At 39.9% G+C, this 229,882-nt stretch overlaps 11 protein-coding genes, 2 long non-coding RNA genes, 1 other non-coding gene and 1 pseudogene across 21 annotated transcripts; 5 read left to right on the top strand and 10 right to left on the bottom strand.

Annotated features, from left to right (window-relative positions):
- Positions 1–1,538: 1,538 nt before the first annotated feature.
- Positions 1,539–8,676, top strand: LOC101742689 (solute carrier family 22 member 6). Its single transcript, XM_038019584.2, has 7 exons — positions 1,539–1,849; positions 3,043–3,271; positions 3,612–3,867; positions 4,083–4,408; positions 5,711–6,011; positions 7,440–7,621; positions 8,168–8,676. The coding sequence occupies exons 1-7, from the start codon at positions 1,668–1,670 to the stop codon at positions 8,330–8,332; spliced, it is 1,641 nt and encodes a 546-aa protein (XP_037875512.1). The 5' UTR covers positions 1,539–1,667; the 3' UTR covers positions 8,333–8,676.
- A 1,089-nt stretch (positions 8,677–9,765) lies between these two features.
- Positions 9,766–30,527, bottom strand: LOC101742835 (organic cation transporter protein). 3 transcript variants are annotated; one of them, XM_012691471.4, is made up of 10 exons: positions 29,068–30,527; positions 20,795–20,853; positions 20,189–20,358; positions 18,669–18,930; positions 15,631–15,731; positions 14,756–14,904; positions 13,286–13,611; positions 12,642–12,951; positions 11,660–11,841; positions 9,766–10,842 (listed from the first exon to the last, which is right to left on the bottom strand). In XM_012691471.4, exons 3-10 carry the CDS (start codon positions 20,356–20,358, stop codon positions 10,639–10,641), a joined length of 1,704 nt encoding a protein of 567 aa, XP_012546925.1. In that variant the 5' UTR covers positions 20,795–20,853; positions 29,068–30,527; the 3' UTR covers positions 9,766–10,638. The 3 variants fall into 3 exon arrangements, with proteins under 3 accessions (XP_012546925.1, XP_021204536.1, XP_062531123.1); XM_021348861.3 differs by lacking the exon at positions 29,068–30,527 and adding an exon at positions 23,162–23,405; XM_062675139.1 differs by lacking the exon at positions 29,068–30,527 and adding an exon at positions 21,909–22,029.
- Positions 28,293–29,247, top strand: LOC134201054 (uncharacterized). The gene is made up of 2 exons (XR_009976209.1): positions 28,293–28,456; positions 29,082–29,247. It is a non-coding gene; the product is annotated as an uncharacterized LOC134201054 (long non-coding RNA).
- Positions 30,528–30,673: 146 nt separating the features above from the next.
- On the bottom strand, positions 30,674–36,330 carry LOC101742978 (organic cation transporter protein). Its single transcript, XM_021348863.3, is given in 8 exon segments — positions 30,674–30,897; positions 31,888–32,069; positions 32,552–33,193; positions 33,589–33,754; positions 33,756–33,863; positions 34,296–34,527; positions 34,833–35,047; positions 36,034–36,330. Coding segments are annotated over 8 exon segments (1,995 nt in total). The 3' UTR covers positions 30,674–30,744.
- An 11,876-nt stretch (positions 36,331–48,206) lies between these two features.
- On the bottom strand, positions 48,207–48,560 carry LOC134201160 (uncharacterized). Its single transcript, XM_062675478.1, has one exon. The coding sequence runs from the start codon at positions 48,558–48,560 to the stop codon at positions 48,207–48,209; it is 354 nt and encodes a 117-aa protein (XP_062531462.1).
- A 5,509-nt stretch (positions 48,561–54,069) lies between these two features.
- Positions 54,070–76,850, bottom strand: LOC101742259 (organic cation transporter protein). The gene is made up of 8 exons (XM_004927438.4): positions 76,726–76,850; positions 72,072–72,103; positions 68,947–69,155; positions 62,733–62,964; positions 62,224–62,479; positions 56,377–57,018; positions 55,666–55,847; positions 54,070–54,381 (listed from the first exon to the last, which is right to left on the bottom strand). The coding sequence occupies exons 2-8, from the start codon at positions 72,099–72,101 to the stop codon at positions 54,217–54,219; spliced, it is 1,716 nt and encodes a 571-aa protein (XP_004927495.1). The 5' UTR covers positions 72,102–72,103; positions 76,726–76,850; the 3' UTR covers positions 54,070–54,216.
- Positions 76,851–77,473: 623 nt separating this feature from the next.
- Positions 77,474–80,925, top strand: LOC134201055 (uncharacterized). The gene is made up of 3 exons (XR_009976210.1): positions 77,474–78,052; positions 78,381–78,515; positions 80,785–80,925. It is a non-coding gene; the product is annotated as an uncharacterized LOC134201055 (long non-coding RNA).
- LOC101746742 (organic cation transporter protein-like) lies at positions 80,726–91,349 on the bottom strand (annotated as a pseudogene).
- Positions 91,350–91,573: 224 nt separating this feature from the next.
- LOC101740680 (uncharacterized) lies at positions 91,574–101,924 on the bottom strand. The gene is made up of 3 exons (XM_038019389.2): positions 101,721–101,924; positions 93,773–93,957; positions 91,574–93,264 (listed from the first exon to the last, which is right to left on the bottom strand). Exons 1-3 carry the CDS (start codon positions 101,735–101,737, stop codon positions 92,759–92,761), a joined length of 708 nt encoding a protein of 235 aa, XP_037875317.1. The 5' UTR covers positions 101,738–101,924; the 3' UTR covers positions 91,574–92,758.
- LOC134198651 (uncharacterized) lies at positions 95,775–99,670 on the bottom strand. Of its 2 annotated transcripts, none has more exons than XM_038019387.2 (2): positions 99,278–99,670; positions 95,775–98,199 (listed from the first exon to the last, which is right to left on the bottom strand). In XM_038019387.2, the coding sequence occupies exon 2, from the start codon at positions 98,036–98,038 to the stop codon at positions 97,136–97,138; it is 903 nt and encodes a 300-aa protein (XP_037875315.1). In that variant the 5' UTR covers positions 98,039–98,199; positions 99,278–99,670; the 3' UTR covers positions 95,775–97,135. The 2 variants fall into 2 exon arrangements, with proteins under 2 accessions (XP_037875315.1, XP_062531124.1); XM_062675140.1 differs by having other exon boundaries at positions 95,775–98,341; positions 98,396–99,433.
- Positions 101,925–108,898: 6,974 nt separating the features above from the next.
- On the bottom strand, positions 108,899–142,811 carry LOC101740822 (uncharacterized). Its single transcript, XM_021348631.3, has 15 exons — positions 142,508–142,811; positions 141,766–141,894; positions 138,972–139,091; positions 138,010–138,136; positions 115,870–115,996; positions 115,276–115,356; positions 114,626–114,712; positions 114,260–114,378; positions 113,302–113,391; positions 112,222–112,591; positions 111,661–111,874; positions 111,291–111,357; positions 110,797–110,855; positions 109,969–110,133; positions 108,899–109,521 (listed from the first exon to the last, which is right to left on the bottom strand). Exons 1-15 carry the CDS (start codon positions 142,574–142,576, stop codon positions 109,324–109,326), a joined length of 2,022 nt encoding a protein of 673 aa, XP_021204306.1. The 5' UTR covers positions 142,577–142,811; the 3' UTR covers positions 108,899–109,323.
- On the top strand, positions 117,723–117,793 carry TRNAG-GCC (transfer RNA glycine (anticodon GCC)). The gene has a single exon. It is a non-coding gene; the product is annotated as a tRNA-Gly (tRNA).
- On the top strand, positions 119,716–134,711 carry LOC101739026 (collagen alpha-1(VIII) chain). The gene is made up of 7 exons (XM_038019428.2): positions 119,716–120,735; positions 120,783–121,143; positions 124,494–124,620; positions 130,296–130,466; positions 132,373–132,466; positions 133,217–133,292; positions 133,553–134,711. Exons 2-7 carry the CDS (start codon positions 121,134–121,136, stop codon positions 134,218–134,220), a joined length of 1,146 nt encoding a protein of 381 aa, XP_037875356.1. The 5' UTR covers positions 119,716–120,735; positions 120,783–121,133; the 3' UTR covers positions 134,221–134,711.
- A 1,185-nt stretch (positions 142,812–143,996) lies between the features above and the next one.
- On the bottom strand, positions 143,997–173,776 carry LOC101741247 (probable RNA-directed DNA polymerase from transposon X-element). 5 transcript variants are annotated; one of them, XM_062675143.1, is made up of 9 exons: positions 173,275–173,524; positions 157,652–157,863; positions 156,038–156,136; positions 151,269–151,473; positions 150,125–150,225; positions 148,676–148,830; positions 147,751–148,380; positions 146,535–146,716; positions 143,997–145,417 (listed from the first exon to the last, which is right to left on the bottom strand). In XM_062675143.1, exons 2-9 carry the CDS (start codon positions 157,837–157,839, stop codon positions 145,229–145,231), a joined length of 1,749 nt encoding a protein of 582 aa, XP_062531127.1. In that variant the 5' UTR covers positions 157,840–157,863; positions 173,275–173,524; the 3' UTR covers positions 143,997–145,228. The 5 variants fall into 5 exon arrangements, with proteins under 5 accessions (XP_062531127.1, XP_012546656.1, XP_062531128.1 ...); XM_012691202.4 differs by lacking the exon at positions 156,038–156,136 and having other exon boundaries at positions 173,275–173,523; XM_062675144.1 differs by lacking the exons at positions 156,038–156,136; positions 173,275–173,524 and adding an exon at positions 157,985–158,353.
- A 4,875-nt stretch (positions 173,777–178,651) lies between these two features.
- Positions 178,652–190,402, bottom strand: LOC101741388 (tetratricopeptide repeat protein 7B). Its single transcript, XM_038019234.2, has 16 exons — positions 190,124–190,402; positions 188,201–188,480; positions 187,601–187,715; positions 186,846–186,994; positions 186,670–186,775; positions 186,383–186,496; positions 185,524–185,721; positions 185,197–185,442; positions 184,794–184,910; positions 184,370–184,519; positions 183,763–183,966; positions 182,670–182,814; positions 182,035–182,182; positions 181,873–181,954; positions 181,466–181,571; positions 178,652–179,832 (listed from the first exon to the last, which is right to left on the bottom strand). The coding sequence occupies exons 1-16, from the start codon at positions 190,248–190,250 to the stop codon at positions 179,636–179,638; spliced, it is 2,484 nt and encodes an 827-aa protein (XP_037875162.1). The 5' UTR covers positions 190,251–190,402; the 3' UTR covers positions 178,652–179,635.
- Between the last annotated feature and the right edge of the window lie 39,480 nt (positions 190,403–229,882).

A 229,882-nucleotide genomic window follows, 5' to 3' on the forward strand; every position in this document is an offset into this window, starting at 1 on the left:
ATATATACTGACCATAAATATTATTACATCGATTTTTTTCTGTTACATGAAACATTTATTAGTGCGCAGTGAGTTAATTTATATATATAACAATTAAAAAAACTTCGTCGAGATTCCCTCTCCGGATACGGGAGGAAATCCGTGTGGAGTTTCCTCTTTGAAATAGCACTGCTGTGCTTTTCGCTGGGTTGTTGTCTATGCGCCATTTTCGGAACCACTGTCCTAGGGCTATGGCTGCGCTCTGGAGTTTCCTTGCGATTAGGGACTTGTTTCTACACGAGTAGTAAAGGGTCGTGTCGTCGGCGAATAAGGCTAAATGGGTCGGCGGCGACCGGGGAATGTCGTTAATGAATAAACTAAAGAGGAACGGAGAGAGGACGGAGCCTTGCGGGACTCCAGCCACGAGAGGTCGCGGGGAGGAGCGGGTTCCCTCGAATCGACAAAAGAGCGGTTCGACAAGAAGTCCCGTATGATGAACACGAGACTGTCCGGCACGCCCATGTTGAATAGTTTGAAAATTAAGCCGTTGTGCCAGACTTTTCGAACGCTGTTGCGACGTTGAAGAAGAGAGCTTCCGTGTATAACGGTTTTGGTCGGTTAAGCCGTACGAGAATATGCTCCGTGAGGCGGTGCACCTTTTTAATTTATTACATATATGGATGGACGAGCCCACGGCCCACCTGGTGTTAAGTTACTGTTGCCGGAGCCCATAGACATCTACAACGTAAATGCCGCCACCCACCTTGAGATATAAGTTCTAAGATCTCAGTGTAGTTACAACGGCTGCCCCACTTGACGTCCCGACCCATTAGGCTTGTTCTGGCCCAGCAGGGTATCCCATTACACCAGCGGTACCGCCCGGGCGGCCAAACGAGGTGCCGTACCGCGAAGAACGTCGTGAATGATCGCCTCGACGACCCGTCCGTCGGGCGTCTTCGGGGTGGTGCCGCGCGTCTGGTTGTAGAGCTTACCGCGGGAACTCCCCTACTCTGTCAGAGTTCTGACCCTCGGCAGAGGTCGGACGTCGGGTGAGAAAATACAAGAGGAATCATTTGGTAAGTAGGGCTCTAAAATATCTTTGGGCCCGCAGTCCGTTACCAACATCTGCGGACCATCAAGACCTACCAGCTACCTAGGTACGGAAAGCTCATGCATGAGGTTCGGTTGTTGGATCAAAAAAAAGAAGAAAGTGTCTAACGGTTAAGATATACGCGATGTCCTCATCTATCCGAAATGACTCCTAGAAAAACTTCTACTAATTTGATTAGTTACAAACACGTGACAATTTTTTTTTTTAATTGCGAGTACTTAATATAATCGTAGTTGGTAGACGATTACATTATTTCCTTTATTCAATATCTGTATACCTATAAGTAAATATTAATCAGCCTTCAATCACTAATCCGTCATTCTAAAAAGGAATGCACAGATTCTATTTTGAATTTAAGAAGATTAACTTATTATACCAACGCTCAATCAAAGAGACGTTATCTTCAAGGAACCTATTAATGCTTAGCGAGCTATCTATCAGCAACGTGAACAGCTCCGGTGGCCAGAGCCGATGGGTCAGTTCAATTACTTGCGTGGTTTCGGACGCAAGCCTTTAAAAAAAATAAACAAAACTTAAATAATTTACTCAATAAACTTTGTAATAAATATTCGTCAGAATGGGGGAAAGTAGGAAAGGCAGTGTATTTGAGAAGCAAATTGATCTGGACGATGTGCTGGTCAACGAACTGGGTCAGTTCGGTAGGTTCCAGCTCATGACCATTTTCCTCGTGGCTGTGCCGTTGATCATGTCTGCGTTCATGAGCGAGTTTATCTTCTCTGCTGCTGCTATTCCTCACAGGTATCTGATTGATTTTAACTTTAGTCACTACATGTTAGTCTTCAAGTGATATCCTGATATATGTTGTCCATGTATGTGTGGTTCAAGATATAATTAATAAATGAGAAGAAAGATGGTAAGTATTTCAATATTTGGCAAGGGCATCGAGTATGCCAAGAATGCAGCCAGGATGCTGGATACCGTAAAGTTCGTCGATAAGTCTCGCTTGAAGGCGGCCCATTACAGCGCCGAGGAATCACCGTGGCCTAGAATTTCCTCCATTCATTTAATACATTTCATTTTTTGGGCCGAGGGCCGTTTTCCCTTAGAAGACTCCCGCCGAGAGGGATGTGCGGGGTATGTGCGATTGGTGTGATCTCCTGCATTTTCGCACGAACATCAGGTCTTTGCTCGAGAAAGATCTGGGCGAGGTAGGAGAGGTGACCACTGTCAACAATAAAATCAGAGACGTAGCCAGGCTGCCGCTGCGATACCTCTGTTTTTCCGGAATACCTTGCCGAACCGGAACCGGACTATCGGGTCGGAGCGCGATACATCATAAACGGGTCTCTCCTTGTTGATGTCAACTATGCGGCGCAATGGAGCGCTGGTGGTGCGTCGCGCGGCCTCAGCTCCTCCGGTCGTCCCAAGCCGTTGCCCCAGGAGCCTATCTTGTACAGGGCGCAGTTCCTCTTTCAGCGTGATGTCGATTCGGCATACGTCGAGAGCATCGCCTGTCACGAGTGGCTGCTTGGAGTAGAATACAGTGAACTGAGACACGCTGACGACACAAGCTCCAGTAATATGACCCGCTCGATGGAAGATCTTCTGTTTCTCGATTGCTGGAAGCCTGATTATTGTTTATTTCTAGTTTTAATGTTTTTGTATTGATTTTTACTAATTTAAGAGTTAGTAGATATTTATTATTATTGGATTTATTACAGGCATGTAGCAACAGCTCATATTTATCTAATAAATTATTATTGAAATTAGTAATGTTAATCCGATTATTGGAAAACCGGAATGATGATAAAAACAATCTGTTGATGGAAAAATTACATCGAAAGTCAAAATATGTATTTTCATTTCACTTTATTAATAAACAGATGAGTTCGCGGGCCATTTGATTAGAAGATCTTATTCATAATCAGTCTATGAACTACAACAGCTGCTTACTAACATCAGTCGTTTTTATTATACTCGTTGTTGTCCAGATGTCAAGTCCCAGAATGCGGAGAGTATAGCCAGCGCTCCTACTTCGAGCCCGAGTGGCTGCCAAACGCCATTCCTCACACCGACTCCGGGTTCGAGAGCTGTGAGCGGTTCGCGCCCGTCGGGGGCGTCAATGGAACCTTAGACTACTGCCCGGCGAACATCTTCCACACCAATACCATTCCATGCGAAGGCTTCGTCTATGCCAGGGATAACTCTGTAGTGTACGATGTGAGTCAGCTTATTAGCTTCGTTGTAAATAACTTGCTATAAATCAGTATAATTTTAACTCATTCGAGGGGGGAGTGATTTTAAATTTTCATTTTGTTTTAATTCAGATTTCGTATTTTACGTAGATAAATAAGTAATCGATAAATTTTCAAAAAAAACCTTTCGCTAATTTTAATGACAGCAACTCCAACACACACACGGGCTCGGCATTGTAGATGCTTGCTGGTGGTCATTCAATATCAGATAAGTCGTCATATTAACCTTGTTTGCTTAAAAGATTGCAAACACCTGCCAAATTAATGTAATATAATCTTCATACTCAAAGATAAAACATTTTCAGTTCGACCTTGGTTGCCGAGAATGGCTGCGAGCTCTGGCTGGCACTCTCAACAGCGTCGGGACTTTGTTGGTACTGCCCATTACGGGATACATCTCGGATAGGTTCGGGAGAAGAATTGCTTTGGTCATCAATGTGTTCAATTTGGCACTCTTTGGTCTGATCAGAGCATTCTCCGTTAACTATCCCATGTATCTCGCCTTCCAAATCTTGCAGACTACCTTGGGAGCTGGAACGTTCAGCTCTGCATATATCTTTGGTAAATATTATTGAATTCAAAGTATTGTGACATAGACATTTTAGTACCTAACTTTAACCGCGCTAGTGTTTGGCATTTGTTATATTAAATACCACTCAACTTTAATAATTCTAATAAATAATAAAGGTGCAGAACCTATGAAACATACATATATTACCTACCTAATAAAATTACCATCATTTGGAAAATTTGAATGAGCCATTTTTGGTTTTCAGCTGCCGAGTTCGTAGGTCCAAAGTATCGCGTAGTGACCAGCGCAACATGCACTTCCATGTTTGCTGTGGGCCAAGTGGTTCTAGGCAGTGTGGCCTGGCTCATACAGCCCTGGCGCTACTTGATCATGGCCCTACACATCCCCTGCTTCCTGATCATTTCATACTACTGGGTCCTATCGGAGAGTGTGAGGTGGCTACTCTCGAAGAGAAAGTTCGATGACGCCCGACAAGTCTTAGAAAGAGTTGCGAGAATAAACAAGAAGGAGATTAGTGAAAAGTCTTTGAACGCTCTGCTGAATCCTCCACAGCCTCTTATAACTGAATCTGTAAATATTTTATTGATATTATTATTAGTTTAGGATAATTAATAGTACTCCCAAAGACTTCGATTTTGTATCCACAGTTGGCAAATGTTGTATTAAAATTTTAGTAGGCCGCTGATGCAATTCAACACCAGAGCTGTTCTACGTCTTGAGCCTCGTGGTTGAGAACTCTATTTTTTTCGCAAAAAATTTAAACATACGTTGCAAAAATGTTAAATTACCCAAGTTTGTCAAGTAGCTTTGGAAACCTGAGAAGATACTTAAAAATCATGTTAGAGATCATAGATTTTTTTGTAATAACAATTTATTCGGATATTAATTAATTAAAAATAGAGGTATGAATTCTGAACCTCATCAAACCGCCAATACTGTCTATGTCATTCGCCTGCAATATTATTATAGATAATCGAGTTTCTACTATGAGCACTGGTGGTGAGTCGTGTTGGCAACGTGGTGATCGTATCTAGAAGTAATTGCTTAACTTTTATTTTAATATTTAAAGTCTGGATGTTTAGATCTTTTGTATGGTCGATTTAATAATTTTTTTATTGCCTCTTGTAAGCAGATGAACATACGGCCCACCTAAGTGGTTAGCGTCGCCCATGGACTTCAGAAATGTCAGAGGCAGAGCCAAGCCGCTGCCTACCGTTTATTTTAATCGTCGATTTAAATACGAATAACTAAGAGATAAAAGAGCGAAAGACTAAAAAAAGCTTTCCTTGCTTGAAGCTTCGAAGCGGTTTGAATGTGGTATAATAAATACCACAGGCCAATCTTATTAGCACAAGCCATTTCCCTGGACCTAGTCCACGTCAATAAAGGATTACATATTATTATAGAATATTATTGTGTTGTTGTGATATATTATGTTATAGATAACATAGTGATTGATTTGTGTTAGAAGACTGATAGCTTCAAATAATTGATCGAAAAATTCATTGTTATCTAAAGTGATTACTACCCTCTCCGATAAATATTCTAAAATATGGATTAATAGTTTGAGGACTAATAGTGTCTTACTATAGTAGTAGTACTGATAGTAGTAACTTAAATTATAGACCACTATGATTCACTCTACACCATAGGTGTCCAGGTGTCCCTGGAAAAGGAGGATTTGTCTGCCTATTCACCTATGTGATGAAAGACCTTACCCCAATTCTTAACACCAATCTGCGTGATGCTCTCGATGACGCCAAGAGCAGACATTGATGGATGGAATCACGATTTTCAGTAACGAGGGAGATGACACGAGGAGAAAAAATAATATTTATTATATTTGCAACTAATATTATATTTTCTCAACAGACAGAAGATCAAGGACCTGGTTTGATCAAGTCTATAATAAAATCTCCTGTCCTACTCCGTCGTGTGTGCACAACTCCGATCTGGTGGATCACCACGACCTTCGTGTACTACGGCCTGTCCATCAACTCTACCAGCTTATCGGACACCATGTACTTGAACTACATCCTAACCTGTGGCATCGAGGTGCCCGGCTTCTACACAGCGGTGCTGGTCCTGGACAGGGTCGGCAGAAAGCCGACTCTTTGTGTTGGTTTCATATTCAGCGCTATCTGTAACATCGCTTTTGCGTTTATCCCTGATGGTGAGTCAGTTCACGATTAATCATTTTATCTCTTTTATTGTTTATTCTGGTACACGTGTCATGACCTAAAGTAATTGTCGTCATATCATTGACACTGTTAACAAGACACTAACTTACATTTGAACATCTACATCTAAAAAGTAAATATACATAATTTCAAATTAGCAAATATAGCAAATTAGCACATATAGCATAAAGCAACATAGTTAAAAAAGCTTTTTTTAAGAGGAAGCCACCCTTTAATTTTATTTATTTATTTTGGGGACTTTGGTCAAAATATAAGGAGAATGTAATCAAATTTTTGTATGGTCATTGGTTTTCGAGTCGTGTGATTGTTTTTAAGTCAATTGCTCTTGAAAATAGTGAAAATTACGTTGAAAGAGTAATGACGTGGATAGAAGAAGCTAAGAAAAGTGTTACATATGTACAAAACTATATCAAATTATTGAAAGAATCTTATAATTTAAAATATGTTTGTGCTATTTGTCCTTACCTGTTGCGTTTCACTTTGATCACGTGATTATCCTCTCCATTATCCTGATGAATGGTCGCATCGATACCTTTATCAGATGTTATCAACGGTTCTTAAATATGTTTTCCACGAATTAGAACATTGGTCTGGTTGATTGGTTTGGTGATTTATGTCAATAAATACTGATATTACTGATTTATGAGATAAGAAATTCATGTGGAGTTGGGCGTTCTGATTACACGGCTCATGTCTTTTTTGAAACGGACTTTAGACGTAGATTTCACAATTGTGCAAACAACTTCAGGATCGATGTTAACTAGTCAATAGACTGAGTCGTAAATGGTGCATGAAACACGAGATCGCGTTTGTCGCGTCGGCATGACAGCTATGACTCCTGTCCACGACGGTCTCCGGCAGGTGGACACTGATGCAGCATACACAGCACACGAACCGCTGAGTGGTGGTACCACGCAACCTACTCCTTGCCTCCAGTCTCAAGAGATTTAAGCGCAAACGCATGCATACATTTATAAGCCTACACGTTGTCTAAATCTTTACTATATCTATACTTAATATTATAAAGCTGAAGAGTTTGTTTATTTGAACGCGCTAATCTCAGGAACTACTGGTCCGATTTGAAAAATTGTTTCAGTGTTAGATAGCCCATTTATTGAGGAAGGCTATAACATCATAGTAATATACGCGGAGGACCAATAAATAATGTTTCAAAATAGGGGTTTAAATGGTTCCTTAACATTCTATAATTCAAAAATATTTTCACTTTCTACGTAAATGAAGTGGGGGGTAAAATTTAACGCTATGCCAAAGTAACTATTCCACGCGGACGGAGTCGCGGGAAAAAGCTAGCTATTGTTATAAAACGAGTCAGTAATATCATATCATTGTGATTCTGTTAAAATAATAGAATATTGAGTTTAGTTTATGATTTCTTTTAGATTACACTGTCGTTCGACTAGTGATTTTCTTGGCTGGAAAATTCGGCATCTCCATGGTGTTCACATCCCTGTACCTGTTCACGTCCGAGCTGTACCCCACGCAGTACAGACACAGCCTGCTCGCATTCTCCTCCATGATCGGACGCATCGGATCCATCACTGCGCCACTCACTCCTGTCTTGGTAGGTTTTCAAGAAGAAAGTTTACATATATTCAATTTAATTTAATAATCTGAGACTACGTGATCGTTTTATTAGCTGCCATATCATGAGTTTTCGTGAGCATGTCACTTCACGCTTTTTACAAAAAAATATAGAATAGAATCATTAGTACCAGTGTACTTCTTATCCGAACCGTATTTATTCGCATAAGAAAACAAAATTATCATATGCGCCATTATTAAACTTAGGCAACTGCAGATTTGTCCGCAAGGTGCGCCTTAAGCAGAATACAATCTCAACCTTATTTATTTATCTTAAAGTTATTTATTGACATTTAAAGCTTATGACTTGACGTCGTTATGGATACGATCGATAAACGTGATTTAAGGTCACGAAGATCGTTTGAAAAATGTTAATGCTCGAAATTGATGGAGCCCTTGAATTTGGCTGCGCGTCCGTTTGTAGCTACCCCAGCCACTCACAGCACATTTAATGTTATCAAATAATGATTTTAAAGTTTCATACATTTTTATTAATTGCTTTAAAATTAAACTTTTCCATGTACAGATGCAGTATTGGGCCGGTATTCCCTCCATGATGTTTGGAGCCATGGGATTCCTCTCTGGTATCCTTGTCCTCACGCAGCCAGAGACTCTAGGTACTAAGATGCCTGACACTTTAGCGGAAGCAGAAGCCTTAGGCAGACCAGAGTCCCGAGCTCAAAAAGAATAGATCTTAGCACGACAAGCCTTTAATTAAGTTATTTTAAGTTTGTAATGTTACAGAAATATTAAGTTAGCGAGCTATTAATTATTTATAATATAAATGTATAATTATGGAGACCGAACCGATTTAAGCTCCGATTGAAACTAGCTGACTGAGATTAAATGGATTTTATAAGAATTCTTTTTTTTCTAAGAAACAAAGTTCAAATACATTGAATAAGTCGCTTTTCCTTGAAAGCTTGTTCCACTGTATAGCAACCGCCTAGGTCAGAGGCACCATACTAAACTTGGTATAAATATTTTAGTTTAAATTATAAATTATAGTCTAATTAATATAGATTTTATGAATGATATAGATTGTTTTATTTCTTTTCTTTAAAAATAACGTTAGTTGTAAATTAAATATCGTTGTTGTGTTATAATAAATAGTTTTTAAAATATACATCAAGGCTTGCCAGAAATATTGTTCTACATAAAATATGTTATTGCTGCATAATATATATATATATATTTTATTGCTTAGATGGGTGGACGAGCTCACAGCCCACCTGGTGTTAAGTGGTTACTGGAGCCCATAGACATCCACAACGTAAATGCGCCACCGACCTTTGAGATATAAGTTCTAAGGTCTCAAGTATAGTTACAACGACTGCCCCACCCTTCAAACTGAAATGCATTACTGCTTCACGGCAGAAATAGGCGAGGCGGTGGTACCTAGACACAGCATTGAAGAGAATTAAGATTATTTTGACGGAGTTTCTTGTTCTTTCTTTCTTTTTTTTTTTCGTACACATATAGCTTATGTTGCAAGGCAGATACTTATGTATTGTATCTTTCTATCTTGTGATGTGTATTGTGTGCCTTACAAAATTAAATAAATAAATATAAAACGGCAATATAGTATTATGTTAGCTGACTCCAATGTTAAATGTTTTGAAGTCGTCGTGGCCTAAAGGATAAGACGTCCGGTGCATTCGTATGTAGCGATGCACCTGTGTTCGAATCCCGCATGCGGGTACCAATTTTTCTAATGAAATACGTACTTAACAATTGTTCACGATTGACTTCCACGGTGAAGGAATAACATCGTGTAATAAAAATCAAACCCGCAAAATTATAACTTGCGTAATTACTGGTAAGACGTCTTGTGAGACCGCGCGGATAGCTACCACCGCCCTGCCTATTTTTACCGTGAAGCAGTAATGCGTTTCGGTTTAAAGGGTGGGGCAGCCATTTTATTGTAAATACGGAGACTTTCAAATTCATGTTACAAGGCGGGTGGCAGCATCTACGTTGTTGATGTCTATGGGCTCAGGTAACCACTTAACACCTGGTGGGCCGTGAGCTCGTTCGTCCATTTAAACAATAAATAAAAAAGTTCATATCAGGTGGGCCACCAACTAATATATAAGTTGACAAAGAAATACAATAATACATAACTGAATTCGTATAAAATTTATTAAATAAACAAAAAACAATACCTTAATAATATGACTTAACTTATTAACATACTTTTACCCAGAGTAACTTAAAAATATCGCAGGTACCATCACTCACTGTGTGGTAGCTAGTAGGAGCCGCCGTAAGGAACAATAGATCATAATTACTACTACAGAGAACTAATCAATCGAGCGTTCAATTGTATGAATATTAGGCGGAGTTGCCTGGGGCGCACACTGAGCTTGCACAGACTGACTCCATTAGCCTGTCTATTTCTGTAAGGAAGCTATCACACGCATCAAATTTCAAGGTTAAATTACAGCTATTATTTGAATGACAATGATGTGATTGACAAATTAAAGAGCGGACGGTTAGCATGCCATGGACATGTGATGCGTAGAGAGGAGATGCATGTGATTAGAAGGTGTACGGAAATGGTAGTGCAAGGTAGAGGGGGAAGAGGTCGATCGATGAAAACATGGATGAAATGTGTGAATGACGATATGAGAGAGAGAGAGAGGAGTGAGTGTTGAGATGACGGCTGATAGAAGAGTATGGAATAGAAAAATTCGCTGTGCCAACCCTCATCTAGTGGGATAACGCGGAGAAAAAGAAGAACAAGAAGATTTGAATGACAATGCAATGTGAAGGTCATTACTATCTGGAGATGTTAGATGATCTCCATATATATTGCTTTTCGTTTAACGAACTATTTAAGTTAGGAAATATGAGTTTTTGAGAAGAAACGAGTAAAATACTGTTGTCTACACGCATGGGCTACCACCAATACCGAATCCTATTCCATGTGCATACTCGCTGCACCTCAAGTATACTTTCAAAGATCGCACCAATCTTAAAACAAGAGTAGTGATCTCAAAACCGTTCCCTGTATTCCCCACTTGCAGGAACACTACATGTAGGGTCAGATTCTTCCGGCCGTACGTCTAAGTTTTCTGCTTCTGTGATGTCGTCTGGTAGAGAAACCTTACTCGTGTCGGGTAGTAGGAATGCTAGTAAAGCTGGTCCCAAAGATACTATTCCAAAAATGATGCTCGAGAGACCACTCATGTATTTTTCCTGGAAATAATGTTTTTATTTGAGATAAGAGACATTTAAGTTTTGTTTGTGGTAATATAAGAATATGATAATATAAGAATTGCAAATATAAAGCTCCAAACAACAACATTCTGACCGCCTGACTGTCAAACCAAAACACTTGCTCAGTAGCAGTTCTTCTCTTTGTCTGGTGTCCAAATTATGATATAGATATTCTGGACCAGACGGAAGGATACAATTGAGATTCTGATTGTAAAACTCTGGGAGGGTTAACATTTAAGATGCAAAGCATGCATAATATGGACTCCGGTCATTGTATCATCGTGATTTCGGCCCCGACCTACCTTAACAATAGGGGATTTGCTTATACCCAGACTCATAAATTTTCGTTAGAGCGCAACTTTCATCCAGGGTCTGGGGAAATGGAGTTTAACGGGTCTAAGCCTAATTTCGCAGTTCACCTTTTGTAGCGAGCACCATAAATTATTATTAACATGAGTAACGGTTCTGTCACCCTTTTACAAAAGCATGCGATGGTTTCTCGGTATATGTGGACAGGGTCTAGCCGTGGGGGTGGACAATACTCGTGTGCGTAGTGCCCTAATATCTAACATACTTTAGATATTGAAGCTTATTAATTTAAGCCAAAATATTACTCTTTGTTCGTTTCATCTTAAGCACGAGCTAGTAGTGGCAACACTTGATACGAACACACGAGGTACTTTGTTCGTCAACCCACACATTATTTAATATTACCTAAATGTTTCCAAATTCTATCTCATAGATTACTAACTCCATTCGTACTCCAAATTAACTTAGTGAATAAGCCAAACATTACCAGTAATGGTGCTTGTGGTGCTAAAATAGATCCAATCCTGCCGATGGTGTTGGCGACATTAGTGAGAGAGTTTCTTGACTTAGTAGGGAATACTTCCATAGCTACCACGGTCATGCTGAACATTCCGTAACTACTACACATCCTACCCGCTAAGTACAGCAATGTTGAGACCCAGTAGAAGGCTGGAATAAATACAAGTGAATTGAGAAACGAAAAGAGTCGTTGTTGTCGAGAGCTACGATTCTCTGTAGACGTTGGGCCAGTTGAAACATTATAGTAACAATAATAAAAGTTTATGTTTGTTATTTTTATTGCTAATTAGATTGTACTCATCTATCCACTAATGTAAAGATTTCCTTCTTTGAGAACGGTTAGCTGGTAGATAACTCAATTGTTGAGATAAGCTCGCCATTTTTTTATATCTTATCCCAATTACTGTATTTTATTAACAGTGTGTACAAATAAAGAATAAAGAAGAAGAAGAAAGAAAAGTGAATCAGAACTACCAAACTAAATTACTTAGTGGCACTGGAAAACTAGTGTGTTATTTGTAAGTATTAGGCTTTTTTCCGGTACCTAATCGTCGTTAACCTAAGAGGCTATTCCAACTATGCGCTGATTGGTAGTAAGCTCATGGGCTCAGCCTGAGAGCATTGCTAATAATGGCCCCAGCAAGAGCAGTGCTTCACTAAATCTACCACTGGATCGAAATCGCGACCCACTGAGAAGATCCGGCGAGAAATTCAGTCGGCTGTGTCTATGGCCTAAGCCAGTTGGGGGCGTATCTATATAAACTTTAATATTCTCTGTAAATAAAGTTTTATCTACATCAAATATAATAAACTGAAATATATAACAACAAGTAAATATAATTTAAAACAATAAAAACACTCAAATTCTTATCTCGTTGCACTGACTGCCCTGACCAAACAATGGTTATGGTCTGCATGTTATGTATGATATGCAGAATAAGTAAACTTACATTTTGGGACGAACGCTGAAGCAACGAAGAAGACCGCGCACAAACAGTACGCGACGCAAATAGGTATTTTCCTTCCGAACTTCGTGAAGGTGTACGCAGTGAGCAGTCTTGTTGGGATTGACACCAGATGGAGAGCGGAGAAGTTCAAGTACTTGTTGCCGAGTACACTGGTCGAGGTGATGATAGTGCCATTGTAGACGTAGGTGCAACAGATGAACGACACCGAAATGATAGCCACCCTAATGATGATCTTCTTTGAACTGAGAAGAGAAAGGAGATGGAGTCTCTCTTGTTCAACTGGTGGCTCTGTCTGAAAGAAATATACGTGTTAAAAAGGAGAGATATGGTTATTCTCTTTCTTTAATAGATATTATTGGAGGTAGGGCATCTTGTGAGCTCACATGGATAGGTACCACCGCCCTGCCTATTTCTGCCATTTAGATTTGAGGTCGGAGCAGCCATTGTACTGTAAAAATGAGGACTTATTATAGTATAACCGCAAATCTTGAGACATGAGACGTGGTTAATGTTTATGGGCTCCGGCGACCATTTGACACCAGGTGGGCTATGAGCTCGTTCGTCCTCCCAGGTATACAATAAAAAATTAAAAAGTTTCAAGAAACATGTTGATGGTAACAGCTTACCTGACTAGTTTTGTTCCTCTCTGTTATTTTAGTCATCATGTCTGTAGCTTTACTGGAGAGTGTTATGTTATTAAACTTGGCCACTTTGTGCAGGACTCTGACGGCCTCGTCCTTCCTGTTGTGGACCAGTAACCATCTCACGCCTTCGTCGATCAGGAATATATAAAAAACTACCACGAGTAAGGGAGCGTATATAGCCCACATGAGATGTCTCCAGTAAGGCACCATCCAGGCTATCAACCCGAAAAACGCGCTTCCTAGACTGCACAGGACATCTGACATTGATGAAAAGATGACTCGGCGTTTCTGGCTTACCATTTCTAGAGCTGTAACAATAATAGAAACATTACACAAGTACTGGTGGTAGGACGTCTTGTGAGTCCGCACGGGTAGATACCACGACCCTTTTTTTTTTTTTTTTTTTTTTTTTTTTTTTTTTCGGGTAGAGGGCCGAACCTCCTACGAGGTCCCCGCGCAAAAGGGGCGCGCGGGGTATGTGAGACTCAACGATCTGCATGGTGTTGTGAGCAGACCGCGGGCCCAAGGATTTTAGGACCCACCCACTAAACGACTCCCCTGCACTCTTACACCCGACGTCCGATCCCCTCCGAGGTCAGAACCCGGATGAGGTAGGGGGGCTACCGCGGTCAACACTACAACCAGACGGCGCGGCTCACCCCAAGGACGCCCAGCCGACGGAGCCTTCGAGGCGAATCGAAGGCTCTGAAACGTCGGCCGTCTCGGTACGGCAGCCCGTCGGGCCGCCCAGACGGTGCCGCTGGTGTCCCGGAATACCCCGCTGGACCAAAACCAGCCTGCCGGGTCGGGACGCGATACACCGTCGACCGGTAGATACCACGACCCTGCCTATTCTCTACCGTCAAAACAATAATGCGTTTCGGTCTGAAGGTTGGGACAGCCGTTGTACTGTAAAAACGGAGACCTTAGAACTTATGTCTCAAGGTAGGTGGCGGCATGTACGTTACAGGCGTCTATGGGCTCAGGTAACCACTTAACACCAGGTGGGCCGTGAGCCCGTCCACCAACTTAAGCAATAAAAAAAACATTAATTTCTTGTCGTAATACTGCTGCCATAAATTGATAGAGTTTTAAGCCTGTGTTAATATTACGGTTGGAGTGATGTTTTCAATTTGTTATCTTGGAATTTGATAACGAACAAGAAAATGTTATTATATTTCGATTCAGAGTCATGTAGGTCATGTAGGTCGCAGACGCAAGCAATTATTGCAGGATACTCATTAAGCACCCGCGGCGTGACCGGCAATGTTCTCTATCCCTCTAGATAAACTGCCTCTCAGCCTGCCTGCAGTTTGCAGTTCTAGCAAACATTTATATCAGATCAGCACGGACGTATCATACACCCTAGACTTAGACGCAACCATCGCCGCGTCACTCGTGTCATTAGGCGCTGACGTTTTCGCGTCTCTTAGGATAATATTAAAAACTTACACAAAACCATCGAAGCATTTCCGTAGCCAAAAGCCGTCTCAAAGAACTCGAGGACGAGCAGCATCCAGTATTTAACTGAGAACGATTTGACCAGCCCGACCACACCGACCACCAGTGGGGTGCCAACGATTATCACCTTCCTGCCATATCTAGAAAATAAAGATATTTCTCTGTGATAGGGTATCTTTTTATTCCTACCTAACTTGATGGTCTTGAGAGACCATATCAGCGTCACCAGGCTAGTAGGTGAGCTCACGGGACTCAAACCTGATGTTGTTCCTAACACGAACCCTAGCAAGAGTCGTGCTTCGGAGAATCTACAACCGGATCGGAAACGCGACCCACTGAGAAGATCTGGCGAGAAACTCAGTGGGCTGTGTCTGAGGGTTAATTTACTCGCCGAGCCCTTCGTCGCAAGCGACGGGTTCGACGAGAACGATGACCGGTGCTTGGAGTACCCAAAAGCACCGTTTGTGGATCGGAAGGATCCGAAATTATGTGATTTGGGCGACGTTGACTGTTTACCATTCGTTCCGCAGGAACGGGAATATAGGGGATCCGTACCAATTATTCGTAGTCGAAAATAATATTATAATTATGGTGTGTTGTAAGATCTTCTAGAGTTTAATGTCTAACGAACAGACTACTGTCCGGCTGGGTCGCAGTATTCGTATTTCTGTATCAGTTGGCTACAAGTACAATTCAATAGAACATAACATTCACAACACACAAATACAATAGACAAGCATATGTATTGACAAGACATATTTTTCGTAAACACCTCGCGAGGATCAGATGTTAAGGTGTTTTTTTTCACATAAAAATATTTAAAAATATTTTGAAGGATTTTCGCGAATGTCAGATATTTCACTAACCTGTCGGATATGATCCCGGATATTATAAACGAGAAGACTAATCCCAGGTTATGGACTGTTCCGATCATCGTCCTCTTCCAAGGTTCGCAGCCGAGGTCAAACTGTAAATTTCAATACAAGTTTTACTCATTCAAATATACTGTAGGCAAAGAGTAAAAATAAATGTTAATTAGCTTTTAAATATTGAAGCCTTTCTTTCTTGGTGGTAAAACCAATAAAGTACTTGACTGGGCTGGTTCCATCCTAAGAGCCGGAAAGACTAACATTACCGGTAGTAGAAGCCGTGGGCTCACTGGGGGTAAGAGCAAACCCTTATCCCGTAGGGGAATTATACCTTCACAGGGATCAGATGCTTGATTTTAGGCAATTCGCTTTCTACATTTTCAATCTACACCCCCAGATGGGGGTAGTAATTGGTGATTTTATATGGCCGTATTTACTTCCTTATTCGCCTCTATCCGTCTACCATGAAACAATCATAATAATATCAGTTCGGATGGAAGAACAGTCGTTATTCCCAAGCATTTCAAACTACACCAGCGTGTCTCTGAGTGAAAATAAATAAAAAGGAAAATTACTTATTTTCTACAAAGAGGCAGTATCCTCCACGATGTTATGGCTGTGGTTTGTGACAGCGGACTCGTCAAAACTTACACCAATGAAATCCAACATCTACGCATCTCTATCGTGACGACACCAAAAATGTAAACAGCGAATGTCAAATTAAAAACAAAATGTATCATCAAGAGATTGCGATGAGCGCATGACATGACAGTTTCTGTCACGTTTCAATCAGCTCGTCCACATTTACCTGTAATACATGATAATTATCCTCCATGAGTGCGCCATCAGAGCCACTCTGAGCATTGTAGCGAGGCCGGCTATTAGAATAACTACCGCTATTTTAAAATGTCTGTTTACTTGTCGACTCCAACGCAAAATTATAGCCATTTTTTTATTGCTTTCATGCACAGACGAGCATACTGCCACAGACCCACCTCCTTGTGGGTGATCACCCTCTTTCGTGGATGTCAATGTCGATGCCAGGGACATAGTTAAGCAGCGAAGGCAGCGCCCTAGGGTTAAACTCAACTCTCGTCTTGGGCGATCGTTGTACTATAGAATTGAGACTCAGAACTCATGTCTCAAGGTGGGTGGTGCCATATACGTTGTTGATATCTATGGGCTCCAATACTTGACACCAGGCGGACAGTGAGGTCGTTCAAGCATTAAAAAATTGAAAAAAATGTCAATCCAATGCCGGATAGTACTTAAATGTACGATGCTAAAATAAAAATGGTGTCTTGAAAGATAAACTACAAAAGACATGACGTTCGAAGTGCCTCCGTAGAGACCCAGAGGATCCAATACTGTCTCTAAAGTTATACGCGACAGAGTACCAGACAGAGACCAATACAAAATGTTTGTAACTTATAACGTTATGACAATTGTCACCTCAATTATTAAACCAACTAGCAACTCAATTTTATTTTGATAGTGTTCTGATAGTGTACTATCAAAATAAAATTAGAATAATTGAATAATAATGATTGTACATATCGAATCTCACATAAATATCTAAATAATGCACGGCTGTATTCTTAATTAAATTTTAATGAGTAAGAACCTACGTCAGGTGTTTCGTACAAATGTAAAAGGCAATTAGAAAGTACATCAACTGGCATCTAATGAAATCTGTAGCACGCGAGTGCGCGGGCCGGCACCGCTCTGTGTGCATCTGATCCGCGCATCCTTAAAAGCCTTAAAAGTAAAAACAGTTATTCTACATGTTTTGGACGTACATTTGAGTATATCCATTTTGAAAATAATGAAAAACAAAAATTTATGATCCAAATTTTTTTGTTTTTGCGCAGGCGAGTGATTCAGTGTATTTTTTTTATGATTGAATGATTACTTGTGACCTAGAGGCCTTTCCAGTTTCACCAGGACAGGTGAGCGAGTAAAGGCTCAGCCAGAAGGGGTGGGATTTGATAACAGCTGCCCGAGCGCCTCCAAAAGAGACTTAACAACTTGAGAGCAGTTGCTTCGCGGATGAATCTTCTACCGGATCGGAATCGCGACCTGCTGAGAAGATTCAGCGAGAAACTCAGCGAGCTGATGCATGGGTTCCAGTGTATTTACAGCCCGTGCTATTTGAATATCATCCCCGTCTTCAGCTTTGTAAAGTTGTCAACTCTACAGCTACGCATCTCTAAGAATAATGAAGGGACGTGCTAGATTTCGTATTAAGCCGTACAAGTTTAACACTAAAAGCTAAGCGAACACCACTGTTCAATCTTCATATCAGAAGGTGTTGGTGTAGTCAAAAACGCGTAATAGAATATTATACATATAGGCATGTATGACCAGTTTAGTATCCTATTGTTATTGGAAGCATCTAATTTGTCACTTAAAACAAAACAAGAACAATATTTAATCATCAGCTGTCACTTAGCAATGATCCAACGTACAATATTATACCCATAATTGTGATCGAGTGGATGTAACAACTAGGAAAGTATTATATGTCTACGTTATCTTAGCGTTTAGGCAGTGGGAGCACGCGTCTTTTAGTTGCGCGCGGCTGCCGCCCAGTGACTGGACTACTTTTGTTGCTTACAGGTTCATAAGGGACGTCTGCACGTCACTACAGTAGATTCGGGAGAGGTCATGCCCGGCAGCTAACTAACTAATTGTTTACACGTTGAATGCTACAATGCAGAACGGTTGCGGGTCTGTTATCTAAATCTAAATTAAGTAACCTAAACAGGTAAATTTGCTCCAATGGGTGGGAAAGCTAAGAGATCGTCTAGTGATCCCTCCCTTTAACATCAACCATTGCATTTAAGGGAGACTCTTGGGACTTTCAGAGTCGAGCGATGTCCAACTTCTAAGTGACTTCGAGGAAGCCAAATCAGCATCGAGAACGATAGAAATCATGGAAGCCGAAGCAAACCAGTACGATTCCATTAAAAAAATCATCTTTTTTGAGGTCAGCTAGTCAGAGCTAAGGAAAACAAGAGCGTTTGTTTACAAACCTCAGCAACAATGCTATTGTAATCCTCGTACACTAGTTTATCGCAGCCCAATGTTCTGTTCGCGTCGAAGTACTCAGGGCTGCAGGTGTACGGCGGGTCCGCTTTGTTAGGTAACGACTGCACGTTCTGTCCTGTTCTATTGAACCGATCTTCTAGCAGAGGCGCCATTCTGTAGCAGGTATCGGTTGTGTTCGGCAAAGCGAATGCTGTCCACGTAGCGTTGAAACTTGGAGTTGGTGTATCGCATTCTGGTATTGCGCATCTGTTGATGTAAAGTGTATCTTTAGTACCGGAATGGTGGAGCCAAGGTAGAGCTGACATTTAAATCACAACGTAAATATCGCCACCTACCTGAGGCATGAGGTGGCAGGCTCAATAGTATTGTGTAACGGTTGTCCCACCCTTCAAATCAGAATGCGTATGTGCTTCACGGCAGAAAAGGCAGAATTGAAGGACCTTCCCGTACGAACTCACAATATACCCTACCACTAGTAAAAGCCGATTGTCGATGGCAGTACACTGATACAATGCTCGGAGGACGGCGCTCCCCATTCCCCGTTGAATCCCTTAGTCGCTTTGTACGATAGCCAGCCAACAGCTTATAAACTGGATTAATTCATGACGCTTTTTAAGCATCGGGTATATCTGTTATCATAAATAAAATAGCACTTTCGCTGTTTCTTGTTTTTACCTATGGACGAATCTACAAATATTTTGTTAGTTAATGGACAAGTGAGTCACACCAGCAACCTTTACCGCGGCTGAATTACAAATTTAAGGCGAGTAAAACCGCGGGGTGCAAGTAGTAGTAAGAACAAGACAAAAATGATTTGTTGCGTCGCAGGCTGTGCAGTGCGCGTGAGTGCGCGTGTCGTCCAATGTAATCATGACACGCTACGGCGACTTAACGAATCCATAACACAGAAATGTTTCTGTGTTATGGCTCCCTCTAGGCTATCAGCATAGGTAGGAAAAAAAAACCGTTAGCGAAATTAGATGGAGCAAGCTGAAAGACTGGCGGGCAAAAATGAAATAAAAATGCTTTTATTGTAAGCATCGGATATAATTTCACATGAGTTTAATAAAAAGTTATTATTTTGTCTTTGCAAACAGATATTACAATATTTATTTATATGTATGTATATTGTTTTCTTTTAATAAAAGGAAAACTTTATGATCAATTAGGTTGTAAAGACTAAATTACGGGCAAAACCTTTTTATAGTAATCATTTAAGGTAAATAATTATTACCAGTAATTGAATATGCATTTTTCCTTAGTCGCTATAAATTATAAATTGCAAATTCGTAAGGAAATTCATTTATCAAGCAGGTAGGGGCCACGCCCACTATATTTTTATTAGGTTATTTAGATTCGAAACGGAAAAACATAGGACGGGCGCGCTCTACTGAACAGATATACCCGCCATTTTGTATAACAAATTATATTAGGAAGTTTAGCCTTAAGCTAATGTTGTTTTCTAAATCTCAATTTTTTTTTCTAAAATAAATAACCTACTAACCTGAACTTCACTTCATCAGCGGTGAATACATAATTGAAATTACACATCGCCAGGAAGGAATCTCTGAATGATAGCAGTAGTAAGAATAGCAACTGGTACTTCCCGAAGCTGCCGAGCTCACTAAGGATGCCGTCTAGATTGAAAGAGTCCGACAATTGAGACTCCACCATCTGCGAACAAAATGATGTGTCAGGAACACTTTCTCTCATGCGAACATTGTGTTTGTCACGCCCATTCCTGGTAAATTTAAAACAACAAAAAATAGAAATAGTAAATAATACAATCTACCACCTTATCTAACCTCAAGATAAGGTGCTTCGCGAATGAATCTACTATCGGATCGGAATCGTGACCCGTTGAGAAGATCCGGTGAGCTCAGCGGGCTTGATTATCGGATCCCGGAGTCCACATAGGTTCCGCAGTAGATGCCACCCCCAACCCTAAGCTATAAGGCCGAAGTCTCTATTGCATTGTACCAGAAATTAAATCAAATCGCAACTTGGATCAAATTGTCGACCTGTTACTCACTCAAGTTTTTTTTGTACATATTTACAATAGTAAATAGGTATTGTATGAGCTAGTGTATGATATTCATTTTGAACCTACTTTGTAAGTGGTTGTCGTCCCGTTTCACCTTAATGTGCAGTCACTGTTCACCATCATACCTGCAGTCAAAGTAGAGTTTCATTATTACCAATTTTATAAGTAAATCTAGTTCAGTAGCTTGATCCTCTCTATTTCAGGGTGTCACGGTAGGCTACCACCAACCACTGTGTAACATGGTGTATTACCACCAAAAATATTTGAATCAAAGCAACAGCACCGGCATGTAATCATGTAATATGTATAACAATAGAAATACGAGCGGGAAACTAAATTTTAAAAATTAATCACTATTGAAGTGCACGTTTTTACATTTTACATTTCTTTTAATTTATTAGCAAAAACAACAACATTTTTGCTAAGTTTGATATATACATATAGCAACAATAGCATTGGATTCAATAAATTTGCACAATTTATAAGAGCTAGTAGCGTTTCCATTTTTGTCTTTTACTTTTGTTATCATTAATTGAACACGAAAAATATTAACTGTTTTGTTACAAAATTATTATAATTTTTTGTGATTATTTGAATCCATTTCACTGAATTCACCCTCAGAGACATGAGAACTGTGCTCCTGCTCTTGATCTTGGTGAAATGTGATGTAGCGGGACATAAGAATAGCACATCCTCTCTCGAGACATGACTTTATTTAAATGTTACTAGATAATGACCGAGCTTTGCTCGTTTTTTTTTGTAAATTGTGTTTTTAAGAAATTATATTTAAATATGAATTACATATTGATATTATATTATTTGTTGTTTTTTTTTTCAAATAAAAAAGTTTATGTTTAAGTTGATCATCGATAAAGTTCATTAATGAAAACACAAATAAAACAACATTTTCTGAAAATAAATCGTTGCCAGATCGATTTATCGCCCCCGAAATCCCCTGTATACTAAATTTATGAAAATCGTTGGAGCCGTTTCCGAAATTCAGATTATATATTATGCAAGAATTAATTTACTGCATTTTGTCTGTAATCACTTGAGGAAGCAAAAATTACCAATATTTTTATATTCCGTATATAAATTAAGAGTGATAGGTAAGCGACAAGAACAAAAGCCGTATTTAAATATGTTTTTGGTAAAACTATTTTGCACACGTGCTACTAACCAAATCTCAACGTTTTGCAAAGTAAGTTGTACGAAAATTCAATTACGAATTAATTATGATTTGAACAATAAAATCTAGAAATAGCTATGATAATGTGAAAATGTGCGAAACTGACACGTGCATTAAATGACAGAAAACACTCCGTGTTCCAAACATAACAAGAACCGTTCATTTTAATGCGGTACTAGTGGTCCCGCAGTAGTCAAAATTCGACTATAATTAATTAGAATTGTAAGTTTGTACACTATTATGATTGTATTTATACTTCTATAATCACAAATTTCGCCAAGACTACACTATAAAAATATTAACAAAGACAAACAATATTTAATCTATTCTCAATTTAACAACAGACGTCAAGAACAAAAGTTTGACAATAAATAGTATGCATACGTGTGTGCGTCAAATACATGGTATGTAGTGTGTGTAATGTTTTATTTATTGATTTAATGTATCTTTTATGCATTATTTAAAAAAAATATTAGCATTGTGCACTTCTTCTCTATATTCTCTATAAGTGTGAGAAATTTCATATTCCTCCGTCCGCGCAATTTTCGTAAAAAGGAATACAAAGTTTTTGCTTCACGTATTAATATATAGATAAAGTGAGATACATTCTCATTGTACTGTTTAAAGGTATGTCTATAAATTATAAAATCAGTATGAAACCGGGCTCAAATTGCGAGACGTTTGTATGTACAATACTTATATACGTTCAGATATATGAATAAATTTCAACATATTCATCACACAAACATTTGCCCAATTTGGGAATTGAATCCGCGCTCTTCGACTTAATAGTCAGAGGCGCTAACTACCACGCCACCGAGTCAGCCAAATCAAATCATCGCTAAATACCCATAAGTGAACAAAATAAACCACCGAGAGCCAACAATCATCGCGATACAAACAATACAAAGAGCGCGTGTAATGAGATCAGCCACTCATTTGTTTTGGTTCAAGAGAAATTAAATGCGCCGTTAATTTCTCAAGGCTCTTTACTGCATCGTGGGAATTATTCGTTCTCCCTCTGGAGACTGCGACTTCATGACTGTAAGGGGGCGTATTATTGAAATCTGATTCTTAGCGTAGTAAGTTAAACATATTTTAAGTATAAAACAATACATACCGGTAGGCAGCGGCTTGGTTCTGCCCCTGGCATTGCTGAAGTCCATGGGCGACGGTAACCACTCACCATCAGGTGGGCCGTATGCTCGTCTGCCTACAAGAGCAATAAAAAAAAACATACATACGTGTTTGCACTTAGATTAATAGCACTGAGTTTACAGAACGAAATTCTGTTTCGAATTCAATTATTAAAATATTCAGTATTTAATTAAAATGAAGCTGACGTTGTTTAGCTTTGTTGAACAGAGCTAATAGAAACGAATGCTGGATGTATCAGAGCAACACGAGTGCTCAATGTCCACTTGTACACAGCGCGCTGGTCGCGTGTGGTCGCTCTACAAGTGCAGTCGGTCACTAACTCTATTTTACATCGTTTCCCTGTACTTATTACGGTTTTATTATGATAAAGTTTGGATCTGGTCTTTACGATGCGTCAAGTTGGTAATACATAGTACATACACTTCAAGAATACAATATGAGTCAGTGGGTTTGCTGTAGCATTGCACTCTATTTATGACTCGTACCTACTGGTACAGCTGATATCGTGCACTTCGGTTCGGAGCTCTTTTATTCTACTTTAACGTTACAATTCGTTTTTTTTTTTTTTTCGTTATTGCTTCGGTTTGTGGACGAGCTCACAGCCCACCTGGTGTTAAGTGGTTACTGGAGCCCATAGACATCCACAACGTAAATGCGCCACCCACCTTGAGATATGGTCTCAGTATAGTTACAACGGCTACCCCACCCTTCAAACCGAAACGCATTACTGCTTCACGGCAGAAATAGGCAGGGTGGTGGTACCTACCCGTGCGGACTCACAAGAGGTCCTACCACCAGTAAAAATTAGCTATGTTGGTTACATTTTCATGACCAAGCCACTGAACTGGCGGTGGTGGTGGCGGTGGTGGTGGTGATGGTGGTGGTGGTGGTGGTGGTGGTAGTAATAGTAGTAGTAGTAGTAGTTGTGTACATTTAATGTGTAATGAAAAAACTATGTACATTGTAAAAAAAATATGAGATAATTGTATTTATGCGTACAAACAAATGTAACTTGATCAATTCAATAGTGATTTCCATTTACCTCTTTCTCTATATCCATACAAAATATCGATCAAACAAAAATAAAATTAAAATTTACTTTTGAAAAATGAAACCATTCCAACAGTATTCTCTTATGACGTTGTCACGTTCAACTATCGTCAGTAAACCGACTTTAAGGACAACCGATTTTTTTGCTTGGAGGAGATAGAGATTTTGCTGCGCGACCGAACTGAAAAAAACGTGATAGTAAAACCGCAAGGAAAAGTCCGTGGAATAAAACAGTTAAATGAGACATGCGCAGGCGCGACAGTCGTATACACAAGCGAGTAGTGTATAATACCTTTCTCTTTCTCCTTCTTTCTTTTCGTTCTCTCATCCCTTCTCTCTCTATTTTGTAATTATTTCTATTTCTATGTAATTTTATGTTGTCAAACAAAAATAAAGGGACATATTTTGTTATTTTAATTGATAGTTTGAATTACATTTTTTTTCTTTTTACGTAATTAAATATTTCCTAAAATACTGAATTTCCTAAATACTTTCCTGCACTTAAATAAAAACTAATCAGCAAAATTTAAGAGAAAAATCAAGAAAAACGACATAAAATTGAGCACGTTTTTTTGGCAAAATGTGTCGATTCTACATAAGCCGAAGGAACTTCGTTCCTACCTATTGTCCCACGACACCACATCTTTTATTTTAAATACCAGGTCCCTAGTACTACTGTAATAGTGGGACTATAGATATAGGTGTTTGAGTGTAGTCCGGTCAAGTGGAGTGTTTTCCGTTCCCATAGCTCCGATGGTAGCTCGGAGCCGCTGAATACAAAATGTTTGTTTGCTTACTTAAGATGTCCGGTGTAGACGTATGTATACTGCGCGTCGGTCAAGAGACCGATGCAGATTCCCTAACAAATATTATGTGATTAACATGAGCTCTCTAAGGGCTTAATGAAAAGACAAGTGCTGCGGAGTGACAGTAAGCCGTCAAGTAACGTGATCTCTGCTAGTGGAGTAGAGTAGTAGACACTGCACTCTGTATACCGAGTCAGCAGCTGGAGTAGGAGTAACCACTGATGTTTTGAGGAACTATTAAAACTGCTGTGAAGCAATCGTGCATTCCGCGCTGGGGTACAGTCAGCCTTATTGCTTTAAGAGTGATATGACGCGTCGTGTGGTCACCATCGTCCTGTCTACTCCTGTCTAGGAGCATTCATCTGTTCCAAACTGGATGACGAGGCATTCTTGTGCAAAACAGCTACGAATCCGACCCCGTGCCTCAATGCGGATAACAGTATTGACTATGTTATGTTTACGTACTCCGGTGCCGACATAATACCAGGTGAGCTTTAAACTCGTTTGTACAAATAAATTAACTAGTAAAAGTGTGACCTTCAGGTTGCTATGACTCTTTAATATGTTACACACGCACATGTCTGTGACGGAGAGGGAATACCTACTTTAGATTTAATGACAGATGTATCACTCGTGAGTCGCTTCAAGGAAAATTAGGAACGCAGCGTCGATGATACCCCAGTGGTCATATTCCATTGACGTCACAAAGTCACTCGTGTAGAGACGTGGGGTTAAATGTTTAGTGCACTAGTGTTGGATTGCAGGGGCTAACTCTCTCGCGGTCCACCTCGTGTTCTGCACTGACTGGCGCCCGCTGACGTTACCAGGTACGAGTAATGGCCGCCGCTGGCTGCCGGCATCAGCTCGAAGCCTCAATTTACTGGTCGTAGGACCTCTTGTGAGTCCACACGGGTAAGTACCACCGCCCTGCCTATTTCTGCCGTGAAGCAGTAATGCGTTTCGGTTTGAAGGGTTGGGCAGCCGTTGTAACTATACTTGAGACCTTAGAACTTAAATCTCAAGGTGGGTGGCGCCTTTACGTCGTAGATGTCTATGGGCTCCAGTAACCACTTAACACCAGGTGGGCTGTAAGCTCGTCCACCCATCTAAACAATAAATAAAAAATAAAAATAAAGTATTAAACCAGAACGCAAGATTCTTTGATACAAGAAAAAGGTAGGTGGTTCTAAAGTGTGACTCGTTAAATAATTTGGTATTATTGTATTGCGTCCGGTGCTGGCTGACTGACGTCTTGTGAGTTGTGGTTGAACAGAATGTGATGGCAAAGTATTATAATAATAAATAAGACATTTATTTCACATTTTATCGTAATCATTAACTAATTTAACGATTAAGCGTATCTGATGTCTAATTAAAAATAAATTATATGAAATATTGTTATTCTTTTGAAACAGAAATAAGGAAATTTTAAGTGGATCTTTTTATTTAATATTATTAGTACATTGTTCACCAAGGGAGAACAGTAGGACATTTCCCTCCGCGTGTAAAATGGCAAACACGCGGAATGAGATGTCCTACTTTTTTCCCGCGGTGCACATGCTATTTTTTCTCCTACCAGGCCGAAAGTTCGTGGAGTACCGAGCCGGGGTGGCTGGGGATAGGGGGGCGGAGCCCCCCCATTCTCATAAAAAACAATTTAACTGTTTTTTTAAATTTAAATAAACTACTACTAATTGAATAAGAATTATCTGATGAACTCATCTTTGTTTAATACTTCACTATTAAATTTTATTGCCTTTTGTTCATTTCACTTTTACATTAAACACAATATTGCAAATTACCCGAGCACAACAATGGCGGAGAATTTTAGGTGCGTGAGAGCAGACGTAGACACTAACGCGCATGCGCACTTGTCAGTACCTAGGGAGGAAAAGTTACACTTTCTTCCCTGTACAGCGGGAGGAAAAGTTCACTTTCTTCCCTGTACAGCGGGAGGAAAACCGAACTTTCAGCGTAGGTAGGAGAAAAAAAGACTTTCTTGGGGGGGACACCGACTTCAATCGTTTAGGATAAAATATTAATATAGGAGAGTTGAATTTCAGCTAGAAATTTCGTGGTTGTAAATACATATTTTTATGTGTGGGTCTGTGGCCGGCCTGTCTGTTGTTTCTGCAGTATAACCATTGGAGCACATACATAGGTACGTGAGGAATGTTGATCTTCACGACGACCTAAAGCTAGAATCTTAAAGAAGCGCCAGAACGCTACTTTGTTACAGCAGCTCGATACGATAACTCTCTTATCGTGTCCGCCGCTAATTACATATCCGACCCAGGTGACGAGGCAAAGCAAAGCTGTCGCCCACAACATGTCTTGTCGGATCCCCTGATCCACTTTCGGTGTTTTTAGGCTCTTCAAGCACCGGTCAGCGTCCGAGCGGTCACAACCCGATGTGTCTCGCCGGATCTTCTTGCTTGCCTCTTACTTGCTGCTAATTCCATTACATTTATTTAATGTCTATATTTTGTCGTATACAAATGAACAATTCCAAAAAATGTATGAATATGTAAATGATATCTACATGAGGGTGTATTGTCCCATTCACGAGTTTCTTGCCATTAAATCTCTGCTAGAGATAAAATAATCATTCGTACATAAAAAAAGGAAAATCATTTTGTCAGACCGTAGGTAATACTGTTGTTACGGTAGGCAGCTCCTTGGCTCTGGCCCTGGCATTGCTGATGTCCATGAGCAACGGTCACCACTCACCATCAGGTGGTCCGTATGCTCGTCTGCCTACACGGGCAATAAAATTTAAAAAAACCCTATTTTTTGTAACTATGATATGCAATTTTCAATGCTATATCAACAGCGGTAAGTGGGTGTAAAAATCACACGAAAACTTCATCTTAAGTGTGACACCAAGTGTCGGCGTACCCGCGGAGCATTACGCCGACTACACTCTACACCCCGCGACAGGCCAATGAGTGAGTGAACTGTTGATAAACGAGAACAATCATTAGTTCATTCATCTCGTATTTTAGAGATAGCCCACAAAGTAGGTAGCAGTTTATTTAAACTATTATTTCCTTGCTATAGGTATACATTTTATTAATAATGTTATGATTGAGATAAATTGGAAAGTACTAAGTGAACTACTAAATACTATGTATAATAGTAAGTAGAAGAATTTATTATTTGTTATACAGATTTATCGGAACAGATGGAAAATAATTTGACCAAAGATTATCCATAAACGAAATTTAATATTTTGTTACCTTCAATTAGACATTGAAACTTCAAACAGGAGTTCAAATGACAGTTCGGATGACACATAAAGCATCGGAAGTGTCAAATTCGATTGTGTTCTCGTTTAAAATGATTTCTTTTAAAAAGAGTCAGCAGAGTCCGTCCGCACGTTACACAGAAAAGGTTTTCGGCCTTTTCCGCTTATTTACCGGCGTGTGTATGTGTGTGTACGAAGACACGCACACATCTGCAACTGAAAATTTACGGAACCGGCGAAAATATGATAATTCTAATTTTTTCGGCCTCATCATTTGAGTTAAATTTTGAAAATGTTTATTTTATTATTTTATTATTTAGTGTCGTGGTAGTTACACGTGGCTTGGATCGCTCGATGGTGAGACGGCTCGTCCTTCGTGACACAGACAGACCGCTGCCTGCTGGGGGGAATCTCTTCAAGTGTCTTTTAGGCTGGAAATGCTTTGTGGATGAACGCAGCAGCTCCAAGCATTAGGAATTCATTTCGATCGCGTATGATGTAGGGGTAAAATAATAATGGACTAGTTCAGCCCTAGTTACTAGTTAAGCAGTTGAGCGAATTTTTATATTATTTCTAAAATATCGTGTCTATTATTACATTGACAGTGGAGTATAATATATTGATCCGAGAACAAAATATACTTCCATTGTAAGTCAGTTCATTGTATGTATTTACCATAATTGGTTCTCCGGAACTAATCGTTATTAGCGACAAAATCGCTCATTTCACTGACTTGTTTTTTTAGACGGAGGAAGTCAAGTATATACTGATCCTAAATATATAGAGAGATGACCGTTCTTCGTTTGTCTTGTTGAATTAGGAAACTGTGTGCAAAAACATTAGCGTATCCTTATTATATTGACAGCTCTAAATGTTTCTAAATACGTACCAATTTATTTGCAGAATTTTTGGTCCGAGAACCGTTAAAACTGGAGTCCATTCGAAGTATGCGCGATTTGAAAACATTCAAAATAACCAAGACACTCGAACAACTTTTGTCATGGCTGCCACTCGAAAAGTACAAAAATAATTACCAATAAATCTTTTACTAATAAATTTGTACAAAACACTTAGTGTATGTGATAAATATTGAAATTAAAACGCGACTCGCATTCTTGACGTTGTGAACGTGTGAAGAGCGCGGCGCGTCAGAATCGTGCGCTCTCCGAAACACAATGTGCTGTGTGAAATGTGCACATGTCAACATTAAACAACGCCGGTCTCCGATCACACGGATGCAGGCTGCATCTGATCTCATGACGCGATCGAGACCGTGTCGACTGGCTTCGACCGACTCTCACACCGGAACACTTGACATCCAGTACACAAGATAGAATGAGGGTAGTTGTACAGGGAGTGAAGCTGTACAGACACCACAATCCTGTCTACTCCTACTGTACCTGATGTAATGCGATCCGATATCAAAGAAACTAATGTTACTGCTAGTGTATAATTGAGTTACACCTCATATCGCTAGGCAGGTGGCAGCTGTCATATTGTGATAACTAGAGGTTAAGGTAACCACTTAATATCAATCGTACCAGGGCCACAAATTCGGTACCCAGCTATAGATTATAAGTAAATACAACAGTCCAGACTCGAGATATAGCTTCTTTATTTATTTTTATTGCCCTTATAGGTAGACCAGCATACGGCCTACCTGATGGTGAGTGGTTACCGTTGCCCATGGACGTCAGCAATGGCAAGGGCAAAGCCAAGCCGCTGCCTAATGCTGTTTCTTGTAACGAAAACGAATCACAACGTGACTTGAGAGGCTATACCAGCGTAACCCTAACGGGTAGGTGAGCTCTTGGGGCTCTAACCTGAGGGTGTTGGTAATACTAGCCCTAGCGAGAGCAGAATCTACCACTGGATCGAAAACGCAACCCACTAATAAGATCCGGCGAGTAACTCAGTGGGCTGTGTATGTCGGTTAATTTTCTCGCCAAGCCCTTCGTCGCAAGCGACGGATTCGACGGGAACGGTGACCGGTGCTTGAGGTGCCTAAAAAAACTGTTAGTGGATCGGGAGGATCCGAAATGACATGTTAAGGGCGACGCGACTGTTTACCATTCGGTCCGCAGGATCGGGTATGTAATTTCCAGCGGCCAGGGTTTTCGTGTCGTGCTGCCTTCTCAAAGTGGCGCACTGATGCCGACTTTAGATAGTCAAGCTCCAGGTCATCATGGAGATCCACGTTTCTCTGAACCACGGTGCTCCATCGGTTATCCTGCAAACAGCGTATTAAACTCCGCCACCCAATATCAAGACTGGAAATACGCGCTACCGACTCCAGAGTTGTTTATAATACGCCCTGCCAGCTTGAAACTAACAATACGCCTTAACCATAAAAACCCGAAGTTCAACAGGTTGTCACAATCAGAATATCTAAAAATTTGTAAGCACATTCTAAGGTTTTGGTTTCAAAATACAATAGGACAGCTTAGCATTCTAGCAGGGAGAAATTTCTAGAATCAGAGCCATAAGTCCAGATATCTTTGGTCAAATCAATAAAAACAGTATGTTTAATAATTACTGACACATTATACAGTTTACAATAAAAATACTATTTATCTCTGAGCCCTATATTGGAGGCTTCTTCCATAGTGTCCGGAAGCTTAGTGCCGTTTGTTTCCGGAGTCAGGAACATCAGGAAGCCAGACAGAAATGCCATTGACGCGAACAATATGAACGGCAAATTGTCAAATGTCGCAGCTCCCTGAAACAGGTAAGTCAAATCGGATATTAGGGAGGTTGTTTGACACAGATATCATTTGACAGGCATCGCTTTGATGGACCGAAAAGAAACCTAGATAGACCTCGCGGTCTGTCCACATCAAAAGTCTACAAATATTGTTTACTGCTTGGATTATTTATATTTATTTATATTATATTATTATATGAGTCGCATTTCTCATGTCGGAGGGTCGTTACCATCCCCTCTCATTATTCTCCTCTTGATGATGTTTCGTCATCTTCCTCTGTTCTCGGCGTTGTGTATGGCATAATAGACTATGGCATCCAGAGTGGTGCAGATTGGACCATCGCGTTGAATTGCGGCCACGAGATCTTTTGCCTGCAATCTTGCCAGTTACCATCAAGTTTTCAAAATTGCCACTGCTCTTTCTGGCATTGTGACCGAAGAACTCAAATACACTCCGCAGGTGGTAAAGAGCCTCATTTGGATATTAAGCTGTCTTAATATGGATGCGTTAGTCCGCTATAATAATACAGTGCAACTCATCACACACAACATTTCTTATAGCTGTCAATCGTCAGTCATTGGGAACATAGCGCATATGACGACTCATAGAAAAACTAAATCCATACCACAACCTCGCGAGGCATTCTGGTTGAGGCAGGAGTGAGATAGCCTACTGAGACCACTCGGTACATCACAGTTCCGTTCCTTTTTTTTTCGCTTAGTCAGATGAACGAGTTCGCGGCCAGTCTCGCGTTAAATGTTTAGCGAAGCCCGCGACCGGCAACGTACATGCTGCCATCATCCTGCTTTAGACAAGAGCAAAATCACAGGTCTGTAGTACAACGACTGCTCCAAAAAAAAAAATCCTCTCAAGAAAAAAGAAATAGCCTCTCAAGGCTATCAGCATAGGCAGGAAAAAAACCTTTACGCCGTGTCTTTTTTTTTAAAGTTTTGTTGTGGACGGACGGCACTATTTTTAAATAAGGCACATGAATATACACTCACAATAGCAGGAGTGAGAGGTGCAATGATAGATCCGATCCTGCCCACCATGGAGGAGAAGGCGAACAGATTATGTCTGTACTTGGTAGGGTATAGCTCGGCGGTGTACATGTAGATAGCCGTCACTACTGTGGATATGCTGATCTTCCCAACCAGGTACACGGCGAGTGAAACCGCATACAAGTCTAGAAAAAAAACATGATCATACATTCTTCTATCACCGGTGTAATACAAAATCCAACCGAAATGTTTACGATTGACTTATAGTGATAACAGCACTATGATTGTATTCAGATATTTTAATAATCTAATCAACACTTAAACCTAGCATATTTTAGTATAATTTACAAGTAATTATCGCTGCTCTCATAAATTAAACTACTTTAAATAATAGTGGTAAATGAGAAATAAAGTATAGATAAATTCCTTATTAAATAATAGGTGTCTCCTATGAAGTTGCCATTTTACAATACTGGCCTTTTAAAATGTAATTTATTTATGGCTGGCAATCAATTTTGATTTGAAATATTTTTCATTTTTTAGGTTAAATTTCTTGCGTAGATCGGCAAAGATAAGGTAAATTGATGCAAGTCATTTAAAAAATCACTTGATCACAAGATTTTGGAGGGGTTAGGAGTTCAATTTTATATTACTGAAAAAAACTTACCATCTGGCATAAATATGTATGCGACTTGACAAAGTCCACACAACCAGTATGCACCGATCAACACCGGTCTCCTTCCGATCCTGCTCATCAGAAGGACTGCCAACCAGAAACCTGGAATTCCCGCTGCAGCTACCGCAGCATAATTCAAATAAGCATTCCCCGACATGTTCACTGCATTTATGGACAATCCGTGGTATATTAAGGTGCTAGTGATCCACCAGATCGGGGAGACGAGGCATCTGATTAATATCCGTCTGTTTTGAAACACTAAAACTATTAGCCATGGTTCTTTTATTTTGTCTTTCTTCTCAATATCTATTCTTCGCTTTTGTTCTTCCGCGGTCCTGCGTAGAGCCTCCAAAGACTGTCTTGATAGCTGTTTCCCGTTGACTTTAGCTACATTTTGAAGCAACTTTTCGGCTTCATCATAATTGTTTTTGCTCATATACCAGCGTATTGATTCAGAAATAACCCAAAGGTATCCAATGGTGATAAGTTGAGGTATATACATGGCTAATGTAAGGGGTCTCCAGTACGGGACAGCCCAGGCAACAAGAGCCAATATCACTTGACCCACGGCGAAAAATGTGGTTAGTATTGCGCCAGCTACAGTACGGTATTTTGGACCAACTAACTCCAAAACTGAAAGCAGATGATATCTTGTGATAACTATTACATAGGAACAGACTACCGTTTTTTTGTTTTTATTAGTGGAAAGGCTATTCCAATTTGCTTCTGAAAATACTCAATGTCTGCCAATTAATATCGACTAGACTATTTTCTTCTTTTTCTTCACTTTATCTCACTAGATGGGATCGGCACAACTAATTTTCCCTTCCATTCTCTTCTATCAGCCGTCAGCTCAACACTCACTGCTCTCTCTCTTATATCGGTATTCACACACTCATCCATGTCTTCTTCGGTCGACCTCTTCCCCCTTTCTCTCACTCTCTCTGTCTCTCTCTATCGACTAGACTATTAACGACTACATTTCTTTTTACATAAAAGTAATTAATCCTCTAAAATGTTCGGCTTACCTAAAATATACGTGCAGGAAAATACTGCACCTCCTAATGCAGATTCAACAAAAACTGAAACTATGTATCCGCTATAGGTATTGGCCCAATATCTGGTGACTCCGATCCAGCCACTGTTGAAGGCATTGAAGGTGAGGGCGAACCGTCGCCCCCAGTGATCAGAGATGCCCCCAGTGATCAGAGATGTACCCAGTGATGGGTAGCGCCACCAACGACCCAAAGGTTCTGACAAAACCTATGAGTGTCCGTCGCCATTCGTCGCATCCTAAATCAAACTGGAAATTAAAAGTCCTAAACAATTTAAAATATCATGTTAACTCGATCTTTTTCTTCAGTAACAATACGGAGTTTCTATGTTTGCCGCTTAAGTATAATGAAGATTGACCCGTGCAAGCTGGTCACCTACCATATTGCAACAACTACAACTGTAACCGGTGGCTTAAAAATATACTGTTGTACCTAACTGCTGATAACTCTGTCAATTTTTTCCCGTAACTTCTATGCATTATTAATTGATTTACGGAAAACATTTTAAAACTTTATATTTATACTATTAAAATAACTTCTATGTCAAATCTATATCAGATGTCCAGGCACTTGAACAAACAGATAACTATGATAAATTTAGAAAAGTTTCGTTTAATTTTTTTCTTACCATTTGTCTACGAAATCCTACTAAAGTGTATTAAATTCTATAAAGTACTTACGTCATAAACAACAGTTTGGGCATGTTCATAGACATAAGCTTCACATTGGACCACACGATGCACGTCAAATAAATCAGCTGGACAGGTGGATCTATCGGTAAGGATGGTCGAGGCATTTGCAAAGCGCTGGCAGTTATCGAATGACGTGAGACTGGTTCCAGGAATTGCATTGAGAATCCAATCAGGAGCGTACACCGCTGTCGATGGTTCCTCACACTCCGGGATAAGACACCTAGAGGTTTGATGTCACTTATATAAAACCATAAAGTAAGTCACTTTTTTCTAAAATACTACAAGGTAAATAAGAAAAGAAATGCATGATCATCGCGCACCAGCGTCCAGCGTCCACAGAACCACACCAGAAGTTACACCCGTTTGAGTTTTATTATATGTTAAATGGTTCCGGAATCCATAGCCATCAGAATGTGAATACCTCCGTCCATTTCTATTTTTATTTGTCACACATTCACTATCACAGTTTCACTCAAACTTCACTATGTCACATTAAAATAAGAAACAGTAATTGTTTTATCTCACCTGCTGTTGATTCTGGCAGCCGTGAACACGAATTCCCCGTAAACAGCACAAAATATGACAGCGACCAACGTCAGGGCCAGCGTTCGAAGCTGAAATTTCCCGAACTGTCCTATTTCCTCTACTAAAATCGTATCCAAATCCACCTTCGCGTCTCGACAGTCATTTTCCTTTCGATCAAGAGTTTCCGAAGACATGACCACTATCTTGTTCTGTGGCTACGTGAATAATAATACCCCCAATAAGTTTATCGCAGAACGCCTTTTTTCTGATAAGTTTTATTGTGACAGTTTTTTATCGATATTATTCAAATATTAGTGGATCTTATAGTGGCTTCTATCAGCTCCAATGAGCGACTCGAATAGCGCCAGCAGCTCTAGTTTAAACTAGAAACTTTATATTGTGTTCTTCCAAAAAAGATCTCCCAAAGAAATGGCTGAGACGGGTGAAGGTGATCTCGACCAACTTATTGTTACGCCGGTAAGAGTAACGCCATCTATCGCTGAGTAGCCGAACGATTATCGAAGGATTTAGTAGCATCTAGAATGCTCCAGAAGTACAACACCATCTATTGTCAGATAGCGGAAACACACAATACTCGACTTGTGTGGAATATTGTCGACGATTTTAGGGATTTCGTTTCGACTATAAAAGCGTTGCAGAGATGGCACGTGGTCAGTTCAAGCTACACACCATCCCGCAGTGCATCACCCCTGCCTCAATAGGTAGGGAGATCCAGTCCGAGCAGAGGGGTTTCCCCAAGGCCCGCTCCGCGCCCCCGCAAGGGGACGCGACGACCCCACGACACGCGGTCAGTCAGTAATCGGAACTACTCGAAGCGAAACAGCGAATTGATCACCCGAAGCGAAGCGAATTGAGAATTTTAAAGTGTTCTGTGTGTGTTCTAAGTGATAAATGGTGTTTCCCGAGCGCTATGACATGTCCTTCTTCAAACGAGGCTTGTGGAGAGTATTAAGCGGTAGGCAGCGGCTTGACTCTGCCCCTGGCATTGCTGAAGTCCATGGGCGACGGTAACCACTCACCATCAGGTGGGCCGTATGCCCGTCTGCCTACAAAGGCAATAAAAAAAAAATTAAAAAAAAAAAATACAGTTTCAACTTGTAATCGGTAGAATTTTATTTATCCCGAACCCTAGCGCGTAACAATTTGGTGTCAGAAGTGAGATAAATAATTCCAGTTTTACCAAAGGACACGGCGGAAGGTATTCGCACCAGAGATCAGTGGCAGCAGGAACTGGACAGAAGGCGGTTTGAAGGTTCCGTAACGCCGACCGAGGAACAGCAGGGCGAAACAGCAGCAATGGATTCAACCGCGGGTACATCGGGTGTTTCTCCGGCAGTAGTAGCTCCTGACCTTGCGGCCATAATGGTGCTTTTGCAAGAACAGGCTCGTCGCCAAGAGGAGCAGGCCCATTGCCAGGAGGAGCAGGCTCGACGACAGGAGGTACAGATGCTCTTAATAAAAGATTTAAAAGAGACATTCGGTAAAGACTTGACGGAGATAAAAGAGCAGGTCCGACGAGACCCGGATTGCCAAAACTGAGGTTCAGGTAGCTGATGTGAGGAAGATTCTGGAAGACCTGAAAACAGGAACAGTAACTATAACCAGCGTAACATTATGATATTTGCGAATTTATTTCCCACCCGGGATGAAAAGTTCGCTTTTAGTCCCTGGCACGCGGGACAAAAGTATCCGATTCTCTTCTGGTGAGACTGCATACACACCGAGACAGAAAAGTAGAACATGCCCTTTGTCAAGAACAATTCGCGTGAATGCCCTACTTTTCTCCCTCGGTGCGTAATATACTATTATTAAATGAACAAAGCAAAAATTTAATTCATAATTTTCAATGCAAAAAACAAAACTATACCAGGTGCGCGCCCCCTTGGTGTGGGTACTTGGTAGACCCCGATGCACGAGAAACACGTAGAAAATACAGCTCCTGGCGCAAAGAAAAGGATAGTTGACAAATTAACTTTGATATCACACATGGAACATATCAATGGAACTCAATCTGCAATACCACTAAAGGAAAGCATCTGCCAAAAAAAACTATACTAAAGAAGTAAAAACAAATTGGAATCGTTAAATATCCGAACTAACTGTGTAAAGGAAACATTGTTTTTGGGAGAATAGCTGTTCAACAGACTATCGATTGACCTAAGAGTATACGTTTACAACCGAAGTAAACAAGTTGAATGCATTATACATACATACTTACCTAACTCTCTCTCTTCAATCGATCCCTCACTGCTGAGGATCGTGACTCCGTCCGATTTCGTCAACCAGCTGTCTCCATCGATCCCGTTTTGTAGCTTGGTAGATTACTTCACTGACAGGTATTTTCAGTTCCTCCGCTATTTGGATCGACCATCGTTTGGTACCTCTACCCCTAGCCTTTTTCCCTCGATTTTAACGGTCACTACAAGGCATTCCAAATTGCTGGTATCCCTGCGTGCAACATGACCAAAATACCACAATATTCGTTGTAGACAGGTTGTGGATTGACGTTGAGTCTTTTCTATTTTTAACTGCTTGAGAATAGAGATGTTGGTGCGGCGGGCCGTCCATGGTATTCGTAGCATACGTCGCTAGCACCATCTCAAAAGCGTCGATTCTCTGCCTATCTGCGGCTTTGAGTGTCCACGTCTCTGCACTGTATAGAGCAATGGAGAAGACAAGGGTTCGGACTATATGTATGTAATATGTCAGATGGTACTGGAGTAAATAACGCAAATTTGATTTATCTAAAAATAGAAAAGTTTATTGTTATTATAAAATTAAACACTAAAAACATTGTGAATCTATTTACCTAAAAATAGAAAAATCGACAATTAAAGGTTTTTTACTTCCAATATTTCATAAATCACTTCACGGTTAAGATCAAATTCTCTATCTGAGTGTGTCAGTGCCAATGTCATTCTTATATATCATCTTACTCTATGGCCACGTACACAACATGCAGTTTACAAGCTTACATCTCCCCCCCTCAAAAGTGCAAATTAGTTCGGGCTAATTTGAATAATCCAACTGGGGAATGAGTTTTGTCACATGGTACAATCCCAAAGACTTTTTATTCTTTCCAGTGTTGATTCTACATACTGAATCTGATATCATTTCTTCGATCTCAAAAGGACCTATTCTTAGTTCATCCATTTTAGATCTGTTTAACTTATTACAGTCCATTATGTAAACCATATCACCTTTTTGAAACTTGTAATTTATTCTGTTTTTGTCAAAAATAGCCTTGTTCAATTCATGTGATTTTTTTGATCTGAGATATGCTGTATGACGGTCTTTTTCCAGTTCTCCTGGTTCCACTTGTTTTTTTATTAGATTCATTGGTAGTACATCGGTTGGTTCCCCACTTAACAGATATAGAGGCGAATAACCTGTCACTGTGTGGTTTGTTGAGTTGTAGGCTTTCACACAATCCATTGCCACGGTTGTCCAAGCTGTTCTTTTCTCTTTGCTATTCAGGACACATCTAATCCTATTTACCAGCGTCTGGTTCAACCTCTCATTATGACCATTTGAAAAAGGAGCATCTACTGCTGTAAAAATTAAATTAACAGAGTAGTCCTTTAAATATTTTTTAAACTCTTTTGAATTCAGTGCTGGATATTGATCAGAGAGCAATATTTCAACTTCATTATCCTTGATTACTTGGTCTACCAGTTTTATAAAGTCCTTAGCCAGTTGTGTCTTCGAGCATGATATGTAAGCATAACGTGTGAAATGATCTATCAACAAATGTAGATACTTTTTTGAAGATCTGTTACCACCGAATCCTCCTATTGTATCTAGGGACATGATTTGGAAAGGTTTTTCTGCCGGTCCTAATTGTGACATGAGTCCATAATTCCTATTCAACCGTGATTTGTTTTTTATACAAACTTCACATTGACGGCAAATCAATTTTATATTATCCAGTAGATTTGATGCTGTGTAGAAAGGTCTTATTTTTGACTCAATCTGATTTATTCCTACATGACACAAATGCTCATGCACCTTTTTTATTAATATTTTACTGTAGTCTTCGGACAAAATGATTTTTTTCCTCTTGTTGTTCCTTTTGTAATATATACCATTTTCTCTAATAAAACTATGTCTGTTCTGTATATTTAGATTTTTGTTCTGGTCCTCCAATATTTCCTCAATCCTTACAATATTTACTGTTTTCAAATTATCTTCTTCGTTTTCGTGGCTTTCAAACACAGGATTTCTGCTTAAGCAGTCCGCTTCTATATTATTTCTACCAGGGTTGTATTTTATTTCAAAGTTGTATTGTGATAGGTAATGAGTCATGTCTCCCAGTTCATCATCTGTTCTGTTTTTTATGTTTAAATTTTCTAGTGGCTTGTGGTCCGTATAAATTGTGAACGATTTTCCTATTAGCCAGTGTTGCCAAAACTTTAAACTTTCTTTAATGGCTAAGCATTCTAAAAATATGGCTTTCTTCTGCTTTTGTGATTCATTCAACTTCTTTGAAAAGTATGCCACTGGTTTGATTTCTCCACATTTCTGTGTTTGTTTTAGTATTGCGCCAATTCCTTTTATACTTGCATCAGTGTATATAAAGGTTGTCGCTTCTCGATCGAAAATAGCAAGAATTGGGGCAGAGCATAAATTCTTTTTTATTGTTTGGAAAGCTTTTTCACAATCAGCTGACCAATCAAAATTGACGTTTTTCCTAAGTAGATTGTGTATTGGGTCAAGAGTTATTGTAGCATTCGGAATGTATTTATTATAAAAATTTACTTTACCTAGAAACTGTCTTATTTGTTTCTTGTTTTGTGGTGCTGCAAATTCTGCTATAGATCTGAGGTTATCTTTCAAAGGTGTGATTGTATTACCTTTTACTACGTGTCCCAAGAATTTTACAGACTGTGCTGCAAATTTACATTTTGTTAATTTCAGACGGAATCCTTCTTCAGCAACTGCATCCAGTAGTTTCGATAAATGGTTCATGTGATCACTAAAAGTTTTCGAAAACACCATAATATCATCAATATAATTAATCACAAAGCTTGACAGCTTATGTTTTCTTATTACATTAGTCAGGATTCTTTGAAAAATTGCCGGAGATGTTTTCAGTCCAAAGGGAAGGCAAGTCCATTGATAATGACCTTCTTGTGTAACAAAGCCTGTCTTTTTTCTGTCGCTAATCCTTAATGGTATAGACCAAAAAGCAGAATTAATGTCGAGGGTGGTAAAATATTTACAGTTTATCGTTTTTACCATTAGATCTTCTATTAGAGGAAACGGCTGTGGCTGTGGGGTAATAATCTTATTAAGATCTCTAAAGTCAATACACAATCTTGACTTCTTTCCTTCATCCCGTTTGAATGCCAATGTTACTGGTGCTGCGAATGGGCTGTAAGATTCTTCAATTAATTCTTTCTTTAGCAATTGTCCAATTTGCTTTTCAATTTCTTCCTTATCATCTAAGGAGCATCTATATGGTCTTTTTGAGCAATATTTATCTATTTGTAGGTCTATAAATGCTTCATAGTTTTTCACTTGGCCTACATCATATTTATCTTTGGCAAATATGTGCTTATAATCATTTAATAATGTACTAATTTTCATTATTTGGTCATGTTCCAAGTAAGTAGTATCTATATCAAAATTATTCACATCTATGCCCTCATTGAAATTTATTTCATAATTAAACTCCCTGGTTTCCATTTCTTTAGTGGGGCTGACATATTTATTTTCAGTTGGGTTGGCACCTTTCTGTAGTTGGATGTTTAAATTCCCATCATGAGTCAATCCAAACCGCTTTATTGTATCCAGTCCCAAAAGTAAATCATGAGTGAAGTTTTTATCCTTGCAAACGAATGCATTTATTTCTTTTTCAATATTCAGTATTTTTCCCTTTAATCTTATTAAACCTGTTGTTTTTCCCCCACCACCAATTGTATTGAATTTACTTTCTATGTAATTTTTCTTTGAATTTGTTACTTTTATTAATTTGGAATTTATTAAGGTTATATTTGAGCCAGGGTCATAAATACCTGTGCAGTTCAATGTGTCATCCAGTGTAACTTCAACATCTATTAGTGGGGGAATATTTAGTTTTTTGTATCCTGAAATTCATCAATCTCCAACATCAAGTTTTTGCAGTGTCTTACACTGTCGTTACTCTTCTTGTCTTCTTTGAACCAGCACAAATCTTCAGAGTGAAATCTGTTTTTCTTTCCCATCTTGTAACATATTTGACAAGGTATTTTTTTTTTTATATTCAGCTTCTGTTTTAGTCCAGCTTTTCTTTTCAGTAAAATGTTTTTGTACATATTTATTCTGACTTTCATGCATCCGTAAGGCATTAAATAGAAGAGTTGGGTCGGTTACCTCTTGTCTATCTAGTTTACTTGTAATATAAGTTGGCAATCCTATAACAATTAAATCAGTGAGAGTTCTGGTATCTATATCACTATTATACTCGAGTAACAATCTCTGCTTTTTCAATGCATATTCCAGAAGAGAGCCATTTAAATGTTTGAAACTCAATGCATACATTACAGAGGACCAACTTTTATCTGCGAACGTGTTTAGGAAACTTGCTTGCCATATTTGCCACATCGAGTTTAAGCTGTGTTTAATTAACATAGACTCATACCAGTCACTTTCTGAGTCATTTAAAAATAATCTCAAAGCACTAATTTTCTCTGTATCATCATTTAAATCAAATCTTGTACATTCACTCTCAAAATTTTGCAACCATTGTTTGGCGTTAGTGATTTTGTTATCAAACTTCTTTAAAACAAATTTTTCATTCAATTTGCTTAACTTGTTATGTTTTTCTTTGTTGACCTTGGTTTTATCACTTAATTTCTCTAATATTTCTAATAATTTTCCATCTGTAATAGATTGGCTTGTGACTTGAGTCATTTCTTGTAATAAATAATCATTAAATACCATATTTTCAGCATCATCCATGTATAGTGCTAAAACATCACTTGGCATGGACATCCACATCTTTCTATTATGACCTCTTCTCTGTAATGTTTTTTTTATTTTCAAAAATTCTGGTAACTTTACCAATTGAGGGTGATGTTTCGCTGCTTGCAAACATGGTGGTATGAGATATGTTGTTCCATCTTCTTTTGTTACTGATTTTATAATCAAGATGTTATTCTTCGGGTCTTCATCTGCCGCCAGCTCAACTTCAAATTGTAATTTTTTCATGATCTACTATTATCCAATCAAACTCTGACAATTGTCGATTTGTAATATGTCAGATGGTACTGGAGTAAATAACGCAAATTTGATTTATCTAAAAATAGAAAAGTTTATTGTTATTATAAAATTAAACACTAAAAACATTTAAACATTGTGAATCTATTTACCTAAAAATAGAAAAATCGACAATTAAAGGTTTTTTACTTCCAATATTTCATAAATCACTTCACGGTTAAGATCAAATTCTCTATCTGAGTGTGTCAGTGCCAATGTCATTCTTATATATCATCTTACTCTATGGCCACGTACACAACATGCAGTTTACAAGCTTACATGTATTTTAGTCCAGTGGGTAATATTACGGTCTCTCCAAATTTTGCTCAGCTCACATACTTACCTAACTCTGACTTCATTAGCAAACGCTCTAGAAATGAAACATTCTGCAGTACAATGTACGCATTTGTATTTCACTCTTAACGAACTGTTGTCTAATGACAAATTCATAAGTCTACCTGATTCGCTCCTCAATGTCTTCGCTATTAAAGTTAAGGTTTTCTTTTCAATGACCTCACGCCCCATTAGTGGAAACTTGTCTTTTTTTTCGTCGTGAAGATGAAAACCCAAGTCAAATAAACTGCAAGATCTCAACATATCTACTATTAGCTCGTTCTGTGTAAATTACATGTAAAAATAACAAAAAATTGTGCGAAAATAGACTAGCGCGTAGTGTCTACACTGACTGTCGCAATATTCAAATGTGACTAATAATACCTCAGTCGACCGTGACCACGAAAACTGAAAAATATTCGAAACGTCGGTAACAATACAGCGACAGCAACAGACGGCAGGTTAGGCCGTAAATGTGGTTTTAATTATATCTACGACTCGCGAAAATCGAGGAACAATTAATTAAATTGAGCTATCGTACAAATGGCGGGTTGCAGCTGGCAGTATTGTAGCTACTTACTGAGTCGAACAATGTTCACTTCTAGCGTCATAAATACTCTTATCTATAACCGTTCATTTCTCATAAAACGTAAAATACAATAATTGTTGTAGCAATAAATTATATTAATCTTTATTGGCATTGTTTCAATTATCGTTCTACTAATTTTGCCACTATGTTGGTTTCTCTATATGTTGGTACAGAAATAGCCCGAAGAGCATGTATAGACTAAGAAGCAGGGCAAATACATTGACTCTGACCGGGAATGAATTTGGTACATTAGGTAGGTGAGTCGGGTCACTCACCACTAGACCAATGATCAAGTTGTCGCTGATTATTTACAAATTGGTTTTTTGTTGCATCGATGAATAAACCCACCCACCTAGACGTAAACTTCGCCACTTACTATGAGTTATGAGGCCGAAGCCTCAACGTTATTGTGCAGAGCTGGTCCACCGTTCAATCTGGAAGGAGTGGCTGCTTCGTGCCGCGAATCTACTCGTGTGGGCTTATAATACACCAAAACGCCTTCCCACCTATACTTGTTACGGAAGTATTGCTTCACAAAATATATTTAACATTTTCATAATTTTCTGTCAATTTAATCCACATCAATTTTAGCATGTTAATTCGTTTAGATTCTTTTTGCACATGATTTATTCAATTTCATTAAAACTTAGTTCAAAATTTGTTAATACTTTAGGGAAGGTTTTTGTCATAATAGGTAATTAGAAGAAGGACCCTTTTGTCATGGCACCGGAATTTCAAGGAGTATCCCTGCAGCTTTCCGCGAGTATCGGGATTCTGGGGGTCGATATTTCGAGCGATGTCCAGTTTCGGAGTAATTTGGAAGGTAAAGCCAAATTGGCCTCTAAAATGCTGGGAGTCCTCAACAGAGCGAAGCGGTATTTCACGCCTGGACAGAGACTTGCGCTTTATAAAGCGCGACCGAAAGTCCGACCTCGCGTGGAGTACAGCTCTCACCTCTGGGCCGGAGCTCCCAAATACCAGCTACTTCCATTTGACTGCATACAGAAACGGGCTGTTCGGATGGTCGATAGTCCTGCTCTCGCGGATCGCTTGGAACCTCTGGGTCTACGGAGGGACTTCGGTTGCTCTGAGGAATTATTCGAGATGATCCCCTCATCTCCTTTTTATCATCGCACCTCCCGCCATCGGAGCAGGGTTCATCCATATTATCTGGAACCGCTGCGTTCATCGACAGTGCGTTTCCAAAGATCTTTTTTGCCACGTACCATCCGGCTTTGGAATAAACTCCCCTCCACGGTGTTTTCCGAGCGCTATGACATGTCCTTCTTCAAACGAGGCTTGCGGAGAGATTTGAAGTCGTCGTGGCCTAAAGGATAAGACGTCCGGTGCATTCGTATATAGCGATGCAACGGTGTTCGAATCCCGCAGGCGGGTACCAATTTTTGTAATGAAATACGTACTTAACAATTATTCACAATTGACTTCCACGGTGAAGGAATAACATCGTGTAATAAAAATCAAAACCCGCAAAATTATAATTTGTGTAATTACTGGTGGTAGGACCTCTTGTGAGTCCGCACGGGTAGGTACCACCAACCCACCTATTTCTGCCGTGAAGCAGTAATGCGTTTCAGTTTGAAGGGTGGGGCAGCCGTTGTAACTATACTGAGACCTTAGAACTTATATCTCAAGGTGGGTGGCGCATTTACGTCGTACATGTCTATGGGCTTCAGTAACCATTTAACACTAGGTGGGCTGTGAGCCCGTCCACCCAACTAAGCAATAAAAAAAAAGTACTCGTAGTTGATGAAATGGTACAAGAGAATGTACCGTGTCGTTGTTTGCAAGGAAGGCAAAAGAGTCATTAACTATATTACACTAACGATTATAACTGGGAACTAAATACGGAAGCTCATCCGGCCCTAATTTAGAATTTGGATGATAAACATACTTAAACATATAATATATAGAGATAATATACACCCAGAGAAAAGCAAACAAACCTGTTCATCACAAAATATTTGCCCGATGTGGGAGTCGAACCCACGACCCTGGACGCAACAGTCACCTCTGTTTGACCATCTCCAGATAATGAATATGTCCGAGCCGAATAGGAATCGCTTCTAATATTTTTAAGTGCCTAGCAATTACGCGTGTCCACTCCCGGAGTAAGCTCGCAGTACGTGTTAATGAAAAAAATGTATTTAAAATTCTGCAATAGTTAGTTACATAACCACGTTGCAAGGGCTAGTGGATCAGCGACACCAACGTTCGGTTTCAGCTGTGCTGTGTCAGGCAGCGACTCTTATTATACGGTAGCGAGTCTGAGTGCGGCCCTGGGCTGGAACATTGCACTATATATATTATTCGACGGTACTCGCAAAATGTTTTTCATTCGGTTGAGTTCGAGACGAACATACGCTGGTGCTGCGCTATTAACATTTGTATTTGATCGCTCTTTAATTAAATATAAAATTGTAATTAGTAGTATCATTTCACTGCGACAAAACCATAGTTGGTACCACAATACTATTTCCATTTCTTTATTTTCTCGATGACAGCTCCTGTGGAAACTTGTACCAGCGACTTGTTTACAATTTGTATACATAGATTATTTAATAAAAATATGACGCTTACACGCGTACGAGGTCATAGCAGAGTCGGAGAAACTGATAGGGATTGAGCTATCGATAAACGTAACACGATAACAGACCCGATATTTTTTTACTAAAATACTAAACTATTTCCGGATAATTTTGTACAAATTTATTACAATATGTAATTATGTTATGTTCATTCTTTATTTATTTATTTTAATCAAAATCTAATGGATCGTCACTGTCACTCGATGAGCTCTCCCCAACATTTGATATAAGTTCCTGTACTTCTATATTATCGAATGCCACATGAATTTCCCAATCCGACGCTATGTTTTGGTTTCTTTTTATTTTTTTATTGCTTAGATGGGTGGACGATCTCACAGCCCACCTGGTGTTAAGTGGTTACTGGAGCCCATAGACATCTACAACGTAAATGCGCCACCCACCTTGAGATATAAGTTCTAAGGGTCTCAGTATAGTTACAATGGCTGCCCCACCCTTCAAACCGAAACGCATTACTGCTTCACGGCAGAAATAGGCAGGGTGGTGGTACCTCTCCGCGCGGACTCACAAGAGGTCCTACCACCAGTAATTACGCAAATTACAATTTCGCGGGTTTGATTTTTATTACACGATGTTATTCCTTCACCGTGGAAGTTAATCGTGAACATTTGTTGAGTACGTATTTCATTAGAAAAATTGGTACCCGCCTGAGATTCGAACACCGGTGCATCGCTTCAACACGAATGCACCGGATGTCTTATCGCTTAGGCCACGACGACTTCATTCTTATAATGTTATTAATATAATTCTCTTCATATTAATAAATATATGCGATCAATATAATTTCTTATTTGGTCACAACACTACGACTATCAAATTAGAGCTGTCATCGAGAAAATAAAGAAATGGAAATAGTATATTAAACTTATATTAAAGGATAAGATGAATATGGATGGATTTGACCGAGTCAGGCGAATCAGGCGAGACGGCTAACGTAGAGTCGACGACTATCGCCTTGACGATCCGTCGGTCGGGTGTCCTAGGGGTGGTGCCGAGAGTGTGGTTGGTGATTTTGGCCGCGGGAACCCCGCTACTCTGACTAGGTTCTGACCCCGGGTGGAGATAGGATGTCATGTGAGAGAGTGCAAGGGGAGTGGTTTGATGGGTAGGGCCCTAAAACATCTTTGGACCCGCGGTCTGCTCTTAATATCTGCTAACGGTCAAGTTCCACATACACAGCGCGCCCCCTAGGCGCCTCGCATGAGGTTCGGGCCCCTCCCTGCCTGAAAAAAAAGGAAGTTGCGAATTGTTCAAATGAAATACGTACTTATCTTGTAAATGTAGTTAACGAATAACTGCCACGGTGAAGTAATAAACATCGTGTAATAAAAGCTTAACCCGTAAAAATTGTAATGTATAGTAGTTAATCTACAGATTAAAGTTAGAGAATTTAGTTTTAAATTACTAATAATTCACAAAATAACGTGCAAGTTCCTTACCGATGATAATCGCTTGCAGCGATATGAACACTTCATCTTTTACACTTACTATAACTATTATTATTATTATGTGAGTTTTGTAAACTTCTTTTAATCTATCCAAGTTTTTAAAAGTTATAATCCAGTCTGTAAGACTCGATAGTCTTATCTCACCTGCTGTTGATTCTGGCAGTGGTAAACACATACTCAGCGTGAAAAGCTGAAAATATGACAGCGACCAACGTCAGGGCCAGCGTTCGAAGCTGGAATTTCCCGAACTGTCCAATTTCTTCTACTAAAATCGTATCCAAATCCACCTTCGCGTCTCGACAATCACTTTCCTTTCTATCGAGAGTTTCCGCAGACATTGCTAGGCTGTTATTCTGTGTGAATATAAATGATATCTCGAGATCTTTATCCGTTGCACATTTCTTTACAACCGTTGTAATCTGATATTGTTTTACAACGACATGGTTCAGAGATATTGGTTTGTGATCATTTTTAAATATATTGAATGAATGATTTATTTTATTTCAAACAACAACAACAAGTCCGTGTACATAATATCATTGACACATACTTAAAATTACCAAAACCAATCAAATAAAAAAGATACATTTATTAAAAATAATTATCAGTTGCATACATTTGAAATATTCCATTCAACTGATACTTACTTGTAATCAACCATTATTATTATTTTTATTTAGTCCGCAAGTGAACCATGGTACAATGGTTCAAGTACCGACAGTCATAACGGTAACGGTCTGTTAATGCCTTCAGGATGCTGTTAGGGCTGATGCGGACCCGGCGAATCAGGGATGTGCACCTTTTCCGCATGGTCGTATAGAAACAATCGACTCGTGCCTCGGCGAACATTCCCGACGCGCAACAGAACCGAGGCAGCTCCAACAACACCCTAAAGGCATCGTTGTACTGGACGCGTAAGGCGCTGTCCTTTTCTTTACTATAGAGCACCCACAGGCTGCCCTTAAAGAAGGACGTACAAAACGCTCTAAATAGAGTAATATTGACATCCCGCGAACATCGAGCGAACCTGCGGGCAATCATATTAGCTCTTACAGACAGCGCTCTCCGCCCCCGCTCAATGTCTGCATCGTCCCTCAGGTCAGAGCTTACAGTGTCCTAGTTATTTCAACTTGTCTACTCTGCGTAGTGGCGTACCATTCAGTTTGACGGAGGGAATGTTATCCAGACACCTGCTCCTGGCCTGAAACACCATACAATCACTTTTCTTTGCATTATACACCAGACCGTGACTTAGAGCATACTTTTCACATAATAATATGCCAAGCAGCTTAGACAGCCCACAGGCCCACGCACTCAGCAGCACCATGTCATCAGCATAACTGATATTGTTGAGACATATTTCATCAATATGGCAGCCGACATGAATACTGCTGAGCTCCTCGATTAGAGCATTCACATATGGGTTGAACAGCTTGGACGAGGTCAATCCCCCTTGCCTTACCCCGCACTCCATCCTGTATGGCCTCGAATGATCCTTAGTGATGTATCCAGAATATTTCCGTTCCACCGACGCTCATGGGCAGGCCTGGTTTAACATTAAATTTAGTGGTTGACTTCCAGAAGCTGTGAAAATCGTGCTTGGAGTGATGAGATGCGAGTATGTCCATTCTTAACTGCTCGCTGTGGTTTTGACACCATTTCAGGGGTGATTTAAAAAAATTCCTACTCTCTTGCATTTCCTTTCAAACATGACCCGACCTCGGTTTACGATGCCACAACCATAGATTAAACCTACACCTCGCCTCCCCGTGGGCATCACTAACATATCTATTCCAGCCAAAACAATATCATGATACATTTTATCTAAAATCCGTCTGTGGTCAGAATTACTACAAACACAAATCACTTAGCATGCCAGGAAAATCTATCCGTCTCAGTTTATCATGACATATCTTTTAATAAAATTCAGTTTGCTCAGGTCTTCTGTCCCCCCATCGTACGGTACAATTAAGTAACATTATTAAATTTCGGTTTTATCTTATCTTATACTTTTAAACGAGCAACTCTTGTATACCTAGTTATATATAATCTGAATCTTGGAAACGGCTCCAACGATTTTCATCAAATTTAGTATACAGGGATTTCGGGGGCGATAAATCGATCTAGCTACGGTTTATTTTCAGAAAATGTTGTTTTATTCGTGTTTTCAATAATCAACCCTTCCCGACATCTATTGGCGAATAATAATACTATTTTGTTTAATTGAGGGCAACTAACCGCTTTAAAGACACAACAAGATGGCGTTCTCAAAAAAAAAAAACCGGGCAAAGCTCGGTCCTCATCTAGTCGTGTTAAAATCACACTGGAAAGTAGTCAGACTACAAGACCTCATACAGTATATACGTATTGACAATGGTCTGCATAGCTGACTTCGTGACTACACAGTGGTCCAGTCAAAGTCAGCCAACGTCTGGACCCACTCGTCTCACTAATAAACTATATGTGTCCGAACTTACACCTAATAGTTCAACGTCCGCACAAATCTTGCCAACTCCTTGTAGAAAAGTTCATTAGAACGGGCGTTAAAATCGCCGAGTATAAACGCTGATTCGATATCTTCGTTACTAATAATAGCGCTCATCAGGCTGAGGCAATCCATGAACTCCTTTAGGTTCACTGCATTATCCGTAGGCATGTAAATACTGAACACCAATAACGATCTCTGATCTATTGTTACTTTTATAGCACACACACGCGCCTTATCACACTGCACTACCGACACATTTTGAAAGATACTTTTCTTCCATAGTAGCGCCACTCCGCCGTATGGACGCCCCCTGAGTATCCCGGCCGCAGTGTCTACGGCCGAAGTCTCGGTGCAGCCATACTCGCTATCAATGGCGCTGAGAAACTGTAAATCGTCCGGCAATAACCACGTCTCTTGTAACGCGATTATATCCGACGTCCGACACAGTTGCCTTACATGTTCCACAGATCGACTCCTTTGCAGTTGAAACTAACTACGTTATAAATTATTATTATTTTTAGATATGTTCACTATGGCTGAAGGAAATATAGGAAATATTAGCGAGACAAAATGGCGACCATATTGTCTTCGTCACTTCGAACCTATCCATATGAGAAGACCGAGGCGTTAGGAGTCGGATTGGTTATAGTGTTATGTCCGCCAGACGGCGGGTACAAAGCACTGAACTACAAAGATTACAATTGTTTATTACAAGATGAAATAAAAAATTAAATTTCCAAAAAAAACGTATTAATTGAATTTAAAAAAATACTGTATTGATGACTACTCGCGGGGCGTGGATTCGCGGCACAGGGAAGTTTTCTGGTCTTTAAAAAGACCTGTGTGCTCTGGGGATTTAACTCTGGAACGTTCCTGATCACTTGATGCGTGGGGGGCTTCACAGAGGAAGTTTCCATTGCCTGATGGGGAACTCGAAGGCGTTGCATGATGGTCCCCAATCCGTACTTGGACGTGCAGCCCGTACTTCGCAATCCGTACGGAAGACCCCCAGTTTCCTGGAACGCGTCGAAACTACACTTGTAGCGCGAAAGATCCGACACCCAGGCACTAGGTGAGACCAGGAGTGGGCGTTGGCATCTTTCGCGAAGCAATTAAAAATTACGCGGAATGGAGTGGCGACAATTAGGTCCGGTCGAAAAGAAAATCAAATGTTTAATGAAATATAATTATCCAACCTTTTAGACATTTCCATAACTTGGAATAGCTCATTGGAACGTTTAGTGGTTCAAGGAAGAGTAGACGGTCAACGCTCTCGTGGCTGATCAGCCACAACGTGGACAGACTTGATTAAGTTATTTCCGAAGTGTTCCCTTATTGAATGAACACGTACCGCCACAAATAGAGAGAGATGGAGAAGTCTCTCAAAAGCCGCAACCAAACATTAAGACATACCTACGTAACCACGACCACTCCGCCAGGAGTGTACGACTGAGAAGATTTACCCAACCTAGAATCAAACTCCAACTGTTTATATGCCGGATGATCAACATTTCACTACGCTATGAGGTACAAAAGAAAATATAATATATTGACCAATATAAACCAATAAATATATTGAGTGAAGCAATGACCTTTGATATTTATTTCGCCGGTACATCGAGAAATCATAACTGCACGATAATCTATGTAGTAAATGAACTTCCAGCTATGTGTTTGTGTTACATTATAATAATATGAACTAAGAATATACAAGGAAGTATAATTTAAGTATAGCATTCTAACTTTTATACCATTGGCCTTAAAACTTAAACGAAATTAAGATATGTGTCAATGCGAACATTTCAATTACATTACTACGAGCTTATAATTTCATATGAACAATCTTGTGTACAATTTTTCGGTGGCAATTTTTAATATATATTTTTTTTGTCAGCAAGAAGTCACCGACCTTCCGCCCTCCACTGGGGATGGAGGGCGGGGCATGTCGGAGTTGAACCGACTAAAACCTCCTGTCGCTCAACAACCAGCATCCAAACCTCGCATGAGACAGAACTCATGAAAAGACAAAGGGAGGAAAGTGAAGCGCTTAGTGCGGAGCACATCTCTCCCATCACCCTCCCCCTCGGGACGACGGACTGGCGGTCGTCGGCGCCAGAATTTAATATAAAGAATTTAATAGAATCATGACTACAAAAACCAAAAGCTCCTGTGCTACTGAGATAGCAATAGTCCAATCGAGCGAAATGGAATCATTCACAAGCCGTTGACCCGTTGTTCGCTATCGCATTTTTTCGAAATTTCTAGGCTCCTACGTTGTGGGCGTTTGTTATCGAATGTTCTAGAAAGAATTTGATTTCCAGTACCAACGAATACCTTATATAGTCATTATGAAGCTATCACTGGTTAAAGTGCGCGGTTTTCATTCATTGTAACAACTATCACCGCTCCGACTTTTTATGACCAAAACTGCAGCGACAAAATAACTCTACTAATAGTTTGTTTGTGTGTAATGTTTTTTGCATTAATTTTATATTTTTTAGAATTTTGTTGCGACGTAACAATAGGGTGTGAATCTTTATGGCCTGCAAGCGAACGATTGCCTGGTGAAGCCGCAAAAATCGAATAAACGAGGAGATGAACTAACGGCCTGCCTTGTATGTAACGCTTGGGACTGGCGGAGCGATAGTAAAAATGGGATGACGGGGGTTGTAGATGTGCTCCCTCCATATATGCAAAAAAAGTTCCTCAGGCCATCAACGAAGCAGTTCCTAGATTTTTAGTGAGATCTGATGCAAGCTAGATTCGCCAGGTATCCAGAGAAAAATTTAAAAAAAACTTGCTTAACGTGCTCATAGCAACATCTGGACCTCTAAGTATATGTACTCGCTCAGTGGAAAATAACCCTTGTGTAACCGCGGGCCGAAAGTTCGGGCACCAGTCTATGCAATAAAAAGTAAAAAATCAAATCAAATACCCTAACCTCTAGTGACCACGAAATCTGTGAGTCTTCCAAGGGTCAGATAAAGTAAAATGACTTTAACCCGGCGTCATGGGGGTGGAAAATGACTACACGGACGTGGGGGTGTGTCATATTTACCCGATATTTTGACTTAAGATATTTCAATAATATTAAAATAAATATATTTTTTTTGTGGTAATGACTTTATTGTCTTATGGTTTAGTAAATAAAACAAGTATTTGTATTGCAGAATATCGTAATTAAATCTTTAAACCTTCCAAAACATAAACACGTAAAAATCAACGAAAATGGTGTTCCTTGACCTAATCTCATATTAATTTGCAATAATTGATAGTCTTTAATTATTTATAGCACTTTTATAAACTTAACTACGATATCATTAGATAAAACTTACTTAAAACTAATCAGAATCATCGTTGTGAATACAATCACTGCAGAAAAGTACGACATGTTCAGATCAAATATATTTGTTTGCAACCATAACATGTATGGGTTGTTTGGCAGTGTTTTTTCGCAGGACATACCTAACATCTCTTATGAGTATTGGGTCTCTTAGCTGGAGGCATTTTCGAATCTTCGCTAACAAATAATCCTATTTTTTTCGCATTTCTCGAGGCAAACGTATCACATTCTGGCGGACTCTCAGATGCTCACTCACAAGGGCAAGGCCTAGTTTCATCAGGTATAGACATTGCTTTTGGTTCGACTCATTATTGATTCCATGTATGTATGTAAGTCTGTTGACAGTAAACATGTTCAAAAAGGCGTGGAAAACTCAAAGATCAGTTTTTTTGAATTGCAACACACGTCATATTATTATGTAGCGTACAAATCATCAGCCATATCCACTCCATATTTTATTGAATTGTAATACGTATTGATTTACAACTTTTGCTTTTCTCCAGTTGAATTATCAATACTGTTGTTATGGTGCAGACTTCACATCAGCAGACTCCTGATCAGAGGAAATGACATCCGAGTCATATGCTTCAAGAATTGATAAAATATGTTCTCGTTCTCCTTCCTCACGATCCATTTTTTTCGATATACCAATAAAAAGATAGTAAAATAGTAAGAAACGATAGTTCAAACATAAAATGTAAAATAACAACACTTAAAACAATGAAAAAACATAAAAGCCATATTTGGAAACAATGGCGCAAAACTGTTACACCGAGTACGGGGATGGGTCATATTTACCCTTTTTTAACTTTGGTGACAGTTAGCTCCAAGCACGGTCGCAGCACAACAAAATAATTGTAAACAATGCTTAGAGGAAGTCATAAATTCCAGCTATTGAGAGGTACGGCATCGTCACTTGCGCAATTACGAATCTGTAAGCTAACAAAAACGTCTCGGGTCATTTTGACCCAACCCCCATGACACCGGGTTAATAAAAGTGAAGTGAAACCGTATCGAGTTAAAACTATTTAAAATTATATTTATCGTCTTGTCTGGTATAGGATGTCCCAAAATTAACGCAAGATTTGAATTAAATAGAACATCACGTTCAGTGGTTCAAAATTACAAAGAAACCAAATAATAAATATTTAGTACTGAAAAAAATTTTTATTTACAAAATAATTCATCTTATAAAAACTTAATATTAACATCAGTGAGCATAAAACTATTTGGATGAACGATATGAATGTTCTTAATCATTTTAGTTTAAATATTACATCCCTTTTCCTCTATCTCTTCTTATATTTTCTCTTCTTCTTTCTTCTGTCCGATTTCGGAAGCCTGCTCCATGGTGTCAGGCAGCGTGGTACCGAGGGTCTCGGGGGTGAGGAAGATCAGGGCACCAGATAAAAGAGCGAAACTTGCGAATAGGACAAAGGGCATGTCGTCAAACGTTGCCGCTCCCTGCAACAATCAAACCGGTTAACCGGGTCTGCCCTGTTGTGATCAGTATTATGTTCTTATGTTATAACATTTCGATACAAATCAATTAAACAAAGGGTGAAAGGATAATTATATTACATAAAAAAAAAACTAATTAAATTTCTTTAATTACAAAAAATAGAAAAATCGATTATTATTTTAAATCTCCTTTGATTATAATTTTTTATCAAAAGTGCCAAAGTTATAATTCTCAAATAATAGATGAATTGAATTTCTTGAATTATCAATTAAAAATAAAATTATAAATTATTAGAATTAATTAATTTTATTGAGCAATCTTGATAAGACTAAAAAATTTTTTTTTTTACTTTTAAAATTTGCGGCCCTGAAAAATTTGCCGCCCTGGGCACTGGTCCCGACTGACCCTAATGTAAATCCACCACTGATTAAAAATTAAGTGTTGATTCAGAATTACAATGACAAGAAGTAGCAGCAAGAAGCAAGAAGTAGAAGATTAGAAAGTAGCAGCAGCTTGGCTTTACTCCTGGTACTGATGTCCAGGAACGACCCTTGCCTTGCAATAAAAATGATTACAATAGATTGAGGGGAAAAGGGCCTAGGAGTTGAATAGAGATAAATCTGGATTGTCACAATACTATTGTCGGGTTGTTAGAGATTTAACTCTGTTGAATTGAAAATGACTTTTATTTATTGTTCAAGAATATTAATAGTCGAATTTAGTTATCAAAGTTTTGTAACTGATTAAATACATTGAAAAGTTAACTACCTAAAGGTAGGTGCCTACCTAGCAATAACTGAGCAGCACTATCCTTATCGAAAACTCTATTGTCCCCATGCGTGTCCCGATTCACCCCAATTCCAAGGTGAATTGGTTTTTGTCCATATTTTGCAATGACCTTATATATAATAATCCATCGTATACGAAAATTTAAGCCTCCGGCACTATTTTAATCTCAGTTTTATAAGAAAAATCGCTGAAATTTTATGTTGGAATTGAAATGTGTCCCGATTCCCCCAATCTACGTAGGTACATACATATTACATAGAAGTTAAGAAGTCCTAACCAACCAACGTTCCTCTGTGGTGTTTTTATAGCGTATAGAGTATCTACGGTGCGTACTGATTTATCAGTGCCCTACACTATCTCCGAAAACTCGGACATAATGGTTTTATTCAAAGAAGATTTGACTTCCCAATAACAGATAATAGTTTGTATATGTTGCTTCCCAACAAAGAAAACTGCCAATGTGACAATGAAAAAAGTATTGAAATTAAAATACTCACAAATGCAGGAGTCAAAGGTGCAGTAATGGATCCAATCCTGCCCATCATCGAAGAAAAGGCGAACAGACTGTGTCTATATTTGGTGGGATATAACTCGGCGGTGTACACGTAAACCGAGGTCATTACCATCGCTATACTGAACTTGCCAATCAGGTACAGCGCTAGGGAGGCTCCGTATAAACCTTAGAAGAGAAATTAAAATTATTAAAGTTTGTATTTGTTTTCGAAGGAAATATTAAATTGAACTATTTAATTAAAAAGTTCAATTTATTGCGTATCTCAAACCTCAAGGAATTGAACATTACAAGGAATCAGCGAAGACTAAATCAATTTCAATTTCTTTAACTTTTAAAGACTTTGCTCTAGACTAGAGAACTTGTTCAGTGTGTATACATAATACATAGTTCAGAACACGCATTACCTTTAACGAAACATAATATACATAAATATGAATTACGTCACATTTATATGTATATATATCTGTCTGTAATCGAGTTCATGATAAATGCAAAATTGCATGAATATCAAATTGAAAATAAAAAATTGTGGTCAAGAAATTTTTTTAAAGTACCAAGTACCTAGTTTGGTAAATTTTCTCTACCGACAGTAATAATTACAGACCAATTTACTAGTAATAATCAGGCAAAACAACAACTTTTATGACAAGCACGTATTAAACATCGAATAGAAAAAATAGTTTAAAATGCTTACCGTCCGGCATAAATATGTATCCAAGCTGACAGGCAGCGCATATCCAGAAAGCCCCAATCAATACCGGCTTTCTGCCTATCTTGGCCATCAGAAACACGGCGGACCAATAACCAGGAATATCAGCAGCCGCCACTGCAATGTAGTTTAGATGTCTATTTCCTGACATGTTCACAGCATTGATGGAAAGGCCATAGTAAACAAAAGTATTTGTTATCCACCAGACCGGAGACACGATACATCTAATCAGAATTTTCTTATGTCTAAATACTTGAACTATCAACCAGGGCTCGTTGACTCGCTCGGCTTGTTCTAATGCTTGCTTTTTCTTTTCTTCTTCAGCGGTTTCCCTCAGCGCCACCAGAGATTTATCAGACAACTGCTTTTTATTAACTTTAGCTATCTTCTTTAACAACGCTTCAGATTCTTCGTATCTTCCTTTACTCATGTACCACCGGATGGATTCAGTCATGATCCATAAGTATGAGATGGTAAATAGTTGAGGAAGATAGAGGGCGAGGGTGAACATTCTCCAGTTTGGGACAGCCCAAGCGATGAGGCCCATGGTTATCTGACCGATTGAGAAGAAGGTGTTCATTGTCGCACCAGCTGCTACCCGGTACTTCGGACCAACGATTTCCATCACTGAAAGTATAAGAATAACATAAATATACAAAAAGACGTAGTTATTGAGTTTATTTAATGATAGAATATGAAGAATAAATAATAGTTTAAAAAAACTAACAAAATACGCTTTTATAGAAAATTCAACTAAATAATAGAAAATAAATTTGAATTAAAAATAGTTGTAAGAAAAAATGATGAAAAGCGTGGGGTGCATGGTATCAGTAGTTATAAATATTTTATGAACAGATATGAGAAGAAGGGTTATTTTGATAATATCCTGAAAAGCACCCAGCAACTACTATTATTTTTTTGAATTTAAATTTTTTCAATATTTTTTAACATTGAAGTGTCATCGGTCCTTAACAAGTATACCAAATTTCTAGTTAATCCGACGTTTTGAAGGGGTCAAAATCATATTCAAAGATTCCGTTACATACTAACATACATACGTGTGAAGCTAATAAAAGCGTATTAAAAAACATCTTATCATAAATAATCATCAACATCATTGGTAGAGAAAGTGGAAAAGTCAGAAATAGCCATCAAGAATTCTCGTTAAAAATAGACGATAAATTGGTAACTAGTCATGAAGATGTGGCTAATGCTTTTGAAAAGTTTTTCTCTGACATTCCAGTTTCAACTACCACATCTCTAAATTCATCCCCCACAGCAGCTGAAATATTATTGCATAACCATGTCAAGAAATGCAATGAAATTTTTAAATTTAAGAAAATTAATTCAAACAATATAATAAAAAGTTTTAATAGCCTTAATGTAAAAAATACAGCTGACTTGTGGGGAATATCAGTAAAGGTTTTGAAGTCTGTAATAGACATTATTGCTTCTCATCTTGTTAGTATTTTTAATGATTGTATTAAGTGTGGTGTATTTCCTGACTTAATGAAACATAGTAAAGTGATTCCTCTTTTTAAATCTGGTAGTACTGATGACCCCTCTAACTATAGACCTATTTCAGTACTCCCTACGTTGAGTAAAATCTTTGAAAAAATTATTTTGACACAACTTTTAGAACATTTCAATTCAAATAACCTGCTTCATAATAAACAATTCGGGTTTACAAGGGGTCGCTCTACAACTGATGCAGGTGCTTATCTAATCAAAAATATATTTCAATCTTGGGAGGAATCGCATGATTGTCTTGGAATTTTTTGTGACTTATCCAAAGCATTTGACTGTGTTGAACATGAAACATTGGTGAGGAAACTACATCACTATGGTATTAGGGATGGTGCATTGGAACTTATTACTTCCTATTTATCAGGAAGGATACAAACAGTAGATGTGAAAGGAAATAGATCTTCAGGCACCACGTTGAAAATGGGTGTACCTCAGGGTTCCATTTTGGGTCCTTTTTTATTTCTAATATATATAAACGATTTGCCTAGTTTTATTGAGTCCCGACACGAGGTCGTATTATTCGCAGATGATACATCTTTATTATTTAAAATTAAACGACAATTACAAGTCTATGACGAAGTGAATGATGCGATTTCGTGTGTGGTTCATTGGTTCCGTATCAATAACCTATTATTGAATAGTAAGAAAACGAAATGTATTAAATTTACTTTAAAATGTATTAAATCATCTTTAAATGTGAGACAAGTAGATAGTAATGTAATTGTTTCTGAGGAATCATTGGAGCTTGTTGAGTCAACCGTATTTCTTGGTATAACAGTGGACTCCAAACTGCAGTGGGGACCTCATATTCATAAATTGGCGAGTAAGCTTAGCTCTGCAGCATACGCAGTAAAAAAAATTAGAATGTTAACAAATGCGGACACGGCTCGTTTAGTTTACTTTAGTTACTTCCACAGTGTCATGTCCTATGGCATTTTGCTATGGGGCAATGCGGCCGATGTAGAAATGATATTTATTCTGCAGAAAAGAGCTATACGTGCTATTTATAACATGCACTCAAGGGAATCCCTGAGGGAAAAATTTAAAGAAATTAAAGTTCTCACTATGCCATCCCAGTACATCTTTGAAAATTTGATGTATGTTCGTAAACATATTGAGGAGTTTCCTAAGATGTCGGACATACATAATAGAAATACTAGGAACAAACACAAGCTTGTTGTGCCGATGAGTAGGTTACATAAGATACGAAATTCATTCGGGTGTTTGTCTGTGCGCCTGTACAACAAAATCCCACAAGATGTTCAGAACCTACATATACATAGGTTTAAGAAAACTATTAAAGAACATCTGTGCAATAAAGCTTACTATAAAGTCAATGATTATCTAGAAGATTGCACAAAGTGGGAATGAGTTGCTCGCTCCGGGAATTTCAATATTGTAAAATTGTTATGTTATAATTACTTATTGTAATATGAATATTTAAAAAATAATAATATTTAAAATAAAAATAAAAATCTAATATTTAAAAAAAAAAAAAAAAAAACATGCCCGCTGAGTTTCTTGCCAATTCTTCTCAGGACGGAGGCTAATTCTTGTGAATTGGCAGTAATTCTTTTGACGTTCAACAAGTATGTACTTTCATTTATGTTGAATAAAACTTTTTTGATTTGATTTGATTTGATTTGATTTGATTTGAATCAAGAAGCATCAGTTCATCGATCCGGAGTGCAAAAAACAAAAACAGCTACAGTAATACTTGCAAATTGTAGGTTTTTTTTATTGCATAGATGGGTGGACGAGCTCACGGCCCACCTGGTGTTAAGTGTTTGCTGGTACCCAGAGACATCTACAATGTAAATGCTTCCACCCACCTTGAGACATGCTTTCTAAGGCCTTAGTTTTTACAGTACAACAGCTGCACCATTCTTCAAATTGAAACGCTATACTGCTTCACGGCAGAAATATGCAGGTACCTAAATGTTTGGACTCACAAGACGTCCTACTACCAGTAAGACCAGTAAGTTTAGTAGTTAATGGACCGTCTATTAATATGGTATAGTTCGTGGAAGAGCTTTTAATTTTAATACCGCTAAGAGTTGGCTTACAGATACTGTTAAATTTGGATCCAGCTATCAAGGTACCTACATCGAAACACCATATTCCACTAGCTAAATTTTATTAAACTGGTAATAGACTATCACAACTTGAAATATAAGAAGATTATAATAAAGTAAAAGAATGGTTAAGTAAGGAACTGAAGTAAGGAACTTTAATTACTTTTTTCCAAATTCGAAATTTTGTCCAATATATGACATGTTAATAATATAAGGAATACTAGCAACTATAATTATTGTATATTTAAAGAATACCGCAACTTCATATCTAAGTTCCGGCGACTGTAGATCTAGGTGTGTGCGTGTCAGAGCCTAAATAGCAAGCATTCGTCTCCACCAGACCGATCAACTGTAGCAGTATTTGTTGCTTTGAAACAGGATTAGGACAGCGTTAGCTTCATGGATACTTATACAAAAATCAAGACAGTTGCGTGTTACAAGCAGAGCATAGGTATTTTGAAATGTTAAATCCCTCCTGACATATATTTTAGGTAGGTCTCTTCCGTATACAAATTTGATTCCTTGACATTGACCAAGCACGTAAGATATTATATTTCCATTCTATGCCAAAATTTAAGTATTTTGAATGTGACAGCTGGCATCCGTGTCGTATCGTTGTTGTATTTCGTACACAGACGACGCCGCGAGCCTATTGTCGCTATTCTGCATGATAATTTACACGCCATTAAATAAGATTAAACTTTTTAAAATCTTGATAAGTAAAAAGTAATTATTACATAGAGACTATAAAATTGCTTTTTCATTAAAAAGGTACGAGTCTAAAACGTAAGGAACAATGTAAAATAATAAAGATAATAACCTTATAATAAATTATACCTAATATAAATTTAAACGTAAATAATTATCTTTACGAACCGAGAATACTTTGAGATTAAATATTAATTCAAGGACCGATTTTTTTGACAATTTATCTGTGTTGTAAAATTTTTATGTAAATTTTTGTAGAAGATCTAATGTACAACTCTTCTACTTGTCGTTTTCCTGCTGCGAGACGAGTACACTGTTTACAGGAATTTTGTATATTTTTCTCTTTGATGAGCAGAGCAGCTCATGACCAATATCATGATTATTGCCGGAGATAATAGACAACATAACATCCACACGTGAGGCCATTATGTTTGCTTTAACCTTTTTACTATCTCACGGCACACTGGGTAATGAGTGCATACCAGAGCACTAATTTTTTTTATCTCATGGTGAAAGGGGCTATGAAAAGGATATAGAAATAATTCAAAGAAAATGTCGATTTTTGGAGACGGCTATGTATTAACTAAATCTCTACTTAGACACCCACATCAATAAATTTGTTACAGAACAGCTAAAACCAAAAGGGCACCAGCTTTGCTGTAACTCAGCATTACCGGTGCCCCAACTCTTGTATAAATTACAATAATAACATACAATCAGATGAATCGTATACTGCCTTCGACAGCTAATAAAGTTTTTTTGGATACTATAACGATTATATGTGAAAGAGGAAACGGCTAAAACAGAGGAAGGTGAACGCGGAAAACTAGCAGACGACATTGTACGGCTAAACCAATTAACAGATTAAATGGGTTTTATTGATTTGAAATCAAAACAAATAAGATAGAACACATAACAAGAGGGAAACGAAATGTACTAATATATGTAAACAACGTTGAATTTGATTAATTACAAACAAATTGGACAGTTGACTAATCCAATGATAAAGACTAGGAATGGAATGCGGAGTGAATTTCGTTAATCTAATCTGTTTTATGTCTTCATTTCCTTTACAGTACATTGGATAAAAGCAAGCTACTGCTTTTTATACAAAATGTTGCATCCTGATTTGAAACATACATATATTTTGGGCAGCGGCTTGGCTCTATGCCTGGCATTGTTGGCGTCTATAATATTGGTACCAAATCATTTGGGATCAATTACGTCAATACATCAATATCAATCATTTCATTAACATGCTTTTGTTAGCTGCACCTATCCGTATGTGTAATGCACCTATTAGTAATGTTCACAAATTTCAAGACGTTCAATTAATACTACATATAATTCGCAAACGTGATAAGAACTCACGGCAATACAATCATTTTAAAAGCTTGACCTAATAATCTGCCCAGGATGAGCAGGATAAAACAGCATAATTTTAGTTTATCTTGCTATAAAACCAGCTATTATTTAGTTTTTAAAGTGCACTTACATTTTTGAATGTTCAAAATTTACTTACGCAAAATGTAGGCACAAGAAAATCCAGCGGACCCAAACATAGCCTCCGCGAATTCAGATATAGTGAAGCCTATGTACGTGCCGGCAAAATATCTGGTGGCGCCCAGCCACGCCGTGTTGAAGGCGTTCATGGTCAGAGCGATCCTTCGGCCCCAGCGGTCGGAGATGTAGCCGGTGATGGGCAGGGCCATTAGAGTTCCCAAAGTACGGATAGATCCTATCAGGGTGCGACGCCATTCGTCACAAGCGAGGTCGTACTGTGAAAATAGATATTAACTTATATAATAAATATAGTAGGAGAAGAATACTAAGCTTAACTTAATCATAGCCAGCATCATATTACTGCTGAGCATTTACATTTGAATACGATCCACCCGCATAAACGTCCGGGATTGTAGCAAGAAAACCTTCGAATTGAACTAATAAATGTTCATTTGGTATCAAGTATCTACAGCGTCATCTTTCAATATCGAAAGAAAGTTTCTGTGAATGATTCAAAGTCGTTCTTACATCGTACACGACCGTGTCTGTGTTCTGATAGACGAATGAGTCGCAGCCGACAACCCTCTCCCGATTGAACAAGGTGGCGGGGCAGGTGTCGCCGATCACGTCTGGTCTTCTAGTGGCGTTCTCGAAACGAAAGCAGTTGTCGAATCCGGAGCTGGTCGCCGGGATGGCGTTGGGCTTCCATTCCGGAGCGAAGACGGTGTTTGAAGCCAGTTCGCATTCCGGGATCAGGCATCTAAAAGAAAGACCAATAAATGCTAAGCAAACAGGAAAACGAATTAATTTTATTTTTTTCGTAGACATGGTAAGTCGTCTTGCGAACCCGCACGCGTATGGCCACCACTCAGCTTATTCTGCCGCGTAGCAGTCATGCATTACAGTCGGAAGGATGAGACAGCAGTTATACTATACATTGAGACATAAGATCTAATAAGAATTGTGATGTTTTATAGGCTTTTATTACCAATTAATATGGCGAGTGTGGAAGGCCGTGAGACCGTCTATGCAAAAAAATATTTGTACGTATCTACACTACAAATACCAAAGTTCGACGAATTCTACTACCATTTCCAAATTGAATGACTATTTTCGGAGCGAGTCATTAGGTTTCATAAAACAATACAAAAACGAACTAGAATGGTGTAGAACCAGGCGAGTTGCTATCGAGAACTTGTATAAAATTTAATGAGCTTGGACAACGTCGAGTATAAGTAACTCTAATTGAAATCCGTAATCTTCGGGCATTAACAAAGTATGTTAGGTTAATTTATTTATTTTAGACTAGCTGACCCGGCAGACTTCGTAGTGCCTCAATCGATAAATAAAAGACCTAAACTTTTGTCTATACTATATAATATATAATATAATATATATAATATAATAATATTATAAAGAGGAAAGATTTGTTTGTTTGTTTGTTTCGAATAGGCTCCGAAACTACTGGACCGATTTGAAAAATTCTTTTTCCATTAGAAGCCGACATTGTCCCTGATGAACATAGGCTACTTTTTTTATATTTTTCGTTTCATGTGTGTTTTAATGTTTCCGAAGCGAAGCGAGGGCGGGTCGCTAGTATAAAATAAACTTAAAACAAAGAAAAGGAATCCGTCCGACGGGGGACACATTAAAGAAAAAACCAAATTTGTTATTTTTATTTAATTCCGAGCATTTTCATATTCATTTAAACATTCTCTGGACTTCTACAAATAATTTAAGACCAAAATTAGCCAAATCGGTCCAGCCGTTCTTGAGTTTTAGCGAGACTAACGAACAGCAATTCATTTTTATACATATTGATAGATATCAATATTTTTGCTTCGTAATAATTTGTCTACTTTAAATTTCAAAGATTATTGTAATTTTTATCTGTACTTAATGCTATGTCGGATTTAGTATTAATCTTTTGATTAATTTATGAATTAGATTATACTCATACATATAGGTATCACTGTCTACACTAAGCGGTTGTACGTTCCGCTCGGATTAACCAGGAAGCCAACAATGTTGCCGATAAAGAAAAAGCTTGTTTTAACGAAATACCCCCTTGTGAAATCATATACAAACATTGAATTTAAAATTCAATTTCATCAAAGTAAATAAAATTGATAAATATCTTGAAAAATGAAACCATCAGTTAAACTTAAAAATTGGGGGCAACTCGCGAGTTACATAAACTATAATAAAAATAATACTTTCAAAATCGACCCGTCCACAAGGGCTGAAAGAATCATTGAATATACAAAAAAATACATAAAATCGAATAAAGAAACTCTTCCTTTTTGAAACTTTTTTATGGGTGTACGCGCTCACGGTCCACCTGATTTTAAGAGGTTACCGGAGCTTATAGACATCTTAAACGTAAATGCCGCCACCTACCTTGAGACAAGAGTTTTCAATTTTTAGAGTACAACGGCTGTCCCACCCTTCAAACCGAAACGCAATGCTGCTTCACGACAGAAATAGCTAGGTTGGTGGTATCTACCCGTGCAGACTCACAAGACGTCCTTTCGAAGTCACCGTTTCGGGTCCGGTAACCACTGAACACTAGGTGAGCCGTGAGCTCGTTCATCCATCTAAGCAATAGAAAAGTATATTTAACTGTCGCATTAAATGAAACATTAATTAAACATTAGATCAATAAGAGCTCGGGGACTAGTACCAGAGGTAAGTTCGGAACACAGCCTATAGACTGGGCGAATGTCGCTGACCTTGTGGCGCGCCGTCGACGTCACGACTGTATCATAACAACGTCTATTCTGCCCTGGGATCCGGATCGCGTGACTGCTTCATAACCCAAACAGCCAAAAAATCAACATATTGCTTTCCTCACAGCAACAGAACTCTCGTGGTATTTCGGGCTTTAATTTTATACACGATGTTTCAATGTTTGTTATTTCTAGGAGATACATCTCTCCTCGCGACGTTTTCCTCATTACCGAGGGTCGTGACTCCCCCGCTAGATTAGTTTCTCCTCTACGATTTCCCTCCATCTGCTGCGATCTTTAGCTTTATGAAGGGCATTGTGGAAGTTGACGTTCAGAGAAGATCGTATTTGGTCCGACCATCTCGTGGAACTGCGTCCTCTGGGACGTTTGCCATCTACCTTGTCTGTCACCATCAACTGTTCTAGATTGTGACCCTCTTTACGAGCAATATGTCCGAAAAATTCCAGCACCCTACGAAGGCATATAGTGGAAAGTCTAGTTTTGATATGAAGCTCTCTCAGAATAGACACGTTGGTGTCTATTCTGGAGGAGGCGGTCCATGGAATCTGCAGCATTTTTCTCCAGCTCCACATTTCAAAGACGTCTATTCGGTCTCTGTCAGCCTTCTTCAGTGTCCAGGTCTCCGCTCCATAACTGAATATCGAGAAAACTAGCGACCTCACCAATTTACACAAGGAGATACATATTACCTAGAAATATTAAGCTCTAGAAACTCTTTAAGCATCCAGCGCGCAACGAGAAGCCGATAAAATTAAACGCCACTATGAAAGTCAAAACCCTACGGCACGCGTTAATCAACTAACTACGCGTGGCTTGGACTTTAGAAATGAAAATTTATGGCATGTGTCATATATCTTGCTGTTTATTTTGAACAGGAAAGTTGAACACTGTGAGGTATAGGTTTGGCAAAAACGTAAACGGTCGTGCATCCACTATTGTTTAGTTTCGTCTCACGGAAACTACTACGAGAACTTTATGGGCTAATTTAATCAGGTTCAACAAATATTACTACAACAATTAATAACAGTAATACTTAGCAACGTCATCATTGAGTTGAGCGACAATATTTGCAGTTTATTAAACAATCTTCCGAAGTAAAGATCGCACGCTATGTCTACTACTACTACTACTATGTATATTAGACATAAGTTTTATCTAATTAGATTGTGAAACTAAATTCTCAAAGATAACTATTTAGTAAAATTCAAATAGTAATTGGATTCCTAGGATAGGATAGGATAGGATAGGATAGGATAGGATAGGATAGGATAGGATAGGATAGGATAGGATAGGATAGGATAGGATAGGATAGGATAGGATAGGATAGGATAGGATAGGATAGGATAGGATAGGATAGGATAGGATAGGATAGGATAGGATAGGATAGGATAGGATAGGATAGGATAGGATAGGATAGGATAGGATAGGATAGGATAGGATAGGATAGGATAGGATAGGATAGGATAGGATAGGATAGGATAGGATAGGATAGGATAGGATAGGATAGGATAGGATAGGATAGGATAGGATAGGATAGGATAGGATAGGATAGGATAGGATAGGATAGGATAGGATAGGATAGGATAGGATAGGATAGGATAGGATAGGATAGGATAGGATAGGATAGGATAGGATAGGATAGGATAGGATAGGATAGGATAGGATAGGATAGGATAGGATAGGATAGGATAGGATAGGATAGGATAGGATAGGATAGGATAGGATAGGATAGGATAGGATAGGATAGGATAGGATAGGATAGGATAGGATAGGATAGGATAGGATAGGATAGGATAGGATAGGATAGGATAGGATAGGATAGGATAGGATAGGATAGGATAGGATAGGATAGGATAGGATAGGATAGGATAGGATAGGATAGGATAGGATAGGATAGGATAGGATAGGATAGGATAGGATAGGATAGGATAGGATAGGATAGGATAGGATAGGATAGGATAGGATAGGATAGGATAGGATAGGATAGGATAGGATAGGATAGGATAGGATAGGATAGGATAGGATAGGATAGGATAGGATAGGATAGGATAGGATAGGATAGGATAGGATAGGATAGGATAGGATAGGATAGGATAGGATAGGATAGGATAGGATAGGATAGGATAGGATAGGATAGGATAGGATAGGATAGGATAGGATAGGATAGGATAGGATAGGATAGGATAGGATAGGATAGGATAGGATAGGATAGGATAGGATAGGATAGGATAGGATAGGATAGGATAGGATAGGATAGGATAGGATAGGATAGGATAGGATAGGATAGGATAGGATAGGATAGGATAGGATAGGATAGGATAGGATAGGATAGGATAGGATAGGATAGGATAGGATAGGATAGGATAGGATAGGATAGGATAGGATAGGATAGGATAGGATAGGATAGGATAGGATAGGATAGGATAGGATAGGATAGGATAGGACAGGATAGGATAGGATAGGATAGGATAGGATAGGATAGGATAGGATAGGATAGGATAGGATAGGATAGGATAGGATAGGATAGGATAGGATAGGATAGGATAGGATAGGATAGGATAGGATAGGATAGGATAGGATAGGATAGGATAGGATAGGATAGGATAGGATAGGATAGGATAGGATAGGATAGGATAGGATAGGATAGGATAGGATAGGATAGGATAGGATAGGATAGGATAGGATAGGATAGGATAGGATAGGATAGGATAGGATAGGATAGGATAGGATAGGATAGGATAGGATAGGATAGGATAGGATAGGATAGGATAGGATAGGATAGGATAGGATAGGATAGGATAGGATAGAATAGGACTGCTAATGAACGCAATAAAAAAAAACCAGTGTCCCATTCATCAAACCGAAAAGAATAATTAGTTCGCGGTCAGTTTATTTTTAAGAGCATTTCAAAGCAGATAGGCGACAGCCCGCCTCATGTGAGTGCCTATGGTCGCTACCATCAAAAACTCTTATCAAATAATGTTGAAACATGAACTTGATAGAGTTTACCAGACGCCGTTGACGGAATATACAAGCACGCACGCATAAGCGCGTTTAATAAATTTATAAAATTTTTAGATAGATTTAATTACTCTCTGTTGTTCATACGTCGGTGAAATCATACGAATACTTATGATTCCGGGAACATATACTCGTATGTTACGAACACGCGCATTACAATAACTCAATAATTGTTAACGTATTTTAATGAAAATTCCGACAAATATTAATTAGGTCTATTGAATCGCCTCATGTAATAATATGTTTTGTGGTAAATGAGATAGATACTAAACGAAATAGCATAGTGTTCATGATTGCATAGATGATTGATTGATTGATTCGTATAAATAGCATACTAGTGGATCTAAAAGTAAATAATTGTTTAATTTAAAATAATCATTTTTTCTTACACTATTTTTAATTCAAATTTATTAAAATCTATTTTCTATTTTTTCTAGTTGAATTTTCTATAAAAGCTATTTCTATTTTGTTAGTTTTTTTAAACTGTTATTTATTTTTCATTTTTTAGTTGGATTTCAATTTTTTCAATTATTTTTTTAATATTGACTTGCCATCGGTCCTTAATAACTATACCAAATTTCTAGTTAATCCGACGTTTTGAAGGGGGTAAAAATCATGTTCAAAGATTCCGTGACATACTAACATACATATGTCTGAAGCTAATAAAAGCGTATTATTATTAGTATTTTTGGATCCCAGAGTGATACGGGCCGGGCCACTCCTGCCGCGAAATACAAAGTGTCTCATTCTTTGTGAATTACAAATAAAAAGCGGCTATTTTGTAATTTCTAAAGACTAACGAAAAATCCACAATTTCCTGTTACTTATTCTTTGTTTTTATTTAGTTGTATCGAAAGTATTTTTAGTTCACATGTTATATTATGCTTTCGAATAAATATAATTTTAATTTTCGGAGCAGGTCAAGAAGGCCATCAATTAATTATCTTACATTAATACCAAGCTCTATTTACCTTGAACTGATCCTGGCGGTGGTAAATATGAACTCACTGGCTCCCCAAGCAGCGAAGATCACCATGATGGCAGCCAAGATCACGGTCCTCAGCTGGAACCAGCCGAACTGTCCCAGCTCTTCAATTAGGATGGTGTCTAGATTCACCTTCTGCTTGGCGCCTTCATCTTCTATGTCGCCGTTGGCGTTTTTCGTTCGATCTTCCATTTTCTAATTAATAAATTCAATATCCAGTTAATTGATTTGATTGACCTTTAATACATTTCCCGGAGTTAGGTACTTTTTTTTAAAAGCTGATGTTTTTGTTTGGTAAAGGTCAGCTTGGTAGTGCGCTATGAACTACAGAGGCGATGTGTAGTCGTATTTTTATAAACAACGTGAGCAGATAATGGCTATTGATAAACCTGAGTGTGAATAGCTTACGTACTTATACCCTTTTGTTGTTTGAGTCAGGTGCAACGGTCGCGTCAATACCCATGATAATATTTATGGCGGATATATAAGACTTTCGACAAAGCGTCTCGCATGTACGATCTATGTATTTCACTTAGCAGTAGGCAGCGGCTTGGCTCTGCTCCTGGCATTGCTGAAGTCCATGGGCGACGGTAACCACTTACCATCAGGTGGGCCGTACGCTCGTCTGCCTACAAAGGCAATAAAAAAAAAAAAAAACTTTAATCTTGTGGTCGGGTGAATTATATCGAACTTGTCTTCTCTCCGCAAATTAAGCCCTAAGCTGTCCTTACTACCAAAAAAGCATAGGCTGTTATCCCATTAAACCATTAGGTGATTTTGAGCACGCTTAATGCTGTACATGTCCACTCTGGGATGTGTTGTCTGTTAGTTGACAGACACGAGTAGTTTCGTCGGGCACTGAATGCTCATAATGCTTAAATTTGAAATTCGCTAGGGCTTCTAGCGCTTCGCAGTTGTCTTCATATGGTAGCAAATTTAATAAAACTGATAAAATAACTAAGTTACCGAACCCGTGTTGTGTCAATGTGTAATAAATTTATGGGGTTGGAAGTTACAGTGTAAAAGAACGGTCGGGTTGTTTAGTTAGTCTAAAAACTAAAGAAACCTTATTTAGCCAAACAGAATAAGTAATTTCATTACATTCAGAGCATTACATTACGTATATTTGTATGTCCCGATTTACTTTGTTTGCTGAAAATAGTTAGTTTGTCGCAGTAACCATCATAGAACGCAAGATATTCGACGCCTTGATGCCTGAATCTCATTTACGACATTTTCAAGATAAGCTTGCATGTAATATAAAATTTTCGAGCAACAACATTCGGGCCATCGGTCGGTCTACGGTTGCAATATTACACGTTCGGTGGAAAATCTTCCCTTTGTCGTTATCCAAAAGTTCTTCATTCGTTTTGCGCTTTTATAACAATAAATGGATGTTAACAAAAGGAGAAACCCCATTTTGGGCCTAAGCGTTACACGAATGAGATATGTACCAAAAAATTCGTCTATTTTGCTTGATTAACCTATTGAAATCTTAGCTTCATTGACAATGGCCAAGTGTAGAAAATAAGTTGAATTCAATTTTTTGTTTTAAACAATCTTTGTAAACATCTGCAACACTTATTTCAATATACATACGTAACTAGCTCCACAAACGTGCGGATTAGAATTAGAGCATCCATAAAATAGGATCGATTTAGTGGAAATCGAGTGTAAAAAATAATTAATACTCTTTTGCTTTAGGATAAAATAAAATGACTGTTTTTATAGGTATTTTAATCAATGTAAATAGAGTATGGCCATCGAATCGTGACGCAACTACTTACAATGGCGGCAATTCAAAATATCTACAACTGACAACATTAAATATAGCATGAAAGGGTAGTTTTGCATTTTTATATTAATGTGACTATGCCATAGAAAAACACAAATGTATCAAATCGTGTTATGTTATCTTTAATGTTGCCAACTGAAGACATTTTGGATTGCCGCTATTTAGTTGTGCCATGATTCGCTGGCCAGACTATAAACTTAATCTCATTGAATAACGTAACGTAAAGAACCAAAATCTACTAACAAAAATCATTAAAAGAAATAAATAACTGTGCCATTTAGTTATGACACGAAATCATATCGGCAACTGCGGCAATTCAAAATATTTTCAACTGGCAATCTTAAATATAATATGAAAAAGTCGATTTGGTACTTTGAGTTTTTCTATGGTGTAGTTACGTTAATAATTTTACTGGTGGTAGGATCTCTTGTGAGTCCGCGCCGCCCACCCTCCTATTTTTGCCGTAAAGCAGTAATGCGTTTCGGTTTGAAGGGCGGGGCAGCCGTTGTAACTATACTGAGACCTTATATCTCAAGGTGGGTGGCGCATTTACGTCGTAGATGTCTATGAGCTCCAGTAACCACTTAACATCAGGTGGGCTGTGAGCTCGTCGATGGGTATCTAAGCAATAAAAAATAAAAATAAAAAAGGCATGAAATAAAATGAAATGGAATGTGATGAGATAATATGGGAGCACGTAATGATTTATATTTTATATAAAAAAGTTATCATATAAATATAGTTTTTCATATAAAAAAGTTTTCATTAAAATTAAAATAAGACTGACCTAAAGGTCTTAGTTACCAGATCATAAAATCCCTTAAAAAAATCATTTCGTGCGCAGCGCGTTTCGCATTACGTTGTTTTTAATTTTTGGCTTTCGTTCGTTTTCGTAAACAACCTAACGCGCGATTTCTCGTAACAGGTTCCATTTTTATTTTAAAGCAACCTGTTGCTGCAACAGGTTTCGTAAAAAATTACTCATCTTTAGTAGGAAACAGCCTAAAAATATCGTTTTTATTAAACTATCTCGAACAATAAACATAACCTAAAATGTAAACATTGTCTGATTTTACCAATTTGGCCATTGCTGGGAGACCTGAAAATTGGGCTCATGAAACCTTCTTAGGTATTGTAACTTATGCCCAAATTCTAGCACTGTAACGCCAGGCCCAAGTTTGTATGGATTTCGGGTTTGTCCTTTTACAACTCCCCATTTTTAAGATATTTTCAACGAATTGGTATTGATACAATATTGAGGTGTGTGAGCTCGCGACCTAGTTTCTTGAAACTTGAGAATAATCGCATTCGCTTACCAACAGGTGAACTGCCGCTTGTTTATCCATTTCTGCAAAAAAAAACAACAATATTTTAATGTCTCAGGATTACATTTTTAACTGATGGCCCAGAGGCCTTTTTAGTTTCACCAGGACAGATAGGCGAGCAAAGGCTTTTTCTTAAAAAAAAATTATTGCCCTTGTAGGCATATGAGTATACGGCCCACCTGATGGTGAGTGGTTACCGTCGCCCATGGACTTCAGCGATGCCAGGGGCAGAACCAAGGCGCTGCCTACCGCTAGCTCAACGAGACTTAAGAACTCAAGAGCAGCTGCTTCGTGAATGGATCTAATACCAGATCGGAATCGCGACCTGTTCAGAAGATCCGGCGAGAAACTCAGCGGGCTGATGTTTAGGTTATGTTGCACGTCGAACTCTTTGCCGAGTTCGACGAGTACGGCTACCGGGATCCCTAAGCCTGCTCCTAGTGTTAGAGCTAGCAACGCAACGGTTATTGGGTCTGATTGATCCGTAAGGATGTGTCTAGGGCGTCGACAGTGACTGACCCCTGCGTGATCAGGATTCGAGGAGTAGTCAGCGGAGGTAAAGATAAGGCGATTATCATGAGGCATAGGATTGATTCGAGGCCCAGGTCGTCGTGTAGGTGAACGTTCCTCACGAACCACGGAGCTCCGACGGCTAACCTGCAAAAGCGGAGTTCTAGGAATTGGAGGGAGCCTTATGCAAGTTTTGTAAAGTGTCACCTTGTTCCGAAGAGACATTTTACTCCTCTAACTGATTATGGGGTCGAGTCTGCTAAGAATAAAAGCGGCATGGTCGCGGACTGTTTTTATATGCGGGCGGAATGTCACGGATGCATCCAGGGTGACACCCAGGTACTTAACCTTCCTGGCCCAGGGTATAGGTTGGCCGAAAAAAATGATCGGGGGTGTGATATTTCTCCTCCTGATACGGGAAGAAATACGCTTGAGTTTCCCCTTTAAAATAGCACCGCTGTGCTTTTCGCTGGGTTGATGTCTATGCGCCATTTTCGGAACCACTGTCCTAGGGCTACGGCTGCGCTCTGGAGTTTCCTTGCGATTAGAGACTTGTTTCTACTCGAATAATAAATGATCGTATCGTCGGCGAATACGGCTAACTGGGGAATATCGTTAATAAATAAACTAAATAGGAGCGGAGACAGGACAGAGCCTTGCGGGACTCCAGCTGTGAGAGGTCGTGGGGAGGAGCGGGTTCCCTCGACTCAATATCGAAAAGAGCGGTTCGACAAGAAGTCCCGTATGATGAGCACGAGACTATCCGGCACGCCCATGTTGAATAGTTTGAAAATCAAACCATTGTGCCAGACTTTGTCGAACGCTTTTGCGACGACGTAGAAGAGGGCCCCCGTGGAGAACGGTTTTGGTCGGTTAAGCACTACGAGAATGTGCTCCGTGAGGCGGTGCACCTGTTGTACACAAGCGTGATTTGCACGGAATCCGAATTGTTCATCGATGAGAACGCCCTTGGATGAGACGAAGTCTCTGAGGCGTTTGTAGAGCAGACGCTCATACAGTTTGCCTAGAGACATGAGGAGGCCAATCGGACGGTACTCAGGGTAAACTATGGCCTGGTGTTTATCTCGAGTCCCGCTGATGTGCAGACTGCTACTTGCTTGACTACTTCCTACAGTACAAGACCGCTCGGGATGCTTTGTATGTAAATAGGATTCGTGATATTATTTGATTACATTTTGTTCTAAAGTTAAACCCGGATAAAAACAATATCAAGGACAGAATGATGGCCTTTTCATGGATTAATTGAAATGAGCAATCATAATCTTCGTTAATCCATTTTGTACTATCGTACAATGCGTATTGCTGTTATATTTAATGTGTTATTTTATCTTAATTAGCTACTAAAATTTAATTTTAGCTAGAAAACTGTTTTCTGAACAATCTAAATTTTAGATTTGTTAACGTCTCATATCTGAAAATATGATGACAATTTTTTTTATATTGTTGCTTTATTACACACTAGCGGCCCGCACCGGCTCCGCTCGGGTCTTTAACAAAAATTTCAACTATATTTGATATTGTTTTATTTTTTAAAATAAAAGAACATTTATTGCGGCAAATCAAATCAAATCAAAAAAGTTTTATTCAACATAAATGAAAGTACATACTTGTTGAACGTCAAAAGAATTACCGCCAATTCACAAGAATTAGCCTCCGTCCTGAGAAGAATTGGCAAGAAACTCAGCGGGCATGTCTTTTTTTTTTATATATTAGATTTTTTTTAATATTAGATTTTTTTAAATATTCATTTTTACAATAAGTAATTATAATATAACAATTTTACAATATTGAAATGCCCGGAGCGAGCAACTCATTCCCACTTTGTGCAACCTTCTAGATAATCATTGACTTTATAGTAAGCTTTATTGCACAGATGTTCTTTAATAAATTTTTTTAAACTTATGTATATGTAGGTTCTGAACATCTTGTGGGATTTTGTTGTACAGGCGCACAGACAAACACCCGAATGAATTTCGTATCTTATGTAACCTACTCCTCGGCACAACAAGCTTGTGTTTGTTCCTAGTATTTCTATTATGTATGTCCGACATTTTAGGAAACTCCTCAATATGTTTACGAACATACATCAAATTTTCAAAGATATACTGGGATGGCATAGTGAGAACTTTAATTTCTTTAAATTTTTCCCTCAGGGATTCCCTTGAGTGCATGTTATAAATAGCACGTATAGCTCTTTTCTGCAGAATAAATATCATTTCTACATCGGCCGCATTGCCCCATAGCAAAATGCCATAGGACATGACACTGTGGAAGTAACTAAAGTAAACTAAACGGGCCATGTCCGCATTTGTTAACATTCTAATTTTTTTTACTGCGTATGCTGCAGAGCTGAGCTTACTCGCCAATTTATGAATATGAGGTCCCCACTGCAGTTTGGAGTCCACTGTTATACCAAGAAATACGGTTGACTCAACAAGCTCCAATGATTCCTCAGAAACAATTACATTACTATCTACATGTCTCACATTAAAAGATGATTTCATACATTTTAAAGCAAATTTAATACATTTAGTTTTCTTACTATTCAATAATAGGTTATTGATACGGAACCAATAAACCACACACGAAATCGCATCATTCACTTCGTCATAGACTTGTAATTGTCGTTTAATTTTAAATAATAAAGATGTATCTGCGAATAATACGACCTCGTGTCGGGACTCAATAAAACTAGGCAAATCGTTTATATAGATTAGAAATAAAAAAGGACCCAAAATGGAACCCTGAGGTACACCCATTTTCAACAGGATGCCTGAAGATCTATTACCTTTCACATCTACTGTTTGTATCCTTCCTGATAAATAGGAAGTAATAAGTTCCAATGCACCATCCCTAATACCATAGTGATGTAGTTTCCTCACCAATGTTTCATGTTCAACACAGTCAAATGCTTTGGATAAGTCACAGAAAATTCCAAGACAATCATGCGATTCCTCCCAAGATTGAAAGATATTTTTGATTAGATAAGCACCTGCATCAGTTGTAGAGCGACCCCTTGTAAACCCGAATTGTTTATTATGAAGCAGGTTATTTGAATTAAAATGTTCTAAAAGTTGTGTCAAAATAATTTTTTCAAAGATTTTACTCAACGTAGGGAGTACTGAAATAGGTCTATAGTTAGAGGGGTCATCAGTACTACCAGATTTAAAAAGAGGATCCACTTTACTATGTTTCATTATATCAGGAAATACACCACACTTAATACAATCATTAAAAATAGTAACAAGATGAGAAGCAATTATGTCTATTACAGACTTCAAAACCTTTACTGATATTCCCCACAAGTCAGCTGTATTTTTTGCATTAAGGCTATTAAAACTTTTTATTATATTGCTTGAATTAATTTTCATAAATTTAAAAATTTCATTACATTTGTTGACATGGTTATGCAATAATATTTCAGCTGCTGTGGGGGCATAACTTTAATAGTTAGACTTATGCTGCCGCGACACTTTTTGTAAATATGTGTGCTACAAAGTCTAGTACATTATTTTATTTTATCATCAATACTTTTCGCAGAGCACGCGATGTAAAGAATATTTTAGGTAATTTTTTTACACCTTGAATTCCATTATTGAAGTTTTAGTAAGGATCCCTAATTTTTTTCAAAAAAGATTATAGCCTTTGTCACTGGGGAATAGTGTGGCTTTCAAACAGTGAAAGAATTTTTCAAATCGGTTCAGTAGTTTTGGAGCGTATTCAATACAAACAAACAAACAAATCTTTCCTCTTTATAATATTAGTGTAGATGATATAGGATATGCCAATGGTGAGAGGCACAGCCAAGCCAATAAATACTTCCCACGTAATCAAATCCGTTTTATGGACTTCGTTATTAAGTATTTTGCGTTATTAAGTTTTAGGTACATGTCTGGTGGAATTAGATCTAAATTAAAATCCGATTACTTGCTAACCTAACCTCAATACATAACCGTGACCCGTAGCTTAACTTGACTATTCCAAAATTGAGAAGAACTCGCGAGACAAACTCTGTTATATTTATTTTTTTAACTCGTTAATTTATGTTACAAAAGTCGCAGAAAACAGATAAGCACAGTGGAAGGAAGCTTTATTGCACCGTCGTCGCTCTTACCTGCTGTGACACACGGTCTCTTGTTATTGAATAGTAAAATATATCTTATACACAGGACCCGGACAGTAGGGCTCCAAAGCGCAGCCCGACAAAGACTGGCAAAATTATGCGCACGCGTTGGAATTTTGCACTTGGCTATGTCATTGCATTAAATATTCATGAATGCATAACTCGTGCACTGGCACCGATGCAAGGATCTGGAATTAATTGGACAGGACACTGCCGACTGAGGTTAAATACTTTATATCCTTTTTTGGTTGAGTTCTCATTTTATACCGGTTTGACTATTAGTTTGTAAATATTACACACTAATACACCGCAGCAATAACGCAGCTCACAGAGAGTTAGTATGTTAGCAAATTTAACTGAAAGTACACGAACATAATACTTATATTGAAGTATAATTTCAACGGTGAAAATAATAAAAATAATTTAACTCTTTATTTGACACCACATGTACAGAGTAAGCATATAAAACAAATAATAGACGGTGACATAAATTGGCGGCCTTATCGCTGAAAGCGATCTCTTCCAGGCAACCTTGCAGGGAGAGGAATAAGCAAACTAGCATGGACGGTGCTGTATCTTAATAAGCTTACATAAAAATATATACTTATATACACATGTGAAAAATAAATACAATATAAGATAGACGATAAGATACATACGATTAAATACAAATAAATACCAAAAATATGCAAGTAAATACAAAATAAGTAGCAGCTTATACAGTTATATCGTAGTAGCAGTATTATTGTGCAAGGTAGTGCGATTTTAATCTGAACTTGAAAATTTCCGGCGAGGACGATTGTTTGATGCTTAAGGATAGTGCACTCCATAAACGGACTGCTTCAACCGCAAAGGAATGATCATAAAATGACGTCCCGTGAGCCGGAAACTTCAGGATTAAATAGTGTGTCATAATAGTATTAAAGGCAAACATTAACAGACATTGGTAGATAGTGATAAGCCGTCCTACAGTGACAGACGCACTGAGGAAGACGGCCGGCACGGCTCATAAATCACTCGATAATGAGAATTATTGGAAAACCCCGGGTCGAACCGTGCAACGCGAACTTCAGCGTACATAAAAACTTTTTTCTCCTACCTATGCCGAAAGTTCGATTTTCCTCCCGCTGTACAGGGAAGAAAGTCTATCTTTTCCTTCCGCTGTACAGAGAAGAAGGTCTAACTTTTCCTCCCTGGGTACAAGTGCGCATGCGCGTTAGTGTCTACGTCTACTCTCACGCATCTAAAATTCTCCGCCATTGTTGTGCTCGGGTAATTTGCAATATTGTGTTTAGTGTAAAAGTGAAATAAACAAAAGGTAATAAAATTTAATAGTGAACTATTAAACAAAGATGAGTTTATCAGACAGTTCTTATTAAATTAGTAGTAGTTTATTTAAAAATATAAAAAAAACAGTTAAATTGTTTTTTATATGCCTGAAGTTCTTCCATCGAGTGTGTGTCGTTACTCAGTGAAACATTGTTGTTTGGAACTTGTATATGTTTATACACGTATAACATGTACTTATGCTTATTTTGTAAAGGTCATTAGCACGAACCAGGCTTGTGTCATTTGTTTTCTGTCATTTGTACTGCTATATCGCTCTCGCTTGCTCCCGTGGCTACGGATTTATCACTTTTCTACAGTTAAGCAATTCTATCGGACTGCAAGAGACGACCGTGCCGCATCAGTGCAATTGACAGATCATCCTTACATTTTCGAGATGAGCCGCGGCGTCCGTGTCGTGGTGTCTACGAGCTTCGGTGACCTCTGAACACGAAGTAAATAAAACTAAGTTGAAGTAATTTTATAGGCATCTGTTACATTGCAGATCTGGTGTAGCCCGGAACAAGAAATAGAACTATTTTTAATCGTCCTCATCGTAATCATGCCCTTGAATTCGAATTTAAAATTTACAAACTCATAAAAGCAATCAATCAATGACGTAATTATAGCAATAATTAAATCCAAGTAAATAAATTTTTTAATCGCACGATCAATCATCTACACAAAAGTGCACCTACAATATTTCATCGCTGATATACCTACTTTTTCTTTTGGTTATTTTACAGCCCAGATTAACTTATTGTGTCCCAAAGATAAAATAATACTAAAACTTCTTCCACTAGTTCCACTGGTTGCATTAGTCTGCGAGACAAAGAGACTTTGGAAGCGAGCGCACTCGAAGGTGGTAGTACTGCAACCAAACCACTCTGTCGGGTTTTTTAACAGTGTCGTCTCTACGCCATTCCCATCGCTGTAACTGTTGTGTGGCCAACACTCACGCGGAAGACGTTATTTGGAGACGTTGTGTGGGCAACACCAACGCTTATAGACTTTTTACTGGTGGTAGGACCTATTCTGAGTCTGCACGGATAGGTACCACCACCCCGCCTTCTATTTTTGCCGTGAAGCAATAATGCGTTTCGGTTCGAAGGGCGGGGTAGCCGTTGTAACTATACTCGAGACCTTAGAACTTATATCTCAAGGTTTAGGTTATAGGTTAGGCATTTACGTTGTAAATGTCTATGGGCTCCGGTAACCACTTAACACAACAACACAACAAGTAATAAAAAAAAGAAGAATTGTGAACGATGACGTTCAGGCCAGCCGCCGGAAAGCAATGAAAGCCATGGATGGTATATATTTTTTTTGGGCAGGGGGCCAAACCTCCTAAGAGGTGTTCGCGCCGAGGTGTTAGGGCCCTACCTACCAAACCACTCCCTTTGCACTCTCTCACCCGAAGTACGTTCTCCGTCCGCGGTCAGAACCCGGCAGAGTAAGGGGGGTTCCCGCGGTCAACATTACAAACAGACTCGCGGTACCACCCCGAGAACGCAGAACCGACAGGTCGTCAAGGCGATCGTCGACGATCAACGTCGTAAGGCGGTAAGGGCGCCCGGGCGATGCCGTTGGTGTTCCGCGATACCCCGCTGGGTCAGAACCAGTCTGCCGGATCGGAACGCGATATACCATTAACCGGATTGCTCTTCCATTTTTTTTATTGCCCTTGTTGATATACGAGCATAAGGCCAACCTGACCGTTTACCTGAGTGTTTACCGTCGCCCATGGACTTCAGCAATGACGGTATCGTGCGGTGCAGTCTCAAGCCTCTCAGATCTCAATGCTAGCTAGCTAATGCCAGCATCGAGCAAGTTAAAGCTACCCTATAGACACGAGCGCTCGGACATATTAATCGTTTAGGATCTAATTGCCTTCTATCATTGTTACAGCGCCATCTAGTTGCATTAAGTAAAAACTAAACCGTTTAATATAACTTAACTTTATGCACCCACTACTCTCTACATTCGTATGCCGTTAGATGGCGCTGTACAATATCGAGCCACACGAGCAAGAAGAACCGATGAACGAGGTCTAGATCTCGATCCCACCGGTGGGTCGGAACGTTATTTCGCGACAGGCGCGGCAGATTACCGCCCGGACTCTGCTCACGCAACAATTAACAAACGTCACCGGGGACACGTGCTCCACTCTCGGCACTCCTGTAACTCGTTAAGAGCTCAAAGTGACACCTTAGCTTGTAACATCAGCCCGCTGACTTTCTCGCTGGATCTTCGCAGCGTATCGCGATTCGGACCAGGTGGAAAATACGGTTGCAAAGCAGCTATCTTTGAGCTGTTAAGTCTACCCTGGAGACGCCCAGCTTTGTTAGCAAAGCTGCTCTCCCTCCCGACTAAGCCCTTGACCTCGGCCTCCCGCTCTGGTGAAGTCGAAAAATTCAAGAGGAATTCTTAATAACATACTCGTAGGCTTGATCTAATATTGTTTTAACAATTAATTCCATTAATATACTTACAATCTGAACAATGTACAATCTGTATCTGACAGAAATTCAATACTCCGATAACATTGTTTTACTTATTTAATATAATGCTGCTATAATACAATACATTTTTTTTAAATAATTCCTCTAACATTAATAACTCTAACCTTACAGATCTATATTAGAATCAGTAAAACCTCAAAATATATTTGGTCAAAACTTATTTAATTTGAGATCATTTAACTTCTGCTTTTTTTCTTCCCAGTTCTTCTGCATCTTTCATGGTGTCGGGCAGCTTGGTGCCCAGGGTCTCTGGCGTCGTGAAGATCAACATACCGGATATTAAAGCGAAACTGCCAAATAGTACTGATGGAAAACTTTCCCATACTTCTAGAGCCTGAAATAGGTAAAATTAATGACTGACTCTGTATAGAACGCGACCATGTTTTGATCTGGTTTTTTAAAACTAATTACACGCTACCTATAAAGACGTTCATTATTTGAACTCAGATGGGTAAATATTGCCTGGATGCAGTCATAGAACAAGGACAAAAGCTTTCATATCAGGACAAACCTTTTTATACATTTTGGCAAAAATGAATATTAGAAGTCGAATTACTTTATTGTAAATCACATAATGGATGTATCTCGGAATATCTAGTAGGTACGGTGGTGACATGGTTACGATACTATAGATGTCCGGTAGGCAGGTAGCTAGGTGTATAGATGTGAACAACAAAATTATGAGTAATCCATTACTCCAAAAGCCAAATAGTGTAGGTTGAATAATTATTGAAAATGTTAATACTATTTTTCCATATTAACTGATCATCTATCCGAGATATTAAGTCGGAGAATTAATGATATCAAGAAAATTCTCAACCATATTAAACAGAACGTAATATCTATCAATTAACCGAACGTGGCTATGAGACTGAGTAAGAACTTCCCGAGAAGGACATGCTATTCGATCTTAGATCGCCGCATGATTCGTACTTGTTTTTCAGAATAGACGCCTGAGAAAATGTGTGGGTACGAATGAAAATGACTTAAAAAAAATTACTCTAATACTATTTATTGTCAGGCGGAATCAGCTTCCTACAAAGAAGTTTTTAGTATTCGACGTCATTGTGCACTATTTTAGATACCGCCCGATTAGCCTCCTCATGTCTCTAGGCAAACTGTATGAGCGTCTGCTCTACAAACGCCTCAGAGACTTCGTCTCATCCAAGGGCATTCTCATCGATGAACAATTCGGATTCCGTACAAATCACTCATGCGTTCAACAGGTGCACCGCCTCACGGAGCACATTCTTGTGGGGCTTAATCGACCAAAACCGTTATACACGGGAGCTCTCTTCTTCGACGTCGCAAAAGCGTTCGACAAAGTCTGGCACAACGGTTTGATTTTCAAACTATTCAACATGGGTGTGCCGGATAGTCTCGTGCTCATCATACGGGACTTCTTGTCGAACCGCTCTTTTCGATATCGAGTCGAGGGAACCCGCTCCTCCCCACGACCTCTCACAGCTGGAGTCCCGCAAGGCTCTGTCCTTTCACCCCTCCTATTTAGCTTATTCGTTAACGATATTCCCCGGTCGCCGCCGACCCATTTAGCTTTATTCGCCGACGACACGACTGTTTACTATTCCAGTAGAAACAAGTCCCTAATCGCGAAGAAGCTTCAGAGCGCAGCCCTAGCCCTAGGACAGTGGTTCCGAAAATGGCGCATAGACATCAACCCAGCGAAAAGTACTGCGGTGCTATTTCAGAGGGGAAGCTCCACACGGATTTCCTCCCGTATTAGGAGGAGGAATCTCACACCCCCGATTACTCTCTTTAGTCAATCCATACCCTGGGCCAGGAAGGTCAAGTACCTGGGCGTTACCCTGGACGCATCGATGACATTCCGCCCGCATATAAAATCAGTCCGTGACCGTGCCGCGTTTATTCTCGGTAGACTCTACCCCATGATCTGTAAGCGGAGTAAAATGTCCCTTCGGAACAAGGTGACACTTTACAAAACTTGCATAAGGCCCGTCATGACTTACGCGAGTGTGGTGTTCGCTCACGCGGCCCGCACACACATAAACACCCTCCAATCCCTACAATCCCGCTTTTGCAGGTTAGCTGTCGGGGCTCCGTGGTTCGTGAGGAACGTTGACCTACACGACGACCTGGGCCTCGAATCAATTCGGAAATACATGAAGTCAGCGTCGGAACGATACTTCGATAAGGCTATGCGTCATGATAATCGCCTTATCGTAGCCGCCGCTGACTACTCCCCGAATCCTGATCATGCAGGAGCCAGTCACCGTCGACGCCCTAGACACGTCCTTACGGATCCATCAGATCCAATAACCTTTGTATTAGATGCCTTCAGCTCTAATACTAGGGGCAGGCTTAGGGACCCCGGTAACCGTACTCGTCGAACTCGACAAAGAGGTCGACGTGCAACCTAACCCATGCATCAGCCCGCTGAGTTTCTCGCCGGATCTTCTCAGCGGGTCGCGATTCCGATCCGGTAGTAGATTCATTCGCGAAACAATTGCTCTTGAGTTGTTAGGTCTCCTTCGGAGGCGCTCGGGCAGTTGTTAGCAAATCCCACCCCTCCTGGCTGAGCCTTTGCTCGCCCACCTGTCCTGGTGAAACTGGAAAGGCCTTCGGGCCACCAGTAATCCTTCAATCATAAAAAAAAAAAAAAAAAAAAAACTATTTTAGAACATGCTTCAAAAAAATTATAATGTGATGAGCATATATTTAGATCGTGTTGTTTCATAAACTCAAATAAATATTAAGCAACCTAGCTATACATTACAAGTCTTTTATATCTCAAATTACCCTTCAACATTTTTTTAATGCTTAGATAGGTAGACGAGCTCACAGCCCACCTGGTGTTAAGTGGTTACTAGTGCTCATAGACATCTACAACGTAAATGCGCACCCACTTTGAGATATAAGTTCTAAAGTCTCAAGTATACTTACAACGGCTGTAAATTTACCGAAACATTGCTCTTGCTATGACTACCAGTAGTGTTATTAAGTCCTCTCACCCCATTAGGTTGAGCCCGGTAGCTCAGTTACAGTTCCATTAGTAGTTGGAATAGTTCTTAAGCTACCAACCAGTAGATAGGCAGGGGATAAAAGTGAGATCTTCATAATTCTAAATCCAAATATAACTCACAAGTGCCGGGGTCAGCGGTGCAGATATAGATCCGATCCGGCCCACCATTGAGGAGTACGCGAACAAGTTGTGTCTGTACTGGGTGGGGTACAGCTCGGCCGTGTACACGTACACCGAGGTCATCACTATGGCGATGCAGTACTTGCCGAACAGATATAGGAATAGAGAGAGGCCATAGTAACCTGGAATGAAAGAATCGTACGGTACATGTGGCGCTATCCGCACTGCAGAGGACGGGATTATGTGGAAGAACGGTCGATGATAACGTTCTTCATAGAGGTCACAATCGTCAGACCTTAGCAGTTTTTTTTATTGCTTAGATAGATGGACGAGCTCACAGCCCACCTGGTGTTAAGTGGTTACTGGAGCCCATAGACATCCACAATGTAAATGCGCCACCCACTTTGAGATATAAGTTCTAAGGTCTCAAGTATAGTTACAACGGTTGCCCGACCCTTCAAACCGAAACGCATTACTACTTCATGGCAGAAATAGGTAGGGTGGTGGTACCTACCCGTGCGGACTCACTAGAGGTCCTACCACCAGTAATTACGCAAATTATAATTGTACGGGTTTCATTTTTATTACACGATGTTATTCCTTCACCGTGGAAGTCAATCGTGAACATTTGTTGAGTACGTATCTCATTAGAAAAATTGGTACCCGCCTGCGGGTTTCGAACACCGGTGCATCGCTCAACACGAATGCACAGGACGCCTTATCCGTTAGGCCACGACGACTTCAACCTCCGTGCTCACTTATTGGATACCGGTTACAGCTAACTTTGCGAAATGATGTCGAAGCAGAAATTGCATTGGAATAAGAACACCTCTGCACTCCAAGCCGGAACACGTGATCGCTTAGGTTGGTATACGACTTCGCCGCCCGCGTCGTCTTAAACGGTTACCGGAGATCATATACCTACATTACGAGACACAATAAAGTCGAAGTCTCAATAATATTGTATAACGGCTGCTTCGCCCTTCAAACTGAAATGCTAGACATATTTGCGGCTGAAATAGACAGGACGGTGGTACCTATACATGCAGACTATGAACAAGCCCTACCATCAGTAAATCAAACCAACTCTTAGTGCTCACAGTGAATACTGCACTTACCATCAGGTAAGAACGCGAATCCAAACTGACAAGCGGCACACAACCAATAAGCACCGATCAGAACTGGCTTCCTGCCAATCCTATCCAACAAGAGAATAGCGGTCCAATATCCAGGGATCTCTATAGCAGCCACGGCCACATAATTCAAATACCGATTTCCAGACATATTAACCGAGTTGATGGACATTCCGTAGTAGACCAGAGTATTGGTGATCCACCAGAACGGAGAGACCAAACACCTCGATAGAATCACACGAGATCTAATAACCTGAAGAGGAAGCCAAGCTTCTTTTGGTTTTTCAATCAGTTTCTCAGCTTCGGCTGTAGCTCTTAGTGCTTCCAGAGACTTTTCTGAAAGAACTTTATTGTTTCTTTGTGCTACTTTCTTCAGAATCCTCTCGGCCTCTTCATAACGACCTTTCACCTCATCAACCAGCGCACGGACTCGGAGAGAATCCAAAAGTATGAGACCACTAGAAGCTGTGGAGCGTATATCACTTGCGTCAACGATCGCCAGTGCGGGACTCCCCAAGCGATCAGACCTAAGAACACTTGTCCCAACGCGAAGAGTGTGGACACTGTCGCTCCGGCGACCACGCGGTATTTTGGACCCACCAGCTCAGTAACTGTTGACATAATTGTTTTTATTATAAAAATACACATACTAGACCGCAATACCTTATTTCATTATAATTCATTGAATTAATACGATACTCATCACCATAACATCAAAATGTAAAAATATTTAAAATATTGTAGTTATGATTAAATAAAAATCATAATCATAAAATTAAGTTTAAGTACTGTACACCTCACGATAGTTGCAATAATAAAACATCAGTTACCCAATATGAAGCACGAAGAATAAGCACCAGCGCCAATAGTGGATTCAATAACTTCCAGGGCCAAGAACCACTCGTAAGAGTTAACGAAGGACCTCACCAGGCCCAGCCAACCCGTGTTGAAGGCATTGATAGTGAGGGCCACTCTCCTGCCCCACCTGTCGGAGATGTATCCGGTGACGGGGAGAACCAGCAGAGTACCGATGGTCCGGATGGAGCCGATCTGCGAGCGACGCCATTCGTCACAGGCCATATCGAACTGGAATCATTGAAATTCATTTTAAATTATTGAAGCGGTTTTTTTAATGTTTTTTTTGGAACGAAGTTCTTTATGGGACGATGCGGAGGGGCACCCTAACCGGGAAAAACGTCCGTAACGTACCTATGTAAGATTTTTATTATTTGTGTATAGTCTTAGTATGATGTTTAAACAGTGCCTAATGTATAATCTACGTGATGACGGTTATTATTATTATTCATATAAATAGCTGTTTCTTTGTATATTATTATTATATATGTTTTATAAATCATTATGAATAAAATAAAGTTGATAACTTTGTAAAGTAGTTTTTTTTTTTTTTTATCAATAAAAAAATCATAATAAAAATGTATATCCGAATAATTATTTTCTTTATACCTCGAATAGAACTTAAAATTAATATTTTTACAATAAGGAACTTCGTTCTTATCCGGTGTCCCACGACACCACACATCTTTTTGTGTTTATTGACTGGTTTATACGTGGAGACAAGCTCAAGGTCCGTTTTGAGTTAATGTCCCCTGGATGAGTTTGCAACTCCTTTTAGATCAGAACATAAACCCGTCTAGTAAAATAATCGAGTTACAACCTGCACAACAACTGGTACTTTTCGAACTTAAGAAAGATGATGATACGATGATCCTTACGAGCACACAGCACCACGTACAGAAAAGACTATTACAAATATTGTCAACAAAGTGAAATAAATTGGTGAAAACGTTTCTTTCCCTATAACCTTAAAATCACTCATTTTATACCTCACGGCTATTTAGTTTTAGTTTTGCAAATATCGATAATTGCACAGCAAGTACCTAAATTATTTTTGTTGTTGGTGTTGATGGGCAAAATAACTCAACGACTCTTGTATGGGTATTTAATTATATCGTCATTGACGTCATTGATTGGATGCCGACTACGCAACCTTATAAAGTAAGAGTATCTATAGAAGAAGGCTAAACCAGCGTATAAAGTAGTTGACGGTAAAACGCTATTAATAGGTAACTTTGAATGATCTGTTTGCTAACATGAAGAACACAGGACTATTCAACTTGGGGTTTTAGTTCGTATCCACAGCATATTGTGTAGCTTAACCGACATACTAACTCATATTTCAATTAAGTATCGAAGAGCTATTATATTGTAAAGAATGTTGACGTCACAATCCACGACCTTTCTTACATGTTCGGTCCACCCCGCCTAGACAGCAACAATACCAGACTTACATCATAGACAACACTCAGTTGATCCTCATAAACATAATCACTGCAAGCCAACGTTCTGGATGTGTCGAACAGATTTGCGGGACAGGTTCCCTCGGTCACGGGCGGCTGGTTGGTGCTGTTCGCATATTTATTGCAAGCATCGAAAGAAGTCGGGCTGGTTCCTGGAATAGCATTCAGAACCCAGGCTGGAGCGAACTCTGGGTTGGCGCTATCGCACTGGGGGATCAGGCACCTGGAAGGTGATTGAGTATGTTGTAATGTTATCTGATAGTGCTTTTATTATTGTAGACTAGCTCACGGCCCTCCTCATGTGAAGTGGTTCCCTAGGAGACATTAGATACACATACTGTTAACCAGAAAGTATGATTGCTTTGCAACAGAAATAGACAGGATAGTTTTACCTATTTGTGCGGACTCAACACACACACACACACACACACATACTTTGGTAATTATGTAAATTGAATTTTAAACGATCTGACGTCAAAATTAGCAACACCGCCATATTGGACAGCAATGTTGCTGCTTACTGCTATCACTTAATAATCAAACCCTACATAATAGACCCTCCCGTTCTCCCTCCTGTTCCCGGTAAAACGAAGGCGGTGACAATACCGATGGCAACACGATGCCTGTTACGATAGCAGTGAAAAATGAAGATCAAAGCATTAATCTTTAGGACCTAGCGGCTATATTCTACAACGTGACATACCTAAACAACTTACCGCCCGATTAGCCTCCCTACCGCCCGATTAGCCTCCTCATGTCTCTAGGCAAACTGTATGAGCGTCTGCTCTACAAACGCCTCAGAGACTTCGTCTCATCCAAGGGCATTCTTATCGATGAACAATTCGGATTCCGTACAAATCACTCATGCGTTCAACAGGTGCACCGCCTCACGGAGCACATTCTTGTGGGGCTTAATCGACCAAAACCGTTATACACGGGAGCTCTCTTCTTCGACGTCGCAAAAGCGTTCGACAAAGTCTGGCACAACGGTTTGATTTTCAAACTATTCAACATGGGCGTGCCGGATAGTCTCGTGCTCATCATACGGGACTTCTTGTCGAACCGCTCTTTTCGATATCGAGTCGAGGGAACCCGCTCCTCCCCACGACCTCTCACAGCTGGAGTCCCGCAAGGCTCTGTCCTCTCACCCCTCCTATTTAGCTTATTCGTCAACGATATTCCCCGGTCGCCGCCGACCCATTTAGCTTTATTCGCCGACGACACGACTGTTTACTATTCTAGTAGAAATAAGTCCCTAATCGCGAAGAAGCTTCAGAGCGCAGCCCTAGCCCTAGGACAGTGGTTCCGAAAATGGCGCATAGACATCAACCCAGCGAAAAGTACTGCGGTGCTATTTCAGAGGGGAAGCTCCACACGGATTTCCTCCCGGATTAGGAGGAGGAATCTCACACCCCCGATTACTCTCTTTAGACAACCCATACCCTGGGCCAGGAAGGTCAAGTACCTGGGCGTTACCCTGGATGCATCGATGACATTCCGCCCGCATATAAAATCAGTCCGTGACCGTGCCGCGTTTATTCTCGGTAGACTCTACCCCATGATCTGTAAGCGGAGTAAAATGTCCCTTCGGAACAAGGTGACACTTTACAAAACTTGCATAAGGCCCGTCATGACTTACGCGAGTGTGGTGTTCGCTCACGCGGCCCGCACACACATAGACACCCTCCAATCCCTACAATCCCGCTTTTGCAGGTTAGCTGTCGGGGCTCCGTGGTTCGTGAGGAACGTTGACCTACACGACGACCTGGGCCTCGAATCAATTCGGAAATACATGAAGTCAGCGTCGGAACGATACTTCGATAAGGCTATGCGTCATGATAATCGCCTTATCGTTGCCGCCGCTGACTACTCCCCGAACCCTGATCATGCAGGAGCCAGTCACCGTCGACGCCCTAGACACGTCCTTACGGATCCATCAGATCCAATAACCTTTGCATTAGATGCCTTCAGCTCTAATACTAGGGGCAGGCTTAGGGACCCCGGTAACCGTACTCGTCGAACTCGACAAAGAGGTCGACGTGCAACCTAACCCATGCATCAGCCCGCTGAGTTTCTCGCCGGATCTTCTCAGCGGGTCGCGATTCCGATCCGGTAGTAGATTCATTCGCGAAACAATTGCTCTTGAGTTGTTAGGTCTCCTTCGGAGGCGCTCGGGCAGTTGTTAGCAAATCCCACCCCTCTTGGCTGAGCCTTTGCTCGCCCACCTGTCCTGGTGAAACTGGAAAGGCCTTCGGGCCACCAGTAAACTTTCAATTATAAAAAAAAAAAAAAAAAAAAAAAAAAAAAAAACCTAAACAACGATAAAAAATCGAGTGAATGATATGTGAAAGACATGGATCACCGTCATCACCACATTATTAATGTTGTGGAGTCCGCCAACTATTTAATATTATTTCGTATTTAATTCTGGTAAAAATATAAAGCTGGGTGACCTCAAACTGCAATTGGCACGCGACTCATAGATTGTGTTGGCGCTTTCATTATCAGTCCACCCGTTCTAGTAGTGATCTTAATTCGGTAATTGATAACAATAAAGATAATGTGAGTAAAATTCAATCAATTAATAAAGATAAGTATTTACATTTATTATCTTTTATCGTAATTCCTTATATCGTTCAACTATTTAATAAAAATTTCAAACACTTCATCTAAGGTATAACATAAGAAAAAATACATAATCCATTTCCATTTTTCATAATCATTTCAAATTTAAGAAATATGTTTATTTACATTTAAGAAATAAACATTGTTTAACAATTTATAAATCAGTATATACGTACATCACACACATATTTCTTAACCATCTGTTTAAAATCTTTGAAATTATTTATCATATTTATGTACAAACAGTCTGCAGCGAAGATATTATGCTCGCGTCATCTGATTGTTTGTGTCAATGAAAGTTCAGTTTTTTTTTCTTGTGACAGATTTACAATGGTAAATCAGGAATGGTGAAAACGTTGCTGCCGTTTTTAGCAACGAAGCCATTTAAGATACGCTTGTAAGGGTGTAATGTATTGTAAATTGATCAATAATAAAACTGGCTTTTTTCTACCAATTATTTGTTTGTTCTGCATGATCCACATGATGTTACATTTGTGTAGCGAAATATTCATGCTATTCGGTTAGTATTGTACGATGTATATGTTCCCAAAAGCTACAATACACAGACGAATCCTAGATTGGGTTTATTCACTGAGAACTATTTAAGTTTCATTTTACCGCTCTTTTGATGACACGTACCTTCTCTCTCCGTTCTAAGCTAAGAATATTCCTGCCCTTTAATCACAGGTTCAATAATGCATATTGGTTTATAGTGTTCAAACAACGATTACCTTGTGTTAATCCTGGCGGTAGTGAATATGTACTCGCCCGCAGCGAAGGCAGAAAACATGATAGGAAAAGCGGCCAAAAGCAATGTCAAGATTTGATATTTGCCGAACTGACCAATCTCGTCCACCAATATTTGATCCAAGTCGACCGCTTCATGTTTCTGACCAGATTCTGCGTTTGTCATTATATATTTTACTTTTTTGTTTAAAACAAATCAATTTAAGAGACCCCGTATTGCAGGCGGTCTCTTTCAAGAATGCGACAAGAATATTTTAAACGTTTTAGAACACCTTTTAATAAGTGTTGTGCTCTTGCTACTGGCTTATCGACAAATTTGTACCAAACGGAGAACAATATAGACTAAAATAAAAAAATAGTTTAAAAAAACTGACAAAATACGCTTTTAGTGAAAATCCAACTAAAAGATATAAAATAAATTTTAATAAAATTTGATTGAAAATAGTGTAAGAAAAACTGATTTTATTGTAAAAAAAGCCTTCCTATCCTATCCTTTTTTCCTACCTAACCTGGTAGCCGTAGACATGCCAGCGTTATCGAACGTGTAGGTGAGCTCACGGTGCTCTTACCTGGTGACGTTGCTAACACTGACCCTAGCAAGAGCAGTGCTTCGCAGAATCTATCACCGAATCGGAATCACGACCACCTGAAAAGATCCAGCGAGAAACTCGGTGGGCTGTGTCTGTGGGTTACTTTACTCGTCGAGCCCTTCCTCGCAAAGAGTAGTCTAAGTAGCTGATGACTTAGATATGATGGAGGACTTTTTACTTTTCTTTTTCTGAGATATTGCTCATTTTGTTATCAACAGTACCTACCTTTTTTTTTCGGGCTGGAGGCCGAACCACCCACGAGATCCCCGCGTATGTGGTGTATGTGGAACTTTACGATCTGCTGATGTTGGGAGCAGACCGCGGGCCCAAGGAGTTTTACCTACAACCAGACTCGCGACGCCACGGCGACTCAGGTATCCCAGGAATTCAACTATACTTTTAGATCTTCATGTCATACTATCCCGGGCATTACGATTTAAATATAAAAATACGTATGTTATTTTAATTTTTTTATTTTATTTTAGACCAGTATACCTTCGAACAACATTAGGTAACTGAGATTCAATATCTCAGCTACAACTTATTTATTTTTATTTACTTATTTACTTATAAGTTAATAGCAAACCACTTACTCGGTACATAGTTGATTAATAATATATTTCTTATTAATAAAGCTCCATTAATGCTCCATTTAGATGGACACTGAAATGATTTATAGTTAAAATATTACTTCCGTACAATTTGGTTTCATTTTGCTGTTAAATAGATTATATACCATTTTAATTGAGTTACTTATATCAAATCGACTAAAAAAAGAGAAAATTGCAATACTATGAACCGAATAGAATTACAAAAAACAATTTAGTGTTCTAATCAATAAACCAAAAAAATCACAGAGATATTATGAGGTTTGTTTGTTGTTTGTTTGTAAGAAATTCATTGAAAATCCTTAAAATTGATAGGGCCGCAGGTGACCTTAAGCAATTTGAGACATTACGTGGTTGCTAAATGTAATTCAAGTTGAGACGAGAAGGAAGATATATCTTCCATCTTTGTGGCCATTACGGGGCTTCAGCTAGACGGTCTCACCAGTCAACCCTCGGGCAGGGAGCGGGGATGTCTACACTGTCAACTGTCACAGTTGTGGTCCTTTCAATGAGAACTTCATTGAAATCGCTAAATCTCGTTATATCGACATCGTATTAACATATCCACACTATAACGGGGTTATTAATTCCATCATTGTAAATTAATTATTATCAAGTAATTCCAAGTTGCTTTTTATCTGAGATAAGTATTACCTTTCAATTGATCCACATATAATTTAGATAATGAATTTGAATTGCGTCTGAAAATCAGTTGATAAATTTATTTAATGACTTCTTTTTTAGTTACAACTTTACCGGCATCGTCTTGTGAGCAAATTTTTTATTTAATAAGAAACTTTCTATGGTTCGTATGGCGTAAATGGGTAGACCTACCAGACCATTCAGTGCACGATAAGGGATTATTGTAGGCTATAGATACAGTTGCTCATCTTTCAACAATACTAATTTCTTCGACATATCCAAAATAACCGCTTTAACGGATCTCATGATAAGTTCGCAGAAGACACTGTAGTAGTGGTGGTGTTAACTGTTTTTCTTTGTTTAAGAATGCTCTAAAAAAGACAAAGTCGAATTCACTCAGTTTCACTATCAAAGATATTTCTCTCCCTCTTCACGCCCATGCTGGAATCCTTCATTCTCAAACTGTTCAGCAACTTCAACACCTGGACCCTGAACTCGAACTTCGACCTCTCAGACAAACTCGAGACGGCAGACGTTATGGAAGTGAAGAACGCTCTATCCTCGTTTTCTTCGCGCTGCACCAAGTTCATGAGAAAATGAGCTATACTGTTCTCGTCTTGTGGATATTCTAGTTTGGGTTTCTTGGGTGGTGGTTCTTCTACAGCACTCTCATCAACGTACACTTCGTTCAACCATTCTATTGAATCTTCAGTTGCGTTGTCCTCGTCTGAGAGTCGACTGTCTACTTTTTGGGAGGACTTAGTTTTGTAAACGAACACAGCATCAAGAAACTCCAAAGCCTCGGCGTGTATGTACGGCTTCACCCGGTTCCTCCCCATCCTCAGTGACTTAACGTAAGCGTCTCGTATGTTCGTCCATTTTTTTGACATCAGTAGAACTGTGAAAATGTTATACTTAATTGTTATTTTGTAGACGTATGCCATGGTAAATTACGTCTTTTCGAAGACCAATACAAATCAGTCTACACTAATGCCACGATTGAGCTCTTACTTTTAATGAGCTGTAAATAAGTGGTATCCGGAGTCCACAGGCAACACACAAGTGAGCGCCTGCAGCCAGCCGCTAGATGAGGTCCAAGTATGAAATGCATTGTAACAAAAGCCTCAATATGAACGAACGATGTACAATGCAGAAACGGGCAGGATGTGGTATCCAGTCGCGGGTACTCTACACAATTACAATTGCGGGTACAATTGTAAACGAATGAAACAATAGGAAGTAGTAACGCAATTGAGAATTCGAACTCATATCTCAGGGTGGGTGGAGGTATTTACGTCGTGATGTCTGTGAGCGGCAGTAAGCACCGCGGGCCATAGGAGTCGTGAGCTGGTTCACCGAGCTGAGCGCAGAAAGAGATATATCATTCAAATTTAAGAAGAGCTTACCCGACTTATTCTTATGCTTGTTGTTTACTCTGTGGAAGTTAGGGTCTAGCACCTCACAGATCTCCTCCCAAGCCTTCAGCCTGTCGTATTTGTTCCTATACTCTGTACATCTCCTGTCCCACAAACATTTTCTTTCACGAACTAACCCGATCAATTCTATGGCTTCATTCTTCGCTGGTACAACACTGAAAGGGATAGAAATGGTTTCTGTTTTGAGCGAAATGTGACTGCGGTTTTACCGTTCCATGTTTATAGGAGATCATTCCGAAGATTCCATTTAATTGATTAAATCATGTATGACACGCGTAATGAGGATTATAAACAGTTTATTCAATAGAGTCAGGTAGTTTTAGTGTCAATACATAAAATTCTTCATAGGATCAACTAGGAGACACATATCATTAGAGATAAGGTGCACATTGTGGACATCAACAACAACCGGGTATACAAGTCTGCAGTTTGTCTACATGCTCCGGACGGTGAAACCTACTAAATATTTTATAAGGTTTAACCAGATGGGAATACGAAAATGAATTAATTCCATGGTATGGTACGAGAAGGCATTGAAATAAAAATGCCCTAATTTTAATGAAAAATATGGTTGGCGTTTATCTAGCATCTCTTTTTATGAAGACGAGACCTCTAATCAAACTAAACGCCAGAATTCAAGATGCCTTTAGTGTTTGGGTCGCAAAACAAACATTTTGAAACACTAATTACTAATTAAACGGCAGTTATCATACGGCAATTATCATAATATCCAAGTGTCGACAAGTTAGTCTGTGAGCACGCAACAGTGAAGTGTTCTGTTAGTTCTGTTTCATTACAATTAATATACAACAAAGTGTGTAAGCAAAGGCATATCTCATAATATTGAAAGCGTGTTTATATATTTTATAATATAATATTATATATAAATCATGCTGAAGAGCTGGCAGCTACCTCGGACAAAGAATTAGTCTAAGCTATTCAAAGGGGGAACAGTATTAATTTATCACGTTTTACATAATTGTTGATTGCGATAATACGGCATCCTTGATACATAAATTATATGATTTGATTATCAGTTCTACTAAATAATATTTCCATAAATAATTACTTCTACAATGAACAAGACCACAAATTTGACTACTAAAGAACTTTGCCTGGACTCTTGAAAGTCAAAATGTTGTGCATAAAAGTAAAACTAGTTTGCTTCACGAAGCTAGGAGTTAACAAATGTCTTTTCAATGATATTTTTTTTAGTTAATTATGATGACACTCCGGATGCCAGACGTGGCCCGCGATCCCTCGGGCCTACAATTTCCTGGGGTCAATTCATTTACAGTTGTATGTATTCAATTATTTATTAACCGACTACAAAAAGGAGCGGTTCCCAATTCGATTGTTTTTTTTTTTTTTTTTTTTGTTTTTGGGTAGGTATTACGTCAGAACTTTTTACTAGCTAAACCGATTTTATGATTATTTTATTTGAAACCTTGTGGTTTAGTAGTGGTATTATAGCGGTTGCGCTGATGATGTATACGCAGAAGAGCTCGTTAGCTCATCGATTTCTTCGAGGACTGGAGGAGAAGGATTCAGGAGGGTCCTGGCGGTGCTCTTCCAGATCTGGCGGTGCGAAGGGTAGTATTTTACTGACTTTGACTATATTAATGATATTCTCATTTTATATTAAGTGGCCAGTATTGTTTTTTGTTACAATGCCCTATTATAATTGTCAGAGCATTGCATGTGTTGTGTTATCGTACCCTGCATATGAATAGACACTTCAGGCACTAGATCCGACGTCAGCTACGAAACGTCTTCAATAATTATGTTCTGCATTGATATAGTAATTAATCTATTCACTGCATAGGTACTTCACAACCGACTTCGATATAATTCACTCATGTCTTCAGTAATAATTAATTGTCTTAATTTACTTTATTAAAATGAAAATGCTTTTCGTTATGTTGAAATAAATAATTTATTGCAGATTTTATGAAAAAATATAAATACAGTGTTTATTTTTCAAATATTTAATGCTCATTACAGGCACACGAATAGTGTACAATCTGGTAAATACAATGAAGTCACTTGGTATCCTTTTTAAATCGCAAGCGGCTATGAACTGTATAAATTGTAAGCCACAGTGCGATACCATGTCACTTTCTTTCTGCTAACCTTGCCCACAGAGTTTCTCGCCGGATCTTCTCAGTGGATCGCGATTCCGACCCGGTGGTAGATTCTGCGAAGAACTGCTTTTGCTAGGGTTAGCGTTAGCAACGCCCTCAGGTTAGAGCACCGAGAGCTCACCTACTCGGTAGGTTATGCTGGCTTAGCCTGACAAGGCTATCTACCAGCCTTAGCCAGCAGGTAGGAAAAAAAGAAAAAAAAATCTGCAACATTGCATCTTACCAATATTTTAAACGTGAAAATTTATTAGAATGTATGGATGTATTTTTGTTACTCTTTCACGCAAAAACTACGGGATGGACTTTGATGAAACTTTACAATAATATAACTTACACATCAGAATAACATATAGGATATAATTTATAACGATATAGTGTGAATTACCCAAAATATAACAGTAAGTATCAAGTAAATAGGAAAAAAATCTGCCATCTGCGAGCTATTTTGGCGTGCACAGCAAAAACCGTTGATGTTAGACATATAAAATATAGTATGGAAATGTTTATCTTAAGTAGTTCTACAAAAAAGTCCGCAACTACATATATATCTATATTCATGTATAAGCCATTATCGCCAAAATAGTGAACCATAAATAAATTAGATAATTTATTTCTAACGCACATTCGGTAGTAATAAAGTGATCCTTATATAAAAAAAAAAAACTTTTATCGCATCTGGTACAGGTGTAAAGAAGATAAACTATGTCTCTTTGGACATTTGGACAAATATTTGAATACTTATGCTTTTAAACAACCGAATGCGCGATATTATGGTGCGGTCCGGGGGCGGGTGAATGGGTGGGGCGTGCTGGTATAAGATTGGCAAGTTAAATTGTTGTCGTTTGATTGTGTCAGGAATCGCTATCATTTGGGCTTTGTTTGAATATGTACACACACGTCTTCACCAATAATACAATTTGATTATGATTTTGTTTGTTTGTTTTGGGTTATGATTTTCAATTGCCCATTTTCGAGATGGGCTTTAGAGCTATATGGTATTTACTGACTTAAAGTAGTAGTTAGTCTTTCAGACTTTGTCAATAAATATATAAAAACACCTCGGTACATCGCTAGACGTGCGGCTGCCTTGAATGCGAGCGACAACGACGAGACGCAACCCTGTCTATCGACAGCCACGACTACTCTGCCAAGAGTATCCGACTAGGAAGAATATAAAAACGCGTTATCTCTAATACACTTCATCATTCTCGCTGTGTTTAGTTAAGCTCTTCTTATTGCCCAACGAACTTTTATACATTTTATTGAGCACCGCTCTGTATAACCATTCTTTTGCGTAATCCTTTTCAGTTTTCCCCTGTTGGATCATGCTTTCTTTATACTGTGAGTACATGAGGGACTTGTTCAGATCAGTGCCAGGCTGCCAACTTTTTTTCGTCACATTGCTCTTGTATATCGGATGTGCAGTGACGTGTTCTTTTATTGACTGGATTGTGGATTCCGGGATTTTGTTCGCCGGTTGGTGTCGCCCTCTGCGATCGCCTTCTGTAATACCACTGTCCGTCTTTTTTTCTACTGATATTTTCACGTATTTCTCTCCTATGGATAATGTGTTTAGGAACATGACTTTACACACGTTTATTTCGCGATCTTTAACCTCTAAACTGTATCTGTAGTTGAACTTCCTTCTGTCTTCTTGCCAAGAACTATTAACTTTGGTTCTCACTTTTAATTCTTTGGTGACTCTGTTCGCGACAAACTGCCTCCTCTGTTCCCAATTATTACATTTCTTCCAGAAATCGTCGAATATTTGTTGTCTACTCGCTTCGGTGAGTCTGTCGTAACATTTCGCTCTGCATTTGCACGGTGGTTTCAGCACACGTCCTCCCATTTCCGTAACTTTCTTCGCGACATGCGAATGATATGGCAGCCCTTCTAGTCTAGCTTTCTTCGTGACATTCTTCTTCCAGTTTTCTTCGTTTCGTCTTCTCTTCTTACCCTTTTCAAGTGGTTCTTCGTTTGCGTTGTTGTGGATGCTATCCATGGGTTCAAATTTAACAGAGTGTACTACTCCGACTCCTGTAGTAAGTTCTACGTAGGGCTCTATATAGTGGTAATCTGAATTCTCATACATTTTGGGGTTTAAATTTAAAGCTTCATTAGGTGTTTAATTTTTTAAGGGTTTTCGTATTGATTAATGTACAGATGCTTTTTTTACAACGATATATTTATGTCATGCTCCGGATTCGAATTCACTCCGCGACAAATTATATTTTACTCAGTGTCAGGGTGTACCTAAAAAAAAGAGAAGCAGTTTAATAACTATATTTTCATACATTGTAAATCGTTATTTTTGCATCACCTTTCTACTAGGAACCACTGAATACTGAAGTTTTAAAAGGATGAGTAATACATAGGTAGCCGATTGGTTCTTCCTCTATCATTACTGACGTCTGCAAAAAATATCAGGATGGAGTACCACCATCCGTACGGACAATTTTTGACGCGTTTTGAGGCAAGAGAACAGGGTGAAGGAGCCTGGTGCGTTGACCAGATCCGCTCGCGTTGTGAATTCGTTTCAGAATGTTGAGGTGATGGAGAGAGACATTGATGCTCTGGATGACCACAACCCTCAGTGATGCGGATTAAAGAAGTCTTCTGTTAAACTACCACTACATAAATTTAAAACTATTTACATTACATCTTAACTGTCGTTGATCGTGTGTCCTGATATTTCAAACACCAAGCGAAATGGTGGTTTCATCCAAAAATGACGGTGATCTCTGACCGCTGGTTAGGCTCTAAGCTAGTCTCGTCAGAATGTATACTAAAAAAATCATGTCGAAAACCCAACCAGATTAAACAGGATTCAAAAACATTAGGTAAGAATATCAAATCAATTAGCAATGAACGTGCCACTATTTGTTCAGATTTTCTATTAATCATAATTTATTATTTATGTACATGTTCGTAAATGCTCACGGTTAGCATTCTAGTAATGCTGGATGAGTGTCGTTTTGACTTGTAAAAAATCTACTACTATAGTATATACCAAAATTATAAACGAACAACGAGCATTTATTATATTATTGTAGTTTTTCAAACTTCACAGAAATTTTATCAGGATTACAAGGTCGCACATTTGACTTAGAAGTCACGCGAAAATCAATCCTCACACAATCACTTAGTGTTGAGTTGGTGTTATTAAATTACTCAGACATATAACCTTTTGGTTCTGAGCAGTTAAATCTTTGTAATCAGTTTTGAATATGACGTTTAAATTTTTGTTTGAACATAACAAAGTAACTTTTCATTAGCCGCAGTTATATATAAATTATAAAGTAGCATTATTCGCTTTGTAATTATCTCTTACCTTATTTCGTTAATAAATCCTTATTTCATTAAGAATTTTATTCACGAAACGCGTCTAGGCACAGCTGTGTGTTTTCACTCACTAATTTTGAAAGCGGGGAGTCCGGATAGCTCGGCCGGAGCGATGCTAATACTGCATCTCGTTCTAGCGCATGTCAAAAAGTATCTGTTGTCCCTTTCGCACAGAGCCATAAGGTCGCTTGTCGACAAAATGTCGATCGACGCAGAGCGAGTAAGTCTGATGTTGAAATAAATCGTTGTCGGATTTTAGCGCGGCGCGGCCGGGCGGCCGTGGCTTTGGCGCGTACTACTACACGTCAGAGGCTAAAGGTCGAATCTGTTATTTACATACTTAAATTACATGAATACCATATTTTTATTATAATTAATATTATACACTTAATATTCTGTTTGTACAAAAATCTTTCTGAAATAAAGTGTGTTTTCCTTAAGCCACGTCCAGCAGTCCAAATTTTTTTTATTAATTATTCAAAAGTATGTTTTCTTTTAATGGTCGCATGTGCGTATAAAATACCTACATTAGAACCTAGAAAAAATACATATTGAATTTGTATAAGTTGTGGATATTGGACTTGATGTTTCTATTTTTTTGCATATGCGTGTCTAATACTGACTATTGCAGGAAGACAATAGATTCTTGTAGAAACGCTGCGTTGTTGTAAGTTAACACCCAGCAATGAAGCCTGCGTCAGGCATGCACCCGCGTCAACATACTTCAATATTTTTTTAAGGGATTTTATAACCTGGTAACTGAGACCTTTAAGTCATGTCTTTTTTTAATTTATATTCATATTTTTATGAAATGAAATGGGATGAAATATAATCTCAGTAAAATGGTGGTAATTTACTAAGATTTTTTCAGTGGACTTTTTGGAGGATCCCGAGAAGTTACGCCAAGCGGCTTTGCTTCATTTTCCCACATTTGTGCACTTTCACAGATATGAAATAGTTAATAAACCACCATTATTACACATTTAAACCCGAAGAAACACTAAATAGACAAAATAAAACAAATCACACAACTTCACTCATCGCGTTCCCGCCAAAAAGTCCAACATACTTCAATATTCTGACAAACTCACAGATTATGAGCCAACGATTATGATTGTGAGATAAATGGGGCGAATCTGCATTCTCCAGTATAAATTATTTTAATCCAAATATTTTTTTGGTATACTTGTAAGTAAGCAATAGCGAACAAAATCGAAGGAATTGTTAGCATGGTAAACATTACCGGCGTAAATATTTAGAAAAGTTAATTAAAAAAATATTTAAATATGTATATGGGTCGTCGTGGCCTAATGGATAAGACGCCCGGTGCAATCGTGTCGAGCGATGCACCGATGTTCGAATCCCGCAAGCGCGTACCAATTTTTCTAATGAAGTACGTAATTAGCAAAGATTCACAATTGACTTCCACGGTGAACCAGTAATATCGGTAATTACTGGTGGTAGGCCGACTCAGTAGGTACCACCACCCTACCTATTTCTACCGTGAAGCAGTAATGCGTTTCGGTTTGAAGGGTGGGGCAGCCATTGTAACTATACTGAGACCTTAGAACTCGTATCTCAAGGTGGGTGGCGGCATTTACGTGGTAGATGTCTATGGGCTCTGGTAATCGCCTTACATCATGTGGGCTGTGAGCTCATCCACTCATCTATGCAATAAAAAAATAGAATACTCTAGCAGGGCTCTGACTGGCCACCAGCTGAGTTCATTACCGTGTCGGTTCTTGCCAAGAATATGTGCTTGTTTTCGGAAACGACGGTAGAGGTAGTATTTAATATTTTGTCGTTCAACAATACAAATTTTAATTGAAATGCCTTCCTGCACTAATAGCAGTGTAGTGGCGGTGGCGTAATGAAACATAAATATGTCGACATTTTTTAGGCGGGAGGAAATCGCGAGAATATCACTCCCACTTTTTCGACTGTCCGTACTAAGGAGGCAAATGATGAAGAGCTTGGAAACTTCTGACTCCAGCACTAGGAATTAGGAATTTACAAAAATGAATCAATAGAGATACTAGACCGTTCTTAATGAATTTCACGAAACTCAAAATTTTCAACTTGGACCCTTTTGTAAATTTTCCCAAACCATAATTGAATGATACCGGGCGTTAAATAGAAAAAGCGGTGTGATCCAAAGACGATTTCTCGATAACGATACGAATACTTTCGCGCTCGCCCCTCTGATGATCCGATATTATGTGGCGAAACGGCAATCGAAACGGTCGCCCGTGTCGCTTCGACTGTTCGTTCCAACAATTTTGTTGACGTCCATTTTAGTTACTACTAACATCACTAAATAAATACCGTTTGTTTACTTCTATTTAGTATTGTTTATTATATATTTGGAATGGTTTTCAATAAATATTTGTACTTATTTAAAATCTTTGTTACTCAAATGTTAGTAGACTTACCTTTCAGAATCCGACATCCTAATCACTAATTAATTACTGCCTTGTAATAACCACTAGATAATTATTTCGTTTTCGTTTAGATTCGTTCATTATTTAACAAACAGAATGCAGTTTTATATGAATTCGAACATGAGTGGCGTCAGAGCCGGCGGCCGTGAGACTGAGACGGTCGGGCCCCGGCCGGCGCGCCGCCGGGTGTCCGGAGCGGCCATAGAGTTACTATTCTAACTGGAGTGCTTACTTCGTTTGACATAAAAACTAAAAATATGTTTTATCTCTATGGCTTAAAGTTTATTTTTAAATAGCAAAAGATGTAAGGAAAAACGGTCTGAAAAGAGAATGATTATTAAGTGGTGGTGTCCCTCTCGCACATTTTACAAACAAAAAGCAGTGTTGCTAGCTTAGAGGATTTTCCATAAAATCTCGGAATTTGGACCCCGTCTTCGTTATCAAAAATGGCTTTTAGTGGTTAGTGGATTTTTTAGTAGCTTGGGTGTTGTTGAAAATTATCGAAAAGTTTAAAATCAATCCACTTTACAGGATTTTAAACATTTTATGACAATAATATATCTAAATACATATTATTTAAACGAAGTGACTTAAACTTAACTAGAAAATGTTGCGAGAATTTAGAATTTCCATCAACGTCAAAAATTAAATTGGTTCAAAATAAACGTACAAAGTTATGGTGAAATTAGTTTCTGATGATGACAATTTATTAAAATAAAAAAAAAGTGTGTGTGTCCGCTCCGACGCACGACTGGAGTTTACTGGATATAAAAAATTAAACGAAACAATACGAGAAATAGTTCTATATTACGACAACACGATACACTACAGATTATTAACAAATTAACGAGACACTGCCTTATTCGTCTGATCGCTGCCTTATTCGTGCTGCCGTTCCACTCTCTCGTCCTGATCGTCGAACGACGACCGGGTATCGAAGAGTTTGGCGGTATATGTCAGCAGATTGGGATGGATTGCGTGAATTTTACGCATCCTACCCATGGGGGCGGTTCTGCTTTTCCTCTGCTGATCCTGACGTCTGTGCGGACCGTCTTAAAGACGTGGTGCTCCAGGGGATGGAATTGTTTATTCCCTCCTCTGAAGTGCCCGTTGGGGGTCGCAGCAGACCCTGGTATAACAATGCCAGCAGGGATGCTGCACACCTCAAGCGGTCCGCATACGTGGCATGGGATAATGCCAGGAGACGTCAGGACCCTAACATCTCAGAGGAAAGGCGGAAATATAACGCCGCTTCCAGGTCCTACAAGAAGGTTATTGCCAAGGCGAAGTCGGAGCACGTTGCTAGAATTGGCGAGCGACTGAAGAGCTATCCCTCTGGGAGCCGTGCTTTTTGGTCGCTCGCCAAAGCTGCAGAAGGAAACTTTTGCAGGTCTAGTCTCCCACCACTACGCAAGTCTGATGACAGTCTGGCCCATAGTGCGAAAGAGAAGGCTGACCTTCTGGTCAAACTCTTCGCCTCGAACTCGACTGTGGACGACGGGGGTGCCACACCACCGAACATCCTCCGGTGTGATAGTTCCCTGCCCGAGATCTGCTTTACACAGTGTGCAGTCAGGCGGGAACTCCGACTCCTGGACGTCCATAAGTCGAGCGGGCCAGACGGCATCCCTGCAGTGGTTCTGAAAACGTGCGCCCCTGAGCTGACGCCTGCGCTAACGCGTTTGTATCGCCTCTCTTATTGCACTAACAGGGTTCCGTCTTCATGGAAGACTGCCCACGTCCACCCTATCCCCAAGAAGGGTGACCGGTCGGACCCATCGAGCTATAGGCCTATCGCGATAACTTCCTTGCTTTCCAAGGTGATGGAGCGAATAATTAATATACAACTCCTGAAGTATCTGGAGGATCGCCAGCTGATCAGTGACCGACAGTACGGTTTCCGTCACGGTCGCTCAGCTGGCGATCTTCTTGTATACCTTACTCACAGGTGGGCTGAAGCCTTGGAAAGCAAGGGCGAGGCTCTTGCTGTGAGCCTTGATATCGCGAAGGCCTTCGACAGGGTCTGGCATAGGGCACTTCTATCGAAGTTACCATCTTACGGAATCCCCGAGGGTCTCTGCAAGTGGATCGCTAGCTTTTTGGATGGGCGGAGCATCACGGTCGTTGTAGACGGTGACTGTTCTGATACCATGACCATTAACGCTGGCGTTCCACAAGGTTCGGTGCTCTCCCCCACGCTTTTCATCCTGTATATCAATGACATGCTGTCTATTGATGGCATGCATTGCTATGCAGATGACAGCACGGGGGATGCGCGATATATCGGCCATCAGAGTCTCTCTCGGAGCGTGGTGCAAGAGAGACGATCAAAACTTGTGTCTGAAGTGGAGAACTCTCTGGGGCGAGTCTCCGAATGGGGTGAATTGAACTTGGTTCAATTCAACCCGATAAAGACACAAGTTTGCGCGTTCACTGCGAAGAAGGACCCCTTTGTCATGGCGCCGCAATTCCAAGGAGTATCCCTGCAACCTTCCGAGAGTATCGGGATACTTGGGGTCGACATTTCGAGCGATGTCCAGTTTCGGAGTCATTTGGAAGGCAAAGCCAAGTTGGCGTCCAAAATGCTGGGAGTCCTCAACAGAGCGAAGCGGTACTTCACGCCTGGACAAAGACTTTTGCTTTATAAAGCACAAGTCCGGCCTCGCATGGAGTACTGCTCCCATCTCTGGGCTGGGGCTCCCAAATACCAGCTTCTTCCATTTGACTCCATACAGAGGAGGGCCGTTCGGATTGTCGATAATCCCATTCTCTCGGATCGTTTGGAGCCTCTGGGTCTGCGGAGGGACTTCGGTTCCCTCTGTATTTTGTACCGTATGTTCCATGGGGAGTGCTCTGAGGAATTGTTCGAGATGATACCAGCATCTCGTTTTTACCATCGCACCGCCCGCCACCGGAGTAGAGTTCATCCATACTACCTGGAGCCACTGCGGTCATCCACAGTGCGTTTCCAGAGATCTTTTTTGCCACGTACCATCCGGCTATGGAATGAGCTCCCCTCCACGGTGTTTCCCGAGCGCTATGACATGTCCTTCTTCAAACGAGGCTTGTGGAGAGTATTAAGCGGTAGGCAGCGGCTTGGCTCTGCCCCTGGCATTGCTGAAGTCCATGGGCGACGGTAACCACTCACCATCAGGTGGGCCGTATGCCCGTCTGCCTACAAAGGCAATAAAAAAAAAAAAAAAAAAAAAAAAAAACACAAAACAAACGACTAACAAATATATGAAAATACAATAATGAGAGAAACGCGCGATCAGTACGAGGCTTTGTGGCGGACTGCCGGCGCAGCAGCCCGGCGTCACCTGCGATAACGCATTTCGTGTGACATGCGCAATCAGGCGCATAACGCATTTCGTGTGACATGCTAGTACGATTTTGGTCCCCATAATTTTCATACCCCGGGCCTATATATGTAAATCGATTCTAAAGGAGTAAACTCCAATTATATAAGAAGTATTGATTATATGATATATATTGATTTTTAATAGAACATCATATATTAATAAAGCTTATTAACAAAAAAATTATTGTTCTATGTTAATAAGAACTCTGTTTAATGGAAAATTTAATGGTAGGTACGTAGATTTCTGATGGTTTTCATGTTGAATTTGGTGGGAAGCCAGATTAATTGTTGGCATCACCGAAAAAGAGCTATGAATGGATTAAAAGAAAAATGGCGTCTATTTACGTTTGTAGTGCGAAGTTAAAATGGCACTGATACAGCTTGTGGCTTGTTTTTTTTTCGAAAATCGTGAAAGTTTCCGTGTAATCATGGTGAACACTTTTAATGTAAGTGGTTTTAAGCGAGAATCGTCTCCAGTTTGTGGAATATCCTTCCATATGTCAGATTCATTGATAAATTTTTACTAGTGTGAGCATATATTTTTAAAATGTGAGATATTTTTTCTCATTATAATATTTAATACCATTTGTCTTGTAAATTGTACTTAATCTATGTCATATACTAAATTTGAAAAAACAATCGTGAAAACTATAATTTTGCAATGTATTTTTCATATTATAAGAGCCATCACGTGGTATTTTTTGAACTTTTTTTATTGTATTGAATAGCGTCGCACGGAAGCATGTATATCATTTGCCTGACGTTAAGCGAACGAGTAGGATCTTCTAGTAAATATGACGTTGGAATTTCTGGAAAATGTCCTATATAAAGGTCAAACAAGAAGAATCAAGTACTCAAACGCAAGAAATAAAAAATACCCCGAGAAAAGCAAAATTACGACAAGATGTTAAGGTATTGAAACAAAAACTTAAAAGTCGCGAAATAGTGATTGTAAATATAAAGTCGATTTTAGATTTATTAAAGAAAAATGGCGATTTTTAATTGAATTGAAATTTAAATTGCGAAATTTTAATGATACTCATGGTCCACTTAGATATTGATTAAAATAAATTATGTATTTCGTTGAAAAAAAAGAATTTACTTAAAATAGAGGAAATGTTATATTATAAGACTACAGAAAATTAACTGAACTTAATAATAATAATATGTATAACCAATATTTTGTAAATAGAGATCAAGTACTATGTGTATCGTGTTATGTGTATTGACTTGTCATTTAAGAGTTATTTAATTGTCTACATATAACAAATAAATGAATTTCAGTTCATTTCATTTTATTACCCATTGTGTTTTATTTCCTAAAATGTAACTAGTAGACTTAATATACACGTGTCATTAAAATAGCACAGAAGTAAAAATACAAACAATTTTAAATCAATTGAAGATGTGAATGTAGGAAAAGAGCACCCGATACGCGCAGACCATGTGTGTTGCAGTGTCTCACTCAGTGTGTCAAATATTAATTTGCACGGCCCACTTAGCCAGTACATTAAAGTAGGAATTGCGTAATTAAGTTCAACATAATATATTATTTAAGTCGCGGTTGAGTATTCGGACGTTAAACACGAGTTTGAGGAAGTTTAAGTAATAGAACTGAGGTAATGATGTTTGTAATAAAACTCAGTGCTAGATTTTCGACAACGCAGCAATTTCCAAAAAAAACCGTCGAAAAAAAGTCACCATGACGACGAAGCAATGTTTAGAATTGAATTTACATAAATAAAAGGTTGCAAGCACGTGTTTTGTATTTACATAGGGTTACACAGAATTACTTAAGGTAAATTCAAAACTTATGCATGTGTATAATTTTGTCCTATAATTAAATTATATATGGTCACCACATTAGACAAGGACACCGCGACCAAAAAGTATTCTCTTTCGAGACCGATTTCTCGGCATTAGACAGCACTCCAGTTGTAGGTACTTATTAACTCCATGGGAGCGGCAACGTCGCGGCGGCCGCGACACCCTGCGCGGCGATCCTTCCGACTGCTTTTTTTGAGGTATTTTATGACCTGGTAACTAAAACCTTTAGGTCATGTCTTAATTTATTAATATATTCTTATTTTTATGAAAAATGATAATAGGTATTTTTTACTTTTTTTATTAATTATAGGTAATTAAATGAAATGAGATGAGATGATATGGGATGAAATATAAGCTCAGTAAAATGGTGGTCATTTACTAAGATTTTTCAGTGGACTTTTTGGAAGATCCCGAGAAGTTACGCTCCAGCGGCTTCTCTTTATTTTCCCACACTTGTGCACTTTCACAGATATTAAACAGTTAATAAACCACCGTTATTACATATTTAAAACCGAAGAAATACTAAACAGACAAAATAAAACAAATCACACAACTTCACTCTTCGCGTTCCCGCCAAAAAGTCCGTCCGCCTGCTTCCAAGCGAGTTGTCCATAGATTATACAAATATACACGTAATATTTGGGGTTGTCAGTTGACGCGCGACTCTTCATTTAAGCATTTTACTGTTTCAAATACGTTCTGTTATTGTTGTTAGCATAGATTATACACTTAATATATTCGAGAGTTGTTAGTGTACATGGTGAATTGATGATACCGTATGTATAACAAACTACAGTATCCGGCGATAATTATTATACATCGACCTTTGGAAAGAGGCAATCGGTCAATTTCGGCTTCGTATCAAAAAACACTAAAGCTGCTTTCAGACTGGTCCCTGGTGGTGGGACCTCTTGTGAGTCCGCACGGGTAGATAGCACCACCCTGCCTATTTCTGCCGTGAAGCAGTAATGCGTTTCGGTTTGAAGGGTGGGGCAGTCGTTGTAACTATACTGAAACCTACGAACTTATACCTCAAGGTGGATGGCGCATTTACGTTGTAGATGTCTATAGGCTCCAGTAACCATTTAACTTCATGTGGGCTGTGAGCTCATCCATCCATCTAAGCAATAAAAAAAACTACGCTATAATATAATAGCATATAGTTTAATTCATAGCACAACAATATCCCACACCATACATTGTTACCTGGACACGTTCACATTGTACTGTACTATATATTATTGGTTAAATATACGCTGTTAAACTATATGTACTGTATATACTATAATATAGCGTAATCTGAAAGCAGCATATGGTCCGGTCTGTAATTAGGACCACACACCATCGCACTTGAAAACTGATCAACGTCACAGGGTAGTGTGCGACAGAGATAACGCTCTACGAAGTTGAATTTAGCTTATTGTCCCTTTCCAAAGGTCGAAGTGCAGTATATATCCTTGGGCACTGTACCGCTCATACCAGTGCGAACGTACATAGGTATGAATTAGTCGTAAGATGTCGATTCAAGTCGTCATGGCCTAAAGGATAAGACGTCCGGTGCATTCGTATCTAGCGACGCAACGGTGTTCGAATCCCGCAGGCGGGTACCAATACGTACTTAATAAAAGTTCACGATTGACTTGGGTGGTGGGCCGTGAGCTCTATCCACCTAAGCAATAAAAAAAATTGTACTGGAACTATTCTCCAAAACAAAGACTGGCGTGCTAGGGATTCCCAGCATGTTCGCAGATCAGCGTTCGAAGAATTTAATTTCATTAAAATGTTGTACCATGTTTTACCAAAAATTGCTAATTTCATAGTTTTGGGAAGCAAGCACTTGCATTATTGATCCTTAGAGTGTACCAACGCTACGCAGTAAGCAACACAGCTTGAAGGATACCGGGTGGCCAGTGCGAACTCCAAATACTATTTCATTGATATTCTATAATTTCAGAACAAAAAGGAATATAATAATCATATGTTTAATAGAAATAAAAAATACTTTATTTAATCTTAAAACTAATTAAATACCTTTTGTAAAAATATTTATTCTTACCTCTACTACATTATAATTACAACAATTATGATTACTTATATTGCGGATAGATATTGTACTTCAATAGCAGTACTTGATAACAAGATTGACAATCATCAAATCAGTTGTTCTCTGCATGAGTGTCTTCATTCATATTATTATTGTCTGGCCCAAAGTGAACCGCCTAACTAGAGCCAATCCTTTGAAATATATAACCTTGGGTTGGGAAACCAGGAAAGAGGATAGAAAGTTGAGGACATTGTTGAAGATACAAAGGGATGACGGTATTTAGTGAAGGCGGATTAGGACGAAGACATCGCTTCTGGATCTAATATTTCAGATTTTAATTAAAAGAAATCGGAAACAATGAATCAGTCAGAGTCGGAGTCCTCAGGCTGATCCCTTGACTTGATGATACCAAGTTTGGTAGCAAGAGACGCCACATTGGCTCGTACTTCTTCCTGCACTAAGTTGAAGGACATGGCGAGTAGTGCTATCCCGAAGAGTAGGTACAATGAACAGAGTGCGATAGAATGGACGGCTGCCGCTGGGTCGTCTACCTCTTGACCCTGGAAAGAAAAGGAGTTTCAACTTGTTGAAGTGTTATAAGGAATTGAGACCACGCTTTAATATATTCGGCTCTGTAGGCTGGTGATAATTTTTTTTATCGCTTAGATGGGTGGACTAGATCACAGCCCACCTGGTGTTAAGTGGTTACCGGAGCCTATGGACATCTACAACGTAAATGGGCCACCCACCTTGAGATATAAGTTCTAAAGTCTCAGGATTATAGCTGATAGGCAGAAACACAAGAAGGTTTCTTGTTTACCAGTTTCGATGCTTCGAAACTATGCGTAGTCCGCTGGATTCTGAGTCTCGCGCTAAAACATGGTATGCTAACAAAACGAAACCGCTTCGAACTTAATTAGATAATTTAATGGTACTTGAACTGAATATTTAATTCTAATAAAGACGCTCTTATTACCCTTCGTTTCGTGTTATTATTCCAAACCAACCTGAGCTGGCACGAAATCACCAAAGCCTATAGTGGTGAGGGTTATGAAGCAGAAGTAGGCCGCGTCGAGGTACGCCCACCCCTCCCATTGCTTGAACAGGAATGTACCGGCTACTATGTACGAAGCCACCAGGAAAACGCACAGCCAGATCGGAACCGGCTTCAGCTGGAAATGTTAATTGCATATGGAATACTGTCGGCCACAAATGGTACGGATTGAGCATGACTCGAAAATATAACAGAACTGAGTCTCTCTCCGGGAAGACGAGAAACTCAAGTTCTCCAAAATACGGAATTTACGAGTTTACCATAATTTGAAGAGTGAGTGTTTTCTTTATATTCAACTGCTTCAGACTTAGGTACTCTCTCTTTGTATTAGTAGACACGACATATTTCAGCGTATTCTACTGGATTGTCCTGTGTTTATAATATTGTTTGTACATATAATACTATAGGTACCAAATAAAAATATTATGATTTTCCCATAGTTCCATAAATGTCACAAAGATAAACTATTAAGGATAATGGCTTGTGATAATAGCTCAAAGTGATGTTAATAGGAATTTTTTTACTTTGTATGGTATTAATGTCGAATCTGTACCGATGCTATTTGCTTATAATTTGAAATAATGTCATAAACAGCAGCGTTGAATTTTCTTTGTTTGTTGTTTTGCTTATGTTCGATTATCCTACCAGTGAATCATTCGCGATTCAAGTATGAATTAAATCGGTTGACAAACAAAAAGGGACACAAGTCAGTTTATTTTGATTTCTGTTTCAACTAACGTTCACTCTTACTATCAATACCCATATTAATTTGAATGAATACCTCTTCTTTAACTGCGTCCGACGGCGGCACGTACAGCTCAGACTGTCTCGATCCCCAAGCTGAAACATTTTAGGATGGTCTCAGTCTGCATGACACTGCACGCACTGATACTGCGTCCGCACCTATTCTTTCCCCATAAATTGATGGAGCCATTCGCTTTACGTGAAAACAATAATACGCTACTTGAAGATACTCAATGTTCTAATATTTATTGCCCATTTGACAATATCTGTGTGTACCCTTATATCCTTAGTCGAGCTGGGCGTCTTGCATATAACCTGGGAGGAGTTAAAACAGTTGCCCTAGACCAATTTGATTCGAACCCGAATTCAGTTGAGGGTAATAGGAAAGAAAGATAGAAAAAGAAGACCCTTCACTGGAAAACCAAAGAAATAAAGTAAAATAAAGTGATCGACCCGTCTGTGATACAAGGGCCATATTAATTATCATCAACACCTCAACAAGTCAGTAAACAAACGCCAGCTTACTCATACCTTGTGCTGGTCGGGACCTTCTCGGTACCACTTCATCACTCCATTCATCTCTATCGGGTGATGGACTCTGAAACGATATGTTACTTATTTAAAAACTTAAGCAAATTGTCACAATATCTGAGATCTATTCAGTTTTTCCCCCTACCTATTCTCTGGTAGACTAGGGAACTATTCCAGCTTCTCACGGACGGGTAGGCGAGCTCACACCTGAGAGAGTTTGCTAACACTAGCCCTAGCAGTTACGAAGTGGACCTATTATTTATTTGATAAAACAAGCTAAATAAAGTGTGCTGTTGACAGGTAACCAGTATACAGATACCATGGCAAATGATATTGTCTTCAACATTACAGTGTTCGGGAGCTTGCTTACATATCTGTGATGTATTCGTGGACTATCATCAATCGTCTGAAGTCTTCGTAATCGTCTCCCCCGACCAGCTTCATAGTCTCTTCTTTCTTCCCTCTCTTCTTCCCATTTCTGCTCGTATTCGTAAATAGCACTGCGAGCCCTCTTCTGTCGTCTTTTGTCCCACCCGTATTCCTCTCTGTCACGTTCATAATTCTCTGAACGACCACGATCTGATCTTTTAAACATTAAAAAAAACACATTGAAGACGGGAGAGTCTAAGCACAAACGGTCATAGACTACTTAACTCCGTTACTATGCCTATGTTGGAGCCGAGACGCCATGCGATACGAACTCTAAAGCTTTAGCAAATAATTAATTTAATTTATTTGTACCAGATATTGCCTAATTTGTACGTTATAATGACTGGATAATAGAATGAAGGATAATAGACTGGACTGGACTTGACTAGGATAGGATAAGACTTTTTTGTACAGTCACTCACAAACAAGACAAGCATAAATAAATAGATCTGTCTATAAATTCTTACGTAGCTACGTAAAGGCTTCTACAATGTCTACAAACCTCCATTCAGGCCTAGGTCGTCTTCTAGGACTGTCAAATTCAAAATCTTCATCTTCAGGATCATACCCTCTGTCTCTGTACCCGTAATCATTATCTCTCCTTCTTTCTATTTCTAAGGCTTTCCTCTCTTTGTAATTCTCATAGTCCACTTCATACAGGTCGTGCATCTCAAACATATCCTTACCATCCTCAATCTCATAGTATCTATCATCAATCTCTCTTCGTGGACCAAAGTCTGGCTTTGGTTTGGAAGGTCGGGGTAATGATTTACTTCGGATGTCCGTTTTGGGAGTGAATTTCTTTTGGTGGTCTTCCAATTCTTTTAATGCGGCTTCTAGGTCTTGGAGCGGTAAAGCAATCCTTGGAAAATCTGTCGGAATAGCATTTAATTAGTAGCCACTTTCACTACGGGATTACAACTTGCTTCTAACATAGTGTTTGTAATGCTACTTCCATAATCCTACGTATTAAGCTTATAGCAATCATCATTCATCATTATCCTGCCTTTCTCCCACTCACGTAAGCTTATAGCAATAATGTATGTATTTTCAAACTTTGTAAAAGTGTATGTTTGTGGAACGAGACATGTTCACGGCTTCCTAGCCATGAGTTGATAACATGCCATGCCATGTCATGCCATGACGTGAAATGACAGTGATAATGTTCATACTAGTAGATGACCGAGCTTTGCTCGGTTTTTTTTTAAATAAATTGTGTTTTTTAGAAATCATATTTACATACGAATTACATATTGAAAAAATGATGAAATATGAATAATATTTTTCGATCTTACCGACAGAATAACAAAAAAATATGAACTGGTTATATTAAGAAAAAATCAAGATAAAGTTGATTATTGAAAATACGAATAAAAAAACATTTTCTGAAAATAAATCGTAGCTAGATCGATTTATCGCCCCCGAAATCCCCTGTATATGTACTAAATTTTATGAAAATCGATGAAGCCGTTTCCGAGATTCAAATTATATATATATAAATATATTGCTCGTTTAAAGATATGGTGATGATGATGATGATAATGCTATATCTTGCATTATCATCAGTCTTCTGATGACATACCTTCGTCTTCTTCTGGAAGCTCTCTGTTACGTGCTGGATGCCTCTCGTAGCGGACCGGAGAGTTATCTTCTACATCGAACTCTCTTGCACCTGAAATTAAAACACAATGCAATAAATATTGAGTATATGCTACAAAGTCTTACTCAAATATTTTCAATTTCCCAAGATTTTCGCGAGTCGTTGGAATTCCCGGGAACAAACAATGTTATGATTTATCTACCAAGTCTGCCGGGTCAGTTAGTAATGTTATAAATATATTTTTTTCTGTGTTTGGCTCTTAATCGAATAAAAGTGGCTGAACTGACTGGGAACTGCGTTGAAAGGGTTTGGACCGCCGCTAAACTAACCAGTTAACCCTTACTCCCTCCAAGGGGGTAGCATCCACATTGTGATGTTTGATGGCCCCGATAACCGATTAACACCAGATAGGCCGTCATCTTGTTCCCCTACTAAGCAGTAAACCAAGGACATGTCTCGCGGTTTGTCTCGCACTTTGAAATTTGTAATTGAGACATAATGGAACACGATTAATTCTCGAGAGACAAAGAGTTCCAGCACTCTCTGACCTATTAACTAGCAGTCGATTTTAGATCCGCGGATATGTAGCCCCCGAGCACAGCGATATACAGTACGGACATAGTATATTTATTTTTATTTATTTATTACACTTCATGTAAAATTTACATTGGCGGACTTAATGCCTAAGGCATTCTCTACCAGTCAACCAAAGGTAGTACAGAGTGAATAGTGGTAGGTGCAATGAAATTTATATTAATTTACAAATACATACACAAAAAAAAGTATATACATACATATATACACAATCGCCGATACATACATATATACCTACATATATACACACATACATACATACATAAATACATACTTACATACATCATCGACGTGATCCAACTCGTACCGTTCGCCGTAATCATAAGTAGTTATACAAAAATATTACCATATCCTCTTGCTAGTGTGGGTGGTTGAGATCTGGTCCTAGCGTTGTATGGGTGCGGCAAGGATGGCGGTGGACGAGACCTCTTGACTCTGCCGCTGCTGTACCCACTGTCGCGGTACCTTACAACGACCACAATACGCTGTACCAGATTGTTAATAAATTATGTACCTTTTACTACTTTCGGATTGAAGGCATGCTATATTAACTTATTCGATTGGTTTTTTTTATTCCCTTTGTAGGCAGACGAGCATACGGCCCATCCGATGGTAAGTGGTCACCGTCGCTCATGGACGTCAGCAATGCCAGGGGCAGAGCCCATCCGCTGCCTACCATTAAAACTGACTTTAGTAAGCATTTAAATATTACCTGCAATCAGTGTCCGAATGTGATCTTTCAAGAGGAGGCTTTTTTCTTCGCGTTGAACCTCGTCCACTGCCACCGCGCACTGAACGCCTGATGATCAATGTTAGCAAATATTTATGAATACGTTCTGCTAATACAAGAACCACTGACATTATATACTTATTTTTATCATTTGACGATTTTTGTGATGAAACTAAAAGACCAACATGAAAAATAACACGGCTGCTCTGACAAAATCTTAAATAAATTAACTGGTTACCAACTGCCAGGGCCGGATTAAGGGGAGGGCAACCGGGGCCAAAGCCCCGGGGCCTCCACAAACTGAGGGCCCCACAGCAGAATTTTGAAAAAAAAATCTTTCAATTTCCGACAAGTAAAAACTAGTAAACATCTTTCTTTCCTCCGAAATTTAATTTCAGATAATTCTTGTCTCTGATTATATTTAATTGACATTAACCAAAAGCATATTAGCATTGTGTTTGTCTTGAAACATAACTGGACTTTTAAATCCTTGTAATAAGTTAATAAAAACTTGTGATTGATTCAGCGAAGAACTGCTCTTGCTAGGGCAGATGTTAGCAAAGTCTGAACCCTGTGAGCTCGTCTACATGTGCGGTGAAGGTAGCATAACCACCAGTATCCTCAAGCCGTACCTCGTGTTGGCGTGGTGGTGTCTGCTCTTGCGTTTTGGTGGTCGAGTGCACACATAGCAACACACGCGCCAGTATAGAAACCTGTAGTGTAAACAAACACATTAGACTGGTGTTTCCTTACGTGGGGCCCACGCCCCCCGAGGGGGCAATTTGATAATTAAGGGGGGAAATCACACTAACTTAATATAGAAAATCTGTATTAAAATTATTTTGAATTTGATTTTTTTTATTATGTGTTTTGAAATATTACTTACTGTGTTCTGATAACAGTTTCATAGTGATTTCTTCCTAAAACCTATCATTTATGTTTCTTAAGTGAACAAATCAATTTTTTAATGTTTTAAATTATGTATGGGGGGCATAAAAATTTTCGATATGTTACCGTGGGACATGGCACAAAAAAGGTTGGGAAACACTGCCTTAGACAGCTTTAAAATCGAGTTCGTTTTAGTGCTTAATGTAGATAAGTAAAACATGTTCACAAAGACTACGGTGAAGAAATAACATTATGATTTTGATAATTCCACTCTCCGTGTATTGTTTAAACGTTATTGATTTTATGGATTTGATATAGTTAATAAAATGAGGAAATACCTAAACGAGGAAGCCATGACGTCACCGATGTTGGATAAGCAGAGCAACATTAACGGGATCCCCAGGATTGCGTAGAATATCGTGAACACCTTCCCGGTCTGGGTCTTAGGAGCTATGTGACCATAACCTGGAAATAGAACACTAATCGTGAAACGGATACAAATGGTTTTTTCATACGTATTGACCTTACGAGCAGTCGTCATAGTCAGGTGAGTTGGGGGAGATCAGGGTTTGGCGGGAGACCAGGGTTTTTTTTTATTGCTTAGATGAGTGGACCAGCTCACAGCCCACATAGTGTTAAGTGGTTACTGGAGCCCTCTATGGGCTATGTCTACATCTACAATGTAAATGTCGCCACCCACCTTGAGATATTAGTTGTAAGGTCTCAGTATAATTACAACGGCTGCCCCACACCCTGCAAACCGAAACGCATTACTGCTTCACGGCAGAAATAGGCGGTGTGGTAGTACCTACCCGTGCGGACTCACAAGAGATCCTACCACTAGTAAAAAAGGTTTTACAGCCAATGCCCCTTAGTAGAATATCATATCGGCTCTCTTAAGTCTTCTAATCGGATTTGGCTGCAAGGGCATACTGAATAGCGGTTATAGGTGAGCTGTCAAGTGGTCCTTATAGTTGGCTGAGTATCGTTTAACTTCGTGCAATATCGTTGGAACTTCCAGATACTCGTAAATTTCCAAATTTTAAGTATACCAAGGCGTCAATTATATTTAGAAGATATTGTTTTAGTTCTCTGGAGGCACAGAATGTTAAATTTGCTGGCTCTCGGCCACACGTGGATTCCATATGTCCAGATCGGTGTTATCATAGAGCAATAAACGCTTAGCTTGTTGGATATGGTTAAGGCACCCCGGGAGTAATGAAAAAAGTAATGAAAGTCATTTCTAATCCTACGTACCTACCCACTCACTAAAACGTTATCTAATATTTTCTGCATAGCGAGATATGTGAGCAACCTTACTAAAATAGAAAACAAACACTGAATTGACTTGCTGGATAATCAGTCATTCAGTTATATCGACCGTGGTTTTGATCGGGTCTTTTTTTTTCCTACCTAAGCCGATAGCCTTGAGAAGCTATTTCAGCGGAACCTTAACTAGTAGGTGAGCTCACGGGGCTCAAACCTGACGACGTTGCTAACACGAACCCTAGCAAGAGCCGTGCTTCGCAGAATCTACCACCGGATCGGAAACGCGACCCACTGAGAAGATCCGGCGAGAAACTTAGTGGGCTGTGTCTGTGGGTTAATTTGCTCGTCGAGCCCTTCGTTGCAAGCGACGGGTTCGACAAGAATGGTGACCGGTGCTTGAGGTACCTAAAAGTACCGTTAGTGGATCGGGAGGATCCGAAATGACGTGTTTGGGGCGACGTCGACTGCTTTCCATTCTTTCCGCAGGATCGGGAATGGATCGGGTCAAGAGGCATCGGTACCACACATTGACTTCGTATTTAAGTTTCCCGTAAGAGTTAGGCCTGATTGGGTACTAAACTATTTTTTTTGCTATGCAATAATAATTTCTGCTATTATGCTTTCCGCAAAATAATCGTCCATATTTATGATCTCTATCAGTTTCCGAAAGTGCTTATCTTCTCCGCCAATGAATATTCAAAGATAAAACAATATTCCTAAGTTTTCAAACCTCTTTCTTGTCCGCGTCGCAAATGTAAACATAAAGTAAAAGGTAAAACTAGTTTTGAATGAAGCAACAGTATCGAAATGAATCAAAATGGTGACGTAATGTTGGCGGCAAAATTCGGTCATGGTCATATAGTGAGTGAAAATATTATGATTTTAAATTAATGCTATTGTTAATTTCGCAATACAACTACAAGCATCGGTGGTTCAGTGGTAGAATGCTCGCCTGCCACGCGGGCGGCCCGGGTTCGATTCCCGGCCGATGCAATCTTTTTGCTTTCATAATATAATAACAAAACATTCCCATACTAGTAAAACCGCTATTATATCTTTGTTTTTTGTTATTATACCTTTTTATTCAACAAAACAAGGTCAAAATAGTTTTTAGAGCAGATAATTATACAATTACGAGACATTAAGGGATACTAGTTAGAAACGTATTGGTTTGGTCATTTTAATCTATTGTATTGTGATTAATATACAGTTATTTGTAAAGAATATTCGTATTATTCTCATAGTAAAATATTAACTAAATCGAGGTATATTTAAATTTAACAATGCCCTATTCCGAATTGTGAGAAAATCCGTAAGGTATTTTTCAAGCAGGTTTTCAAACTTTTCTCATCTATCGTAAGCTAGGAATGGTTAACGTAGGAATACACCGTCTGGTCTTCGTTCTTTTCGACCGTGTTTGAACCTCACTGAGGAGACAATGCAACAGATCAAACAACCTAGAACTATCCACATTGCACTGGACTGGTAGGACGTGTTGTGAGTCCGCACGGGTAGGTACCACCACCCTGCCCATTTCTGCCGTGAAGCAGTAATGCGTTTCGGTTTGAAGGGTGGGGCAGCCGTTGTAACTATACTGAGACCTTACAACTCATATCTTAATTGGGTGGCGACATTTACGTTGTAGATGTCTATGGGCTCCACTGACCACTTAACACCAGGTGGGCTGTGAGCACGTCCACCCATCTATACAATAAAAATAAATAAAAATAAAAATTTATTAATAACCGTATTGATCCTTTAAACCACAGACAGACTAACAAACTATTGATTTAATATGTAATTCACAAAAAATATTAAGTATAAGCGGGTTTTTTTGGTGATATTGAAATGATTTCCTTCGCTGACGGATGCTGCCGAGGTCGGCCACTTATATCGAACACACCAGCGCAGAGCCAAAAGATCTCGACATTATTTATTGGCTTTTATATTTGAATCATGTATTTTAAGCAAATTGATGGAATTTGCACTACGCTTCGGTAGAGACAGCTAGCCAAGTAGCCACCTCCAGAACACTTCTTCAATTTTTGATCTCGAACAATTTGAGTACTTGACATAGATAGGAACATCAGCTTGTGCTTTTTTTAACTAAAAGCTCACGGTTAAAGTTCCTGTTCTGAGTTTCTTTGGGAAGTCTCTGATACTCTATTACTCTAAAAAGTATATTCAAATGCCCCAAGTGGTCTTAATACAATAGCAAAGTGCTTTATTGGTAGAAGCATTATAAAGACTGAGACAAGAATTCAGATACACAGTTCAATGGATACAAGTTCTTACACTATCCCCAGCGAAGATCCCACTCACTAAGAGCTCCAAATTCATACTTATAATAATAATAATGAAGCCTTTTATTTCCCATTACCTAAGTATTACAAAAGTCGTTGTGGCCTAACGGATAAGACGTCCGGTGCATTCGTGTTGAAGCGATGCACCGGTGTTCGAATCCCGCAGGCGGGTACCAATTTTTCTAATGAAATACGTACTCAACAAATGTTCACGATTGACTTCCACGGTGAAGGAATAACATCGTGTAATAAAAATCAAACCCGCAAAATTATAATTTGCGTAATCACTGGTGGTAGGACCTCTTGGGAGTCCGCACGGGTAGGTACCACCACCCCGCCTATTTCCGCCGTGAAGCAGTAATGCGTTTCGGTTCGAAGGGTGCGGTAGCCGTTGTAACTATACCTGAGATCTTAGAACTTATATCTCGAGGTGGGTGGCGCATTTACGTTGTAGATGTCTATGGGCTCCAGTAACCACTTAACACCAGGTGGGTTGTGAGCTCGTCCATCCATCTAAGCAATAAAAAAAAATTAAAAAAATTCTTAAATATATGATTTTTTGATAATTTTGACATTTTGATCTATTTTCAATTTTACACTTTTTATATTATATTTTTTCTTTATTGTTGTTTGTTTGATTTGCCTACATCCAACTTTTTCTTCAATAGGAACTCCTATTTGGGTATAGGCCTCCTCCAGTTTAATCCAATTTTCTTTGTCCTTGGTTCGTTTAATCCTTTCTTTTCTAGCGGTGACTATGAATCATCTCTCCATCGTGTCATATGTCGTCCTTTCCTTCTTTTCCCACTAGGCCCTTTCCATTTTGTCTCTTCAATTGTCCATCGTTTGTGGAAATTCATAGTTATCTACTCATTATCCATCCGCACAGCGTGGTGACACTAATCGAGCCCAGATTTCGAGATAAAGCGATCGACTGGGATTTTGTACCGATTACCAAACTGACCTCAGTGTTTCCCGACGCGAGAGACCGCCGGAAATATTAATGTCGGAAGGACATATTTGTTTCATAACAAACGGAATTTCTGGATTTAAATTGCGAATTATAAAAAAATAATTCATTTTTGTTAGTAGTTGGACGGTCAATTTAGCACACGACAGCGTAGTAGCGCTGGATAACATTACTGCAAATACTATCCGCGCGTCTCCTTCGTAGGCGCTCGGGCAGCTGTTAGCAAATCCCACCCCTTCTGGCTTTGCTCGCCCACCTGTCCTGGTGAAACTGGAAAGGCCTCCGGGCCACCAGTAATCCTCCATACCTAAAAATACATAAAAATAATACTACCCGCACCGAGCGGTGTAGTCAAATATTAAAATCGTATATCACAGCCGCGATCGCGTCTCCAATCTATGTAAGAATTCCAAAAATTTTATTCGAATCGAATTTATTTTCTTACACAATGTTATTTAAAAGGTTTTTTTTGAGTGGACGAGCTCACTGCCCAACTTGTGTTAAGCGGTTACCGAAGCCGCCCACCTTGAGACATCTAATCTCAGTTTTTAAAGTACAACGGCTGCCCTACCCTTCAAACCGAAACGCATTATTGCTTCACGGCAGAAATAGGCAGGGCGGTGGTTCCTACTCGCGCGGACTCACAAGACGATTTAACAGCAGTAACTATTATACCCGTACAAATATAATTTAAAACTATTATACAAAGAAACTGGTGCCTTAATTGTGAAGATTAAAGAATACAAACGAACATACATAGAAGATATGCTTACGATTTTATTACATTTATAGAAGACATCGTGTCGGATCGTTATTGCCGTATCGTTATCGGTATATATAAATAGCTAACCCGTAGCAAGGTCTGCAATTGCTGAAACATTTGTAAGTTGCACAGTGCACTTACACTCTCAGTTCTCGAATATATTAAGTGTATAATCTATGCTCTCAGTTGCACAACAGAGGGCGCGCGGAGCACTCGCCTTCAATGTTCATAGTTCTTTAATTAATTAATTTACGTTTGCAAATGTTTGTGATAGTTTCTTTGTGAATCATTAAAAATATGTTTGTTGGTAAGTACTTTTATGTAATTAATTTAGTAAATTTATGAAACATTCAATTAAAAGTAAATATTAAATAAAAACTTTTAAATCATATTGTAGTTATTTATTGTTAGACACTAAAGTTGAGACACTGATTGACTTAATCTGGATTTCACATTTGGCGGACCCTGAACTGGTCTACTTCATGGGAGAATATAGAGCAATTAAAACAAATTGGACGCAGATCTGGTAACATTCGCCAGAGCAGTTTTGAACCAGGAATAGGCCTACATCATACAATAGCCATACATAATTTATTGGTGTAGGACCTCATGTGAGTCCACCCGGGTAGGTACCACCACCCTGCCCATTTCTGCCGTGAAGCAGTAATGTGTATCGGTTTGAAGGGTGATGCAGCTGTTGTAACTATACTGAGAGTTGAGACCTTAGAATTTATATCTCAAGGTGGGTGGAGGCATTTACATTGTAGATGTCTATGGGCTTCAGTAACCACTTAACACCAAGTGGGCTGTGAGCTCGTCCACCCTTGTATGCAATAAAATATTAATAATAATAAAACAGATAAAAGCCTACATCTACTGCCCGACTGGTGGAATAGGTTCAACGAATAAATTTGTTTAGATTTAAACTATTTCAACCGATCAGACGATCACCCGCCTTAGGAATTGGTGATGAGAAGATGAGATCCTACTATAAGAGACGGAACCCCTTAAAATCACCGAAAACGAATTGAACCTAAAGGCTAAAATAATAACAACATCAAAATACGGCAGCTCTTAGATACCTATACTAACACGAGTACTAGTGGGTATGTGTAGCTTACTTTAAAAGGTTTAATTGCAAGAATATATTGCGAAAAGCTTTCGCCCACGATAACTATTAAGTTAATATGATTTATAAATATAACACAACATACATTGGTCGTTAAATATGAACGAACTTGTGACAAGCGCAAGTGCTTTTCGGGCTTATTAATGAACAACAGTCTGTTGGCTTCGACTACACTACGACTACGACTAACAGACTAACTGACTACGACTACAGAGAAGTGACGCAGACTTCTTCCTTATGAAATAATGCATAAGACAAACTACGACATAAATACATATATACAAGACGTGATGCCGTTTTTTACTAACGCAATTTTTCTTGGTAAGATACTCTTCATTTTACTAGACGGGTGGATATGCTACCAACCCTTCTGGAGTTAAGTGATAACAAAAATTCTGAAGTCATCTTCTGTCTTTTGTTGTTAATAAATACTCTAAATAAAGTAGATACAACATTTGCTCCGCCACTGCTCTCTACCAAGCGATCCCTTATATAACTATTGCACTATTAAATTACGCTGTGATGTCCACGGGCTTATGTCTATCGTGGAAAATTAAAAATAGATTGCTGTTTGTTGTATTTTAATCGTAGTAGCATTTATCAAAGGTGTTAAGACTCATAACTGGGTGTATGAATATACAGTTTGAATGCCCTGGCTCCTTGCCTGAGAAACCATAGAACCTGACCTGCTATAAGTAAAATTGAACACCCAGCAATGTAATGTGAATTGTGCAATTACACAACATGCTGAGGCGTCAGTTGGCGAGTCATTTCGTAAGGGCCCAACCTCGCCATTAGTTTAAGAGGTCGTTAATTTTGTTGTTTCGACATTACAAAGAAGTTTTATTTCACTTGGTTACTATTTAGGCAACCTTACCCTGACTACTCGGGGTCGGAGCCACACATGTCTTCTCTAAGCCCTTTATGATGTCGTAAACCATTACATGTCACCTCCATAAATCATTTTTCATACAAACAAATCATCTCTCTCTCGTTGCCAAATATATCCTTGCGTCCAGAAACATTCAAACTTGAGATTGCCGACAATTTTATCATTCGAACAGGTATTTATCCTATTTTGAAAAATATAAATTTTCTGTGAAAGCTTCCAAACTAATTTATAAAATATAATGGAAACGGTTTTTCCTCTCTCTTTTTTTGAAGTAATTTCAGTCAATTTGATGTTTTGATAAAATTAAAATAGAACATTAAATAGATTAATGTAACAGTTTACCGCGTGTACGACATGTGTTGGCTTATTGACAGCATTCATAGACAATTTATGAAAAGATAATCGCATATCTACTTAGGGACCAAAATAAACAGCATTTTCTCCACAAGCCAACTACTGCTCACCGTTATGCACATAGTTATTGATAAGTAATGCTAATTTTCATTTTGAATGGATAATGTGACATCAGGGAGTGATCCCACCCTTCTGATTATTTAACTAGATATCAAAACAACTGGATGAAGAGCTCTCATTCGTCGAGGCAGTAGTCGTCTAGACACGCGTTGCGTTCAGGCCAAGCGTTGAATCACCCATTGTCTTCTAACATAAGATTAATGTTTACTAACTTTGTCACCGAACGGTTATAATTAATTATAGAAGGTTGCGAATTATGCTGTCAAAGTTACGATCAAATATGTTTTAATAATGTTCTTTGACGAAGAAGCAGTCCGCGGTTGATTGTAAATCTCCAGCTCGGTTGCCGTAAGCTAAAAAAGTCGTTAGAAATTACAAGATCGATATATTTTCAGTTCGACGAATTTTATTTTCACCCAATATTTGAGTTATTGGTTTGTTTAGCAAGGTTATAATCGAAGAGAAATATTTTGTTTTGTAACTAAGAGTATGTGAGATAAATAAGTATGTTTTATTCTTTTGTTTTCACATTATTATTTTCTCTGGTGTAGTTTAATATTCGTTTTATTAGCTTATCATAACGACAAGGTTCTTTACTCCAAAAAAAATCTCCCACCATCAGTGAACAAAATTCGTTTTCTAACTGTTTATTCGAAGGCTACAAACACTTTAACTGTTGAAACCTATAGTACGTATAAGAACTTAAATGGCAACCGCCTACACAATTGTGAAAACTTGGAAAAACCTTACGTGTTGCAAGGACTTTACAATATCAGATTATTAATTATAATTAACGATCTTCGAGCGTGTAATTGGGCACGGAATGGCTACTTATTATTTATACCTTTATTAGTGTAACTGAGCAGATTATTTCGAGCATTTTAGTGAGCACTAAATGCTCATAAACGACTTGAAGAGGTTGAAGGAAGATATACTTAAAATAAATAGTTATAACACATATTGCATGCTGGCCAAATGGATCATAAGTGATGAATGAGTCTGACCAATAATTCCTATTTTGTATTTGGAACTGTAATTGGTAGTATATATTTTCAATTTGCATTCAATATATTCAATACAGATAATTGAGAAGCAGGGGTGTAGTTTAAATATTTAATAAAGTTTAGTATTATCAAGATTATTGTTTTTTTTTATATTTCAGTACTGTGGTTACTGCTGGTAGCGGCAGTGAGTGGAGAGAAATTCCGGTTCCCCGATGAACAGTCTTCAGCGTCTTTGCGTATAGACACAAAAGTTAAATTCATTGACAGCCGCGGTGACGATGTCAGGTGAGTACCGGTTTTTTTATTGCCTTTGAAGGCGGCTGAGCAAACGACCCAATTGATAGCGAGTCCACATGGATGTTAATGGACAACAGCAATGGTAGAGATCTACAACAGTCTGGTTTGGACACTCCTAACTTTTTTTTATTGCTTAGATGGGTAGACGAGCTCACGGCCCACCTGATGTTAAGTGGGTACTGGAGTCCTTAGACCTCCACGACCTAAGCGACGCCATCCTCTTTGAGGCATGAGTTGTAAGGTCTCATTTTTAACAGGCTGTCCCGCCCTTCAAACCGAACCGCATTACTGCTTCACGGCATAAATAGGCAGGGTGGTGGTACCTACCCCTGCGGACTCACAAGTGGTCCTACCACCAGTAACTACGCAAATTATAATTTTGAGAGTTTAATTTTTATTACATAATGTTATTCTTTCATCGTGGAAGTGAATCGTGAACATTTGTTAAGTACGTATTTAATTGGAAAAATTGATACCCGCCTGCGGGATTCCAACACCGATGCATCGCTAGAGACGAATGCATTTGACATCTTATCCTTTAAACCAAGAGGACTTCAAACTAAAATATAATTAAAATTTTGTTTGGCAACAATATACACTTGCTATTGTCCATATACTGGTAACGATTTCATACCGGTTGGATCGAGAGTGCCCCTCTACATAACTAAGAAATAATCGACTGGCCCGATTAGTGGGACAGGCTACTTGTACTAGAAATCATTAACCGGATACAGGCGAAGACGCGGTTCAAAGCTCCTTTTGAACTACAAGGTAGCGCCCGAATTGGGCACATTGTCAAAAAGTGGGCTTTAATGGAGCTTTTACCTTGACGGCCAATGTCAGGTGCCAATGACGTCAGGATCTCGTTCTTTTGCAATATTTTGGTTGTAAACGAACATGGATATTAATATTATGCAGAATGTCTTTATGCTATTAACAGATCACCGTGTAAGATAGGGCCGTGTGTTTCAAGCCAAGCACGTATTTGTTCTATTGTTTCTGAATATATTATTTTATCTCAAGGCAATGTTGATTATTAGCTTAGATATAAAAATATGTAAGCTAATAAGTCGAGAGGAGTCCATAGACGCCAAAATTTGAATACCACCTTCAATTTTGAGAAATTAGGTTGTTATTACGATATCATTGGAATCGCGGTTATCGTTGGGACCGGGACACACTTGTAGTGCGGTATACGTCCGAACGGCGGGAGAGCCATTACTTCAAGGATACTGGAATACGGAATAAAACCTCCGGATGGTCGATGATCAAGTTTTGGTTTTGACGAAAAGGTCAAAGATTATATTCTACAGCTACCTGATAAATAAACGCAATACTTGTGAATTTTGTAATAGAAATATATAGTATCGAAACCACATGCTTCTCCAAATCTTCTTGAAATCAAGAGTCAAGGCACAGGCTGAAAAGTCTCTTGGATATCTCCATCGATACTGGTTCTCTTACAAGTGTAATATCTACTCTGTACCAATACAGAGTACCTAATGGATTTTTATAAGTACATACTGTGAAGACCAACGAAAGGCTTCATGATTATTGTTAGGGTGACCACACACCCTATTTCTCTGATCTAGTCTGCTTCACTAACTTCGTCCTTCGCCGTTCGCCACGCATTGTTTCCGATACAATACCATTAAACGGTCACCGTCTTGACACTAGAATGGAGTTGCGTCAGCGCACGGTTGGCTGGTTAGTAATTATGTGGGTCTTGAAATTGATCTAGATTATTTCCATTAATAAAAAGGGAAGTTCCGAGAATGAATGTATTTTTGTTAGCTTACGCAAATGAACAAGGAATATAACCAGATCTGTAAAAGAATCACAAGGTGTGACCTTACTCTAGACCTGATTTACCTGGCTTAGATGGGGTCTTTCCATTGTAATTAGGTTAGAATTCGTCACTGCCAGCTCTAGCTCTACAAGATCCAAGCAATATTAAATATCGCTACCCGATCTCTTTCCGTGGACGTCGTAAACAACGACTAAGGGATTCTGGAGAATGAGCAGCAACGGTCTCTGAGTACTCTCGCAGCGTACATTATTCACCGTCATTTATTGGTGGTAGCGCATGTTTATGTTATACGAGGCAACTGAGGTTTCGGCCTCAGATCTCAAAGTGGGCGACGGCGTTTACTTGATGTCCATGGGCTCTGGCAGTCACTGTACACAAGGTTGGCCATGGGCTCATCTCGTGTAAAGATGCAACGACCCATGAGAAGGATATCACCGAACCTTAGCGAGGCAATCGTTAATAATGAGGGAGTCTCAAAATGAAGATCACGAGCCCAGAAGTACGCAGTAAATAACAAAACAAATGATAACTATTTAGTAAATTACAAAACGCACGCCACAAGGTATAATGATTAAATTGTCGTTTTTAACAGTTGAATGATTCAGAGAATTATAAGAAAAAACAACACTCAATTTTTTGTTGTTGTTAAATCATTAAGACGCGAAAAGAATTATGTCCTTCATTTTTCCTCGGTCTAGATGAATAATTTTTTACATTAGAGTTCTCGGGATAGACGATGTTATTAGAACACGAGGTCTTATTTATTGATTCGAATAGCGGGAATATTAAACTTTAAGATGGAGCAAGAATGGACAGGGTAGTGATAACAGAAAAAGGTGGCGTTACAATAACCAATAGCACCTAATACATATTATTTCTATTTAATGAATCTTGTTTTCTTTAACAAAAACAGTATGATATTCAAAATTGAAAAGAAAAATGAAATAGATATGGTAGTATCGGTTGAAATCTGGTTTCACACAACAAAGTTAGCGTAAAAAATGGAGATTTAGATTCTTAATCAGAGTTTCAGTTGCCTCTTTGCTGCTATATTCAGGGAGTTTTGAAAGACCAATTTTTATGGGCCAAACCTCCTACGAGTTCGCCGCGCCTAGGGAGCGCGCGGGTTACTAGGCTGCACTAAAAGTATCGGGAATGGAATATTTCCACTGTTCCTGTCATATTAAAATCTTTTTAATTGAAAACTCCTTGGTTTTAAAAATCGAATACCATTTATTTATTTAAAAAAAGATTCTCGGTCTTGTCACGAGGTTTTGTCAAACTTGTTTAGTCGTTGAGAAAATGGAATTGACTCGAGAAAATTCAAGAGCGATGATTTATTATGACTTTCGAAGTGGTTTAACACAAAAACAGTGTGTGGACTGGATGATTTCTGCATTTGGTGATGAAGCTCCATCCAAAACCACAATTTATCGCTGGTTTGCTGAGTTTCAACATGGACGTGTCAAGCTCAGTGATGATCCCCGTCAAGGTCGTCCAAAAACTGCAGTCACCCAAGAAAACGTTGATGCTGTGCGTAAGCTGATTGAGGAAGATCGACATGTGACATACCGCGAAATTCAGGCAACTTTAGACATTGGCATGAGTCAAATACAAATAATCTTGCATGAACAATTAGGTGTAAAAAAGTTGTTTTCCCGATGGATACCGCATTCGCTCTGTGAAGAGCAAAAAGCGGCTCGCGTTACTTGGTGCGTCAGAACTCTCGAAAGATTCCACGCAGGATCCTCAAATGCTGTATACAACATTGTATCAGGTGACGAATCCTGGATATACGCGTACGAACCCGAAACAAAAAACCAGTCACGAGTTTGGGTGTTCGAAAATGAGTTAAAGCCAACAAAAATTGTTCGTTCACGGAGTGTTGCAAAAAAAATGGTGGCCACGTTTGTCTCCAAAACCGGCCATGTTACGACTATTCCTCTTGAGGGACAAAAAACGGTTAATGCAGAATGGTATGCTAGCATTTGTTTGCCACAGATCGTTTCTAAACTCCGTAAAGAGAACTGCAACCGCCGCATCATCCTCCATCACGACAATGCGAGTTCTCACACCGCGCACAGAACAAAAGAGTTTTTAGAGCAAGAAAACATAGAATTATTAGACCATCCGCCGTACAGCCCCGACCTAAGCCCTAATGATTTCTATACTTTCCCTAAAATAAAGACTAAATTGCGTGGACAGAGATTTTCATCACCTGAAGAAGCTGTGGACGCCTACAAAACGGTCATTTTGGAGACCCCAACTTCCGAATGGAATGGTTGCTTCAATGATTAATTCCATCGTATGGAAAAATATGTCAAATTTCGCGGAGAATACTTCGAAACGCAATAAATACATTTTTAAATAGTAATGTTGTGTATTTTCGTTAATTCCCGAAATTTTCAGTGCCGCCCTCGTATTTGGGATGGACGGTCCGCAGATAGTTTTGAGAGACCTATACTATTATGACTACTATGTATTCGTCGGCACCCACGTTTCGTCTTAAACACGGAGCCCAGATAAGTTACAACAGCCGCTGCTGTATTTCTAATGTAGTAACAGTGTTGAGACATGTCTTGACCAACGTCAGTGTATCGATTTGTTACGTGTAACTCTAAAGAAACAGTTACAACACGTCCGCGGTCGCTGTTCGTTCGTGTTGGAGCCGGAGAAGTGAGAGGAGGAAGTTCAGCTGAAACAAAACTCCTTCAAGAATAACTAATTTTCAGAAAAAATATCTACGCGAGATCGATATGGGCGAGCAGTGGAACTTTTTGACCGAGAGGGTCAAAACCTATCTTCCAGCCTTATTACTATATAAATGAGAGTGTACATCTGTCTCTCAGGGTGGGTTAAAGCATTCACTTCGATATATCTAAGGACTCTGATAAGCCTTCGACACTTGGTCAATCATGAATTCGTGCAGTATTCACTGGAAATAAAAAAAAACTGTCCTGTTCGAAATTATAATTAATATTGGAGTATTTATTTTGTCACGGTTGGCAGAACTGAATAGAAGGATCAATTGAAAAGATCAAAATAGAGATCAAAAAAGAGAATATCCTGGTAAGTGGATTGGACGCCTTGGCACAATTTTGTGGTCTCCTCGAAATCCCGATCTAAATCCATTGAACTTCTTTTATTGGGGCTGCATAAAAGAAAAAGTGTACATGAAGCCAATACGAAATCTAACTGAAATACGCCGTAAAAATGCTGAAACACCAGAAGAAACGAACTCAAGGATTTAGTTACACACGAATGGTTAAATAATCTTTTCTGAGGCGATACAGACTATATTCGTACCGAAGGCAAACAATTTGATCACTTAATTTAGTTTAGGAAAAATAAACATTACAGTATTTTTAACTGTTTTATTATGAAATTTTTTGTCGAGTTTTTAATGCCTCAAGTGGTTGATAATCTTGATAGTTTCTTTTATTGAAAGAGAAGCAGCAAATTTTGTACCATTTCGATATAATAATAGACTTTTTTTTAATAACTTGCCTACGGTAGTACAGTACTATTTTTTTTAAAAAGGTGTCAATGCTATCGAATAGTACGCTTTTAACCATGAATTAATGAAACTTTTTAATTTTTTAATAAATTCACCATATTAGTTATTGGATTTGTGACTGCACTCAATAGCATAGTTCTTATGGATTACATTGGAAAAAAAATCTTTCAAACGTTATGAACATGACAGGAAGATACGGGATAAAACAAAGTTTTAATAAGCTTTGAAAATCTGCTCACAAACGCCTCTCATGTTTAATTTCTTTTTTAGTTCTTAAACTATTAGTCGCCTTTCTTTACGCACATAGTTAAAACTACAACAATTCTGTCGTTACAGATCCCACCGTGAATCCAAGGTGCAAGCAGACGAGATCCCGTTTCGTGAACCAGAAGAAACTGAAGGCTTCTATAACAGACCCCAGGGAGAGGGAAGGTATCCAGTAAGAGTGGAAGAGCACGCACAGTCTCCATACAGAGTTCAGAGTCAAGCTGTTTTGACTGTTGATGTGTAGGTATCTCAAGCTTGAAGGAATTAGCTGTGGTTCTCCCTCTCAGCGTCAGCTCTCTTGAAGGCTCATCATTGGAAGGGAATGATTTTTAGTATCTCACTGGTGTGGTGATGTTACACATTTTGGTTTATGAACTTCTACGCACGCTAGTCTCGACAGTGACTGAATCAACATACGTGTGGTTTTGTATAATACCCAGATTAGGGTTGTTTCCCTTTTTGTGTTAAAATAAAGTTTATAATTCATGATGGACAAAAGTACGATTACTGTAACTTTAATTTTTGGTTTTCATTACTTTTACCAATTAATAATCACAATACTGCAACACTCTATATACGAGTATTACAGCACAACTTCTATGGTGAACCAACAGCAAAATTGAAAATGATTTGTGAAAGTTGGAAAAACTATCCCAGTATTATTACGAATTTGCAGAAAATTATGAGAAATACATAATTCCATAAAAACTTCAGAGATGTTTGTTTATATAGTTACATTATTTACTTAATTAAAAAAACTCTCAATAATGATCATCCAAATTTAAATAGGTAACTAAACTGAGTTTTAGCAGATCTTATTTTTGGACTTTGTTAACAGAGTGATCAAAATCGTTATTGCTATTCATTTTGCTAAATGAATGAATTGCTTAACTACTAGCTTTTAGGTGCGACTTCGCTTATAAGAAAAAAAAACCTTCAAGAATAGTATATTTTTCTGATTGTTTTTTTTTAAATTGCTTAGATGGGTGGACGAGCTCACAGCCCACCTGGTGTTAAGTGGTTACTGGAGCCCATGGACATCCACAACGTAAATGCGCCATCCACCTTGAGATATAAGTTCTAAGGTCTCAGTATACCTCGTATACCAGTATAACTCGTGACTGGTTTTTTGTTTCGGGTTCGTACGCGTATATCCAGGATTCGTCACCTGATACAATGTTGTATACAGCATTTGAGGATCCTGCGTGGAATCTTTCGAGAGTTCTGACGCACCAAGTAACGCGAGCCGCTTTTTGCTCTTCACAGAGCGAATGCGGTATCCATCGGGAAAACAACTTTTTTACACCTAATTGTTCATGCAAGATTATTTGTATTTGACTCATGCCAATGTCTAAAGTTGCCTGAATTTCGCGGTATGTCACATGTCGATCTTCCTCAATCAGCTTACGCACAGCATCAACGTTTTCTTGGGTGACTGCAGTTTTTGGACGACCTTGACGGGGATCATCACTGAACTTGACACGTCCACGTTGAAACTCAGCAAACCAGCGATAAATTGTGGTTTTGGATGGGGCTTCATCACCAAATGCAGAAATCATCCGGTCAACACACTGTTTTTGTGTTAAACCACTTCGAAAGTCATAATAAATCATCGCTCTTGAATTTTCTCGATTCAATTCCATTTTCTCAACGACTAAACAAGTTTGACAAAACCTCGTGACAAGACCGAGAATCTTTTTTTAAATAAATAAATGGTATTCGATTGTTAAACCAAGGAGTTTTCAATTAAAAATATTTTAATATGACAGGAACAGTGGAAATATTCCATTCCCGATACTTTTAGTGCAGCCCTCGTAGTTACAACGGCTGCCCCACCCTTCAAACCGAAACGCATTACTGCTTCACGGCAGAAATAGGCAGGGTGGTGGTACCTACCCGTGCGGACTCACAAGAGGTGCTACCACCAGTAATTACGCAAATTATAATTTTGCGGGTTTCATTTTTATTACACGATGTTATTTCTTCACCGTGGAAATCAATCGTGAACATTTGTTGATAGGTAACTATATCCTATTTTGGACATCTGACGTCGCGTATACAAAACTTAAAACGGTCGGCTGAGTCGTTATACCATCATCACCCACGGCTACCTCATAATCTTGAACTATTATACTTTAAATTACAGACCTAAAAACTACGATTCAGATGGAACTCTTGATTCTCTGCAGTACTGCAAATGTGTTGACACTCCTGACTGCAACCCAAGACCTGGCAGTGCGGTAAGTTTTTGGTCTAATTTTCTTGCACTAGCGTTTTTTTTTGGATATTATAGGATACAAAAAGAATGCCATATCAACATATTTTACTTTTATAAACAAACACACTGAGATCATTACAAATATGATAACTCCAGCACTGCACAAAACAGTGTTACGATTCCATGATATTACTGAGCATACACAGGGCCGGGATTTAAACTTAATGCCGCTCCTGGGCACCGGAAAAAAATCCGCCCCAACACTGAAATTCTACTTAAACTTATAGTTTATATATTTTCTTCTTCAACTTTACTAGAAACTGTATTATAATATGTTATATATTCCAAAAACAGAAATAATGTGTGTGTTTTTTTTAATTATAAATTTTGTACTAAGGCTGACTCATTATACATGAAAAAAAAATATTATTTAATTCTGGTAAACAAAAAAATCGATTATTATTTTAAATCTCCAAGGAAATAAATTATTTTGATTATTAATTTTACCCAAACTGACAAAATTATAATTCACAAATAATTAATTAATTGAATTTCTTGAATTGTCAATTAAACAGAAAATTATTAATTATGGAATTAATTAATTGCATAGAGCAATTTTGATAAGAAAAAAATATATTTGACTTTGAAAATTTTGCCGCCCTATAAAATTTGCCGCCCTGGGCGCTTGCTCCGACTGCCCCTAGTGTAAATTCACCACTGAACATATCACATATTAATATTAAGCTACTGGTCTTCTGTCTGTTTGTTTCAGAGAGCATGTGGCTCTGGAAAGTACCTGTGTTGTTACAAGCGTAAGCAGAGCAACAAAGTAAATTCATATCAGTCAGGTGAGGCTAATAATACACACATTTTTGTCCTATTTTTTTATCTGGAAAAATTCACCGACAGTACAAAGCACGCAAACCACATTTTTATATTTATGTCAAACCTCCAATAAAAAGAGGTACAGATATGTCGGTCTCATCAGCTTGTTCTAATTATTAAGAGGGTTCGCTATCGCCACGGTCTGGTCTTCGAGAAATCAGTTACAAAGAGGCTATGCGACAGTATATTACAAGATTTTATTACATCTGAACTAACATTTCAGAATACTTCAACGAAGTGGAAGACGAGCGTCCCATGCTATTGCCGGGACAACAGAACTTAGCCCGGCCCTTCCCCCCGCCTCCTGCTTCCGAAATAAACGGAGTTCTTGGCCCGGGACCCGCTCATCAAGTCGGTTTACTCGGACCATTTGATACACCACAAGGCTTCCTGGTCGGACCACAAAACCCAACAGGAAACGTTGGAAACCCAGGAGTATTAGTTGGACCGGGAGGTCCTACTGGTTCTATAGGTCCAAACCGAGATCAAAACCAAGCCGTCTTAGTTGGTCCGGACGGACCTACGGGTGTGATTGGACCTGATGGCCCAAGAGATGTAGGTTTCAGCGAATCCGCACAAAGAGGAGTACTCGTTGGTCCAGGTGGACCTACTGGAATCATTGGTCCCGGAAGAAACTACGGAAGAAGACCTGTACTGACTGGACCTGGTGGACCAACAGGCATAATCGGTCCTGGCAGGAACGGAAAACGAGGTGTGTTAGTGGGTCCAGGTGGTCCGACTGGTTACATTGGTCCTGGCTTCGGCCGTCAAGGGAGCCCTGGTGTATTAGTAGGGCCCGGGGGACCCACTGGTACCATCGGCCCAGGACGGTCAATACTCGTGGGTCCTGGTGGGCCTACAGGGCAGATAGGGCCCCAATATTTTAACTAGTTTATTTATGGCTAATACTTATTAATAAGTCGATGTAAGAATTTCCGAATTTCCATTTTCTTCTTCTTTGTCGGTATCGCTCTTCACAGAGTGGTCGTGGTCATCACTACAGGTGCTAGTGGCCAGCTTCACAACACGCCATCACTTCTCTCTTTCCATTTTACTTATCTAAATTCACACAATTTACCGCGGAGTATTATTATCTACAATAAAAACTATAGCAAGAGGAGCTTCAGGTGGATATACACCCTGCAGATTTGTCAAAAATTATAAATCCATCGTAATGTCAAACAACAGAAATAACTAAATAAATTTAGCAAAAATATAGAAGAAAGCTCCTTTTACTCCCGGTATTGTGTGCTTTTTAAAAATCGTTGTGATGTTTACCTTAGGTTGGTCTGCATGAATGTAGTTTTAGTCTCGTGTAAATATTATTGTTCTAATCTAATGTAAGCTGAGAGTGCTAACCGCAATAAACTGAGTGTTGTCGATGTTCTGTTTTATTTACGGACAATATTCCTTGAGGCAGCTCTTGTCTAAATGTTAGAATGGGTCATAGCAACATAAGCATTTTCCTTTGGTACGATAAACAAAATCAGTTGTAGAAGCGTGCCCTTTGCTCCACCGTTGCTAATGGAATCCAAAGACATAACAACGTGAGTGACAGCTCTCATCTTAAGATAAAGGATTTAAGTTTTCATTTTATTGCTGTAACTGATTCTTAACTCTCAACCTAAGATAAGTGATGGGGTTTCTCAATTACGCAGAGCTTGGTGTGTTTGTTGTGATTTTGAAAGGACAAATTGTCATAGAAAAAGTTGATGAACACCTACTATGTGATGGGAGCCTCAACTGGAACTATGGGTATTCTGTCCTACAAACAAGATACATGATGGTAGGTATTCACGGATATGTTGTGGTACCTAATAATGATACGACGCACCACCATTGAAGTCTGATGATAAATGGTTTCACGCTTCATCCTCGCACTCAATAATACTAATAATAATATTTTAATAATAGCTTCAGTGCGATGTTAGACTGTAAAACTAGGTTCCATTTATATTCCGCAAATCACAAAAACAAAGAAAATACAGTCAGCAATTAAGTATATGCTATTCATATTTTAATCAACGTTTTCAGGATGTTCCAGAAAAACTAAAATAAGATGTTTTCACCGTAAGATAGCTACTGAAGCTGTGTGTCCAGATAGTCCTGGTTTGTATTCAATGGAGAATTCGTAGACTACGATGGCACTGTAACCAGCTGTCAATTGTTTTTATTTTACATTACTTCAAGAAGGTTCTGTTAGAAATCTTCCACCTCTATAAATAAAATTGAGTGTTTGTACATTTATCCTATGCGTTCCCTAACCGCTCATTCGATTGTGATAAAACCTGGTACGGTTATCATTACGACTTTAGGGGAGGTTTCTATCGTGTGCACCGTCAATGTAGGACATGTAGTATCCAATAACTACTACATTGGTAGTGAAAATAATCTTTTAGGAGTACATACGTACATTGCTTATAATAATAATGCGGCAGGTACTAATGTTTACTTTAGCAAATCAGATAATATAATGTGAGATTGACATGTCTTAGTTTTTTCTGAAATAATGTGGATTCCTTCTCGTGTCTGGGAGGTCGTCAGTACATTCATAGCATTCCTAATGGTGTTTCGAATCGCCCACCGAGCCGTTAGTGTAACGAAATAAATGAGAAAAAATTCAATGAAAATCGTATGTTTTGATACAGGGCGCCTGAATATGAATAGTTCAATCGAAACGTATGTATAAATAGCTCGGTACCAAGCGTAGAGCGTAGAGCGCACTTGCTGGAGCCGCGCCAACTGTCCACAGAACGCAGTGCCCATTCCAACTGATTAATTGAAAATCATATAATAACATAATATAACAACAGCTTAGTTAGTAGAAACTGGCGGGGGACCTAACGCTAATTAGTTTCCGTTTTCCAGAATAGGGGGTAAGATTCCGGACGGTGCAACTCAGACTCTGCGGCAAGACTTGACATTTGTTTTACAAAGTCCAAGGGTGCAGATGTCAGGTCGCTCAATGCTCACCAGCGCTGTCAGGGGAACACAACAACGCCGGGCTGACTACCAATCTGAGCTGCAATCCATCATATTTCAAACTTCGTCATATACAGAAATTGGAATTATACTTAAAATACTACACGTATTAACGCGAGCACAACTCATTCATAACTTGTTAGAAATACAGTGAAAAATAATGCGTATAAGTAAAATAAGGAGTGAAAAAGTTTAACAATATGTTCGTACATCATTGTTCAGTTGCTATTCGTCTATGCAGCAGTATTATCGCTTACGTCATAAATATACATAATAATATGTATTTAAATAGCGAATTATGTACTCAAATGTTTACATAGTTATTATCGTCGGTTTTTTTTTACCTCTACCCGATGGCGAGTACAAGCGGTGCTCATGGCAGCAGTCATGTCGAGTTACAGCTGAGCTGCTGGGTTTCATTCACAGTGAAAACAAAATCTGAGTTCTGCGCAAAAAGCTAATTAGAAGCGTGCTCACATTAAAAATAACCATGGAAATTCATTTGTCATTCATTAATGTGACAAGCTTCGTGGCTCCGCATACACATACTGTTTTTCATATTAATTCGGAAAAGCCAACGTCTCTATCAAGACATTAATGTTAAGAGTTTACACATGTATGTATGGGCTCTGGTTTATCTGTGAAGAGTCACTGTCTAGTTAACAACATGCTGAACTGGAAACCAAATACACTTAGACCTGATTACGTCTGTCAGCATTAATTCGCATTTTATGTATATAAAAAAACAGCTGTGTAATTTTTGAATGAAGAAATTTCCGCGTGAGTTCTCTTGAGTTCAGCTATCGCATTTTGGCAATAAATTTTACATGCGTAATTGTTTTAATTGCACTATGTCTGTGAATGAGGTCACGGCCCAGCTAGTGTTCAGTGGTTACCGGAATCCGTAAATATTAAACGGTGAATATGCCTTGTAACATGAGGTCGAACTTTGAATTTTCTCATACTGCAGAAACCGGACTGTCTCGCGGTATAAATAGGCAGGATGACGGTATCTACCTGTGCGTGCTCGTGCAACAGTAAACCTTACCATGAGCAATGACGCAAATTTATATTTATGACGTATATGCGCACGAGAACTCATGGTTCAACCGAGATATGGCACGTGACTGAACACAACAAGTGCAGTAGTGCACAAAAACAAACTGATGTAGGTATTCCGCCGGTGATGGGAGGAGCTGAAGTATTATAGAATGTAGCATGCGATAGCATCCCGAGCGGCAGTCGCCCATCACATGCTCTGACTCATAATCCGCTGCTGCCGATTGCTGATAAACACAATTCAAACGTTTGACGAAGCATAAAGTTGTATTTTTTTTTCATTGCTTAGATGGGTGGACGAGTTCACAGCCCACCTGGTGTTAAGTGGTTACTGGAGCCCATAGACATTTACAACGTAAACTGCGCCACCCACCTTGAGATATGAGTTCTAAGGTCTCAGTATAGTTACAACGGCTGTCCCACCCTTCAAGCCGAAACGCATTACTGTTTCACGGCAGAAATAGGCGGGGTGGTAGTACCTACCCGTGCGGACTCACATGAGGTCCTACCACCACCCGTAATTACGCAAATTATATTTTGCGGGTTGGATTGATTGTATTGTCTTTGCAAAGAAAATTAAAAACATCAATAGCTTATTCGATGAGTCGTGTTGCGCCTGGGGCACCATGCCTGACTCACCGATGGTAGTGATGACGATGATGGAGTAGAAGAGGGCCCCGGTGAACGTCCACTGTATGTGGTGTGTGCTCTCGTTCCCGTCCCAGCCACGGACCTTCATCTCCAGGAGTATGGCGTTCTCGAAGTCCTGGTTTTAAATCGTGCATCGTTTAACATCAAGGATAACTTCGGTCGAGAGCAGTCGGGACCGCTCAACTACTTTGTCGGTAACCAGTGGTATACAGAACGGAGAGTTGAGCTATTGAATATTTAGATGGACGTTTCTGCCACATTCATTGCGTCTTTCAAATAAACTGCACAATGTTTCCGGAACGCTATGATATATCCTTCTTCAAACGAGACTTGCGGAGAGTACTCAACGGTAGGCAGCTGCTTGGCTCTGCCACTGACATTGCTGAGGTCCATGAATGAAGGTGTCCACTCACCATCAGATGGATCATATAGTCGTCCACCACAAATAACAATAAACAAATTTAAGAAGGGTGTCCTAGTTTCAAACCGAAACTTTACGGGTAGCTTTGCCTATGGAAATAGGCGGGTCGGTGGTACCTATAGGCCCGTGTGATTCTGAACTTCCACGTTATTTAATTCCTTTATTATTTACCTGTGGTACTTTACTGCTGTTAGAACGACTTGTGAGTCCACGTGGATAGGTACCACCACCTGCTTATTTCTGCCGTGAAGCAGTAATGCGTTTCGGTTTGAAGCGTTGTAGCTATAATGAGGCCTTAGAACTCATACCTCAAGGTGGGTGGTTGCACTTGCATTATAGATGTCTATGGGCTCCAATAACCACTTAACACCAGGTGGGTAGTGAGCTCGTCCACCAATCTAAGAAAAAGAAAAGAAAAAAAACCTCAGCCCGTGTGCGATGATGAAGTATATTTTCCAGTTTTTGTAATCGTTTATGTATTGCTGTTGGTAAGTTTGTTTGTGGATCTTAAAGCACAGGAGGCGCCTACCTTCAGCATGTCAACAGTGGAGGAAGTCCAGTTCGTGTGGTTGAACAGTGGCACGCTCTTGGTCATGGTCCAGATGCTCTGGGTAGTGTTCTTCCGTATTTGTGATATATTCATCTTGACCTGTTCAAATGTTTATAATTTTTTTTAACGTCTGATTGAATTAGAGAAAATATGGCCATGACCGGCTTATTGTTACCTTTGTTAGGTTTCCTCACGTAACTGGTAGCCGCGTTAGTCAAATGATTAGTGGCCCCATGCCGAGTAGAGCCTAATGCAGAGCAGTTTAACCCAATGAGTCTTTTTTGCCACGTACCATCCGGCTATGGAATGAGCTCCCCTCCACGGTGTTTCCCGAGCGCTATGACATGTCCTTTTTCAAACGAGGCTTATGGAGAATATTAAGCGGTAGGCAGCGGCTTGGCTCTGCCCCTGGCATTGCTGAAGTCCATGGGCGACGGTAACCACTCACCATCAGGTGGGCCATATGCTCGTCTGCCTACAAAGGCAATAAAAAAAAAAAAAAAGTTAAATGCAACTTAAACGAATACTGAATATATTTCACGAAGAAACTGACTTGATCTGTCAATCAATAAAAGCCCCATGAAACAGAAGTCAGTGTCCACACCCACTATTCTATTCAATTTTAATTCCAATAATTCCCTAATTTTTGTATGAAGACATGCTGAAAACTTTCCAACAAAATCATCTCATTATTTTTGTAATCTATTTAAAACATCCGGTGAAATGAAATTAAAACAAGCCCCTCATGAGTGATTGAGCCGCCTTCCACGCGCATCACTGAACAAAATCTGTCGGCGGTTAGAATAATTATCGTGTTTAGTACGAGAATATATTACGGATTAGAGCGAACTTTTCCAACATTAAAATTGAATTTTATTAATCTTCATATACGTACTTTCTTAAGCCATGTATAAAGAGACCGTTATCAAAGTTGAAACGGAAATAAAGTACCTACTAGTATATTATACTAATGGTAAGACATACTACAAGCCACACACTATGTATGTACCACCCTTTGTCTTGCGTTCTTACTTGAAGGGTGCGACAACCGAATTGGGACTTAGACCTCAAGTACCAACTTGGGTGGCGACATCCACGTTGTGACGTCTATGAGCTCGGGTGACCACCTAACAACAGGCGGGTCCCACAACCCACCTACGCAATTAAAATAATTAAGGAAGGATGAAACCAATTGTTATTTGGTTACTAGTTGCAGTTGTTTGAAACTTTGTTTAATTGTTATCTAATGGTAATGACCATAACCGCTACCTTCCAGACTTCGGTGGCTATTCCAGTCTATTCCAACAGAGTTGACGAACATGCATTTTTATTTCTTTCTTTAAGCCACATCGGATAATTTAAAATTGGTCCTAAAACAGTTTTATGTTCCAAGCGTACATTCTTAAAGCTATATGTTACTCTGAACCATTCACGTCCACATAACGTTTTTGAAGATGTTTAATTTTAGTAGTTTACATACGAACTTAATAAAATTCAGTCGAAACATAAAGCAGAACTGACTTTTATGATTTGTTTTCTAGCAGTATGAATGTTTATTGTAACGTTTATAATATTTTTATGCGAAGATTCATAGCTTTCATGACTATATGGTGACTGATTGTCACTCTTGCGAAACTAGGCCCGCTGTTTATTTAGACGAGAGACAGAGACGCTTGAAACCAAATTGACGACATTTTATTAAAGCTAGTATTAGGTCGAAGTGTCGGGGAATCGTTTTCCTAGTCCCAAAAGCTTATTTGCATTCGCTTTTTTTAGTTTTTTTTGTTGCTTATATAGGTGGACGAGCTTACGGCCAACCTGATATGAAGTGGTTACCGGACCCCATAGACATCTACAACGTAAATGCCGCCACCCACCTTGAGACATGAGTTTTAAGGTCTGACTTTTAACAGTACAACGGCTGCCCCGTTCTTCAAACCGGAACGCATTACTGCTTCAAGGCAGAAATAGGCGGGGTAGTGATACCAACCCGTGCGGACTCACAAGACGTCTTACCACCAGTAAATTGAGTGTAATTAATAAATTATAGTATTGTTAGTCACAATAAAACACAGTAACGTGTTTTCTGTACGAAGGCTTTTCTATTTATCTAGAGAGACAGCAGAATATAGGTACATATATATTATGGCCTAGACTACTTGAAGCTATCCAGTTTTCGTTCTCTTTATTAATATCACATACATCGCGCCTTGGTACGAGGATGGCGCTTCAGTTATATTGAAAAACCGTCCGTCTTCGAATCGAAATAGGCAGTTATCTGTTATCGATCACAATTGGCTTCACGACAGTCTCACCCTTAAAACCTGAACGTATGACTGCTTCCCGTCAAAAATAGGCAGAGTGCTGATACCTGCTCGTCGGGGCTAGTGCCACGTCATTTCGGATCCTCCCGATCCACTAACGGTGCTATTAGGTACCTCAAGCACCGGTCATCGTTCTCGTCGAACTCATCGCTTGCGACGAAGGGCTCGACGAGTAAATTAGCCCTCAGATAAAGCCCACTAAGTTTCTCGCCGGATCTTCTCAGTGGGTCGCGTTTCCGATCCGGTAGTACATTCTGCGAAGCACGGCTCTTGCTAGGGTTCGTGTTAGCAACGTCGTCAGGTTTGAGCCCCGTGAGCTCACCTACTAGCTAAGGCTACGCTGGAATAGCCTCTCAAGGCTCTCAGTTTTGGTAGGGAAAAAAAGGGGCTAGTACAGAAATAATTAACAATGGACACACATAGAAGTGGTAGGTGCAGACGATCCTTACATCTTTCTCGTGCTCCGCTTCCAGCTTCTCGAAGATGACGGCTCCGAGGATGCAGTAAGCCACGACCAGGCTGATCATCACGAAGTGCGAGAAAACCACCGAACATAGCTTCCACGTGTAGTATAGGAACTGTTGATAACACACGCCATAGGGTTACTCTTTCTAATACACACACACACACACTCTTTCTAACTAAATAGCCAAAACTTATAAGAGGTTGATGGAGGAGATGTTGCATTCCCCCATGGGTAAATACTACCACCCTGCATATTTCTGCCGCAAAGTACCTAACTATACGTTCCGCCTAAGAAGGAAGACATTTTTGCTATGTTTGAACTCAACATCACATTTCATAATTTTCTTAGGCAGATTTTTTTTTATTGACCTTGTAGGCAAACGAGCCCACCTGATGATAAGTGGTCACCGTCGCTCATGGACGTCAACAATGACAGGGGCAGAGCCAAGCCGCTGCCTACCAATGACATGACATGATCTCACACCTCGTTTGATGGTAGACTGCTGCGGGAGTCCTTCGACAACATAACGTGAAAGCCAGCGCCCATCTTAAGACTTAAGATTACAAGCTCAACTGTTTTGGTTGATCTAACCACTTTTAATAAATAGTGGAAAAAACCCGAATATTCCAATATAAGCGAGTAAACGTTTCCTTATGTCAGTCCATTCATGACTAAAACACAGCTAGATGCTCATTTCGCAAATCAAAATACTTCAGTGTACTCACTTTCGCACATTTGCTAGGCGGAGGCGCCGGGTACTCAATCCTATCACTCCTCAGTTCACGCCGAGACATTTCCGACACGAATTAACACACTGCGACCCTCAAGCGCCTCCCCACAATCACTCACGATCTAACTCAATACAAATGTCGTAAATCAAAACTATCGAATCCTCTTAATATTTTGATGTTATGATTTGTAGTTTAATTAAATATTTACGTAGTGGTAACGTCACAACGTGGCGCAGGCGGGCGGCGCGGGCCTGCGTCGGGTTATTCTGAAACCGGCCGCCGTATCCGCCAACACTATGATTTTACGATCAGTAACGACAGATCTATTAGGATTGCCACCTGTTCAATTTTAATGCACGCGCATTTAGATTTTTCAAGGCAAAGCTTTGTTGAAAGGAAAATTTACTTGAGGTAGGGGACTTGTGGCCCCGCGGATAGGCACTGAGATCCTGCCGTGAAGCATCACATGCGAAGCGACCACATGTCTCGTGGGTAGTAGTGATGTTTTGTCTTTACTTATTCATACAGAGACTACTGCAACCTTCCCAAATCTACATATTGCAATTTATGATTATAACACCCCCAAAGTTCCACCAAGTTGAGTACCATCTCTTAGAAGTAGTTTTTACATTACCAATATTGTTGTTCATTTGTGCAGACTAAATACAAAATTTGGGCGTCTCTATTATTTTCCAATTTTTTCAAAAAAAATAATTAATTGACTGAATCAGTTTAAAAATGCACAGCCCTACACGCGTATTTGCGACGGTTTTGCATGAAACCATTCATTTGCTGTGTACCTACCTGCCTTTAAATAGACGTAACCCACTTCCAAAGTAATCCAAAGTTCCGAACGATTCGAGATTACGAACATTGAAGTCAGCTCTATCATTCGTTCTGTTAAATTATAAAATTAAAATACATTACTTACGTACTTAAATACGGATTAAACACGTGTTGGAAGGTAATCTTTGATTGCGAACCGGTCACCGTCCTCGTCGAACCCGTCGCTTGCGACGAAGGGCTCGACGAGTAAATTAACTCTCAGACACAGCCCACTGAGTTTCCCTCCTGATCTTCTCAGTGGGTCGCGTTTCCGATCCGGTGGTGGATTCTGCGAAGCACTGCTCTTGCTAGGGTCAGTGTTAACATCACTCCGGTTTGAGCCCCGTGAGCTCACCTACTAGTTAAGGTTATGCTGAAATAACCTCTCAAGGCTATCAGCATAAGTAGGGGGGAAAAAAGATTGATATGTCTTCACTAACTACTACATCCTGTATTCAAACCAAGCCAGAGAAAGTTTACAATATTGTGAGGCAAATGAACAAATCGATGAAACATACAAAAACTGCGAACATGGCAAATGGAATCGCACCCGCAACACAGACATCGTTCTATTTTTATTCATTTCTTTCAATTAATATATATACATTATTATAAATGACGGTATAGGGATAAATATACTTATTAGTAAAAAACATAATTGTGAGTATGAACGCGCTTTTATTTTGTTCATTCATTAACAATGTTTATAATGTTACATTATGCATACAATGTTTACAATAAAAACATAACATTCTGGAGAAAAGACGTAGGCTATAAATGTTATCTGTCATTTCGAACGAAAACAACGAGTGGGGCCAGTGGGGCGGTGTGGACCAAGACTTCTGTATTATTGAACTCAAAGCGTTAGCATATGTGTATGCGACTATGCGTCAATTATTTGGTATCGCTGTCAACAAATTTTCAGTTGCGTGTGCCTGAACTAAATATAAAACTTCTTCACGGTCGGGGACTACGAGTGTAATAGAGCAGGGTATCCAAATACCAGCTAGTTCCATTTAATGCAACATTAGACACGCTGTGTTTGGGAAAGTTGTGTCTGATAGTTTATTCCAGTCAGATTAAGGAATTGTTTGAAATAATTCCGTCATCCTATTGTCATCTGCGGCGCATGTGCCACGTAGTAGAGCCCGTGTTTGTGTGCTTAGTGCGATTTTTATAACGTTCTCGATAGCGTAAAAGTTAACTCAAATTTGTATGCAGTTGGAACAGCGCCCCTAGCGGCAAACGTAGGCAAACTTTCAACGAGACAAACTTTTACGCTATCGAAAACGTTATCAAACTCACACTTAGCACACTGGTGCAGCGACCGTCACATTAGAACTTCACAGTACATAAACATACTTAAACAACAAGTACATTTTGCGTAATATAATACTGTTTTAATACTGGAAGCGTGAAAGTTGCCCCGGTGATTGCCAAATTAAAGAGTGGACGGTTAGCGTGGTATTGACATGTGATGCGTAGAGAGGAGATGCATGTGACTAGGAGATGTATGGAAATGGTAGTGTAAGGTAGAGGGGGAATAGGTCGACTGAAGAAGACATGGATGGAGTGTCTGCATGACGATATGAGAGAGAGAGGAATAAGTGTTGACATGGTTGCTGATAAAGAGAATGGAATAGAAAAATTTGCTGGTGCGACCCCATCTAGTGGAATAAGGTGGAGACAAAACAAAAATTCTGTTTTAATAAACAATATTAGAATAGTTCTACATGGAAGCGATCTTCTAGGTAGAAAAATATATTGTAAACAAATAGATTAAAATTATTATTTTCAACTACTTCACTTTTTATTAGGCAAAATACGTCCTAGTTTAAAGTAGATATTGTCTATAATTATATTAACTATGTCATGTTTCCTAATTTACAATCAACAGGGAGTCGATTGTATTTCTTTCGACTTGTGCGGCTCTCTGTGTCGTGTTGCGATCTGCTCCGCCTCCTGTATGGTGTCGGGGAGGGTCGTGTTGAGGGTCTCGGGTGTGGTGGTCATGAGCAGCCCGGCCACGAGGGCTGTACAGCCGAACAACACTGACGGCAACCATTTTACGTAGATCTCCTGAAATTTTTGGAATAATCGTGCTATTAGTACAGTTTTAATCGTAAAAACTATCGGTGGTGTTAGAGATTTTAACTGTAGTGCAATCTCATAGCTTTAGGATAAAGTCTCTACTAGAGCTCAGAGGCGTGTTAATAAATAAAATCGAAGTATCAGTTACATTACACGGAGGCCACTCCATCCACGACTCAAGGCATACTTTTTGTTTCTTAGTAGAAAGAGACGAGACGATGGGACATTTTGTACGGGCTCCCAGCACGCCCAACAGTAATTGCGAACGTTTATAAATGTTCCCTATTGTAACACACTTGTGAACATGTATTAAGTACTTATTTCTTTTAATAAATGGTACCACCCTTCGAGATTTGGACTGTGGTGTCACATCACTTGACACGATTACACAGGTCTTCACACCCCCAGATAAACGCAGATCGTATCTATGATATCAGAGAGACTCAACTTTCTTTAATATTGCGATGCGAATTTAGATTTTATTTTTTATTTATTGCGGAAATGGTTGGACGTGAGATCGTCCCACCCACCTAGTGTTAAGTGGTTACTGTAGACCATAGACATCTACAACATAAATGCGCCACCCACCTTAAGATATAAGTTCTAAGATCTCAGTATAGTTACAACGGCTGTCCCACCCTTCAAACCGAAACGCATTACTGCTTCACGGCAGAAATACGCGGGGTGGTAGTACCTACCCGTGCGGACTCACAAGAGGTCCTACCTTATTTATTTATTCCATGGGTCCCACCACCAGTAGTTACGCAAATTATAATTTTTCGGGTTTGATTTTTATTACACGATGTTATTGTTAATTAAATTAAAGAGTGGACGGTTAGCGTGGTGTGGACATGTGATGCGTAGAGAGGAGATGCATGTCACTAGGAGATGTATGGAAATGGTAGTGCAAGGTAGAGGGAGAAGAGGTCGACTGAAGAAGACATGGATGGAGTGCGTGCATGACGATATGAGAGAGAGAGAAGTGAGTGTTGAGATGACGGCTGATAGAAGAGAATGGAATCGAAAAATAAGCTGTGCCGACCCCACCTAGTGGGATAAGGTGGAGAAAAAGAAGAAGAATATGGTATTGTTGCAAAGTACAAACCAGTAAAGGCATCTGCGGTGCAACAATGGACCCGATCCTGCCGACCATCGAGCAGAAGGCCAGCAGCGAGTGTCTGGCGCGGGTCGGGAACAACTCCGACGTGTACATGTAGATGCCGTTGAAGGCCTGAGTGATGGCGACCTTCCCTAGCAGGTACAAAAATATGGACAGCCAAACTATATCTGAAATTAGAAACAGGAAAATAAAGATTATTGAGGAGAAATTCGACGTATTTTATAAACGCAGACGGGTAAGCGTCCACCTTGTTGTGTATTCACTACGCAAAGCAGTCACGCGTTCCGGCTCGAAGGATGGAATAGCCTGTAAGTATAACTACAATACAACAGAGTTCGGGAGCGTGCCGCAAGGTGGGCAGGACATACATGGGGGTTTATGATTCCCACAGGCTCCAGTATTCACCGGTCTACGAGCTTGCCCGCCTACAACCCACAGAAAAATCTTAACGAATTATTTCTACGAAATCATTAAATTGAAGAACATAAAACATCTACTAATCGTACCTATTCTAATAAAATGCTCATTATTGTGTACACTGTAGAATTGTAAATGTATTCACAAACGTTTTAAGGAAAATCAATACGGAGGCTGTACGTTTGAGACAATACCTGTCAGGGCACTTTGCTCGTATCCATTAAATTTGAGAATTATTGTATGATAACTATCTGGGTGAGGCAAAGAATTACCTATGTAGACTCTTTATTACAGTAACAAAATGATTGAGGACACTGGGAATTAGAATAAACAGCTGCAGAGTCACTGCTCGGCAGATGTGCTCAGGGTCGAGCTGCAAGCGGTACGTCTGTATCGTCGTGTAATAATTGAGCAGCTGTAAGCATACTTGGAATTGTTTGAGACGATCCCTTCATCTCCTTTTTATCATCGCAGCTCCCGTCATCGGAGTAGAGCTCATCCATATTATCTGGAACCGCTGCGTTCATCGACAGTGCGTTTCCAGAGGTATTTTTTGCCACATACCATCCGGCTATGGAATGAGCCCCCCCTCCACGGTGTTTCCTGAGCGCTATGACATGTTCTTCTTCAAAAGAGGCTTATGGAGAGTATTAAGCGGTCGGCAGTGGCTTGGCTCTGCCCCTGGCATTACTGAACTCCATGGGCGACGGTAACCACTCACCATCAGGTGGGCCGTATGCTCGTCTGCCTACAAGGGCAATAAAAATAAAATAAAAAAACTCACGATTACGGACAAACGGAATCGCGCAGCAAGAAACCCCGCAGACCATAAAACCGATGAGTAAAGATCTCTTCCTGCCGATCCTGTCCAGAACCAAAGCGTTGATGACCACGCCGATCACTTCCACGCTCACAACTAGCATGTAGTTAGTGTACTTGTCTCCGGCAAGAGAAACAGAGTTGATCGCCAGTCCGTAGAATACGAAGGTGCAAGTTATCCACCACCAGGAGCAAATAGCCAATCGCTTCATTATGATCGGAGATCTCATGACTTGAGACCATATGCCTGGCTCATTCTGTATTTCCTTCTTTTCTTCCATGGTCTGGGGCTTATCTTCTGTCAACTCCCTCAGGGTTTCTTCAGAAAGAGTTACATTGTTCATTTTTGCTGCTCTCTTTATGATCTTTATGGCTTCTTTTTTCTTTCCTTTTGAAAGCAACCATCTTATGCTTTCAGGAAGAAAATATATGTAGGAGAGGAAGAGTAGAGCTGGAGGGTAAACCACCAGGATGAACGTCCTCCAGTATTGAAAGGTTTTAGCCATAAGAGCAAAACAAACTCCTCCCATGGAGATGACAATGCCCAGGAATGCTGTCGTTAGAACCCTCTTGTCTTGACCCAGTAATTCGATTGCTGTAATTAAATTGAATTATCAAACAAACTTTAATTTAGCACCAAATATGAAAAATATATGTACAAAATTTGTTTGTACAAAAAAATTAAATAACAATGCTTTGGTTGAACAGTTGTAGTAAATTAAATTAGCGGGACATTAAAACAATATAGGCAAGCTATCTTTATTTGAGGTGTTTGTTGAGTATTTTTACATCGCATGATAGAGTCGTTTTTCTCTTTTGAGTAAAAATGGTCAGGCTGAGGGCGGTTTTTATCCTGAAAGTATTCCAAAAGTGATACGCTTTCTACTCACTTAAAATGTACGAAGCAGGGAATGTGCTAGCTCCGGCTATGGTCTCCAAGAACTCCACAATAACGTACATTTCGTAGGAGACCGAGAACGCCTTCAAGGTGCCGATGACCCCCACCAAGGTACAGCTCAGGATTAACGCCACTTTACGACCGAACCTGAAATAGACAAACGTCAATCGCTACAATTGTTACTACACCTTTACCACCGCCACCCACTTTAAGACACTAAAACGTCTAAAAAAACATGCTTGTATTAAACTGGAATAAATATTAAAATAAATACTTTTTTACCCCTGTGAGTTTTGTTAGGTTTTGTTAGGCATTGATTAATCGTGCAAATTTTCAAGTTACACGGTATTGAAGTTGTTGAACATTTCTTTCGAAGAATGCATTAGGATTTTTTTTTATTAGGTATATACATTACTGTAAAAGCCTGAACTACGGTAAATCCTAAGATTTTCCAGGAAATCCTAATATTTACCAACTCTTAATGGTAAAAGTCCGAGCTGTTTTATGATCATCGTTTATTTCGGACTTTTACCATTCGCTTGGTAAATTTTAGGATTTACCTCAAAGACAAGGTAAATGCTGAGATAAACATGTCAATATGTGCTTGGCGTATGGCCTTGAAGGAAGAAAATGTTGTTGAAAATGAGTCAGAAGAGGACATAAACAGTATTAATTTGAGGAATAAAACCCAAGAAAATGTAACTGAAATTATGATGGAGAAGTAAATAACCAATGAAACCGCTTCAGAGACAGAAAACTTAACTCAAGCTCAAGAAGACCCAATTCCGAAAAAGATAGGATCAGTCCAGACAATAGGAAAAAAGGCAAAAATCAATTTGGAAAATCAAGCTGGAAAAATGAAAGCCATATCGTCTGATAAATATCCAAATATAACAAAAAGTTGGCCAAAATGTTACACTTAAAAAAAGAAATGATTCAGTTAGATTAGCCATAATAGGGAGGGAGCGTTATGTACTTTGTCAAGATAATTAAAATTGTGTTGTTTTTATTATTCTAAAAGGGTTTAAAAATTATTTATTACTAGTAAAATTTAATCAATAAAAATACCAAAAGATAATATAGGTTACGATTTAACTGATTAGTAGTACAAATTATTAATAATTACTTATAGGTATGTAAGGATTTGAAATAAATAATTGAGAAGTATGCATTGTTTTATTTCCAAAACCAAAATTTACAGCTGTCACTGGTAAAACCTAGCATATACTAAATTCTAATGGTAAAAGCCCGATAAAATCATTTCTTTTTTACATATTCTTACATTTACCGACTCGTGTTGATAAACCCTAAGATTTACTGGTAAAACCTAAGATTTACCAATATTCGGGCTTTTACAGATGTTGATGTATGGATGCAGATCAAGATAATAAAAACTTGTTAAAAATAGAGAGCCTATTGTGTTATAAGCCGTGTAGCTCACCGATCAGAGATGTATCCCAGTATGGGCAGAGAGACCAGCATCCCGATGTTGTGGATTGTTCCGACCAGGGTTCGCTTCCACTCTTGGCAGGCGAGGTTGAACTGGTGAATTTACAAATAGCATCCTTGTAATCTTTTGTGAGTTAATATGGTTCAGCGATCCGCATTCATCCACCACAAAGTGGGGCTTCCTCCTGTGTTACAAAACACCGGCATCGACGAGGGAAACATCTAGGCCCCGAATGCTTTGTACATTGAATAATAACCTAAGCATGACTCGGCTGTCCAGACTGGGCTACTTATCTTCAAGCCGGTCCAGATCAAAAAGTTCAAGAGGATGATCATTTTTACCTTATGAACATACGCTGGTAAAGTCCACTATATCTTCCGCGAATAATCACGTCACGATGACGTCTCATACTAGGTAGTGGACTCAATTTATTTCCCAATCTATTTTTTTGGCATTCCTCCTTACACCATTACATAATGCAGTCACAATGAAACCTTATTCATGTCAAGGGACCAGTGAACTTTCAACAATAACTGGCATTGACGAAAGAAAATTATCTGTTAAACCTGTAGTAATAGATTTTTAATTGAAGTCATTTTGTATAATTAAATAGTATCATTAAATCATTTCGTTGCGTTTGTATCTAGATTACTTTTATTTAGATTAAGGTCATATTTATTGATTGTGTCAAAATATTTAAAAGGGCAGTGTACATAAACTGTAGGTATCGGCGAGTTATTGAAACAAGTTGAACCGTACCCACTGTGTCTCTCGCCGGATCTTGACAGTGGGTCGTGATTTCGATCCGGTTGATAGATTCAGCGCAGCAATGCCCTTGCTAACGCTAATGCTATTAAATTCTCCAGGCTGGATCTTGCTTACACGTTCGGCGAACCTAGTATAACCCCTCCAGGTTACTAGGATAGATAGGCAAAAAATAGAATTTCACGGATTTGCTTTTGAAATTTACTAGATACACTCCGGCCCAACGTTCTTGCAGTATTTAGAAAGATACGTGTTTTATAGACGGAAAAATCGATCTCATACACCACCTGATGTTAAAAGGTAGCCGGACAACGTAGGTGCCACATTAAACCTTAAAAACTGTAGAAAATAACTGACATCTGATACAAACCTCAGCAACAATAGTATTGTTATTAGCGTAAATCCAATGGTCGCATGCTAGTGCCTCTTGACTGAAGGAAGTGTCTGCACTGCAGGGCTGGGTCAGAGGAACGCGCCTGGAGCATCTCTCGCCCTGACCCTCGACCGCGGCGTTCGGTAACCAAACGGGATTAAAATCCGTAGTGTTTAGAGATTCGCATTCCGGGACGGTGCATCTATAAAAAACAATGTATTATTATATATTAAAACAATGTTAAAGGTCTGTCGTGATCAGCAAACGTGTTCATGGGCCATTTGTTGTTAAATTATCCATTTACCGTAGAAAGTTAACTACTTTGGACCATATTTAATCTTCTATGCCTTATTCTAAGGTTATTTTACTCGCTGAGCCCTTGGTCGCAACCGACGGGTTCGACGAGAACGATGACCGGTGCTTGGAGTACCTAAATGTAACCCATATTCACAGCCCACTGAGTTTCTCGCCGGGTCTTCTCAGTGGGTCGCGTTTCCGATCCGGCGGTAGATTCTGCGAAGCACTGCTCTTGCTAGTGTTAGCAACACCTCCAGGTTTGAGCCCCGAGAGCTCACCTATACGCTAAGGTAACACTGATATAGCCTCTCAAGGCTCTCAGCATCGGAAAAAAAACTATCTAAATAACTTCACGAAGTTGACTCCATTTGCAATTATTTGCAAGCCTGTGATGTGTGATTGGGCTAACAAATTTACGAAAAGTCTACGTTCACCTATTCCTAGACAAATTGCATTGAATTGAAATATCGAGTCTTTAAAACGGGGATTTTCTTATTTGTGTTGCTTTAGATGAGTGGATGAGATCATGGCCCACCCAGCATTAAGTGGTTACTGAATCCAATAGATACTACAAAACGAAGCCATCAGTGGGGTCTTAAGCTGCACCTTTTCATCAAAAGAGTGAACATGTTTTTGCTAATCCGTAGGCGACGGCTCGGGAGTTGCGTGCTCTTTAAGTGACTCATGAACCGGCCCCTTATCAAACATACTCGTGCTGAGAGACAAACAAAGTCACTAAATCGTTCTGTTTAAAATTGTTTTTGTATTTAACCTTAGACGTGATAACCGTACATGACTACATCAGCCGTAGTCATGAGCGGACATAACGGAACAAAAGTTATTGTTAAATAATTTACGTGTAATTACAATAAGTGTGAAATCATTGGGCTTAAAATTTGTATAACTTTGTTATTGGAGCTACAGCTGACAGCCGGCCCTAAAAATAGCTTCCAGATCTCGTGGGCCCCTCTCACCCACTTTACTGGTGGTAGGACGTCTTGTGAGTCCGCACGAGTAGGTACCACCCAAGGGCGGATCCAGCTTTGGCGCCAGGAGGAGGTCATATAGTCAAATTTAGATGCGTTCGTTCCCAGACGTTTGCCATTATACAAAGTTATTATATTATATTAAATTAATTAAATATTACATAAAATCTATATGGTGACAAAATATATAAATAAAATCATTATATTCAATTAGTGGTCCACCTGAATCCTGGAACCAGCTCAGGGGGTGGTCATGACCCCCATGACCCCCCTGGATCCGCCATTGGTACCACCGCCACCACCCTGCCTATTTCTGCCGTGAAGCAGTAATGCGTTTCAGTTGGAAGGGCGGAGCAGCCGTTGTACTGTTCATAAGTGAGACATTAGAACTCATATCTCAAGGTGGGTGGCGGCATTAACGTCGTAGATGTCTATGGGCTCCGGTAACGACTTAACACCAGTTGGGCCGCGAGTTCGTCTACCGATCTAAGCAATAAAAAAACCCAAGCTGAAAAATTGTCTTGTCTTTTGGTTTTTTTGTCCAAATTATACTTCGATTTTATACCTCAAAATACTAAATTTTCACACTAAAACTTGAAATCCTAGTACGGATTCAATTCGTGTAAACGATTACAAAGTAACGCGGTCGGTATATTTATATGGTCGTTAGTAAATAAAGGTTAGCGATTTTGTTAATCACGTGTGTTCCGCTCACCGTTTATGTAAACAACGAACAGCCTATTATTATCACTGAACTGTTATGTAAACATTGAATGTTGTTTTCGCGGGAAATTATCACATTCTTAATTATTGAGTCACGTGGATGTCAAACTTAAAATGTCTGTTTTTTTTTATTTATTGCTTATATGGGTGGAGGAGCTCACAGGCCGTCTGGTGTTAAGTGGTTACTGGAGCCCACAGACATTTACAACGTAATTGCCCCACCCACCTTGAAATATAAGTTCTAAGATCTCAGTATAGTTACAACGGCTACCCTACCCTTCAGACCGAAACGCATTACTGCTTCACGGCAGAAATAGGCGGGGTGGTGGTACCTACCCGTGCGGGTTCACAAGAGGTCCTACCACCAGTATTATAGAGTGGTGTAAGAAGATAGTTACTGAAGTCAAAACGCGGGCGTGAAATAACCGATGACATTCGAGGATTTAGTTTGTGTTTTAATATGCGTTCGTTAAAACGTAACAATCACTACCACTTGACTTCGTGTACAAGATCGATCTCCACGCACTCTCTATACAAACACGATAAAACCTTCAGCGTTGGGATGACATAGCACAATCATGGTAGGTTCATACGGGCTAGTCGCTAAACACTAACTATATCGAAGGGTAAGACTATTTCATTTAACTGACATGCAATTTACAGGAGAGAGCCATTTAAAGTTTAAAATTTAAAAAAAAAAACACGTGTGGCACTAGGAGACTGCCGCGGTAAAGCTATTGCATAGCATTTTTTATCAACTTATGCAGTTATAAATCGACAATAATAATTTAATATTAAAACAACAATAAAATAAGACCACGCTTTATTTATAAACATTAACAAAAGCAAAACATTAACTGTCCCCTTCACACTCATAACCTAGACCGCGCGAGGGAGAGATGGGCAGACTTTTCATTATGTGCATGCGGCAGTGCGACGTCACGCTGCGCGCTTATTCACAAACACTACACAAGCGCAACGTGTGAATGTGTTGAACGCGAGCTACATGGTAGGCGTAGTGGGGGTGTCAGGTTATTTTCATTACGGAATTTCTTGATTCAGTCGCCGCGCTCAAAGCCCGCGATAAAAGCTATGCAATAGCTTAAAAATATCGTAACAAAATACTTCTTCAGCTATTGGAATTCAGTAAACTTAATTGATATTCAATTAAAACATCGAACTGTTGATGCTGATACCAAATAAAACGCACCCTTAATTGCAAAGATAAAAGCCGCTTAAGCCAAATAGTGGCAAATAGCATTTCACTCCTCGATATTATTATAAGCCACGACGGAAATTTCGCATCCATGTTGACCCTCACAAAGATATCTCCATGATACTCGAATAACTTGCGATCCACTTAAATATATTTTGAGTGGTAATATATTATTTAGCAGCCAGTCCTCACTGATTACGAACACTTATATTCGAAACATAATAATATTATAAAATGAACTAAACAAAGTAATAGCTACTCAAAGTTATCGGTATTTCAACAACAATGATTAAAATAATGAGGTTTTTGGATATCATTAATCGTAACCTAGTTTTCTTTAACAAAAACAAAACTAACATAGCACCTGCTGTGGCCGTTGTAGGTGCTTTTGAGAGCTACAAAGTACTCATCTACGAGTGAAACTCAGTTCGGAATCAAAAGCAAAATCCCACAGACATCGCATACTAAGTGTCTCGCCGGAACTTCTCACTGTGTCACAGGGAAACGCAAAATGGACAGTAGTTCAATCTTTATTAAAGAAGCACAATCAATATGTCCTCTATGTCCTCCGGCAGAATGTGGAAGAATCTTTCTTTTATAATATCGTCGTGAGCGATCCATATCAGTGCAGCTACTTTCTAGAGAACATGCTTCTAAAGGTTCCCCGTACCTATCCTCGCGGGAAACTCAAATATATTTTCTACACCCCACCTGTAAAGTCTAATTTGGGACGGCAAGCACCTCTCCGAAGAATAATTGATAAGTATCATTCCCTTATCACAGTAATGCCCGATCTTGATGTGTTCCACGATAAGTTAAGGACAAAATGAGAAAAGAAAGAAGAAACGCACCTGAACTTTAATCGTTAATCATTAGTTGTTTTATAACTGACTTGTTGTTGCTTGATATTGTATTGACATTAATTCTTCTTTTTTTTTTTTATATGTCATGACCTTTATTAGACATTCATATTAATATTTCAACAATTATTACTGTTTTACTTATTAAATTTGAATCTCAAAGTATGTTTTCATTAGGTATTCTCTTTTTTTAATTATTATTGTGCCGATGAATTGCTTATGTTTGTACGTCATTATTGTCACATGTATCAGGCCATAAATTAAATAGTTTAATTTATTTTCAATGTTAAATGTTTGTGATGTGGCAGTACTTTTGTAAGTAAATAAATAAATAAATAAGATAACTAATATTCAGATAAATACGACGTGATTCACATAAATATGAAGTGATTCAGGTAAATATTATCTCGAGCTTAAACGCCTACATCACCCGTGGATGAGAGGAACCGGGGGGTGGCAACTCTCCGTGGGAGCGGTGAGGTGGCTTATCAATACACATAATGCACAGACAGATATATTCACTTGTAAATAAATCAAGCGTCCAATTACATGTACACTTTACAAGAGATAAAGTGGTGATTCCGAAATCTTTAACCAGAGTCATGGCCTAGATACATTCATGTATATACTTGCATCATAAATTCTAAATTAATTATTTATCTTTGCGTATACTAGCTAATTTACCTGTAATTAACATCAGCAGCGAGGAAGACGTAGGTGATGGAATAGGTAGCAGCACTAAGCACAGGCAGGGCCAGTAGAATATAGTTCACAACGTGGAACCTACCGAGATGACCCAACCCCTCCATGATCTGATCCGTGGCTACACTAGAACTTCCCCCTGCGGGTCTCATCTTAATGTCTCACTTAGACCGTCTATATTTGATGAGCTTGGTCTGATTCGAACTGAATTTAAATCAAAGGAATAAACTGTCTGAGGGCGTATGCTTTTAAGAATTTGTACACATTAAAATATATTTGAATACAAAATGTATCCAAATATAAAATACGTGGAAGTCTTATAGCCTGTCGCTCGGGTATGCGATTTAGAATTAAAATGTTCGTCTCTTTTTAAGTCGAGTTTATTTTATTACTCAGAAGTGCGACGCGACGCGACCGGACCTCGCGACACTGTCACAACTACACACAGCTGCTCCGGTTGCTGATGCTACTACATATAAGCTAAGTCATCCACCAAGCAGATGCTCGAATGGCTGCCGGATCATTCGTTCTTGCTGAGCTTTCGAGGGCATAATATTTCCTGAATCTTTATACCTTTAGTTGTCGATAGGCGCACAAATTGATTAAGGCATAAAAATTCGTAACCTCATCAGCATTAAGTAATATCTATTCTAGTATTTGGAAATGAGCAAGCCCTGACTTTCTTGCACATTGTTCTCAGTAATGAAACAGATTTTCGTATTGGTGATAAAGTTATGACTATTTCAAAACACTTCTTATGGCGATAGTTGATTTAAAAAAATATACATTGATTTAGGTATCTAAATCGCTTGTGCTGGAGCTGACAGAGCAGACCAAACGACCATTGGCAGAAGTGTGTCTAGCACGTCATAGTTTACCCCTTGTTGCCTGAATTCCAGAGGTTCAGATCGGCTCAACATTATTATGTCGTACTTTAATTTGGCTTATGTTATTCCTTCATCGTAGAAGTCGTTCATAAACTCGTGAACGTTTGTTAAGTACGTATTTGATTACAAAAAATGACCTGCCTGTGATATTCGAACACCGGCACAGTCGCACCGCTCGATTCGATTGCACCGGGCGTCTTATCCTACAGGCCACGTCGACTCACATACATTGCGTACTATATTTGGAAAGTCTTGATTACATAATATTATGTCGGGTCCTTTGGTTTTTAGTTATTCGACATCTGAGTACGTCACGTCTGTCGAGGAACTAATGTTTGCTGCGTGATATCAGTTAAATACGCAATATGTTAAACTAAATCAAACAAATAATGTATACCTACTGTTGGTTGATCACATACTTTGCATCAACGTCTGGTCTGATACTATCGCCTCAACATAATCACGTATTTATATTGGCGGAGACATTTAATCACGTGGCGTTAAGAAGTTAGATAGCTACCCTCAGGGTCAAAAACATAATACATAATAATAAGAATAGTTAGAGATTTGAAATTTAGATCGAAACATAGGTGATGTGGATAATGTTGTCGGAAGCGAAGCCCGAGGTTAGAGCGCCTGTGCGTTCTGATTTAATAGGAGTTAGAAAATAGAAATATATACTACATAGATAGGTCCTTGCACAACTAACCTGTAAGGCACACTTCCGGCCAAGAAGATGTAGGTTGTGTGCAACATTCCAACTTGTATGACCGCCACCGCTACCATCACGTACACCCTGAGGTGGAACTGCCCAGCTTGGCCCAGCTGTCCGAGCACGCGGTCCACGTCTACGCCACCAGAGGCCCCGCTCCTCTGGTCCTTCGATGTTACTGTCATTGTCAATACTTTCACGGCCACGTCCTGTGCAAGTAACGGCTTGATAATGAAAATGTTAACAGTCACAAGTTAATAGTAACAATCAGTTTTCTTCGATGCTTTCATCCAAAAGCAGCTCAAAATCTAAAAAAGGCGCGAAACCTACAAACCCATCCTTTACTCTAAATCCACTTTGTTTGAAACAAAGCAATGGATGGATGCAATAAACGGTTCATGACGACTTGTACGTGCAAACATGCGAACATTATAAACAATGATTTTTTATACAACAGATATGTTATCTTCATAATAACTGACTCTTCAAATCTGATCGCGCCATATATAGATATATATGGCGCGATCAGATCTACATACCTACCGATATAGTGCACACACATGTTGACAAGTAGCATTAATGAAAAGTACAAAAGACGGGATAAGCGCGTGAGTTAAAAAGCTAGACGATTGCACTTGTTATATTATTATTGTATTTGTTTAGACGCGACTAAAGACGAAACGTCCCAATTGGCCTGTTTACGAGTCTTCACTTGACGTGCGCTTGAAACATATTTGCTTCTTTTTGCATAATATAAAATATCATTGATTATAGAGAGATATTTCCAACGATTACGTAGCTTCGAAAGATGAAGTAATCCAAATTTCACATGTTATGTTATATTGAAATTGAAATATTACAAAGGGCATAATTCTCAAAATCAAATGTAGGTTATTTCTATCCGAAAATTCTCCGTCATCCACCGTACTCCACAGATATTACTCTCATTGTATTCCATTTGTTTTGGAGCTTAGACAGCTTACTGTTTGAAATAATTCAATGAGGTAATCAAAACTTCAAAAAAAATTATACGCGTGCAACTTGGTGCTTGGTGAAACTTCTTGTGTAGTATTGTGATTTTCTTCAGTTTTCATCCTTACATCAAATTTCTCTTGTAATAGGAATGTAGTGTATAAGAGAAACAACCTAGCTTTTTTTGTTCTTTCCCTCTCTCCACGGTCGAGTGGTTCGCGAGATGCTCTATTTTCTCACTCTCGCTCTTCCAAAATTGTATCTTTTCTCTCTAGCCGTAACGAATCTGCTGCGAGTTACATTTTACTCTCAACGCGCCTTAAGAAGTTTCACTTCAATAAATTACAACTACGCTCCTAGAATTCCTAGGAAAGCATCCTACGAACATATCCTATATGTGGTACATGGTGCGATTTACTAAATATATATATACCTAGTAACTACATTCATACAAAATACCTACATACAGAAATCTAGAAGGTTTATTTTTTACGAAGGAAATAGATGTGTACGGTCGCATCGAAGTAAATCACAAGTATTATTTGATGTTTTCACGACTTATACCTACATAATTAAATAATATAATTAATCCTCTTTTTAAAAGATTTTGAATTTTAAGGGCATTAATCGTCAAACATTAAAGAATAAAACCACTAATAAAACACAGAATGTGAAAGAAAGAATACTCAAGAATATTGAAGATTAAATTGTTTTTTTTTTTTTTTTTTTTTTTATGATTGAAAGATTACTGGTGGCCCGGAGGCCTTTCCAGCTTCACCAGGACAGGTGGGCGAGCAAAGGCTCAGCCAGGAGGGGGGGATTTGCTAACAACTGCCCGAGCGCCTCCGAAGGAGACCTAACAACTCAAGAGCAATTGCTTCGCGTATGAATCTACTACCGGATCGGAATCGCGACCCACTGAGAAGATCCGGCGAGAAACTCAGCGGGCTGATGCATGGGTTAGGTTGCACGTCGACCTCTTTGTCGAGTTCGACGAGTACGGTTACCGAGGTTCCTCAGCCTGCTCCTAGTGTTAGAGCTGAAGGTATCTAATGCAAGAGTTATTGGATCTGATGGATCCGTAAGGACGTGTCTAGGGCGACGACGGTGACTTGCTCCTGCGTGATCAGGATTCGGGGAGTAATCAGCGGCGGCAACGATAAGGCGATTATCATGACGCATAGCCTTATCGAAGTAACGTTCCGACACTAACTTCATGTGTTTGCGGATCGATTCGAGGCCCAGGTCGTCGTGAAGGTCGACGTTCCTCACGAACCACGGAGCCCCGACGGCTAACCTGCAAAAGCGGGATTGCAGGGATTAGAGGGTGTCTATGTGTGTGCGGGCCGCGTGAGCGAACACCACACTCGCGTAAGTCATGACGGGCCTTATGCAAGTTTTGTAAAGTGTCACCTTGTTCCGAAGGGACATTTTACTCCGCTTACAGATCATGGGATAGAGTCTACCGAGAATAAATGCGGCACGGTCACGGACTGTTTTTATATGCGGACGGAATGTCATGGATGCATCCAGGGTTACTCCCAGGTACTTGACCTTCCTGGTCCAGGGTATAGGTTGGCCGAAGAGGGTGATCGGGGGTGTGATATTTCTCCTCCTAATGCGGGAGGAAATAAGCGGAGAGTTTCCCCTTGGAAATAACACTGCTGTGCTTTTCGCTGGGTTGATGTCTATGCGCCATTTTCGGAACCACTGTCCGAGGGTTAACGCTGCACTCTGGAGCTTACTCGCGATTAGGGACTTGTTTCTACTTGAGTAGTAAACGGTTGTGTCGTCAGCGAATAAGGCTAGCTGGGTCGGCGGCGACCGGGGAATATCATTGACAAATAAACTAAATAGGAGCGGAGAAAGAACGGAGCCTTGCGGGACTCCAGCCGTGAGTGGTCGCGGGGAGGAGCGGGTTCCCTCTACTCGATATCGAAAAGAGCGGTTAGACAAGAAGTCCCGTATGATGAGCACGAGACTATCCGGTACGCCCATGTTGAAAAGTTTGAAAATCAAACCGTTGTGCCAGACTTTGTCGAACGCATTTGCGACGTCGAAGAAGAGGGCTCCCGTGTAGATCGGTTTTGGTCGGTTAAGTCCCACGAGAATGTGCTCCGTGAGGCGGTGCACCTGTTGTACGCATGAGTGATTTGCACGGAATCCGAATTGTTCATCGATGAGAATGCCCTTTGATGAGACGAAGTCTCTGAGGCGTTTGTAGAGCAGACGCTCATACAGTTTGCCTAGAGACATGAGGAGGCTAATCGGGCGGTAGCTCGTCGGATGATTTTTTGGTTTACCGGGTTTATGTATGCCGATAACGTCCGCTTCTTTCCACACCGCGGGAAAGATACAGTTAGCCATAGCGGCATTAAAAATAGATGCCAACATCACGATGAGTTGGACGGGTAAAAGTTTAATAACACGGTTAGATATACCGTCGGAACCGGGAGCTTTGCGAGGACGTAGGTCTTTGATCAAATCTTTAACTTCCATCGGGGTGACGGGTGGTAACGCATCCAAGGGTGGCAAGGAGGCTCTACGTTCTACCTCACTGTCTACTAATTCTACATGAACAGGGTCCACGGATTGAGTGCTGGGCGTGCACTGGGTTTGCAATGTATCGGCCAGCAGCTCTGCTTTTTCGTCATCATCGAATGCCGCGAGTCGGCCCGAGGGGCCTACGAGGGGGGGCATAGCTATTTTTTTTTTTTATGATTGAAAGTTTACTGGTGGCCCGAAGGCCTTTCCAGTTTCACCAGGACAGGTGGGCGAGCAAAGGCTCAGCCAAGAGGGGTGGGATTTGCTAACAACTGCCCGAGCGCCTCCGAAGGAGACCTAACAACTCAAGAGCAATTGTTTCGCGAATGAATCTACTACCGGATCGGAATCGCGACCCGCTGAGAAGATCCGGCGAGAAACTCAGCGGGCTGATGCATGGGTTAGGTTGCACGTCGACCTCTTTGTCGAGTTCGACGAGTACGGTTACCGGGGTCCCTAAGCCTGCCCCTAGTATTAGAGCTGAAGGCATCTAATGCAAAGGTTATTGGATCTGATGGATCCGTAAGGACGTGTCTAGGGCGTCGACGGTGACTGGCTCCTGCATGATCAGGATTCGGGGAGTAGTCAGCGGCGGCAACGATAAGGCGATTATCATGACGCATAGCCTTATCGAAGTATCGTTCCGACGCTGACTTCATGTATTTCCGAATTGATTCGAGGCCCAGGTCGTCGTGTAGGTCAACGTTCCTCACGAACCACGGAGCCCCGACAGCTAACCTGCAAAAGCGGGATTGTAGGGATTGGAGGGTGTCTATGTGTGTGCGGGCCGCGTGAGCGAACACCACACTCGCGTAAGTCATGACGGGCCTTATGCAAGTTTTGTAAAGTGTCACCTTGTTCCGAAGGGACATTTTACTCCGCTTACAGATCATGGGGTAGAGTCTACCGAGAATAAACGCGGCACGGTCACGGACTGATTTTATATGCGGGCGGAATGTCATCGATGCATCCAGGGTAACGCCCAGGTACTTGACCTTCCTGGCCCAGGGTATGGGTTGTCTAAAGAGAGTAATCGGGGGTGTGAGATTCCTCCTCCTAATCCGGGAGGAAATCCGTGTGGAGCTTCCCCTCTGAAATAGCACCGCAGTACTTTTCGCTGGGTTGATGTCTATGCGCCATTTTCGGAACCACTGTCCTAGGGCTAGGGCTGCGCTCTGAAGCTTCTTCGCGATTAGGGACTTATTTCTACTAGAATAGTAAACAGTCGTGTCGTCGGCGAATAAAGCTAAATGGGTCGGCGGCGACCGGGGAACATCGTTGACGAATAAGCTAAATAGGAGGGGTGAGAGGACAGAGCCTTGCGGGACTCCAGCTGTGAGAGGTCGTGGGGAGGAGCGGGTTCCCTCGACTCGATATCGAAAAGAGCGGTTCGACAAGAAGTCCCGTATGATGAGCACGAGACTATCCGGCACGCCCATGTTGAATAGTTTGAAAATCAAACCATTGTGCCAGACTTTGTCGAACGCTTTTGCGACGTCGAAGAAGAGAGCTCCCGTGTATAACGGTTTTGGTCGATTAAGCCCCACAAGAATGTGCTCCGTGAGGCGGTGCACCTGTTGAACGCATGAGTGATTTGTACGGAATCCGAATTGTTCATCGATAAGAATGCCCTTGGATGAGACGAAGTCTCTGAGGCGTTTGTAGAGCAGACGCTCATACAGTTTGCCTAGAGACATGAGGAGGCTAATCGGGCGGTAGCTCGTCGGATGATTTTTTGGTTTACCGGGTTTATGTATGCCGATAACGTCCGCTTCTTTCCACACCGCGGGAAAGATACAGTTCGCCATAGCGGCATTGAAAATAGATGCCAACATCACGATGAGTTGGACGGGTAGAAGTTTAATAACGCGGTTGGATATACCGTCGGAACCGGGAGCCTTGCGAGGACGTAGGTCTTTGATCAAGTCTTTAACTTCCATCGGGGTGACGGGTGGTAACGCATCAGAGGGTGGCAAGGAGGCTCTGCGTTCTACCTCACTGTCTACTAATTCTACATGAACAGGGTCCACGGATTGAGTGCTGGGCGTGCACTGGGTTTGCAATGTATCGGCCAGCAGCTCTGCTTTTTCGTCATCATCGAACGCCGCGAGTCGGCCTGAGGGGCCTACGAGGGGGGGCATACTTACTACCGTATCCGATTTGAGAGTACGAGCTAAGCGGTAGTAAGAACTTTGGGAGGGCGCGAGTCCTTCTAAGAAATCAGACCATCTGGCATCTCGGACTTCGGCGATGCGAGACTTTACGTCGCGTTGTAGGGCACGCATTCGAATACGATTTTCCGCGGTAGGATACCTGTCGTAGGCGCGTATCGAGGCGTTCTTAGCTCTAAGGAGTTCCCTAATATCGTCGGACAATTTGAAGCGGTGAAGGAAGTCCTCCGCTACAACTTGTTTCGATGACCTATCTAATGTCGAGGTGATGTGTGACGTTAAGATGTCTATGGCTTCAGCGGTATCCTGAGGAGACGGGATAGAGTCCGGGTTAAGCGGGAGCGATGGTGGATCAGATTCAGCCAGGCTGATGCCCAGCGTGTGCCAATCCACCACAGTCCTCGTGACGGGAACGGAATCGGGAGCGCGACCGAGCTTCATAACGACGGGACGGTGGTCTGAATCTAACTCTGAAACTACTTCGATCGAGTGTAAGCGCAGAGTTACGTTTTTTAATAACGCTATGTCGAGTATATCCGGGCGATGCGCGATATTTAGCGGGTAGTGAGTCGGGGTTAGCGGAGCGACGATATCGAAGGCGAGATCATCGACTAACGCGTCAAGCCGCCTGCCATTCGGGGTTGTGGTGTGTGAGTTCCACCTGATGTGTTTACAATTTAGGTCGCCCGCCAGAATGACAGAGCTCCCCATACCGAGCAGCGCCTCGATATCACTGCTTAGAACGATCTTATCCGGTGGAAGATAAACGGACGCGATAACGATCGGCGCGTGTCCCGTCAGTGAGATTCGGCACACTGATGCTTCGATATTAGCGAGCGCGGGAGGATCGAGCGGGACGCAATGCAGGGCTCTTCTATAGTAAATGACGGTACCACCACCACGGGCAGAGAGCCTGTCGTTCCTGACCATGTTATAGTTCGCGATTTTAGGGTCACGGCGCGCGGGCTTAAGTAGGGTCTCCTGCACTAAAAAGATATCAATTTGGTGGTCACGCAAAAAGTCAGAAACCTGATCACGTTGATTTGCGAGACCGTAAGCGTTAAAAAATCCTATCGTTACGGATAGGGGCTTTATTCTACTTATATACGCCATTGATTACCGGCGGAGTGAGGGGAGGACGTACGTATTTAATGACGCGTATACGTCGGCGTATTCCTGCACAACGGCGATAAAGTGTTGTGCAGTGGAGGCAGCGCGAATGGCGTCGCCCAAAGCGTTAACGCGCTCAAAGTTGATCGACTGAAAGAAGTCGATCGCTAAAGCGAGATTGTCGGACGCGGTCGGAGGGCAGGTCGCGGGAGAGGGACGAGTCGCGGGGGCGGGACGAATCGCGGAGGAGGGAGTTGTAGCCGTGTTCGTGTACGGCAGCGGTTTTGCCCAGGCCGAGACACTGGGCACCGCCGCCGGAACGAACGCTGGCTTAGCCTGCGACGCAGAGGGTGCCGAGGCTTTGATGTCTGGGCCGGAAGCTCGGAGGCGGTTTTGGCGGGCGACGCGGCGATTTATTTTAGGGGCTCGGGGGCAACCACGGTAATTCGCGGGGTGACTCTGTGTTCGACACAGGACGCAGCTAGGCGGTTCCGTCGCGGTTTTTTGGTCGCGAGCGCAGAGGGCCGTGGCGTGATCGCCCAAACACTTAACACATCGGGGGCGCGCGTGACAGTTACGGGAAGAGTGCCCGTACAATTGACAGTTATGGCACTGGCTAGGAGTGCCTTTTTTATGGGGGGCTTCGACAGCGATACCAGAGAGCCTACAGACGGTCTGTGTGTTAAAGATTTTCTTACCCTCGGGGGTAGGCTGGAGAGCGACTAGAACCATATTATATGGCTCCCTACCGCGACCGGTGTGCATACGGTGCACAGAATTCACTGGTAGGCCTTGTTCTAACAGGTCGGCTTTTACGAGCTCTACATCTAACTCTTTAGGGATTCCGCGTATTACAACGCGGAGTTCGCGCTCCTCCTGGAGCGTATACGTATGGAAACTTATACGCTCCTTACGGAGGTAAGAAGAGAGGGCCCTATGGTCGTCGGGTGTTTGAACCTTAATTTGAATGCCGTTCGCGAGGTTACGGGCATTCGTGAAATTTATATTTTTGGCCTTAAGGGCCAGGCAAACTCGATCCCAAGCTGCCTTCTCCTGAAGGATAACCGGGGGAGGGGTCTGGGTTTTATTTTGTGCCACCGGACGCGGCGACGGAGTGGCACGGGCTGGGGGCGCAACGGGAGTCTGAGGGCGGGGGCGCGACGCGTTCACGGCTTTGCTAATTTTAGCGGCCGCGGGAGCTCGAGACTCCGCGGCACGCTTCTTACCCTTCTGTACCAGGGTGAATCCATCCGTCGATGAGGCGGGGGCGAGGTCGACCTCCATGTCCGAGTCAGAGTCGGAGCACGAGGAGGCGGGTGCAGGCGACCTACGAGCAAGTGTAGGTGTTTTAGAGGGCGCGACGGAGGCCGCGGATGATCGCTCAGCTGAAACGATGGTCACGGCGGACGACGCAGCAGCTTTTCTCGCCAGTATAGGCGACACGGGAGCGGCAGGCACTACAGAGGCTGCGGTGCTCAATGCAGAAGCTCTGCACGCAGGTACAGGCGACGCAGGAGCAGCGAGCGCGGCGGAGTCCTCGAGAGGGCTCGCAGTGTGATTGGCCTTGAAGGCCAAAAACTCCGAGGCGAGCTGTGGGTGGCGAAGTCGGAGGAATTCCGCGAATACAGCGTCCATGATCGCTGAGTACCCAGGTGGGGCGGCCCCGGGTCTTGAAAACACTCGCCTTGCGGCGAGGCCCCAACTACTCGGACCTGAGCGGTTCTATTGAACACAGGTGGCAATGCGGCGCGATTACTACAGGACAAAGAAAAAGCACAACAAAACAGAAATTACGAAAAGAAACAAAACAAATAAATACTTGCAGGAAACCACTTTGTCGGCAGATGTACCACGAACACAGAAACAACAAAAGGAAACAAAACAAATAAAAACTTCCAGAAAGAGCACTTAGTCGGCAGATGTACCACAAACACAGGCCGCGCGAACAATGGCCGGGCTAACAAAAGCCGGGCGAACAAAGACCGGGCGATCGAGTGGACGATGAGCACGTCCGCACGTGACGGGTGCCTCTATCGGAATGAAGGCTCTGCGTTCTACCTCACTGTCTACTAATTCTACATGAACAGGGTCCACGGATTGAGTGCTGGGCGTGCACTGGGTTTGCAATGTATCGGCCAGCAGCTCTGCTTTTTCGTCATCATCGAACGCCGCGAGTCGGCCTGAGGGGCCTACGAGGGGGGGCATAGCTACTACCGTATCCGATTTGAGAGTACGAGCTAAGCTGTAGTAAGACCTTTGAGAGGGCGCGAGTCCTTCTAAGAAATCAGACCATCTGGCATCTCGGACTTCGGCGATGCGAGACTTTACGTCGCGTTGTAGGGCACGCATTCGAGTACGATTTTCCACGGTAGGATACCTATCGTAAGCGCGGATCGAGGCGTTCTTAGCTCTAAGGAGTTCCCTAATATCGTCAGGCAATTTGAAGCGGTGAAGGAAGTCCTCCGCTACAACTTGCTTCGATGACCTATCTAATGTCGAGGTGATGTGTGACGTTAAGATGTCTATGGCTTCAGCGGTATCCTGAGGAGACGGGGTAGAGTCCGGGCTAAACGGGAGCGATGGTGGATCAGATTCAGCCAGGCTAATGCCCAGCGTGTGCCAATCCACCACTGTCCTCGTGACGGGAACGGAATCAGGAGCGCGACCGAGTTTCAAAATGACGGGACGGTGGTCTGAATCTAACTCTGAAACTACTTCGATCGAGTGTAAGCGCAGAGTAACGTTTTTTAATAACGCTATGTCGAGTATATCCGGGCGATGCGCGATATTTAGCGGGTAGTGAGTCGGGGTTAGCGGAGCGATGATATCGAAGGCGAGATCATCGACTAACGCGTCGAGCCGCCTGCCATTAGGGGTTGTGGTATGTGAGTTCCACCTGATGTGTTTACAATTTAGGTCGCCCGCCAGAATGACAGAGCTTCCCATGCCAAGTAGCGCCTCGATATCACTGCTTAGAACGATCTTATCCGGAGGAAGATAAACGGACGCGATAACGATCGGCGCGTGACCCGTCAGTGAGATTCGGCACACTGATGCTTCGATGTTAGCGAGCGCGGGAGGATCGAGCGGGACGCAATGCAGGGCTCTTCTATAGTAAATGACGGTACCACCACCACGAGCAGTGAGCCTGTCGTTCCTAACCATGTTATAGTTCGCGATTTTAGGGTCGCGACGCGCGGGCTTGAGTAGGGTCTCCTGCACTAAAAAAATGTCAATTTGATGGTCACGCAAAAAATCACAAACCTGATCACGTTGATTTGCGAGACCGTAAGCGTTAAAAAATCCTATCGTTACGGATAAGGGCTTTATTCTACTAATGTACGCCATTGATTACCGGCGGAGTGAGGGGAGGACGTACGTATTTAACGACGCGTATACGTCAGCGTATTCCTGCACAACAGCGATGAAGTGTTGTGCAGTAGAGGCGGCGCGAATGGCGTCACCCAAGGCGTTAACACGCTCAAAGTTGATCGACTGAAAAAAGTCGATCGCTAGAGCGAGATTATCGGACGCGGTCGGAGTGCTGATCGCGGGGGAGGGACGAATCGCGGGGGCGGGACGAATCGCGGAGGGAGGAGCTGCAGCCGTGTTCGTGTACGGCAACGGTTTAGCCCAGGCCGAGCCGCTGGGCACCGGCGCCGGCACGAAGGCAGGCTTAGCCTTCGGCACAGAGGGTACTGAGACTTTGATGTCTGGGCGGGAAGCTCGGAGGCGGTTTTGGCGGGCGACGCGGCGATTTATTTTTGGAGCTCGGGGGCATCCACGGTAGTTCGCGGGGTGACCCTGTGTTCGGCACAGGACGCAGCTAGGTGGTTCGGTGGCGGTTTTCTGGTCGCGAGTACAGAGGGCCGTGGCGTGATCGCCCAAACACTTAACACATCGGGGGCGCGCGTGACAGTTACGGGAAGAGTGCCCGTACAGTTGGCAGTTATGGCACTGACTAGGAGTGCCTTTTTTATGGGGGACTTCGACGGCGATACCGGAGAGCTTACAGACGGTCCGTATGTTAAAAATGTGCTTACCCTCGGGGGTAGGCTGGAGGGCGACTAGAACCATATTGTATGGCTCCCTACCGCGGCCGGTGTGCATGCGGTGCACGGAATTTACTGGTAGGCCTTGTTCTATCAGATCAGCCTTGACGAGATCAGCATCTAGCTCCTTCGGGATTCCACGTATGACAACGCGAAGTTCGCGCTCCTCCTGGAGCGTATAAGTGTGGAAGCTTATACGCTCCTTTCGGAGGTAACTTGAGAGGGCCCTATGGTCGTCGGGTGACGTTACTTTTATTTGAATCCCGTTAGCGAGATTACGGGCGCTGACAAAATTAATATTTTTGGCCTTAAGGGCCAGGGAAACTCGGTCCCAAGCTGCCTTCTCTTGAAGGATTACCGGGGGAGGGGTCTGAGTTTTAGATTGTGCCACTGGACGCGGCGACGGTGTTGCACGGACAGCGGGAGCGACGGGGGTTGGAGGGCGGGGACGCGACGCGTTCGCGGCTTTGCTTACTTTAGCGGCCGCGGAAGCTCGGGCCTCCGCAGCGCGCTTTTTACCTTTTTGGACTACTGTGAATCCATCAGTCGTGGCGGCGGGGGAATGGTCGACCTCCATGTCCGACTCTGAATCGGATGAGGAGGGCGCGGGCGACCTGCGGGTGGGTGTTTTAGCGGGCGCAGTGGACGACGCAGGCACGACGGAGGCTGTGGACGAACGCACGGAAGCAACGTAGGTCGCCGACGAACGCACGGTTGAGGCGGAAGCTGCAACGGTCGACGCAGAAGTTTTGGGCGCGAGTATCGGGGACACGGGATAGGCGGGCGTGATGGAGGCCGCGATGGACGACGCAGGAGCGACGGGAGCGACAGAGACCGCCGGCGAGTTCGCTGCGTGATGGGTCTTGAATTCTAAAAATTCTGCCGATAGCGTTGGGTACCTAAGGCGAAGAAATTCTGCAAACAGATCGACCGTGGACTCCATTATAATAGACGAGTGCCCAGGGGGGGCTGCCCCGGGACTTTAAAAACACACTCGCCTTACGGCGAGGCCCCAAAAATTGTAATAATCGCAATTAATTACGGCACACAGCCGTCCGCTTGCAAACGGGCCACTAAGTTACCGAACGAATTCCTGGAATTTAGGGGTCCGCCCGCTCACAGATGGCGATGCGACGCAATTAGCACAGGTAGTCACTTCCGAGAAAAACACTTGGACGCCAGATGTGCCCCGAACCGAGGTCGGGCAATCGAACGGTCGATGAGCACGTCAGCACGCGACGGGTGCCTGAATCGGAATGATTAAATTGTCATAAGAGATGACGGCTATCATTATCCTTATGATCGCAAACCAGTTTTTATATTCTGGTAAGCGACAAAAATACATTTCTTCGTATTATGTGTGATATATTTACATAAAATATGTTTTGAACATAAACACATATCGTCTTTTCGCATTGAAAGTGTACAATTTCCAAAAATATTCGAAATTAAGTTAATATGCGTAATCATTTGGTATCACCAGTATTTTTCTCATAACTTCTGTCAAAAGAACGTAGTTTAGTTTTTTTTTTTTTTTTTTTTTTTTTTTTTTTTTTTCGTTTACCGATGTTTTGACTACTATTAACAAAATTAATACATAATTTTATCTTACTTTAGAAGACAGATAATATGTAACTGTGAAAAAATAAAAAAATATGTTGCAAAGATGATTAATATTGAAAATATCACATGTTTTAAGCATTATAATAATATAAAACACTCTCCTGTAAAATTAGTAAGTTTTGAGATTATACAGTTTTAATGCGAGAAGACGATATACGTCAATCGTGAATACATTGTAACTATACTGAGATCTTAGAACTTATATCTCGGTATGGGTGGCGCACTTACGTTGTAGATGTCTATGGGCTCCAGTAACCACTTAACACCAGGTGGGCTGTGAGCTTGTCCATCCATCTAAGCAATAAAAAAAAATGCAAAGTGAATCAATTTGTAATAAGTACATACTTAACAAACAAATAATCTAAGAATCGAATAATGTTTGGTACAATCACACGCGCACACACACGCACACACACTCCCAACGAAGGTGAATGTTATGAAATAATAAATTGCAGAACTCTTAAACTTTCAGTGATTACTTTTGCTCTTAGTGACTAGTAGATGTAATCAAATCTACTAATCCTAGGTTAATGTTTTTGGATCTACTTTATAATGAAAATTCTTAGCTGTGGCATTCGTATTCAATTCATTTATTTATCAGATAACGATATTCCACATACACATTTCACACATCAAAAGTAAATTACACTAGATACTTATAAAAATCAAAACAAACTAAACAGAGTATAATAATAAACAAGTAGGCCTTTTCAACTAAGATTATGATATTATTCAAAATGTTAAAAAGTTAAATATAAAAATCTTTAAATAAAGTATTTTTTTTTAAATTTATAAGCATTAAATATTATAATAATGGTATTTTCGAAACGTGTAATAACGGTGCAAACAATTGCTTTAACAATATGTTCAGGCGCACACAGCTATGTATGTATGTGTATAAAAATGTGTTTAGCACACTTTTATTTGCATATGCGTTACTTTTCAAGCTCTTTGAGCACCGACCGTCATCCTCGTCGAACTTGTCAAATACGACTAACTAACTAGTAGAGAATCTTGAGTTCTTCGTCGGATCTTAGCAGTGAGTCGCAACTCCTATCCAGTGGTAGAAGCAGCGAAGCACAGCTCTTGCTAGGGTCAGTGTTAGCAAGCTCTCTCAGGCTGAGCATGTGAGCTCAGCTACCGGTCAACAAGTAGGTGGAATGGGAATATCAACGGTAAGGTGGGGGAAAAACGCAGTGTTAAGTCTAATGTGATCATGGCGCTTCTTCTTTTTCTTCACCTTATCCCATTAAGTGGGGTCGGCACAGCTAATTTTTCTCTTCCATTCTCTTCTATAAGCCGTGAGCTTAACACTCACTCCTCTCTCTCTCTCTCTCTCTCTCTCATATCGTCATGCACACACTCCATCCACGTCCAAAAAATAGATAAAATATATAACTAAGATTTGATTACATACACTTGATTGATTGCTTAAGAATAATTTATATTTAATTGGAAAATTAACCGCGACAAATTTTTCTTATAAGTTGTAGGAACAATATAAGACAATTAGAAAGATCATCTATTTGACTTAAAATTAGTTCAGCGCAATCGGACAACTCTGAACGAACATTGACGGAGACCGCGCTACCGTGGACGTTATTGTAGTCCCAAAGGATTCTGTTCAAGGGCGAGTAATTTTTTTTTATTTTTTTTTCTTAGATGGATGGACGAGCTCACAGCCCACCTGATGTTAAATGGTTACTGGAGCCCATAGACATCTACAACGTAAATGCGCCACTCACCTCGAGATATAAGTTCTAAGATCTCAAGTATAGTTACAACGGCTACCCCACCCTTCGAACCGAAACGCATTACTGCTTCACGGTGGAAATAGGCTGGGTGGTGGTACCTACCCGTGCGGACTCCCAAGTCCTACCACCAGTGATTACGCAAATTATAATTTTGCGGGTTTGATTTTTATTACACGATGTTATTCCTTCACCGTGAAAGTCAATCGTGAACATTTGTTGAGTACGTATTTCATTAGAAAAATTGGTACCCGCCAGCGGGATTCCAACACCGGTGCATCGCTACATACGAATGCACCGGACGTCTTATCCTTTAGGCCACAACGACTTCGTAAGCACCTAAATTCGAACGAACGGGCTTTCTTATAAACGGTTTATATTTCTTCGTTCTTGGTAGGTTCTTAGGGGCTGATATTTTTATCTGGGTTAAGAAATTAGGTGTGTCGGTTATTCCATGGATTAATTTGTTTAGAAATATACCCCCATTAGTTTCCTCCGACTAAGAAGAGAATCTAAATTAAAGTGGTGAAGTCAATATTCATAGCCGGGTAACTTTCTACCCAGATTGTAGTTGTAAGACAAGTTTCATAGAAACCGTTTCTGGACACTTTCCAATCGTTTCTTGTATATCTCATAATAACGATTCTACATTATATATAACTCTCATTTGAGCCCTCAACCCAGTCGCATTTTTGCATATCCGTAGAAATAGTCAATACGATGGTTTCTACATGAGTGAACTTAATATACGCACGGCCACAAGTAATCACGGATTTATAAATTTCACAGGTTTAATTTTGGGGGTCTAGTACTTCACGCCGCGACTTCAACAGCTTGAATTGTTCAGCCAGGCAGAGCCGTACTGCAGAGTTGTGGCAAATAATTAATCGCGTCCGGAATTGGACCTCCACTCTTTCTCACTCACGTGTGATACCCACCGGGCGACCCTACACTTAGTTGTCGCTGAGCTTCTCTTTATATTCATTAAACTCTTCTGTCAGAATAACACTTAATAAGCGCGCATAATATCTTATATCATTAGGAATGAACCGACACTGTTAAAAACAGTCAGACCAACCAGCACTCACGGCCCACAGAGTATTTACCGAGGCCCAGATAAATCACTACTGGAGTATCGCCTCCCACCCTCGGACATGTGGTCAAGTCGCAATTGTACGCCAAGATAGGCGGGGTGGTGGAAAAACCTCACGCAAGGATACCGACACCGACTGGTTCACAAGTTTCTTTTTTCAGGTCTTGATTTTTATCACATGACGACACTTCTTCATCGTAGAAGACTAAACAAATTAATTAATTTTATTTATTTTACAAACTCCTCCGAAACTAAATAAAGTGGAGACCGAGAACTGTTTTTAAATGCGAAAAAAGAACTTTACCTGAAATCCATTGACACCGTAATAAATCAAATTAATGAAGTATAAAATAATTCACTTTCTTGCAAAACTTTAAAAAACTTAAATTTCGGACACAGTTTCAGTTGTTGAGTGCCTCGGAGTACTAGAGCGCACTGAACGGGGCGAAGCCCGAGGGCTCTCAGCACAACAAAAAAAATATAGTCTCGATAGAAAGTATTAGGTCAGGGCTGCGCGTTTGTCAATCGAATGTTCAACAAGTAATTATGTATTGGATGCGGTGAGAACGGTGACAAGGTTCACGTGACATCCGGGGATATTCTTTTTGAACTATCTGACTAATTTCAAGTCTAATTTAAGTAAGTAAATCATTCACGTCACTTTAACGTGTTCATCGCTAACTTCCACAAGACATAACACCTTGTTATAAAATGTTAAAAATAATATAAATTTTCCTAATTGTACTGATGCGAGGGTATGTTGTGAGCGTGCGCGGGCCAACACCACTATTCACTAATTATACTAGCCGCAGTGTGTTCATTTCTTTAATATAGAGTAGCCTAAATAGTGGTAGCTTCAATAATAGTGAGCATAGCACCAATTAGCTCTCTTGTGACTTTCCCGGATCATTAAGTGTTACATAGCGTTTTACTGGTGGTAGGACCTCTTGTGAGTCCGCACGGGTAGGTACCACCCCCGCGCTTATTTCTGCCGTGAAGCAGTAATGCGTTTCGGTTTGAAGGGTGGGGCAGCCGTTGTAACTATACTGAGACCTTAGAACTTATATCTCGAGGTGTGTGGCGCATTTACGTTGTAGATGTCTATGGGTTCCAGTAACCACTTAACACCAGGTGGGCTGTGAGCTCGTCCACATATCTAGGCAATAAAAATAAAAATAAAAACATAGAATCTGACTAATCTTGGTCACAAGACGTTAAGCATAATTTAACAAGCATTGTTTTATAACATCAATAAGTAGGTATTATAGCTGTATGTCCAACGAACAATTGAATAAAGAATTGTTTCGTTTTTAAAACCATCATCTGTAGCGTTTACATTCAACAATTTATTGCTTAACAAACAGCATTGACGTATATTCTGTTTATGATGACAAATAACAGTAACGCAAGTGCAATACAAGTGTATTGTGCACTACAATGTAATCAATTCTTTTAACACCTTGTGAAATTTATTCATACACTTTAAATATTAAAAAAATATAGCAGAGAATACCTAACTAATGGAAAGTTATAAAAATATATTATTCAAAGTAATTCTGTGCGTGAATTAGTGGATCATTGAGGCATCGGAAATGAAAGCCGTGATTTGTTGTTTTTCGTAATTACTGGCTGCATTGAGAGCCCAGCTAGGTACCAAGGTCCCGCGGAGTAACCACGTGGAGCAAGTTCGTGTTCATGTGTAGCAGCTTGTCTGCAATATTAGCGAGAAAACTCACGGGCCAACGAATAAACGGATTACTCAGACCAGCTACACCGCACTTTGCCCTGTGCGAAGATAAATTTGCAGCTTCCCTTCAAATATGATCGCACGTGTTACAAGCTAAAAACAAGCTAGAGTTTATTTATTTTTCTAGGTTAGAATTAATTCCACTGTTTTTTTCAATATCAATACGATAACAACTGCGGCTACACTTACAAAACTACGCTTTCTATTATTGAACTATCCGTAAGTAGTTAAGCTGACCTGAAGATGTCGGCTAATTCGTACTGGTTACTGGTAATTCGTAATTGAATTACTGGTGGTAGGACCTCTTGTAAGTCGGCGCGAGTAGGTACCACCGCCCTGCCTATTTCTGCCGTGAAGCCGTAATGCGTTTCGGTTTGAAGGGTGGGGTAGCCGCTGTAACTATACTTGAGACCTTAAAACTGATGTCTCAAGGTGGGTGGCTCATTTACGTCGTAGATGTCTATGGGCTCCAGTAACCACTTAACGCCAGGTGGGCTGTGAGCTTGTTCACAGATCTAAGCAATAGAAAAAAAAACATTTTAAAACTTCAAACATAATGATGACTTTTCTTTATTTTATTTTTTTTCCTCGAGAACTTAGATTTGAGAAGGAAATATCATAGTGCTCAGAAATCACCCTGGTAAGAAATTCATTCCAGGGCCATGTAGGTCATATACGGTAGAAAACACGGAGAGAACCGAAATCCCCCGTAAACACAGTATTCCAAACGGTCTGTGAGAATCAGATTAGCGAACAGCAGAAACCTGAAAGAATCCCACGAGTTATGAAAATGACAATCCATCAAATCTAAAATCTATGGTCACAACACTCTTTGTTAGATTGTATAATATGAGTTACGAAATTTGCAAATAGTTAGATGAGTTCGCTCAATCATACCGATTCAAAAAGGAAAGGTTAAAATATGAATTAAATTATTTTAAGAGAATTAAAGTCGTGACCGGCGTGTCTCTTAGTCATGAGAACGTGCATATTCCTTTGTGCAATTCGGATTATCCAACATATTAGATAGCGGTAACAGGTGAGCAATTGACTGTCACTATTAACAATATCATTATAGGTCCAACTGTCCGAACTAACTATCATGCCATTTTACATGTTTCTGAATTCATAGTGAGTATTTGAAATCAGCGAAGTTGATCTAATTATCGTTAAATCAAGCGCATAAATACGGATAAATAGATTGTTACATAACTCTGTGGAGGCTCAGTACGCGTAACACCGTGTCATGTGCTCACGTCACAAGTCGAATAGGGCTGATGAATTTACATTTTTTTCTATTTGAAGACGCAAAGGTGCTGGAATAAAATATGATCTCTGCAAACGTACCATGGATTTTTACAGAGGTATAAACTCAGCTGAGTGGCGAGGTGATAAAAATACGAAGACGATATCAACACCAAATAATTCTTCAAAAATATGGCTGCACGGTGTAGGTCCAAAATATCACTACCTCCCATCTCTACCCGTAGTTTTCGAAAAAGTCAACTCATTAATTCACTAGAAATGACCAGTAGCATTCTCTGAGCATTATACCGGTGTACTGAGATCCACACGCGTGAATTCCACTTATCTATTTCAGGCGTGACGCAATCACGCGTTCTGACTTACATTAATTCATGTCTCAAGGTGCGTGGCGGTATTGGTGAGGTGTTTTCGCCAGTAACCAGTCACCACCAGAAGGGTTCGCTCGTTCATCCATTTACACAGTCCTCAGATGCAGAGTCGCGTCGTGAAAATGTCTGTCCTCCCTTCACACCCCGACAGTTTTATGATAGAAATTTGCAAAACAGGTTTAGATCACGGCCCAGACTGGGAGCAACACGCTCCACCAGTGCTTGACACATAAATGAAAAGGAAATTTCCAGGTAAGTTGGGAAGTAAGGCGCAGTACGGGCAGATTATAGGGTAGTAGTAGTATTAGAAGGTCAAGTCAGTCTCGTGCCTCTTGAAACTTGAGGTGGAATCACGCGAGACGACTTCGCACCAGAAGTATGCAAAATAATACTAAGTCAATGATATTATGTGTCTCTACATAGCAGGATTAGCTCTTGAAGACATGCGTCCCTTTGTTAAATTTTTCGAAGACGACTCGTGAAAGGCCAAAGCTATTTTTTATTTATTTTTTTGGCTCCAGCATCAGACCACCAAGCTCCTTCGTATTAAGACACGACTATTATATGAATTTGTCAGCCCTAAATCGAGTTTGACTAGGCGCCCGTGGCACCGTCACGCCACTCGACGATCAACGACCTCTGATTTCGTTCACTACTCCGTTGAAAAAAGCTATGGCAAATCATTTTTTTAACAAATAACAAAAAAGGCTTCGGCCTCTTGAGTTTTTGTTCGTTGTTTAGACTTTATAATAAGACTAGTGATGCCATTTTGATTGTAGACGAGACAAACCTATTAATAAGTATGAAGTATAATAACTCATGTTTTGGTTTGTATCATCACGACTAGCACCAAAGTTACGACTTCATCATCACGGACTCTAGTATCGACTAGTATCTGGTTAACGCTAAACAGATCTTTGAACATCTAATTTCCAAAACTTTTTTTTTTTTAATTCTGTTCATAGATGAACGAGTTCACGTCCCACCTGATGTTAAATGATTACCAAGTCCATAAACATCGCAACGTTAATGCCGCTGTCCGTCGGTGCTCTTACCTACTACCCTACCTCAAGCACCGGTCATTCGTGATAGCAACGTCATCAGGTTTGAGCCCCGTGAGCTCACCTACTAGCTCGGCGAATTTAGAATAGCCCCTCGAGGTTACTAGAATAGGTAGGAAAAAAAATACTTCGCGCCAAAAGCAAGCAGGACGCCGGTACCTACCCGTGCGGGATTACAAACACCCTGCCAACTAGCAAATCCTAGATGGTAAAATTAGTACGCCAGTTTATTACCCAGTCCTTCCGGCGCCGCGACAATTATACTGAACAATCATTGAAAATTACATCAATAATTGAATTGATTTAAGAATAAATTTTGCAAGTGTTGTTAACCCTATAACAGCTGTGTAGATCACCGATGCCCTACGCGGCGCACTCAAGTAATTATGTCAATTTCTGCTACTAAGCGCCTGGATTGCTAAACTTTGCCTTTTGTTTGTTAATGTTTGTTTTAGTATTTTAGGTCTCTTAGATTAGATTTAGATTCATCCGCAGTAGCTTCGGATTCGTCTTTCCCAGAATCTACGAGATATTCCGGCGCCTTAGTGACAAGAATCGACATACCTAATTAATATACTTCAGTGCGTCACGTAGAGTCAAACATTAAGTGTATAATCTACTAGCTTTTGCCCGCGACTTCGTCCGCTTGCCCGGTCACCGTCCTCGTCGAACCCGTCGCTTGCGACGAAGGGCTCGACGAGCGAACTAACCCATAGACACAGCCCACTGAGTTTCTCGCCCGATCTTCTCAGTGGGTCGCGTTTCCGATCCGGTGGCAGATTATGCGAAGCACTGCTCTTGCTAGGGTCAGTGTTAGCAACTCTCCGGTTGAGCCCCGCGAGCTCACCTACAAACGTTAGGGCGAAGCTAAAATAGCCTCTCAAGGCTATCAGCATAGGTAGGAAAAAAAAAAGTCCGCTTGGAATAGTTCACAAATAATACATTATTTTATTGGTGCTCCGTTTGTATTAGTCTTAGCGTGATGTTATATAGCCTATAGCCTTCCTCAATAAATGGGCTATCTAACACTGAAAGAATTCGATAAGTGACTGGGATTAGTGCGTTCAAACAAACAAACTCTTGAGCTTTATAATATTAGCATAGATGATGTAGAGCACCGGTAACCTTCATGGCAGTCAGGGTTAATTACTATATTGTTGTACGTTAGGAAACAGTGTTATTGTCATGTTTAATATACTCTCTAACACGTTCTGTCCTCGGACATAAATAAAACAGCCATTTGCGTAACACGGTAAGTATATATTTTATTATTTATTTACAACAACAAGACAACGAACGAACGAACGTTAATTAGGTAGATTACACTGCACAACATATTTAGAAACATTACTTATTATATCTACATTTACATATCGTGATTATTCATAAGTACACTACTACAATAATACCAAATTTTGTACAAATATCTCATAAATACACCGTAATATTTATTTTAAATATCAACAAAAAAATAGAGTAGCTTTGTATGAAAATAGTAACTGTGATTAGTACACTGACACATATTTATACAAGTTTAGAATTGCTACAGTCACGGATGACACAGACGTCCAGAACAAGAGAATGAAATAAACTTGACGTTATAGGTACCGTACAAGTGCATTCACCCACTTACTAATCCTAACCCCACCCTCCTCTTCCCCCGTCGCCCCTAGTCCACCATCCATCAATTCCTGTAAGACTTCTACCACCACGCTTGTCGGGGGAGTCGCGGGAGTCACTTGTGAGCGCCGACACTGTTTTTTACAGGAGCTTTTGAATATTCAGTTTGGTTTTAAACTTTTTTATTGCTCTGTGGCACTTTGTGTGGCGACCTGACGGCGTTGAGTGCTTCTTGCATTGAGGTTCACAGGAGGAACTGCCTCGAGATCTCAAGATCTCAAGTGTATCGGGTGATATCCCATTGAGCTGGAAGGCATGGCTGTTGCGGCCACCGCACCACCAGCCAGTGACACTTGTTGTGTTCGTCAGTACAAATACTCCTTGTGTTGTCTGTGCTTGCGGCCCCTCCCCAACCCTCCCCGACCCGCACCCCGGCTTCGCGCGGTCGGTGCCGATACAAATGTTTGTAATAATGCTTTTTGTTCAATTAAATAAAAAGAATAATAAAGGAATATTATATCAATCAACAACTCATTATTATTTTATTTGAATATAAAAATAATTGACTAATAAAGATGGTTATAGTTTAGGTGCGGGGGCGCACTAGAGGTGCGCGGGGCGGCGCGCGTGCAGCGCCAGCGCGGCGATGGCGGCGTCGGCGGCGGCGGGCGGGTCGGCGGCGGCGTGCAGCACGCGCGCCAGGCGAGCCCACGCGTCGGCGCGCCCGGGCTGCAGCGCCGCGCCCTCGCGCACCGCCTTCTCCGCCAGGCCCAGCCAGCCCAGCCGGTAGTACGCCTCGCCTGGACGGCGACCACAGACCAAACCGTCTTTAGTTTACACGTAGACAGATAGTCGTTTACAAGATGCATTTTAAATTTATCTTTGAGAAACAATAAAATGTAAATTTTCAACAAAATTATATAGACCACTGGACATCAGTAAACGAAATGAGCGTTATTTAAACCAATTACACTCTTTTCTTCCTTCTATTAACGCCACCCGTTTATTTAATAACTAATCAATCAAACATTATATTTCAGAAGGCTAGGTAGGATTTTCTTACAACATATCGATAGCAAGTTTTATGCTTTAAGTTGAGATTAGAGAATTGTTCTGACGTTAACAACAAGAAAAAACTGACAGTTGAGCGGTACACAGAGTATATAACAATATAGGCTAAAGAGTCCGAATAAAGCCAATGATGTCGTCATTCGAGAAAAGCAAAGGTAAAAATGTTACCTAAAAAGGGTGCGTGTACTTATGTACGCGCGTAAGAAGTTATACTTTATTTTTATTAACTTTATTTCTTTTTTTTTTAATTAAATAATTAATAATAAATATTTAAAGTTAATAATTTAATAATATTTAGTATGAATTATATTAAATAATAATTTTGTCATTTATATTACTAAAAAATGAATGCTAATAACAGTTTTTTTTACGAGTGTACATGCGCGAAAGTTCACCTGCGGCTATATTCAGACTCGCCAAGTTACGTCGGTCGTATTGTAATGAGCGATTTAGTGGGCAACTTCATTCTGTTAACTTTGTGTCACGGTGCGTGCGCATCGTAAAATTTCACTCTCATCAATTTTTCATAACGCGCCTAAAGAAGTATAACTTCAAAAATATTAGTACATTTGTAATAATTGCTTTGCATTAAAATTTTCTGTATTCAGTTAGGCCGTTCCTTGAAATAGTTCTACAATTTGAACCCGAGTATGTGGGAAATGGACTTCGAATTTATTATTAAATATATCCAATACTGTACTATAGTAGAATTATTTTGTGGCTGCAGTTTGGATTATAAAACATAGCCCGGCTAGGGCGGTGAGCATGTTGCGCGGGTGCAACGCCATTATCGATAAAAACAAATGAATCATCGAAGGCAGGTAAATGGCGGCGGGGCGGTATACAAAGGGTGGTGAGACATTGTTATGTTATGAGTAATTTGTTGTTACCTGCAAGTTATAGTACATTATGTCGAAGAGAAATGTGTTTTTATGCTTTTGTTCTCTGAATTTCTTTAGTGACACAATGGCTACTCCTTTGTTTTGTATCAAAACGGCTGAATTTATTCAAAATAATATTTGCACGTGTCAATCAACAATGTGTTAAAAATTTTCACTGGAATAAGAATAAATCCCGAAAAGTTACAAAGTGTTAATTTCTGCCGTTCTCGTTAACTGTCTGCGGCGATATGTGGTGTGGGTTCGATTTGTGATTTTTTCTTTCATTTTTATCTCTAACCCATAGAATGACAAAACTAAATACACTATCGATAACGCTTATCGACAACAATAATGCGCATCACTATGCCCGTCCATAAGGCTCGTGAGTGGAAGAGAGAGCGAAATATTCGCTTCACCGCTCCGATTTTTTATGACCCAAACTGCAGGGACAAAATAATTCTACTATAGTCAAATGCGTTACCTAAATGCAGCAGACTATCGAGGTGCGTGGGATGTATGGCGAGCGCGTTCTGGAAGCACAGCCGCGCCTCCAGCCACTCCGAGCTCGCCGCGTGCACCAGCCCGCGCTGCCGACACGACACGCCATCAGTACCGCGCTACTTGGGGGCCGCCGCACCGCCGTGCTAGGGGGGAGGGGCGCCGAACCACCGTGCTAGGGGGGCGGCTAGTGCGGGTGTCGGGGGACGAACTCATGCCCTTCTATCTCTACCTCTCCGTTCATACCGCCGTGCTTCATTCGTAACGTGAAGTTCACAAATATACTAGGCACTACAATGGAGTCTTCGCCCTCAAAACCAAAGTTGCACGGCGGTCCACTCCGGTAGCTGCTCGTGGGGGGCCGCGGCGGCGAGCTGTGGGGTGGCTTACCGTGTAAAAAACTAGGTGGCTGTACGGCGTCAGCGCTGCCGCTTCAGCAACGCAGCCGGCGGCCGCGCTCACTCGATCCAACCTGGACACGAGAGCAGACAGTTCCTAGCTGTTCGCGGTAGGGTTACACTTGAGCTGATGTCGGGCGCGGCCCGTACGCACCGCAGACAGATGTCGGCGAGCAGCAGCCAGGCGCGCGCCCGGTGCTGCGCCCGCGCGGAGGGCGGCGCGCGGCCCGACGCGCCAGACGCGCCCGAGCACAGCGCGCGCTCCACGCGGCCCGCCTCCGCCATCTCCGCGCGCACCGACGCTGCGGGACACAACCATTCAACCCCATGAACCGTCCCTGCCCCTCTACATCTAGATACGCTAGTGTTTAAGGCGAGATTTATTCCAGATCAGAATCTGTATCTATCTAGGTTTAAGATATTTGGTATTTTCAAAAATGAATCGGCAGGTAGTATTTATTGTGAGTACGAACGTGTTCACCATGCGGTCTGCTACAACTACAAAGCCATCAAACGTTCGAGTGTGAAGCCTGGAATAGCCATAGCATACCTAAGACTTCGCCCTCACATTTCAATGTGGGCGACGCATCCACATCGTGATGTCCATGGGCTCCTATTGCACCGATCCGGCCGCGACCTCCACTGCCCGCCTAAGACAAGCCTGCTCTTTGCTGGCACCGTTATAAGAGGATTTTCAAGATTACGTATCAACTTTAAATTTGCTACAGTATTCTGAACGAGAGAGTTGATCGTGCCCCGTTATGACTACGGGCTGGTGTGTAACCCTACAGTGTCCGGCGGCGCGGGCGCTCTGCGCGTCGTCCTGCTGCGAGTCGGACAGCGCGTCCAGCTCCGCGCGCCCGCCCGCCTCCGCGTCCGCCTCCGCGTCGCAGCTGAACAGGGACAGCAGCTCCTTGCCCGTCGCGAGGGCCGCCTGGGAAATATATAGGTCAACTGATTTTACAATTTCTACTCACATTGAACTCGTTACAAAATAGCTGCAGGAGGCGCCCGAGGGCAGCAGCGCACAGCCCGCGTGAGTACCTGTGAGCACTGACCTCGGGCGTGTCCCAGAGCAGCTGCAGGGCGGCGAGCGTGGCGAGCGCGTGCTGGGAGTGCGGCGCGGCGGCGCACAGTGCGTGAGTACCCGTGAGCACTAACCTCGGGCGTGTCCCAGAGCAGCTGCAGGGCGGCGTGCGTGGCGAGCGCGTGCTGGGAGTGCGGCGCGGCGGCGCACAGTGCGTGAGTACCCGTGAGCACTAACCTCGGGCGTGTCCCAGAGCAGCTGCAGGGCGGCGTGCGTGGCGAGGGCGTGCTGGGAGTGCGGTGCGGCGGCGCACAGTGCGTGAGTACCCGTGAGCACTAACCTCGGGCGTGTCCCAGAGCAGCTGCAGGGCGGCGTGCGTGGCGAGGGCGTGCTGGGAGTGCGGTGCGGCGGCGCACAGTGCGTGAGTACCCGTGAGCACTAACCTCGGGCGTGTCCCAGAGCAGCTGCAGGGCGGCGTGCGTGGCGAGCGCGTGCTGGGAGTGCGGCGCGGCGGCGCACAGTGCGTGAGTACCCGTGAGCACTAACCTCGGGCGTGTCCCAGAGCAGCTGCAGGGCGGCGTGCGTGGCGAGGGCGTGCTGGGAGTGCGGTGCGGCGGCGCACAGTGCGTGAGTACCCGTGAGCACTAACCTCGGGCGTGTCCCAGAGCAGCTGCAGGGCGGCGTGCGTGGCGAGCGCGTGCTGGGAGTGCGGCGCGGCGGCGCACAGTGCGTGAGTACCCGTGAGCACTAACCTCGGGCGTGTCCCAGAGCAGCTGCAGGGCGGCGTGCGTGGCGAGGGCGTGCTGGGAGTGCGGTGCGGCGGCGCACAGTGCGTGAGTACCCGTGAGCACTAACCTCGGGCGTGTCCCAGAGCAGCTGCAGGGCGGCGTGCGTGGCGAGCGCGTGCTGGGAGTGCGGCGCGTGCGTGCGCGCGAGGGCGGCGGCGCTGAGTGCGCGCGTCTGCCTGCGGCCGGCGCACGCGCATGACCACAGTTTGGCGGCGACTATCAGCGCGCCACTGCACTCAGCACGCGCTTCCAGACAGGATCGCGTCGCATCCTGCACGCGCAATCAGAACGACCTATGATACGGAGCCGCAGAGTCCACTATCCTCTGGCGGCGGGCGCGGGGGACAGCGCGGGGGGACCGCGCGGGGGGCCGAGTGTGGCGGCGGGCGCTGCCGGCCCGCGGTCGCGACGTTGGACCGTCGTGGCCACAAGTTACAACAGTAAGATGACTGTTATTCGAAATCACTCATGGCAGATGGTCACTTTTATTTGGAAAGTAATCCGAGAGATGGATTCTATGTAATTAAAGCAAATAGCTGTCATCTATAAGGTGACTTTAACAAAAAACGAATGGTTTCGAAGTAACAGTTCAATAGTTGTCAGTTTTGCTGAGGCTCTAGTTGCTGCTCTGGTCCCTGAGTCGGACTGCCGTGGCCGCGGAGGCCGCCACGTACCATCGCCTCGTTGAGCATCCCCATGTCCATGTACTGCAGCGCGAGGTGGTAGAACGCCAGGTGGTCGTTGGGGTCCAGCTGCGCCGCCCTCACCAGGTACTTCAGGGACGTCTCGTTAGCCGCTTCTTTGTCTAGACGATAATTCGTTTTCTGAGGGACGTAAATTCTACATAAATGAATTGACTCAATGTCCCCAGACCGGCAGCGTTGTCAGACGTCACAGTTTCATGGGGGAATAGTTCTGCTGCAGATCTCAAAGAGTGAAGAGTGGTTTTCACCCGACTTCAAACTAGGAAAGTTTTACTACAGGAGATAACGAGTGAATTCGCTATAAACTATAAACAAAAAAACATAGATTTCACTAAACTACAATATGACAGGAAATTTACTGAGATTTACTTTTTGTGGCAGGAACTTGGCTCACCTGGGCCTTCATCTGGTAACCGATCCCGGCGTACAGACAGCAGCGGGCCAGCAGCGGACCCTGCTGCTCCTCCTCTATGGCCAGGGCCTCCTCCGCCATGGCTATACCCTCCTCTATCTAACAACATACCTTGCTGTTATACACACAAGCTTACAAGAAAACGGCGGATGGACAGGGCTGAACCGCGCGGGGGTGGCGGCACTCCCGTGCCACAGCACGAGGCCGTGCCGGCTGAGGTTACATAGGAAACACATGCGGAAGAACATCATTCTTTTAGAATGAAAAGGGAAAATATCTGTGGCCCTCTCTTACTGCAGATGAATAATATCAAATAAACATTAACTGAGATGGTGTTCTTTATTAGATAAGCACATCTCAAATCGCACGCAACACGCTCACCCACCCAGCCCGTGCTGTAGTCCGTGCTGGCGGTGACCAGGCGCAGCGCGGCGTCGTGCGGCACGAGCGGGCGCGCTCGCTGCGACACGGCGCGCGCCCGCACGCTGGCGTCCCACGCGCCGCCGCCCGGCCGAGCGTCGGCCTGCGCGTGCGTCTGCGCGTGCGCCTGCGCGTGCGCGTGCGCGGCCAGGGCGCGCTGCCGCCACACGTGCGCGCACCCGAACGAGAACTTCATGGCGCGTTCTAACGACTGGTGACATGAGAACAAACATTTAATTAAGTATCATATATTTGTGCCCCGACGACATTAAGGGCGTGGCGGCTGCGTCACCTCCAGCACCAGCGGGCGCAGCCCCCAGCGCAGGGCGGCGAGCGCCAGCAGGTCGATGAGCGCGAGCGCGGTGTGCAGCGAGTGATCCCGGGCGGCGGCGAACTCTGCGCTCTGGGACAGCACCCCGTCCCGCGCCGCCATGGCCTCCCCCACCAGCACCAGCACCAGCACCTCCTCGTGCTCGTTGCGCGGCACGAACTGCACACGACAACACTCGCCTTCAACTTAGCCACGTGATGTAGTGCGCGGAATAAACACAACAGAACGTCTAACAACGGTCCGGCTCTGACCAACATAAAGTTTGAAATTCTTTGTCTTGATTTGTTTGATTTATTTACTGTTTGTGGAAGTGTATCTGTGGAAGTGCACAAATCTAGGAAAATGAAACAAAGCTACTAGATATGGACTCAGCACAGTTAGTATATGTAGGGATACATAAGCGCTTGCGCATGCAGTTATTGCATTACGCTGCACCAGTTGCCCGGCGCCGGTCTTTATGTAAACACATGTACCATCTTACGGAATAAACGGTGTCTTCATTACTGTGTAATAGTTCTTTATTACTGACGTCACAATTGGTAACAACATCTACAGTAGTGACCCAAAAGTATAGTTTCTCAGGTTCTTCCAAAAAGTTCACTGAATAACATAATACTAAGATTCTATTTCATCCCAATTGATTAAAGCCTCAAATTAATCAACTTCATCTCATTTTGCTTCATATCATTTTTTGTATAACATATTATGTATGTATTTAATAATTGAAAATTTTTATAAACTTGACACTGGCCAGAAAGATATAAGAAGAAGCCGATTGACGTACTTAAAAAAGAAGACGGAGAAGGAAGAAACTGCTGACCTGATTTAAAGCGGCATACTTCTTTGGTTTCCACGGTCCTTCGGAGACATGATCCTCTCTCCTCCTCGTCAGGGTGCCCTGGGCCGGCGCCACGGCCACCGGTGGCTTGTACACCTGTAATGGTCACATATTAATTAACAACATTATGAAATGTATAATATAAGATAGGAAAAACGGTTTAGTCCCCATTTCTCCTCTGTTCGTCAACTGATCATTTTATAGTAATGGATTCAATGTTCAAAGTATCATCTTTAATACTAATTTCATTGATGGATGACATCACATACCTGTCCCGTGACCCCTCTGAGGAGCACCTCCGCCAGCTGCCTTGTGAGGGTCAGCCTCAAAGCTTGAGTGGAGACAGACTCTACTGCGGTCAACATTTCACGGTATCTGTTAAAGTAAACAAATATTGAACACTACACACATTTCACACATTCCAAGAGACGCGGCTCAGCGTTACCTGTCGATGGCGCTATGCAGCCGGCCGGCTCGGATGTGCAGGATGGGGGCGCGCTGCAGGGCCGTCTCCAGCGTGGGGCCGGCGCGCGCTGAGCTGTTGCGTTGTAGGTACAGCAGGGTCAGGTCGGAAGCTAGCTCGAAACAGCGAATCTGCAAGCATTTGCAAGCACTATGAAGGGTGGGGCAGCAGTTGCAACTATACTGAGACCTTAGAACTTATATATCAAGGTGGATGGTGGTGGTAAAGTTGTAGATGTCTAACAGCTCCGGTAACCACTTAACATCAGGTGGGTCGTGAGCTCTTCCAACCATCTAAGCAATAAGCAAAAATTCAGCCCATCTAATTGGTGCAACTTTTCAGTGTTTAAATAAATAATGTGAAGAAACCCTTAAAAAATTAACCTCCGTTTTATGTCTGTGCCTAAGAAATGAACTAAAGGATGGATAGCAACCAGCAAAAAATCGTGTCGGCCAAAATAAAATACAACTGAAACTTTGGACGGATGTTAAAGGTGACTGGGTCGATTGTGGCACGTTGTGGTACTCACGGGCTCATACGCTACTAGCTCACTATGACATAATTACCATATTCCTTACAAATGACGTCATTCGCATCAGAAGATTCATGTTTCAGAAAACAAATTACCAAATATAGATGCAATGAATGTTAAACTGTTCTAAGAATTCGTTGATCGTTAATTATTCGCCACACTAACAAACAAATAATTTTAGCAACTATATGGCACCATTCCTTACCATCTCAGCCTCCCTCTCGGCTTGCTTATAACGACTCGTTGAACTCGGTACAGCATTCTGTTCCAGGCAAAAACCTTTTATAGCATAGGATTCTGCCACTATGCGCAGACTTCGTCTGTTCAAGTAAAAAATATATTTAATTAATTTATTTTCCTAAGCAGAGTCACCATACGTACATTAGTGTTAAGTTCATTCTGTGAGCAAACAAACACCACAACTTGAATGTGACTGTTTATGAGACCTGAAGATGAACAATCAATGGACATTTACAATTTTGCTTTGTTTGAAAAACTTATTCGAGAATAGAATATAGTAAAATGTTTTTAATGAAAAATAATTAGCAATATGTTTTCATTAGCGTTATTCAACAAATACTTTTTTGTAGACACTATTGTAGCCAATACTGTTATACACATTGTGTACAGCTCAAATGCCAATTTTGTTATGAAGTTATTGGTAACTTTAAAACAGTTCTAATTTCTAATTTCAACTTAAAACCTAAAGGTAGCCTTTAACACTTCTAAGACTTATCTATCCATATCTAGTTACCCCATGGATACCATTATTGCTAATATAAAATGTATACAAAATGAAACTCACACAGGTAGCTCCTTCTCTGTCAAAGTGTTTAATTCAGCCAATTTGTAATGTTTCAGTGCTTCATCATATGAGCCACAAGCATAGTTCAATTTTCCTAATAACAACTGAGCGTCTAATGCCACTCCTGCCTTCTTCCCCGCTTCATCTGTAGCTAAGGTTAGATAACCTCGGGCTTCAGACAATTCCCTTTGAGCTCGTTCTATGTTTTCTTTGATGGGAGGCCACTCATCAAGGTATGCCTCAAGCTTTCCTTCTCCTATTAAGAAATGTGCTAGACTTTCTGAAATTAAGATTTAATATTTATATTAGAATAAACATAATTACAGCAATGTATACCAGTCAGTTTATCCTTCATACTGTAAAGGCAAAATAGTAAAGTATCTTATTTTTGCAAAATAATAGCAGACTGGAGAATGACAGACAGTCTTATAATATATGTGGACTACAGTAAAACAGACTATGGTACACTCATAAAACAGTTCACAGAACGAGAGTATGGGACCAGATTTCTTTAAGCCTGATGTTTTAAAATTATTAATAATTATTATTTATATTCACAAACCATGTGATGCTTCATTCATTGTACCACTAAATAAAAACACCTTGGAGCAACCAACTATAAAATTAAATGAGTTCACTGTTTTATGTAAAAAAAAAGATTCAAAACTATTTAAATACTAAAGGACATTTATTATTACGTTGTTATCTTTGTGAAGCTAAAATTTATAGCTCAATAAACAAAGAAGATCAAACAAGACACTTTTTGAACTAAATTTCGAAACATTCATATTTCACACTGTTCACACACTTCAATCTGTTATTTTATTTTTTAATAGCAGGTGACTATCTACTTTGTAATCAAATATTAACCTTGATGTCTTGAGAAGAGCACAACTATGCAATAAAAATTTAAATGAAAATGTGATAAGCCTTAAGTCTCACAGTAGACAGTGGCTAGCACTTAGCACCAGGTGGGCCATGTGCTAGTTCATATCTGTGTTTGTTATTTTGTAACTACTAATAATTGCTACTAATGTGTGTATGTGTTGTAAACAAACAAATTTGAATTGATTTTTTAGCATCTTTACAGAAAAAAATCAGTAACAAAACACATCAAAATATAAAACACTGTGACTCTAAATATTGATGTATAACTAAGGTTTTCTTTACTACTTAGATTAGTGGTCGAGCTCTCTGTCCAGCTGGAGTTAAGTGGTTGCCAGAGCTCTTGGATACCAACAACGTAAATGCCACCACCCACCTCAACACATAAATTCCACCCTTCATACCAAAACACGTTTCTATTTCATGGCTGAAATACGCAAGGTGGTGGTACCTACCCTTGCAGGCTCATACCGCTCCCCACCACCAGTAAAATTAAATTTATTAATAAAAATTAAATTACTAATTAAACATAAAATTCTCAAGCCTAATCTGCAAAACTCAGCGTTACTTAACTGCAGAATACTTTTTGGTACTCTAGGAAGATGCAAACACTTGTGAGCTTAAGGCAATATACTATAGCCACCAATACTAAAAAGAGGATAGGAACTAGTAATAATGTATTATCTGAATTGATCTTAATAAGTGACACCAATAGAAAAACAACACCCGTATTATAAACACAATCTGCTTAATGTAACTTTTGCAATGTTAAATACCAACTGTAAAACAGGTAACTTTGAACTGTTCAGAAGCTGTTTATACTAGATCTCCTTATTTTGAAATAAAATGATAATTAAGCAATTCTAGACAAATTATAATTAATGAAGAAGGTGTGATGGTTTTCATTATAAGATTATTGGCTTCAAGTAAAGTACAAGTCAAAAAAGTGCCTTTTGTAAAAAGAAATTGGCTCTAATATTACTATTATGAAATGGCATTAGCTGGGAATTTATTGAAATGAGCACTATGAGCTCTTACCATGTTGAGGTGATCTAGACTTAAGTTGTTGAGCTAACTCCACAGCCTTTTTCCAGTTGGCCTCCTCTCGACTTTTGTCGATCTCTGTTTCAAAACCACGCACGGCATTCTTACTCTTCGAAGTCATTTTCACACGTCATACCATGAGTTACACTCAATAACACATAAACATTGCAAAATTCATTTAGAATTTCGCCAGGGGAGCGATACCAAGGATTTCTAACTTGAGTCACTTCGTTCATTCAGTTGTCACTTTGACTTGAGTCTTGGAAGTTGAAGTCAACTTTGACAAATAGATACTAAATTGACAACTGACAGATTTGTATTTTGCTTTTAATTTGGGAAGCATTAGGTTTCCTACTTCAGTGGGAAGCATTCAACTTTCAGTTAGGTACATACATTGTATAAATACCAATCATATGCCAATTAACTGTTATCATCAAAATTTTATCCATTTATCATTTTTCATCTTCATCTTACATTTATTGTACATAATAAGTTTTTCCATTAGAGTAGTTGTTATCGTCATCACGTACATACATCAACGATGAGTTTTGTTTTGTAAAATGTTTAATTTATACGCCAAGAGATGTCTCTAGCGGCACATCAATAAAAAGTTGGTAGGTACTTACTAAGATACAGTACTTAAATTATTTGTAATAAAGTAAATGAGACGGATTATGGCGTAGGTCAGCCATTAGTAAATAGAATTGAAACTTCAACCTCATGTTGCAAGATGGGTGGCAGCACTCACAGTGTGATGTGTAAAGGCTCTAGTAACTACTCCACTGACTCCTTCAGGTATTCGCACAACGAACCATAAGTTCGTCAACCTGTACGTGCTTAAAGACAAATTCAGATTTCTTTCTACAAATTATCTCTTAATTAGTCACAACGGTCAATTAGATTTAACTATCTCTTAAATCGAATTATGACTCTGTGATCACATTAAATGTTACAGCTATAAATTCAAGTTACACTCGAGGTCGATCTCAGTTCGCAAGTTCTTACCCTCGGAGACAGCCATCAATTCTCTTTAGTTGATAAATTCGAGCGCTCGAAATGACACAGTCTCACACAGATTCACCATTTAATTAGTTGCTGAAACTTTTATAGAGTGATATTAATATTAAAATATGGTGAAAAATTAAGGGCGGCTTGTCTGTCAGAGGAGCTCATGGCCCACCTGACGCGAAGCTGCTATTGACTACTGCTTAAAGTCCTTAAGCATCACAAGATAAATGCCGCCACCCACCTTGTGACGCGAGGTCAAAATATAAGAGCTATCCCACCCTTCCTACCACAAGGTTATGCTGCATTCCGGCAGAAATAGGAGGAGGATCTATCCATTCCCCTCCACCAATAATTAAGCAAATTTATATTTTTTGGTGGTTTGCTTTTTATTTTTATACCACGATGTTCATCCTTCATGGTGGAAGAAGTTCATGAACAGTTAAGTTCTTAAACATCCACCGATCAGTGCACTACTTAAATCCCGTAAACCATCAGTCAAGGGTTGTCACAAGCATTTTTCACTGCTTTATGCGTTATGTTAATTAAATTCGCAAATAAATCCACCAAAATACTTACTTACTTTAGCTGACATTTAATTTGTATAGACCGTGGTCAGTCAATTTCTGTGACAAATAAATGTAGGTATCTACCGATTATTTTCGATGCCCTCGCGATTAAGCCTTTGACAAATGTTTCTAATAAAGTCCTGTTTTGTGAACGTTTCATACCTACGTTGTTCAAAAAGCACAGATAACTTAATAAATTAATATAAAATCTATAATCGGGTCTTAAGCTAGGATTCCCTGTACTTACCGAACCAGAGACTGATATCCATACTTATACTATATATATTTTTGGCCTTGTAGACAGACGAGCATACGGCCCCCTGATGGTGAGTGATCACCGTCGCCCATGGTCTTCAGCAATGCCAGTGACAGAGCCAAGCCACAGCCTACCGAGCGGCTTTTTCAAAGTTCCTTAGCTATTAATATTTTTTGAATTATTAACGAAAAACTAAATATCATTTTTTTTCATCTTATTTTGTTATTAACAATTGCGATTTTTTACCTGCACCAAAATCCTTCAAAAACATTTTTCTAGAGGTGATTCCGAATCCAATGAGCTATCGCTCATATTTTTAGGATCTTTATCTCTATTTTTCACGTTTTTGAACTTGTTGACTAGACTAAAAGAGCAAACAAACCTATCGACAAACAAAACTTTACGATTAATGCGCATTTAAACATTGATATAGCGTTAGCGCGAACGGTCATCTCTCGAACTGCTTTTGTAAGAGAATAATATAGTCGTCACCGGTATAAACATCCAATGCTAATAAAATTGTGACCGTAAGCTATCGATCTATTACCACTCGATGCCGCAAGCGTAAAAAATCTAAATTGAATGATAATACCAAAAATATTACGTTTTTATTTACGTAATTGTTAAGTTATCATTATTTACGTATAATTTTTAAATTACCTACTTAATCAAGCAAAATATGCACCGGTATCGACGTATCTCTGCAGCACAGTGGTAATTTGCACAATAGCTTCCAAGAATAAGTCACGAGGAGTACGGGAGCCAACAAACTCTTCCAAGATATTTTATACTACCTTTTTTTTATTGCTTGGATGGGTGGATGAGCTCACGGCTCACCTGATCTTAAGTGGTTACCGGAGCCCATAGACATCTACAATATAAATTCTGCCACCCAACACTTGCTCACTCGGTCTCACTTTTAACAGTACAACGACTGCCCCGCCCTTCAAACCGAAACGCATTACTGCTTCACGACAGAAATAGGCGTGGCGGTGGTACCTACCCGTGCGGACTCACAAGACGTCCTACCACCAGTAATATCCTCTCGGATATTTAATTTAACTCTCAAGAGGTTGTAAAAAATTTGGAAAAAGAATAAATCAGTCGGCGCAAGATCTGAAGAGTACAGTGGATGATGATGCATATTTCTCATGAACGAGAACATTACAAGAAAACGAAATTAGATCCTTAATCGAAAAATTATTTCATATATTCAAAATGATCGAAAATCACATTGAAAATGAAAATGTGAACACCAAAAATGATTCGAACCAATTCAGTCTTGTAATTTCCTTTTCGATCCGGTTAGATCGAATTGCGGTGTGCTACGTGCAACGAGGGTCGGAGTGAAGGGTTGGGATGACGCACTATGTTGCAACCTTGGGTCAATGTCAGGCCGAGGGTTGGAGTGGGGGAGGCGATGCCCCACCCGTTTTACGATTTAAAACCGATGAACATTATTTTCATAACATTGACGAGTCCTAGACATGATAAGAAAACATTTTGATATTAATCTCTTAATAATTAATCAAGGCATATTTCCTAACGAAAACGTAGTATAGTAATTTCTTAAATAAATCAATAAAGCGTAAAATTAATCCATGTAAACACAGAACCTCTGCAAATATAAGAACAAGAAGGCGAGGAAAGTCACTAGGCCTTACAGGTGCGAAGGTGTGACCCAATCAAACTGGCGCTAACCAATGCACCGCCTGAACACGTCAAGATCACGGGCGGTATGAACGCGTAGAGTGGGAGGTGCACCGTCACCCCTAATTCAATTACGGATTATATACTGAAGTGATGAAAGAATAACATCATTTCATCGTCGAATATCCAACTGATTTTGAGGCGTATTGTGACAGACAGATAGACATTTCTATCGCAAAAGACTTATGGATTTCGGTTTAAAGGGTGGGAAAGGCATTTTACGTGGATATTCACGTTGCTGTCGAAGGCAGTTCGGCAGTTCGACTATGGAGTGGCCCTGTCGCTCAGGGACAGCTAAACTAATACTAATGCTGAGCACTCTATTATCTCGTAATTCTTTACCCTACGTAATCACCGGTAGCCTAAGGATCTATTTCAGCTACTCACGGACCGATAGGTGAGCTCACGGACTCAGCCTGAGAGAGTTTGCTAACACTGGCACTACACTAGAAACAGCAGTGCTTTGCAGAGTCTATCACAACGCTCGAAATTCATCCCAGGGCCAGGTCGTTCAATATAAAAATAATCTCCGGAAGCGCACTGTGAACGAGCAGCTGTTCCAGGAGAAACGGATGAACGATGCTCCGGTGGGCGGTGGCACGATCGAATCCAGCGATAACTCTATGATTTTATCACATGATACATTAGGGTGTTTTCAGCTTTACTGTTGTCAGCCATTTAAACAAACGCACTAGGTTTTATTTAATGACGATACAGTCGTAGACTCGATTCTCGATGATGTAATTTTAATACGTTTAGTCTCATTGATAAAAATCGAAAACTGAAAATAGTGATTAGTCTCGCCTGTTTAGCCCACTCATTTTAGTTTTAGGCAAATACTTTGACTATAATCTTTTTTTCGGCTACTTATTTGGGACTTACAAAAGTGATATCTCTATTTGAACTTGAATAGGTTCTATGTTTAATTGGTAAAAACGTAACAATACATACGAATCAACAATTTTAATCAAATTATTGTTATATTTAGAGCAATGTTATATTTTTTATATTTAAATTCGTCAGCATCGCCCCTACCTTCTTTATAAATCTCTGTGTTTTCTTCTCTAAGTTTCATTTCAGTTCCAAAGTTATTTTTTTTCTACAAGAAATTTCTTCCACAGTCTTTGGCTGTTTTGGTTGTTTAGTTATCTACATATTGTTTGTTTGGTTATGGAAGGATAGGAAGGAGACAATGAGAAGACATGAGGAAGATATTTCTTGGAGAAATAAAATACCTTTGGAACTAAAATATAAGATCTATGAACTTCTGGTTGTACTTATTAATACAGGGTGGGCTATAAAGTTGAGCGGATTATAAAAAATCATATAAAAAAAAACTACAAAGCTCAGGAAAGAAAAAATATAATAACTTAAGCCCATAAAATGTCACATACAATTACATAACATCTAAATCAAAATACAATAAAATTAAAATTATAATTTATCAGAATGACTAAAAACAAAAACAAACAAAAATGAAACCAAATCAAAATTATTAAAATTAAAATTGTCAACTACTAATATAAAATTAAAATTAATAAAAGAACTAATACAATAAATAATGAAATAATGTTAACTGAGTAACCGCCACCATACCAGTCACTGTGTTAGATTAATGAGAGACAAATGCTTATTACAACAGTGTCTTATATAGGGGCAGTCCAGTCTGTTTGCAATCATGGCCAGCCTTGCGATTCTCTAAAAGTCAAACAAGAACTCGCATCTCACTACGAAATTCTCCATCACTTCGCATTCGCAATAGAATGACCTTGAATTGGCATTCTGTAAACACTAATCTTAATTACCCTGCCTCGAGCGAAGTGAAGTGACAACGAAGTTTGTTTATACTACTACTAGGGATAGCCGTTAACACGCAAATGTAAATCGAAGCTTACCGGTTTCAGTTTTTCGTTGTATTTATAAGCATTCTGTAAGAAAATACTATGAATTTAAGCTTTGGTGTTAAAGCCACATCTAATTTAACTAAAAAGAAAATTAAAAGTCATATATTTATGATATTAATTGTAATTTCTGGCTGCACGCTAAGTTCCTTTGCGTGCGCTAGCGAATACCAGAATTAAAAAACAAAATTTTAATTGTTTTCAAAACAATCTCGAGCGGTCGGAAGTTTTTATTTTACTTTTTCTAGATTTTTTGTTACTTTGTGAGTGAATTTAACGTTAAATAAAAATTATGAGGTAAGTAAAAGTTAGTTTTCAGGCTATCAATGGTTCATCCATTTGTTTTTTAATCTAAAATTTCAATATATTACCAACAGATTTAACGAGCGTTCTTCTCATCCGACATTGGTGCAAATAGAGGCATTGATAGACGTTTTGGATTAAAAGCTAGCGAAACAAAAGGTTTAATCGTATCTCAACATGTTCAATAAGAGAACAAGGATATTAAAAAAATATAGGAACTAAATTCTCTTGTCAGATATGATCCATTCCCGGTGAGATATTTAGGACATGTTAACATCTATTTATGTATGATAAATCTATCTACTACGTTTTTATTGATATTCTATTTTAACAGGGAATATCGGTAATTTATCTGTATCTCAAATTCACCAATAACAAAAAAATTATATTGAATTAAATAAATCAAATCATTAACAATTTAGGTATTGCGAGTTGGATTGATGTTGTTGGAATGTTTTTATTGATGCAGAGGTGACTGTATTTATGGTAAAGGGTGTGCATATTGGTACAGGGGTGGCAGGCAGTTCCAGAGTATTGACTAAACTGACATTATGTAGGCTAAAGGCTGCATACTCCGTTTAAAATAAATGAACAAAATTTAGGCATAACCATTTTATTATATTTAAGGAACTACAACAGATTGAAAATACTAATCCACATCATCAGTATATTGTAAGGAGAATTTATTGCCAACTCGGAAAATGTATCAGTATTGGAACAATCCCAAACATACAGGTATGTATGTTATACCTAATTATCTTAAATAAATACCTAAACAAAACTTGCATTTTAAAAATTAATATTTATTGGCTTTTTAGCATTGCATCAAGAATCACCTATTTTGCAGTCATCCTCCCCTAACTAAATGCAAGTGACTTCTACTTATTGTGATGCTACTACTAGTAGCTCCAGCCACAGTAGTCTCATGTTAGTCAAGAGATTGGGTTGTTAGGTAAGTGTTTATTCAGGTCAAAGTACCTATTCATTGAACAACCATATTAGGGACATTGATTTGTGCATAATGCTGTTACTTGTTAATAAAAACCTTTTCTTGTATGTATTCTAAACATTGTATTTTAACTAACCTTGTTTTTAAATAAATTTATTTTTTTCAGCACCTCAACACCTGACCTGCTATTTCACCACTTTTCAATGAAAAGCAGAGTGTACTCAAATTACACAGTACCAGGATATATAACTTAAACAACCACGGGGGAATAAATAGTTGACAGTCTGCAAGAAGGATGAACTGTTGGTGGAATTAGCATATGCAGCTAGGAATTTTAAACCTGTATTTCCACATATTACTGATGCAAACAAATTTCAAAATTATTGTATATAACTATTGAATAAAACTATAATAAAACTATTTTTATAAATCATTAATTTATATTTGAAGTTACTTCACACTATAAGTAAGCTAATTAGTAGAATTTAACAAAGTAATTCAACATGACCACCATAATGTAAATGTAATCTCATAATCTGAGATTATGGGAACTGGCAGCTCTGCACAATTGCAAATGTTGTGCAAAACACAACACGCAACAGCTATTTTTGCTACCTTATCAGGGTGATAAATTGGCACCCTATGGATCAGCAAACACCTGAATCTACTCTTTAACAGAACTATTGTTCTTTTCACTGAGTTACGGGCAGTGGAATGAAGGTGGTGCTACAAAGCTTCAGGAGTATCTCTCTCCGTATTAGCATTAGCTAGCCATTATTAGCAGGTATTAGCTAGCATAGCATTATCGCCTATTTCTGAAGCAGTAATGCGTTTCGGTTTGAAGGGTGGCGCAGCCGTTGTAACTATACCGAGACCTTCGAATTCATATCTCAAGGTTGGTGGCGCATTTACGTTGTAGATGTCTATGGGCTCCAGTAACCACTTAACACCAGGTGGGCTGTGAGCTCGTCTAACCATTTAGATGGTGAAATGAAAAAAAATTTAGCAAAAGGTGTCATAAGGTTGGAACGTTGAGCATATACAGAAAGACCGAATAGATGTTAAATAATTATTATGGTCATTACTTGCTGTCATTGACTAATCTTTAGTAGATTTTATTTTGTTTTTTTTATAACTGAATAGTTTATGAAAAGTTTATTTAATATAAATACTAAATTTCACAATAACTTTAAAGCAATATACACAATTCAATTTAACTGAAATGAATACAATCTGAATACATAGTTCATAATACACATTTCGTTTATGGATTACATATCATCAGAATTTCGAAAAATATTAATGGCTTTACAAATTGTACATTTTCTGGCATGATAGCCTCTGTGACAGTAAAACCATTTTTTATTGGTAGCAAGTCTTTTTAAGGCCACCAATGTCCCATCAATACACCCAACAACCAAAGTGATTTTAATTTTTTTACAAAAACTGCTATATTTAGCATTAGATTAATATTGGTACTTTTTTATGAAGAAAAAAAATATTTATTTAGTTTAAACCACTTTCTTCTTTTTTCTTCAGTTTTCCTTCAACTTTTGCCATTCTTGAGCATTCTGCGGGAATCTTAAATATTTATATATAGTTGCTGGGTTGTTCAGAGCCTCCACAACCTCAGATATACACTGGGATATCTGGGACAAATATGTTCTTATATTTTCTTTTATGATTTTTTTGGTAACTTCATTTGCCCAAATAAACAAGGTGCACAATAACTGAAACTAAGAAATAATCATTATACAATACACATAGTTATTAGAGAATCTAATTTGTATTCTTTCAAGATATTTTTGGTAGATTAGTTTAGTGGTATTGTTTTACAATAATGGGAGAGTTGGATATAAACTACCTATTTTGTACATAAAGACACAATCTTACCACATGGAATACCTACCTTTAGAAGAGTTGAAAGTCCTTTTCAATGGCTTTTAGTGGTCTTCGTCAAAGGGTGTAATTCACACCCTAACTGGTTCATATGATCCTTCGACAATCTATACACTTTCTTTATACTTTTACATAGTCGTCATCTCAAGTTAAAAGTGATAAATTGTGAATTTCGTAGGCTTGTCGACGCATTTCACGCTGATCCGTAGCGTCAGCCTTTTCAACAATGTTTTCAATAAAAACATACGCTCCATAAAATATCGATGAAGAATAAAGTTATTTTAAAGTGCAATTTTGTTAATTAATAGTATTTTTTTAATAATTAACAGCGGTTTATAACGTTTTCGTATATTCTCACTCACAACAAACACTTAAAACACTAACTTTTGATTTGACAAATAAAATGATTTTGCGATGCGAAGTTCTTGCCGAAATTCGACGTGATTTACACTACAGAATGCCGTTTCAAACGTCAACTCATACATTTTAGTAAAAAAAACTCACGCTTGCTAGTTCAATTCACCCGCGAGGGGCGCTAGTGTAGATTCGGCACTACAATGAAATTTACAGAATGCCAATTTGAAAACTCACACCAAATTCACGTGCGAGTTTGTTAAACAACGCTTACAGAATCGCACGGCAGGACCGTGTTGGAGCTGGCCCGCACTCTGCGTACCAAGGATGCGCACCGCTTGCGTATGGTCGCATGAAAGCAATCCGTACGAGCCACTGCGAACATACCCGAGGCGCTACAAAACCGGGGCAGCCCCAACACAGCCCTGAAAGCATTATTGAACTGGACGCGGATCGCACTGCATGCACGTTGCGTATAGTCAGCCCACAGAGCACAGGTGTACAGAGAGGTGCAGTACGCTCGAAAGAGAGTTATCTTCACCCCGTCTGAGCTCCGCGCAAACCTGCGAGCCAACATGTTCGCCCCTACCGACAACGCTCTCCGCTCCCGCTCAATATCCTTAATATCGCTAAGGTCGGCAGTTACTATATGTCCCAGATATTTAAATTCATAAACCCTAACTAGAGGAGTACCGTTCAAGAATACAGGTGGTATACTCTGAGGACATTTAGCACCACCGCCTTCAAATACCATAAACTGGCTTTTACTAGTATTGTATCTCAGACCGTGACCACCGGCATATTCCTCACAGACACGTATAAGCTCTAGGAGACCGCGTATAATGTATAATCTTAAATAAGCCTTCAGTAAGTTGCTCTGTAAAAACAAAGAAACGACATTTTAATTCTATTTCCATATTATGTTCGTTCACAGTTCTACATATAAATTAATTTCATAAGTTCCTATTTCTTCATCTGTGTCACCGCTGTTCTATTGACAGTCTACATTAATTCGAACAGCTTTACAAACAGCACAAGCGCGGACAAAGTTAATGTTAAATTAGGTTCACTTTCTTTACATATATTTATCAATCTCTGTAATTACTTTATGAAATTTCTTAATATCCATATCAATTATTTTAATGTAGGTAATAATCTGTTCCTAATTACCAGGTATATTTAATTAAATTTAAATAGATACCTTTAAGGTTTGAGCCCCCTGGCCGACAAGCTAATAGCCCCCCGATATCGTCCAATAGAAAACTAACTAACTAAATTTAACTGATACAAAATAGAAAATAAGAACAGAAACATTTCTGAAACGATAAATAACTTTATTGCTTATAAAATTTTCGAGCGCATTATTTTTCGAAACAACACATTAACAAATTTTTCGAAAGCCCACTTACAAAATATTTCAATTACCTATTATGTATAGTTGCTACGATATTCTGATATAATATAACAATAAGAAAGCGTTGATTTTGAAATCAGCAACGCCTGTGACAGATTAAATTAATAGTATAGCATAAGTTATACATAATGACATTGAAACTTCCAAAGTCCAAACAAGTTCATGTAATATTTAAAGTTAAACTACTTCTGACAAAATACCGAATGAAGCCATCTTGGAAAGGCTTCGGTTAGTGTAAATATTTAAGTCTTTATCCCTTTTTGGACCCTCATCACTGTTTGTTGATTCGCAATAACTAACTAACCTTTGCTTGAGATAGGTACAATGGCAGTCAACCTTTACTGAAGTTCAGCCAATTATATTATTTGCTTTTTGTGATCTAATGCGTAACATTTCATTATTGTAAGCATGATGCCTGCGCAAATAAGGTTTGGACTCGGAAATCGGTGTACTTTTGAAGTAGTCGTGGCCTAAAGGATAAGACGTCCGGTGCATTGTGAGTCCGCACAGGTAGGTACCACCACCCTGCCTATTTCTGCCGTGAAGCAGTGATGTGTTTCGGTTTGAAGGTTGGGGCAGCCGTTGTAACTATACTGAGACATAGGAACTTATATCTCAAGGTGGGTGGCGCATTTACGTTATAGATGTCTAGAAATCTATTACTGGAATAACCACTTAACTCCAGGTGGGCTGTGAGCTCGTCCACCCATGTAAGCAATAATAAAAACCGGCAGAATGATAGATCCTACCCTCACTCGCAAAATTTATATTCAAGACGGGCCATCCCTGCGCAATATAGAATCAAAGGTCGTAAGGTCTTACAGATAGTAATCTCAAATACTAAGTCTATTATCTATGGATAGTAATGTATCTAGTCATCGCTTAACACCCGATAGGATGTGAATACGTTTGTGCCTAGTTGAAGACGCAATACTTAAATTTTGGATTGGACTGCACATTGATGAGTCGTTGAACGCGTGATTGTGAGTCACCATCAACATGTTTCTGTCGCGGAGCACTCAGCAGACAGTCCTACAATTTGATGGCATTCATGTTGCTACGTCTAATAACCTGCTTATGCTAAATGGGCTGTGAGCTCATCGTCCCGCCTAATAAAATCAAAAACATCGACGCATGTTTTTTTTAATGAATCAAAACTACAGCCTTGTGATTATTCTAGAACACAATGATGATACAACGAAACTCCCGGTATTCATTAACTGCGTAATGTCGTTTTCAGGAACGTTCTACGTACACGAAGGTTAGGTACACAATTAGTGGGTACAGTGCGGTACTGTGGGGTAGTGGGGGCGAGCAGGTGTCCCGGGGAGGCGAGCAGTGAATATTGATCGCGAGCTAGGATGTATGGCCTTGGCTGCACCGTGCACTCCTATTACGCCGCACATTCTAGAATGTTCAACAGATGTTCGGTATTGAGTGGCTGAAGATTTGAGGTTTTAAAAATTTCGTTATAAAATCCAAGAATTCTCGATCTTTATTCATACATTTTAGAAGATAATTATAATTAGGAAAAGAAAAACAGAACAAAAACGTGGAGTTTTTTCAAAATCTCATTTCCTCTGGATATAGATGTTTTTTCAAATTGTCTCACTACTTACAGGAAAAATCTGTCGCGGATCATCTCCCAATTAAATTAATCTTAAGCAATGAATGAAATGTATCCAATTCTTAGCTGTATATTTTATTTTTATTTTTGATGTTAATGCAATGTCGATTGCACCTATAATTGAGGTGACATCTGCCATGAACTTTTGTCAATTTGTCAATGTTTTATATTGATGATCACTTTGTTGGTGCAACTTATTAAATAAATAAATATTACTGGTGGTAGGACCTCTTATAAGTCTGCATGTGTAGGTACCACCGCCCTGCCTTGCGTTTCGGTTTGCAGGACGGGGCAGCCGTTGTAACTATACTGAGACCTTAGAATTCGTAAATCAAGGTGGGTGGCGGCAATTGCGTTGTAGATGTCTATGAGCTCCGGTAACAACTTAACACCAGGTGGACTGTGAGCTCGTCCACCGAGCTATGCAATAAAAAAAAATAAAAAGAGAATAATCTAGAAAGCGAACTGTACTAAAAGCACCCGTGACATGTTCGTGATTGTATAACAGTGATCATTTGTTCGTCAGGTTGCGTGCACAGTTCCAAAAACGAACTAACTTTGCTTCAAATTAATATTCATCATGAAATTTGATATTTTGTTACAAAGGAAAGGTCATAACCGAAATTCATAGCGCTACTCAAAGTTTAGTATCTTCTCGTCCTGCTCACACTTGTAGATTATACAGCAGTGTGATGGCGATCGATTCCAAGGTTTTATTTGCCTGTATCATCCTTAACGATATTTTCTCTTGGTCGCAGGTGTCCCATAGGTTTAACAGAGCAATTTGTAAGTAACAATGTGGAAAATTGTCGAAACAGATTCTTACATATTAACATTATTGTATTGTATAAAGAAGTGTAGTTTTGGGTAAGGCTTTCCAAATGTTCTTTTTTGGAACGAAGTTCCTTACGGCAGGCTTGGAGGGGATAGGGATTTTGCTGCGCGACCGAACTGAAAAAAATGTGATAGTAAAACCGTAAGAAAAAATCCGTGGAAAAAAGTGCGTGGAATAAAACCGTTAAAAAATCGGTGGAAAAAAGTGCGTGGAATAAAACCGTTAAATGAGACGTGCGCAGGCGCGACAGTCGCATACACAAGCGAGTAGTGTATAATACCTTTCTCTTTCTCCCTCTTTCTTTTCGTTCTCTCATCCCTTCTCTCTCTATTTTGTAATTATTTCTATTTCTATGTAATTTTATGTTGTCAAACAAAAATAAAGAGACATATTTTGTTATTTTAATTGATAATTTGAATTACGATTTTATTTTTATTTTACGTAATTTATTATTTCCTAATATACTGAATTTCCTAAATACTTTCCTGTACTTAAATAAAAACTAATCAGCAAAATTTAAGAGAAAAATCAAGAAAACCAACATAAAATTGAGCACGATTTTTTTTTTGCAAATTGTGTCGATTCTACATTAGCCGAAGGAACTTCGTTCCTACCTGGTGTCCCACGACACCACATAATTTTTTTATTTTTTATGACTGGGGATCACTGGTGGCCCGAAGGCCTTCCCAGCTTCACAAGGACAGGTGGCCAAGCAAGGGCTGAACCAGGATGGGATTTGCTAACAGCTCCCCGAGCGCCTCCAACGAGAGACCTAACAACTCGAGAGTAGCTGCTTCGCAAATGAATACGGATCGGAATCGCGATCCACTGAGAAGATCCGGCGAGAAACTCAGTGGAATTAATACCTTGCGTTACTTAACAGACACAACATTAGTTGTGAGCCGTGTGTGCAACATTGCTGCCGCGACGGAACTTTTGTTCCACAATAATTCGTAGTTTAATCACGTACATATTGATGAAAAAGGTACAAACATAGTGAAAACAAAACATTTATTAAAAACTAATAACTGAATTTGAAAATAGAATTTGAAATTAAATTTCTATCAATTTAAACGTTGATTGCCCGCCATACATAATTACGCTTCAAATGACCAGCGTGGTAAAAAGGCAGCCTCATAGGTAAAAAACCTGAAGATGAAAGGCATTATTGCCGGAGGTACTGGGCTAAGCTTGCACGAATGGCAACTAACAATATATTTTCGCTTGCAATGTACCTTTTTTTTCTTTTTTCCTACCTAAGCTTCTTACCTATGCCTTGAGAGGCTATTTCAGCGTAACCTTAACTAGTAGGTGAGCTCACTGGGCTCAAACCGGAGTGATGCTAACACTGACCCTAGCAAGAGCAGTAGGTAAATCGCAGAATCTACCACCGGATCGGAAACGCGACCCACTGAGAAGATCCGGCGAGAAACTCAGTGGGATGTGTCTAAGTATGGGTTAATTCGCTTGTCGAGCCTTTCGCCGCAAGGGACGGGTTCGACGAGGACGGTGACCGGTGCTTGTAGTACCTAAAAGCACCGTTAATGGATCGGGAGGATCCGTAATGACGTGTTTTGGGTGACGTTGACTGTTTACCATTCGGTCTACAGGATCGGATATGACAATGTACCCGTATATACGCCGCTTTATAAACACCTCTACAGAATTCGGTAGGATAGCCTACGAACTCTTGAAATTATTTTTTACTGGTTGTGTCTACCCTAACCGAAATAAAGAAACACGAGCAAAACGAATGAGAATAATAAAAGAACAAAAACACTAAAAGTAAACTTATTTATGCAGACAGCGTCCCGCGGCATGATGGAGCGCCGTGCGCAAAGTTTCCTCAATTTATTTTACATTTCTTGTGTCGGAATTAAAACAAAGCTTTTACTTATTACAGCCGAAAAATGATAGTATCCTGAGTTGTTATATAACTCAGAAAAAAGGAAGCATTCTATTAGTCCAGCATTACCAGATTCAGTCCAGTAGTTCCATAACTAAACATTAGAATGATGTATCATTGTGTTCTTATATACACAGGTCGTTTATCTGAAGTGACTTTGAACATTGACAGAGTACAGTCTCTAATTTAAACCTGTACTACTGTACATACCAAAAATCAACATTCACACTATCTATATATTAATACGTGAAGCAAAAACTTTATACCCCTTTTTACGAAAATAGCGCGGACGGAGGAGTATGAAATTTCCCACACTTATAGAGAATGTAGAGAAAGAGTGCAGAATGTTAATTTTTTTAACTATGCATAAAAGATACATTAAATCAATAAAAAAACATTACACACACTACCAAGTATTTGACACACGCATACATACTATTTGTTTATTGTCAAACTTTTCTTATTGCTTATAGTCTGTGGTCAAATTGAGAATATATTAAATACTGTTTGTCTCTATTAATATTTGCCTAAAGTGTAGTCTTGGCAAAATCTGTATAATTGTCTTTGACAATAGAATCATAACAGTGTACAAACTTATAATTTCAATTAATTATTGTCGAATTTCGACTACCGGAGGACCACCAGTTTTCATGAAACATTAAACACGAGTATATGATAGTACTGTCGATACAACACGGCGGGCCCGGAATGATGCCCACGCGACCAACTTGCGAAACGCAAATCATCTCGTTCCAAGCATTGCTCTTTAGGACAGAACCACCACATTATGTGCAATAAATAAGTAATTTGACTAATAAATGTCATTCAGAACATAAAATTAGAAACATAAAACGGCCATCGAGCATATGGAGTGCTGAGGGGTGCCACGGAACTCAACCGGTATCTTCGGGAAATTAATGCGTCTCTAATTATGTTTATGGGTAAATTAATTGTTATTCACGCTGGTGGTATTGCTTCTTCGTTTTCATTCGATAGGCAAGGGTGAGACTATATTTCTGAGAATCATATAACGTGGATTGCTTTATAATTTCATGATAGGACGCAATTTACGTTGTGGCCTCCTAGGTCTCCAATCACCATATGGGCTTAAAACTCGTCTGCCCAACTACTAGGTATATATATATTCATATATGTATATCTCATCTGCTATCTAACAACGCCAGCTTTTGACAGCCTTGTAGACAAGAAATTAGTTTAGACAGACGACACGGCTCCACATTTAAATGAAAGACACATTAAAGGGCTGTCCCTGTACAGAAGAAGAAAAAACACAAAGAGTAGAATAGTACTGAAGATATGTACCGATCACTGAATCTTCATTTCCGCGTTCATCTGGCTTTGTTATTAATTCCTCAATGGTGTTTCCTGAGTGCTTTGAGCAGATCCTTCAGCAAGCAGGCAGCCGCTTGGCTGGACCCTTACAATGACTGCTGTCCATCAGAGACAGTGACCACCTACCATCACGAGAGCCGTATGCTCCACCGTCTACAAATCAATTCGTGGTTATGAATAAAAGTTTACACCGATTGATGCGGAAGGAAATGATGTGACCGTCCGTGGCAGTATAGAAATAGTTCAAGTTTTATTATATTTTATTGAAGCTCGGAGCATCGCGAGCGAACAAAGGATCTTTCTCTTTCAAAGCTAATTCCTTCTTTATGAAACGATTCCCTGTTCGGGCGTTACACACAGCTTTCAAAACATTAAAAAAATATTATACTAAGGCTTATTAGTTTTTGTTGCTACTTTATACTGTTTTCCAATAGTTTGCAGTTGAGTTTTTACTTACGAAGGAAGAATAAAATCTATCTTCTGATATATAATAATATAATTTGAGGATATTACGGTAAGCAATCTCAGGTCTATGGCGCGTCGTGTTTTGCACAATATAAATATCAATTAAAAATAATCGAATTAGTGGTAGACGGGACGGTATGGGTCTAGCAGCTGATAAAAAATTCACAACCGAATAAAGAAAAAAGGGAAGGAAATAATCCCGATCAGAAAAATGTAACAAAAGGTAACAGAGGGTTTATACATAAAACATTAAGATGCGGGTCTATTCTCAGAGACCAACCAAGTCCACATAGTTACTCTACCGACTCTTAACTAATGCCAGATTATCTGATAATAATATAATCTTAACTTATTCCGAGAGAAATTATACGATGTGTCTCTCCCAGTGATCGGCAACCTTGTCAATCAAAAGAGCCAAATAAAATATATTATAATATTCACAATTGTAATTCATTCAAAGACCTATTTTTTCAGATTGCTATATATTTTTATAGCTTTGTGTTTAAAAAGTTTACCGGTAATTTACAATTCCGTGTCTGTACTCAACATTTAGCGCCACAGAGGAGCTAAAGAGCCGCGAGTTACCGACCATTGGGCTATGTGAAAAAGTTTCTCTCTCTCTCCCTCTGTCTAACAGCGAGTCTAGCAAAAAACACAATATGTTCACGGGACATAATATATTCACTTTGCACCTGGGCAAAGATACCCGTAATTGGTGACAGATCATGTCTTTTTATTTATTTATTGCTTAGATGGGTGGAGGAGCTCACAGCCCACCTGGTGTTAAGTGGTTACTGGAGCCCATAGACAAACTACAACGTAAATGCGCTACCCACCTCGAGATATAAGTTCTAAGGTCTCAAGTATAGTTACAACGGCTGCCCCACCCTTCAAACCGAAACGCATTACTGCTTCACGTCTGAAACAGGCAGGGTGGTGGCACGATGCTTGTGCATACAGATCACATGTTTGATGGTGACACAAAGATGGTGGTGGTATTCGCGCCGTGGTCTACGAACTCCGGCTACTACTTAACACAGACTGGCGTCGTTGGTCGTCGATGATCGCCTCGACAACCCGTCGGTCGGGCGTCCTAGGGGTGATACTGCGAGTGGTTGTAGTGTTGACCGCGGATTCCCCCCCTACTCTGATCGGGATCTGACCCCGGACGGAGATCAGACATCGGGTGTAAGAGTACAGGGGAGTCGTTTAGTGCGGTAGGGCTCTAAAAATATCCTTAGGCAAAGTTCGCACACACACACACACGAGCTCGCGTCATTCTTTGTTCAGCAGTTACGTTGGTAAGTCCACTCTGGGACACGAGGGAGAAGTTTCAATTACCTCCAAAATAGATTTTCTACCCTTCAAGCTCAATGCCCTGCCATCTTAATACTACCTTAACCTAAAAACTTAATATTCCTCGTATAGCATTGAAAACAGTTACAGAGACCGTCTCCCCCTAATCCTCTGACTTACCGATCCACAGCGACTCCCGGAGTCCCGCCATTTTATTAAATTCGCAACTATATTCCATCCTTTACAAGTTTATTTCTTATGATTAAATATTTATGAAATGAATTCTGGAATGGATGAAAAAGAAAATTGGATGGAAGTTAGGTTTCTTAGGAGGTTCTTTGTGATTTGGAAAAATGCTTTAGATATTTCTTTATTGTTCATGAAAGAAAATTGAAACGCTTACGTTTAGATAATACGCGTGCTAGGGGCACTTACGCCCTTTGATCAAGACATCTATATTTTATTAACATATTGTTGTGTTTTCTGAAATTCATATGTGTCGTGACGAAAAGCACATTTTTCGTTTTTTTTTTATTGCCCTTGTAGGCAGACGAGCATACGGCCCACCTGATGGTGAGTGGTTACCGTCGCCCATGGACTTGAGCAATGCCAGGGGCAGAGCCAAGCCGCTGCCTACCAACAACTCGTAACACCATCATCACGGTCACTCTGTTATGTTGTCTTTTTGGCTGTCCAATACTTACCGACTCGTACATAAAAGGCGTTATTGTAATTTACAAACTTAAGCATGTCGGCAAAGAGTCGATTTCGACTGTATGTAGTTAATGATGGCCGATTTTTTGTTTCGGTTGCAAAGTTTATTTCGTCTTTCTAACATAGAAGAACAAAATGCCCAAATTGCTAAAGATCTCGGCAATTTCAGATTTTATTTAAAAATAAAAAGTTAAATAGAAAATGGTAATTTCGCGAGTGTTAATAATGTACTTTTTTTACTAAATAATTTAATATTTTTTCCTATTACATTCCTCTGTCATTTGTGTTTTGTTTTTGTCCATCCAACTCAACAGGCCAGGATAAGATGATCAATACAGCCAAGTCCTGTAATCTATATATTAATACGTGAAGCAAAAACTTTGTATCCCTTTTTACGAAAATTGCGCGGACGGAGGAGTATGAAATTTTCCACACTTATAGAGAATATAGAGAAGAAGTGCACAATGCTAGTATTTTTTTAAAATAATGCATTAAAGATACATTAAATCAATAAAGAAAACATCACACACACTACATACCATGTATTTGACGCACACACGCATGCATACTATTTATTGTCAAACTTTTGTTCTTGATGTCTGTTGTCAAATTGAGAATAGATTAAATATTGTTTGTCGTTGTTAATATTTTTTTTAGTGTAGCCTTGGCGAAATTTGTGATTATAGAAGTATAAAAAAATGTGTGCGTGTACTAGTGTACACACGTAAGAAGTGAAACTTATTTATGGCCTTATTTTTCGAAAAATGATCTACATGCAACTTTCTAGAAATTGGTTAAATAAAGTTAAATTAGATAAAGTTTAAACAAAAGGATTTTATTATCATAGACATGAATACAAAAAAGTTAAATTAGATAAAGTTTAAACAAAAGGATTTTATTATCATAGACATGAATACAAAACAGATGGCGCGTAACGGAAAAATGTGACGCGTAACCGAAAAATGTGACGGTAAATTTTTTTCCAACGCCGATAAGGAAGTTTCACTTCAAATACAATCATAATGGTGTACAAACTTACAATTCCAATTAATTACAGTCGAATTTCGACTACTGCGGGACCTCTAGTATTTTTAAATTGTCAAAGTGTTCTTACGGCCGTTTTCAATAACCTATCTATCCCTAGTTTCGGTTACTAAAGATATACAAATCTATATTTTTGTCCTTACTTACGTTCCAATAACCTATCGACGGGCAGCAGTTCCTATCGGATTTATCTATCCATCGTCGGGAGGACGGATAGCCTGCTAAAGATAGAACGCTCATACAAATCGTGCTTACTTCCGTTTCAATATGAGTTTTAAGTAACTCTCCGGTAGGCGGCGCTATCTCTAGTATGGGCATTCGCTTATCTGTCAAAATCGGCCGGTTACATGTTTATCTTTCGAAAGTAAATCGCTATAATTTAATAATTGTTTCTCTTCATATTGGCATATTGTAGCAGTGATGATAGTGATATGGAATTATTTAAAATGATAATGGATTGTGATGCAGATAGTGATAGTGAGGCCGATATCATATGGTTAGGAAAATAAAGATCGTCTGAATTACATGGCGAAGATCAATAATTACGAATTTGACTATAGATTTCTGAGCAAAGGTGTTGTGAATGAATTGATTAATTTAATGAGACCATATTTGAGTGTAACGTCAAAAAGGTAAGATAAATTTTAACCATAAAAGTACTCGTTATTACAACTTATATTTGAGTCGTCTATTATCAAAGGTGGCAATCTGTGCATTTGGACAAAAAAATGTTATTGATATTTCAATACAGATTGATTTGAATATAATCGTCTCCTTCAAAGAATACGGTTCAAAACCTGCATTAAATAAAGGTTAATAGTTAACCTGTTATTTATATAAGATGTCGTTCCGAAGAGTTTTGTGACTGCCAATGGAATACAAAGTCAATAATTCGTTTTTCTGATTTACCAATAATTGTCCAAATGTCAGATTGCCGGCTTTGATAATAGTCGACTCATTTGTTTATAGCAATAGCAAAATTATACCTAATTTTTGTTGTGTTACAAAATCACACTCAACAGGAATTCTATAATACTGCTGGATTCCCATGGTGCCCTAAATGACATTCATATACTAATACAATAACCTGGTAGGCTATTTACCTTCATTCTTATTACACACTGATACCTCTACATTTTATATTTGTGTTACAGATTCAAATATAGGAGAGGAATTTAGAAATAGAAAAAGAGTATTTTGAATGTGTAATTTGTGTGCAATGCATCATTGATGTTTCAAAATGTTGTTGCTTGATGGCCTGGGGTCTACTCATGATATAACTATAATTAACCATTCCGATTGAAAAGGTATTTCTTATTTATAGTATTACCTTATTATTACCTTATTTATATTGTATATTTAGGTGTTTATATGAATTTAATATGACACTATTATAATAAATTATCTACATATCAAGAGAACATTGATAACAAGGTGGACTTGGAAATTGCTATTTGCTTGCCAATAGAGGCTATCCCCACAACCCTATCTTTTAACGTAATTAATTAACCCACATACTCAATCGGAACGATTTAAAATGAATCACATATTAAAACAAGAAACACTATAGAGAGGTAATCTTTCTTTTTAGTTAAGAGCTTGTTATACTGTATTGTAAAATAATTTAAGCGAATAATGTATAATTTTCAGATGCATTGGTGTTTGTAAAAGAAGACTCCCTGTATATCATTGAAAAGTAGATTAAAACTAGAAAATATGCAAGCTGTTATTATAGCTGCCATGCTGCATAATATCGTCAGAAGTATGAATTTAGAAGAATTAGAATCAGAAATTTCAGTCGCAGATACATTACAGGAAAATAATATAATTGTTCGTAACAATTTTTCAAAACTTACATCTGAAATACAACTATGTACTTATAAATAATTGCTTCCAAAGATAATTTATAAAATAAACTCCAAAGATAATTTGACTATTTTTTATTTTCCAAAATGATAATTACATGGTAGTTAGTACATGCAAGATATTTAATTTAGAATTTGTACATATACTTAAAAAACTATCTAACATAAAATTATTATTGCCTACTTAATTAATGAAATTTAATATTCCTTTTAAGTAATTTTTAATTTTTTAAATTATCTAAATCTAACTTAACTTTTGCTACAACAATCTCCTTTTCTTTATTTTCCAAGTCAAGTCTCTTTTTTGCTATTAGATATTCTGCTAATGCATTGTCCCTATGCTAGCCTTGCATTTCTTTTCTTCCATCTTGTTTCCGCTTGGCTGTAAAAGTGTTAAAAATATTATATGTGACCTACAACAATGTGCATGCTTTATCCAAAATTTCATCTGCAATCCTTATCACCTCCAGCCTGTAACAAAGAGCATAATTATTTCAAATACTACGGCAACCTGAAGAAAAAATCATGTTTATCAATGTGTTATTAGAGACAAACAATCAACTAATTATACTAACCTTACTAAGGTTGTTTCTTATGTTGCCGTAGCGTTCTTTAAGTTTTCCCATTTTAGTCGAAGCTGCGATGGAGTTCGTGGGAAACGACGAATCGACGAATTAAAATCATTTACAAGGGTTAGCCAAGCCTGCTCCTTCAATTTATTGTTTGTGGCATTTGTTGCTTTATTATTGAAATGTTTTTTCGCCGCCACAAGTTCTGCTAGAATCATCGTCTCATCTTTTGTCATGGGTGCTGCCTTTCTTGACTGAAAAAGATATATTTTCTAAACTTGAACTCAAAGTTTTCAAAGTAAAATTATTATTATCAATGTAGTTCATAGATACTTACAGAATTCATTTTATTTCACTGTAGCTCTTTAATTATAAACACACTTAGAATTATAAACGAAAGTTTTAAAGCGTTTTGGAGGTAAGTCATCATCTAATATAGTAGGTAAACAATAGAAAAACAAACAAAAGAAACTGATCACTGCTTATTGGCAAACGGACTGTCAAAACGTTTCGTTTCATAATTTCGACTAGGATAAAAATAGCAATACGTCCAATTTAAAAAAATCTACATATGTTTTTATTACTTTTTGTTATAAACAAATGTGTTTATGATAGTCTACAATATGCTGGTTAAATTATAGTTATAATTTAGAATAAAATAAAATAAGTCTTGATCCTGATGTTGTTTCGTATTTGTAGTAGAACGAAACGTATCAAGAGGCTCGGATAAAACGGAGGGAAGAAGCTATCTACTGTTGGTTAAAGAGAGATAGCACTTATCCGTGATTGTGAAACGCAAACTAAGGATAGATACGCTCTTGCTGATATTCGGAGATAGCTATCTATCCGAAAACTCAGATACGTTATTGAAAACGGCCGTTAGTCGAGTTGAGTATAATGCTCAATAGTCACTAAGCCTTTAAAAAAGGCGCTATTGGTTTTTTGAACGAGCACAGCTATAGGGCTAGCAGAGAGCTCCTTACCAATATTGCCCTGGCTGTGTCTAAAACGCTAGTGATATCAATCAGCATTCACTAACAGAATAATGAAAAACTTAGGCAAAGCTAAAAATTATTAAATTAAATAGAAGAAGAAAAACACTACTATTGAAGTTAAATATATGTACGACTCTGTTAGCTGTCAGTTAGCTGTGTTAGCTGATCACTAAGCAGCTTGAAGTTCAGAACGTCTCAACTCTGACAGTGAGACTGTACTGCACACGAGATATGGATCGATGGTGCAGATGGTTCGAGGGTTGCGCCGGAAACTGGGTCAAGCTGGATAAACTGACTAGATAATGTTAACTCTTTAGCGAAATCAATTTATTAGGTACACTTTAGTGCAGAGTAATAATAATAATGTCTCGCGCTGGGACTCGGGATAAATAAAACTTTCACCGAAGTACAAATTAAAGCTCTATTTAACACTTTACAAACACTTTAAAATTCTCAATTCACTTCTTCCGCTTCGCTTCGGGTGATCCGTTCGCTATTTCGCTTCGAGAAGAACCGTTTACTAACTGCCTTCATGTTATCCCTGCAACGGTTTTATAGTCAACACGACAAGTCTGCAATTATCGAGAATATTCCCGATAGGACGAATCGTTTCAGTATGTGTTTCCGCTATTTGATAAAAGATGACGTTACACTTCTCGATGGTTCTCGATATTACTAGTTCTTTTGTGATTCGTCTCTGCTATTGGATGACAGATGGCGTTACTCTTACCGGTATAACAATAATATATTTGGCTATTCAATATTATTGTTACAGTTAGCGTTCTCCCGGTAACCACTGAACATCGAGTGAACTATGACCTGGACTGCTTACCTACGCTACTCAACTCTTATATTGCTTTGAAGATCAAAAAAGTTAATATTTATATAAAAAATAACAACAATACGTATTCTTCATCTACTCCCCGTCTCAGCTGCCGTTTCAATGGGCCCCTAATCTAAGATTAAGATTCTTCGCACAGATCGTCTTTATAATCCAAATTTAAACACAATAACATATGAGGACATAATTAGACCGATTGTCACGAGTTGACTTGTACAATATTCAACACTTGGAATTAACACAAACTTCCCATGCTCCTTTGTAAGATACCACAAAAGGAAAAGTTGTAATTTGAAATAAATAAAAATATGAATATAAATGCAAGCAACGTCAGTCAAGCTTGTTTCGCCGGGTCTGCTAGCAACTGAGACCTTTTCGTATTCTATTTTAATATTTAGTAATATTAATTTTTTTATTTTATTGTTACCCTCGTAGGCAGACGAGCATACGGCCCATCTGATGGTGAGTGGTTACCGTCGCCCATGGACTTCAGCAATGCCAGGGGCAGGACCAAGCCGCTATCTACAGTTAAGTACTCTCCAAAAGCCACGTTTGAAAAATGACATGTTATGCGCTTAGAAAACACCGTGGAGGGGAGTTCATTCCAAAGCCGAATGGTACGTGGCAAAAAAAACATTAAGCATGTTTGTTATGTAACAGTAACTTAATCTTTAATTGTTTATCCTTACTGATCTTCGTACAACAACACAATAATATCCGTAATTTAAGATAGAAATATTCCAATATTATCTCATGCAAATAAATGATCTCATAAATAAGAATAGCAAGCACGCTATTCCCTCGTTCACAATAAGACCCGTAGATCAGGAGCGACCTCGTAGCGAAACGTAGACCGTCTACGATACACCAGACATTCATATAAAATTGCTGCGATAAATGATTTTTATTGGAATGTTTGAGTGCTTACGTAATATCAATATTGTTTTATTACGAGGGAGGCGACTTAACACGCCCAACTTGGTGCTAAGCGCTCTCTAAATCCCGTAAAGACAACATCGTGAAAGTAGTATCTTACATTGAATTCTTAATTGTTGTTAAAATCATGACGATTTATACGCCATAATGAGGAAAAGAGCCGCGTCTATGTGGCACAGAATACGTCTGAGTTCAGACAGTATCCTGAGGACATTATCGTAGAAATTTTTATTGGTGGTAGGACGTCTTGTGAGTCCACACAGGTAGGTACCACTCACTACCCTGCCTATTTCTGCCGTGAAGCAGTAATGAGTTTCGGTTTGAAGGGCGGGGCAGCCGCGGTACTGTTACAAGTGAGACATTAGAACTCATGTCTTAAGGTGAGTGGCGGCATTTAGGTCGTAGATGTCTATGGACTCCGGTAACCACTTAGCACCAGGTGGGCCGTGAGCTCGTGCACCTACCTAAGCAATAAAAAAGTCATGATCAGATACGCAGACACTTATCAAAGAACAAGCTCCTGCAACCCCTAACATTTTGCTAATGTAGGTTGTTGGGTAAGCGCACGGTTCACATGATTGCAAGTGTTACCAAAACATACAGTTACCAAGTGGTGTGATCTATCTAACAGTGAATAGTTCGTGTAGCGTGCGACTCTAACCAATACAAGTTTTCACGTAAAATATAACAAACTAAATAAATAGTTTTAGTAAACTTGGATCTAATCTCGAAAAAGAAATTACAAATATGCTTCTAAAGGCTGAAGTCCTCGTCGATTCCGTTCGTCGATTTGTCGATAAGCCTAGCCCGGATTAGCCTATACAGCTTTCCCACGGGACAAGCAAAGTTCAAAGGAAAATCGTGTTTATGGCGTGGTGACAGATTCGTGTATTGTTTGAAAGCCTCTAGATATGATTCTTGAGATATTCAAAAGAATATTTCAGAAGTTCTGCTCTTTTAAAAATATGAAAAGATTACGTAGTTTAAGCTGTCTCTGAGCTTCCCTTTGAAGTCGGTTAGTGACGTCATGCCTGACAGAGGCACTGATGTCATTCAGTGCTTAATTTAACTTAATGACAAGCATCTCATTATATATAATTACTCGTGGTTCCCACTGACTGACTGCTTCGGCTACAAGCTTAATGTTTCCTAATTGATGCACTTTACGTTATTAGGATCCACTAAGGAAGAATTTTTGGAAATTTCATCCCTAGGGTAAAATGAGGGATGAACGAGTATCTGGAAGTTGGTCAATAGTAAGAAACACAAAATTTGTTTAGGTACCTACTAGGTGCTTAGTGCGAGTTTTTTAACGTTCACGATAGCGTAAAAAGTTAACTCAAACTTGTATGGAGTTGGATCGTTTGCCTACGTTTGCACTGCATACATATTTGAGTTAACTTTTACGCTATCGAGAACGTTAAAAAAATCGGACTAAGCACACGGATTTTATTTAGAAATAAATGCATGGGTATACAGTAATGTGTCGTAGTGTAGTAGTAGCAGTAAAAAGTAGAGCGTTTTAAGTTTTTTATCCCTGACTAGCTGACCCGGCAGACTTCGTAGTGCTTCAATCGATAAATAAAAGACCTAAGCTTTTGTATAAAATAAACTTGAAACAAACAAAAGGAATCCATCCGACGGGGGACACATCAAAGGGAAAACAGAACTGTTATTTTTATTTAATTCCGAGCATTTTCATATTTATTTACCTTTTAAACCTTCTCTAGACTTCCACAAATAATTCAAGACTAAAATTAGCCAAATTTGTCCAGCCATTCTGGAGTTTTAGCGATACTAACGAACAGCGATTCATTTTTATATATTGAGATATGTTGAATTGGGATTTGCAAGGTTATATGGAAAGCTTGATGAAAATCTTGATGAAAAGTATAATACATATTTCCTTAAAAAATTGGTAACTGTCTGCGGGCAGCACCGGCTCAATCTCATCACTCGATACGAGTACACGGGGCGTCTTATCACTTATGACGACTGCAAACTTCTTTTCCTTTTTTTAATGACGTCATAAACATATAATATTTATATTTTGAATTTAGCTTATTAGTTGTCTAGAGAACGTACGTAATGTACGAAATTCAAAAAGTTTGCGACTACGTAAATATATACATACATATGTTGCGGCCGTCCGCAGGGATACCTAACCCGAGATTTTAGATGGGCAATCCTCGTGCCATTAACTCGACCAATCCCCGCAGACACCCGGGACTGTCTCATCCCAACATGATTCTCCTCTTTCATTCGGCCTCATGTTACTTAACTCTTAAATTCGCCAGAATATTATTAAATCACATTCATAAGATAACTTTTTTACAAAAGGCTTTTTTTTAATACAACTGCTACACTTTTATGTTCCTATCGACTCCAATGAAAACAAATCAATTTATAAATACTAATAGATACAATTATCTACAATTATCTTATAAATACTAATAGATAATAGAAATAGCTGAGATATATTAGATTGGAAACGTCTGGTTAATTAGCTGGGTGGAATCGCAGATCTCGCTACGATCGTAATTGTTTATGGGTAGACTTGTTATTGACTCCTTCAATAGACAATGACTAAGGTGAAAAAAAAGAAGAAAAAAAGGTGTCAGTGAATCTGATGACGGGTGACATTAGAAGAGTTAGTCTATGACGGTGGGATGCCTAGACAGTCACTTGAAAGAGAAGGCATTCTCTTTGGAGGCACCATTGCGATCGCACGCATCTCTAAGACCACCGCATTTCTAGTCTGCTATTATTTAATTATTATTGTGTTCTTATTTCGAGTCTAACCTACAAATGACTGACCACGAGGACACAGGTGATGATCCGGAAGAACTCAACCCGATATATACATATGATTACAATTTTCTAAAAACATAAATGTGGTAATAATGGAACGTATGAAAAGAGTGTGGAACGGAGCGTTAAGATGTGAGTGAGAGAAAACGGAAAGAAAGGGAGAAGAGAATGACAGAGAATTGGAAGATGGTGAAGAGGGTTGAAAAATGAGCAAGATGTAAAAAGTGTTAATTATTAATTATTATTATAATAGAAGATTTATGAATAGTGGAAGTTTTATTTTATGCGCTGCGATTTCTATTCTACATAAATATTCAGATTACACTCCTAATAAATAAGAGCGGTGTACAAGATGACACACAGTACGTAATATAAAATATGGTTATGAATAGTATAGGTCTATTTCGTCGCGACGGTAAGTGTCTCGGCGAGCGCGCATCGTTCCCAACGACACCGGCGACAGGATGACGTACAGCCGCTGTGTATTGAGTTATTGTAGTGATCTGTCGTGAATGTGTCGGGTCTGCGGTGGCGCTTAGGGGACATGTTCACTTCTGAATACCACCTTTACTAAGATTATTTTTTGCTTAGCTGGATGGACGAGCTCACAGCCCACCTGGTGTTAAGTGGTTACCGGAGCCCATAGACATCTATAACGTAAATGCGCCACTCACCTTGAGATTTGATTGTTGATAGTTCTAAGGTCTCAAGTATAGTTACAACGGCTGCCCCACCCTTCAAACCTTCCTACCACCTACTTAATATTAATTTTTTTATTAGTTAACTATATATAAGTAACTACTTACTACCAGTACCTACCACCAGTAAAAATAGAGATATAGAGCGAACAAGCTTTACTGCCATTATTAAGATCCACGAGCGATCGTTCATAAAGCAATTACTTAAAGTAGAGGGACTGCCTTCAAAAGCCCTAACTATAATAATAAAAAAATCGAAAAGAATTAAACGTTCCTAAAAAAACTAAACAAACAATCATTTATTTTGATGAAACAAGCAGTTGCTGTTTTAGCAAAACTGTTTGTCATGTATCTGCAATCTAACGAAAACTCGTGAAAATCAAATAAAAAACATATTCGAAACAAATTTATTTGTGGCCTTAGACTTTATATGTACCCTTTGATACTTTGAAAGGTTGATGTATTTAGCTTTAACCTCATGTTTTTGTACCTAACTGATCGTGAGAAAACCTCGTTATGGTATCTATATGGTATTAGAGAATAATAATTCTTAATTAATAAACGGGTCGAAGTTGCAGTCGCGTATTTCAGAAGTATACCTTAAGGATTTCCTTTGTTCGTCCAAAATGAAACGAAATCTGCATGTTGTATTTACTACGAGGACATGTACCAAATGACGTGACGAGACCAGACTTTACATGAAATATAATATTCAGGAGAATTTTCTATTACATAATCTCTGAAATGTTTATTGCTACTGACAAAAGAATCTTAATTTTGAGAACGAATCTTAATTGGAATTTTCATTATTGTTATTAATCCGTCTTTTTCTACTACTGGGCATAAGTGTCTCTAATGGTCTGCCACAGAATACATCCTACCAATATCTAATCTCAATGAACATTCCCGCTCAAGCGAGAGAGAAAACATAGTATCTGATAATTTATAATTGGTCAGACCTAGATCAAAGTGAGTCCCGAAATGACCTACCAACATCAAACCCGTTCTCAGAATTTCAATTTCCGTTCTGCACGTCTGAGATGAGTTAATTCATGTCCCGCAAGAGGTCGCAAGGCATTTCATCTCCACACACGGCACGAGTATGTAAACGTATGCTGTGTTCACGGCCGTGCGTTAATTCAATAATGATTGACGTGCGGTCCGTTAAGCCGCCACAGCATGATTACGTACTATGCGAGTTTGTGCTCATAATAAATATGTACATATTAAATACTGTTACGCGCTGGGGCTCGGGATGTATAAAACTTTCACCGAAGTACAAATTAAAACTATTTTTAACACTTAGAACGCATAAGGAACACTTTACAAATCGCAATTCGCTTCTTCCGCTTCGCTTCAGGTGATCCGTTTGCTGTTTCGCTTCGCGTAGAACCGATTACTAACTAATTTCCCTCATCTCTGCAACGCTTATATAGTGAACACGACAAATCCACAATTTTTTTTTTTTTATTGCTTAGATGGGTGGACGAGCTCACAGCCCACCTGATGTTAAGTGGTTACTGGAGCCCATAGACATCTACAACGTAAATGCGCCACCCACCTTGAGATATAAGTTGTAAGGTCTCAGTATAGTTACAACGGCTACCCTATACCCTTCGAACCGAAACGCATTACTGCTTCACGGCAGAAATAGGCAGGGCGGTGGTACCTACCCGTGCGGACTCACAACAGGTCCTACCACCAGTAAAAAATTACCAAGAACATTCCCGATTGTGCGAGTCGTTTCGATATTTGTTTCCGCTATTGCTAATAGATGGCATTACACTTCTCGAGCGTTCTCGATATTACTAGTTCTTTTGAGATTCGTTTCTGCCATTCGACGACAGATGGCGTATATCTTACCGGCGTAACAATAATTTTCTGAGGCTTGAATGACTGATTCACTTTTTTGAAAAACAAGTACACTGGGGCCTTGAATCGTTGGATCGGTCATCAGACACGTGCCCCGTGGCATGATCAGCGTCAGGGACCATTCAAACAATAAACATATTACCTTCCTCTACTGTCCGCCATCTGACTGTAGTAAAATTAAAATAAAATTACACTTTTATGGTAAACTAATCGCTAAAATTCTGTTCAATAAAACAAAACCTAAGAAAAAAAAACACGACCTTCGTCTTTATCATCATTTTGGAAACATTGAGATAATTAAATAGTATTTTTCCAAAAGCAGATCGTCTTACAAAACCGATCCATGGCCACCCTATTCTCGTGTTGGAAGATATAAAACTGTAGACGTGCGTGTATCCACGCGACGCCCGTACCAGTTGATAACTTCACCCTGAAGCGTTTTGATGAAATACAATCTGTTTATATTATAACTTTGTATACGTGACTATCCTAAGGAATTTATAAAGTTATGGGGTGCGTCCGTGGCGTTAGGGGTAAGACGACCTGTGCAGTACACGTACTCCTACTCAACTACAACTGCTTTGTAATCCTTATCCGTCTTTTATAATTCGGCTTCTGAAATTGTAGTTCTAATCCTGGGGCAATTACCGTTTCTTTAATAAATACATACACATATCTCGCGGGTATTAACGGGACAATTTTACTATAAATAACATTGCGTCATAAAACTTTTAATGTAATTACATAAAAAATTAATTACGTAATTAATAGCGGTAGAGCTAATGGTATGACCCATATGTGTAGACACCACCCTGCCGCTCTGCATACATTCGAGAGAAGGAATGAAGACTACTACTACACGCCGAGTTCGGTCTTCACTTCGTCATATCTAGGAGCTCCGGTTACACCAGAAGGGCTCTTAGCTAAACTTTGACAATAATCGACTGCACTACGCGAGGGCACACGTGTGTTTTTCAAACTCCTTGAAACTTAAATTTAAAAGAAGATAAATCGATAAACCTCAGGATATACCTATTTGTATCACAGAAACAGGAGATTTATATTAAAGTTCATCAAGAAAACTAATTAGTGACGTGTGCTAATGCGATTTTTCGAAACTAACTTAACTCGCCGCCTAGTCCCTTTTCGATCAGGAAATTTAATTATGATCAGCTCATTTTTCCCCACAAGGACACGCAGGTCTTTGCCAGCGTGGGCAACTGGAAGCAATCCTCGACATAGCGTGTATTCAGGAGCACATTCCATTACGCTTTCAACAAAAGCGATCACGAAAAAAAAAACAAGTTTCATCAGAAATTTAATAATACAAAAGGACTTTAATTTCGTATGAAAAAGGCAAAATTATTAGGGTCATTAAATTTTCATTTGTATTAAAAGCGGTGCGTCCGGTCCCCCGGGAACTCATTTCGGTTTTACAAAGGAAACACGGAATTTCCACAAGTGGGCCTTCAACCGATCAGGTAGGCTATATCCTCGAGGCTTCGAGATAAAATATTTATTTTCTTTGACTGCGCTGTGTGATAGACTTCACTGGAATAATCACAAAAAAAAATCGGTTGTCTGTAAAGTCGGTTTACTGACGATAGTTAAACGTGACAACGTCATAAGAAAATACTGATGGAATGGTATCATTTATCAAAAGAAAATTTTAATTTTATTTGTTTGATAGATATTTTGTATGGACAATTGACACCACATTCACTTTTCACTGAACTTCATACTTGACGAAAACATGTAAATATTGTATAGCAGCTGTCCACACGGATGCATCGCTCACTCAAGTAGGAGAGAGACAGATGTCGAATGCTGCCGAATGCGGAGGCCGATTGTGCCTCTTTGCCGCTCGTTGCGCGCTCTCGCTTGCACTTCAAGCCTGAAATGGAACGCCTCAGAGCGAGGTAACGCCGCATGAGTCATGTTTTCCGTGCGTGCAGCCGGATCCATCGAATTATAAGACGTTGTCACGTCAAAAAACAACACGAAACCGCACCAGAACCATATTTTCAATAGTATTTTTTTTCAAGAGAAGTATCCTAACGGTTGCCCCCGGTTTTTGATAGCTATTTATTATACATCGGTATGCGTAGTGAGAGTATTTTAACGCTGTCGATAGCGTAAAAGCTAACTAATTTTTTATGAAGTTGGAACGTTTGCCTACGTTTGCCGCTAGGGGCGCTGTTCCAACTGCATACAAATTTGAGTTAACTTTTACGCTATCGAGAACGATAAAAAACTCGCACTAAGCACACAGAATCATAGACATAACACCAAAAGTTTACTGTCTATTTTAGAGTCATTATTTCTAATTTTATAAAATCTCGAATCGTCTAGAATGGGATTGTCGCGTGACATCCTCCCAACTTCGACACGAAATCACATTGCCCTTTTGTGCAAATAAATACAAACAAAGAAACTGAACACGCGAAACTTTCAAGGCAATCAGTCTTCACGATAATTCATTCTCTTACAACCCAAATGGTACTTGTCCGATTTTAGGTTTTATCGAACATAATTTCTACGCGGTTAAGTTAAGACTGAATTTTGTATCTTTAGAAAGGTGTATTAGTTACTTTTTGGGCATAGTTGGTTTGTATATTTTTCGTTTTCATTGATCAGTGAACGTTAGCTTTTCAGGATTGCCTGCACGGAACGGTGCCTCACAACGTAATTTACTTTCACTCACACTCTACCATCGCTCAGGTGAGTGTTCAGAAGAAACCTTTGTTGCGTTTTGGTCATATCAGCGTTTTTACCGAGCGAATTACACCGGAAAATTAAATTGATTTATGTCAGTATTTTATAGGCTATTACGCCGTGTACTATTTCATAAGATAATATCTAAAACAGAGTTTTAATTATACGAGATTAAAGCATTTTGTACGCGTTTTCATTAAATATTTTTTATTAATTGCGTTAATGAGTAAACGAATCCACCTGGTTATAAGTGGCCATCGGAATCCATAAGCATCACAACCTAAATGCGAGGTGAAGGTCGGAATCTGAATTGTATTGCTTAATAGCTGCCCCACCCAAAATGGTAGTACCTTCGCGTAATGTAACTCACATTACGCCCTGCCAGTTAATGCCAATTGGCGATCCCATTGCGTTTTTATGATACTTGGATAACGCTGCCGCCCAGTCTCCGTTGAATTCATTACTCGCCTTTTAACGACGCCCACAAAGAGAGATGAGGTTGTGCGATTCTAAGCCGACACCAAGTAGTAGAACGTGAAGGATGAGACGTTCAGTGCGTCCCTGCCGAGGGTGGGGACAAGCGTGGATTCGAATCTTACAGTCTGGTACATATTTTTCTACCAGAAATACGTAACTAACGCGTGTGTTCACGTGTAGCGACTTCCACCATCCAGGAATAGCATCGTCTGATAAAAATGAAACTCGGAAATATTATGCGTTTGCGTCCTGATGGAAGAGCGTGTGGGCCGCTCGGGAGGCGCTACTGTCCTCTGTCCATCCACATTCCTGAGCCCGCGGTCCAGTTCAAGCTATTTGACAGTCATTTAACATTCAAGGAAAAGACGAGCTCAATGCCTAGATAATGTTAAGCGGTTACCAGAGCCCGTGGGAATGCTGCCACCCACCTTGAGCCTTTTGGTGTAAGTTTCACTTGTATAATATTAACGGACCTGGACTGAAAAGCTTGGCCCATTGAAGAGTGATTTTTTTCCCTACATATGCTGATAGCCTTGAGAGGCTATTTCAGCTTCACCCTAACATGTAGGTGAGCTCACGGGGCTTAAACCGGAAGTGTTGCCAACACTGGCCCTAGGAAGAGCAGTGCTTCGCAGAATCTACCACTGGATGGAAACCGCGACCCACTGAGAAGATCCGGCGAGAAACTCAGTGGGCTGTGTCTATGGGTTAATTCGCTCGTCGAGCCCGAGTCCTTCGTTGCAAGCGACGGGTTCGACGAGGACGGTGACCGGAAGAGTGGTAGCAGTAGTAGTCTACGCACGCGGCCAGCAGCCGGCTCGACGATATTGTATAATGTTGATATAGTACACCGGCGCAACCCGCCTGTCGCTCCATCTCATTTTACGAGCACAAACATCCCCAAAAGAAATGAAGCAATTATTGATACTGCTAGTGTCTGCGATCGTGACGCATGGCACAACGACCATGCTCGTTGTTGTTAGGGTTTTAAAATTCTGCCTAGCGTATAACGTGCAATGTATCTTTGAAAGAAAAAACAGTGTGTGTAATTTTTGGGGTTGAGGGCGACGCACGTGACAGGGAGCCTGGATCGATACTACGTCCGACAACTGTTGCGCTATTTCGACTTCCCTTTCACTCTCATAGCGCTTTCATTAGTTAAAAGGAGAGGACACGAAGGACATCCAGCTCGAGCTCATAGCGCAAAACTCACGCATCGAATCTGCCTTCTTATTCGCACCCGTGAAGATTAGTGGTTGCAAGAGAGGGTGGCAGGATGCGGTATCGCATGCTCCCAGACGTCACAAAGGAGGTCGAACGATGAATAACAATGCGGACTGCGGGAACTGCGTCCTTATCGACGAATACCCTGAAACGTTTGACCTACGTTTACGTTACGACTTACGTTTGATAATACGGAAGCTATTAATGTTTCGTTTGTAAAATAATATAAAAAATTATATGTAAAAATTACTTATATGTAAATTATATGTAAAATCTATATATGTTAAGCGGTTACCGAAGCTATTAAAAGCAATGGACGTATACTGTTGCACATTTTTAGTTTAACTCGATGTTTCAGTTGCATTAGAAATACGAACGTCTAGCTTTTCAGAACAGAACGCTTCGCAGCTGGAATGGTGACAACTGTAGTGACAATCCGGGTGGATTGAGAATACACGCATCAATACACGATAAAGGAATTAGAGGAAGGAACAAAGAAAGTCAGAAGAAATATAAAGGTTTTACAAGCTGTTGATTACATAGTATTTCTGCTTCTTTTTTATTAGAGGATAAGTTGATTAGATCTGAGCCCGGGCAATGTCAAGCGGACACCGCGGTGGTCTATACACGGTCAAAGTGTTGAAGTCTCAATTGGAGCGGGTTTTTTTCCCTACCTAAGCTCTTGAGAGACCATTTCAGCGTAGCCCTAACAAGTAGGAGAGCTCACGGGGTTCAAACCTGACGACGTTGCTAACACTAACTCTAGTAAGAGCAATGCTTCGCAGAACTTACCACCGGATCGGAAACGCGATCCACTGAGAAGTTCCGGCGAGAAACTCAGTGGACTGTGTCTGTGGGCTAATTTACTCGCCGAGCCCTTCGTCGCAAGCGATGGGTTCGACGAGAACGATGACCGGTTGCAGTGGTGCAAACGGCTGTTATACCCTTTAAACCAACACGCACAACCTAGCCGCACAGACTTGCAGTGTACAGTAAAAGCGGGGTGGCACTACTATAGCTAGGCCAAGCTTGTACCAGCTACCACTTAACTACCGACTCACAAAGTCGTGAGTAAGATTGTCGATATTACAGTGTATAATAGAAGACTGAGTATACAGCGGTCTGACCTCCCACCTTTGAAGATTAAAACGTAATTAAGACGCAAATTTTCGTTTTAATATTCTTCCATTAACTCCTGAAAAGGTCCGTGAAAATAACCGAGTAAAAAATATTATTCAGTAACGGACGAAAAATAACAGATAATAAAACGTGCTTCGCAAACAAAAGGTTCCAAGCTGGATACATTATCATTTCTGCTCTGAAGGTTTCTTGCTTACGTGGCAGGAGCCGGATCACAAATCAATAAAAATCTAAATACCTTTTTAATTATCTCATTTGATATTTAAAAACACTAATGCAAAAAACTTAGTCCAGAGCCACTGTCGCATATAACTATAATGCCAATTATAGAATGTTCTAGAGGATTAGTTTAAACATAATTGTTTCTCGAACGTAAATCGGCAAGCCGCAAAGCGATCGAGCGATGCCGCCCTGCCCGGTGTCCACACTTTGTACTCTCATGAATATTCATCGCCGTCAACTCTTTATTTGGAAATATAGCTTTTAGTCCGAGTTTGTTCATTACTAAAAAAATTTCAGCACCCAAAGTAAATTTTGTTTTTTCTCGGATAAAAGGATAGTAGAAAACTTCGAACGTTTTATATTGGCGAAAGGCAGACAATGGTTAATTGGACGATAATGGGAACAAATCAAGCCGTAATCTTGCAATTACTGCTAGGCCCTTTTTATTGTATTAGTACTAAATAGGTTTTGCTTTTAGCGTAAGTTAGAAATGAGACTTTTCTTTTCTTTTTTGCATTTAAAATAGTGTAGATACCCTGGGAAGAACCCTGGGGCATTACTTGAGATAATCCTATCATTAAAATGCAGAGTTCATTCACAGCACCTGGAAACACTAGGCTCCTCCATCGTATTTCCAGAGATCTTTTTTGCCTCGGCTTTGGAATGAATTCCTCTCCATCATATTTTCTGAATCGACATGTTCTGAGCGGTCGACAACGGCTGTGCCTCTAAAACTGCTGCTGTCCGTAAAACTCTGATTACTCAGTGTCATACTGAGACAATGAATATAAAATAAGACAAGATACAGACAGACTAAACACACTCGTAGTCGGCATACTGAGGGCGGTTGGCCTGCGCCGGACTTTAGAGCTCGTCACATGAATTTACATTGGGTTCGTCTTTCATTTGAACTTGGTTAATTCTGGGGGCTGTGGACAATTTTAATTACCCTTCCGAGTTTCTGATGTAGCTCTTTGTCTGTTTTTAATTAAATTTTAAATATTTTATTACATTTAAACTTCTACAATTTACTCACATATTTGACTTGAACTTTTATAATTATCATTTGTCGATTCTCTTTTAATAGTGTAACACTGTTATAATTATTAACATTCCTGATTTGTTAGCAAGACTTTGGAACATATTTAATATGACTTTAATAATAATAAATAAACGTACAAAAGCAGTTTACGGATGCACAAAATTTAACAACAAATATTTGCGCTCGACTAACAGCTAATAGCAATTTTATAAATTTCTTTTCCACCTCATTTTAACGTTATCATTGTTCCCTTTATCGGCTTTGGAGACGGCTACCCAGCTCAACGTGTGTGTGCACAAGTACACACATAATCAAAAAACCTACACATTAAGGACTCTCCAATCCACCCCACATACAATTTTAATTAACAAAAAAACTTTTATATAAAGTTATGTAATTAGAAAGAAAATGGAGCGCGCTTCGAATATTTAGTGTAATGATCGCTGGAAAGTTTAATTACGGGCGTGCTACGAGAGCCCTGCTAAAACTAGCTCTGATATTATATTATGAAAGTTATTATAACTCTGCTGAATAATTTAATTTACTGTATTGTTAATTGTAAGCAAATTTAGTAACGCCCTGCTGGGTGTGTCTGCCGGGGTATTGGAAGCTCGCTCCGGCGGGTAAGGCCTACCTACCTATACGAACGCGCATCAGACATGCGTTCCTGTTTGCAGGCTGCAGCAGGGTTATATTCCTCGATCCGTTAACGGTGCTTTTAGGCACCTCAAGCACCGGTCACCGTCCTCGCCGAACCCGTCGCTTGCGATGAAGGTCTCCACGAGTAAATTAACCCATAGACACAGTCCACTGAGGCTCGCTCACCTGACCTGGTGAAACTGGAAAGGCCTCCGGGCCACCAGTAATCTTTCAATCATAAAAAAAAATTCCACTGAGTTTCTCGCCGGATGTTCTCAGGAAACGCTACCCGCGTTTCCGATCCGGTGGTATTTTCTGCGAAACACTGCCCTTGCCAGGGCCAGTGTTATCAACACCCCGGCTTAAGCCCCGTGAGCTCACCTACACATAAAGGAGAAGCTGAAAGAGCCTCTCAAGGCTATCAGCATAGGTAAAAAAAAACAGTTATACAATACCATTGAGACTTGGAGCTTCTGTCTCAAGGTAGGTGTAGACATTCACGTTCACGTTGTTATGTCTTTGGATACGAACGGATACCTAACCACTGAACACTGGGACGAGATTGGTTTGTAGATTAAAAAAAACTGACATCAGATCTCTTAGTTTAGAATATTTTTACAAGTAATAAGCGTTCGCTCATTAATACTACTATTCAACTGCATTAGTACTATTAAATATGTTAACTGATAAACTTATCAGTATGAACAAAAATATCAAGCAAATGCTTTTACTGGGGGTAAGACCCTGCCTATTTCTGCCATGAAGCAGTAATGCGTTTCGGTTTGAAGAGTGGGGCAGCCGTTGTAACTATACTGAGGCCTTAGAAATCTTATCTCAAGTAGCGGTATTTACGTTGTAAATGTCTATGTGCTCCGGTAACCACTTAACACCAGGTGGGCCGTGAGCTCGTCCACCCATCTGAGCAATAAAAAAAAACAACTCAAAAACATTTACTGTGTAACCAAAAGACGCAAATGCCCTATTTATCTTCGTAAGACGGGTCTGACCTTCCCAACGCGTCAAGTATCAAATTTATAGTGCGGACGCGGCCAATCGGCTTAATTAACTCTTACTGGGGGGTTTGAAATATTAAGGTGTGCCGGCCTATAGGGGCGTGGGGGTGAGGAAGAGGTCAACGTGTGTCTAGGTGCAGGCTGTGAGCCTGTATTACAACGTTTATGTTTTACTTATTAACGTAAATGAGATGTCACGGCGAACATGGTGCTTTTTATAACTTATTGTGGGTCAACGAACTCACGGTCAATCTTATATTAAATTGTTACCGGAGTGTGTGTCACAACGTGAATACAGTCAAGAACATGTCGGGGCAGCCGTTGTACCTTATTGATACTGAGACCTTAGAACTCATATCTCAAGGTTGAAGATTGAAGTGGCGGCATTTACGTTGTGGATGTCTATGGGTTCCAATAACCACTTAACACCAGGTGGGCTGTGAGCTCGTCCAACCATATAAGCAATAAAACATTTTAAAAAATATATAAAATATTTCAGCTCGGCGACAACTGTAAAGGATAAGCCTGTTTATTATAATTTCTAATCCTTATTAATGACTGGGCTACTCAACGTAATCTATACTAGCTATAGAATAAAAAGTAATTCAAATCTACAGTAGAATATAAAAAGCTACTCCCAACTGCCCTTCAAACACTTAATCCTCAAAGGATAAAACTCGAATTCCATTAACATATATAATCCTGATCTGGCAGCGGGCTCTGGCACAAGGAGCAGACTGTGTTGCCAAATATTTTTTCCTTAATTGCCAGGCTTTGTTCGGTTGTAGACAACGCTGGTAACATCGGCGCCGCGATGCGTGAGACCCCAGTACTAGAATGCTTAAGTTACATTTTTGTTCAATTTGGTGTTTAGCTCGTATCTTGGTTATTAAGACTGAGTGCCTTGAACTCAAAACGAAGTTATATTTCTATAAGAGTACTACTAGCTGGCCCGGTAAACTTGTTTTGCCATATAAATTATTACTAGGAAAGATAAATAGTCGAGACACCGACCGCAGCGCCATCTGCCGGGCTAATTTGTAAATCTAAACCATTCTCGAATCCACCTGAAGGTACACAGAAAATTACATTAA

The sequence above is a fragment of the Bombyx mori genome, chromosome 23 (assembly GCF_030269925.1).
Source record: "Bombyx mori chromosome 23, ASM3026992v2".
In the NCBI taxonomy this organism is placed as follows: Eukaryota; Metazoa; Arthropoda; class Insecta; order Lepidoptera; family Bombycidae; genus Bombyx; species Bombyx mori.

Bases quoted from the DNA above. Each gene is read 5' to 3' on its own strand.
- LOC101740822 (XM_021348631.3), bottom strand. From the start codon at position 142,576: ATGTCTCGGCGTGAACTGAGGAGTGATAGGATTGAGTACCCGGCGCCT. The intron at 114,713-115,275 runs GTACGGCTTGAG...ATTGATCATCAG, and splicing joins CACCACCACGCCAACACGAG to GCGTTCAGTGCGCGGTGGCA. The intron at 112,592-113,301 runs GTATGTCATCAG...CTATTCCGACAG, and splicing joins GCTTCCAGAAGAAGACGAAG to ATTTTCCAAGGATTGCTTTA.
- LOC101740680 (XM_038019389.2), bottom strand. The intron at 93,265-93,772 runs GTAAGCTCTTCT...ACATTTTCACAG, and splicing joins CAAGCATAAGAATAAGTCGG to TTCTACTGATGTCAAAAAAA.
- LOC134198651 (XM_038019387.2), bottom strand. From the start codon at position 98,038: ATGTATGAGAATTCAGATTACCACTATATAGAGCCCTACGTAGAACTT.
- LOC134201160 (XM_062675478.1), bottom strand. From the start codon at position 48,560: ATGGAGTGCGGGGTAAGGCAAGGGGGATTGACCTCGTCCAAGCTGTTC.
- LOC101739026 (XM_038019428.2), top strand. The intron at 130,467-132,372 runs GTAGGTATCTCA...TTTAAATTACAG, and splicing joins GCTGTTTTGACTGTTGATGT to ACCTAAAAACTACGATTCAG. The intron at 133,293-133,552 runs GTGAGGCTAATA...CTAACATTTCAG, and splicing joins AGTAAATTCATATCAGTCAG to AATACTTCAACGAAGTGGAA.
- LOC101742689 (XM_038019584.2), top strand. From the start codon at position 1,668: ATGGGGGAAAGTAGGAAAGGCAGTGTATTTGAGAAGCAAATTGATCTG. The intron at 1,850-3,042 runs GTATCTGATTGA...GTTGTTGTCCAG, and splicing joins GCTGCTGCTATTCCTCACAG to ATGTCAAGTCCCAGAATGCG. The intron at 3,272-3,611 runs GTGAGTCAGCTT...AAACATTTTCAG, and splicing joins ATAACTCTGTAGTGTACGAT to TTCGACCTTGGTTGCCGAGA.
- LOC101742835 (XM_012691471.4), bottom strand. From the start codon at position 20,358: ATGGTGGAGTCTCAATTGTCGGACTCTTTCAATCTAGACGGCATCCTT. The intron at 14,905-15,630 runs GTTAGTGAAATA...TTTATTTTCTAG, and splicing joins TCCGGGATCATATCCGACAG to ATATGGCAGGAAGGTGATAA. The intron at 10,843-11,659 runs GTAATGTTTGGC...CATTATTTCCAG, and splicing joins CACCACAAGCACCATTACTG to GAAAAATACATGAGTGGTCT.
- LOC101741388 (XM_038019234.2), bottom strand. From the start codon at position 190,250: ATGACTTCGAAGAGTAAGAATGCCGTGCGTGGTTTTGAAACAGAGATC. The intron at 182,815-183,762 runs GTTAGTGCTCAC...TATATTTCCCAG, and splicing joins TGCTCTGGGACACGCCCGAG to GCGGCCCTCGCGACGGGCAA. The intron at 179,833-181,465 runs GTAACGCATTTG...GTCGCCGTCCAG, and splicing joins CGATAGTCTGCTGCATTTAG to GCGAGGCGTACTACCGGCTG.
- LOC101741247 (XM_062675141.1), bottom strand. From the start codon at position 164,454: ATGGCGTATATAAGTAGAATAAAGCCCCTATCCGTAACGATAGGATTT.
- LOC101742259 (XM_004927438.4), bottom strand. From the start codon at position 72,101: ATGGATAAACAAGCGGCAGTTCACCTGTTG. The intron at 62,480-62,732 runs GTAAGAACGACT...CTATTTTCACAG, and splicing joins CAGACACGGTCGTGTACGAT to TACGACCTCGCTTGTGACGA. The intron at 57,019-62,223 runs GTAAGTAAATTT...TTATACTTTCAG, and splicing joins TTCTTGTGCCTACATTTTGC to TGATGGAAATCGTTGGTCCG.